The following is a 288358-nucleotide window of genomic DNA, read 5'->3' on the forward strand; positions in this document are numbered from 1 at the left end:
TTGCAGTGTTCTGAATTTTGGATATTGTAATATATATGTAGTCACTTCCTTCTTCATCTAAACTGTTAGACAAACTAAATTACTAGGTATAAAACATCCTTTGGTTACTCTGGGAGAAGCACATTTAGATAGAAAGTACCAGAACTTTGGAGAAGACAGAAGTGTTTAACTGCAGTTGTAATAATACATTCTTACAGAAAGTTATCCTGAGCAATAAATTAGGTTGTAAACATAAAGTGGGCTAGCATAGTGTCTGGTAAGCAATAGAGATTTAATAGTCATCATCTTTCTCTCAACCTAAAAGCCTCTTAATATAAACAGAAGCAGAAAAAATGGTTTCATCTTGAAGAAGATTGTTAGTCCTCTAACAAATCTACTTTTATTTATTTATTTATTTACTTTTCAATGATTTAAATCTCTGAGCGGTAGAGCACCACAATGAATCTGTCTAATGGCCTTCACAGGAAGATTGCTTCAGAATCTGAGGGGAACCATGCCACTGTTTCCATGGGCACAACTTATCTTTCCCCAGATTACTCGGGATTTGGTTCCTGCCAGAAGTCACAATGCTGTTGTCTGCTTTGTACAAATGCACACATTTCTTATCCTACAGAATTCATTTCAGCTCAGACATAAACAGCCTCAATTTCAAGAAATCTGTGTTTCCTTTGGTTCAGAAGATGATGCTGACAGCCAGCAAAAACAGAATTGCCCAAGTCTTCTGGACATGTTTGCCTCTTAACAAAAAAGTTTTATTGTTTATTGACAGATGAGGTTTTTTTTTTTTTAAATTAATCTATTTTCATTTTATTTGAAAGACAGAGAGACAAAGATGTTTCACCTGATGGTTCACTACCTTAATGCTCCCAACAGCAGGGGCTGGACCAAGCTGAAGCCTAGGAATTCAATCTGGGGTCTCCCATATGGGTAGCAGGGACCCAACCACTTGGGCCATCACCTGCTGCCTCCCATGGTGTTCAGTTATAGGAAGCTGGTATCAGAAGTGGAGCTTGGACTTGAACCAGGCACCCTGATATGTGATGTGGTTGTCCCATTTGGTGTCATAAACTCTAGTATTTACCTTTTATGACTCCTGCCCCCAGCAGGCCTCCACAGGCTCTGCAGTAGCAGATAAAATGCCTATCAACTCTCTTTCTTAGTTACTTTGTGAAATAGAGCTCTTCTTTAAAAGAAATACCAAACTAAGCTTTTATTTAGTACCTCAGTAAGCTAGGAAGTCAGTTGACTGAGTAGTCTTTTTAATCCTGGTAATTTTCTCTCTCTCTCTCTCTCTTTCTTTCTTTCTCTTTTTTTTTTTTTTTTTGACAGGCAGAGTTAGAGAGAAAAAGAGAGAGAAAGGTCTTTCTTTTCTGTTGGTTCACCCCCAAAATGGCCCCTACAGCCGGCGTGCTGTGCCAATCTGAAGCCAGGAGCCAGGTGCTTCCTCCTGGTCTCCCGTGCGGGTGCAGGGCCCAAGCACTTGGGCCATCCTCCACTGCCTTCCTGGGCCACAGCAGAGAGCTGGACTGGAAGAGGGGCAACTGGGACAGAATCTGGCGCCCCAACCGAGACTAGAATCCGGGGTGCTGGCGCTGCAGGCAGAGGATTAGCTAAGTGAGCCACGGTGCCAGCCGATCCTGGTAATTTTTATATGGCACAGAAGTAATATATAAAAAGGGGCTGCTCTAATCAGGGCACCTCCTACAGGCTGTCAAACAGGAATTCCTAAAGACAATTTCTAGAGGAAGATCTCTAAATAATTTACCAGGGTAACTCAAGAAAAGTTACAACTTTCATCCCATTGTTTGGTGACCTTTTAGTCCATCAGAAAAGGAACTTTTGCATCCAGGATGAAATGAAGCACAAGAATCTTAATTCTAAATTTCATCTTGATAGTGAGACATCTGGTGGGAGCTAAGCTTTCCTTGGGGTTGACACTGCTTTTTTTTCTTAAGATATCATTTTTTTCACTTGTTTGTTAAAGAGAGAAGAGAAGACTGAGCCCTAGCCCTTTCCTGTGGCTTGATTCCCCCTGCACCATCGCCTCTGCTAGAGGATCATCCGCCCATGTTGCAGACAGAAAAAGAGTAATTAGGAGAATGGCATTGAAACAGATTTCCAGCACAAGAGCTTTGGGAGATTCCAGAAAGTTTTTGAACATGACAGTGTTGAAATGCAAAATGAAATTTGCTGTCTATTTGCCACCAAAGGCAGAATCTGCAAAGTGCCCTGTATTGTATTTTTTATCTGGTTTAACTTGCACAGAACAAAATTTTGTAACAAAATCTGACTATCAGCAAGCTGCTTCAGAACATGGCCTTACTGTCATTGTTCCAGATACCAGTCCTCATGGCTGCAGTATTAAAGGAGAAGATGACAGCTGAGACTTCAGCACTGGTGCTGGATTCTATGTGGATGCCACTGAAGATCCCTGGAAAACAACTACAGGATGTACTCTCATGTAACAGAGGAACTTCCCAATTTGTAAATGCCAATTTCCCAGTGGACCCCCAAAGGACGTGTATTTTTGGCCACTCTAGAGGAAGCCACAGAGTGCTGATCTGTACTCTGAAAAATCCTGGAAAATACAAATCTGTGTCAGCATTCACTCCAATTTGCAACCCAATGCTCTGTGTTTGGAGCAAAAAAGCCTTTGGTGAATTTTTGGGACCAGATCAAAACAAATGGAAGGCTTATGATGCTACCCATCTTGTGAAATCCTACACAGGTCCTCAGTTGGACATACTAATTGATCAAGGAAAAGCTGATGAGTTTTATGACCAGTTATTCCCTGAGAACTTCATAGCTGCCTATTGTTTTTAGATTACAAGAGGGTTAGGATCATGCCTACTACTTCATTGCAACCTTTATTGCTGAGCACATAAGACATCATGCCAAATACCTGAATGCATGAAAAGCTTCATATGAGAATCATTTCTGGGGACCGGTACTGTGTAGTGCGCTAAGACTCTGTCTGTGGTGTTGGCATCCCATATGGGCGCCAGTTCGAGACCCAGCTGTTCCACTTCTGATCCAGCTCTCTGTTATGGCCTGGGAAAGCAGAATATGACCAAGTGCTTGGGCCCCTGAACCCACGTGGGACATCCAGAAGAAACTCTTGGCTTCTGGTTTCGGAGCAGTTCAGCTCTGCCATTGCAGCCATTTGGAGAGTGAACCAGCGGATGGAAGACCGTTCTGTCTCTCCATTTCTGTCTGTAACTCTGCCTCTTAAATAAATAACTAAAATCTTAAAAAAAAAAAAAAAAGAAGAATCACTTCTTAATAAAGAGAATTGCGGAGAAAGACTTCAAAACACTGGATTTTATAGTGCTAAAATGGCTTCATTTTACAATTGAATCATCTTCTGAATAAATAAATAAATAAATAAACTTACTTTTGATTAAAAAATAGGAAGAGAGCATTATTTAATAGTTTTTTTTTTTTACTGCAACAAAAAGTGTTCCTTTAGGTCAAAGGCTCCCAACACAAATAAGTGATAAATGTTTAAGGAGATGGGGAATGCTAATTATCCCAATTTGATCTTTACATGCTATACATGTGTATCAAATTATCACAAAGTAGTTCATAAATATGTAGAATTATGTGTTAATTAAAAATAAATAAATTTTCCTTTGAAGCGGTTCTAACATTTTTCTAGTTCCCTCAATAATTTTTTTATTTTATTTTATTTTATTTTTTTTTTTGACAGGCAGAGTGGACAGTGAGAGAGAGAGACAGAGAGAGAAAGGTCTTCCTTTTGCCGTTGGTTCACCCTCCAATGGCCGCCGCTGCAGCCGGCGCACCGCGCTGATCCGATGGCAGGAGCCAGGATCCAGGTGCTTTTTCCTGGTCTCCCATGGGGTGCAGGGCCCAAGCACCTGGGCCATCCTCCACTGCATTCCCTGGCCATAGCAGAGAGCTGGCCTGGAAGAGGGGCAACCGGGACAGAATCCGGCACCCCAACCGGGACTAGAACCCGGTGTGCCGGCGCCGCAAGGTGGAGGATTAGCCTATTGAGCCACGGCGCCGGCTCTAGTTCCCTCAATAATTAATAAGTTAAATAAAATCTTTGGCACATTCTGTTTTTCAAAATAAAGTACTCTTGGCCGGCGCCGTGGCTCAATAGGGTAATCCTCCACCTTGCGGCGCCGGCACCCCGGGTTCTAGTCCCGGTCGGGGTGCCGGATTCTGTCCCAGTTGCCCCTCTTCCAGGCCAGCTCTCTGCTATGGCCAGGGAGTGCAGTGGAGGATGGCCCAGGTGCTTGGGCCCTGCACCCCATGGGAGACCAGGAAAAGCACCTGGATCCTGGCTCCTGCCATCGGATCAGCGCGGTGCGCCGGCTGCAGCGGCGGCCATTGGAGGGTGAACCAACGGCAAAGGAAGACCTTTCTCTCTCTGTCTCTCTCTCTCACTGTCCACTCTGCCTGTCAAAAAAAAAAAAAAAAAAAAGATTAAAAAAAAAAATAAAGTACTCCTCCTAAATCACTGTAATAGCAACTCTCAAAGAGCTGCTTTCCACAAATCACAAGTTACAAGATATTTTAACAGGTATTATGTCAAAAAGTACATGTGCATTTGGTAATGTTGGAATGTTGGTAATGTTGGAATGTCTTTTTATTGCAAAACCTCTTAAAACCTTCAATTTACTAATATGTACTATAAATCTCCCAAAGTGCTTCTCAAACTTACCTGATCCTGTGTGGGGAGCAACTCGGACTAGACTGTTACTGGAATTAAGACTTATTCTATGCATCTGCTCTCCCACAATATGGCGCTGAGAAGGGAGTAACAACTTCTACGCAGCTGCCTCTCGCCAACTTGAGTGATGACCTGCAGGAGCTGATCCTGCTCCTGATTGGAGGAGAGCAGCGTGCCCGGCGTGTGGGTAGCAGAGTTGGGATTGGTGGAAGAGGACTATAAAGGAGGAGAGAGACAACATGCACCAGGAACATCTGAGGGAACACCTGAGGAACATCTGAGGAACATCTGAGCAGCCTCCGAGAGAGCCGGCCGGCGGTGTGCCGCTTCCCCTGCGGAAGTGGGGAAAGTGGCAGGGGGAACCGCCCTTCCACGGAGGTGGAAGGATGGTAGCCAACCCGGGAAGAACCAGCAGCAAACCCGGGAAGGGCCGAGCAGACGAAAGAACAGCGCAGGGTCCTGTGTCGTTCCTCCGTGAAGAGGGGGAGCGACAATCCTGGATCTCTTATTCCTCAGAGCAACTTGGAGGATCTTTGTTCCACAGAATATATTACAGGAAACAATTTATAATTTATACTACAGGTACAAACATATTTCCAATGTAGATTAAGAGTTTCAGGTGGTGGATGTTTGGTATAGCAGTTAGAATGTCTCTTGGACACCTGCATCGCACTGGAGTGCATGGATTACACTCTGACTCCAGTTCCCTGCTAACATGCAGTCCAGAAGGCAGGAGGTAAGAGCTTAAGTACTTGGATCCTTGCTACTCATGTAGGAGATACAGATTAAGTTCTAGGCTGCTGGTTTTGGCCAGGCTCACTCTGGTGGTTGTGGGCATTTGGAGATTGAACCAGTAAATGAAAGATCTCTGTCTCTCTGCTTTTTAAATAAATAAAAAATTAATATACATACATATATTATATTAAAGAAAAGATTTTTCAGGAGAGTATAAGTACCTGCTTGATTTGGCCATTGCAACCATTATTTGGCTATAAGAAACAGAAATCCGGGCCGGCGCTGTGGTGCAGCAGGTTAAAGCCCTGACCTGAAGCGCCGGCATCCCATATGGGTGCCAGTTCTAGTCTCAGCTGCTCCTCTTCCAATCCAGCTCTCTGCTATGGCCTGGGGTAGCAGTGGAAGATGGCCCAAGTCCTTGGGACCCTGCACCCACCTGGGAGACCCGGAGGAAGCTCCTGGATCCTGGCTTTGGATTGGTGCAGCTCCGGCTGTTGCAGTCATCTAGGAAGTGAATCAGTGGATGGAAGACCTCTCTCTGTGTTTCTACTCTGTAACTCTGTCTTTCAAATAAATAAAATAAATCTTAAAAAAAAAAAAAAAAACAGAAATCACTGCAAACTGATTTAAGTAGAAACAAAAGTTCTTGGTAGAACACAGAATTATCTCACAGAGCTCAAAGTCAGAAAGGACTAGAAAGGTCAGGACTACACTCTGGAGCTGGAAATTCAGACTGGTGATTCTCTCCTGTCTCAATTTTTCCAGGGCTACATGAATATACATCAAAAAATTTGTGGAAAATGGAATTAAAAGATAATTTTCCAACCATTTTGCTGCAAATGATTGCATTCTTTTTGTGGCTGAATAATATTTTATTATGTATGTGTGTGTATATGCCACATTTTATTTATCCATTCATCTGATGATGGACACCTTGGTTGATTCCATATTGGGGTGAGTTGTGTTTTTGATGCATCAATATGCATGGGGCAGAGAGGAGAAACTCATTATTTCAGAAACTGCAATGTAGACTGCTGCTCTGAGAGGGTGGAAAGGTTTTTCCTAAGGAAAAAATGGGCTCAAGTGTTTAGGAAAATATCCCACGTTTGGGGTGGGAGCCGTGAAAGACAGTGCTTGAAGGAGAAGGCAAACAAGAATTCTGTGGCCGAGCATAACACAGAACAAGAACTCAGTGCTGTCCCCCTGGCAGCTCGGTGAGAGGAGGCTTGGATCCATGGGCATTTAGAGGAGGGAGAATTGGAGGGCAGTGGCTGGGAAGAGGGTAGGCTCCAGCCATGCACTTGGTCAGCGGGTCCAGAGGTGTTACAATACTTCCTTCACCCTGCTTTGGGAGCAGCAGCCTCTGGATTTGGGGAATACCTCCGGGGTCCTGGTCAAACTGTTCATCACAGAGCCCCAGACTGCCCATGTGCTGACAGCCAGACACAGGCCAGGACCGAATGGTTGGAACTTGGGGGTTATCATGTTGCAAGAAGCCAAACACAGAAAGACAAATAACATATGCTTTCTCTTATATATGGGAGCTAAAAGAAGAAAAGAAAAAGAAATAGAAAAAAGTAGAAAGAAAAGTAGAAAAAAAAGAAAGAAATAGAAAAAAGTAGAAAAAGAAATAGAAAAAGAAAAAAGTACCAGTTTTGCTCCATATAGCCAAACTTTTATTTAAATCCTTATTAAACAAACTGATATGAATTATATGGTACTATGGCTTTAATAATTTTTGTGATTGTTCTAAGATTTATATGAGTGGCTAAACGTCTTTCCAGTTGGTTATTGTGTATACCCCTTGCCCATTTTCCCGCTGGAGTGTGGTCTTACTGCTTTTATTCGTCAAACTCTTTATTTAGTAGAGCCATTAAGCCTTTGACTGTAATGTAACCTTAAAATGTTATTTCAAAAAATAATAGATAAAATATCAAGTTGAAAAAAAGTTTCTTTTGGTGCATAAAAACTTTAAATCCATGCATTCTTATATATGGCTTATTTCTTTTTTTTTTTTTTTTTTTTTTTTTTTTTTTTTATCTTTTATTTAATGAATATAAATTTCCAAAGTACGACTCATGGGTTACAATGGCTTCCCCCCCCATACCGTCCCTCCCATCAACAACCCTCCCCTTTCCCACTCCCTCTCCCCTTCCATTCACATCAAGATTCATTTTCGATTATCTTAATATACAGAAGATCAGCTTAGTATACCTTAAGTAAGTATTTCAACAGTTTGCTCCCACACAGAAACATAAAGTGAAAAATAATAGATGATTTTTTTAAAATGATGATGAAATCAGATCAGACCTATTGTCATGTTTAATCCCAGTGAGAGTCAAGTTGGGAATTGAAAATTTCTTTCTTTTTTTTTTTTTTTTTTTTTTTTTTTACAGAAGATCAGTTTAGTGTACATTAAGTAAAGATTTCAGTCGTTTGCACCCCCATAGAAACACAAAGTGAAATATACTGTTTGAGTACTCGTTATAGCATTAAGCCTCAGTGTACAGCACGTTAAGGACCGAGATCCTACATGAGGAGTAAGTGCACAGTGACTCCTGTTGTTGACTTTACCAATTGACACTCCTGTTTATGGCATCAGTAATCTCCCTATGCACCAGTTATGAGTTTCCAAGGCTATGGAAGCCCCTTGAGTTCTCCGACTCTTATCTTGTTTAGACACGGTCATAGTCAAAGTGGAGGTTCTCTCCTCCCTTCAGAGAAAGGCACCTCCCTCTTTGAAGACCTGTTCTTTCCACTGGGATCTCACTCACAGAGATCTTTTTGCCAGAGTGTCTTGGCTTTCCATGTATATGGCTTATTTCTACCCTTCTTCCTCTATGCCTATTTAATTATTGTTTCTTTAGAATAGCTTTCTCTTTACTTGTCAAGAAAGTAACTGACATAGCCCTGATTTTATGTTCTCCTTTAAGCATCCTTTATTATTTATCGCCATTGTTATACTCCTAGCTTCTAGATGGAAAAAGTATCTTGGGTTAACATTGGCCAGGTTTTCACTCACCCCCAGAACAATCTACTATGGCTGCAGGAGGGTTCACGTGCCATAAGCAGGAATGCTCAGACCTACCTGAATTGGGTTAGGGGAATGAACTCTTCTTAGAGTGAAGGGGCCCTGAGATAGGTAGGAACCACCAATCATTTGGAAAGAAAGGCAGCCTTCTCTGTAGTAAAGGAGTTCCCCCACCCAAAGTTTTGCTCTCTATGATTTGTTACCAATTGTAGTCCAAAAATATTCAATGGGAAATAAATAATTCATGTTCTAAATTGCATGCTGCTCTGAGTCTCATGATATCTCTTGCCATCTTTCTCCCTCCCACTAAGGATGGGAATCACTCCTTTGTCCATCCTATCCACCATTGCATATACTACCTATTAATCAATTAGTAGCCATCTTAGTATCAAAGTGCTTGCACTGAAACAATCTTCATGCAGTAGACTAAGGCAGTAACAATGGCTATAACATTCACCTCATCATTTAAGCATTGTATCATTTCACAGTATCACAAGAAGAATGAATATAACATGATACGATCTGAGTGTACCTTAAAGCTTTGTGGAAAGGGAATAAAAAGGTAAGTTTATTTTGGTATAATTTATTTTTGAAATTCATGCATATGAGTCTTAGGAGGTCATGTTGAAATAACTTTTATTGTAGTATATTGCTACAATTGCTCTCTTTTAACTATTATTGTTAATCTCTGTGCCTAATTTATAAGTTAAACTTCATCAACAGAGTGCAAAAGTGTTTATGGAAATACATAGTGTGAAAAAACTATGTGTGGATTTTAAAATATTTTGCACCAAAATAAATTTCACTTTTAATTCCAGTTTCCATGAATTTTTGAAGTACCCTCATTGAGGGTTTGGTACTCTCCATGGATTCAGGCATCCACTGAGGTCTGGAATGTATCCCCAGTGGATAAGGGAAGACCACTGTATTTCATATTTTGACAAGAGCATTTTGATTTAGAAAGAATGCCCTTTACAGAGTCTATTTGTACCTGATTATTTTATTAGATATTTTTCACTATCAGTCAGTATCTAATGCTTTTTGACTTCTGTGTACAAGGATTCCTGGGCTCTTGAAACTGGATATGGCCACGTGACTTAACTTGGTCATTGATATGTCATTTTGAATGGCAGCACTTGAATGTGGAAGGCTTTTGAGACTTAAGATGCCTAAAAGTGCTGAGTCAACTCGTGGGCAGCTGGCAGACCTCTAGTGGACTAAAAGAAGTGCATTTTTTTTTTTCTGTTAAACCCCTCAAATTTTGCAGTTGTCTGTTACTTTATTATAAGATAGCCTATTCTGACTAGCACAAATATTCTTTGAAAACAGCAACAAGGGCTCAAAATTCTAATGAAGTACTGTGCTGAGTGGATGTCAAAATTAAAGGCATGAATTTGATGATCTTGGAACATGGGCAATATCTCCCAACTTCCAGTTCAACTGATGGGACCCTTATGACACATTTTGGTAAGCAATTTTCCATTTCCATGATGGAATTTTTAGTATCTTAAAGACGTTAATAAAAATATTATTTTCACATGCTCTCACATTTTAACAGCATTAAGTATTATTAGAGGATGATTAATTTTCTTCAGGATTTTCTTAGTGAACTAGGTCTGCCAATATTAATTAAATTTTTCTACACTATATTGGATAACCACCAATGCCACTGACATCATTCATAATTACCATACTATGCTCAAGATGCTTCCTTGAAACAATGGTTCAGGAATTACAGTAGGCACTACTAGCATCTTTTTCTTGTGTAACCCTGAGTTTGCTCAGGTATCTATCCATATTCCACGTTGCCACATGCCTCAGAGAAAGCTGACCTCTCCTTCAGGTGAAGGATGGACTTGTGGTCTAAGGGTAACTCCATTTTCCCTGACAGTGTTTGGTTCAGTACAGGCATGAGACCCAACTTTGCCCGGTGAAATGAAAGCAAAGTCTGCTGGAGGGCTTCCAAGACATGTTTCATTTTTAAGAGAGAAATGAGGCCAGCGCTGCAGCTCAATAGGATAATCCTCCACCTTGCGGCGCCGGCACCCCGGGTTCTAGTCCCGGTCGGGGCGCCGGATTCTGTCCCGGTTGCCCCTCTTCCAGGCCAGCTCTCTGCTGTGGCCCGGGAGTGCAGTGGAGGATGGCCCAAGTGCTTGGGCCCTGCACCCTATGGGAGACCAGGAGAAGTACCTGGCTCCTGCCTTCGGATTGGCGTGGCGCGCCGGCCGCAGCGCTCCGGCTGCGACAGCCATTGGAGGGTGAACCAACAGCAAAAGGAAGACCTTTCTCTCTGTCTCTCTCACTGTCCACTCTGTCAAAAAAAAAAAAAAAAAAAAAAAATGGAGCGAGAGAGAGAAATGAGCATTAACTAGCTAATGACAATATATTTACTTTTCTGGATGAGCATATGCCTTTTTATGCTGCCTTTGGAAAAAAAATATAGAAATTTTTAAGAATTCCTGGGGCCTGCCTTGTAGTACAGTGGATTAAGCTACCACTGTATCACCAGCATCCTATGTGGGTGCCAGTTTGATTCCCAGCAGCTCCACTTTCCACCTGGCTCTCTGCTGATGTGTCCAGGAATGCAATCAGACGATGGCCCAACTGCTTGGGCCCCTGTACTCACGTGGGAAATCAGAGTGAGTTCCAGGTTCCTCATTTCAGCCTGACCTAGCCCTATACATTATGGCCATCGTGGGAAATCAGAGTGAGTTCCAGGTTCCTCATTTCAGCCTGACCTAGCCCTATACATTATGGCCATTTGGGGAATGAACCAGAAGACGGAAGATTCTCCCTTCTCTCTCTCTATCTATACTTCTCCCTACAACCCTACCTTTCAAATAAATAAATATTCTTTAAAAAAAGAATTCCTAAATTTTTATCCATGAATTATAATAGGTATTAGATTACAACACTTTAGTAGTTTCTAATCTGCATTCTTTCAAATACTGTGAACCATTCGACAATGGAAATTGTTGATTTAACATATTTTTCTTTAGTGGTAATTCATAATCAAATTTTAAGAATTTAAAAATCATGGTCTATGAAGAGAAAGGATGTAAAATGGAAAATGTGCTTCTTTGCTAATGCGTAACAGGGTCTGAATGTTGCGGGTAATGGAGCATGGAAAGGGCTGAGGCCCAAGCACGGCTTAGTCCATGGAATTAGAATCTATTTTGTTCTTGATTGTTCCAAAGCCTAGAACAATACCTAAGTGCTCAAGAACATAATTTTATATGAATAAATGTAATAGCACATTCCAAATATATGGGACTATTTTCTTGACACTGGACATGATCAAAAGCTTAATGTGGAGAGAAAAAAAATCTTATATGGGTAACAGAGAGAAAAATGCTATTTAATAACTCAACCTAGGGGACTTACTTTTTAATTTTATTTTTTGACAGGCAGAGTTAGACAGTGAGAAAGACAGAGAATTGGTTGGTTTACCCCTCAAATGGCCGCTACAGCTGGCGTGCTGCATCAATCCAAAGCCAGGAGCCAGGTGCTTCCTCCTGGTCTCCCATGTGGGTGCAGGGCCCAAGCACTTGGGCCATCCTCCACTGCTTTCCCTGGGCCACAGCAGAGAGCTGGACTGGAAGAGGAGCAACCAGAAATAGAACCCGAGGTGCCAGCGCTGCAGATGATTAGCCAAGTGAGCCGCAGAAGCGCTGGCCACTTTTTTTTTTTTCCAAACTGTGCCTTTTCCCTGGACTTATCAGAACTCAATTTCCCTTTCAGGATAGTTATTACTATTATTTTATTTTCCATTACAATCATAACAGATGTGGACAGGGCTGACCAACAGGTGTAGTGAAGCCCTCACAAGCATATGGTAAACGTGTTGCTGCTCCTGCCTTCTTTCTTACCTTTTCTTTCTATACACTCTTGCTGTCACCTCTCAGTAGCTTTCTTTACAGGAGCAGTAAATCTACAGAGTTTCAACTGAGCTACTCTGTATTGACAGATAAATTACTGACCCTAAACAACTCTGGATCCTTTGTGACCTTAGTGCAATTTGCTTGATCCAGGGTTATTGGCTAAAGCCTTGGAAAGAAAGAAAAATCCAGAGAGGTTAATGACAACAAAGAGTGAAAACATGGCCTCTATTTCTTTTCATCAAATTGATCTTTCTTCAGTAGTAACCTTATGTTGATCTGACCCAATGGTCTATTCTTATTCCCCTTTGATAGAATCCTTTTGCTCAATTTCCATTCTAGACCACTTCTAATTCTTTCCTCTATGTCTTCACTTATCCCGGAACCCAACAAGTACTGAAGAGACTTCCTTGGTGCAAAAGGATAAGGGCTGAGCTTTCCTTTATTCACTTTATTAGATTTGGCATTAGTGTTAACTTTTTTTGTTGTTGTTGGTTTGTTATTTTTTAAAGATTTGTTTACTTATTTGAAAGTCAGAGTTACACAGAGAGAGAAAGAGAGGCAGAGAGGGAGAGAGGTCTTCCATCTGCTGGTTCACTCCCCAATTCGCCACAATAGCCGGAGCTGTGCCGATCCGAAGCCAGGAGCCAGGAGCTTCTTCCGGGTCTTCCACGTGGGTGCAGAGGCCCAAGCATGTGGGCCATCCTCCACTGCTTTCCCAGACCATAGCAAAGAGCTGGATCAGAAGTGGAGCATGGAGCCGGCCCTATGGTGTAGCAGGTAAGGCCGCCGCCACCTGCAGTTGAACTGGTGCTCATATGGGATGCTGGCACTGCAGGTGGCAGCCTTACCTGCTATGCCACAGTGACGGCCCCTGTTGTTATTTTAAAAGATTTATTTATTTGAAAGGCAGAGCTACAGAGAGAAGGAGAGAGAGAGAGAGAAAGATCTTCCATGTGCTGGTTCACTCCTCAAATGGCCACAATGGCCAGAGTAAAGCCAGAAGCCTAGAACTGGGCCATCTTCTGCTGCCTTCCCAGGTGCATCATGGGAGAGCTGGATGGGAAATGGAGCAGCCAGGGCTCAAACTGTGTCTTATATGGTATGCCAGCATTGCAAGTGGCAGCTTAACCCACTGTGCCACAATGCTAGCCCCAAGCGTTAATTTTTTTTATTAAAGATTTATTTATTTGAAAGTCAAAGTTAGAGACACAAACAAAAAGAGAGAGAGCTCTTCCATCTTCTGGTTCACTCCCTAGATGGCCACAATGGCAAGGGCTGGGTCAGGATGAAACCAGGAGTCAGGAGCTTCTTCCGGGTTTCTCACATGGGTGGCAGCGGCCGAAACACTTGTGCTGTCTTCTACTGCTTTTGCCAGTCCAATTAACAGGTAGCTAGATTAGAAGTGGAGTAGCCAGGACACGAATTGGGATGCCTGCATTGCAGGCGGCAGCTTTACCCACTATGCTGCAATGCTGGGCCCCAGACATTAACTTTTTTATTTTTTTTGACAGAGTGGACAGTGATAGAGACAGAGAGAAAGGTCTTCCTTTTCTGCCGTTGGTTCACCCTCCAATGGCCGCTGCGGCCGGCGCATTACGCTAATCCCAAGCACTTGGGCCATCCTCCACTGCACTCCCGGGCCACAGCAGAAGGCTGGCCTGGAAGAGGGGCAACTGGGACCGAATCTGGCACCCTGACCAGGACTAAAACCCAGTGTGCCGGCGCCGCAAGGCAGAGGATTATCCTATTGAGCTGCGGCGCCAGCCCCCAGACCTTAACTTTTAATATTCTTTTTACTTCATTAAGTTTTCCTTTATCATGTAGAATACTATGTACTACTAGGGTCTTCTCTGAGAACTACCTGCATCTTTTTGTTTTGTTTTGTTTTGTTTTGTTTTGACAGGCAGAGTGGACAGTGTGAGAGAGAGAGTCAGAGAAAAAGGTCTTCCTTTGCCGTTAGTTCACCCTCCAATGGCCGCCACGGCTGGAGCGCTGTGTCCTGCGCGCCACGCTGATCCGAAGGCAGGAGCCAGGTGCTTCTCCTGGTCTCCCATACAGGTGCAGGGCCATCCTCCACTGCACTCCCTGGCCACAGCAGAGCTGGCCTGGAAGAGGGGCAACCGGGACAGAATCTGGCGCCCCGACCGGGACTAGAACCTGGCGTGCTGGCGCTGCTAGGTGGAGGATTAGCCTATTGAGCCGCGGCGCCAGCCTGCCTGCATCTTAAGTAGGGAGAGGTCACCCATCGAGGTGTTTTGATTATGTGACCTCCATCCACCTGGCCATGGCTGACTGGACCCTTGTTAGAACCTTACCTAAATTGGGCAAATCTGATCTTCTGTGAGTTGGATATGGGGTCCCATTACGAAGGCAATTGTTAGTAGCAGCGATTGGCCGTTCCTAAAACTGCTAGCTATGAGCTTGACTTGCTTTTTCTAATTGCTTTAACGTGGTCAAAAGTACAGATAAGAAAGATACAGTTGCAAATAGGTGATTGATTCAAGGACTTGGTAATGTGAATTTAAGGGAATGGGTAGATGTGAGATACTGAAATTGAAGCAGCCGCCAGCTTTGGTCAAAAGATAGTGATAAACTGAAGATGATTCTACTATTCCATGACTGGAGAACATTTTTAATTAGTATTGGAGTGGCTGGTTGCTGGGCAGAGGGGGCTCTTTAGAATTCTTGAGTTTTTTAAGTAACTGTTCCACTCTATTTCCCCAAGCAATAGCATGAACCCAAAGACAGAACTTCACTACTAAACCAGCAGTAAAGCATTTAGGAAATACTTTGTTACACTGTTCATGAGAGTCGCATGGTTGGAGGCTACAAAGTGTGAGTTACTTAGCTACCCCCTTTTTTTTTTTAGCTAAAGTACACCTTGACACCTGTTTTGTATATAAATGGTTTTGGTAAGGAGGGCACTTACTTGAGAGTAAAATAGTGCATACTTATGAATGGTATTTAGAGGAAAACAATACAAAACTAAAACCAAATCAAGTTGTCTGTGTCCTTGGGAATTTTCAAAACCACAGAAAAACTTTTTAACTTACCTCCTAGATCACTCTCATAAGGCTAAGGAAAAACTGTAATGCAACAGTATTACATAGAGTGGCTCAGTTGCTGCTTATAAGGAGTTCCTATTCAAAAGAGTTCTGGCTGAAAAGGAAGAGATTTTTCAGTTACACCGGGGTTAAAATCTGGTACCTGCCATTCACTAGCTGTGCAACTTCATCCCAATACTTTACATTTCTGATATGGCTCCCTCATCTGAAAAAGCAATTCATAGCCTTTCCTTTTAGAGCAATCGCGTCTTTTTAAAGAAAGAAGCTTCTATTATCACAATTTGGGGGCAGGCCTTACATTCATTGCAGCAAACATGAGTATTTCGATGCCCACTGAAAGCCAGGGCCTAAACGAGAGAATTCCTTCTTCGGAGGAGCTCCTGGTGCAGTCAGGATGGGATGAGATGCTAAGGTTCCTAACAGCTACCACGTGTGAGCCCGTCCCGTGTGCGCTGGGCGCTGTTGCCGTAGGCTGCACACACACTACTTCATTTGGGCTTCACACACCTCACCAGGCAGACCGCAATAGCCCTATTTGAATCAGGGGGAAATTAATTAATGTTCCCGAGTCATACAGTTAAAACGAGTCCTGGAATCCAGGTTGGAAACGCTGTTTCCCATCTTTTCCAGGCTCCTGCTCCAAAGCCCCCAGAACGGAAAGCAGAGGGGCAGACTGGCTCTGTCCAACGTTGTTTTGTGAGCCAGGCCTGAGAGACTTCTCAAGGCTACAGGGAGGAAGGAATTCTAGGCTCAAGACGCTTCCCTTAGCCCGTTTTTCCGGTAAGAAAGTTGGTCTTGACAGCGCCTCACCGTCTAGACTGACTGAAGGAAGTTGTAGGAAAATGAAAGCGGGCTGGGGCCGGTGTCTCGGAGGAGCAGCCCGTGCGGGCGGCGCGGCTGCTCGCCTCACCTCAGCCGACCCCGCTGTACGGCGGCCAGTCAGGGCCGAGGGCGCAAGGAGGCCCAGCGAGCCAGGAGCGGGATTCAGGCTGGCGAGCGCACATGGCCGGACACAGGAGGAAGCCAGGGACCGAGGAGCCCTCACGCTGCCCGGAGGGCGGAAGACGCGCACGCGGCACAGCCGGGCGGGCCCCGGGTTCCTCACCCTGCTCCCGCCTCCTCGGCCGGTCGGGCCAATGGGCGGGGCGCGCGGGCGGGGCGGGGCGGGGCGCGCGGCCTGCGCAGGTGCCGACCGGCGCCCGGCCCGCCCGTTCCGCCGCCGCCGTTGCCGCCGCCGCCGCCGCCGCCGCCGTCGTGCGTGCTGCTCCGCGGAGGGGCGGGCCTGCTTCTCTCCTCCTTCCTACCGCTGCCGGCACCGCTCGGCCCTCGCTGTCGTTGGGACCCCGTGTCATCGTCCGCTCTGAGCACGGTGAATATTTCAGGGGGCGCGCGACTGCGCTCTCCGTCCGGTCTTACGCGTCGCGACCCGTTCCTCTGAGGCTGGAGCCCGGCCCGCGCTGAGGGGCCGAGATGGGACTAGGGCAGCGGGCGGCGTGGGGTGTCGTGGATGAATGAGGCGCTCTAGGACTAGGCCGCGCGACCGGAGAACCGCCCGCGTTTCACTCCGGCGCTCCCTGGGGACGGCCTGTGGCCCAATCCAGAGGAGAGCGTGGCTGGGGTGGGGGCCTTCTTTAACTGGGCAGCCGGCCACCCTCGGTAGCCTAGAGGACTGCACAGGCTCTGCTTATGCAGCTGTTCTTTAGAGGCCTGGGGTTTGTCCAGGAACAGGTGTCAAGATCTTGGGAAGGGAGATCCCTGGCCCTCGGGGTCGGGGAATCGGAGGCTGGAATATCACTTGAGGAGCAGGGCCCTGGCATGGCCCTGGTAGGTACAGCTCACAGCCAGCAGACTGGGGTAGTGTTCGTTCCCAGCTTCTGAGACGTGAGGTTAGCAGTTCTCCTGAGTTCAGCTTGCAGGAGCAAATCGGGATTCAATCTGCACGGGGGAACGTGGAGCCAGAACTAATAGCAAGGGACACAAAAAGTTTGGACTTGCGAATAAAGAGGTTCAGTGGATTCATTGAGTGATGGGAAGTCCCCAGAGTGCCTAACTGGTTACTTCCAGTTTGGGAGGTTTGGGAGGTTGCTCATGAGGACCGTGAGCCATACCTGCGATGCCAAAGGTGGAAGAGACGGGTCTAGATGGACCCTGGTACCTGGTGTGTGTGCGAAAAATGGGGGTTGTGGGAGGCTGAGAAAGAACAGGTTCCAGCGAATAGACGAGTGGTTTGGTGAGAGATGACTTGGTTCCCAGTGGGTCTTGAATGGGTTTTCTTGGACTTTGATCTATGTATCTGTTTACCAAATGCTTTTGTTCACAAATCATAGATAATGCTAAGAAATAAACTGTTTTGTGAGCCTTCTGCATGGAAGATTGCTGGCTGCATTTTATCTTTGATTCCTGGTGTTACAGAGTTTTAGCTGAATCTTTCCAGGACTTCTCAGGGGTGACTCCTTTTACAGCCGTCAGGATCAGATCTGCTGTTAAAAAGTAAAATGGAATTACAGCTCTTAGCATTGCACAGATACATGTTTACACACATATATATACATGCATATATGTATATATAATGTGTGTGTGTCATCCTTAATTTGTTATTCAATAATACATTTTGTGTGAAAGAGTGTTTTTGGCCAATGGAGAATGTAACAATGTGTATTCATATTTATTTTGATATTTTAGATGCCCCCCAAAAAGGGAGGTGATGGCGTTAAACCACCCCCAATCATTGGAAGATTTGGAACCTCACTGAAAATTGGTATTGTTGGATTGCCAAATGTTGGGTAGGTGAATGGTGAAGCTTTTCTTATTTTCATCTTGTAAATATTTTGAATCCTGTTGCAGAAACAGAAACTCTTTAAGTTGGAGAGAAGAGGCTAGGAAGCTCCTGTGCTAACATTGCAGAACTGGGCTTTGGATGTGTTTTATTTTGTATTTTCTGCACAGATACTGTATTGAAGCTTCAGTTATTTCTCTTGTTTGTTTTATTAAACTCGGGAAAAATCAGTGGCAGTCAAAATATCAGGTTGAACCAAATGGGCTATATTGGCTTGAAAGAGTGTTGGGAGACACAGTACTGCATTTAACTGGGTTTGGAATAATTTAAAACTGATTTTTGGGCAGAGTGGTTTTGTGTAGTAATTACCTAGGCTAGCCCTCCATGCAGTAGAATACTTCCTCATTGTAAATTTGATGTCTCTTGGGAGATCAGGAATTTTTACTGGATAAGGAGGTGACAATTTTGAATTTAGTATTGGGACTTGCCAGTAAAGGGATTCTTGTTAAAAAGTGTCTAAATTTGAAAGTTGTGAGAGTAAAAAAGTTGAGTTTTGTAATGGTTAAAAATGAAAGTGAATCAAGCATTTGCCAGATAGTGATAGATAATATGTATGGGCTTTGTCAAACAAATCTATACATTTGCAGCTGAAATGTTCAAAGTCTGATTTTTCCATTATTTACCCTTCTGTTTTATACTTTTTATTAACCTTAAAATATAAAAAAAGTCTCAGAAATATTAGGGTGTACTAACAGACCCAGTATTGATTTCTAAGAGAGACCGAGGGTATTCCAGGCTGTGCTTTGGGCTTTTAAATTGGTAGCAAGTAGGACAACCATGTTCTTCCACATTTCCTTGTAGTTCCTGGTTCAGTGAATTGAGCATGATATGACCAAGTAAGGCAGTTCTTAAATTCTTGTAATGTAAAACAAGAACAAGTGTGGCTGTCCTAATTTCAGTCTTTCCTGGAGCTGGAGAGGTTTGCATTTTGAAGGGGTTTCCTGCTGTGATATAGTCTGCTTGGAAGGTAATACTAAATAGAGAGTGGAAATATAAGCAAAACAAATAATTAAGCAAAGTACTGTAGGGTGCTGTCAATAGACTTGAAAGCAAGATATGATCATTATGTATGTTGTGAGCTTTATTGCATTAGTAAAGAAGACATAGTTTTCTCTTATTGTAGGATTGCTACAGTCAATCCAAATGGAACTGCTTTAAAATCTGTCTTCATTGTTTCCTATATAAGCTTTTTAGCCAAAGACAATACAACTAATTAATATGAAAAAACCTGAAATATTTTATTATTCAGTATAAATGTATTGCTTATGCTTTTAAATTAAACACCTCTCTACCATTTTAATGAAGTGTACTTTACAAACAGTACAGTTCACTCCTTTAAAAGTTGTAGTTCTGGCAATTATGCTTGGTTATAAACATTCTTTTTTGTGGTTCTTACTTTACCCACTGTGTCAGGTAGGGTTCTTTGTAAGCAACACAATTTCTGGCTATTCTAAGCAATAAAAAGGGTTATTGGGAGGCTAGAAGTGAAAGAAGAGCTGAACAGGTAGTCCCTGGGAGGGACAGGAGCCAGGCAAGTGCTGGCTGAGATGAGTTCACGTGGAGCTCTGTGGAGCTCTGCCACAGAAACACTGAAACGCAGGTGTTTCTCATCTCCTGCTGTCTCTCCTGTGGTTCAGATTCCTGGGAAAGGAAATCTAGACAGAGTTGTCTACTCCTGGATGGGTCCACAGAAACAGGTCAGGGGAGGAGGGCAGTTCTCTAAAGGATGGCCTGCTGATCAAAAATAAAGACATTTAGAACAGAAACCATCGAAGAATCTCTTTTAGTCAGGTGGGCGACAAAAAGGCTTGCTTTTTGGTATGCATTAAGAGTGGTTACTAAGGACAGCACCGTGGCTCAATAGGCTAATCCTCCGCCTTGCGGCACCGGCACACCAAGTTCTAGTCCTGTCGGGGCGCCGGATTCTGTCCCGGTTGCCCCTCTTTCAGGCCAGCTCTCTGCTGTGGCCCGGGAGTGCAGTGGAGGATGGCCCAAGTCCTTGGGTTCTGCACCCGCATGGGAGACCAGGAGAAGCACCTGGCTCCTGCCTTCGGATAGGCGCGCAGCGCCGGCCGCAGCGCTCTGGCAGCGGCGGCCATTGGAGGGTAAACCAACGGCAAAAGGAAGACCTTTCTCTCTGTCTGTCTCTCTCACTGTCCACTCTGCCTGTCAAAAAAAAAGGGGGGGGGGTTGGTTGCTAGAAACGAAGAGGTAATATTTTATAGCTAATCTGATATTTAGTGAATATTTTATTATTTTTCCAAATATCTCTCTTTTGGTCCTGCTGTTATTCCTTTAGGCCAGGGGTGGAGAATGTCCAACCCACAGGTCATAAACTCTGTGAAATAATTTGTCTGGCCCTGCCACAGGTGGAACTTGAAATTCAATAATATATAGTAAGCTAATTTTAAAGTTGATTTATGGCCCGTGAATGATATTATAAATATCCAAGTGAACCTTGACAGAAAAAAGGGTTCCACATCCTTGCTTTACTCAGTTAGTTTTCGAAAAATTATTTATTTATTATTTATTTTTGTTTATTTGAAAGTCAGAGGGGCCAGGGCTGTGGCATTGCAGTGGAGGATGTCACCTGCAATGCCAAAAGCATCCCTTTGTCCAGAATTTAGTCATAAGAACTAGTTGCAAGAAAGGCTAGGAAATGTAGTTTTTATTGTGACAGTTATATGTTTGGTTAAAAATTCCATTATCTTGCAAGAAGGGGAGAATGGATATTGAGAACAATAGTGTAACTATCCGTAATTGCCCACTTCTTTTACTATTACTTTAGTCTTTTATGCTTCTACACTTCTATGTTTGCTCCCTAATATTGGGTTACTGTCCTTGGTTGTCTCTTCTTTTCATTTGTACTTTATCCTTGAGCAATCTCATCTTCTGATTTTAATTATCTGTTGAATGCTGCTCAGTTTGTTTCTGAGTTGCAGATTCATTTGTCTAGCTGCCTTAAATATTTCTGGTTAACTCTCTCCTTGATATGAACAAAACTGAGTTCAGTTCTTATGTTTCTATCTTGGCTAACAGTACTACTTCCACCCAGGTGTTTAAGCCGGAGGCTTGATTTATTTTTGCACCCTTTTCTCTGAATTGTATTTTTCCATAGGATATCAAACTTGATGCCCAGATAGCTGTCTGATCTAGTTTCTTCATTTCCACTCATTTCTTTTTCTTTTTTTTAAAGATTTTTATTTACTTAACAGGTAGAGTTACAGACAGTGAGAGAGAGAGAGACAGAGAGAAAGTTCTTCCTTCTGTTGGTTCACTCCCCAAATGGCTACAACAGCTGGAGCTGCACCAGTCCGAAGCCAGGAGCTAGGAACTTCTTCCTGGTCTCCCATGGGGGTGCAGAGGCCCAAGCACTTGGGCCATCTTCTACTGCTATCCCAGGACACAGCAGAGAGCTGGACTGGAAGAGGAGCAACCGGGACTAGAACCGGCACCCATGTGGGATGCCTGTGCCGCAGGCGTAGGATTAACTTAGTGCACCACTGCAATGGCCCCCTTCCACTCATTTCTTACTTGAATTATTGCAGAGGTTTCTGAAGTAGACTATTAGGGCATTATCTTAAATTTTTAAAATTTAATTGAGATATAACAAATATGGTAGAATATGCAAGCTTTGCATGTAAATGTCAAGTTTTCACGTATGAGTACCCCCATTTAAGCAATACCCCACATCATGGTATGGACATGTCCAGCACCACGGAAGACTCCTGTGCCCTTCCCAGTTAAGTCCCTCCTCCCCAGGCTGTTTGTATCCAGTATCACCATAGATGAGTTTGCCTGACATAGATGGCATCAGAATTAATAAATCTTTTCAGTCAACATCATGAGTTTGTAATTTACCCATTCTGGTATTCATGGGCATTTGGGTTGTTTCTGTTTTTCAGATATTATGACCAAAATTGCCTTAAATATTCATGTATGTGCCTTTTGGTCATTTCTTTTGGGTAAATGGGTACACGAATGCACATACTCATTCTCTACCCCTTCAGGAGTTAAACAGCTTCAACAGGGACTGCCGCACAATTTTCCAGTGTGATTCTTCTAATTTACAGTGCCAGTGCTGCAATCAAGTTCTAATTGTTATGCATCTTCACTGATGCTTGATGTTTAGTTTTTTTTAAGATATATTTTATTTAGTTGAAAGGCAGAGTGACAGAGAGAGAGAGAGAGAGCGAGAGCGAGCGAGCAACAGAGAGAAAGAGGTTTAATGGGTCACTCCCCAAATGGCCACCATAGTTAATGCTGGGCTAAGTTGAAGCCAGGAGCTGGGAACTTGGAACTCCATCTGGGTGTCCTGCATGGGTGGCAGAGGCCCAAGTACTTGAACATCTTCCGCTGCCTTCCCAGGTACATTAGCAAGGAGCTGAACAAAAGTGGAACAGCTAAGACTGGAGCTAGCACTTCAGTAATGGGATGCCCGAGTTACAGGTGACAGCTTAACCCATTGCACCATGATACTGGCTCCTGTTTTTTTGTTAGTTTTGTTTTGGCTATACTTCTGTCTAGTGATATCTCATTTTCTTTTTGCCTCTCCCAGATAGCTAATGATTTTGAGTACTTTTCATATGTTTATTATATGTCTTTTGTGAAAGGTCTGATTTTTTTCCTTAATTATTAGACTTTTTTTTTAAATTCAGGATATGAATTCAACTTGGAATAAGTATTGCAACTCTCCCCAGTATGTTTCACTTTTTGCTTAAATTAAAACATTTTAAAATAATTTCATGCTTAAAAAATTTGATACTTGCAAAAACAGTTTTAAAAATGTCTATGCAACTTGTATTTATATTCCCTAATGTTAGCATCTTCTATAAGCATAATACAGTTATCAAAATCAAGATATAAACATTGACTTACCGGTTGTCCTGTGAATGTTTTTTCCCCCCTAGGTCCAACATCCAATCCAAAGGTATCTGTTACATTTAGTTAGTTTTTGTCTCCTTAGTTTATTTTAATTTGTAACAGTTACTCAGTCTCTTTTTGTCTTTCCTGTCCTTGACACTTTTGAAGAGTACTGACCAGTTATTGTATAGAGCCTTCATTTGGAGTTTGTGTATCCTTATGATTAATTTCATGTTATATGTGTTTGGGCACAGAAATATGTCAGGGAGCTCGTGATGCTGATTTGCCTCATTACTGGTGATGTTAACTTTGGTTACTTGTCCGAGGAGGTTTTTGATAGATTTCTTCACTGAAAGAGTTACTATTTTTTTTTTTTTGAAAGGCAGAGTGGACAGTGAGAGAGAGAGACAGAGAGAAAGGTCTTCCTTTGCCGTTGGTTTACCCTCCAATGGCCGGCGCAGCCGGCACGCTGCAGCTGGCTGGCGCAGCGCGTCTATCCGAAGGCAGGAGCCAGGTGCTTCTCCTGTCTCCCATGCGGGTGCAGAACCCAAGGACTTGGGCCATCCTCCACTGCACTCCCAGGCCACAGCAGAGAGCTGGCCTGGAAGAAGGGCAACTGGGACAGAATCCAGCACCCTGACCGGGACTAGAATCTGGTGTGCTGGCACCACAGGTGGAGGATTAGCCTATTGAGCTGCTTTCCCATTGTAATTAATTAGCATCTTGTGGGATTTTTTTTTTCCTAAGTTTTTTAATTTATTACTTGAGAGGTAGAGTTATAGACAGAGAAGGGAAAGAGAGAGAAAGGTCTTCCATCCACTGGTTCACTCCCCAAATGACCACAACGGCCAGAGCTGGGCCGATTCACAGGCAGGAGCAAGGAGCTTCTTCCGGGTATCCCACGCAGGTACAGGGGTCCAAGGACTTGGGCCATCTTCTACTGCTCTCCCAGGCAATAGAGAGCTGGATTGGAAGAGGGGCAGCCTAGACTAGAACTGGCGCCCATATGGGATACTTGCACCACAGGCTGTGGCTTAACCACTGTGCCACAGCACCCATATTCCTTTTGATACATCCCCTTTGTTTTTTTGACTACTTTCTTCTTTCTGGTACCAGAACAGGTTTTAGGCTTATTTATACTTTCTTTGCCTCAGTTATAGAATACAAAAATTGTTGCATATGTTTACATTTTCATTTCTCTTAGATATGTACTGAGGAGGTATGTATTGCTGAGTCAAAAAGTGACTCTCAGGAACTGCCAATCTGTTTTCCAGAGTGAGTATTGTTTTACATTCCAGCCAGTAATGTAAGGTAGACAGAGGTTCTCTCGCACCTCCCTGCTGTCCTGGAACAGTGATAGGTACCTATCCGGAATGCCAGTCAGCTGGAATTCATTCTTTTTGATGTTGGGGACATCCATATTATGAGTTGCCAAGCAGATGTTTTCATATTGATATTTCATATCAAGGTGGATCTTGGCATGGCTATGCTTGCCAGTCTTTGAAGGTAGACATCTTGATGATCTAGATGGCCAGGCTCTGAGTACCACAAAGCCATTCTTGGGGCTGGCGCTGTGGCGCAGTGGCTTAACTCCCTGGCTTGAAGTGGTGGCATCCCATATGGGCGCCAGTTTGAGACCTGGCTGCTTTTCTTCTGATCCAGCTCTCTGCTATTGCCTGGGAAAGCAGTGGATGATGGCCCAAGTCCTTGGGTTCCTGCACCCACGTGGAAGACTCAGAGAATCTCCTGGCTCCTGGCTTTGGATTGGTGCAGCTCCAGCCATTGCGGCCAACTGGGGAGTGAACCAGAGGATGGAAGACCTCTCTCTCTCTCTCTCTCTCTCTCTGTGCCTTTCCTCTCTTTGTGTAACTCTTTCAAATAAATAAATAAAGTCTTAAAAAAAAAAAAAAAAGAAAGAAAGCCATTCTTAGGTAATGCTAGCACTGCATTAGGAAAGTGGCTGAGGCCCCTGCATCTCCTGTCTCCAAGTCCAAATCATCAGCCATTTTAGGAGTCTTTGGTTCACAGGAGTCCAACCACTGCCACCTCTACCCTGTTGTATTTATTTAATTCAAAAGAGACAAAAATGGAAAGAGGAGGGGGGGGGGATGTTCCCATCCACTGATCCTCTCCGCAAATGCCTGCAGTGGTCCCTGGGTCAGGCCTGGGGTGGGGGAGAGTAGGGTCAAGGTGGGTGGGATGGGGTTAAGGGTTGGAGAGCCCACAGCTCAATCCAGTTCTCCTATTTGGTGGCAGGAACCCAATCAGTTTGAGCCATCACTGCTGCCTCCCAGGATGTGCTGAAGTCAGAAATTGGGGGTAGGCATTGAATACTGGCACTCTGGTATAGGTTATGGGTATCTCAATCAGCATCTTAATTGCTAGGCTAAACACCCACCCTGGAAAACTTTAAATTTATTACATTTATTTTAAGATCACTTTCTACTAATTCTGTCTTTTCTGTCATTACTGGATTTGTTGGTATTTGTTGACTTTTATCCTAATTTTGGTATATATTTTCCTTCTTTGTTTGCATGGCTTGTAATTTTTATTGGATTCCAGATGCTGTGGTTTTTACACTGAATACTGAGTTTGGTTGTATTCCTTTAAAGAGTGTTGGACTTTGGTTTGGCATTTAGGTGTTTATGTATTGTTTTATTGTTATGAGCCTTCCTGTTATGTTTACTTATGATGAGTTCATAAGATTTTTTGCTATGGTACTACATTAGCCCTAGTACTAAGATGTGACCGTATTGAGGACTTTACCCCAAATTTCCTAATATTACAAGATCTCTCCACTCTGGCTGCTAAAATTGTCAACTAATTCAAGTTCAGTGTGAATCCTGAGGATTGCTCACCCCACTGCTACTGAGTGGTTCTTTTCCTTCACTGTAGGGGTTGAATTTACTCATTTGCAAAATTATTGCTTAGCCACAGTCTTGAGGGGGACCCTCTGAAACTCTTTGGAGCCTTTTCTGTTTAGCTTCTGCCTTTTCAGTACACTCTCCTATAAATTCCAGCTGCTCTCATTCTCTTCCCCATCTCCTCCATGGCATGGTGGCTGGGTTCTGTTGGTTCCTTTTCCTTGTACTGTGACTTTGAAGTCACCTTTCAGGAGCCGGCACTGTGGCGTAGCAGGTATAGCTGCTCTTGTGGGTGCCGGTTCGAGTCCCGGCTGCTCTACTTCTGATCCACTTCTGTGCTATAGCCTGGGAAAGCAATAGAAGTAGGCCCAAGTCCTTGGGCCCCTGCACTCATGTAGGGACCCAGAAGAAGCTCCTGTCTCCCGGCTTTAGATTGGCACAGTTCCAGCCTTTGTGGCCAGCTGGAGAGTGAACCAGCAAATGGAAGACCTCTCTCTCTCTGCCTCTCCTTCTCTCTCTGTGTACCTCTGATTTTCAAGTAAATAAATAAATCTTAAAAAAAAAAAAAAAAAAAAAAAAAAAGAAATCACCTTCCAGCAGTAAGCTAGGGCAATTGTAGTGCTTAGTTCATTTGTTCTTCTCTCAGGGAGAACAGTTCTGTGCTGCCTGTCTGTCTGAAAACTGGTTTTATGTATGTTGTCTGGTTACCTAGCTGTTTATGGCAGGAGGGCAGTTCCCATAGTAGAATGGGAAACAGAACTCCTCATTACCATTTTAAATGAATGTGAATCCTACTGTTTATTCATCAGCTAACATTCCAGAGTACCTGCTGTTTCATGGGAGTATGTGATTTGGGAATTATTTGCTTTCCCTTTTTAATATGTTCTGAATGATCTTTTAGACAAAATTTGTTCTCCTGTTTGCTGTGTCAAGAAGCTTTTCTTTTCTTTTAAGATTTTCTTTATTTATTTGAAAGGCAGAGTTATGGAGAGAGAGATCTTGCATCTGCTGGTTAGTCCCCAGATGGTCATAAGCTGGGCCAGGCCAAGCCTGGAGCCAGGAGCTTCTTCCGTGTCTCCCATATTGGTGCAGGAGCCAAGGACTTGGTCCATCCTCTGCTACTTTCCCAGGCACATTAACAAGGAGCTGGATTGGAAGTGGAGCAGCCGGGACTCAAACTGACACCCACACGGGATACTGACACTGCAGGCAGTGGCTTTACCTGCTATGCCACAGTGCCACCCCAAAGATAATCTCCCCTCCCCTCCCCTTCTCTTCTCTCTCCTCTTCTCTTCTCAAGATTTTATTTATTTATTTATTTGAGAGGTAGAGTTAGAGACAATGAGAGGGAGAGAGACAGAGAGAAAGGTCTTCCTTCCATTGGTTTGCTGCCCAGATGGCTGCAAAGGCCAGAGCTGTGCTGATCCAAAGGCAGGAGCCAGATGCTTCTTCCCAGTCTCCCATGTGGGCATAGGGGCCCAAGCACTTGAGTGATCTTCCGCTGCTTTCCCAGGCCATAGCAGAGAGCTGGATTGGACAAGGGGTAGCCGGGACTAGAACCCACACCCACATGGGATGCAGGCAACGCAGGCAGAGGATTAACCTACTATGCCACAGCGCTGGCCCCAGATAATCTTTTAAAAGAAGGTTTTCTCCAATATTTTCTAGTCGTTCTGTAGTTTCAGGTCTTAGTTTTATGTCTTCAATCCATTTTGAGTTAAATTTTGTGTATGGTACAAGGTAAGGGCCCACCTACATTCTTCTGAATGTGGATATGTAGCTTTCCTGATATGATTTGTTGAAGAGAATGTCTTTTTCTCATTGTATAGTCTTGGCACCCTCAACAAAGATCTTTGGGTCATGCATACAAGGATTTATTTCTTGGATCTGTGTTCTGTTCCATTGATCTGTTTGTCGGTCTTTATGGCAGTGCTATGTTATGCTTCAAAATCAGCAATCAAGCAACGGATATCTGAGTAAAATCTATGGAGGTGAAGTGCCATTCTCATTGTATTGTATCAAGGGATACATGATATCAACACGCTTTATTACTGGTGATATTAACCTTGTTCACCTGATTAAGGTGGCTTCTGCCAGATTTCTTCACTGTGAAGTTATCCTTTTTCTATTTCCATAATGTGTTCTTTGATAGCCAAGTCACTAAGTCCAGTCCACACTCAAGGGGAGGGGAATTACAGTCCACTTCCTGGAGGAAATTTCTGACATTGGTTAAAACTACCATGGTAATAAAACAATTATTTATGAGGAAAGGAGACTTTGTGGCTATTCAGATACTCTGTCCCTCCTCCCCTTTAAGATTTATTTATTTATTTGAAAGGCAGATTACAGACAGGCAGAGGCAGAGAGAGGTCTTCCATTGTCTGGTTCACTTCCCAAATGGCCACAATGGCCAGCAGTATGGAGCTTCTTCTGGGTCTCTCATGTGGGTGCAGGGGCCTAAGGACTTTGGCCATCTCCTGCTGCTTTCCTGGGCACATTAGCAGGGAGCTTGATCAGAAGTGGAGCAGCCAGGACTCAGACTGGAGCCCATATGGGATGCCGGCACTGCAGGTGGTGGCTTTACCTGAAGTTTTGTTGATTAATTTTATCAATCCTCCGTGCAATTATTAGGGTAGTATTTAAGTGGTGATTTTCTACTTCGCTTATTCCTTCTGTATTTATTGTTTAGAATGAGTCTGTAAGATTCGTGTTTTTCCTTCACATTTATTCAGTCACTTGTATAGTTCTATCTGGATTCATTGAGATTTATTTTATTCTTTGGGCTATAATCCAGTATTATCAGTATTTATTTTGCTGCTCAAATTTTTCACAGTTTCGGAAATCAAGAAGCTCTTTCAAGTTGGCTACTGTGTATTTTTTTGACATTTCTTTTTTTCAGAGAATTATGGAAGTGCTTAAAAAGGATGAAAATAAGTCATTTTGGCTCTTACATTTTTCCTTCTCTAGCCATTGTCTCCAGGGAGCTCTGGTTTCTTTCACTGGAGAATAATATTTAGAAACTAGGATTTGGAGTAGAGGGAGTGCACTGGTTGGCATGGCAGTATGTGGCCCAGCAAGTTAAGTCTCTGCTTCCAATGCCAGCATCCCATATCAGAGTGATGGTTCAAGTCCTGGCTGCTCTGCTTTTGATCCAGCTTCTGATTAATGTGCTTGGAAAGGCAGTGGATGATGGCCCAGTACTTGAGCCCCTGCTACCCTTTGGGAGACCAAGATGGAGTTCCTGGCTCCCAGCTTTGACCTGGCCCAGCCCTGGCTGTTGGGACCATTTGGGGAGTGAAACAGATGATGGATGCTCTCTACATTTCAAATTAAGCAACCAACCAACCAATCAATCTTTAAAAAAAAAAAAAAGAAAGAAAGAAACTAGGAATAGGGCTTCTGGGTGTGATTGTTGCTGCTGGGATATTACAGCAGAGGCAGGGGGCAGGAACTGTGGAGAGGGCTCCCATCTGCAGGGATGCCCACAGTTGCCAGAACCAGGAAATCAATAAGTTTCCCAGATTCGTGACAAGGATTCAGTCACTTGATCCATCACTTGCTGCCTCCCAGAATATGTATTAGCAGGAAGCTAGAATTAGGGATGGGAATTGAACTCAGGTGTTCTGTGTGGGATGCAAGTGTCCTGACTGGCAGCTGAACTGCAAAATCAAATTACCTGACAGAGTTAGGAAATATATGCAGTCATGGTAACCCGTGTATGCTTGTATTGGTTTTTATTTCTGTTTCCTGTACTTATCTCTTTATCAGATATTTTCAACAGTCTAGTTATATGTAATCTTGAAATATTTTGAAAGGACATTCTCCTTTTTTCTTTTTTTGGATGTGTGTTTCATAAATGTTTAATTCAGATTACTCTGGAGGTTTGCCTTGACATCTGACTTCCTATTACATATTGCACTTTGGCATAAGGTTTTGAAGATTTTTTTATTTATTTGAAAGACACAGTTACAGAGAGAGAGAGAGGGAGAGACACAGAGAGAGAGGTCCTCTATCCATTGGTTCACTCCCCAAATGGCTTCAAGGGTTGGAGCTGGACCAGGCTGAAGCCAGGTGCTTTCTCTGGGCTACCCACATGGATGCAGGGACCCAAGCACTTGGGCCATCCACCACTGCCTTCTTGGGCACATTAGCAGGGAGCTGAATTGGAAGTGGAGCAGCTTGGTCAAACCGGTGTCCATGTGGGATGCTGATGCTGCAGGTAGTGGCTTAACCTGCTACACCACAGCTCAGGCCCCTGCATAAGGTTTTAGGTAAGACATCTATTTAGTCAGATTTAGTTAACAAAGTATTTAATTTCTAAAATTGCATAATATAATAAAATATTTTATTTCCAAAATAAAGTGTTAACGTTCTAAGTGGAGGAGGCATATATTAAATCTAGCCACTTAAAAAAAAATGCTCTTATTGCTGCAGTATTCATGAAAACCCATTCTTGCATGAGAGAAGTTCCTACAATTGAGTCTTTCTCCTGTCTTGAAGCTTTAACAATAACCTCAAGGGTTCTAAATATGTGTGTGTGTGTGTGTGTGTGAGAGAGAGCGAGTGAGCGAGTGAGAAAGAGAAATTCTCATTGTACACGATGCTTATGGGTTTTAACAGTTCAGGCTTAGGCCAAAAGTTTCAGATTCTTTGCTTTTGCAAGGCTTTTCTTTAATAGATTTGAATAGATCAAAATGTTTTAAGTTGCCACAGAAATCTATAGTAATAATCCTTAGAAAATTTTTTCCCTTCTTCCTTATTTCTTTCTATGTCTTTTATACCATCGAAGCTATTGGAAAATACAGATGATTTGGGCTTCATGAAATATAAAATCTTTTCTGAGTTTAGTTTTAAATGTATATAAGATTTCTTTTTTTTTTTGTCTAAGAAATAATGAAACTTTCTTTTACTATATTTTACCATATGATATGTTTTAGGAGCTAAACTTTTTTCCTTTATTATAAAACATACTTACTTTTATTCAGGTAGACAATAAAAAGAACTATACTTAGGAATAGCCATAAATCTGAAAATGCCCCCACAAACTGTTTCTGGCTTTTCTGGAATTGCAACTGACTTAATAGCATTAAGCAGCTTTTTTTAAAAGCTTTTTTTTTTTTTGAAAGGCAGAATGACACACAGAGAGAGCTATTTCATCTGTTGGTTCATTCCCTAGATGCTAACAATAGCTGGAACTGGGCCAGACTGCTGCTAGGAGCCCACACTTAATCTAGGTCCCTCATGTTGATAGCAGGGACCCAAGTTGTTGTTGTTCTTCTTCTTCTACTTCTCCCCCTTTTCCTTCTCCACCTCCTCCTCCATCCTAATTTATTCACTTATTTGAAAGGTAGAGTTACTGAGAGAGGGGGGGAGATACAGGGAGAGAAAGGGAGAGGGAAAAAGGGAGGGAGGGAGAGAGGGAGGGAGGGAGAATCTTCCATTTGCTGGTTCACTTCCCAAATGGCCACAATGGCCAGGGCTGGGCCAGGCCAAAGCCAGGAGCCTCTTCCAGGTCTCCCATGTGGATGGAAGAGACTGAAGCACTTGGGCCACCTTTTGCTGCTTTCCCAGGCCATCAGCAGGGAACTGGATCAGAAGTGAAGCAGGGACCGGCACTGTGATGTAGCAGGTAAAGCTGCTGCCTGCAATGCCGGCATCCCATATGGGCACTGGTTCAAGATCCAGCTGCTCCACTTCCAATCCAGCTTTCTGCTATGGCCTGGGAAAGCAGTAGAAGATGGGCCAAGTCCTTGGGCCCCTGCCCCTGTGTGAGAGACCCAGAAGAATCTCCTGGTCCCTGACGTCAGATCAGCACAGCTCTGTCTGTTGTGACCAACTGGGGAGTGAACCAGCGGATGGAAGACCTTTCTCTCTCTCCCCCCCTTTCCTTCTCTCTCTGTGTAACTTTGACTTTCAAATAAATAAATAATCTTAAAAAAAAAAAAAAAAAAAAAAGGAAGTGGAGCAGCCAGGACCCGAGCTGGTATTCATGTGGGATGCTAGTGTTGCAGGTGATGGCTATGCCACAACACTGGCCTGGGACCCAAATTCTTGAGGCATCACCTGCTACCTCCCAAGGTGCACATTACCAGGAAGCTGCAACTGGAAGCTAAGCTGAGTCTCCAACCCAGGCATGCCAATATAGGATGTGGGTGTCCCGGGGGCATCCTAATCTCTGTGCCAAATGCTAGCCCCTTATTTTTGTTGTATTTTTGATAAATAAGGACTCTGGGACTGACCTGCAAACCTATCACTTTTTATTTTTTACCTTTTTGTGGGGTGGGGAGAAAGTATCAAGAAGGAATCAATCTGTTAACAGTTACTTGAACACACTTTTGTTAAATTTTCCCTGATGAGGAAATGCCCTGAGGAGAAAACTGGTCAAGGGTGTATTATAAGGTCCTCAAAGTGTACACCAAGTGCTCTGTTGGTTTTGTGCTCTTGCATCAGCTTTCCATGGCTGTAAAGCCTGGATTCTGTACCTGGTTCTCCCCGGAATGGGCAAATGTCTACAGTGTGAATATAGCTGTAGAGGACACTTCCAAATTTCTTACCATTTCCAGAATCCTAGCCCCTTCAGGTGCTCTCTGTATTGTACATCTTAAAATTTATTTATTCATTTGAGAGAGAGACAAAGAAGAACTCTCATCTGCTGATTCACTCCCCAAATGGCCAGGACAGTCGGGGATGGGCCAGGCTGAGAAGCTACCACCAGGGAACTCAATCCAAGTCTTCTATGTGGGTAACAGGAGCTGATCACTTGGGCTAGTATTACTACCTCTTAAGGTCTGTGTTACCAGGAAGCTGGAGCCAAGAATTGGAAGTGGGTGGGTATCAAACCTAGGAACTCTGATAGGAACTTAGGCATTTTAACTTGCTCTTTACTGCTGGGCTAAACACCTTGCACCTGTATTCTACATTTTATATATAGCTTTTCTACTTTGAGTTGAAATCTCTGGTCTAGTTTTAGCTTTTGCCCAGAAACCATTTTCTCACCACCTCTACCCTCCAATTAACTGGGTTAAGAAATTTGGTTATTCATGTCTATGTGTATATATCTGTATGCATATATTTGTGTATATATGTACATATATATATTTTAAGACTTATTTGAAACGTAGAGAGAGAGATTGAGAGAGAGAGAGAGACAGACAGACAAAGATATCTCTTCCATCCACTGGTTCACTCTCCAAATGTCTGCAACATCTTAGGCTGGGCCAGGCTATAGCCTGGAGCCTGGTCTTCAACATGAGTGGCAGGAGTCCACTGTCTTCCCCTGGTTTCCCAGGCATATTAGCAGGGAGTTGGATCAGCAGTGAAACAGCCAGGACTCAAAACCTGTGTATCCATAGCCATAGAGGATGCTGCTGTCATTGTCACTTGGCTTAATTTGTTGTGCCGCAGTGCTGGCCCCTTGTCTTATTTCTAAAGCCTTGATCAGATTAGGCTGAAAGATGAGGTATACTTCTGTGAGGAGGTAATTTGTTTTCCCACTTTTTGCAGTATTAAATTGTTGTTGGTGATCATTACCCAGATCCAAAATTTGTTAAGGATATTAGAATAATGTTATTTCATTTAATTGTTCTTTCCTCATTTATTTGCTGGAATATATCTGTAAAATAATCTTTATCAATTCTTTGGTTACTCTGAAAGTACAGTTATTACATGATAAGTGCTTTGATAGTCTTTAAAAGTAATCATCTAGCATACTCAAAAGGTGGCCAGTAAGTTTTCTTTTTGTTTTGTTAAGAATCATTATTATTTTAAAAATTTGTTTTATTTATTTGAAAGGCAGAGTGACAGAGAGAAGGGTTTCCTGTGACTTTGTGCTTGGGCCTGGCCCAGCCAATGGCTATTTAGGAGGCGAATCAGTAGATGGCAGATCTCTTTCTCTGTTTCTCCTCTCTCTGTCGCTCTTAGAGATCTTTCATCTGCTGGTTCATTGTCCAAATAGTAAAACAGTCAGGGCTGGTCCAAGCTGAAACTAGGAGCCTGGAAGTCCATCTGGGTCTCCCATGTGGGTGTCAGGGGCCCAAGCATTTGGGCTATCTTCTACTGCTTTCCCAGGGAGCTGCTGGGAAGTGGAGCAGCTGGGACTGGAACAAGTTGTTCATATGGGATACTGGTGTTGCAGGCAGTGGCTTAACCGTCTGTGCCACGATGCTGGCTCCTGTTTAGAAATTTTTACCTTCATTTGTTTTTTTGGAAAAGAGAAAAATAATCACTCATAAGCTCACAAAGCCATTATACATTTTAGGTATTCCTTTGTTAACAAATTTGGACAATGTATAAACATTCTTACATAATACATCTTGGGGCTGGCATTGTGGCAGGTTAAGTCTCTGCCTGTGATGCTGGCATCCCATGTGGGTTCCAGTTTGAGACCTGACTGCTTGCTCTATTTCTGATCCAGCTCCCTGTGAATGCGCCTGGAAAAGCAGTAGAAGATGCCCCAAGTGCTTGGGCTCTTGCACCCACACAAGAGACCTGGACGAAGCTCCTGGCTTTGGCCTGGCCCAGCACCAGCCATTGCAGCCATTTGGGGAGTAAACCAGCAGATACAAGATCGTTTTCTCTCTCTTTCTCTCTCCTCTCCTCTCTCCACAATTCTGCCTTTCAAATAAATAAAAATTAAATCTTAAAAAAAAAAATACATCTAGCCATGATTAGCAAGCACCAGTCTCACAGTTACTAAGTAATGTTTAACTGCTCCCTCAGTTCTTCTAGTTTCTAGTTAAAATGATTATGTGACAGTAATTTTTATTTTAAATTTCTCATGTAGCCTATATCTGGAGCAAGGAAAATTTACTATGATGAATCCTCTGCTGTCTTTATTAGTGATGGAATTGAATGTAGAGATGGAATTGAAACAAATCAGCAAACCATTAAAGATCCCATCTTGCCTTGAATTTTACTCTATGAATTTTGCACTGTAATTAAATTTTTAAAAATGTTGCTGAAGTTACTGTGGATTGGCATTTATTATACCACATATTACCTGGTAAGACTCAGATAAGTAGAAAATTAGTGATATATTTATTCTATAATAATAGATTTTTGATTTAAGTCATACCTTGAAAAATTTACATTTTGACTTTTATAATTTACAATTTGCAATTCTAGGCTTAATGGTAATCCTTATGTACTTACCAATTAGAAAGGAGTCTGAGCTCCATCTTGCCATTTTCTTTGAGACAGCATGCCTTTCCCAAATCAAAATTCATGGGATGAGATTGCCCTAACTAGTTGCACACCTTTCTATATTTCATGCTAGAGAAGGTTATGTTAGATACAGGTGAGATGATACTGTACTTTAAAAAACACAGGTTTTATGATATGACGTAAGACTCTGGCTATCATTTATAACATAGGGCCATAACTGATTATAAATCATGCACTGACTGCATTGTTATAAATGTTATTAATTTTTGTTAGTAAAAAATGTATTATTCCTTCCCCCCTTTCCCAGATATGTTTTATATTTCATATTATAGATCTTATTTGAACATTGAAATTAGAGTGAGATAAATTTTTTTTGGCATTGGCCCATGAATTGATTGAAATTGCTTTCATTCATTTTAGGAAATCTACCTTCTTCAATGTGTTAACTAACAGTCAAGCTTCAGCAGAAAACTTCCCATTCTGTACTATTGACCCTAATGAGAGCAGAGTTCCTGTGCCTGATGAAAGGTTTGATTTTCTTTGCCAGTACCACAAGCCAGCAAGGTAAGACACACACTTTGTACCATTGTTTATTTGGTGGCTCTGTGTAGACTCGTGTAACTATGTGTTAGGTTGAAAGTCATGTAGAAAGACTTTTCTTTTAAAGTTATTATAGCATTATTGCTTGGAGTGATTGTAAAGGTAGACTATGGAGAAAGGAAAGGAAGGTTATACACAGTTGTTGGTATTGCAGTTATTTTTTTCTGGGTACTGTGAAGTAGAGGGAGTAGTCTATATTAAATGATCTCATTCATGTAAAATTACATGACTATATACATATATATGTAGGAAAATGTATGAAATGAAGATCATAAAGTAATTGATGGTTATCTCTGAATAGTGAAAATTTTAGGCAATTTTTACTTGACAGTTATCTCTTGATATCTGAGAGGAATTGGTTCCAGGACCTTTGTGGATACCAAAAATCTTTTATGTAAAGTGCTATACTATTTCCATATAAACGATCAGTATCCTTCTCTGTACTTTAAATTGTCTCTAGATCACTTATAATACCTAATACAATGTGGATGCTGTGTAAAGAGTTATTCTGTTGTTTAGGGGATAATGATAGGAGAAAATGGTCTGTACATGTACAGTACAGACTCAGTTTTTTCCCCCTGAATATTTTCAATCTGTGATTGGGTGAATCCTTGGATGCAGAACCCACAGATGCAGAGAGCTCACTGAATTCATATATTCCTATAGCATATTAGTTTTTTTCCAATAAACATATATTATATCTTCTAATTGGTAAAAATCATTAAAACTTTTATTAGGGAAAAAATAATACAGATCCTTGTGGGAAGTCCAATAATAAAGAAATGTATAGTCAGAAGAATGAAAACCATTACTAATTCCTCTGCCTTCACAAAGCAGGTGTGGCTGCTTCAGCCAGTATATCTTCCATACTTTCCCCTGAAGGTATGCACCTTACTTACAGAAATGATGAGTTGTTGCTATGGTGATGTTCACATGGTGATTTTATGATTCCCTCATTCGTTCTTCATTTGTTAGTTGGCATTTTCCTATATGGAAAAGTTTTTCTTATCTATATTTATTTTTAAAAGAATATTTATTTGAAAGAGTTAGAGAGAGGCAGAGGCAGAGGCCAGAGAGAGAGAGAGGTCTTCCATCTGCTGGTTTACTTCTCAAATGTCCACAACAGCTGGAGCTGGGCTTATCTGAAGTCGGGAGCCTAGAGCTTCTTCCGGGTCTCCCACATGAGTTCAGGGGCCCAGAGACCTGGGCCATCTTCAGCTGCTTTTCTAGGCGCATTAGCAGGGAGTTGGATCAGAAGTGGAGCAGCTGGGACTTGAACTGGCACCCATATGGGATGCCCGTGCTGCAAGTTGTGGCCTCACCTGCTGTTCCACAGCACTGGTCCCTCTGGTCTTTATTTATTCATCCATATGTTTATATTTGGTTCACTTGGGGTATTGTTACTACCTTTCTAGATTAACAACATAATTTAAAATAATCATTTCTAATAAATTGCTTAGATTTAGTACTGTGTTATATGAATGTATCACAATTAATTTACCCTTTTACTGGAAGTTTAGTTTGTTTCCAATGTTTTACTATTTGGACTGTACTGATAAATACCATGTTCTTTTCTAACCATGAACCTTGCTGAATTTCAGACTTACATCTGTCTACTGGATGTTGATATTTGGATGTCTGGATAAGTACCTTAGACTTGATGTGTCCAAAATGGACTTCTTAATTTCATCATCTTTCACCAAATTTGTTCTTCTAGAATGCTTTCCTAATTCAATAAATAACTATCATTTTCTCAGTTGCTTAAGTCAGTGTTCAAGATTAATCATTGGTTCTTCTCTCCCCTTGTCCCACATCCACTATATTAGTATTCTTCTGAGTTCTGTCTAAAATATCTACCAGATTTATTGTGTTTTTTCCACTTAAATCTACTAGTTGTAGCATCCATTGATTTTTTTTTTTTTTGATGAATTGTTACTATGGTGATCCTCACATGGTGATTTTTGTAATTCCACCATTTCTTCTTCATTTGTTAGTTGGCATTCTCCTGCAAGGGAAAGCTTTCTTGTCTTCATTTATTTATCCCTATATTTATTCAGATCAGTGTGACTTGGTTGGTTATAATCTGTCACAGCTATTAATTTGATGCTTAAATTATATCCCTCAAATTGGCTCCTCAAGCTTTTTCAGTGTCCTTTTAAAAAGAAAACTTTTAATTTTAAATAATTTCAAATTTGTGTAGAAGCAAAATGACATATAGAGTGCTTATTTACTGATAGATACCTAGACTGTCTGAACCTTTCAGAGTAAGTGGTATACATGATGCCACATTGCACTTCAGTCCTCCAGTTTGTATTTACTGAATACAAGGGCACTTTCCTATATAACCATATTAAACCATCAAAATAAGACATTAACACTGATCCAATATTAACCATCTAATTCACGGACTCCATTTAAATTTCTGCATTTGTGCAAAAGTATGCATATATAAACAGCCAAGATACAAACCAAGATTATATGCTTATTCACTTGCATTTCTTCAGTCATCTTCAGTCTGAAAGTTGCTTAGTCTTTTCCTGTCTTTAAAAAGACTTTGTTGCTTTTGTGAAAAACAATATATTTCCCCAAAGAAACCTTTTATTTAAGGAATACAAACTTCATGCATTTCATAAATACAACTCTAGGAATACAGTGACTCTTCCCACCATACCTGCCCTCCCACCCACACTCCAACCCCTCCTCTTCTTCCCTCTCCGGCGAGGGGAGAGAGGGGGAGGATAAAGAAGCAGACAGAGAGAGACAGAGATACACATACTTCCTATCAATGGTTCATTCCCCAAATCCCAACAATGGCCATGGCTGAGCCAGGCTGAAACTGGAAGTTTAGTGTTGCCATTGATTTCTCAACAATGTTGCAGTGGATTCGTTTCTGAGAGGAACAGCGTGGTGGGGGCAAGAGGTGCGGAGTCACCACACAGACCCCGGGAGTCGGGTGAAAGCAGGCTTGAGGCGAGCAGCTGGCAGACTCCTTTATTTCAGTTGAAACTACGTCTTATATAGCCAAGACCAGCCAATCTGGTCAAGGGGCGGTCTATGCCCCATCCAATCACAGCCTGCCAGGCAGTTTCCAAAGCCATCCAATCACAGCCTGTTGCCAGGCAGTCTCCAAAGCCATCCAATCACAGCCTGTTGCCAGGCAGTTTCCAAAGCCATTCCTGAGTAACTAAGGCTCGCTTGCCAGTGGCCACCTTGGCATGGCCCTCTCATTCCACCATAGCTTAGAACTCAATTCAGTTCTGTCACGTGGGTGACAGAGACCCAACCACTTGAGCTGTAACCCTCCGCCTCCCATGGTGTGCATTAGCAGGAAACTGGAATCGGGAATAGAGCCAGGACTCAAACCCAGACACTCCAGTATGGGATGTGGCATCTCAAGCAGTATCTTAACTGCTACACCAAATGCCTGCCTCGACTTTGTCATTTTTTGGAGAATATAAGCTAATTATTTTGTAGAATATCCCTCAAATTGGGTATATCTAATACTTCTTCATGATTTTCACATTTTTGGTGTAATATAGAAGTGATGCTTTATTCCTTAGTACATCATATCTGAAGGCATATAATGTTGACCTGTCCTATTATTACTGAAAATAACTTGGATTACTTGTTTGATGGGTATTTCCTGCGTTTCTCCACTGTACAGTTTATTAATGATTATATTGTATGTATTAATGATTAATTGTACTTATTAAGATTGTCACCATTGGCAGCTGGCTTGCCTTGATTCTTTTTCACTGACAGAGTAATGAATTACAGTTCAGAGAGATGAAAGTAGGGAAAGCAAAGTTTATTAAAGTAAATTCGAAGGGAGGAACAGGCCAGTCAAGAGAAAGTGTGACATTCTTTATTCCTCGTTTGGGGCTTTTATCACTAAAATGTAAGGGTGTTGACTTGTGATGTAGCCATGACATTCATGATTGACATTTGTGATTGACATCTGGCAGTTGCATACATTTGGACTTACTGTATATGTAGCTATAAACTAGACTCTCCTTGTGTGGCTGAGCTCACATTTTATCAGTATACTTTAACCACAAGTTAAACTGTGAAGTGGGAAGTCTTGGGTGGGTCCCAGCAGAAAGCAGTTCTCCACCCCTGGAGGAGAGTCTTGTAGCTCTTCCCCAGTCACTTATGTCTAATTATCTGCCTGATTATATCAGGACATATTTAAAACTCTATGAACAGCATTTTCTTCATGAACCTTCATATGATAGATTGAGCATTGTTTTCTGAGTTGATTATTAAGATGTTGATTTCCAGAGGGTATATATATACCAAAAAGACATGAACACCTAGTATCAAGGTGATACCTAGACCACAATGTTTATAGCAACACCGCACAATAGCCAAAATATGGAATCAGCCAAAGTGTCCAGTATTAGATGAATGAATAAAGAAAAAAATATATATGCTACAATGGAATATTGTTCAGTTATCAAAAAAGAGTGAAATTCTGTCATTTGCATCAAAATGGTTGGAACTGGAGGACATGGTATTGAATGAAATCAGACAGAAAGGCAAATACCACATATTCTTCCTTGTTTGTGGGAACTAAAATTGTAAAGAAAGAAATGCTCATGTATGTCAATTTTGCTGCATTACAGTGTTTTGTCAAGCTTTGTTTTAAATCTTTGTCAAACAAATTGTTAATAATTCTATACTATAGTTTTAATTATTTTGTGACTTTTAAAATTTATATACACTAAAGTTGAGTATCATTTTGTTTCATTGTTTATAGCCCTTTTCTATTTTCCTGCTTAACTATAGTCTTATTTTAATTGGTCACTTCTTTATTTAGTGGAGCATTAAGCCTTTGATTATAACATAAATTAAAAATACATTGTCTTGGCGCTGGCACTGTGGTGCAGTGGGTAAAGCTGCCACCTGCAGTGCCAGTGTCCCATATGGGCGCTGTTTCAAATCCCGGCTGCTCCACTTCCTGTCAAGTTCTCTGCTATGGCCTGGGAAAGCAGTGGAAGATGGCCTGAATACTTGGGCACTTGCACCCATGTGGGAGACTGGGAAGAAGCTCCTGGCTCCTGGCTTTGGATTGGCACAGCTCCGGCTATTGTGCCCATTTGATAAGTGAACCAGCAGATGGAAGACCTTTCTCTCTGTCTCTCCCTCTCGCTGTCTGTAACTCTACCTCTTAAATAAAATAAAACCTTTCAAAATATATTGTCTCAAAAATAATAAAATAGTAAGTTAAAACATAAAAAGAAGAAAAAGAATATGATTTCCAAAAGGTGATTTTCTAATTCTATCATTATTTGCATTTTTTTAATTAATTAATTTATTTTTTTGACAGGCAGAGTGGACAGTGAGAGAGAGAGACAGAGAGAAAGGTCTTCCTTTGCCGTTGGTTCACCCTCCAATGGCCGCCGCGGCCCGCGCGCTGCGGCCGGCGCAACCACGCTGATCCGAAGGCAGGAGCCAGGTGCTTCTCCTGGTCTCTCATGGGGTGCAGGGCCCAAGCACTTGGGCCATCCTCCACTGCACTCCTGGGCCACAGCAGAGAGCTGGCCTGGAAGAGGGGCAACCAGGACAGAATCCGGTGCCCCGACCAGGACTAGAACCCGGTGTGCCGGCACCACAGGCGGAGGATTAGCCTAGTGAGCCGCGGCGCCGGCCGTATTAATTGGTATTCTACTATAGAACCAATTGCTTATGCCCTATTTATTTATTTGTTCACCTGTATATTTATATCATTATAGACTCATAGCTTTATGGCTTTACTCAGAATTACTGATTGTTAATGTAATTATTTATTTTCACAATGGCTTGCTCCCACACCTTTTTTTTTTTTTTTTTTTTTTGAAAGGCAGAATGATAGAAGAGGGGGGAGGGGAGAGGGATAGGTCTTCCATCTGCTAGTGTACTCTCCAAGTGGCTGAAGTGGCCAGGGCTGGGCCAGGAAAATCCAAGAGCCAGTAACTCCATCTAGGTTTCCCACTTGAGTCCTAGGGGTCCAAGCATTTGGGCCATCTTCCATTGCTTTCCAAGGCACATTAGCAGGGAGCTGATTGGAAAGCAGAGCAGTTGGGACTCGAACTGGTACTCTGATATAGGATGCCTGTGTTGCTGTCAGTGGCTTAATAACCCATTGTGGTACAATGCCAGCTCCTCCCCACCCTGCCGCCCCACCCTATCCCCATCCCCTTCTTTTTGACTTGTCCTAGTCATTCTTTGAGTATTTTCTTGTTTCTGGTGCAACAAGATTTTTCAGGCTCATCTTGTATTTTCTTTGCCTCAGCCTCTTTGTTAGCGATTTCTGCAAAGAGCCTTGGTTCCTTTTAGAGGACAGTGTTATTTAGCAACAAAGAGTCTGGATATAATTTTGCTTTTTGCTGGTGGAGTGTTGCTGTTCCTGTGCCTTCTTAGTGGACAGAGTAGGAAAGAAATGCATGTGGTTGTACATGTATTTAAATATATAGTACAAATTACAAATACATTTGTAAGTACAACTTACAAATACATCTTTATTTATTTCTGTATTTGTATTAAAAACGAGTTCACTTCCAATTCCAGTCCAATAATATAGTGTTCATTCTAGCTTTTACTCTTTATTTGCCCCTATCTTTTCCAACACTGAGAATCCTAGCTCTTGTTATCCTCAATATGTTTATTCCTTTGCTCAGTTTCTCAATATGTAGTCAGTTTCTTCACTGCGTGTAATTGCTGCCCAATTTGAACACTGCTTTGGGTCCCAGCTTCACTGGGTTGCTCTCCTATTCAATGTGCCTTCCCTGGACAGTGCCCAGCTGCTGCCTTGTCTCCCCACTTGATGCCTTCCTTGTGTGGGCCCTTGTCACTGCTGGACAGTGTGGTCACATAACATTGCTGAAAATTTTCAAAGACATGAGAAGAACACAACAAAAATAAAAAATAAGACTCTTGGACTTCAAATTTGCTGAAATTTTAGGCAGTGAGGAAATTAAATTCTTAGAATTTCCTTTGTTTTTTCTATACTAGGAAACATTTATTAAATGTTCTTTTGGAAATAAAAAAGATGTAAATTAGTCTACTTTTTGTTACTTTCACTAAAATACCTGAGAGAAGCTTTGTGGGAAAGAAAAGTTTTTTTTTTTAACCCAGGAGGATTATAGGATTGGGCAGCCCCATAATCCGGCATCTAAGAGAGACTGTTTATGGTGGGTGTGGTGGCAGTGGTCACTTGGTGAGCCAGGAAGGAGAGCATGAGCGAGCATGTAGGCTGAACTTGAACTGAGCTAATCAAACTTCTGAAAACCACCCTCCAAGAACAGCTAATGGGTCCCATCTATCAGATACCATCATTAGATGACATTTCCACTCATAATCAATCAGCTGTTAACATTAAGACCATCAGAGCTTAAACAGTAACGTGAGTTTGGGGAAGACAAATCCTACTCAATTCATAACAGATTGAGAACCTTTTTTGTTTTGTTTTGTTTAGCTCAGTTTTGACCTCTTTGTGCCCAAGTATATAAAAAGGAGAATGGGAAATTCATAGCATTTTTTTCTTGGTGCCTCAAACTGTCTTCAATAGTTTTTTTTTTTTTTTTTTAAAGATTTATTTATTTATTTATTTGAAAGGCAGAGTTACAGAGAGGCAGAGAGGGAGAGAGAGAGGTTTTCCGTCCACTGGTACACTCCCCAGATGGCTGCAGTGGCTGGAGCTGCGCTGATCTAAAGTCAGAAGCCAGGAGCTTCTTCCAGGTCTCCCAAGTGGGTGCAGGGGCCCAAGGGCTTTGGCCATCTTCTACTGCTATCCCAGGCCATAGCAGAGAGCTGGATTGGAAGTGGAGCAGCTGGGACTCGAACCTGTACCCATATGAGATGCTGACACTGCAGGTAATGGCTTTTACCTGCTATATATACCACAGCACTAGCCCCTTAAATAGTTTTTTTTTTTTTTTTTAAAGATTTTTATTTATTTAAGAGGTAGAGTTATAGACGGTGAGGGGGAGAGAGAGAGAGAGAGGTCTTCCATCTAATGGTTCACTCCCCAATTGGCTACCAATAGCCAGAGCTGCATCAATCCAAAGCCAGGAGCCAGAAGCTTCTTCCAGGTCTCCCACGTGGGTGCAGGGGCGCAAGGACTTGGTCCAACTTCTACTGCTATCCCAGGCCACAGCAGAGAGCTGGATCAGAAGAGGAGCAGCTGGGACTAGAACCAGCACCCATATGGGATGCCGGCGCTTTAGACCAGGGCGTTAACCCACTGCGCCACAGCACAGAGTTTTATAGGCCTATACAATAGAGTTTTATAAGGCCTAAAAATATTTTGCTCAAGTAATCATGAAATCACTGGTATAATATTTCAGAAATTTTTGATTTAAGGCTCACATGTTTATTCCTTTGAGATAATATATTATTAGTTTAAACCTTTATCTTAAATAAAGAATCAGGATCAGAAATATTAGACAATAGGGTATGCATGAAATGAAATGGTTTGTCACATTTACAATTAGTGTCAACTAGGCATAGAACTCAAGTCTACTTATTTCAAATCAGAGTCCTCCCACCCGTGTACATACTGCTGTACTTCATATTTATCACATAGGTGATTTTAATTGTTAACAGTGGTATAATTTATGATGAGTCTGGTTGCACTTTGCATATTGTCTTAAACATTAAGTTGCAGATAGAACAGGGTTTAGCTCAGTGGTGTCATCAAGGACCTGGCTGCTTTCCCCTCTCTACTTTCCTTCCATCATCAGCCTGTTAGCATGGTTGTCGTCCCCTTGTGAACACAAGATATTTATCATCCATGTTCAGAGTAAAGAGTCTTCTGAGAAAACTTCTTTTCAAGAACCTCCCTCACCCACACCATCAAGCCTCCCCTTAAGTTCTTTAAGGTAAAAGGGCAAAGTGAAGGTCCTAGAATGAAATATTGTACCTAGGGGTGGGAGCAACAGCCCATGCTGAATGCCCCACTTCTGTAGTGAGAAGTATAGTGACTTCTCCAAAGCTCTGGGCACCACTAGGGAGGTATGGCTCGCCACATGAAAATCAGTGCAGCTACCTAGAGAAGGGTCAGTGGGTGTGATAGGGAGGCCATCACAATATCTAACAACAGACAACTGACCATATTTATGTGTGTCCACTGGATTTACTGGTAATGATTATCCTAATTTCTATTAGAATATTTGTTTAAAGAACATTATTTTGAAAAGACTCATTTTCCATACAGATAATAGGGAATTCTTTTATGTTATAATTTATTAGATAGTGAAATTGACATTCAAATTGACAGTGGATGCAACATTATATCCTGTATCTTTGTCATATAAAATGGAGAGTAGTCTTTAGTTGCTCATATATTAAATCACCATTTTTACATAGCAGAGTGATTTTCCTAATTTAGTTTCTTGCTTGTGTTAGCTGTTTCTTTACTTAGCAAAGCCAAAGTTCTTTTGTGTATAATTGTTGTTTTGTATCAAACTGTCTACTTCTGTTGCTGTTATTAGCAGCTAGGTTAATACTATGCTTATAAGAGTTCCTCTTCATTTTTTTTTTTTTTTTTAATCTTGTTCTGGTTCCTTCTCACAGGAGAGAGTTTTCTTGGAAGGATGCCTTGATACTCTATTTTTTTTTAAAAATATTTTATTTGTTTATTTTTATTTGAAAGGCAGGTACAGAGAGAGAAAGAGAGAGATCAATCTTTCATCCATTGGTTCACTTCTTTTTTTATTTTATTATTATTTTTTTTGACAGGCAGAGTTAGACAGTGAAAGAGAGTGACAGAGAGAAAGGTCTTCCTTCTTAAATGTCCACAACAGTTGGGCTGGGCCAAGCAAAAGCCAGGAGCCTGAAACTCTATCTGGGTCTCCCACATGGGAGCTGGTACCTGGTACGCTGCTTGCCTTCCCAGCGTATCGGCAGGGACTAGATTGAAAGTGGAGCGTCTGTGACTAAAACTAGCACTCTGATGTGAGCTGCGGTGTCTCAGCTGGAGGCTTAACCTCCTGTGCTACTTTGGCAGCTCATGGTTCTCATTATTGCATGCATTTTTTTTTTTTTTTTTTTGGTCTGTATAACTTGTGTAGGCTTAAATGAAAACCCTTGCAGCCTGTTTTTAAATCTCATGTATTGTCACTGTTAACTGAGTGATTCTGTGTGTGCTATGATTTTGATTTTTTTTTTAAACTTTTTATTTAAAAAGTTAAAAGGCAGAGACAGACACACTGAGTTCCCATCTGCTGGTTCACTTCCCAAATGCCTGCAATGGCCAAGGCTAGTTCACTCTGAACCCAAGAGCCAGAACTCAATCCAGGTCTCCTATGTGGGAAGCAGCATCCCAACCACTTGAGCCATTACCTGCTGCCTCTCAGTGTGCACACTAAAAGGAAGCCAGGTTTGGACACAGAGGTGGGACCTGAACCTAAGGCATTCCAATGTGGCATGTGGGCATCCCAACTAATATTGTTATTGCTAGGCCAGAATGCTATCTCTGAAGTAGATTTCTTAACTCTCTTAGGCAAAATTTCCTCACTTGTAAACTGGGTTTAATAACACCTGGCTTAGGAGATACTCTGAACTTGGAAAGAAGATAGTACAATGTAAAGTACTTAGTCTAGTGCTGATGCACAATAAGTTGGCTCATTTTGTAATGATTACCTTGATTTGCATCAGTATACTCTAAACATTCCACTGCTTTGTGTGTGTATGTATGTATGCCAATAGTAGTTAAACTGTTATAAAATTAGTGATAGGAGTTTAAATCTTAGAGGCACAATAAAAACATCTACTCTGCTTTAGGGTTCTCTTTCATTTTCCTGCTTAAGAAAGACTTAACATTAAAAATGTTGTATTTATTTTAGGGGGATATTAATTTAAAGTCAGTAGTGAGTGCCTTCTAAATAGTGTTCTAGAAAGAATTATATTTTTGTGGAATGTTTGAGGAGTTCATTTGATTAATGAACAGTTTCCTAGTACTATATCATAATGAAACTGTCATTTATTTTTCAGCAAAATTCCTGCCTTTCTAAATGTGGTGGATATTGCTGGTCTTGTGAAAGGAGCTCACAATGGACAGGGCCTGGGGAATGCCTTTTTATCTCATATTAGTGCTTGTGATGGGATCTTCCACCTAACACGTAAGTACAGTTTATTTAGTCATTGATTTCATTAAGGTTAGTATTTTCTTTCTATTGGTGCTCAAATAAAATTAGAAATGACTGATTAATAGATTGCTTTGGTTCACAATATGAGTGATGAATTTGTTAATTGTGGCTTCAGTGTCATTTAGTACCATGTCTGTATGTGAAGGCTTATTTCATAGCACATATATGCTGTGTTGATATTCTAGTTGATTTTTTTCCCTGATCTGGGTTAGAGCCATTGAGAAGTGTTTCTGTATGGAGAAATTAACTTTGTTGATTAAAAAGGCATTTTGAAATTTCCTCAAGTTATGGGACTTTTCTGCATTCTTGCTTTTCCATGTGTTGAGAAGACAATGATAGAGGAGGTGATTATAGTTATTTCAGAGGAAGAAAATGCATCCAGGTTATCTATTAGAGATGACAGAATTGGATGATGGGATAAAGAAGGAACCAAGATCAGCTCATCTCAGCATTATATCTTAAGGTTATAACGCAAAGGAAGAAAACACATAGAACTGTGGGTTGGTCTGGCTTCTTTTGACTACAAAAGTGAGCCAACAATGTAATAATTCTCCAACAAAATAGAAGAGTTTAGGTTAAAGCTCAGGTCAAGACTGCATTTTATGGTTATAATATTATAATGAGCAAATTAAAACAAGCAAAGAAAGCACAAGTTAGAAGTAGGGACCTGCTATGGTTCAGTGCTTTCATTTGTACTAGTCCTTGACTAGATAGTTTAATAGTCCTTGACTAGAATGAGCATTTAAAAAATATTATAGTGATAATACTGGCCAATTATTTCGTCCTTGGAATCAAATAAAACATTTTGCTGACGTATTTTGTATGTCTTTTAAAAAGTTTATTTGCTTAGTAACTCATTTTATGGTATTTTACAAAAGTCAACCCCAGATCATTTGGGAAATAGTGATCTGAGTTAGCTTAGCTTGAGTAGATAGAGACCTTCTAGAGGGTTTGTGGTAGTCAAGGGATGTGTTATGTGGAGTGGGGAGGACAGGGAGGAAGGATTCAGTAATGGAGAAAAGTATTAGCCTGAAACCTTTGTGTTCTTAAGAGCCTCTGTGTTTCCTGGTGATTTTTCTGTTGGTTCTGGTGACTTAATGTGATTATTTTGAAGACAGGGGTAGAGTCAAGTATGAAACCAAGGTAGGACTGGAAAATGAAAGGCTCATGAAGCTGGTTTGCTAATGAGGTTTCAAAACCAGTATGTTGGGTGTAAAGGGGGTTGTGTTGTGTGTTTAGGGAGAAATATTTGATGTAAAATTTTCAGAGTTTGGGCAGTTTAGCTGATTGTAAGGTCTTGTTGATGGTCTAAAATCAATAAATAATAGCAATAAAAATGTCTTTGTTGCTGTTTCTTACATTATTTATCTGATAGGCTTTATTAACCACTAGAGAAAAAAATGAATTTAGTTTCTGTTTTTCTAACCCCTCTGGAAAAAAGCAAATTTGATATACACATTCCATGTTTCTTTTTCTTTCTTTCTTTGAGAGATTGCTCCTTCCCACAGGTTCACTCCTTAAATACTATTAGGAGGGAGCTGGAATTGAAAACCAGGGCTGGGTATTGAGTACAGGTACTCTGATTAGAGATGCGAGTGCCCCAAGTGATGTAATTACTACACCAAACACCTGCCTGTTAAGGAGTTTTTTTTTTTTTTAAAGATTTATTTATTATTTGCAAGTCAGAGTTACACAGAGAGAGGAGAGGCAGAGAGAGAGAGAGAGGTCTTCCATCCGATGGTTCACTCCCCAGTTGGCTGCAATGGCCGGAGCTGTGCCGATCCAAAGCCAGGAGCCAGGATCTTCTTCCGGGTCTCCCACGTGTGTACAGGGGCCCAAGAACTTGGGCCACCTTCTACTGTTTTCCCAGGCCACAGCAGAGAGCTGGATCGGAAGTGGAGCAGCTGGGACTAGAACCGGTACCCATATAGGATGCCAGCGCTTCAGGCCAGGGCATTAACCCGCTGCGCTACAGCGCCAGCCCCATGGAGGAGTTTTGATTATACTGTTTACCTAGATAATTTCAGGCTGGTGTGCACCAGAGATGATGCCATATTTCTAGAAAATAACTAGCAGGTTGGTGCAGCTATTCTTTCCTTGGGTTTCAGTACAATTGTAATGAAATTATCTCTCTATCATACATCAATTTGTGAAGTACAGAAAATATTCATGTTGAGTTCTTTAAACTTTCAAAATTGTTTATTGGCAAGTTTGTTCATAAATTGTTGGGCAAAACAGCTTTTAAAAATATATTTGTAGCAGTGGGAGTTTAGTGTAGCAGTTAAGACCTCAGTTAAGATGTCTGTGTTTCGTATTGGAGTGCCTGGATTCTATGTCTATCTCTAGTTCCCGACTTCAACTTCCTGCTAATGCAAACCCTGGTTTCTGTCACGCATCTGAGAGCCCTGGATTGAATTCCCAACATTAGCTTCAGCTCTGGCTGTTGTGGGCATTTGAGGAGTAAACCAGCAATAGAGGCCTGCTCTATCTCTGTATCTCTCTTTCTCATAAATAAATAAAAGAAAAATCATTGTGAAGTTCAGAAAAGTACATGTTTTAGTTTTAAAATTTTGAGACAATAAAATTGACTATTTTGAGTATGTAATTCTATGTCTTTTAAATTTGTACAGATTTTTGAAACTGCCCCAATAATCGGGATACAAAACACTTTCATCACTGCAAAAAACTCCTGAATGCCATCCTTTTAGTCACATTCTTCCACACCTAACCTTGGAGACTACTGATCTCTTCTCCATTACTATAGATTTTTTTTTCTTTTTGAGAATGTTACATAAATGAAATGATAAGAATGTGCATTTTTTTTTTGTTGCATTTTGAAAAGATGTTTACAGATGAAAGCTGATGGTGTTATTAGCAGATCCTCTGGGCCTTTTCATCAGACATGTTTCTGGAACCTAGGAGGGTATGAGGTTAACTCAGAGGAGATTGATTTTATGAATATATTTTACCTTTTCAGTTTTCTTTGATCCCATTCTTCTATTGATCTTTTATATATCTTTAAGTACCAGAATGTTCTTTTTATTCTCAGTGTTTTTGGAAATACTGTTCTTTTTTTCTTCTAAAGTTTAGCTTTTTAAAATCTCTAACAAAATTTTGTCTTATACCAGGCTGAGTCTTGAACTAATGGGCAGAGCTATTTCTAAAATAAGTGAAATGCCTGGGAAATATAAAGTGTAATGAAAATAGTGAGATTCCTGTATTTGTCAGATTTTTCTACCCAAGACTCCTGACCACAAAGGAGGAGGAGCACAGGGGCTTTGGGAACATAGTGTAGCATCAAATGCTTTACTTGGAGGAAAACTGTGTGACATCCATGGTTTCCTGTCTTCTATTCTTAAGCTACAAAGTCCCCAATTTTAGAGGCAAGATTATAAATTAGATATCTGACCAAACGACTAAGTAACAAATATCTTTAACATTTTGTTTACTTAGTACTTTTTGGATTGTTTGCTCTTATTTAGAGCCCATCGGAATATATAAACTTATTGTTATTCTCATTTCTAGGTGAGAAAACTGGAGGTTCAAGAGGTAAAATCATTTGCTTCAGTCATGTCAGTAAAGGTGGCAGTGCCTTTGACTTACTTTGTGTGACTCCAGTCCTTTCTACCACATTCTTTTGTCTGTAAAGGATTTTGAGGTGTTTGCTGTCATTAGATATCTTGTCTACCTCTTGCGTTGGGAATGTCCATTTCTGTTGTTTGGTCTGTGTTCACCAGAGAAGATACTGGGTCCTTAAGAACTCATTAATAGTTCAAAGTAGTAGAATGCAAAATCATCTGTTAGCTCTATCAATGGAGGAAAGGACATGTGTACTTTTGTAAAATCTAATATAAAATCTGCTTGTGTTAATTTTGCAAAAAAGGTCTTAATTTGAAAGTTGCTATTAATAATGCTGACTAGAAGAAAATAAAATAGATTTCTTAAAAGGATTAATATTAACTGGAATAATTGTTTTTTTTTTTTTTCCTGAAAACATGGGATACTGAGGATGGAGAGTTTGTGGTATTAAAGTTTTTACAAGTTTAATGTATAAATTACCAGGTGAGGGAACCAAAATGTAATTTATTAGAGATAATACAGTAATGTAGATTACTTTTACAGTGGGTGACATTTTAAGAGGTGATGAGTAATCATATAGACTCAGACAATGTTAAAGTTAACTTCAATAAAGAATAGTATTGCAAACTTTATTGACAAATTTTAGCTAGATTATAAAAACCCTCTTACTGTCTTCAGTTGTTTCTTCATGCTAATTACTTGAATGTATTTAAGATACAATATCTGATTTGAGTGTTTCATTGAGGGTAGGAGAAAATTTAAAGCAGTTTCAGCAGCTGAGTGAATATGAGTTGATGGGTTGTGGAGTAAGGAAGGAGGCAGGCAGGGGATGCTTGGCTGTACCTGTTGCTATCAGAGTTTACCCGAGAGTGGATTTGGTAAGAACTTGAAGTTCATAATTTTAGTTAGCAAAGGAGGGCTTCCAAAATACTTCTCAGTTCATCTTTTTTTTTTGGACAGGCAGAGTGGACAGTGAGGGAGAGAGACAGAAAGGTCTTCCTTTTCCGCTGGTTCACCCCCCAAATAGTGGCTGCGGCAGCGCACCGCACTGATCCGAAGCCAGGAGCCAGGTGTTTCTCCTGGTCTCCCATGTGGGTGCAAGGCCCAAGCACTTGGGCCATCCTCCACTGCCTTCCCGGGCCACAGCAGAGAGCTGGACTGGAAGAGGAGCAACCGGGACTAGAACCGGTGCCCATACGGGATGCTGATGCCACAGGTGGAGGATTAATCAAGTGAGCCACGGCGCCGGCTCCCAAGGGGCATCTTAACCAATATGCCAAATGCCTGTCCCACTTGTTGTCTTTTTTAAGCACAAAAATTTTTATTAATCTTGAGAATTCTTAAGACTTAGTCTATGATCTCAGTTTGGAAAACAATTCTCTAAACTCCAGAGAAGTTATATTGAGGATTGAGGATTATCAGTTCTAGGTCAAGTTTCTTTTTTTTTTTTTTCTTTTTGTTTTTTAAGATTTATTTACTTATTTGAAAGGCATAGAGAGGGAGAGACAGATCTTTCATCCACTGGTTCACTGGTGCTAGGCTGATCCAAAGCCAAGAACTTCCGGTGGGTTTTTCGTGAGTGAAGGAGCACAAGGACTTGGACCATCTTCTGCTTTATCAGGCATGTTAGCAGGGAGCTGGATTGAAAGAGGAGCAGCTGGGACTTGAACTGACACCCACATGGAATGTCAGCTCCACAGGTGGCGGTTTTACCCACTACAGCTCAGCGCCGGTCTCTAGGTCAAGCTTTTTAAATGATATCCAGATTTTATACTAAAAGGGCAGTGAAAAACTACTAATTTTATGAATTCCTGAAGGGTAAGGGATGTCTTTATTTGGATTAAAACAGGTTTGTGTCACTGGTAGGCTATTTCTTCATGTTGGAAACTCTTAGGTGCTTTTTGCAAACAAAGAAGGCAAAACAGGTTAAAAAGAAGAGTGAGAATGCATCACATATACTGGCACATAATTCCCTTTTCTGATATTTTCACTTTAATTGATGAAGGGAATAAATGGGAGAAAAATGATCAGCAGCCCAGGTCCTGGGAGTAACTGTAATAGTTCCCATGAATCTTTTAGATGGTAACTTGTTTTTAGCGGTGTAGGGACTGGCAACTTGACATGATATGAGTGAATGTCTACTTTGTTCATAATAATAATGTAAAAAGAGGGAATATATCTACTTTAAAGATGAGAAAATTGAGAAGATAAGGAGCTGGATGGTAATTTACATAACTAAGAAGCATCAGAGTTATAATTCAAATTCATATCTGACATTTTAGATGTGCCTGGACCTGTTAGTGCTTAAAAACTAGAGCAGTTGGCTAGTACATCTGAAGAATGTACGCCTATATCTTGTATAAATGTATCTCAGAATGTATGTGGACAGGTGTGTGTGTATTTGTATTCTTTGGTCAGTTTTGAACTATTTTTCAATGTTGGTGTTCTAAATAATATTTTCCCACTTAAATACCACTCTCCCCCACAAATATCTTGAGTGCTTGAAATTTTGAACAAATTATTTTTTGGACAAGGTATATTATTTTTTTTTTAATGATTGATTTATTTATTTGAAAGGCAGAGTTACACAGAGAGAAGGAGAGGCAGAGAGAGAGGTCCTTCATTCGATGGTTCACTCCCTAATTGGCTGCAGTGGCCAGAGCTGTGCTGATCCAAAGGCAGGAGCCAGGAGCCTCCTCCGGGTCTCCTCTCTGGGTGCAGGGCCCCAAGGACTTAGGCCATCCTCTACTGCTTTCCTGGGCTATAGGAGAGAGCTGGATTGGAAGTGAAATAGCTGAGCGTTGAACCAGCACCCATATGGGATGCTGGCAGTGCAGGTGGCAGCTTTACCCACTATGTCAAAGCGCTGGCCCTGGTATATTATTCTTTAGTTGTCAGATTTTTCAGTTATTTTGGAATTATACGTGGCAACATTTAATGGTTTGCATGATTTAAAAATTTTTTAATTTTATTTAAGTTATACAAGTTTCATATGATTCATATATACAGATTTAGGAACCTAGTGATACTTTACCCCCTCCCTTCCTCCTGCCCACACTCTAGCCTTTCTTCCACCTCCCTCTCCCATTCACACTCCTCTAATTTTTACAAAAACCTACTTTAAGTTTACTTAATGATCTTAAAGTTTATCTTACACTAAGTAAAAGAGTTCAACGAATAGTATGAAGAAAAGAAACACTGTTCCTCAACAGAAGAGACAAGGACTGTAAACAGTCACCAAATCTCAAAATGTCTATTTCATTCCAATACATTACATTTCAGGTACTCTGTTAGTTACCTTGGATCAGGAAGAACATGGTATCTGTCTTTTTGGGACTGGCTTATTTCACTAAATATAATGGTTTCCAGTTGTGTCCATCTTGTTGCAAAAGGCAGGATTTCACTTTTTTTTTAAACAGCTCAGTAGAACTCCATAGTGTACCATAATTTCTTTATCCAGTCAACAGTTGATGGACATCTGGGTTGATTCCATATCTTAGCATTGTAAATTGCACTGCAGTGAATATGGAGGGTACAGATAACTCTTTCATACGCTGATTTCTTTTGATTTGTGTAAATTCCCAGGAGTGGGATGGCTGGACGGTAGGTCTATATTCAGATTTCTGAGGTATCTTCATATTGTCTTCTACTATGGCTGCACCAGTTTACATTCCCATAAAAACTTTTTAAAAAGTTAACTATTTCTCTATATTTCTGGCATAAATGGTGCTTATAATTTTGGATAAACAACTCAGAATAGCTAATTATGTAATAATGACTTTGTACAGAAATTCTATATTAATTCTTGGATTTTTGAATTTTGCTTTTTGTTTTTATCACTGGATCTTGCTATTGAGTAGGAAAAATAGCAGTTCTGGTGTTTTTAAAAAGGACTTTAGGGATTAATATTATAAAAATTATTTAATGTGTTAACTGCTGTTGAAAACTAAATACCCTTTATTGTTAGTATGTGTTACTTCTGTGGAAGAATGTATTGTTATAAACATATGTTGTTAAAAGCAACATACCATGTATTTTGTTGTTTTGGGTAATGTTTTGAATCTAACTATCCATATTTCCTCATCAGATTAGTTATTTACATGAACTGAGGCAGCTTTTTCAAATTAAAAAAAATGCCTAAACCGTCATTCATTTCAAGCAGAAATGCAGGTGTAGTGTGTGTTTTTCATAGTGGGCTCTGAAAATTTAGTTCTATTTTGAGACTGGTGTTGTGGTATAGCACACTGGCATCCTACATGGGTGCCACCGATTTGAGTCCTGGCTGCTCCACTTCTGATCCAGCTGTTTGCTAATGTGCCTGGGAAAGCAGCAGAAAATGGCCCAAGTGCTTGGGCCCCTGCACCCACTAGCTATGTGACTGTGAAAGTGGTCTCTGAGCCTCAGCTTTCTCAGGTAAAATGGGGATAATAAAACTGTAGTACTCATGGAATTATTTTGAAGGTTAAATAAGAGAATCCTTTTATATTGTTGCATATAGACATAGACTTTATTATTTTAATGCTGCCTTACTGCTGTTTTTTGGGGATATAAATTTTAAATTTCAATGTTTTTTCTACTTTTTAGATTTTTAAAGATTATGGTAACCTATATATAATATAAAAGCTAATTTTAACTGTTTTTAAGTATAGAGTTCAGTGGCATAAAGTACATTCACATTGTTGTACAACCATCACTTTCCATATCTTTCCATCATTCCAAATGGGAACTGTGTACCCTAAACAGTAGCTCTCCATTCCTTCCTCCCTCAACTCCTGTCTATGAATTTAACTACTCTAGGTACCTCATATGTGTGGCATCATATAGTATTTGTCTGTTTGTGATTGGTTTATTTCATACTCCATTTTTGTTTAACTACTATGCCATCATCCATAGTATAGAAGTACAACTTTATTAAACTGCTTTCAGTTTATGGGAATTCACTATTTCTGAGTTTTGAAATAATAACAATGTTACTAATGAATATTCATATATAGCCTCTTTTTTTTTTGGCACGTCTGGGTATATCACTAAGAGCTATCCCTAGTATTGTATACATTTGAATTATTTCTCATACATCTCATCTTCTCCCTGTATCCCCATGGTGCTACAAACTTTAAAATAGGTAGGCAGGTTGGCTCTGTGGCATAGCAGGTTAAGCCTCCTGCTGCAATGATGGCATCCCATTTGGTCACCAGTTCATGTCCTGGCTGCTGTTCTTCCTGTTCAGCTCTCTGCTTTGGCATGGGAAAGTAGTGGAAGATTGGCCAAGTGCTTGGGCCCCTGCACACACATGGGAGACCTTGAAGAATCTCCTGGCTCCTGGCTTTGGATCAGCTCAGCTCTGGCTGTTACGGCCATTTGGTGAGTGAACCAGCGGATGGAAGACCTCTCTGTCTCTCCCTCTCTCTCTCTGTGACTCTGCCTTTCAAATAAATAAATGTCTTTAAAAAAAAGAGTAGGTCATACCTTGAATAGAGAAAAGCCTAAGTTTTTAAAGAAAATTGATGTAATATTGGGATGTACATTGAGAGCTCTTTCCTGCCCATATTCTGTGTCATCTATTTATTTTGCCTTCATAAGGGATGATACTTCAGTCAGTTTTCTTCTAGAGCAAGTATTGGGGAGCTTTTTCTTTAATGGATTAGATAGTAAATTTCTTGCTCTGTTGCATGGTCTTTGTGTTTGTGATTTGCAGTACTTTATAAATGTAAGGATTGGTCTTGACTCTGACCATACAAAGAGGGGCCCGAGCCTAACTTGCTCATTCCTGCTTTTGTGTTTCTTCATTTAATATAGCTACATGTGTGTGTATGTGTGTGTGTGTGCACATATATATATATATATATGTATGTATGTGTATATATATATATGTCATCCTTGTTGAAAAATTTTTAAAAATATTTATTTTATTTGAAAAAAGTTACAGAGAGAGGGAGAGGGAGAGGGAGAGAGAGAGAGAGAGAGAGGTCTTCTATCCGGTGGTTCACTCCCCAAATGGCTACAACAGCTGGAGCTGAGCCGAACCAAAGCTAGGAGCCAGGATATTCTTCCAGGTCTCCCACATGGGTACAGGGCCCATAGGCTTGGACCATCCTCTGCTGCTTTTCCAGGCACGTTAGTAGGGAGCTGGATCAGCAGTGGAGCAGCTAGGATGCTAACTGGTGCCAATTTGGGATGCCAGTACTGCAGGCCGGGGCTTTAACCCGCTGCACCACAACACCAGCCTCAGAAATATTTTCTCATTCTTTTCATTTGATTTCTTCTACTAATTTTGTAGTTAGGTCAGTAATACCAGATGTTTCTTCCTAGTTTATTTTCCTTTTAAAAAATTGATACATGAAGTATATTAGTAAAAGTACATAAAATGCAAAATCTAAAGTATACGTTTGGATGTATTTGTAAACATGTTTTACACTGTGTAACCACTATGTGGATCTAATTGTAGACCACTTCTGTCACATTTCCTAGGGTAATTGCTATTCTGACTTGTGTTCATCCTTAGTTTTGTTTTTCCTTAAACTTGGTATAAATGTAATCACACATTCTGTGTTCTATTATGCCTAGTTCTTTCTCTGAAAAAAATGCTTCTGAGATTCATCTCTATTGTCTGTTGTTATTGATAATTTATAATCTTGTTAAGTAAGAAATTTGGATTTCATCCACTTTTGAGGCCAGTATTACGGATTATGTCACTCTTTACAAAGTTGTAGTTGCTTACATCTCAACATGTTGTGATTTGATTTGAGTGGGAAGAAGTTTAGGGCAGAAAGAATTACCAGAAAGTTTTTGTGGTATTTTATAGATAAAATAATGAAAGTTCAATTTCAGAACACCGTGAGCAATAGTTGAGGGAAAGAGCAAATTTTAGAGACTTTGTGAAGAAGAAATGTGATTCAATGATAGGCTCCTTTCATCTCAAAACAAACAGAGTTCTCCTCAGGGAAGACTGTTTGCCAGAGATTTTATACAGAGCAGGGTAACAGCAACCATATTATGGGAATTCGATTATTTTAAAATTTACATATGTAGTAAATTCTCTGAAAACACATGTGTTATGTCTTATTTAGAAAGATGGTTTTTTTTTTTGTAGGATTTAGTGAACCAATGTAACTTGTTTTCACCAATTTTTAGAAGCAGTTTAGCTTCCTATTGTTAGATTTTTAAAGCTTTGAACATGGTAAGGCTATTGATTTCACTGAATCCTTAGCTTTTTAAAGCTGGTATTAGAAGTTGTATTTCCCCAGGAAGCTACAGCATGTGTGTGTTATCTGAAGGACAGCACCTTTGGCAGCATTGCTGTACCTACTGTCAGGCTATTTATAGATAAAACTTGTTAAAGTTTCTCAACAGATTTTTAAGAGACATGTCCTGGTAGGCTAGAAGCAAGAGTTTGTTCTGAGCTGTGGGACAGTTTTTTATATTTCCCAAATTAGAAACACATATAGTTAGTTCTGATATGCTGAATTTTTAATTATGAAGTATATAGTTAGAGTTGTAGAAAAGAAAATTTAAAATTTGATCATTTTCAGCTAAGTTGGTGTATAGGTGTATATGTGATGGTGGAGGAGGGGTAAGGTGCCCATTCTTTCCTGAGTTCTTTTCACCAGTTTGTTTAGTTAAATTTTATGGCTGTATTTTGAGCTTTTTATGTGAATTTAAATTTATTAGTATCCTCTGTTGACTGCTAAAAGAAATTTTGACTGTCTTCTAAGAAGAGGAAAATGATGATAACTGATTCATGCAGAGTGAGGATTAGAGAGAAAGAGGCAGTTTCAGGAGCCCAGCTACATGGTAAGATATAACCCATGCCAACTACGGTATGGAAATTGAGGCTAAATCCTACTGGTGAGCATCATGGTAGCCGTGGCAAGGAGAAAAATGATGAGTTTCCCAATTTCATATATATCTGAGATATGTATTAGGAAAGAACCCCTTTCCTAGCTCTAAATTGAACTGTATTGCATCTTTGTAGATGAGACTGAATGCCATCCCGGTGCTTTGTGTCTTCTGTTAGCTTGCAATGGAGGCAGTAATTTGAAAGCTGCTTCTATCCTTCTGATCTCTTGAGAAAAACAGAATGCATAGAGGTAGGTTTGTTTTTCCTGAAGTATGTATCTTTTCTGGAGTATTTACATATACTGTTATACAGTAGTATTGGCTTGTGGTTTGAGCTCATGCAAGGGATAAAATCTGGGGAATTGCAAGGACTATAATGTTAGTATGGTTTTAAATTGTCTCTTTGGAGTATTTACAGGCTTTGGAAATTGTGGCATAGCAGGCAATTCAGTATTAAGATCATTAGTACATGTCTAAATTGTTGGCATTTTACATGATTGCCAGAAGAAGGGAAATGATTGTCAAGCCCTGGTTATTATTAGGTACTATGCTGGGATCTAATATGTTATTCTGTTTAATCTTAGTAGTTCTGCAGGATTGGTGTTATCCCAGTTGTACAGATGAGGAAATTGAGAGTGAGAGGTTAAATGGTTTTCTTAAGGTATGTAGCTAGTAAATTGGGCCAAGCCTTTCTTTTTCTTTAAAGCCTTTTCTCTTTCCAGTGTTTCCACCAGATCATACTGCTTTCCTACATTTTAGATCTGAATGTTTGACACACTGTGTGTGTATTTGTGTGTGTGTGTATATGAGAGAGAGAGAGAGAGAGAGAATCTTTGGTGTGCTGTTCTGCATGTTAGTGACCTACAGACATATCAGGAGGCTTTTCTGAAGAGACAGGTCCTGTGTATTGTCCACCCCCCACCCCCAAAAGCCAAAGCCTGTAACTTGACCAGGTCTCTGAGATATGTGGAAAGAACTCAAATACTTGAGCCATCAGAGCTGCCTCCTGGGTTCTACACCAGTAGGAAACTGGATATAGGGAGCCTGAGCCGGGTATTGAACTTAGGCATTGTGATGTGGGATGTAAATGTTTCAACCAGTAACTTATTTGCTAGGCCAATGCCACCCCCCATATAGTAATTTTAAAAGAATTAAGCTACAGACTTCGTTCATATATTTATTGCCATCAAATGTTTAATGGGTACTTACTGTCTGCCATACTCTATGCTAAGTGCTCTAAATGGAGAATTTAATTCTCAGGACAAGCAGAGGGGATACAGAGCAGTTAGGAAACTTGCTCACTGCTTATAGCAAGATTCATAGCTGGTGGATGAGGTGTTGAGAGTAATACCAGTAAAGCAAATCTGACTCAAACTTCCACTGTGCTAGTACTGAGCAATGGAAATGGACCATAAATGTGAGCTGCTATATAATTAAAATTTTTCTAGTATCTACATTGAAAGAAGTAAAATGAAAAGGTGGAATGAACTTTCATAATTTATTTAAAGATATTCATAATATATTTAATAAAAATATTTCTGAATGTAGTCAATATGAAAAATTGACAAATTTTACTTTTTTGTACTATGTATTTAAGTTTGATATGTTTTTTATATTTAGAGAACATCTCCATTTGGACTACATTTAGTCCACATACATAGCCACATTTCTAGTACTTAGTAGCTTAATAAATTAAGCTTAATTACTTAATCAATTAAGTAATACTTAATAACCTGTAGCTAGTGGCTACATGTATTGGACATGTAGCCATCTCCACGTAGTACTATATAGTCAAACTCTACTATATACACAGAAAAACATGTGAAGAAAATCTATCAAATTGTCTATAGATTTCTGGGGAATAAAATTGGGGTGGCTTTTTATTTTTATTTTATTTTATTTTATTTATTTATTTTTTGACAGGCAGAGTGGACAGTGAGAGAGAGAGACAGAGAGAAAGGTCTTCCTTTGCCGTTGGTTCACCCTCCAATGGCCGCCGCAGTCGGCGCTCTGCGGCCGGCGCACCGTGCCTATCCGAAGCCAGGAGCCAGGTGCTTCTCCTGGTCTCCCATGGGTTGTAGGGCCCAAGCACTTGGGCCATCCCCCACTGCACTCCCTGGCCACAGCAGAGAGCTGGCCTGGAAGAGGGGCAACCGGGACAGAATCCGGCGCCCCAACTGGGACTAGAACCCGGTGTGCCAGCGCCGCAAGGTGGAGGCTTAGCCTAGTGAGCCGCGGCACCGGCCCTGGGGGTGGCTTTTTAAAAAGTGAGTTTTTATTATTCTGGATTAGTATTAGCATGAGGAATTTTCCATTTTAAATGCAAGATTTAGATATTCACAAATGATTCAAATAAAATTCTTAAGAGATGTGGGTTAAAACAATGGAAGGATGACCTTTGCTTAGAATGCTGTGATGTCTGGAGTAAACATCAGTAATCTATTTCTATGTCTGCAAAATGTTTTCAAGCAAGGCTGATCAAGATGGTTATACCAGGATGATTTAGTTAGGAAGTTTACTCTGATAACAAATTAGTGGATGCTGTTTTAGAGTAGTATCTCCCTTGGTTCCCATAGCATTATGTCTGTATACTGTGTTCTGCCATAAGGTGATCTTTCTTTGGTTCGTTCGTTCGTTCATTCGCTCTTTCTTTCTTTATTTCTTTCTCTCTCTCTCTTTCTCTCTTTCTTATTTGAGAGGTAGAGTTACAGACAGAAAGGTCTTCATTCACTGGTTCACTCCCCAAATGACTTCAATGGCTGGAGCTGGGAGAGGTAGAGTTAGAGACAGAAAGGTCTTCCATCCACTGGTTCATTCCACAAATGGCCACAATGGCTGGAGCTGGGCCAAGCTGAAGCCAGGAGCTTCTTTCAAGTCTTCCACATGGGTGGCAGGGGCCCAAGCACTTGGGCCATCTTCTACTGCTTTTCCAGGCCATAGCAGAAAGCTGGATCAGAAGTGGAGCAGCTGGGACATGAACCAGTGCTCTCTTGGAGTACAGGCACCACGGGTGGTGGCTTAGCCTACTGTGCCATAGGGCCGGCCTCAAAGTGATTCTTCTAAGACTCGTTATCGTAGTGAGAGAGGAGAGTGTGTGCACATGTTTTGAGAGAAGGCAGAGAGGCTGAAGGGAAGGGAGGGCTGTTTTTATACTTCTTAACCTTAGTAACAAACTTTTTGTGGCTGGCACTGCGGCTCACTTGGCTAATCCTCCGCCTGCGGCACCGGCACCCTGGGTTTTAGTCTCGGTCAGGGTGCTGGATTCTGTCCCGGTTGCTCCTCTTCCAGTCCAGCTTTCTCCTGTGGCCCAGGAGGGCAGTGGAGGATGGCCCAAGGGCTTGGGCCCTGCACCCGCATGGGAGACCAGGAGGAAGCACCTGGCTCCTGGCTTCGGATCGGCACATTGTGCCGGCTGTGGTGGCCATTTTGGGGGGTGAACCAACGGAAGGAAGACCTTTCTTTCTCTCTCTCTCTCTCTCTCATTGTCTAACTTTGCCTGTCAAAAAAAAAAAAAAAAAAAAAACACAAATAAACCAAAAAAACACCCAAAACTTTTTGTGTGTGGATTGTCTCCTACATTCTGTATATTCTTGGTGAGGGAGATATTATCCAACTTTCTTCTTTCACCTGGGTATGTAAAAGGGTCTTACCTATCCTCTGCTAGGTAGAACCAGGAGGTGACCGCCTAACCTAAGCTGGACTTTGAAAGACACGAAGATGCAGGGAATTCATGATTTCATTTGATCTGGCCTTTTTTTTTTTTTTTTTAAACAAAAAAATTTATTTATTTATTTGTGAGGCAGAGCTGGAGAGAGAGAGACAGAAAGAAAGAGAGAGAGAGAGAAAGGTCTTCCATTTGCTGTTTCACTCTCCAAATGGCCGCAATGGCCAGAGCTGGGCCAATCTGAAGCCAGGAGCTTCTTCTGGGTCTCCCAGGTGGGTTCAGGAGCACAAGCACTTGGGCCATTTTCCACCGCTCTCCCAAGCCATAGCAGAGAGCTGGATTGGGAGAGGAGCAGCCGAGACACGAACTGGTGCCCATATACCAGCGCCACAGGTAGAGGCTTAGCCTTCTATGCCATAGTGTTGGCCCTGGCAGGGTAATTTTTTAAGTTGATAATGTTGTATAGCCTGTGAATGATGTTATAAATATCCAACTGGCCCTTGGCAGAAAAAAGATTCCCCAGCTCTGTGGAATTGTTCACCTGTACTTCAGACTGAGTTTTTAAACTCTCCCTGCTCCTTTGGATTTGATATTTCTTGCTTGCCCTTGATCTGGAAGCTAATTTAACCTGCTCACTTTGTATATGTCCAGGAAACCTAACCTGGCTCAGGATTTTGGGTTCTTTCATTTGCCTTGGAAGGAAATTGGAAATTACATAGACCCAGGATATGAAAAGCAGTATGCAGTAAGTGCCAAGTGAATGTTACATAAAATTGTACTGATACAGAATATCAAAGAAGGGAAAGGAGAGCCGGCGCCGTGGCTCAATAGGCTAATCCTCCACCTTGCGGCGCCGGCACACCGGGTTCTAGTCCCGGTCGGGGCGCCGGATTCTGTCCCGGTTGCCCCTCTTCCAGGCCAGCTGTCTGCTATGGCCAGGGAGTGCAGTGGAGGATGGCCCAGGTGCTTGGGCCCTGCACCCCATGGGAGACCAGGAAAAGCACCTGGATCCTGGCTCCTGCCATCGGATCAGTGCGGTGCGCCGGCTGCAGCGGCGGCCATTGGAGGGTGAACCAACGGCAAAGGAAGACCTTTCTCTCTCTGTCTCTCTCTCTCACTGTCCACTCTGCCTATCAAAAATAAAAAAAATAAATAAATAAATAAAAATAAAAAAATAAAAAAACAAAGAAGGGAAAGGAGTTCTAGGGATAGACTGTCAGGTTATATGGATATGATGATTAAAAAATACAGACAAATTTATAATGTAGTAGGATGTATTAGTGATTTCTGTGCAGGAACATGCGTTATTTCATCAGTATTTCAGGGAATGTAAATATACTAGGGCAGACTATATAATACTTGGTGACCATTGTTTTAGCAGTCTGGGTTAGAGGCCTTTGAATGAAAAGAAAGGGACTGGTATAGAATTGATGGTAGAGTATTTACTGATTTTGTGACAGTTTGGAGTGTTGTCCATGATGTACCAAGATGTTAAAGCCATTGACTTCATCTGCTAAAGCCCTGAGAAAAAAACCTAGCTAAGGGAGTAAATTCTATATGTGGAGGGGGCTGGTGAATGTGCATGGAAGAGGAAATGTAGACAGAGTGATCAGAAGAAACCCCATGCCAGTAGTAGCATTGGTGAACTTCAGGTTTGGTGGGAGAGTTTTGAATGAGAAGAGGGAAATATAATCTACTTTCTGCTTTTTAATTTTTGGACTTGGCTGATACTCTTTGCTCTATTTGCATAGTAGTTTGGTATGGGTAGCCATAATAAAACTCTCACACTGAATTCTGTTTTGAAACCTTGTAATCATGCACCCTATGTTCTTTTGTGATGGAGGGAGGAGGGTCGTGAATAGCAAAGAAAATTGCTCTGTGATGTGTTGTATAGTTAGTTAGGGAGGCACATTTTCAGAGGTTTGAAAACCAGAGTGGAAAATTCATATTTCTTTCCCTTTTTGGGGCAATGAAGATAGGCAAGAGTAGAAGCATAGGCATTATAGTAGACCTTTGACATTTTCTAATTTAATATTAACCAGTTGAGCTATTTTCAAGCATTCCTTAAGACATAGAACATAATATATTACATTTACTTTTAATTTTGCTGACCCATTAATTTGAATTGTTGAAGATGGGGAGCTGATAAACAAATAATCATAGATGATTATTTTCTGTTCATCCTTCTCTTAGCAATAACATTCATTTTTTGTATATTATTTGTAAAGTGATGAATGGCAAAGGTTGGGGGTTAGCTACTTGTAATTAATATCCTTTGCAGACCTAAATTATGCCAGTTTAGAACACAGAAATACATTATTTTCTTTCATAATGATATAGGTAATTTTTTAAAAAAAAAGATTTATTTATTTGAAAGTTAGAGAAAGAGAGCTCTTCATCTGCTGATTTACTCCCCAAATGCCTATAATGGCCAGGGCTGTGCCAGGCTGAAACCAGGAGTCAAGAACTTCTCCTGGGTCTCCCATGTAAATTCAAGGGACCAAACACTTGAACCATTTTCCGCTGCTTTCCCAGGCACACCAGCCAGGGAGCTTGATCAGAAATGGAGCAACACGGCAATGAACTGGCACCCATATAGGATGCCAGATTGCAGGCCACAGCTTTACCCACTAAGCCACAACTCTGGCCCCAACATGTGTAATATTAAACTAAGTCTTTTATCCAACAATTTAGTTTATATTTGATTTTATTCTTTAATATTTATTTTCCTAAAAAGAGAGTCTACTTTAGTAAGTGGCGCATTTCGGTTTTTGGAATGACTGCTAGTTATACCTTCTGATTTTGTTGTCATTTATTTTAATTTTGAAAGATCTACATACTTTTATAATTTCTAGAAAATCCATTTCTCCCAGATATGATTTTAAGCTCTTGACTGTATTTGTCTCTTGACCTTTGCCTCTCTTAAGCTGATCAGACAAGTTCTAATGGAAATAGAGCTAAGATTAATCTGTGTAGATGTTTCTGTGCAGATGGTTAGAATTTTGGGCTTGGAGAAATAAAAACCCTTATCCTTTCTCCTTTGTTACTAATGGCACATGTGTCTTCATCCTGTTTTATATACTATCCTTCTGTATTTGTTTGAATTTCATATGTTTAATTGTTTAGTTAGAGCTTTAACAGTAATTCCAGAAAGCTCCTTTAGTTTTGTTGTGGATGTTTGGCTGGAATAGATGATGGTTGCACTGATGGAAAAAATAGTTTTTAAGTTGTTAGTTCGTATGGAATTATAGCCCTCAAGGCATTCCTACATTATTGAACTGCTAAATAAGAAGGTAAAAATGCCTTTAATTGCCCCACCCCCTTAGGTTAAGTTAGGTGTTTATATGTTTTGTAAATCACCTTTAATTACCATGAACATAAATTGCTGTTTTCTAGAGTCCACCTTCCCCCCTTCCCATAAGCCGGACACTTAAAACTTTCAAATGAGTCACACATTTTTGCCTAGACACAAATTGCCAATATAAAGCTGTCTTTGATTGTATCCTAAAATAATGAAGTTTTTTCCTTAGGTCCTGTAATTTTCTTTTTCAGCAGTATTTATTAAATTAACCTAGTATTGGATTGCCATAAACAGTCTGACCAAAAAACATATGTTTTCTTTGTTTCTTCAGTGTAAATTCAGTGGGTTAAGTAATTATGCAGTGGTTCTCATCTAAGGTACAATGCATTCTACCAACCAACTTCTGTTTAGTGTGGAACATACTGTAGCAGTAGGAAACAGTTCCATCTACTTTGCCTTATAATATTGTATGGAGCTATTTAATCTGCCAGCTATTTACAGTTTAATTGTTTGCACATATCCATGGTGGTCTTTTATCTATTTGCTTAGGTAATTGAGGCATTATTTATTTTCTTGAATGTCTTTTCTGACATTTTAGAGACCTTGTTTCCTATCCTTTCCATCCCAAGTAGTCAGCTGTTTTGTTCTTTTCTTAACTCTTATATCACTAATAAGTGAAAACCATTCAGGATTTTGAGGGCATCTAGTAAAGTCCTGGAGAGTCTCTAGATCTCTAAGCATCAAATTTTGAACTATATTTTCTTAATTGTTTGAACATTATTGTTATGTAGCTTAAACATCTAAGTATTGAGATGTTTATTGTTAAACTTAGATGAGTGAGGCTTTTTTTTATAGTGAGTGTTCAATTTTCTTTTAACCTGTCCTTTTGCAGATTTTATATTGGCATACTTAAACCACCCATTGTGTGCCAGATACAATTTTCCTACATCATTGCCTTAAAACTTTGAGCTTATGTCTTGGTAGTGGCATTTACTGCCCCTGGCAGTTGAAGGAAAGGCAGTGCTGTAGGTACATAGGCTCTGTAGCAGCACTGGTCCTTTAGAATCAAGTTTTGTTTTTACATTAGTGAGATCAAGGTATGCCCTGAGAACCCCTGAACTCTGTCCAGAAGCCTGACATTGCTTATCCAGGATCATGATGTCCTCTTGGCTGGTCCATAGTCTCCTCCCACCCCAACTCTATCTTTGCTGCCCTTGCTCCATCTGTAGGAGGGAAGAAGGAGCATTACCTGGCTGTTCTGAATTTGACTGACTCAGCTCTTGCCATAGCACTTAAGAAGACTTCTTTGTACTGCCAGCACTTTAGATATTTTTCACTTCCCACAGGTAAGAGGTCGGGTGAAAGAAGATGGTCTTGTTCCTGTTCCCTAGTCCCTGAGATGAAAGGACAACTGTATCCACCTCCTTCTAAGCAGGCCAGTTGTGAGGCCTTCTTTTGCATTATAGGTTGCCAGATGAAAACTATGGATTGTATATTACTTTAGAGTGTTTTGAGCCTAGTCTTCTCCCTCAGTCCAATTTACTATTCAAATATTAATGAAGTATTAGGTGTGAAAATGCAAGGGACTACATGTAGTCTACCCATTTTCCCAACCCTCCCACCCCCATTTTTGTGTATATGAACTAAATTCTGCTTTGTGATTTGTGGCTAATAATTTTGTTTAGGAAAAGACTATAAATTGAAATTACCTTGAATATGATTATTAAAACAATTGCAAGAATTGTATATGGTGGGTTACAGTTTCACCCAGTGCAAATGTCTTACTTTTAAGGGAACAAGGAAAATATAACTAATAAAATTACTGTAGGTGATCATTTTAACTATAGAACTGCAATCTTTCTTTCTTTCTTTCTCTCTCTTTCTCTCTCTCTTTCTTCTCTATTTCTCTCTTTCTTTCTTTTTCTTTCTTTTTCTGGCAGAGTCACAGAGAGGCAGAGAAAAAGAGAGATCATCCATCCTTTGATTCACTCCCCAAATGGCTGCAATGGCCAGAGTTGGGCTGATCTGAAGCCAGGAGCCAAGATCTTCTTTCAGGTCTCCCATGCAGTTGCTTTACCCACTACGCTACAGCGCCGGCCCCAGAACTGCAATCTTAACACCATTTTAGATATGACTTGTTGGGGCCAGTGCTGTGGCATAGCAGGTAAGGCTGCCGCCTGCAGTGCTGGCATCCCATATAGGTGTTGGTTCGAGTCCCAGCTGCTCCACTTCCAATCCAGCTCTGCTGTAGCCTGGGAAAGCAGCGAAAGATGGCCCAAGTGCTTGAGCCCCTGCACCCATGTTGGAGATGTGGAAGAAGCTCCTGGCTTCTGGCATAGCACCAGCTGGTGGGCCATTGTGGCCATCTGGGGACTGAACCAGTGGATGGAAGACCTCTCTCTCTCGCTGCCTCTGTCTCTCTGCCTTTCAAATAAATAAATAAAATTTTTTTCAAAAAAGGATATTACTTGTTTTATGAATACATGGTTGAAGAAATGGACAGTAACCAGTTGAGTAAAAGAGAAATTCATTGAATTGGGGGGCCAGAACTTTACAGTGATTCTCCTAGGAACCCTGTGAATTTGTTATTGTTACCCCATTTTAGAGATGAGAAAACTATGTATCTGAGAGTTTAAAAAATGTGCCCCAAGTCATACAGCTACTAAATGGCAGAAGCAGGATTTTTATCCGAGCCTGATATCGCATGTTATATTCTAAGGATATTTTATTTATTATATCATTTTTTATTTTAGAATAATTATAACATTAATAAATTTAGTGAAGTAATAAAATTTCACTTTCAATGATCTTTTGTCATTTTCAGTTATTTTACTATTATAGATAACTCTTTGGTGAGTGACTTTATCCATGTATCCTTTTGCCTATATTGAATTATTTCTCTGTAAAATAATCATTGAAGAGAAATTAATGAATCAAAACCCTTCCTCTCTTAGTGGCCTTTGCTATTCAATGCTGTGTTGATTTCCAAAAGGATTTCTTGAATTTACTTTTTGTACAAATTACCATGCTCTGTGCATTTAGTCAACTATAAATGAAAGATTGTACAATACTATACATTGAAAACAGCTTAAAGTGCACATACCTCAATGAAATAATATAGTAAGTATTTACCCTTTGAAAGAGCTGAGGTACCACTGTAAGAAAATAGTTGGGAGAAGGCTAAGAGTAGACTTATTCCTGACACTGATAACTAGACAGTTATTGGGAGAGAATGCCCTGGAAATGATTAGAGTGATAGTTTGTACCTGGTTTGCTGTAATTGTCAAGTTTTGTAGTTAATGTCTCTTGAGTTGAATTTATTACAAATGAAGACCAGACTATAGTTTGAATTTTAATCCCACTTTGTTATAATCCCCTTCTCTTCATTTCATCAGCCTTTCTTTGCTAACATTTTAATTTCTTTGCTAACATTGAGAATTTAAAAGTTTACTTCATTTGATTTGAGGAGCATTATGACTATTTTACTTGCAAGTAGAAGGTTTTTACTGAGTATTTAAGGATTATGTTATAAATGTCATTTCTTGTTTTTTTTTTTCACTAAATGACTCGATAGATGGTATTTCATTAGGAAATTTAGAAAAGGAGACAAAGTTAATGTCATTTCAGATAGTATTCTGAAAGACATTAACCTGGGTTCTTTTAATTATTTATTTATTTATTTATTTGACAGAGTTAGACAGTCTGTCTAACTCTCGAGAGAGACAGAGAGAAAGGTCTTCCTTCTGTTGGTTCACCACCACCCCCTGAAATGGCCGCTATGGCCGGAGCTACGCAGATCCGAAGCCAGGAGCCGGTGCTTCCTCCTGGTCTCCCATGCAGGTTCAAGGCCCAAGCACTTGGGCCATCCTCCACTGCCCTCCTGGGCCACAGCAGAGAGCTGGACTGGAGGAGGAGCAACTGGGACTAGAACCGGTGCCCATATAGGATGCTGGCACTGCAGGCGGAGGGTTAACCAAGTGAGCCACAGTGCCGGCCCCAGACCTGGGTTCTTTAAAAATATGTGCACATCTATGTATTATATTGCTGTAACACTTTTGATAACTTTCCCATACTGGCTAAAGGCAAAATGGTAATGAACCTTTACTGGGCCAATAATGATATCCCTGACAGTTGGTGAAAGGAATCAGTTGTTGTACCCAACATTCTCCTGTTATTTCTTTTTCCCTTTGTATCACATGAGTGATAACAATGTACTGTTACCAGATGCTGTACTTATTGAGGATCAGTACATTAGAGGCAGTGTACTGAGCCTTTATTATTTCATCTTTACATCGTTGACTTTTTCACAGGAGTCATGTGAAGCATGCACTACTTACATTTTGTTTACCCAAGAATTAGATTAAATAACTTGCTTAAGTTAGTAAAGGGCAGCACGGGAGCTGAATCCAGGCCTTTGAACCCAAGGTCTTTATCCTTTTAACCCCTATCTCATGTTATGTGGTGTGTGTATATATATAGTTAATTGGCTCTAGCCATCATATTCAAATGTTTTAAGTCTTCATTCTCTTCTATCTCACAACCTTATTTGTAAGGTTTACAAATAAATGTACACATTTATTTTTGTACCTGAAGTATGCATGGTAATAATATTCTGATGTCAACAAGCAGTTCTTGGGATATAGGCATGAAAGAGAGATGATCTATCATCAGAGAAGTAACTTTGATTCTTAAAGATAAATGTTTTGTGTGGATTTCTTTGAAGGCAAATTTATTTTTGGAAAGGAGAATACATCTTTAGAAGTGGGTGCTTACTGTTAATTAGCATCAGTGTATCAGCATTTTATCTGAGATTTTAAAATTTTTATGTAGGGATTGTAAGAAGTTTTTTTTTTTTTTTTTTTTTTTTTTTTTAACTTGAGAAGCAGAGAAAAAATGCTGTCCCATTTCCTAGTTTACTCCCCAAATGCCTGGAATGTCTGGGGTTGGGCTTTGCTGAGCAAGGAGCCAATAAATCAATCAAGGTCTTCCAGATGGATGACAGGAACCCAATTCCTTGAGCCACCACTGCTGCCTCCCAGAGTCTGTATTAGCAGGAAGCTTGAATCAGGAACAGAGCTAGAACTCCAGCCCAGGTGTCCTGATGTGAGATGTGTGAGCATCTTAACTTGCATTTTAACAGGTAGGCCAAATGCTTGCCCTGCAAGAGCTCATTTTAATGGCATCATGATTCCATTGAAATGCTTTGCATGCTTTCTTCTTTGGGATGTGGGTGGGATACAAAAAATGGTATTATGTTGATATTTTCTAAGGAAAAAATTACCAAAATAATGAATCAGTTCATTGTCATCTTCCAAAGATGAATAATGGTATTTTTAAACCATTATAAATTTCCATAAATGCTTCAGTCCATTGTAGTTATCATCCATATTGATATTCCAGTTGTTCGAGGGAGTAGCTTCGGCTTGGCTCCTGAGCATTTTCATTACCACTTGATGGCTTTCTTGCTGTGTGGTATGTCATGAGTGATGTGCCATATCCTTTGCTAGATTTGGGAATAGCCAAGTGTCCTAGAGTCTTGATTCTTTTGAACTGCTATCATTTTTCTCGCTTAACTATCCTTTATTTCTCCAAGAGAAATTCATTTTCATATAAAAGGATACAACTCTTCAGTCACCTACACTCCTGTAGAAAGGCGGAAATATGTATTTTTGTTTTTTTTAAGGTTTATTTTTATTTATTTGAAAGGCAGAGGTAGACAGAGGGAGAAACAGAGAGAAAGATCTTCCATCTGCTGGCCCGCTCCCCAAATGGCTACAACCGTCAGGGCTGGGCAAGACTGAAGCCAGAAGCCAGGAGCTTCTTCAGGGTCTCCCATGTGGGTACAGGGCCTAAAAATTTGGGCCATCTTCCACTGCTTTCCCAGGCACATTAGTAGGGAGCTGGATTGGAAATGGAACAACTGGGACACAAATGGGCACCCATATGGGATGCTGGGGGTTACCTACTGGGCCTCAAGGCCCTAAAATATGTTTTGAAATGAAATGCTAGAAGTTTCTCCCACCATTGATTTTTTTTTTTTTTTTAAGATTTATTTATTTTATTTGAAAGTCAGTTACACACAGAGAGAGGCAGGGCAGAGGGAGAGAGAGGTCTTCCATCCACTGGTTCACTCCCCAGTTGGCTGCAACTGCCGGAGTTGTACCAATCAGAAGCCAGGAGCCAGGAGCTTCTTCTGGGTCTCCCGTGCGGGTGCAGAGACCCAAGGGCTTGGGCCATCTTCTACTGCTTTCCCAGACCATAGCAGAGAGCTGGAGCAGAAGTGGAGCAGCTGGGACTCGAACTGGCGCCCATATGGGATGCCAGCACTGCAGGCAGCGGCTTTACCCACTCTGCCACAGCACTGGTCCCTCCCACCATTGCTTTTGTGCTGTGACTGCAAGCATGAACACAATGAAGAAAACAAATGACATTCTTAATGTTATTATTAACTAATACTGTGCCCTTACAGGCCCCAGGAGTCCATGTCTTATAGTTTGAGAACCACAGCTCAAAATTACTTGAAAACGGCCAGTAGCCTTTATTATTTGTTAGTCTTTATGAATCTGTCTACCTTTTTTATCTTCAATTTAGATTTTCAATTTTCACTATTGCAGATAAAGTAAATTAATTTATTACTCAATTTTACAATTTTTGTTTTTCAAGAATTATGTACAAAATTTTACTGCAGATGTGTAGAGCTTTCAGCAATACAGACATTTATTTTATTTTATTTTTTTATTTTTTGACAGGCAGAGTTAGAGAGAGAGACAGAGAGAAGGGTCTTCTTTTTTCCATTGCTTCATCCCTCAAATGGCCACTAAAGCTGGTGTGCTGCAGCTGGCGCGCTGCGCCGATCCAAAGCCAGGAGGCAGGTGCTTCTCCTGGTCTCCCATGCGGTGCAGGGCCCAAGCCCTTGGGCTATCCTCCACTGCTTTCCTGGGCCACAGAAGAGAGCTGCACTGGAAGAACAACAACCGGGACAGAATCCGGCACCCCAACCGGGACTAGAACCCGGGGTGCCAGCGTTGCAGGCAGAGGATTAGCCAAGTGAGCTGCGGTGCCCAATACAGACATTTAAAAAGACTTGGAATAGATACTGTATGTGTTTCAAGTCCTGTGCTTACAAGTGAATATTTGGCTAGATTGTATTAAAAATTGGGTGTTTTATATATATATATATATAGTTTTAATTTGAGTTTTGGGGGATAATTTAGTATGCTTTGGTTGTATTAGTATGACTATAAGACTATCTGTATATCAAACTGTCCTGTTTATTTTTTAGTGGCTTAATTTCTTCCCTTTTCATCCCAGCTTTTGTCCTTTGAACTAGAACAGCTAAAATCATTTCAGGAAAAGAAGGATCTTTTATATATAGGAATATTTGGAGGTAGGAAAGTGGGAGGCATTCTCTGTAGTATAATCTATTCCTGATTCGTGTTTTTCCCCCTGAGAGTCATTGGAGTGGGGAATGGGATAAGTATGGAAGCCTCAAGTTTTTGAAATTTTATTTCATTCTAACTTAGCATGTTTAAAAACGACATCTGGGGCTGCCGCTGTGGTGTAGTGGATAAAGCTGCCACCTGCATTGTCAGCATCCCATATGGGCACCGGTTCTATTCCCGGCTGCTCCACTTCCGATCTAGTTCTCTGCTGTGGCCTGGGAAAGCAGTAAAAGATGGCCCAAGTCCTTGGGCCACTGCACCTGTGTAGGAGACCCAAAAGAAGCTCCTGGCTTCTGGCTTCAGATCCACTCAGCTCCTGCCATTGTGACCATTTGGAGAATGAACCAAAGGATGGAAGACCTTTGTCTGTCTGTCTGTCTCTCTCTCTCTTTTTCTCTGTAACTCAGCCTGTTAAATAAAGAAATAAAATCTTTTAAGAGAATAAAAAACCTAGCATCATCAAAGCAACATAATTTCCAGAGCTGTATTGAAAGGTTAAATACTTAGGTAGTAGTAATAGTGGGGAGTACTAGTCATTTTGGATACTGCCTCTGTTTTAATTTTTTTCCATCAGAGAGAAAACATCTTGAACACTGCTGTTAATTAGGCCTAGAGGTTAGGTGTTTATTTTTTTGTTTGCTTTTATGGGAAAGTTTTCTTTAGCATTGAATAAATAGTACTTGGATATCAACTAATAAGGACAGATTTTTTTTTTAAGTGCTAAAAGAGTTTAATTGTAAGACAAAAAGTACTACATTATAATTTAAACATAAGTCATCTTTCAGGAAAGAAAATTTAGTGCAAATTAAAGCCCCAAGAAAGCTCACTATAAACTTTAGAGGAAGATACTAGAACTAGGATTCTAGGAACTAAAAACACTTGGTTCCAACAAAATTTGCTCGGGAAGGTCTTTAAAATGTTAAATGTTACAGAGAACATGTTAGTTTAAAATCAAGTCAAGCAGGTACTAAAAAAAAAAAAAAAAAAAAAAAAGATGCTGAAGATGCTGACAGGCCCTAATACATAAATCTAATAGCATGCTTTATATATCAATGATTGTAGCAACAATTTACAACAATTTCTCATTCTGAAGTTTTACATACTGCCTTAGTCCATCTATAAGGACAGATTTTTAAAAAAATATGAAAATATTACAACCTAAATTATAAATCTGTTGGATATATTGGAAATATAGCAATGCATTTGCAATATATCAATACATTTTCTCATATAAACATTTTTAGCCCAGTATTAATCCTCGTTCTTCTGATTCAGCTTCTCCTTTTTTTTATGTTGTGAATACTGTATTTTCCTGTGAAAGAAATCTTTTAGCTCTTCAAAGAGTATGTCAGACACTCTGACAAGGCATATTATAAAAATGTTGGTTATGAAAATTTTAAAAGCTTCTCTTCAATATTTTCTTTTTTATAAACCACCTGTTGTCTTATGTGCATAGCATATACATTTGAACAAAGTGCTCATCACTTGTCAGCCATCAGTGGCAGGATAGAAATTACTTGTGGTACTTGCTTTGTAAGAAGTTCTTTTGTATTTGTGACATCAGCTTTGTTTTATACAATTAAAGTATTACACGCTAGAATAATCTAAATTGCAACCACTAAATGGTAATGTAGTTCTTGCCTTGAACTGAATTTGTTTACTGATTGTAAGCAGCTATTGACTACTGTTTAACATGACAGTTTCATAAAAATGTCTCCCTTATTTTGGTAGCAAATAAGAAGGTGGAAATATTATTAAAGGTTTTTCTTAATTTTAAAATTTACTTTCAATAAATATTACATTAAGAGATAAAATGTAGAAAATCCTGTGTGTGTGAAAAATCCTTCAATTATACAATTTGATTTTCAAATGAAATTTAATGCTCCTGATAAGATACATTCACGATCACTTTTAAGAGTATTGTTCTAATTTTTAAATTCTTGGTTAAAAGTGTTTTATAGTCATTTTTGTTCATATTCTTCTGTTAAAAGGAACACAATATAGCTGTTTGATTAAGACTTAAGATTGATACTGGAATAAATATTTAGACTGTTAGATAACTTCTTTTATATTTGTGCCAGCATTAGCTCTACATAGCAATCTACATGCTTAGAGAACTTTACCAATGGATTCTGAGTAATCTGAATCTTTTTTCCTTTGATGTCTCGTTAAATAGTCCTGATTATAATTTATGTAAGTAAGTTAGCAGTAGTGTGTTGACATTATTTAAATTGACAAGTATTTTCTTCAGGTAATTGTTTCAGTGAACAGGTTTCAGAACTAATGGTTTGTGCCTTATAAAAAGCTTTTGGAATGTCATTTTTTTATTTTAATAATAGGTAAGAAGTATAGTAAAAGGTCATTTTCCAGGGTAGCCAGTGGTATGCCTCTGTAATGTAATTGGTTTGCTAAACCTCAACAATCGTTTGTATACAGAAATTCTATATGAATTCAGTGATTAAAAGGCAGAAAACTACTTACAAGTAAGACTTTTTTGTTCCTTTTAGAAACAATCTGAATCTAAATGGGAACTTTAAATTTGCAGGAACAAAATTTAGGGTTTTTCATTGCTTGGTTGCTTTGATGTGTAATATAGTGGACATTAGTACATAAGTAAATGATTAGATGAGTCATAAAATGGGACATCTGCCTCAGAAAGCCTTTCAGACAGCATGAGCTATGTTGTTGAAATCTGTAATCAGTACATCTGTCCCTGAGACTCCAGTTGGTACAAGGATAGTTTTCTATTTTGGATTAGTTGCTATATGAAGACAGCATATTAAAAAAATTTTTTTCCTGCATGCAACTAGAAAATTTGTCCTTGTGACATCTGAATAAAAAAATTACAGTGATGATTTTTGATTATGATTATTTTATAATAAGTAAAGGGTAGTAATAAGTGCATAAACTAACTTTTACATGTCTTAAAATGGTTATTTAAGGTAGAATTTTATCTTATAGATTCAATGGTTTTAATTTTTATCAGAGGAAATGTTCATGCAAATACTGGTATTACAATAGGAGAGAAATCCAGATGGAAGGCTGAATTATAAAAAGATTCAGGTAGGATATTTAACTGAAAGAGAGGATTATATTTGGTTTCCTGCTAAACTGAAACTCTCCTGTAATTTTTTTTTTAAGATTTTATTTATTTACTTGAGAGGCAGAGTTACAAACAGTGAGAGGGAGAGACAGAGAATAGTCTTCCATCTGCTGGTTCACTCCCCAAATGGCCACAATGATCAGAGTTGGGCCAGTCCAAAGCCAGGATCCAGGAGCTTCTTCTGGTTCTCCCACTTGGGTGGGATCCAAGCACTTGGGCCATCTTCCACTGCTTTCCCAGGCCATAGCAGAGAGCTAGATTGGAAGTGGAACAGTCGGAACTCGAACCAGCACCCACATGGGATGCTGGCACTGCAGGCGGCAGCTTTACCTGCTATGCCATAGTGTCGGCCTCAAAAAAGAGTTTTTAAAAGTTGTAAGGACTTCCAGTTTCTGCCCTGGGATGTACAGAACTGGAGAGAGTATTACTCCTTCCCTAACAATAAAAAAGAGCCTGACTAATTTCAGAAATCTGAGGACATATAGGGCCTTTGGTGAAAAGGAGACACATTCAACCTGGGGTAGACAGCTGGACATACAGTTCAACTCGAATTATGACCAATTAATGAAGTACATTTTGGCAGGAATTTGTGAAATTAGTGAAAGCTGGCAGAAATTGGGGAATCCTATCGAGTGGGATAAGAACCTCAAAAAATGGGAGATAGGAAAAAGCTCCTGAAAGCATGCATTGCTTCTCCTGCCTGTCTACTGCAAAGCAAAAGTCCTAATCTGTGAACTATGGGATTAGGATTGGGTTGGGGTAATGGGCCTTAGGGCATTGGTGAAAGTCATTGTAGCTGAGGAAAAGAGGATGAGGGAAGGAGCTGGTATTGTACCTATTTTCTCCAGCTATGCAGAGACTGCAACTGTGGATTTAGAGAAGGGAGAAAAATAAATTAAGAGCTATACCTTCAAAGCCCAGAGACCTAATTTTGAAATGGAGGCATAGATGGCTGGCGCCATGGCTCAATAGGCTAATCCTCCGCCTGCAGCGCTGGCACATCGGGTTCTGGTCCCGGTCAGGGCACTAGATTCTGTCCCGCTTGCCCCTCTTCCAGTCCAGCTCTCTGCTGTGGCCAGGGAGTGCAGTGGAGGATGGCCCAAGTCCTTAGGCCCTGCACCTGCATGGGAGACCAGGAGAAGCACATGGCTCCTGGCTTCAGACCAGCGCGGTGCACCGGCCGCAGTGACCACTGGAGGGTGAACCTCTCTCCCTCTCTCACTGTCCACTCTGCCTGTCAAAAATAAAAAAAATTAAAAAAAAAAAAAAGAAATGGAAGCATAGATAATAAGTTTGTATAAGAGATAAAATGGTATCATACAAAAAACTCAGTACAGAAGAAGTCAAAGAAAGATGAAGAAAGAAATATATATATATAAGAAGCAGAAAATGGCTAGCAAGATGGTAGGTTTTAGTCTAGTCACATCAATGATATTAAATGTGGATAACTGCCAGCTAGTTTCAATTGTTTGCACATATATTCTGTGGTCCTGAGAGCTAGTTTCAATTGTGTGCACAAATATCCTGTGATCCTGAGAGTTCTTGGACTTATAAGCCATCTAGTATTTAGTTTTTCATATACATTCATGAGTTTATGAATATATGTAGCATCAAATAATGCTAGATGATACTCATCAGTTTAATGGTGATTTTCCTTCAAGAAATAATTTTCATTTCATGGTACTTGGGTTCTTTCCAGTTTTTTCTCTAATTATATTATAATGCCAAAGTTTGTAATCTAGTACATATGTTCTTTCATATGTGTATAACTGATTAGGAGTTATATTTCCAATAATGGATTCAGTAGGTCAAAGGGAAAGTACATTGGTAATTATGGTAGACACTGCCAAATTTTCCTCTTAGGAGTTGTTCCATTTTGTACTACTGTTATCAGTGTATGAGGATATCCATTTCTCCATGACCTTGCCAGCTGGATGTGTGCTAAACTTATGGATTTTTGTGGTTTACTAGGAGAAAATTTGTACATTGGTTTTTGGTTTTTTTTTTTTTTTTTTTTTGGCTTTTTTGCTTTTCTTACTGTGAGAAAGGTTGAACATCTCATCATATGTTTAAGAATTATTTATATTTTTCCGTTAATTTCTTGATCCTGTTCCTTGCTGATTTTCTCATTCAGTTGTGTTATTTTCTTAATCCCTGCCCTTTATTAGGATCTTTCCATTCAAAAATCTGGTATGTTTGATTTGTTCAGTTCTGCTTTTGGAGTATATTTTAGTTAGTTTTGTGTTGCTGCAACAAAATACCCAAGAGTGTGTACTTTACAAAGAAAGTTTATTAAACAAAGAGCTTTATTTAGCTTGAAGTTCTGGAGGTCCAAGAACACAACACTGGCATTGACTTCTGGTAAGGGCTCATGTTGTATAGCATCATGTGACAGGAACATGTGCAAGAGAGAGGTACCATGACAAATGAAGAAGCAAAAGAATCGGCCAAGAAAGCTGAAGTAGTTTTATAACCACCCTAACTTATAAAACAGGCATTATGTGAGTTGTCAGTATCTCCCAAGCTTATTTTTATTTAGGGTTTATTATGTTGTTCAAATATTTGTTTTGTTGAACTGAGTTATTAAAAAAGCCTTCACCAGCCTGAGTTTATTAAGTAATGCCCCTGAATTAATCTTCCAAGGGTGGTGTCCCAGGTCTCTAATCACACCCCACCGCCTCTCAATACCATTACATCAAGGATCACACCTCCAGCACATGAACTTCTGGGGCACAAACCATATGCAGACCATTTCAGTGCATTTGGAAACATCGTAAAGGTCTACTATAAGTGGGCTTTTCACATTTCTTCTAAGATTTATTTATAAAGATTTTGTCGATTTTTTCCTTGGTATTATAAATGTGATATTATCTTGCCTTATATTTTCTGAATATTACTTATATATTAAAATGTTTATAAAGATCCATTTGCCTAGTTGTTGTATTGTAGGGATTGCTCAAGGAAAATGTGAACAGTTTTCTGTGTTCCTGAGTGGCTAATAAATAAGTTGGATGTTTAAGACTTACATAGCTGAAATTCCCGGGCTGCTTTTTTTTTTTTTAAGCTTTATTTATTTACTTGGAAGTCAGAGTTAAACGTTAAACAGAGAGAGAAAGAGAGGCAGAGAGAGAGAGCTCTCCATCCACTGGTATACTCCCCAGATGGCCGCAATGGCTGGAGCTGCGGCAATCCAAAGCCAGGAGTCAGGAGCTTTTTCCAGGTCTCACATGTGGGTACAGGAGCCCAAGGGTTTGGGTCATCTTCTACTGCTTTCCCAGGCCATAGCAGAGAGCTGGATAAGAAGTGGAGCAGCTAGGACTCGAACCAGCGTCCATATGGGATGCTGGCACTGCAGGCTGTAGCCTTACCCTCTACACCACAAGGACTGCCCCTCCAGGCTGCTTTTTAATTTGCATTTGACTGGAACAGGCCTTTGGCCTGGTGGTTAAGATGCTGTTTGGAACAACCACATCCCTTATTGGAGCATCTGGGTTTGAGTCCTGGCTCTGCTCCTAACTCTGGCTTCCTGACAATCCTGGGAGGCAGTAGGTAATGGCAGATAGTTGAGTCCCAGCCAACTACATGGTCTCTTTGTGTCTCTTAAAAAAAAAAAAAAAAAAAGAAATAAAAAAAAATTAAAAATATTTGAAAACAAACTGAGTCTGTATCGAACATGTCCAGACTTTAAAAAAATAAATTATATATTTCAGACTATAACTTAAGAGTTAATGGTAACTCAGCATTGGCAGAATGAATTTATAAACAACATAGGGAAGCCTTCCTAAGTAAGGCAGATTTTGAAGAGGTTCTCAAAATAAAATACATATTAGAGAAAATTAGATATAGTGCATTAACTCAATGGAATACTGCAATCTGCATTAAAATGGAGGGCTATCTGTGACACTTAAATTTAAAAAGCAGGTTATACAAAGCAATGACTATATCACAGTACTCTGGGGGAGTATGGGAGAAGTCTCAAAAATATGTAATCAAATGTTAACAATGGTTATTTATGTATTTCTAGATAACTACTTCTTTTTGTCTACCTGCTTAATGGTGATTACTAGTTGTCAACTAGAATCCATGCTCTCCTTCTTAGTACATGGTTGCTCATCTTTACTACATTTTCCAGTCTACCTTGAGAATAGGTATGTCTGTGTTTAAAGCAGATGATTATGAAAGGAATGAGATGTGACACTTTTGGCCTCTATCTCAAGACATTGTGCCTACTCTAGTATTACTGTTTTCCTTTTATGCCAGCTTAATTGGAAGTTTGCAGCGCCTTACAATATAGCAGAACTATGACTTGGAAGGAACCCGGATCTGTGAATGGCTAAAAGGAAAAGAACTACCCCCCTACACTGGACTATTTATCTTAAGATTGAAATTAAAAAGAAATAAGCCTTTTGTTTGTTAAGCCACTCTATATTTGGGGTCCCTTTACTTCAGCAGTCTAGTTTTATTATTGTTAATATGAGTGTACTTGTCTTTTCTTAACATGAACACTAACTTTTTTTTAAAATTTAATTTATTTATTTGACAGGTAGAGTTATAGACATTGAGAGAGATAGACAGAGAGAAAGGTCTTCCTTCCGTTGGTTCACTCCCCAAATGGCCGCCATGGCCGGTGCACTGCGGCAACCGAAGCCAGGAGCCAGTTGCTTCCTCCTGGTCTCCCATGCGGGTGCAGGAGCCCAAGCACTTGGGCCGTCCTCCACTGCACTCCTGGGCTGCAACACAGAGCTGGACTGGAAGAGGAGCAACTGAGACTAAAATCGGCACCCACATGGGATGCCAGCGCCACAGGCGGAGGATTAACCAAGTGAGCCACGGCGCCGGCCCTGAACACAAACTTTAATGTTAAAAAGAATTGGAAATTTATATTCATTAAATAAAAGCTAAAAAAAATCAAAAAAAAAAGTTAAAAAGAAAGCCATTTTTCAGCCATTACTTGAGTATATTATGCATATGATACTGAAACTTGCCTTTCTCATTTAAGCTCTCCTGAATATCTTGCCATATCATTAGTGCCCATTTTTTTTTAAATAAATGGTTTATTTTGGTATAACACCAAATTTACAGAAAAGTTTCAGAATAATACTGAGAGCTTTCAGATACCTCTTATCCAGTTTCAGTTGTCACTTATTTTACTTTATTTTACTGTGGTACACTGGTCAAACCTAAGGAGTGAATGTTGTTCTACTACAGGTTGAGCATCTCTAATCTAAAAATTCAAAATTTGAACTGCTTCAAAATCTGAAGCAGAATTTTTGAGTGTTGGCATGACACCACATGTAGAAAATTCTGCACTTGACTTCATGTGATAGATTGTATTCAAAATGCAGGAGCATAAAATATTGTGTAGACTATTTTATTTTATTTTATTTTATTTTATTTTATTTTATTTTATTTTTGACAGGCAGAGTGGACAGTGAGAGAGAGAGACAGAGAGAAAGGTCTTCCTTTGCCGTTGGTTCACCCTCCAATGGCCGCCGCGGCCGGTGCGCTGCAGCCGGCGCACCGCGCTGATCCGATGGCAGGAGCCAGGTACTTATCCTGGTCTCCCATGGGGTGCAGGGCCCAAGCACTTGGGCCATCCTCCACTGCCTTCCTGGGCCACAGCAGAGAGCTGGACTGGAAGAGGGGCAACCGGGACTAGAACCTGGTGTGCTGGCGCCGCAAGGCAGAGGATTAGCCTAGTGAGCCGTGGCGCCGGCCTTGTGTAGACTTATGTTCAGGCTATTATATATGGTATGTGAGAAATATAAATGAATCTTGTGCTTAGATTCGAATCTTATCCCCAAGATATCTCATTATATTTACACAGATATTCCCAAATCTGGAAAGTATATAAAATACAAACCACAATCATTTCAAATAAGGGATATTTAACCTGTACTAACTAAAATCTAAACTCTTTGGATCTGATTTCCATTAACATCTCTTTACTGTTCCAAGTTCCACTCTAGCATACCACATTATATTTATTTTCATGTTCCTTGTGGTTATTTTCCAGTTTGGAGCCTGGCTGGAATTTTTCATTCTTTAGTTGCACAGAGTATAGTTCACTAGTTGAGACCAAGAGAGAAAGAAATGAGGTCAAGATCTGTGCCCTCATAAAGCCCCATTTCTTATTCTATTGGCATCTTAATCTGGAAGTCAAAGTTAAATTTCTTTTATTTATTTATTTATTTACTTACTTACTTACTTACTTGAGAGGCAGAGTTACAGACAGAGAGAGGGAGAGAGAGAGAGAGGTTTTCCATCCACTGGTTCACTTCCCAAATGGGCCCATCTAAAGCCAGGAACTTAGAGCGTCTTTTGTGTCTCTCATGCAGGTGTAGGCATCAAGCATTAGGGTCACTTTCTTCTGCTTTCCCAGGCCATCAGCAGGAAGCTGGATCAGAAGTAGAGCAGCCAGGACTTAAACCAGTACCCATATGGGATCCTGCATTGAAGGAAGATGCTTAACCTACTACGCCATAGTACCGGCCACCAAAATTGAATTTCTTATCTCTGAAGGCCTGAACATTTCTGATGTTATTAATGGGAGGAAGATACATTAAGTACCATTTATTGTATCCCATTTTGGGTTGGGACTGTGCTAATCATCTCATTTAATCATTAGAACGATCCTAAGAGGAAATACTACTATTGTCTACATTTTACAGAGGAGACTGAGACTTAGATTTTGAGTTGCTTAACATCATTCAACTTGTAAATGGTAGTATCCAGCTCAAAACAAAATTTTTTTTCTTTCTTTTTATCCTCTTGCTTGTACATCACAGTGCTGCTAGTTCCATGTCAATGAAAATAACCTAATTGTCATTGGATATGGTAGCTATTGGGTGTATTCACAGGTAACAGGAGAAAGAACATTAATGCTATATAATGCAATCGCATTTTCCATCTCAGATATTCCAATTCATTCATTCATTCTCTCTCTCTCTCAGATTTACTTATTTTATTTGAAAGAGTTACAGAGCAGGAGAGTCAGAGAGACTGATCTTCCATCCACTGGCTCACTCTCCAAGTGGCTGCAACGGACAGGGTTGGGCCAGGCTGAAGCCAGGAATCAGGAGTTTTATCCATGTCTCCCACTTGGGTGGCAGAGTTCCAAGGACTTGGGCCATATTCCACTGCTTTCCTGGGCATATTAGCAGAGAGCTGGATTGGAAGTGTAGCAGCTGAGACTCAAACTGGCACTGGAATGGGATGCTGGCACTGCAGACATTGTCTTTACCCACTACTTTACAGTGCTGGCCTCACAATTCTCTGTCCCAATCTCGATCTTGAACTCCTTTCATCCCTCGTTGTCTTTGCCCCTAGTGGTATCTGAAGAAATCTCTGAGAGATGGAAGGAATTCTTTTGGTCTCAATTTCATCCACCAGTGCATAGCTGATGGTTGGATTGTCAAGTTTGACTTTGTTGCTGGTCAGTTTGCTCTGATGCCAGTGGCCTGCTTTTTTGCTTTTTGCTAACGTGGAGTCTTAATATGCCAGTGTGTTACAGTTAGTAACAGTGAAGTAAACGTCTTATAATAATTTTTCTAGTAATAAGTTACAGGCAGATACAGAAATCATAATAGCAAAGATTGACTTTTTCTTATCTTGTTAAAGAAATGTTGGAGTTTTCTTTCATGGTGTCTTTAGAGGTTTGTGCACATGTGGAGCCATCTAAAAGTGAAGCTTTCTTTAACATTTTGCTGACTGAACCTGCACACGCGTACTTTGTAGAGTTAAATTTTGACAAACAGGAGATACCAGCATTTGTAGAAAAGTTTTAGTTTATCCCCTAGAGGGTAATTGGAGATGGAGGAGTAGACAGTATTCTTGTCACTATTAAGTGAACTCAGAATGTCTCACACATTGCAAGGCATCTTACAGACAAGACAGAAAGACATATAGCCCTACCCTGGAGAAACCTTTTTGTGAAAGTTGTTGACAACATGCTGAATTAGGGAGAGTGGCAACAGTGGAATTTTTTCATTTGAGAGAAATAAGAATTATGTTGCATCTGATAATTGACCACAGTAATAAATTTGTGCTATAGATGCCATGCTTTCACCCTCTTCAACATTTGCTTATACCTCACAGAAGTAGATGAACTGCTAACTTTTTGGTGGCTATCCTTTCAGAATTTAGATTTTTGTGTTGTGTGCACATCCATGTCTATATATACATACACCTAAAAATAAGACATCAACTTTAGCTTTCCTGTTTCTTCATTGTAGAAAGGTGATTATAATAGTTAGGTTGTTGATAGGATACAGAACCCTTAGAGTATTGCTTAGCACACAAGTACACATTCAGATATTATTTTATTTTAAATCACAAAGGATAACTTATTATGTTGTATTTTATTTTATAGTGTGTTTTTGCAAAAAACTGAATAGTTTCATGTACATATAGTACATATAAATCTTTTTTAAAAATTATTTTACTTATTTATATTTATTTGAGAGACATAGAAACAGAGAGCTCTCATCTGTGGGTTCATTCCCCCAAATATTTGCCAGCTGGGGCTGGCACTATGGCATAGCATGTAAAGCTGCTAGCACCAGCATCCCATATGGGTGCCAGTTAGAATCCTAGCTGTTCCACTTCTGATCCAGCTCCTTGCTGATGTGCCTGGGAAAGCAGCAGAGGATGGCTCAAGTACCTGGGCCCCTGTACCCATGTGGGGGACCTGGAGGAAGCTCCTGGCTCCTGGTTTCAGATCGGTCCAGCTCCAGCCATTGCAGCCATTTGGCAAGTGGACCAGTGGATTGAAGATCTCTGTCTTTCTCTCCCTCTCCCTCTCCCTCTCCCTCTCCCTCTTTCTTTCTGTAACTCTGCCTTTCAAATAAATATTTAACAACAACAAACAAACAAACAAACAAAAAAACACTTGCAACAATCAGGGCTGGGCCAAACCAAAACCAGGAGCTGGGAACTCAATCTGGGTCTCCAGTATAGCATATAAGGATATATAAGCAGCCATCTTTGCTGTCGCCCAGGGTACATATTAGCAGGGAACTGGAAATGAGAGTGAATCTAGGACTTGAACCCAGGCACTCTGACGTGGAATGTAGGGGTCCCAGTGGTGTCTTAAGTGCTAGCCAAATACTTACTCCCCCTTTTTCTTTTTAATGATTGTGTAGCATTCCATCATAGGACCGTACTGCAATATGTCAGTGATAGATATTTAGTTTGTTTCTAATGCTCAGTTCTTCAAGTATTTAACATCTTCTTGCTCTCCAAGTTCTTGATTTTGTTAAGAAAGCAGAAATAGAATTATCTGTCCCCTCTTCCATAATTCATTCACTCAGGGATATGATAGGAATAAAAGACAAAAGTCTGTGCTTTCAAAGTGCTTAAATTCTCAAGGCATAGATATATACTGAACAAATTGCTTAAGATACATTGTATATTAGATAGGAATGAATACAGAAGTGAAAAAGTAGGAAAGTGGGATAGTACAGTATTTCTGTGGGATTTGCAGTTTTAAAGACTATAAGGGTAGTACTCACTGAGAGATTGATATTTGAGTAAGAATTGATGTATGTACAGGAACAAAGCTTGTAAATATCTGTGAACAGGGGCAACAGCCATTGCTAGTGCTCTGGATCAGAGTAGGGTCCAGTATCTTTCAAGTCTGTCATCCTTCATCCACCTGCACCTTTCTTCTTCATAACAGGTAAAGGAATTGTCCCTGCCAAGGCCAACCCCTCCACTTGCACATTAAATCTGCTGCTCTTTCTGGCATATACGGCTGTGATCTTGCTGTTGTGCCTTTTCTGTATTATATTTTCTCTTTATTGATTTCTTCCCTTGAACATGGGAGCATTCTGTAATCTCACTCATCTTTTTAAAAAGAGGAAAACCAGACAAACCAAAGCAAAACTCTCCTTGGCCCTCATGCATACACCTCCCCCCTTCTTCTTTTCAATGAAACTTGTTTTTCTTTAAAAAAAAAAAAATTAAGATTGATTTTTTTCGAAAGGCAGCAGTTACAGAGAGAGGGAGACAAAAACTGAGAGATCTCCCATCCACTGGTTCACTCCCCGAATGGTTGCAATGGCTGAAGCTGAATTGATCCAAAACCGGGAGCCAGGAGCCAGCAGCTTCTTCCAGGTCTCCCATGTGGGTGCAGGGGCCCAAGCACTTGGGCCATCCTCCACTGCTTTCCCAGGCCATCAGCAGGAGCTGGATCAGAAGTGGAGCAGCCTGGGCTCAAGTAGGCACCCATATGGGATGCCAGCACTGCAGGCAATGGCTTTATCTGCTTCGCCACAGTGCCAGCCCCAGTTTTTGTTTATTTTTAAGGCTTTGGCATTTATCATGAATGCTTCTTAAAACAAATACTTTTATGACTTTTGATTTATATTTCTTCTCACATATTTAGGGTTAAGTGATATATGCTAAAATCCTAATGTAGCTTACCTTTTCATACTTAAATATTCTAGTAGGGCTAGTTAATCTAATAGAAAAGGATTTTCCCCAAGTTTTGTGTTCAGAAGGCAGTCAGCGGAGACTCAGAGTATCAGTGAAGCAGTATGACTGTCTTTAGCAAAAAAGTTTCAGCCATTATACTGCATCCTGCTGTCTTGTCTGAGGAATAACACATTTGCTAGAGGTGCTTTGCTTTAGATTGCTGCCCCAGTCAGAGGTCAAGTACTGTGGGAACTATGCTTTTACTATATTGGTTGAAGAAATAGATCAGTAAAACACTTCTGTATACACAACAAATCTGTACTCTGATTATATGTCTGCATTTGTGAGGCTGTCCTTAAAGTTGAATAGTCTGATTTTACTTACCTGTTCCCAGAATTTTGTAGTCAAGATGGAGATAAAACTATGATAAGAAAAAAAATGGCTGCATTTGTATTATAAGTGTCTTGGTGTTAGACTGAATGTAGGAGTGTTTTCCATGTAACTTAAATACAATATATATAACAAACTCTATTTTATGATGGTACCTTGGGTTTTTTTTTTTTATCTTCATTGAGAGAAATGTTTCTGCTAATGTTAATTAGCTAGTAGCTGCTGTTTTCAGTGTGCTTCAATTATAGTATGTTGCTTGATTATATGTTATAAAATAAACTTAAGGATACCCTAGACTGCTACTCTAAGAAGTTGTATGTTAACTTAATATTAGGAGCAGGTTTCTTATAAATTAGGTGGGAAAAGGGGAGATACAAATAAAAATATGAGCATATATCGGGATTTTTGATTTCATTATATTTTTCAATTAATCTGTCTATATTTCTGGTTCTTGTTTTTGTGAGTGGCAAGTGAAAAGTTAGTTACCAGCCTAGAACATGGAGTTTTCAATTGTAACCATCACTGCTATAGAATAATTGATAGTAAACATTTACTAAGTATCCATACTGTCGTATGTAAAACCTTAAAGTCTGAGTCAGTAAAATTTGTAGCATATCTGTCCTTATAAAAATAATAGGCAAATGAAAGTTTAAAGACAAATGATGAAGTTATTATAACTCAGAATTAGTTAATAAATGAGTCCGCTTTACATTGTAAGAGATATAGTTTCTTATTTTTTTAAAGATTTATTTATTTATTTGTAAGTCAGAGTTACACACACACACACAGAGAGAGAGAGAGAGAGAGAGAGAGAGAGAGAGAGAGAGAGGTCTTCCATCCACTGGTTCACTTCCCACTTGGCCGCAACGGCTGGAGCTGCGCTGATCCAAAGCAAGGGCCAGGAGATTCTTCCAGCTCTCCCACGCAGTTGCAGGGGCCCAAAGATTTAGGCCATCTTCTGCTTTCCCACGCCATAGCAGAGAGCTGGACCAGAAGTGGAGCAGCCGGGTCTCAAACCTGCGGCCATATGGGATGCTATCGCTTCAGGCCAGGTCCTTAACCTGCTGCACCACAGCACTGGCTACAAGAGGCATAGTTTTAAGAAGCTTATTATAGTACATTTTGTCACAACCAATAAATATGTCTATGAGCCTTTATATGTTTACCCCATATGAGTCTCTCTGTGTTTCTCAGATAGTTGAGAAAAAATATTTTGGGTTGCATAGTTGTTGATGTTGAGTTTTGAGGCCTGCACTGTGGCGCAGCAGCTTAGGCCGCAACCTGCAGTACAGGCTTCTCCACTTCGATCCAGCTCCCTATTAATGCCTGGAAAAGCAGCCGAAGATGACCTAAGTCCCTCATTCCTGCACCTATGTGGGAGACTAGAAGATTCTCTCTCTCTCACTAACTCTGCCTTTCAAATAAATAAATAAATCTTTAAAAACTGAAAGAGTTTTTAAGTATTCTTGTGTTAATCTAGGATTCCTAGAAGTGAGCCTTTACTCCAGCAAGGATATGTATTTGAATATGCAGCATAGAGACCTGAAGTTTGGAATGTCCAATAAACTAAACTCATATTTTGAAAGAATGTTCTGTATAACTATTTTGAGACTTTTCTGTCTCAGTGTATGTATGACATTATTAGGTAGTAATTTCTCACATTGTTGTCAAACTATAAAATTACACTTTTAGAATTTTAAGTAGTAGAGAATTTCATTAGTGTTTTTCTCATTCCTCTGGTTGTAAAATTAAAATGCTTCTGTGAGCATATACTTTTCTGTACATTATCTTTTTAACTTAAGCATTGTTCTCGGATTCACATTTACTTTTCTTTTATGTCTAAGATAGTTTTAAACTTTCTGTTCAAGAAAATATAAATTCTGAATATTGACCTGGCTTTCTGCACTTTCACTTTTCTTGGGCCTTAGAAAATTAATATCAATTAAAACAGGAAGGTAGATCCTAAAAAAAAAATCTACAAAAAAATTGATGACTTTTCCCCAGTTCAACTAATTCTCCAATACTTTCATATATATATTAATATTTTATTCATTTATTTGAGAGGCAGAGTTGCATACAGAGAGGGAGAGTCAGAAAGATCTTCTATCCATTGATTCACTCCCTAAATGGCTACAATGGCTGGTGCTGGGCCCATCTGAAGCGAGGAGCCAGGAACTTCTTCTGGGTCTCGCACATGGGTGTAGGGTCCCAAGTGCTTTGGCCATCTTTTGCTTTCCCAGGCCATAGCAGAGAGCTGGATCAGAAGAGAACAGTGGGACCTGAGCTGGCATCCATGGGATGCTGATGCTGCAGGCTGAAGCTTAGCCTACTATTCTACAGCGCCAGCCTCCAATGATTTCAAATATATTAAGCTTCAGTTACATCGCTCAGACCATAAACCAGCCCAATTCAGAATAGGACAGTAGCTGCCATAATGATGTTATGGCAACTTTCTTGCTGTGTTCATTCCTTTCTGGTGGATGTGGAGCTTTTGAAAACAAGAGAGAATACTACTTAGAGGCAAAATTTAATGTTGGTCTCATTGAAATAATTGTTAAGTTTACTTAGTCATCCTTTCAAAACTGGTACTTAATTTTCAAAAGTCAGGAGTTTATTTGGTTTGCATAAGTTTTTGGGAACCAGTCTGCAACGTGAAATAATTTTGTTATCTTCTCTCATTTTATGATTAGATATTTATGCCACATGTAAAGTTTAGGTTAAAGATACTAAACAGAGAATAGTGTATATATATATAAACATATATTTATTTGATTTGAAAATTAAATATATTAGTTTGTAGGCCCATGTAGAGATGAGTTAGCTGATGCATTTTTTGCAGAAAGTAGTAACAGTTTTATCATATGAAATGTATGTATGTCTGTGACTCAAGTGTTTCTCTTAAAGTGTATTGAAATTTTCTTTGCTTATGAAATCATTAAATTTAAATTTTATTTTTCCAAGTCATTGAGGTGTTAAAACTGATGTTTATAGCATTGCTTTGTGGAAGAAGGTAGGTTCATAAACTCAAATTGTTTTGCTTTATCAGCATTTTTTTTATGTAATTCTTAAAATTAATTTAGTTTTTTATAGGGAACTGTGTTTTGATTTAGTTAGCACTTAAGGAATGTGTTTTGTTAATTTTTGCATGTTCTTCTAATGCCAGTAAGCATCTATAATAAATATTTAAATAAATGCCTATATTTGGTTAGAACCTATAATACATTCTGAAACTTATTTAATGAAATTATTACATACAGTTGAACCTTGGATAAATAATGACTTGTTAACTTCAGTATCAGTTTGATATATACAGCTTTTTTATGTGGTTCTAGCAGATGTTTTTAAAATAGGAGGGTTAGTATGTTTCAGATCATTGGAGAATTAGTTGAGCCAGCAATAAGTCATCAACTTTTGTAATTTTTTTTTGGATCTATCTTCTGTTTTAATTGGTATTAGTTTCTTGAGGAATAAATACAAACTTTCTGATCAGTCACTTTCAGTGTGCCTGAAAAAAAAATGTAAGCAATCCAGGGTACTTGATTTTATTAAATTGACTGACTTCAAAAGTTCATTGCCATTTGCTTATAGTTTCTGGCTTTTGTGGCAGAGAATAGCAGTGCTTTAAAATTGGGTTTATGCTAACTTTAAAAAAACATATCTGTTCCAAGCAGTCCAAGAAGTGCAGAGATCCATGTCAATATTCAGAATTCATATTTTCCTTGAACAGAAGGTTGTGATAAAATGGTACATGGTGTGTTTTCATTGCCTGTTGAAAGACTTTCATGCAGTTAAAATAAGCATTTTGATGGTGGTTGAATTAAGAGTTTTTGTCAGTCTCTTCTCATCATGGATGATTAGACTAAAACGTCTGCTTGTCTTGACTTGAGATCACCACAGCTTCAGATAACATGCTTTGTGATTGAAGGTCGAAATATTTTGAATTCTAATAGGCTGCCAGATGAATTGCTTGAAATAGACTGTAAAATTTCAAGGCTTCTTTTTCCATCTGCTGTGAAAAGAACCATTGGGAATGGTTGAGCTTGATGATCATAGAATTACTGGATGGTGATTCTAAAACCCTCAAAGGGAAGTTGCTATGGAGATCTAGTTCCAAACTGTGAAATGATTCACCTTTGAAAGGCTGCAGGGTCTGAGAAGCTGAACACATCATTGTTCAGGTGGTCATTGGTTAGGAAATTGCTGGTGCCTGTGTAATCAGCACTCCTGTGGTAGTTAACGATCTAAAAAGGTTTGTTCTGAATGATGTGGGACAACAGCAATGTGCATAAGATGGCTTCTCTCAATCATGGTTTGCTCAGTCTGATGCTTGTAAAAATACAGCAAACTAAATTGCACAGAAATGAACTACTTTATTGAAGAAATCTTTTGAAAACAAAATTTTGCATTGATGAGTTTGACACCTAAAATAAAATGGTTCCTTTTGAAAGTAAAGTTTTTGCAGACATGTACTTTATTTTCTTTGTTTTAATCCATTCCTCCCATCCCACCTCCAGACACACATACAGTTTAGCGATAAGAAGCTCTTTCTCTCTGTAGGTCCAAGCCACAGAGAAATGTTCAGCTTTAAATATCCTAAGTACTATGTCAAGACTCTTCTTGCACAATCACAGGATCACCTAAGAAGTTTAGAAATGCCCCCAAACCATTGAGAGTGAGTCTCCTCTATAGTAAATTGTTTCCCACAAGTTTTTCATTACACATATTTGTGACAACATATATTTTAAATGGATACATATTCAAACTTTTCTGTTTTTATTAAATTTAAAAAGTTAATTTTTACTTTTACTTCTAGAAACCTGAGACCATAATAATTTTTTAAAGATTTATTTATTTGAAAGAGCTACAGAGAAGAGGCAGACACATACACACACACACACACAGAGAGGGAGGGAAGGAGAATCTTCCATCCACTGATTCAATCCCCAAATGACCATAAATACCTGGGCTGGGCCAGGCTGAAGTCAGGAATTTTGGAACTTTATCTTGGTCACCCACATGGGTGCAGGAGCCCAAGGACCTCAGCCATTTTCCTCTGCTTTCCTGAGTGCATTCACAGGAAACTGGATGGGAAGTGGAGCAGCTGGGACTTGAGCCTGTGCCCACATGGGATGCCATAGCACCAGCTTCTAGAATAATTTTTGAGATTGATTTACAGATTGGCATTGTGGCACAACAGGTTAAGCTGCCAGCATCCCATATGGGTGCCCATTTGAGGTTTGCCTGCTCTGCTCCCATGTGGAGTACAGGGACTCAAGCCCTCAGGCCATCTGCCGCTGCTTTCCCAGGTGCATCAGCAGGGCGCTGGATCAGAAGTGGAGCAACCGGGACTCAAAATTGCTACCTATATGGGATGCCAGAGTTGCAGATAGCTGCTTAACCTGCTGCACCACAACACAGGCCCCAGAGTTATGTATATCAAGTTTTGCTCCATATGGTGTGTTCTCCAAACATTAAGATATAATATACATATAACAAAATCATGCACTCTTAGTATATAGTTTGGTACATTCTGTTTATTGTATATAGTAGTCACTACCACAATTAAAATACACAGTGTTAGGTGGGTGTTTAACCTAGTGGTTAAGGCATTTCAGAGTGCCTGGGTTTGATGCCTCTCTCTGGCTCTTACCTCTAGCTTCCTGCTAAAGAGGAACCTGGGAGGCAGTGGTGATGGCTCAAATAACTGGGTTCTTGCCACACACATGGGAGACTTGCATTGAGTTCCCAACTTTTGTGAGCACTTTGAGGAGTGAAACATAGATGGAAGCTCTCTTTTTGTCTCTCAAATCAATAAAAAATTGACCTCCCCAAAAGGAAAAGAAGAAACCAGAATGCCCAATGGTTTCATCATCTAAAATGTTTTCCCATATCCTGGTAGAGTGGATCTTATCCCCCAGCCCTTACCCTCAAGGAACCACTGATGAGCTTTCTATCATCTTGGTTTTATCATTGTGAGAGCTTCATATAGTGTATAGCCTTTTGTGTTTGATTTTTTCAAAAAAATCTGACATACTGTTTTTGAGATTCATCAGTACGGTATACATAAATATTTGTTTCTGCTTATTGTTATGTAGCTTTTAATAGAATAACTTTCATAGTTTCTTTATCCATTCATTAGTTGATGGACATTTCAATTATATCCAAGTTTTATTATGAATATTTATGTACAAGTGTTTGTGTAGACATTATTTCTTTTGGGTAAAAATCTAGAAGTAGGATTGCTGAAGGGTGTATTTAGCTGTATAAGCAACTGCTATCCCATTTTCTAAAGTGACTGTAACATTTTGATTTTTCTTTTTGAAGATTTTATTTTTTTATTTGAAAGTCAGAGTTACACAGAGAGAGGAGAGGCAGAGAGAGAGAGAGAGAGAGAGAGAGAGAGAGAGAGGTCTTCCATTAGAGTTACACACAGAGAGAAGGAGAGGCAGAGAGAGAGAGAGGTCTTCCATCTGCTGGTTCACTCTCAAATTGGCTTGGGACAGCTGGAGCTGTGCTGATCCGAAGCCAGGAGCCAGGAGCTTCTTCTGGGTCTCCCACGTGGGCTTTCCCAGGCCATAGCAGAGAGCTGGATCAGAAGAGGAGCAGCCAGGACTCAAACCAGCGCCCATATGGGATGCCAGCGCTGCAGGCAGCGGCTTTACCCGCTAAGCCACAGCACTGGCCCCAACATTTTGATTTCTTATCAGCAAAGAAGAGTTCCAGTTCCTCCATGAACTCTTTATCTCTTGACATTATCAGTAGTTTAAATTTCAGACATTTTAGTGAATATTTCATTATGACTTTAGTTTTTATTTTCCAAGTGATTAGTGATAAGCATCTTTTCATGTGCTGCTTACATTTGATGAAGTATCAGTATAAATCTTTTGCCAGTTTTTAACTGGGAGATTGTAATATTCTGAGCCAGAAGAGTCCTTTTTATTGTGTGGATACAAATACTTTTGCAAATACATGTTTTATCAAATTTTCTCCTACTCAGTGGCTTGTCTTTTTGTTTTCTTTAATATGCTTTTCACTAGGATATTAATTTTATCAATTTCCCCCCAATGATTTGTACTTTTTGTGTCCTTTAAAAGAAATCTACCCAATCCAGTGTCCCAGAGATTTTCTTTTATTAATAATAATTTTAGCCCTTACACTCATTTCTAGTTAATTTTACACATAGCATGAGGTAGGGAGTTGAAGTTAATTTTCTTCCATACATTTAACTAGTTGTGCCAGAATCATTTGTTAGAATGGATATCTTTTCTCTCACTGAACGCATTTGGCACCTTGTCAAAAATCAGTTAACTAATCTGGGGGATCAAATGTGGGTCTATTCTGTTCCATTAGTCTTGGTTTATTCTTCTGCCAATACCACACTGTCTTGGTTATTTAACTTTATAGTAAGTCTTGAAATCAGGAATTATAGATTTTCTGACTGTTCTTTTTCAAATTTGTTTTAGCTTTTCTAGCTCTTTCATATGTTTGAGAAATTTTATTCAGCTTATCATTTTCTTGTAAAAATATCCACTGGAATTTCACTGACTTTTGACTATATGTATTGAAACTGCCTGTGGAGAGTACCAATTCATGAATATGATAAATTTATTTAGGTCTTTTCTCAGTAATATTTTTAGGTTACAGAATACAAGTCTTTACATGCATACACACAGAGACATAAAGAGATCTTTTATGTGTTGGTTCACTCTCCCAAAAGCCCACAGTGGCCAGGGCTGGGCCATACTGAAACCGGGAGCCTGTACCCCAATCTAGGTCTACTTGAACGTTACCTGCTGCTTCATAGCAGCAAGAAGCTGGATTGGAAGCAGAGGCAGGACTCAAACCCAGGCACTCTCATAAGGGATGTGGGCATCCCATGTTATGACCTACCTGTTGTATTAAATACTTGCATCTTGATTACTAATGTAATCCCTTTATAGAAATGAATCATCATCTGTATGGTTTCAGTTTTTTTAAATTTATTGAGGATCAAGTAGTTGGATCTTAGCTACACATGTGGGAGACCAAGATTGTCTTCCCAATTCTTGGCTTTATCCTGGCTTAGCTGTGGCTGTTGCAGATATTTGGGGAGTGAACCAGACAATCCTGTCTCTTCCTCTTTCTCCCCTCTCTTTCAAAGAAAATGAAAATAAATAAAATTCAATTTATTGAGATTTGATATTTGGTTCAGTATGTAGTCTAAACCCTAAGAACTGTGTACTCATGAAAAGAAAGTTTTCTTTTTATTGGATGTAATGTTAATATTAAGTCAAGATGATTGGTAATGGGGTGGGCATTTGGCATAGCAGTTAAGCCACCTCCTGGGACACTTGTATCCTATATTAAAGTACCTAAATTCAGGTCTCCACTCCTTCCTTGTTTAAATTTAATGCTAATGCATATCCTGGGAGGCAGCAAGTAGTTGGGTCTCTGCCACCTATACCATATGGAGACCTGCACAGCATTCCCAGCTCCTGGTTTTGCCTGACCCAGCCCTGATTGTTGTGCGCATTTGGGAGAATGAATCAGCCAATAGGAGATCTCTATTCGTCCCTCTGTCAATCTCTCTCTGCCTTTCCAGTAAGTAAATAGAATGATTGGTAACATTTTTGAATCTTGTTTGGATCTTTTTGTCTTTACTGATTATTTTTTGTTGTCGTTCCAACAACTTAATTCAGAGAAGGGTATAAGATTTCTACTTCTGGTTATGGAGGGATCCATTTCATTTTTAATTCTGTGAGTTTTGGCTTCCTATATTGTGAAGCTGTTATAAGGCACATATACATTATATGCATATCGTGCCTTCTGAGTGAATTTTTACAGTAGTTTCTCCTTATACCAGGGGGATGTTCCAAGACCTCTAGGAAGTACCTGAAACTACAGATAATACATTGTATATTTGCTATGTTTTTTCCTATTAAGTCAAGAGCTTTCACCTTTTCATTTAAAGAAGGTATATTAGGTCTCTGGCATATCTGAATTGCCAGCATCATTGTTGTAGTGCTTTGGGGCCAGTATTAAGTAAAATAAACATTACCTGAACACAAATACTGTGATTGTTCAACAGTTGATCTGACAACCTAGATGGCTAGGAGGTGACTAAGAGCAGCTAGCGTATACAGTGTGGCTATTGTAAGACAGAGGGGATGGTTCACGACCAAGGAAGGACAGCATGAGTCAGCACAAAATTTTATCATACTACTCAGAAAGGTGTGCGATTTAAAACCTAGGAACTGTTAGCCGGCACCGTGGCTCAATAGGCTAATCCTCCACCTTGTGGCGCCGGCACACCGGGTTCTAGTCCCGGTCAGGGCACCGGATTCTGTCCCGGTTGCCCCTCTTCCAGGCCAGCTCTCTGCTATGGCCAGGGAGTGCAGTGGAGGATGGCCCAGGTGCTTGGGCCCTGCACCCCATGGGAGACCAGGAAAAGCACCTGGATCCTGGCTCCTGCCATCGGATCAGTGCGGTGCGCCGGCTGCAGCGGCGGCCATTGGAGGGTGAACCAACGGCAAAGGAAGACCTTTCTCTCTCTGTCTCTCTCTCTCACTGTCCACTCTGCCTGTCAAAAATTAAAAAAGAAAAAAAAAAAACCCTAGGAACTGTTAATTTTTGAAATTTTCTATTTAGTATATTTTCTGGTTCTAATTGACTGAGAATGAAACCATGGAAAGTTAAGTCATGGATAAAGAGGGACTACTGTATTTTTTTCTTATTATAAAATCTCTATCTCTACTGATACTTTTATTTTGAAAACAGTTTTATATGTTGTTAATGTAGCTATTAAAGTATATTTATATATTTCTATGTATTAATGTAGCTATTTTATATCTATATGCTTATTATTTTCCATCCATTTACTTTCTTTTTTTTTTTTTTTTGACAGGCAGAGTGGACAGTGAGAGAGAGAGACAGAGAGAAAGGTCTTCCTTTGCCGTTGGTTCACCCTCCAATGGCCGCCGCGGCTGGCGCGCTGTGGCCGGTGCACCGCGCTGATCCGATGGCAGGAGCCAGGTGCTTCTCCTGGTCTCCCATGGGGTGCAGGGCCCAAGCACTTGGGCCATCCTCCACTGCACTCCCGGGCCATAGCAGAGAGCTGGCCTGGAAGAGGGGCAACCGGGACAGAATCCGGCACCCCGACCGGTACTAGAACCCGGTGTGCCGGGGCTGCAAGGCGGAGGATTAGCCTATTGAGCCGCAGCGCCGGCCCATCCATTTACTTTCAGTTTATCCATGTCTTTATATTTAAAGTACAATTCTAATACATAGCAGAGGATGGTGCTCTATTTTATCATGAATTCTGTCAATACCTTTTAAGCTACTTAGTCTATTATCTGAAAGATTTATTGATAGACTTGGATTTGTGTTTGTGTGCTCTTTCTTACTGCTACTCTTCCTTTGTCTTCCTGTGCATTTTTTTTATTATCTCATTGTTGCTTCAAATTTTATATTAATAGTCACTTTGCTACACAGACTGACAAAGAGGGATCTTTCAGACAATGGTTCACTCTCCAAATGGAGGCATGCTGAAACCAGGAACCACGAACTCTTTCCAGGTTTGAAGTACTTGAGCTATCATCCATTGTGCTCCCAGACGCATTAGCAGTGAGCTGGGTTGGAAGTGGAGTAGCTACAACTTGAACTGGCACTCTAAGTGGGATGCAGGTATCCCAAGCAATGTTTTACCCTGCTGTGCCACAATACCTGTCCTGTACTTTTTACCTCTAATGTTTGAGTTATACTTCTGCTATTCTGTTCAGCCATTGGATGTGACTCAGCATGTACTTCTTTTGTAAACATTTTTTATTTATTTGAAAGGTGCACACAGAGAGAGGGATCTTTATTCACTGATTCATTCCCCAAATGCCTGCATCAGCTGAGGGTGGACCAGGCCAAAACCAGGAGTGTAGAACTTGGCCCAGGTCTCCTACATTATTGGCAGGGACTCAAGTGTCTGGGCCATTGCCTGCTGCCTCCCAGGGTGCACATTAACAGGAAACTGGAATCTGAAGCAGGGCCAGGATTTGAATCTAGGCACTCCAAGTTATGTCTTAACTGCTGTGCCAAATGCCTGCCCCATAGTTTTTTTTTAAATAAAACAATTTATGGCAAGTTTTATTATAGAAAAAACCTGCATGTTTTTTCTTTTACCAATCTATTCTGGAATGCTGCTAATGACATCATAATTACCTGGATCAATGATAGCCAGTGGGCATACTCCAGGGTTTCCTTTATGCTGTGCCCAATTCAATATTACCACCACTGTAATAACAGAAACCAGTTTTGATCACCATGGTATAGTACTCTGTTTCTGATTTCCTCAGAGCTGAGTAGTTGTTGGCAAGGATGACCCATTTTGCTTTACCTCATCTGATCAACTTCAGATTCTGCTTGTACCCCGGCACGTGTTTTCCACTTTTCATAACAAGTTGGAGCCTAAAGTTGATCAACTGCAGTGACTTTTTCATCTTCTATGCAGCTACCATCTTCATGTCTTAGGTACTACATGGCCCCTAAGCAAGAACAGCTGCCTGCCTTTTGTAGTAATTTTTAGTTTACCCTCCTTGGTGGTCATTGAACTCCAATCTATAAATTTCCATTTTCAATAAGTTGGGTAAATTTTTATTCATTAATTCTTTAAATATGTTTTTTCTTCATCTCTTTTCCTTCTGCTTCTACGACCCCAATTACATGCATGTTGGATCATTTCTTATTAGCTAATAGGTCCCTGAGGCTGTTTTTGTTCAGTCTTATTTCTTTGTGCTGTTTGGACTACACAGTTTGTATTAACTTAGCTTTGTACTCTTTCCTTACTTACCTCAGTTTGGCTGTTATGTCCATATAGTCCCCTCCCCCCCTTTAAAGATAGGTATTTATCATTCTAAATCCATTCCTTTCCCCCCTCCCTCCCTCTGTACTTGCCTGTCACTATTTCTATTTCTCTTCTGGAGAAGCCTGTCTGTTTGCTAATGATGTGTATTATTTACTTTTATTTATTGGAAGTAGTTTTATAGGCACCTTAACATTTTTCTCAGCTATTTTAATATCTTGGTTATCCTCAAGCACAGCTTTACCTATTTTATTTCTGTTAGCAATATGCTCAATTTTATCTTTAGTAATTGTAGATTGTAAGTTGTAGTGATTTTGAATTCCCTTGTTTTTCCCTGAGAAGTGGTATTTGTTTTGCATTAGTAGGCATTTGAACTTGAACTGCAGTCTGTTTCTTACATGGTAACTCTAGTCTCAATTAAGGTATTTGCCTTTAGCTGGTCTGCTGTGAATCCGCTCTTCCTGTGCATGGTTCTGGTGTTGGTCGAAGTGGTATATATACAGATTTGTGGGATTCTTCCTATTTTTTTTTTCCCCTTTCCTTTCACTCTTTCATCATCATAGTTCTCTGACTTTAGTTTTCTGATTCTTCAGGCCAGAAAGACTATGGTTTGTCTGCTTCCTGAGCTGTCCTGCCAACACCTGGCCTGGAGCTGAAAAGCTTGAAAAGCAGAATTCACTTCATGTGTAATTCCCCTCCTTTGAGCATGTACTTGCAATCAGTCTGATTTCCTTTGCTCCCCAGTGCATTTAGTAGCTCCCTTTTATATCCTACCCATGCTTCATAGTGCTTTTTCCCTCCCAGGGTAGGGACTAGTAGTTTTCTAGTGATATTTTACTATGCCATTATTGAAAATGGAACTCTTTGGGTAGAATTTAGGCTACCTAATAACTCAATGGCAAAACAAAGCTGCAATATAATTTTTCCTATCACAATCATATTCTAGTATTTTACTTACTATGTAATGGCATGCATGCATTATTAAAGCAGTGAGTTTTAAATCTTAGGAAAAATGTATTTGAGATTTATAGTTAAGTTTAACTTATTACCAAAATATAATTTATACTGATTGTTGTAGTATTTTTCAGTATTAATGTGTTACTATCCTATCTCAATTATTATATAATAAATTTTGTTGAATGAATAATTGACAATTATAAAGATTACATTTCTAAATATTGTGAATTTACTTATGCTAGAGTCCTTCTATCTCATGTAGTCTTTTTTTTTTTTTTTTTTTTTGACAGGCAGAGTGGACAGTGAGAGAGAGAGACAGAGAGAAAGGTCTTCCTTTGCTGTTGGTTCACCCTCCAATGGCCGCCTTGGCCGGCGCGCTGCGGCCGGCGCACCGCGCTGATCCGATGGCAGGAGCCAGGTACTTCTCCTGGTCTCCCATGGGGTGCAGGGCCCAAGTACTTGGGCTGTCCTCCACTGAACTCCCTGGCCACAGCAGAGAGCTGTTCCGGAGCCCCGACTGGGACTAGAACCCGGTGTGCCAGCGCCGCAAGGCGGAGGATTAGCCTAGTGAGCCGCGGCGCCAGCCATCTCATGTAGTCTTTAGGGGCAAGTTGAAGAAGATGGAAACGATTCAGTCTAGTGTGCTAATGATGAAACTGTTGCAGTTAATATTTACCGATAATCTAATGGAGAATATTTCCCCCCCTGGAAAAAGGCAAAATGTATTGACTTCTGGGTTCCTTCCCTTTCTTTTTGAATTTACTCAAGATGCCTTATCTAAGATATAATTGTAAATTCCTCATAAGGTGACTTAATCTTTAATTTGCATAATAATTATGGCTCAACCATTGGTTGACTTCTTTATTTAAAATTGAAGGGAGGGGATGTACAACAGTACAAGATTTCATGTTTGTGTAGACTTTACATGTTGAGCACCCCAATCAGAAAAACTGAAATCTGAAATACTCCAAAGTCCAAAAATTTTTTATAATTTTTTATTTATTTGAAAAGCAGAGATGGAGAGACACAGAGAGATCTCCATGCCCTGGTTTACTCCCCAAATGGTTATAACAGCTGGAGCTGGGTCAGACACAAGCCAAGATCCAGGAACTCCGTCCAGATCCCCCATGTGGGTGGAAGGAACCCAAGTACTTAGTCCATCTTCTGCTTTTCCAGTCCCATTTAGTAGGGAACTGAATTAGAAATGGAGCATCCAGGACTTGAACGAGCATTTTGATATGGGATGCCTGCATCACAAGTGGCAGCTTAACTCACTGTGCACTATGCTAACACTGAAAATCCAAATTTCTTTGAGTGCTGATATGACACTCAAAGAGTCTCAGATTTTGCAGCATGTTGGGTTTGGATTTTCAAATTAGGGATGCACAACTTATAGAAGATTTAAAGTGAATTCTCAACAGGTGTTATAGAAGAAGAAAGCAGATACTTTTACATGAAAGAAGGTCAAAGTTAATGAAATCTTAAAGCATGGTAATTTGGGGCCATAAATTGGAGTACTAGATAAACCAGCAGTACAAGAAATATATTTTACCACATTTTATGCTCCATTATTTTAAAGATAATACTGATGATTATCACTAACAGATTTTGTAGTTCTCTATAATTACAGAACAAAATTTTGCAGATATTTAACATTGCATAGATGGCGATACTTGGCAAAATGATAAAGGAAGCACTATTATACTTTGCAATAGTAGCAGCAGAAATAACTTTCCTCTTGGGATCAGAACCTCACTCAAGCAAATGCTTAGCTAGATCTATGATATTCTCAAAGAATTTGAGTTGGCTGCTAATCTTTTCTTTTTTGGTTGTTGAGAGTTCTAGTTCATGTTCCCTGCTGTGTGAACCTACACTGCCACTTTCATTGCTGGGTTTCTGGAAGAGATTCCTAGTCTTCTGTGTCTGCTTGCTCATCACTGATGGCTGCTCTTAGTCTGCCTAGGAAACTACTTTTCAGAGGCTTTGTTACATCTTTCTGCTCCACAGGATATGAATTTAGGTCCCTCTTGTCAATGAATTAGAGTACTTTTAAGGTGTAAATCAAAATTTCTTAAATTGTTTAAAAAATAAGATGTTCATCGGGTATTTTTTAAAAAACTTTTCAGATACTATCTGATGTTAGGAGATGACATTTGTGCTATGAATGTTAAAACACTTGCTGGACCATGAAAAACGGGAAAATTCTCATTATCTTATACATTGTGTTTCAGTTTGTCTCTGATAATGAGATTATTTACTTTGATAAGTCAATACAATTCCTTTGGTGATATATTCTTGCATATGATAAGGGCTTGAACATTATTTCAGCCATTCTGTATTTGAGAAAGAAATAAAACTCGAGTTGGACAACTTTAGATTTAGGTGTAAGGGAGCAAACATTTACTAGGCTTGGAATCTCTAGAAAAGGGGAGTTAGGACCAACATGAGTTTTGTACCTTCTTTTGCCGGAGATTTTACCCCATAATTCTTTTTTTTTTAGTGCATATTACCTGTATTTGGAGATGAAGAAACTTGAGGTCGGAAAGATTGTTGTTAGCCACATGATTTGGGCAAGTTCATGGCTGAACTCATGATTTTCGAAGACAGGACCTTTGTCTTTATCCAGAACATGGGGTAGTAGATCCTCATTATTAAACTTATGGTAGGAAGCATTGTGTATGAATTGTGTTACTAAAACATCCACTTCAGTATGACTAAAAATAAAGGTAGTCTGTTGAGTCACATTACTAAAAAGACAAGATAGGTTGTTTCAGGCAGTACTTAATCCACTGACTCAAAACTGCCCCTGGGGTGGGCACTATGGTGTAGCTGATCCTGGGTGGATGCTGGTTCAAGTCTTGGCTGCTCCACTTCTGAACCAGCTCCCTGCTGGTGTGCCTGGGAGAGCAACAGAGGATGGCTCAGATGCTTCGATCTCTGTACCTACGTGGGAAACTGCAATGATATTACTGGTTCCTGGCTTCAGGCTGGCCCAGTCCTGGCTGTTGCGGCCATTTAAGGAGTGAGCCAGTGAATAGAAGATCTCTCTCCCTCCCCCCGCCCCTCTCTTTCTCTCTCTCTCTGCCTTTTAAGTAAATGAATAAATCTTTAAAAAACAAACAAAAATACCAAGCTACTCCTTGAGAGCTAAATTTCTTTCTGTCTGTCTGTACTCTGCCTTGACCAGCTTTTTCCTACGACTAGTTATTCTTATGGTATTAAGATGGCTTCTAGCATCTCACTGGCCATAAAACAACCATCAGGGAAGAAAGTGTGATTGGTTCCATCCTTACAATAAACACATTTTGAGATTTATTCCACTTGGTCAGCTTAGGTCACATGCCCAGTCCTTGGCTGGTCACTGTGGGCAGAGGAAATGCTGCTGTACCCTGAAACCACCTAAGTTCCTGAGACAAAGTTAGAGGTCAGAGAGAGTGTAGATCAGTGTTGAGAAGATAAAAGTGTTATCACTGTCAAACTTGAACACTTGTTTGCAATTCTGTTGATTTGGAGAGGGAAAGAAATGCCTGTTAAAACAGGTAACTACAAACAGACATGGCACAGAAGGTTAAGCTGCCACTTGGGATGTCTGTATCTCATATTGAAGTGCCTGATTTGAATCTGGGCTACTCTGCTTCAGATCCAGCTCCCTGCTAATGTGCCTGGGAGGCAGCAGATGATGGCCCAAGTACTGCCACCCATGTAAGAGCTGCTGAGGAAGTTCCTGGCTTCCAGCATGTGCACGCTCTCTCTCTCTCTGTGCATTTCAAATACATAAATTAATATTAAAATTTAGGAATTAACTTCCTTTGATTCTTGACTAAAAGTATCATCTTTCTTGTTATGGTAATACCTCACAGTACTGGTTTAAAACATCACATTGTTATGAGAGTCAAAGCAGTATAATTCTGATGAAATTTCATTGCTAGAATTGTAATAAAATGTTTTGTCTTCATTAACTATGTAGTGAAGTTTATTGTTCATGTAAACGGCACTAACATATTTCTTGGTGGCATCACCAAATGTATTTGGTCCTCTTGTTAGTTCTTTGTATTGAGTCAATGCCAATTCTGAGCTTGTCTATATGGAAAAAGATACCGTATAAATTTAAAACAACTTTAAATGCTGTATTTTAAAAGTTTTATTTTTAAATAATCTTTATTTATTTGGCTAAATAGTCTGTGTTCCAAATGAGAAAACTTTTTTTTTAGGTCAGGTATCCACACTTTTATTTAGAGATAATATTGGTTTGTCTTATAGTACTTCAATAATCTGTCATCAAGTTCTGTTTGTCTTTTCTGGAAGTACTTTACCTTGTTGCTTCATTCAATTTCTACTTCCTCTTACCTGACCTTAAAAAATTATTGCTGGAGCTCTGTTTTTCTGAAAAGTATGACCCTGGACCACTTGGCTCAGTTACTTGTTTTATTTAAAATGCAGAATCTCAGGTAGCATATTAGTAATCTAGAATTAAAGAGAGAGCTGGGAATCATCTGTACTCTAGAAGGCTTAAGGATCACTTTTTTTTTTTTTTTTTTTTTTTTTTTTTTTTTTTTTTTTGACAGGCAGAGTGGACAGTGAGAGAGAGAGAGACAGAGAGAAAGGTCTTCCTTTGCCGTTGGTTCACCCTCCAATGGCCGCCGCGGCCAGCGCACTGCACTGATCCGATGGCAGGAGCCAGGTACTTCTCCTGGTCTCCCATGGGGTGCAGGGCCCAAGCACTTGGGCCATCCTCCACTGCACTCCCGGGCCACAGCAGAGAGCTGGCCTGGAAGAGGGGCAACCGGGACAGAATCCGGCACCCTGACCCGGACTAGAACCCAGTGTGCCGGCGCCGCAAGGCGGAGGATTAGCCTAGTGAGCCGAGGCGCCGACCAGGATCACTGTTCTTGTCTCCTCTTACTTTACTTAGTTCAAGAGCAGCAGGTCTTAACCATTCTTACATCCCTCAGTAACTCTCTCCAAGAATTTGAATCCCACACCATAGAGGGAGAAAAAGTCTGTTTTTCATAAAAGTGGAAATAATTATTTGCATTTTGTTAAAGTTCTAATTTGTTAAAGTTCTAATTTTTTAACATTACAATATTATTTAGAAGTATAAAAATTGATAGGGCTTTATGTATACACAAATAAAAATTACCAGTAGCTGAAGATTGCAGTGAATATTAAGGTTTATACTATGGTAGATATAAAACACAAAGATATTACATAGCATACAGTTATTAAACAGGAACCGGCACCTCCATAGCCTAGTATGATGCCAGAAGACCAGAATATGTAGGGTCCTGGAATTGCTAATACTCGTCTGTAGCATATCACCTTTAATTGTGATGTATATATTAGATGTATCTCTGCTTGAGAGTGCATTTCATTATGATATTCCCTCATGTTTTCTTGGGAATTCCATTTTCTGCCTGGTACTCAAGGTTCTTCATTGTCAGTCATCAGTATGTTTCCTGTCATGTTATGTTTCCTACCATGCTCTTTCCTGTTCTAGATACTAGATTTACTCTTGGTATCCTGAATGTCAATACAGTTTACCCTTATCATTGCTGTGCCTCTAGCTAAGTTTAGTTCTCTTAAGCTCAGTATCGTTATTAAGCCTCCTCCTTTTATCCTCCTTTTGCTTTTTGTTCCCTACCTTTAAGATCAAGATCCCTTTTTATGTAGGTATCATTTCATGCATCTATGGTTTAGTTACATATACTTGTCATTTTTCCTACTGGACTATAAGCTCCTTGAAGGTAGGGGCTATATCATATAATTTCATCTCTCCCCAGATACTTAAAATACGCCTTTAACATAGCTGCCAATAAAATAAGAAAGTCTATCAACTTTATTGCAAGAAATTTTTCCTGCTTTAGCTAAGCTGGTCTACAGTTGTGATCTGTTTTGTTTTTGTTTTTGTTTTTGTTTTTACACTACTTTACTTGGATAAATGTTTTTATTATCTTTTTTTTTTTTTTATTTTATTTTATTTTGACAGGCAGAGTGGACAGTGAGAGAGAGAGACAGAGAGAAAGGTCTTCCTTTGCCGTTGGTTCACCCTCCAATGGCCGCCGCGGCCGGCGCGCTGCGGCCGGCGCAGCGCGCTGATCCGATGGCAGGAGCCAGGAGCCAGGTGCTTTTCCTGGTCTCCCATGGGGTGCAGGGCCCAAGCACCTGGGCCATCCTCCACTGCACTCCCTGGCCACAGCAGAGGGCTGGCCTGGAAGAGGGGCAACCGGGACAGAATCCGGCGCCCCGACCGGGACTAGAACCCGGTGTGCCGGCGCCGCTAGGCGGAGGATTAGCCTAGTGAGCCGCGGCGCCGGCCTGTTTTTATTATCTTAATACAGATCTATTAATCAAGCAGTAAGATTTAGATAAGTAAAAATAAATTTTTTGTATCTTAGTGATTTACATTTATTGTTAGGCCTTTTTATATTTTTCTTTATGCTAGTGTCTATAGTTAGGTCTAGAGATGGAACACATTTATATTTATTTACATTGTTAATTTGCATTTATTACTATTACTTCAATATTAATGCTTTTTTAAGGGTTAAAAATTATCAAAAATAACTTACAATATTGTGTTTAACTTGTTCATGATACAGTTGGGTGCATTCTTACTGGCAAAAATCTCTATGAAGTAAAGGAAATGTTATATAAAAAATGAACTGCACTATTTAAAATAGAAAACTGAGATCTTTTTAACATTGCAGCTGAGTTAAACAAATAATTTTTCCACCATTACTAAGAGGTGCATGTGGTTAAAAATACATTTATACATATTATTTTTAAAAAACCTAGTTAACTTTAAAATATGTAAGTTTTCTTGTCGTTTAGGGTTCTGTGAAGCTGATCATCAAGAGGGTTGCAAATCATTGGTGGTTTCTATTTTCAGATTTCCACATCCCGGAGTAATTTGCTTTAATTTCACCCAATTTAACCTATACTTCACACCATCACCATTCAGCTTTAATAGCTATGTTCTATGCATAAGAAAAGCAGATAAATGTCCACAATTAGGCTGCAAATGATTACAACTAGTTAGGGCTTTATGAAGACAAAACTTAAAGGACTATGGCGCCAAACAAAGCCACAAAAGATGGCTGAAAATGCTGTCTCCAGAAGTCAAGTCTACTATGGCATTTGATTTATCACTTTTGTAGTTGATTTTACTTATTTTTAATATATTGGCAGGTGTGCCACTCTGAAAAAATATTCATATTTAAATAATATTGTTCTGTGTTGTTAATTTGTCTTGGTTTTTGAGTTATTTGCTTTCTTGAATTTCAGCATAGAGAACCAGGTTGACTCCTTTTAAAAAATATATTAAAATGGTAATAGTTTGTGGGAGGGATGAAGGACAGTTCATTTGAAATGCACTGGCATTTATATGCCCTTGTCAATGCATTTGTGAAATTAATGCTTTTTCTGAAATGCTTACTTATATGCTGAATGATCCCATACATTTGATGGAAGTATAGTTTTATAATTCTGCATAGAATTTCACTTCTATATAGGTCTTAATATATAAAATATAAGCCAATAGAAAATTACTTATACATATTTTAAGTGCTTGTATGTGCACATATTTACAGAGATTGAGAGATTGTTTTAATTGTTTGTATTTATTTGCCTTTCTATGATGTGAGTACTGGTTGATAGTGCATATATGTCTTAATGTACAAATCATTTGTTTATGATTCAACATTTTTACAAAACAAACTTGTTCATTTTAATATATCAATGTTTCTTAATTTTATAAAATTTTTCCTCCTTCAAAGTAAAGTTTATGATTTTGGTTAATATATCTATATTTTAAAAAGTAAATCTCAATTTAAAGACTAGGTACCATTTCCTTTTGAAATTTTTTTTAAAGATTTCAGTCAGTGTTTAATGAATAAATATATTTCCTTTAAATAGTTTATAATACTCATGAAATATATAAATATAAAATATAATGTAATATTTTAGCTTAGTGTTTTGACTCTAGTCATTTGATTAACTATTCTCAAAAATTCTATATGGATAAGAGTAGCAATACTGTTGTGTAGTAATTTTGTGGTGTATTCTCAGAATTATTCTTCTAATTGAAATACCACCCATTCTTAGAAATGTAATGTCTGTCATTCTATTGCATGAGAGGTAACATGTATCTATTTCAAGCATGTATCTGTTTTAGATAAGCCTTATTTTCTTTAAATGATTCAATAATGTCTTTCTTAGTTTATTGTTACTTAGAAATCAAAATAATATCAGATGAAAAATCCAAGTGATTGTGGTTTTTATGTACACATAACAAGCACATGTATGTATGTGTGCACACAGTTGCTAACTTTAATGCTCAGGAATTATTAACTTGTGTACCTTTGTTTATAAAACCAGTGTTTATGGGAAAGTACACTGAGACGTATTATTTTTAAATATATTTATTTTAAAGAAAGTAGTCTATTTATCTCCCTGCAAAGTAGACCAATATAGCCATGGCAAGACAATACAGCTACACAGCTTCACAGTTGTATTAAACTACTTTCATATGCTATATCATAAAACTTTCAGTCCAATCAGCAACTAAATTTAAATACTGCAAATTGTAGCAGCAAAACAATAATTCTGCTGATTAGCCCCTTTCCATTTCTTGTAAGTGAACTGTTTATGCTGTTGAGTACCTTTTGAAAAAAGAAAAAGCCAAAACAGCCTTGATTAGTCAAGGAGTAATTGGATGACTTGATTTTAGCAAGAGAATGAATTGGTTGATGATAGCCTGTAACTAAGTGTAGTGGTTCTGTTCAGATGAATACATAACATACAGTCATCAGAGTTTGACAGGTATAACATATAAGCAGTGCTAAAATCTGGTGTGGGGAAGACAAAATGGATATGGAGGGTAGGAAGTTTGCCATCAAGTCTTTCACTGGAAAATTTGCGATGACTTTAAGAGGAATTTAAAAAATCACTCATTATTTTTATTTTCATTTTGCATTGGGGTGCATGAATAGGGAGATTTGTCTTATGTTTTACTATAGTACCTTTTTTAAAAAAAATTATTTGAAAAGCTGAGTGACAGAGGGAGAGAGAGAAAGAGAGATCTTATATCTGTTGATTCACTTCTGAAATGGCTGCAACAGCCAGGTCTGGGCCAGGTTGAAACCAGGAGCTAGGAACTCCATTCTGGACTCCTTTGTGGGTCTCAAAGGATGAAGTATTTGGGTCATCTTCCACTGCCTTCCCAAGCAGATTAGCAGGAAGCTGGATCAGAAGTGGAGTAACTGGGATTTGAACCAGCACTCCATATAGGATGTGAGCATTGTAATTGCAGTTTAACCCACTGTACCACTTTGTCAGCCCAAATAGTCTCCTTGCTTTTTGCCCTGAAAATAAAACAACTCTTAAGACAAATGAGCTAATGGGATCATTTAACTTTTTCCAGGGGCATCGGTGATAATGTATCTTTTCATTTTTGGTGAAGATCATGGTTTGATAGTAGAACCTAGAAGCATTAATTGTACCCATATTTAACTATTCAAAGTTTTGATTATGTGAGAACTTTTTTGCATACTACATTGTTATTTATAATGTCCTGATTTTTTTTTATTTGACAGGCAGAGTTAGACAGTGAGAGAGACAGAGACAGAGACAAAGGTCTTCCTTCTGTTGGTTCACTCCCCAAATGGCCGCCACGGCCGGTGCACTGCGCCGATCTGAAGCTAGCAGCCAGGTGCTTCCTCCTGGTCTCCCATGCTGGTGCAGGGGCCCAAGCACCTGGACCATCTTCCGCTGCCTTCCTGGGCCACAGCAGAGAGCTGGACTGGAAGAGGAGCAACTGGGACTAGAACCCAGCACCCATATGGGATGCCGGCTCCGCGAGGGTCAACCAAGTGAGCCACAGCGCTGGCCCCTTCCTGATTATTTTTAAGACTGTATCTGAGTCTCTATTGATAAAGTATGGTATAAAGCAAAACAGTTTTTTTTAAATTAATTCATTTGTAGCTAATCTTAAATAAGCCCAGTTGTAAATCCTGACCCTAACCAAAGGAAGTAATGCAAATATCACCCCTTTCTCATTATAGTAATGTACTGTGTGGGTCCAAAAGTTTCAATTGCATAAAAAATGGAGTCACTATTTGTAGATGAATCAAGTAACTGGAGGTAAGTGAGCCTGCACAGCTGACTCTAGCTGGGCAAGTGTTGTCACAAGGTCCAGGCCCATTCAAATCTGTCCTGGTACTGGCTTTGATTTGGCACCACCTGGTGGTGATTGTTTGCTCTGGTTTAATTATCTGGTAATGACTAGCTTTTGTGGATGGACAAGGATTTTAGGACTGCAGTAGAAAATCTAGAACTCTCTCAGGCAGTTGGTCATTCATTTTGTTGGATCAGTTAGAGGTGATTGTGTCAGAAAGCTATGGGGATGCAGTGACCTGCCTTCCACAGCCAGTTCCCAAAGGGCATGGTTGCTTACCTTTCCTTAATCTCACTAAGCTTTATTCTTCCCTCCACATCTCATTTTATAGTGGTGTATTATTGTTTATAGGGTGTAATTCGTTTGTGAGGGGTGTTATCTGGTTTTAGGATTTATATTTTTTGTTTGGATCCAAGAATGGGATCCTTATCATGTAATGTGGATTTAGCCTAAACTTCATCTTCCTGTTCTAATACCAAATGTTCTTGGTGAATTTTCTCTTTCATGCCTTCTGTTTGTTCTTCTGTATGTTAGAAAAACTAGGTAAAAGTCAGAATCCATTTATATTATGAATAAAGGCATCAACATAGTTCTTTTACAATTAATAGCCAGCAATTTACTTGACTGATTAACACCTGTCACATGTTTACATTTTTTAGGCATTCAAACATTTTCAAGCTCTAATACTAGAGGCAATATTTTACCTCTTCTCCCAACATCAATATGCTTAAATACTGGATGAAAAAATAATTTGTGCTTCTACCCAAACCTGTACCATGAATCTTTATGTGAATTTTAAATCATCTACATAACACCAGTGTCCCAATTTGAAACCATGAGGCTGTTCCTATTACCTTGTACTGAATAATGACTACTGCCTTTCATTCTCCACTTCCTGGCTTGTATTTTTATGTACTGGTCTGTCTCCCTTTTTATATTGTAAACACTTTTGAAAGCAGAAACCATTTATTCAGTTTTTTCTTTTGCTCCGAAATTTGCCATCTAGTTCATTCTCATGATTCACATTCAGTATATGTTTCTTAAATGTGTCTAATAAAATGTGTATCTTTAACTAGCTATTATACATCTCCAACTTGGTGACTGGCCACATTTCATTTTTTTCTCAATTTGTTATCATTCTTTCTACCCACTAGACAAAAAAAACTTTGTAAGGTCTGCTTTGTTTTCTTTTTGCTTTAACATTTGCCACTTTCATATCATTCTTATAACTAATATTCAGCAGTTAACTGTTTTGTGACAGTCTCTCTCCAAGCTGTTATATCTTCTTGTTCGTAACTGTTAATCACTTAAAGAGAATGTGAACAAACAAGCAAGCAAAAGAAAGATCATAACACTTTGAGAAATCTACGTAGGAATTGTATTAACTTTTGAAGGTGAAAGGATAAGACTGAAGAAACTTCACACATCTGTTAGTGCAGTCTATTGCTTGCAGTTCTTCAAGCTTCCCTTCTCTGTTAAGTTACATGATTGATGTGCTTAGCCCTGGTTTCTTTTAAAATGCTTGCTAAATATCTTATTGTGTGCTGTGAAATTACTCCTTGACTGTTGTGCTGTACATTTAGCTTAATCTAGAACCTGTAGTTCCCTCTAACCATTTTTCATTCCCAGTGCTAATTAGTGCTTGAGAATTCATTCATACATTGATTCCTTTATTCATCACTTTACCTTTAATGAATTGTGTATCAGCTCTGATAAAGGTACTAGTGGGAACTAGAAAGGTATTTAAGACATAATTCCTGAGCTTAGGTAACTAGGAGTGGAATACAATATTCTAACACTTAATATAAAGCCACATGTCCTGTGAATAGAATGGACAGATTATTGTAGCAATTCAAATATCAGTTATGGTTAGGAAGGCAATGTTGTGGAGATATTTCATTGACATTTAATTAAGTCCATGAAAGATATTTTATGTAATTTCTTAATAAAAGAAATGGGGGAGGAAGACTATTCCAAGCAAAGGGATGAGTAATAGAATGAAACAGGAAAAAAGGAAAGCATTAAGAGTTCAGTTTGTTTCCAAGTGGAGCATTATGGAATATTATGGGTACCAACATTTAAAAGTAAAATTCTGTTTGTTATTTTAGTTTATTTCTTGAATGGCAGAGACTTTACATGACCCTGTATTCATTGCTTTAGAACTGGTAGTAAACACAATTCTAGTTTGTTATTTCTCTCCTTGCATTTTTCTCTCCTTAAAAGCTTATTCCTGGGAAAGGTCTAAGTGTGGATTTTCTTAGAATCCATAGTTAGCCATATGTTTAGCACGGGACCCACATTTAGGGTAATATATTTAATTATCAGTTTTATTATACTTTCTGGAAACAAGCCTATGATTCTTCCTTGACTTGGGGATGATAGAGATCTCTTAGAATTGAATTTCTCTGAAACTGCCTTATTCTCATAGCTAATTGGGAAATAGTTATGCATGTTAAGGATGGATTAATTAATGAAAGAAAGGATACACTGTTGCATCTTTGAGACCCAAGAAAGGGGGAGGGTAAAAACAGTGACAGTTAAGCAGGAGGAACTTACAGGGCTTAATAAGTCAGCACATGAATTTGGCTTAAGCTGAGGATTTGGTGGTGAAGTTGAAAGGTTGAGGCAAGGCCAGTTTATACAGGGCTTTCTCTGATGGCAGAGGGCTAGCTAAATGATTTTTTTAGAAGTTAATAAGCTAGTAAAATGGTTATTGGGAAAAGTAAGTAAAATTGCATAGCATCTAGTTCAACACTGAAGCAGAACAGAATCTCAATATTAATTCAAAGTATCATTGATTAAATTTTCCTTTACACATTTAAAGTATGTATTATATAAGAAGTAAGAATCTTACTGAGAGATGAATGCTAGTTCTCATTAAGGTACTTCTTTTCTGACTACTTTGGAAACAGTTGTAATATTGCAGCAACTAAAAATCTAAAATCATTGAGCAATTGAGTATAATTAAGTACAGATGTTGACTCTGGATTATAATTCATAACTTTAAGTGACTTTAAGGATTCCTTAATGGTACAAATGTCTAATTATCTAGAATATAAGTAACTATTAGGATTTTCTGGTTTCTGTATATTTAAAATAATTAATTGTATGATGTTTGAATATGTTGTTTCTTAGTTAGGTGTGTCAGTCAGTCATAACCAAAGGCTTTTTACTTGCTACCTCACTAATTTAACCTCTATTTTTTATCACTTTCCATGTCTTCCTATCTGCTTGTTTTTTTCTGTTTACCTCATCCTTCCTACTCATTATTTGTTTTGCACTCATTTAAAAATGTATAAGCTTAGCCGGCGCCGTGGCTCAATAGGCTAATCCTCCACCTTGCGGCGCCGGCACACCGGGTTCTAGTCCCGGTTGGGGCGCCGGATTCTGTCCCGGTTGCCCCTCTTCCAGGCCAGCTCTCTGCTATGGCCAGGGAGTGCAGTGGAGGATGGCCCAGGTGCTTGGGCCCTGCACCCCATGGGAGACCAGGAAAAGCACCTGGCTCCTGGCTCCTGCCAGGATCAGCGCGGTGCGCCGGCTGCAGCGGTGGCCATTGGAGGGTGAACCAACGGCAAAGGAAGACCTTTCTCTCTCTGTCTCTCTCTCTCACTGTCCACTCTGCCTGTCAAAAAAAAAAAAAAAAAAATGTATAAGCTTGCTTTTGCCCACATCCTGTATTGAAATTCCTGGGATAAAGCCTCCCATCCAACCTCCTACTATGGCTTCTGGAAGGCAACGGAGAATGGCGCAAGTGTGTGGGCCCCTGCCACCCACATGAAAGACCTGACTGAGGTGCTACCTCCTTACTGCCACCTGCTGCAGCCCAGGCTGTTAACAGCCATCTGGGGAATGAACCAGTGGATGGAAGTTGTGTCTGTCTCTCTCTCTCTCTCTCTCACTTTGCCTTTCCAATCAATAAAATGAATCTTTAAATAAAAAAAAAGTATACAAGGATACTTCAGAAAACTTGTGGGAAAATGAAACTAAAAGATGTTGATTTTGGTGCAAATTTTTTTTTTGGAAATTCATGTATAGGTTTTTCATAATATATGTTTTTCATAAACTTTTAGAAACTTCTGGTTAAGTTTGGATTTCAAAAATTTTAACACCAAAGTAAACTTATTTTTTAATTAGATTTTCCATGGCCACTTTGAAATACATGCCTATTATTTTTAACTTAAATGAACTCTTAAAATTAGGGGAAGGGGCCGGTGCCATGGCACAACAGGTTAAGCTGCTGCTTGTGACACTGGCATCCCATACTGGAGCTCTGGTTTGGGTCCCAACTGCTCTGCTTCCAATCTAGCTGCCTGCTAATGCACCTGGGAAGGCAGTGGAAGATGGCCAAAGTACTTAGAACACTTGCCACACATGTGGTAAACCCAGATGGAGTTCCGGGATCCTGGCTTCAGCCTGGCCTTTGGGGCCATTTGGGGAATGAACCAACAGATGGAAGGTGTGTGTGTCCTACCGTGTTCTGTCACTTTAACTTTCAAATAAATATTTTTACAAAATAAAAATAAAGAACATTGTAAGGTTTTTTAAGAATCTAACTTATTATTGTATTTTCTACTATACTAATTATCTTGTCAAGATTTAGAATTATTTTTGCTTGCAGCATTAGTTGATTGCTTCCATATAAGTTACTTACTTTGTGCATAAGTCCTGCATGAATGATAATTTATAATTTATTTTTTTAAAAGATTTATTTATTTGAAAGGCAGAGTTAGAGAGAGAGAGAGAGAGGGAGAGAGAGAAAAAGAAATCTTCCATCCACTGGTTCACTCCCCAAATGGCAGCAATGGCCAGAGCTGTGCCAATCCAAAACCAGGAGCCAGGAGCTTCTTCTAGGTCTCCCATGTGGGTGTAGAGGCCTAAGTACCTGAGACAGTTTGTATTGCTTTCCCAGGTGCATTAGCAGGGAGTTGGATTAGAAGTGGAGCAAATGGCGGCCTTACCCACTACACCATAGCATCGGCCTCTTATAATTTTCTTAATTTTAGATTGCTCCCTCCAAGTCAGCCACATATGCATTTTATTTTAGTAATGTTTTTGAAAATCTTTATCAATTTGAATATGTTAAAGGAATGGTGGTATTCTTCTTGGCCAAGATTTAGTGTTAGGGTCTTTTCCTGTGATTAGAGAATAGGAAGGAAGATGAGAACACAGAGAATTCATGTTCTGTTTTCTATTCTAACATTAAATGCTCAGGCTGCAGCATAGACTGGGTTATCTTAGGGGCTTCACTGTTTTTCAAATAGTAGGTTTATCCCTGAAAAATGAAGGTTGAAGATTCTAAAGACTCTTTTTGATTGATTTGTTATTTTAAATAAATATAACACACCAGGTCCAGTTATGCTATTTCATCTATGCTTTTGCATCAAATAATTAACAGTTTACATTACCAGACCAATTATTCCCACTTTATATGTTTAAGAAGTATTGTGTTTCTCCTAAGCTCTATAAATATATCCACTTCAAGTAATTATAATTTGATTGATACAGTTTTTTTCAGTTACTTCAAACTCAGTAGAGACTTAAGACTACATCCTTTTAGCAGAATTTTGTTACTTTAGTGATAAATTTTTTCTTTTTTGTGTTCCAAAATTTGCCTTGTTCCATGATGCAGGTTGAGCATCCCAAATTCGAAATGCGAGATCCAAAACGTTTTGGGTGCTGACTTGATGCCACAAGTTAAAAACTCCACACCTGACCTTTTGTGATGGGTCACAATCAAAAGGCAGGCATACAACATATAGTTTATTCAGTGCTCTCAAAAAGAAAAAGATCTTCCCAGTCCCTTTCGTTGAGACTTGCAAACTTTGTTTTAATGCTCAAAATTATTAAAAATATTGTTTAAAATTCCCTTGAGTTTCTGTGTATAAATCACATTTGAAATATAAATGCATTTTATGTTTAGGATTTGGTCACACTCCTAACATATCTCATTATGTCTGTGCAAATATTTTAAAAACAGAAACAGATCCAAAACACTTCTGGCCCTGGAGAAAGGATGCTCAACCTGTATTGTTATAGAAGGTGAATTGTTTTCATTTTTTAAAGATTTATTTTATTTATTTATTTGAAAGGCAGATTTACAGAAAGAGAGGAGAAAGAGAGACAGACAGATCTTCCATCCTCTGGTTCACTCCCCAAATGGCCACAACAGCAAGGAACCAGGAGATTCTTCCTGATCTCTCATGTAGGTGGCAGGGACCCAAGAATTTGGGCCATCTTCCACTGCTTTCTCTGGCACATTAGCAGGGAGCTGGATAGGAAGTAGAGCAGATGGTACTCGAACCAGTGCACATATGGGATGCTGGTGCTGCAGGCAGCAGTTTAACCTGCTGTGCCACAGCACTGGCCCCAGGCAGATTGGTTTTGAAGTATAGATGCTCTCCTCCTATCTTAAGGAAAGTGTTTAAAAACGAGACATCTTATTTAACGCAGAAACAACTCCTACAAGCCTTGAAGTTCAGCTGTGTTTTGGCTCAAATTGCTTTTATAGCAAAAATAGGAAGAGGCTTTATCTGGATCAACACCAGAGTTTTACACTGCATAGTGTTGAGGAGGGAGGACAGTGGGAGGTAGAGTAATGAGCACAAAAACTCAGCTAGGAGTAAGTTCACAGTGAGCTGGCTATAGTTCACAATAGCATATTATACACTTTATAAATAAATATAGGAAAGGAGCTCAAAGACTCCAAATCCCAATTAATGAAAAAGAGATAGAAACATTATTTACCCTGATGTGATCAGTATATGTGCCATACATTTATTAAAATACAAGACTATCCTTCCTTAATACGTACAATTGGGAATTGGATTAAGATAGTGGAGTTGGGAGGGAACTTGCTGAACTAGTCTAGGAGAAGATAGTTTAAAGTACAGTCTCAAGAAAGAGTTAGGGAGAAAACAGCAGAGGAGACTCTACACAAATTGGAAGAACATAGTGGACTTATGTAGAGGGTGGGGACGTGCACAACTTAGGACCCCAGCAGCTGAGAATCTCTGCACCAGCGTTGGAGACCAGACTGCAGCAGCCTAAGTCACTGAAAAAAAAGCTGCAGGAAGAGCCTACAGGGAATACAGCTTGGAGTCCCATGGGGGATAGTGTATCTGCCAAACTAAAGGAGAAAAAACAAAGGGAGGGGGCATGTTTTCTCTCTCCCTGATCACCCTGCAACGGCATCCTGTAATAAGCTGACCGAGAGCAGGCACCATTTTGGACGTATGTAACAGCTGCACCAGCTTGTGTCTGTGCCCTGTAGCCACCCAAGCAGACTGTTGAGTCAGGTGAGAACAGACATGGGGCTGGGTGCTCATGACTGTGGGAGACTTGGTGGGACTGTGAAAACACAAGAGGCTGTGTGAGAGGGGTCAGGGTGTGGCTGGGATATTGGGAAGGCATTGTGGGAGGCTCCACATGATCAGGGCTTCCTGCTTAGCTGGTGAGGGACATTAGTGGGGAATTGGAGCTTGAGGACTGCATAGATCCTTTGTGTGGTTTTTGTGGCAAAGCAGACAAATAATACACACAAGTGGCTAGCGCCCAGTCACTGGTCTCCTTTAAGGAGAAGAGCTCAGCTGAGTCTATCCCAACAGACAAGAAACCTCTCCTCTGATTAAAAAAAGAGATTTACCAAAATAAAAAAAAATTACCAAAATAAAAGAGGGATTTGCCAAACCTGGGTGTGTCACCTCAGACACACGACTCACCCTGGACAACTGAACAAAGCTCCCCGGACAACTGAACAAAGCTCCCCGGCCACACTCACCACATGCCTCTAGGTATTCCCTGCAAGCAGACACTCCACTAAACCACTCATAGTCCAAAGATAAAAGCTGCCACAGTGAAAAAACAAAGAAGAAACCAGCAAGTATCTCCACAAATGCCAAATAACAAATGCACCACAGATGGAAGATCTTCTGTCTCTCCATCTCCCTCTCTCTTTTTAAGTCTGTCTGTTAAATAAATTTTTAAAAGTCATAATTTTAGTATAAATATTGGCAATTTGTAAGTGATGGAAAATTATGTTAGAAATTACTTAGGGGGGCGCCGGCGCCATGGTGCAGTAGGTTAATCTTCCGCCTGCGGCGCCGACATCCCATATGGGTGCTGGTTCTAGTCCTGGCTCCTCCTCTTCCAATAGTTCTCTGCTGTGGTCTGGGAAAGCAGTAGAAGATGGCCCAAGTGCTTGGGCCCCTGCACCTGCATGGGAGACCGGGAAGAAGCACCTGGCTCCTGGCTTCGGATCTGTGCAGCTCCGGCTGTTGAGGCCATTTGGGGAGTGAACCAACAGAAGGAAGACCTTTCTCTCTGCCTCTCCCTCTCACTGTCTGTAACTCTATTTCTCAAATAAATAAATAAAATATTTTTTAAAAAAAGGAAGAAATTACTTATAGGGGGCCAATGCTGTGGCACAGTAGGTTAATCCTCCTCCTGTAGTGCCGGCATCCCTTATGGATGCCTGTTTGATTCCCGACTCCTCCTCTTCAGATCCAGCTCTCTGCTATGGCCTGGGAAAGCAGTGGAGGATGGCCCAACAGCTTGGGCCCCTCACCCTTGTGGGAGACCTAGAGGAAGCTTCAGGTCCTTCAGTGTGGCCCAGCTCCAGCAGTTGCAGCCATCTGGGGAGTGAGCCAGTGGATGGAAGACCTTTCTCTCTGTCTGTACCTCTCACTGTCTGTAACTCTACCTCTCAAATAAATAAAATCTTTTTAAAAATCCTCTTAAAAAAAGAAATCATTTATATATCTACCAAAAAAAGCTATTTGGGGTTTTATTTTATTTGATATTAACCCAACGTATACTGGAACTACTCAGGGGAGGTCTGGACTAAAGATTTTGTTAGAGTGTAACAAGAGGTAGAAGAGAACAGAGCTAAAAGAGACATCAACATTTATGTGGGAAATTACAACAAGAAAATTAATGACCTGAAAAGTGACTAGATAAAATAGTAGAAAACCAAGAAATTATGAATAGAAAGAAGCAATGGAAGAAACTGTTTCAGAGCTCTGAAGTTAGATCTACCGAGCAGCCATTCCTGGAGAATGGTTGTTGGATCCAGCATCATGAAGGCAAGTCACTGGTGTCCTTTATAAGATAAGTTTCTGGCAGCTTATTATAGTCGTATGCCAGATGCAGTGGGTTGAGTTATAAATAGGATGTAAAGAAATGGAAAGAGCAGGTACAGAAAACACTTTTAGAAAGCCTGAATCTGAACTGACGAAAACCATAGCTGGAGTGGGAATTGAAGTCCAGGGGTGACTGAAATGATTGATTCAGTATAAAATCTTAAGCTTACTTGCATGTTGATGGGAAACTATTAGTGGAAATAGAGGTAATACAGAGTATGGGCGACAGAGGAATACTAGATTGAGGTCTCAGGAAATCAAACCATCTATAGAGCACATTCCCTTGGAAAAGAATAAAAGATCTAGAACAGATATGGTAGAGAAATTTGGGCCAGAGTTGTGGTATAATGGGTAAAGCTGCTGCCTGCGACATGGGCATTCCATATGGGTGCTGATTTGAGTCCCAGCTGCTCCACTTCTGATGCAGCTCCCTGATAATGGTCTGGAAAAGCAGCCAAAGGTGGTGCAAGTGTCATCCACGTGGGAGACCTGGATGAAGCTCGTGGCTCCTGGCTTTGGCCTGGCCCAGCCGAGACCATTAAACCAGCGGATAGAAGATCTCTTCATGTCTCTCCCTCCCTCTCCCTGTAACTCTACCTTTCAAATAAATAAATATTTAAAAGGAAGAAAGAGAGGTGATAGAGAATTGATCACAAATAGTATAAAAGCAGGATAAAAACAAAGAAGTGGTTTGATTCTCCAAAAATAGCAAACATTTTCCCTGTGAAGGAAGAAAATTTGTAGGTCATTCCCTAGGTGGTAGGAGATAAGGGGAAAGCAATGAAAATGTTGGAGACCTCAAAAAGAGTACATAACTACTCTGAAAAGAGTATATCCTCTGTTGTGAAAGGAAATTTTAACTAAAATTTGTGCAGATATTTTGCAAGTTAAACATGTTTATTGTGTTTAAAAAAGAATGTCAGATTGTCTCATTTTTAAAAAGCAGCACATGTTCATTTAAAAATTTTAAGTAAGACAAACATGATGAAGAAGCTTAAAAAATTACCCAAGTTGGCATTGTGGCACAGTGGGTTAAGCTGTGACTTGCAACACCAGCATCCCATATTAAACAGCCAACTTCTCTACTTCTGATCCAGTTTCCTGCTAATGTGCCTGGGAAAGCAGCAGAAGATGGCCCAAGTGCTTGGGCCCCTTGCTGCCCTTGTGGGAGAGCTGTTGTAAGATCGCTCTCTCTCTCACTCATTCATTTACTCTGTCTTTCAAATAAATAAGTATGTTTTCAAAAATAACTAAATAATTACTCAGTAGGTTGTTGCCCAGAAATTAATTTCATTGGTGTTTGGTTTATGTCATGAAGAGAGAGATTCAATTTTAAATAGATGTGCTCATATAGTGAATGGACTATTTTAAGTAGAATACTAAATTTTATTTTGAGTTTCATAATGAAACTACTGAACTTTAGGTATGTTTTTACAAAAGAGATGTTCCTAAATTATCTTGTAGAGTTCAGAAAAAAGATCATAAAAACACTAAAAAGTTGTAGAGAATATTTTTAATAATGTGTTTCTATTTTTAATGGAAGATTTATTTATTTGAGAGGTGGTTATAGACCGTGAGGGAGAAACAGAAAGAAAGGTCTTCCTTTTGCTGGTTCACTCCCCAAATGACTGCAACGGCTGGAGTTGGGCCAATCCGAAGCCAGGAGCCAGGAACCAGGAGCTTCTTCTGGGTCTCCCACATGAGTGTAGGAGCCCAAGGGCTTGGGCTATTTTCCACTGGTTTCCTAGGCCATAACAGAGAGTTGGATCAGAAGAGGAGCATTTAGGACAAGAACTGGCACCCATATGGGATGCCAACGCTGCAGGCGGAGGCTTATCCTGCTATGGGACGGCGCTGGCCCCAACTTTTTTATCTTTAATAGCATGTGTAGTTCCCTTAGGTGATTAAATGAGTGCATTACTTCATCTCTCCCAATCTTCCTTTTTATTACTTTTTCATAGTTTATATGTTCCAGTTTACTAACATAATTCCTGAAGTTGTTTAATCTTAAGTTATATGGAGAGTATATAAAGTGCACAGTGTATTCACCATTGACCTTTATTCCTGACGAGGAAGAACTGCTTGGCTGGATACAAATTCTTAACTTTTCTTTGAGAGCCAGAGAGACAAGACACACACGCAAAGCCAAAGAGTGCTCATTTGAGCTCCCATCTACTGGTTTACTTCCATCTGCTGGTTTTCTCCCAAAATCCACACATCATCCAGATCTTCCACATGGGTGGCAGGAGCACAATTATGTGAGCCCTCAACACTGCCACCCAGGGTCTGCTTTAGCAGGAAGCTGGAGTAAGGGGCCAGAGGTAGTTATTGAACCTAGGTACTCTGATATAGCTAGGCTAAATTCTCACCCCTGTATATAAAATTTTTGAGTCACATTTTCTTTTCTTAGAACTCTGAAGACCTTCCACGGTCATTAGGCATAGAATCACCTAGGAGATTTCTGAAAGGCTTTTCTGTGACTTGATTTTAATACTTATATGAATGTAGTAATCTTCATTCATTCTTGGTGTTTTGTATAGTACTGAAGATTCTATATCAACCTGCAGTTGTTTAAGTTTAAGTTTTTTTATTTATTTGCTTGACAGAGTTGCCCAGGGAGAGAGAGAGAGGTAGAAAGAAAGAGAGGTCTTCCATCCACTGGTTCACTCTCGAATTGGCAGCAATGGCCGGAGCTGCGCTGATCTGAAGCCAGGAACAAGGAGCTTTTTCTGGTCTCTCACTCGGGTGCAGAGGCCCAAGGACTTGGGCCATCTTCCACTGCTTTCCCAGGCCATAGCAGAGAGCTGGATCAGGATTGGAGCAGCTAAGACTCCACCCGGCGCCCATATGGGATGCTGGCACTGCAGGCACTGGCTTTACCCACTACGGCACAGCTCTGGCCCCTCAATTTTTGTTTTGATGTTTATTTATGGCAGCTTATTTGAAATATGAAACTTTGAAAGTGTCTCTGACTTCTAAAATAGGCCCCCTTCTTGATTGATAGGATACTTTGTAAGGACTGTGAAGTCTTAGGGTGTTTTATGTTTTCCCTTATGTAGCTGGTCTACTTACAGAATATAGAGAGGAATATTCTCAAAAAAACGGAAGAATTTAGAAGTGCTGTCAAATCGTTAAGTCAACAACAGGAGTCACTGTGTACTTACTCCTCATGTAGGATCTCTGTCCTTAATGTGTTATTCAATGTGAATTAATGCTATAACTAGTACTGAAACAGTATTTTACACTTTATATTCTGTGTGGGTGCAAACTAATGAAATGTTTACTTAATATATACTAAATCAATCTTCTGTATAAAAAGATAATTGAAAATGAATCTTGATGTGAATGGAATGGGAGGGGGAGCAGGAGATGGGAGGGTTATGGGTGGGAGGGAAGTTATGGGGGGGGGGAAGCCATTGTAATCCATAAACTGTACTTTGGAAATTTATATTTACTAAATAAAAGTATTAAAAAAGTGCTAAAATTTGGCTATTTTGTATTATTGAGTCACAGGAAATAAGATCGGTCCATGTTTACATCCTTGAGTCATAGAACCTTCATCTCTGATGTACGCAAGAAATGATACAGAAAAAGAAGTATTAAAGTATTTCTCAAAGAACCTCTTTTTAGCCAAAGACAATGATCAATTACTTATATTTGCCAGTCTTCACCTCTACAGAGTCCTACACAATTGAGTATCTCTTTATTCTTGAAACATTTTCTCACTCCCATAAAAGAGCATACTGCTAATTTTCTCCTGGCTGGACTTTCTGCTTATTCTCAGTCTCTTTTGCCAAATTTTTCTCCCTCATTAGGCATCTGAATGTTGGTGAGCTGTCTTGTCATCCAGACTCATTAACTTTAAACACATCTGATAGTTCTCAATTTTATGTCTCTAATCATGACCTTACATCCTACATCTAGTCCAGCTCTAAATTATATTCCCAGTATAAACACTTCTTGTCTTCTCTATACTCTTACTCCAGGTTACTGCTCACCTGGTCATCACTACACTCACCTGACTTTCTGAAGTCACTCTTGTTCCCTCCCTTAGTTTCTTCTGGGTCTCCCATGTGGGTGCAGGGGCCCAAGCACTTGGGCCATTCTCTACTGCTTTCCAGGGCCATTAACAGGGAACTGAATTGGAAGTGGAGCAGCTGGGACTCAAACCGGCACTCATATGGAATTCTGGCAGCATTGCAGGTAGTGACTTTACCCACTATGCCACAGCACCAGTCCTGAATCTGTTATTTTTAAAGTAGTTCAAGTAGCCTCTTTAAGTCATAAATTATGCTGTATCACCCTATTTCTCCTTTATTTAAAAGTCTCCAGGGGCTGGTGCTGTGTGTAGCGGGTAAAGTGGCAGCCTATAGTGCTGGCATCCGATATGGCTTCTGGTTCAAGTCCCGGCTGCTCCACTTCTGATCCAGCTCTCTACTGTGGCCTGGGAAAGTAGTGGAAGATGGCCCAAGTCCTTGGGTCCCTGCACCCTTCGGGGAGACCCGGAAGAAGCTCCTGGCTCCTGGCTTCGGATCGGCACAGCTCCACCTGTTGTGGCCTATTGGGGAGTGAACCAGTAGATAGAAGACCTCTCTCTTTCGCTCTGCCTCCTCTCTCTGTGTAACTCTGACTTTCAAGTAAATAAATGAATCTTTTAAAAAATAGTCTCCAGTCAGTGGCTTCCCATCCAGGTAGAATAAAATCAAAAGTCCCATGGTTTATGAGCGTATATGAACTACCTCTCCATCTTAAACCTGCCATATTTACCATCCTCTACTGTAGTCATTATGCTGACCTTATTTCTGTTTCTGAAACACTTCAAGCTTGTTCCCATGTTAGAGCTTTTATACTTCGTAGAAGCTTCTTCCATCAGATCTTTACATTCCTGCTTCCATCTAGCCAATCTGGCCTCAGCTCAAATGTCATCTCCTCAGAAAAGCCCCCTGTTCTGTCAGTGGAATACAGCACAACAGCACCCACCTCTCCAGCACACAAGGAGATGCAGATTTAAACAAATCATCTCACTTCTCCCCACAGTGAAAATGGTTGGTCAATCTTTTCAGACATTCTCCTGCTAGAAGTAATTTTACCAAAAAATGGAATCCAAATTTAATCCTTATACATAGTAACTTACATTTTGGCTACATTAATTTAAACAAGAAGCTGGTACTCATAGGTAGAAAATTATAAAAATTAAAACTACAATCTTATTAAATTTTGAACTCTAAATTTTGTACCCTGAGGCTGGGTCTTCTCTTAGGAGCCAGCATTGTGGCATAGTAGGTAAAGCCACCACCTTCGATGCTGGCATTCCATATGAGCACCGGTTTGAGTCCCAGCTGTTCCACTTCTGATCCAGCTCTCTGCTAATGTGCCTGGGAGAGCAGCAGGAGATGGTCCAAGTGCCTGGGTCCCTGCCACCCTTGTGGGAGAGTCAGATGAAGTTCATGGCTCCTGGCTTTGTCCTAGACCAGCACTGGCTGTTGCAGCCATCTGGGGAATGAACCAGCAGATGGAAGATTCTCTCTATAACTCTTTCAAAATAAATAATGTTTTTAAAATAAAAAAATAGATTTATAATTAGACATTAAAGACTACACTGAATCAAACTGAAACTCTCTGTTTCACATGGCCCAAAGGATTGAAAAAAACTTGTAATAGGCGGCTGGTGCTGTGACTTTAAGCTAAGCCTCTGCCTGCTGCACTTACAGGTGTTGATTCATGTCCCTATTGCTCCTCTTCTGATCTAGCCCTCTGCTATAGTCTAGGAAAACAGTAGAAGATGGCCCAAGTGCTTGGGCCCCTGTACCCATTGGGAAGACCCAGAAAAAGCCCCTGGCTCCCGGCTTGGGTCTGCCCAGCTCTGGCCATTGCGGCCATTTGGAGAGTGAACCAGTGTGTGGAAGACTTTTCTCTCTGTAGCTCCCTCTCTCTGTCTATAACTCTACCTCTCTAATAAATTAAAAAAAAAAAAAGCCCACTAAGTTATTCAGCATAATGTACTGTAATCTGTGTCTTTTGAATTTACACACACATTAGAGCTAGACACTGTTTTAGTTAGTTCAATCAAATTGAAATAAATCTTTTTTGCCATGGAGCAGGATAAAATTGTGCTAGTGAAATAGTAATAATTCCATGGCCAGCAGGGGCTGCTGCTGGTGGTGGTGGGAGGCAAATCTGTACTCTCTCTGAGTTTTGTTTGTTTGTTTTTTTAAAGATTTATTTATTAATTTGAAAGTCAGAGTTACACAGAGGAAGAAGGAGAGGCAGAGAGAGAGAGAGGTCTTCCATCCACTGGTTCACTCCCCAGTTGATCGAAACAGTTGGAGTTGTGCCATTGCGAAGCCAGAAGCCAGGAGCTTCTCCCAGGTCTCCCACGCGGGTGCAGGTGCCCAAGGCCTAGGACAATCTTCCACTGCTTTCCCAGGCCATAACAGAGAGCTGGATTGGAAGTGGAGGAACTGGGGACTTGAATCGGCGCCCATATGGGATGTTGGCACTGCAGGTGCTGCTTTACCTGCTACACCACGGCACTGGCCCGTTTTTTTTTTTTTTTTTTTTTAAGATTTATTAATTTACTTGAAAGTCAGAGTTACACACAGAGAGAAGGAGAGGCAGAGAGAGAGAGAGAGAGCTTCTGTGCTGGTTCACTCCCTAGTTAGCCATATACGATGCTGGCAATGTAGGCGGTGGCTTTACCCACTACGCCACAACGCCAGCCCCCACTTTGATTTAAAAAAAAAAAATACTTGGGCAATACTTATTTTCAAAAATAAATTTAGATTCTTCCCATAGTAAGTTACACTACACAATATAAATTACGTAAAACTAAGCTTGAAGGGCAAGTAAACAACAGTGTCATCCAGAGTATGTATGAGTCTGTGTTTTATTAAGTTTTTCCCTTGGGACTTGGAGGGGTGGGGGTAGGGGGATGTTAACAGTAGCAATGATACAGCCATAAAACTCCTCTTTCTTAGACTACATCTTGGCAGAATCTAGGCAAAATGCAATCTAGAAAATAATTGTAAGGTTGTAAGATAGGGAGGTGATTTCCTCTTCCTTTATTCCAGGTTTTGTCTTTGGATTAGCTCAGATAATCAGAGTGCTTTGTTTTCTTTGCTTCTAGAAGAATTAAGAGTTACTAGGTTCTTTGTTATTCCCTGAGTTTATCTGACAGTTTTTTGTTTGTTTGTTTGTTTGATAGGCAGAGTGGACAGTGAGAGAGAGAGAGACAGAGAGAAAGGTCTTCCTTTTACAGTTGGTTCACCCTCCAATGGCCACCACGGCTGGCGCGCTGCGGCCGGCGCACACGCTGATCCGATGGCAGGAGCCAGGTACTTCTCCTGGTCTCCCATGGGGTGCAGGGCCCAAGCACTTGGGCCATCCTCCACTGCCTTCTTGGGCCACAGCAGAGAGCTGGCCTGGAAGAGGGGCAACCGGGACAGAATCCGGCGCCCCGACCGGGACTAGAACCCGGTGTGCCGGTGCCGCAAGGCAGAGGATTAGCCTAGTGAGCCTCGGCGCCGGCCTTATCTGACAGTTTTAATGAAGAGATTGCCATTTAAGAACTGCTGATACATTTACTGTAAGGATGTTGTTGATGAGATTACTTTGCTTCCTATGGAAAGAAAATACATAGGATATTTTTCAATCTGAGTGTCAAAGAAAGCTAGTTACTTCCATAAGTGAGGTTTTGTTTTGTTTGTGTGTGTGTGTGTTTTGTTTTTTTTTTTTTGTTTTTTGTTTTTTTTTTTTTTTTTGGACAGGCAGAGTTGACAGTGAGAGAGAGAGACAGAGAGAAAGGTCTTCCTTTTGCCGTTGGTTCACCCTCCAATGGCCGCCGCACCACACTGATCCAAAGGCAGGAGCCAGGTACTTATCCTGGTCTCCCATGGGGTGCAGAGCCCAAGGACTTGGGCCATCCTCCACTGCACTCTCAGGCCACAGCAGAGAGCTGGTCTGGAAGAGGGGCAACCGGGACAGAATCTGGCGCCTCAGGCCGGCGCCGCGGCTCACTAGGCTAATCCTCCGCCTAGCGGCGCCGGCACACCGGGTTCTAGTCCCAGTCGGGGCGCCGGATTCTGTCCCGGTTGCCCCTCTTCCAGGCCAGCTCTCTGCTGTGGCCAGGGAGTGCAGTGGAGGATGGCCCAGGTGCTTGGGCCCTGCACCCCATGGGAGACCAGGAAAAGCACCTGGCTCCTGGCTCCTGCCATCGGATCAGCGCGGCGCGCCGGCCGCGGCGGCCATTGGAGGGTGAACCAATGGCAAAGGAAGACCTTTCTCTCTGTCTCTCTCTCTCACTGTCCACTCTGCCTGTCAAAAAAAAAAAAAAAAAAAAAAAAAAGAATCTGGCGCCCCGACCGGGATTAGAACCCGGTGTGCCGGCGCCACAAGGCGGAGGATTAGCCTATTGAGCCACGGCGCTGGCCGTTGTATTGTTTTGATATGAAGAAATTATCTTCACTTTCCTATTTTATTGTGCCATTTGTGCAAGATGCATGGAATCATAACAAAAAGTAAACAATGTCATTTCTCCAGGGGTACTTCTTTCATATTTTCATAAGATTCAAAAAAATTTACCTAGGGTCTGGCGTTGTGACATGGCAGGTTAAGCCCACCAGAGGTCCTGTATCAGAGCACCCATTTGAATTCCTGTTGCTCTGCTTCTTATCCAACTTCCTGGTAATGCGCCTGGGAAGGCAGTCTTGGGGCCCCTGTCATCCATGTGAGAGACCAGCATGGAGTTCCTGGCTCTTGGCTCCAGCCTGTCCTGGCTGTTGCTGTTGTGGGCATTTTGGGAGTGAACCAGGGGATGGAAGATCTTGCCCTGCCCTCAGGCTCTCCCTCTTTCTGTCACTTCACCTTTAAATGAATCTTTTGAAAAACTAAAAACCATTATCTAGAGGTTGGCATTTAGCTTAGAAGTTAAGATGCTGTTTAAGACATCCCTGGCTGCAGCTCCTGACTCCGGCTTCCTGCCTATGAACACCCTGGGAGACCGCAGTTGTAACTCAAGTGATTGAGTTCCTGTCACTGCCTACCTGGGAGACCTGTATTGAGTTCCTGCTTTCCAGCTTTGTCTGGGCCACCCAGAGCTGTTGCTAGCATTTAAGGAGGGAACTGGTGGGTGGGAGCTCTGTCTCTTTGGCTCTCAGGAAATAAATAAATGCTTCTTAAAATATTTACTGATATTACTGTCATTTATTAGTAAAAGATATTATTTATTGATAATTTTTTCATATAAATTTGATGTTATAGCATGTTATGCCAAAATACTTAAATATTATTTATATTTTAATTGCAATCATATACTTATGTTTGTTATTATTACTGAGAAATCTTCACTAAGATATAAACTTACTTTTTAATTCTGGAAAATTATATTTAAAAACTTCCTTGTATGCTGTAACAAGAATGTCTTCTTTTGTAGCTAAGAATGAGCTGTATTCACTATTTCTCTTATCAGACTCAAGCAAACTGTCTCGTGATTTCTATACCTCTATCTAAAACAATTGATGTTTTATGTTTGAAAACATCTCATTTGGGAATTATAATCTAATTAGTAATTTTGATGGAATTAATTTGTTTGTAAATGTGTTTATTGTTTTGCAGGCATGTCATTGCTTTCTGCTTATAATATTTCTTAGGATTTGTTCATTTTTTTTGTGATACTCTTCTTTATCTGGTAATTTGAGTAAATCCCAGTTGAATTATGTTGCCACATTATGTCTTCAAAAGGGCATGAAGTCAGTACACATGCTTCAGTAATATCTGGTTGTTTTACCCTTATGTTTCCAGTTGGCAATTTGAAATTATGGCTTCAACTGCACTTTAAATATGTGATAATAGCATGTGTTTCTAATAAGGGCCAGCACCATTTTGTTCAGATAGTGTGAATGGTTGTCACTCATATATGACAAATGCACCTTCATCTGCTTCTTTGATAGCCCCCTAAAAACCATACCCTCAAATCAGGCCGATGAAATTAGCTGCTGTGTAAATTGTGTGTCTGAGTGGTTCATTATCTAATCACCGTCAGAACCACAGTGATAAAGTAGATTGAAGCAGGGAAGAGGTCTGCCAGATGATTTCAGGCTCCCCCCCCAAATCTGGTTTCCCTTGGAAACCCTAATAATGCAGTTTAGAACTTCAGGCTTTCATGCCTGGCATTCTCTATCTTTTAATGTACCAAACTTGGAAATGCCAGTAGTTCTGGAATATAATTTACTTCCTGTAAAGACCCTAATTGTATTTGTTTCAATCAATTTTTGAAATGTTGAGGCTCTTGAAGTACTGTTTTCTTGCTAGTACCTTAAGTATTACTAAATGAGAAAAAAGATACCATGTCCTACTTGTGTAGAATTCATAATAATTTATTCATTATAGCTATTTGTTAACCTTCTAGGAATTTTTCATCCTACTCACTCTAATCATAATGGCCCTCTGTATTATTTGTTTATTGAATTGCTTCCCTTTAATTCATTTTAGGTGCTTTTGAAGATGATGATATCACGCATGTTGAAGGAAGTGTAGATCCTATTCGAGATATAGAAATAATACATGAAGAGCTTCAGCTTAAAGATGAGGAAATGATTGGGCCCATTATAGATAAACTAGAAAAGGTGGCTGTGAGAGGAGGCGATAAAAAACTAAAACCTGAATATGTAAGTAAAAATTTATAGCTTCTTTAAATTCTGAAGAGTTGGTTTTTCTTGACTAAATTTATTCAAAATAAAACATATTAAATATTTAATATTATTATGGAAATTTAGATTCCAAAGGTTATTTCTGTTAAATTTTTCAGAAACATCTTCTTTTTTGGAGGGAGGGGCAAACGAGGGTCAAATTGATAGGCTACTTAAGGTGTCTTTAGCAGCCATAATTAGCAGTAATATTGATTGTTTCTTTGGCTGCTATAGATCTTTGTGTTTAAGTGTTAAGGAAGTATGGTTTTGTGATGAAAAAATGGATTTGGAGGAATTACTGAATATATGAATTCATTGATTTGAAGCAGTTTACACAAAGAATTGTTATTTCATCAGGGTTGACTGTTAAATCACTCTTTAGACAATTTTAATATTTATGGAATGGAAACCTACATTATTCTTAATATTCAGATGTGTTTTCTATCACATTATTAGTGGATATTAGTAAGATTATAATAAATGTTTTAAAATCAATTTTGAAACTCTTAGGTTAAGTATGACTGAATTGTCTTTTACATTAAAAAGTGATGCCTTAACTACATTTTCTCATTAACATCTTCTAGAAGTTGTACTCAATTTTTGTGCATCTTTGTCATAGGAGGGATTTTTTTTAAAAAATTTAGGTATTTTTAATTTGTGTGTTAAATCCTCTCATTTTGAGAAACTGTTGCTTTTCGTTTCCTTGTTTACTTATTTAAAATTAGCTTATTGTGGCCGGCGCCTGTGGCACCGGCACACCGGGTTCTAGTCCCGGTCAGGGCTCCAGATTCTGTCCCGGTTGCCCCTCTTCCAGGCCAGCTCTCTGCTGTGGCCCGGGAGTGCAGTGGAGGATGGTCCAAGTGCTTGGGCCCTGCACCCCATGGGAGACCAGGAGAAGCACCTGGCTCCTGCCTTTGGATCAGCGCGGTGCGCCGGCCATGGCAGCCATTGGAGGGTGAACCAACGGCAAGGGAAGACCTTTCTCTCTGTCTCTCCCTCTCACTGTCCACTCTGCCTGTCAAAAAAAAAAAAAAAAAAAAAAAAATTTAGCTTATTGTGTTTACTTGAGAGCCAGAGAGAGAGAAATACAGAGCTCCATTCCCTGGTTTACTCCCCCAGTTCCCACAGCTGGTTGGAACTCTCAAGAGTCTTCCACATAGGTGGCAGGAACCCAGTTACACTGCCTGCTTGAGCAGGAAGCTGGAGTGTGGAATCTGAACAGACATTAACCTAGGTACTCCAAAGTGAGACTTGGATATGTCATAACAGACATCTTAATCCATGTCTTAAGCGCTAGCCTAAATGCCTACTCCTCCCTTTCATTTTTAATAAATTTGGAAAGCTCTGTAGGATTAAGGAAGACATCAATTACAGAATTAACCTCTAAATTTAGGCACACTAAATTAATTAATCAATGAGTTATGATCAAAAGTGCCTGGACTTGGTTATGCTTCTGATTTCCTTGATGGTCTGGAGCAGACCCGGGTTAACTGACTTCTCTTAACATTGTGGTTATTTCTTATTCAAGTAGAAGAGAGAACGGGAGACAGATTTGTCTGAGGAAATTACACAGGTTTAGGATGAACAAAGAACATTCCTTTTGGAAAAGGGGAAAAGAAAATGTCAGATTTGCCCGTAAACAACATGGTTGGATTAGAATAAATCTTTATACTGTCACCCCTTTGTTCATTAAAATTTTCTGACATCCATAGATTTTTCAGAAACATTAACTGACTTAAGAGATAAATTTCTCAATCTTGCTTTTACTCGAATACGAGAAAGAGACTTCAGGCTCTTCTGAAATTCTTGGGCCACCATGTCGTTGCTTTTTCTCTCAAAGAAAACCACAATAGTGTGTTACTACTCCTTGTAACAACATTTTCTTCTCATTTCTAACTACTTTTCCTAAAATTCCTGTACAAGACTTGTAAACATAGCTTGGACTTGTTGTATTTACAGAAAAAAATCCAAACACCTTTTCCCCATTCATTTTTCCCTTTACCATAAAAGCTCTTCTGACTAATTGGAAAACATTGTAACCTAATTTCACCCATTTTCAAAAACTATGATTATTCTACTATTTCTTTCTTCATATTAGATTCAGATGCTTCGTAACAGATTATAAATCAGGGTTTCTGAAACCCTTTGTCATTATTACCACCCCAAAGGAAAAAAATAAAACTGAATTTAGATGTATTTAATTCCTACTTAGTGAAATTAAAAACTAATGAGTAAGATTTTTTCAGGAAGGGTTGAGCTTTCAAGGACTGCAAACTATTTTAAGTACTAAGACTCCCACCCTCAGGGTAGATGTTACCCTTCGAGAATGCATGCTATATGTTATCTTGTGGCAATACCAATATTTAGGATAAAATTGATGGCTTTTTAGAATTTTAAAAAAGTTATTTTGGTTATCAGTAACTCAGTTTGAGAGTTAACTTTCGTAATGTTGAATATTTCAATGAAAAAACAAATTTCTGTATTTTTATTGAAGTTAGGCAGTTTTGGACAGTTTTAAAATATGTTAGATATCTTATTTAAACCACACAACACTATTATCTCCGTGTTACAAGTGAGGAGACCCAAATTTTAAGTGTTCATTCTAATTTTTCAAGATTTTATACTTAAATATATATAAATTTTATGAACTAGGTTTCCTTGGCTACAGGACCAGTATGTTTTTTCTCTCTCTTTTTTAAGACATTTTCTTTTTAAATTATAAAATTTGACATGCAAAATATACATTTATCTCATGTGTAGTTTACACATAGTTGTAAGGCAAACAGTAGTAAAACCTTCTTGCATATCAAGAAGTAAAACATTATAGCCCCCCCAAATTTCCCCAGCAATTAATAGTTGTAACTTTCTCCATCTTCCTACAATGAACAGTATTCTGACTTCTATAGTAACAATGTTGCCTTTTTAATATTACTGGTGTGCATACTACCTCAAAAATATGTAAACATTTTGCTTGATTTTGAACTTGATACAGATGGTATCATACTGTATATATTTGTGTGCACATTTTTCACTCATTCTGTACAATTCATTTATATTATGTTTCTATTCTTTCATTTTTCTTGCTGTAAAATATTTCATTGAAAGGATATACAGCATTTCAAAACATGTATTTTTACTGCTCATTAACATTTGAATTTCCCCCCATGTTTTTAGTAATTATGAACAGTACTGCTGTGAATATTCTTTTATATTCCAGTACACACAAGAGTAGTCTAAGATGACCACCTAGAGGTCAGAGTATCTTCAGCTATGTTAGAAATACTGTTTGCCTCATGTGTGGTAGTTTATCTTGTTATAAATACTTGGTACAACCAGAATTGTTTTTTTCATTTTTGCAACTAGGTTTTAGTTTGTAATTCCCTAACCATTTAAGGTTGAATATCGCTTTGTGATTTCTCTTGTGAAGTTGAAGAGCCCATTCTAATTCTTTTGCACATTATTCTATTGGGTTAATGTCTTTTTGTTGTTAATTTGTGAAGTTAGCTTATATATTCTGGATACTTAATCCTTTGTTATAAATACATTGCAAGCATCTTCTACTCTGTTGCTTTTCTTCTTTGCTCTTTTTTGTGGAATCTTTTGATGAACAAGTCTTAATTTTAAGGTTAATGTTTTCTGTGTCTTAAGGAATCTTTCCTACCTTAAAGTCATCAAGATAATTTCCCATCTTCTCAAAAAAGCTTTATTGTTTTACCTTTTACAGTTAAGTCATAACCCACTTGGAACTGGTTGTTAACAGTGTTGAGGTAGGCATCCAAGTTTATTTATAGTCCCCATATGGAAAGCCTGTTGTTTCAGCACCGTTTATTAGAAACTCTGTCCTTTTCCTACTCTGAGAAAATATCACCCCTAACATAAGTGGAGGAGCTGTGGTATCTTAGATCTCTCTGAAGGACTGACTGAGGACCCTGGGATAAAAGTGGCCTGAAGCAGTGGTGGAGTCCCAACCCTGCTGGGAGGGTAGATGAGGGGTTGATCATCCACAATCTTTGCCTGCAGATCTCTTCCCCATGTCATTTCTATACTTGCCTCATCCCTGATTATCCCCAGACTCTAGTGTAGATCAGGGATACTTTAGGTGTGGTCCTTAGACTAGCAGCATTCCTATCACCTTGGAGCATGTAAGAAATGCAAGCAATACATCTATCAATTCAGAATCTCAAAATACGTTTAGTAAGCTTTCCAAGTAAAACTAAAGCTTACGGGTCACTGCTGTAGAGCAGCCAGACCCCACTGAGGGTATAAGTGGTTTAGGTCTTCTTACCCCCAGCCCCTTCTTGGTCTGTCTCATTATCTTATTGGGTCTTTGGTACTATATTTCTGTACTTAGACCCTTTTTTTAAAAAAAAAAATTATTTGAGAGGCAGAGTTGTAGACAGAGAGAGGTCTTCTATCAGCTGGTTCACTCCCCAAATAGCCACAACGGCCAGAGAGCTGTGCCAAACCAAAGCCTGGAGCCAGGAGCATCTTCCAGCTCTCCCACTGTGTGCAGGGGCCCAACCACTTGGGCTGTCTTCCACTGCTTTCCCAGGCCATTAGCAGGGAGCTGGATCAGAAGAGGAGTATCTGAGACTTGAACTGGCGCCAATGTGGATGCCAGTGCTGCAGGTGGAGGCTTAATCTACTAAGTCTCAGCACCAGTCCCTATACCTGTTTTTGTATTGTTGTTTTCTTTAGAGAAGAGAGTTAATGCAGTATCACTCAGTCATTGCTAAAAGTAGAGATCTTCTAGGTATAATTTTACCAACACTTGCTTAATATCATTATAAGACTACTATATGACAATTGATGGGGGTAGGAACCAGTGTGTAAGTACCACAAAAGACAAAGAAATGCACTCATAAATTTGCTTAGAAAGGGAAGGAGATGTGAGAGTGAGTGTTTACTCCCTATACCTCTGAAACTTGGTTTTTTTTTTCTTTGCAGTATATTATTTTTATATTGAAATATTTTTGCTTAGGGAAACAGTCTAAGGAAATTATTACTTTTAATTGGCCTCTAAAAAGAGTTAGAAGCTATATACATTGTCCTTACCTATTTCTGACTGGTATCATTAGGTTTGTGCTAGAGAAAGAGTTCTGGAATTTCTTATTAAATTTGGAGGAAATTATGGGGTAGGAGTGTGAAGCTGGATGGGACACAGACATAGGCTCTCTGATCAATTCTCAAAGAAGTTGTAAGCTTTAGGAGCCATTCTGTCTTCACTAACTTAGAACATAGAGAAGCAGGATAATTTGTAAGTAAAGATGAAGAAACTCCTTAAGAGTTTTCCCAAGACAGCCCTCTTGAGTGGCAAAGCCAGTGAGCACACATAAGACTCATTACCTTTTCATCTAGACCAGATATCTTAGGGTGGCTTTCCTTAGGAGCAGACCTTAGGGCAAGGATTGGAGTGCAGAGAGTCTCTTTGGGAGCTATTTCATGGAACCGAGATTGGGAAAGGAAAGAAACTAAACAAAGTATGTGAACGAAGAGGTTATCACATTGGCCACTGGAGCCCTCTGGGAAACAGTGTAGAAAGTGGCCTGTAGTTTTCTACTGGAAGGATGAAGAGGCTGGCATAATTATCAGCCATTTCCCTCAGCTATTGGTTATGGGCTACTCCCAGGAGAGTTTTAATCTTCTGCCTAATGTCTGTTTGGCCTGAGCACAGCACTTAAACCGAGTTATAGGTGTTTATTTAAGAAGCCATCAGCATGTACTGGGCCAGCATGTACTGGGCAGATGGACAGTCTCCACTCTACATTTCTTTACCCAATATACACACACACACATATATACATACATATATTTTAAGAAATTGGTCTATTTATTTGAAAGAGTTACAGAGAGGGAGAGACGCACACACAGAGATTATCCATCTCCAGATGGCTTCAGTGGCCAGCACCTGGCCAGGCCAATGCCAGGAGCCAAAGCCACGAGCTAGCAGCTTTTTCCAGGTCTCCCACATGGATAGCAGGGGTCCAAGCACTTGGGCCATCTGCTGCTGCTTTTCCCAGTCCACTAGCAGGGAGCTGGATTGGAAGCAGAGCAGCTGAGACACGAACCAGAACCCTTTTGGGATGTCAGTGTAGTTTTACCTGCTGTGTCACAATACCAGCCCCCTGCCCTAATCATTCTACTTATTTATGATTGGCTCTTTTGGGTCATAGCTTTAATTTTGTGATGTTTTGTATTTTTACTTGTTTCTGATTTATCTTTACTTTTCTCAATAGAAGAGAGTATCTAGGGGTAGACATTGGCACAGTGGTTAAGATGTCATTTAGGGGGCCGGAGCTGTGGCATAGCAGGTTAAGCTACCACCTGCAGTGCCAGCATCCCATATGGGTTCTGGTTCATGTCTCAGCTGCTGCACTTCTGATCCAGCTCTCTGCTATGGCCTGGGAAAGCAATAGAAGATGGCCTGAGTCCTTGGGCCCCTGCACTCATGTGGGAGACCCGGAAGAAGATCCTGGCTCCTGTCTCCTGGCTTTGGATCAACACAGCTCCAGCCATTGTGGCCAATTGGGGAGTGAACCAGTGGATGGAAGACCACTCTCTCTCTGCTTCTCCTCCTCTTTCTATGTAACTCTGACTTTCAAATACATAAAATAAATCTTTTTTAAAAAAGAGATGTCATTTAGGACACCAAATGTGGAGTCCAAGTCCCAGCTCCACTTCCAGTTTTAGCTACCTGCTAATGCATGTGTGGGGAACCTTTTTTCTGCCAAGCACCATTGAATATTTATAATATCAATCATGGAGCATACAATATTATCAACTTAAAAATTAGCCCACTATAGATTTATTGAATTTTGATTCCTGCTTGTAGGGCCGGACCAAATGATTTTTCCTGCTTTATATGGCCTGTAGGCACATATTCCCCATCCCTGCCTAACTCGTACCCTGGGAAACAGCAGTAACTCAGATCCTAGGATCTCTGCCTCCTATGTGGAATACTCAGATTGAATTCCTGGTTCCTGGCATTGGCCTGGTTCAGCCCTGATTGTTCTAGGCATTTTGGGTAGTGAACCAGTGAATGGAATATCTCTTTGTCTCTTTCAAATAATTAAAAATAACTTTTTGTGTGATTTACGAATATCTTTTTTTTTTAAGATTTATTTATTTATTTGAAAGGCAGAGCTACAGAGAGCCTGAGAGAGAGAATGAGAAAGAGAGAGAGAGAGAGAGAGGTTTTCCATCTGCTGGTTCACTACCCAAATGGCCGCAATGGTGAGAGCTGGGCTGATCCAAAGCCAGGAGCTTCCTCCCGGTCACCCATGCAGATGCAGGGGACCAAGGATTTGGGCCATCTTACACTGCTTTTCCAGGCCACATCAGAGAGCTGGATCAGAAGTGGAGCATCCAGGATTCAGACAGACACCCATATAGGATGCTGGCACTGCAGGCGGATGGCTTTACCCACTACGCCACAGCGCCTGCCTATGTAGATAAAATTCTTTTTTTTTTTTTCCCCCAGCTGTTGGAACTGGGGGAGTAAACCAGGGAATGGAGCTCTGTATTTCTCTCTCTCTGGCTCTCAAGTAAACACAATAAGCTAAATTTTTTTTTTTTTTTTTTTTTTTTTTTTGACAGGCAGAGTGGACAGTGAGAGAGAGAGACAGAGAGAAAGGTCTTCCCTTGCCGTTGGTTCACCCTCCAATGGCTGCCACGGCCGGCGCACCGCGCTGATCCGAAGGCAGGAGCCAGGTACTTCTCCTGGTCTCCCATGGGGTGCAGGGCCCAAGCACTTGGACCATCCTCCACTGCACTCCCGGGCCACAGCAGAGAGCTGGCCTGGAAGAGGGGCAACTGGGACAGAATCCGGCACCCCGACCGGAACTAGAACCCGGTGTGCCGGCACTGCAAGGCGGAGGATTAGCCTAGTGAGCCGTAGCGCCGGCTAATGTAGATAAAATTCTAAGAACATAATGATATTCCCTTCCTCTCTGCTCCTCTCTCCCTCCCATCCTCCTTCCTTCTACCTTTCTCTCTTTTGTTTTAATTGTTGAGATAACACATTTTAGATCTATATTACAGTAAAAAGGCTTAATACTTCACCAAATAAGAAGTTTATATGACTGTGATGATATCAAGTAATTATTGTAGTGGAGTTTGTGTTAAAAAATGCTTCCTTATGGCCAGTGCTGTGGCATAGCAGGTAAAGGTGCCGCCTGCAGTGCTAGGATCCCATATGGATGCCGGTTTGAGTCCTGGCTGCTCCGCTTCTGATCCAGCTCTGTGCTATGGCCTGGGAAAGCAGTAAAAGATGGCCCAAGTCCTTGGGCCCCTGCCCCGACATGGGAGATCTGGAAGAAGCTCCTGGCTTTTGGCTTCAGCTCTGGTTGTTGCAGCCAATTGAGGAGTGAACCAGCAGACGGAAGACCTCTCTCTCTCTCTTTGCCTCTCCTCTCTTTGTGCAACTCTGACTTTCAAATAAACAAATAAATCTGTTTAAAAAAACCACTTCCTTACATTCTCTAATGAATGTTGTAATTATATAAAAATGGGATGGTTATAAAGGAGAGAGTTACTTGAAAGTTATGAGAAAGATAATAACTCATTTTGTTCACTAGGTATTTACCTGATAATTAGAATGGCTTCATCTTAACTAATTCCCAAATGAAGTCACTTTCTGAGGATCAGGGTTTAGGACTTCAGTGTATCTTTCGGAAGAACACAATTTATAGTTAATTTTCGATCTGTTTAGGTTTATACATTCCATTTGGGAAGGCAAACTTTGGAAAATGAAGTTAGAAAGCTTTTGTGAACAATCTATTTGTACTGACCAATTATATGGGAAGCATCATACTTATAAAATATTCATAGAACTAATATTTACCTAATTAAATAAAGAAGGCCATCAGAAATTGTAATGAATGAGTCTTACTGTTTTTAAATATCTAAGTAAATAAAGGTAGGGAGATGGAGTTATGAATACCTATTCCTTAAATTTTTTTTACTTTATTTTTATTGCTTTCATATAATAGATTTAGGGAACTTGAACTCCAACTTTAAAAGTACTTAAAATAGAACAGCTCATTTAAAAGAATATTAAGCAAGGATGTAATTAGAAATTGACAAACTTCATTATTTGAATCCACATAAGACACATATCCCAAAGCTAGGAAAAGGGTTGTGTGTGTGTGTGTGTGTGTATATACTTTTTTTTTTTTTTTTTTTGACAGGCAGAGTGGACAGTGAGAGAGAGAGAGAAAAGTCTTCCTTTACTGTTGGTTCACCCTCCAAAGGCTGCTGCGGCTGGCGCACTGCGCTGATCCGAACCCAGGAGCCAGGTGCTTCTCCTGGTCTCCCATGCGGGTGCAGGGCCCAGGAACTTGGGCCATCCTCCACTGCACTCCCGGGCCACAGCAGAGAGCTGGCCTGGAAGAGGGGCAACCGGGACAGAATCTGGCGTCCTGACTGGGACAAGAACCCGGGGTACTGGCGCCGCAGGATGAGGATTAGCCTATTGAGCCGTGGTGCCGGCCGGGTTGTACATTTTCAACATGCAAATGCCAAGTTGCTTAATTTGATGTGGCAACGTCACTGTAAGAGTGAAGCTACGGTAGGTAGAACTACTTCATGGGTCTAGGAGAAATGATTGTTGTAATTATTATTTTTTTTGTTTTTGTTTTGTTTTGTTTTTGACAGGCAGAGTTAGACAGTGAGAGAGAGAGAGAGACAAAGAGAAAGGTCTTCCTTTTTCCATTGGTTCACCCCCCAAGTGGCTGCTACGGCCGGTGCATTGCGGCTGGCTTGCTGCGCCGATCCAAAGCCAGGAGCCAGGTCCTTCTCCTGGTCTCCTGTGCATGTGTAGGGCCCAAGGACCTGGGCCATCCTCCACTGCACTCCCGGGCCACAGCAGAGAGCTGGACTGGAAGAGGAGCAACCGGGACAGAATCTGGCACCCCGACTGGGACTAGAACCTGGGGTGCCGGCACTGCAGGCGGAGGATTAGCCTAGTGAGCCTCAGCACCGGCCATGATTGTTGTAATTATTATTATAAGTATTAATGAGGGATGTTGACAGTGATGCAGCGGTGGGAAGGCTTGTGGTAAAGCTTGTCCTTTTTCTTGAACTGGGATGAGAAGAATGAGAATGTGAGTGTAATTAACCAGAATTAATCTAATGGCCATCTTAACACTGTACATTCTGCTTTCTTAGTTTATAGCTGATATTTAAGCAAATAATTATTTTTCTTTTAATGTTTTAGGAAAAAATTTTGATCTCTGATTTGGTAGTACAATATTTGAACAAACTGGTCAAAAGTGCTAGAGGAGGCAGTGTGGGTTAAGCCACGGCCTGCAATGCTAGCATCCCATATGGGTGCTGGTTTGAGTCCTGGCTGCTTTGCTTCTGATCCAGCTGCCTGCTAATGTGCCTGGGAAGGCAACAGAGTTGGCGCAGGTGCTTGGGCCCCTGTACCCACGTGGCAGACTTGGAAGATGCTCCTGGCTCCTAGCTTCTGCCTAGTCCAGTCCTAGCTGTAGCTGCCATTTTGGGAACGAACCAGCAATGGAAGATCTCTTTCTCCTTTCTCTCTGTAACTGTGCCTTTCAAATAAATAAAATAAACCTTAAAAAAAAATGCTAGGGATGAAAAACTTCAGAGTCATTTAACTAAACTCAGAAGTTTTGCATTTTTAAATTGGAGTCTTTGCTGCAAGGAACAGAAATTTAATTTAGGCTATTTTAAGAAATGGAGTTTCATTTATTTTTTAAGATATAAAGCAGCAAAGGAAATAGAAGTCCAAAAATACAGAGCAGAATTGAATTATAAATCAACCCAAGACAGCAATGGATAGTTCAGCATGCCTGTGCTGCTTCCCTCCAGCGCTCCGCCATTCATGTCTTTCAGATCTACTTTTTTTGCTTCACTAGAGTTCTTGCTTTTCTTTCTGTTGTTACTAAAATTCATCTTCTGTTTTATACATTTTATTTTTTACTCTTGATTTCTGCTTCTTCATAATTTCTACTTACAGTTATTTTACTTATCACTTTATATAGTTTACTATCTCATGCTGTTAACTTAAGTCTGCAGTTCTGTTCTCTAAGGTATTTCCTAATTCAGATTTCTGAGAGGAAGCACCAGTTGTCTCATTTAATTCCCATTTTGGTAGCGGTTTTTTTTTTTGTGCAAAACTGTTTCAAAGGTCAAGTGCCTAGCAGTTCTGCTCAGAAGACTGTGTCCTAAGTTGGATTGTATTCTAAGCAGAAGCTGTGGGCTGAGTTTCATTTGTTTGGGAAAGGACTGCGAATAGAGCCATGTTTGGGTAATGTCTGTGTAATATGGTGTTGAGACTTAGCACCTCAAAGGTCTTTGGTGCCATTGTTTAGTTGAGGACTGCAATTAGGAAGGACAAAGCTGTTTAAGACTTCCGGAATAACACGGAGGAATGTGTTGTGTTTGAAGCAAGAGTCAAGAGTGTTAGACTAGAGACCAAACTACTTTAAACTCATCAATTTATAAAAGCCCCAGAGGGAAAAGAATAAACTCATATAAAAACATATAAATAGGAATATTTTCCTTGACATTTCCACCTGTCTGCTTTCTTCTTCTGTATAGGCAACCAAACACAGATGGAAAATTAAAAAGAGGACAGGTTAATAACTTCATAAATTTAGCTCACCTCTGTGCTGTTTACAGAGATAGGTATCTTGAGGTGGGTTTTGGCATAGCAGTTAGGACATTGGTTGGGACACCTCACCCTGTATTGAAATGCCTGGGTTTGAGTTCCAGCTCTGTACACCCGATTCTAGCTTCCTGTTAGTGCATACCTTGGAAACGGGGTGATGACTCAAGTCAATGGATCCTTACCACTTACTCGCAAGATTTGCATTGAGTTCCTAACCCGCTGCTTTGAGCTGACCCAGCTCTGGGCATTTGGGGAGTGAACCAGCAGATGGAAGCTGGTTCTCTGTCTCTCTGCTTTCCAAATAAATTAATAAATTATTTAAAAACACACACCTTAAATATTAGAATACAGAAAATGTGAAAATAAAAAATAGAGAAATACATTCTGTGCAAGCCCTAACAAAGACAGCTAAAAAATTGACATGGTATGCTGATATCAAAGTAGACTTGAAAGGAGCTAATAGTGGCATTTCATAATGCTAATTTTTCCCAATGTATCATCTTAGCCATTTAAAAATTTTTATTTATTTGTATTGTTATTTGAAAGGTGGAAGGAGGGAAGGTGAGAGAGAGAGAGAGATTTGGTTTCCACCCACTAGTTTCCTCCCCAAATGCTCATGGGAGACCAGGAGAAGCACCAGGCTCCTGGCTTCGGATCGGCACAGTGCACAGGCCGTGGCGGCCATTTGAGGGGTGAACCAACGGAAGGAAGACCTTTCTCTCTCACTGTCTAACTCTGCCTCTCAAAAAAAAAAAAAGAAAGAAATTGACAAACTGATTCTAAATTTTACATGGAAAGACAAAAGCCAAAAAATAGGTAAGAAGGCCTCAAAGAATAAAAAAAAAAAGTTGGCACAGTAATCACATATCAGGCTTAATTAAAGCTGTGGTTAAGACAGTCAAGGGGGGCTAGTGCTGTGGCGTAGCGGATAAAGCTTCCTCCTGCAATGCTGGCATCCCATATGGGCACCGGTTCGAGTCTTGGCTGCTCCACTTCTGATCCAGCTCTCTGCTATGGCCTGGGAAAGCAGTAGAAGATGACCCAAGTCCTTGGGCCCCTGCAACCATGTGGGAAACCCAGAGGAAGCTCCTGGCTACTGGCTTAGGATCAGCACAGCTCCAGCTGTTGCGGCCATTTGGGGAGTCAACCAGTGTTGGAAGATTCTCTCTCTCTCTCTCTGCCTCTCCTTCTCTCTCTGTGTAACTCTGACTTTCAAATAAATAAATAAATCTTTAAAAAAAAAAAAAGACAGTCAAGGATAGATAGCAAGTCTAGCCATTGGAACAGAATGAATACACAGACACAAATTTATAAGAATACTTCAAAAAGTTCAGAGAGGTGGACCTTCAGCACTGTGGTCAAAGCCACTGCTTGGGATGCTTGCATACTGTATCAGAGTGCCTGAACTCACTATTCATTCCAACCCCTGCTAATGCACACCCTCGGAAGGCAACAATGACTGAAGCACTTGGGCCCCTGCCACAAATCTGGAGACCCAGATGGAGTTTTGGGCTCCTGGCTGTTGTGGGTATTTGTTTCTCTGACTTTCTAATTAAAAAAAAATCAAATACAATTGAAAGAAATTTAATATAAAACAAAAGTTAACTTTAAAATATTTATGAAAAACTAGTTTTTCTTAAAAAAAAAAGATTATTTATTTGAGAGATAGAGTTACAGACAGAGGGAGAGACAGACAGAAGAGTCTTCCATTCTCTGGTTTGCTCACCAAATGGCTATAACAGCTGGAGCTGAGCCAATCCAAAGCCAGGAACTAGGACCTTCTTCCAGGTCTCCCACGTGGGTGTAGGGGCCTAAGCACTTGAACATCTTCTACTGCTTTCCCAGGCTATAGCAGAGAGCTGGATCAGAAGAACAGCCAGGAATCAAACTGGCGCCCATATGGGACACTGGCATCACAGGCGAAGGTTTAGCCCACTTCACCACAGTGCTGGCCCCCAAAAAACATTCTTCCCTGCGACGGTTTACTTATTTATTTATTTATTTGAAAGGAAGAGTTATAGAGAGCAGAGAGAGAGCGCGAGAGAGAAAAATCTTCCATACACTGGTTCACTCCCCAGATGGCCACAACAACTGGAGCTGCACCGATCTGAAGCCAGGAGCTTTTTCTGGATCTCACATGTGGGTACAGGGGCCCAAACACTTGGTCCGTCTTCCCATGCCTTCCCAGGCCATAGCAGAGAGCTTGATGGGAAATGGAGCAGGCAGGACTTAAACCGGCACCCACGAGGGATGCCAGCACTGCAGGCAGCAGCTACAGCATTGAACCCGAAAAACTAGTTTTTTATAATGCACATTTTCCACAGTTTTTTTTTTTGAAGTCTCTTGTATGCATGAATTTCAAAAAACATTTTTGTGCCCAAATAGTTTTAATTCTATTTTCCATGAACTTTTTGAAGTCTCCTTGTATAATTTGAGAAGTGATAAAGGTGGTCCTGTAGCATAATGGAAAAAGGAGTGCTTTTTTCAGGAAATGATGTTGGGTAAATGGGTGTCCTTATGGGGAAGAAAATACATGGAAATGTAAAGATCTGAGAATATTTTAGGTGTACAGTACAGACCAGCCCCAGCCCCAGCCGTTGCAGCCATTTGGGGAGTGAACCAGCTGGTAGAAGATCTCTCTGTCTCTCCTTTCTCTCTAATTGCCATTCAAATAAATAAATAAATAAGTCTTTTAAAAAGTGTATAAACAGCTTGGGTATTTCTCGGCGGTAGAATGATTAAATTGTGAAATGCTCCTGCAGTGAAATAGTATACAGCAGAGAAAACATACTAGTACTACATGTAATGATATGGCTGAATTTCACAGTGTTGAGAAAACAGAGCCAATTATAAAATCCCCGTTGTATGTTTCCATTTCTGTAAATTTCAATAACAGAATAATTTATGGTACAAAACCAGGATAATGATTTACTTTTTTAGAGTAGTGGAACATTGCAGCTGCGTGCTACTAATAGTCTGTGTGTTGATTGAAGTGGTAATTGCAGATTTATGTTCATTCTGTGATGATTCACTGAGCTCATGTATGGTATACTAAGTGTATGTTAAACTTTGGTATATCCCCTTCTTCAGTTTAGCCTACAGATGACTGATTATCTTCTGCCATACCTACTCTGTTTCTAGTTAAAATTTATTTTTTCTACTTTAATTATGATTTCCTTAAAATGAACAAACAACTTTTATTTTAGCAACTCTCTTGACATCCGTTTTTTTCTGACCTCACTCTGTTCTTCATATCCTTATGCTCTTGTTTCATAGATGCTGTATCTTTTTGCATTCTACCAAGTAACTCAAGGGTTTTTTTTTCCTTGATAATTTCCAAAAATGTATTCTTCCTTTATGACTCCTTAATTAACACTTTTATTATAATCGACTTTTAGAGGCAGGTATTGTGGTGCAGTGGTTAAGACACTGCTTGGGACTCCTGCTTCTCATATCAGAGTGGGTTCAGCTCCCTGATCCACTTCCAATCTAGCTTCCTATTAATGTGCACCTGGGGAGGCAGCAAGTAATGACTCAGATACTTGGATTCCTGCCACATATGTGAGAGATCCAGATGGATTTTCTGTGTCTTGGATTTGGCCTGGCTCAGCTATTGAAGGCATCTGAGGAATGAACCAGTGAATGTTAAATCTTGCTCTCTTTTTCTTCATGTGTGTGGGTGTGTGTGTGTGTGTCTGTTGCTCTGCCTTTCAAATAAATAAATAAAGCATTTAAATCAGAATTTAATTGGTCTGCCCTGCCCCCTTCCTTGGAAATAGAGAAATCTATTCAGACTTACTTCCAGAGATCACAGGAACAGTTACTTTCTTTTCTTTAGTAATTGCCATAGAAATCAGTATCCATTCTGGTTGCCATTTTATAGCAGTTAGGGTCCAGGAGCCTTATTGTGTTGTGATGTTCTTCTCACTACCTGCTTCAGTGGATCATGTAACAGAAAAATCACCACTGTCCACATAATTGTACCCAGGTTATTGCTGGAATTAACCTATTATCTTAATTCTTAGGGGATAGCTCCCTCTCTACCTCTCCTGCATCTACACACAAAATCATGTATACCATTGCTGCTAGCTGTCTTAATTCTGTCCTTTCCTGCCTTTTCTCTCCTGGGAGTTTCAGTGACTGAACTATGTAGAAAGCTGGTGTTAGTACTCTGACCTCCACAAACAATAGCATTCATAGAGCAACAAATGCTTCATAATGGGATTCAGACAGATTCTGAATACCAAGTCAGACTATACCGTTGAGATCTAATGTATGAGAGAAAGCATAGTTTAGTTTTCTCATTTTGGGGCATTAAAAAGGAATAATTGGAACAATTGGAGGAAATTGCCATAGTGAACTTCTACAAAATTATTTTGAGCTAGAAGCCACGTCCTAATTTTTTTGGTCTCAATGCATTATTGGCTGTATTAAAGCTACCTAACCAACATAAGTCAGCTCATGGGGTATCGGTATCAGATATTAGGTTGGTGGATTTGCTAGAGGGAAGTATCAGGCTTGGAAGTTATAATTATTACAGAATATGAGTGAATAACCTTGTTAAATGCTTTGTCTATCCATTCAGCCATCAGATTTTATGATTATACATAGTGTGTAGAGAAAAGATGAAGTTTCCTCTTCCCCCTCACCCTGTAAATATACCTTTATATTTTTCTATTATAAAAATATTTATTGGTTAAAATTTTTAAAAATAATATAGTGGTTTTAAAGAAAAAGAAAAGAAAAAGCTTCTAGAATCTAACCTTCTAGAAATTTCTGTAGCTATAATTTAGTATATCCAGTTATCCAGTTTATTGCTTAAGTATATCTATTTATATTATATATAGCTTCAAAATCTCCAGTGGAATCAGATTATGCATTCTACCAAAAATATTATTTGTTGAGTATTATGTACCTGGAACTGTGCCAGTTATTTTACATATGTTTTCTCATTTAATCCTCACAATTGTTATTGCATTCAATTGGAATTATCCTAGTTTCACACACAAAAAAATTACAATGATTGTGTGACTTCCCCAAGGTTAAACACTTAGAAAGTAATAGAGCCAGGACTTAAACTCAAATCTGATGCCAAAATAGTATTCTTAACCTTATTCCATTGTTTACAACCTGCTTTTTTTTTTTACTTAACATTATATTTTTGGACATTTTCCCATACAAATGTACATACAGATTTTATTTTGTCTTAATACATACAAAGTATTTTGTTATGTCACTATCCTGTAACTTATTAGTAAATCTCCGATTAATTGCTTTTTAAATTGTCTTTAATTTATATTTCACACTATTCTAAGTACTGTAGTTTTGTGGTTTATTTTAGTGTAAATGAGGGCACTTCAGGAAGTTCATGGAAAATGGAATTAAAATACAAGCTTATTTTAGTGCAAAAGTTTGAAAGCATAGTTTTTCATAATATTCATTTTCCATGAACTGTTTGAAGACCCCACATTTTAGGCTATATTACATTTTTTTCTCTCTAAACATTTTTTTGCCCTCAAGAAATTAATTCTTTTAGAATAATGTTATACTCTACAATATTAGATAAATATGATAGAATTTTTATCAACAACAGTATATTGATCCGAATACATAAATCTTGAGTATAGGGTCTGACAGAAAGCAAGTTTTGGCTCAGGGTTTCTACCATTGGTCTGGGAATCCATGGAGCTGGAGCATTTACATTATTGTCTGTTATTGGGACCTTTCAGTATTGCCATAGGGTCACTAAAAACATGGTTCTTGATTTTTTGGATCATGGATCCTTTTGAAAAGCATTTGGAAGATATGTGCCGACTTCCACCAAAAACACGTAACCATAGAACTTCACATATACTGTATATCATACAATTTCAGAGTATTAGGAAACTCCTGATATCTACTTTTGGTTCATAGTTTAATAATTTTTTTGCCCTGGGAACTGAACAGTACCAAAATAGAGAAGTCTAGTAAATAGTCTAGGGAAGTCTAGTACATGACTGGGTTATTTATTATGTTACTTATGCAAAGGAAGAATATTACTATTTTGTGATACATGAATTGACAATCAAATATTTTGCCTAAATAATGACAGTAAGTATTAAATTTCTTTGATGATCTAAATGAGAAAAAGACTTTGAATAACAACCTTGGAAATGTGTAGGCTAAACAAGGAGCTGTTAGAAAAGCATTAGGAAGATAAGCAGGCCCAGGTGTTGGACAAAACATAGACTTTGGAGTCACACAGACCTAAACTTGGTCTGAGCTCTGCCACTCAGTAGCTATGGGAATCTGAGCAAGTCACACATATTCACCAGGTCTAAATACATTATCGTTGCTATTAACAACAACACTAAAATACAGTAATTCCCCTTTATACAATGGGTGATACATTCCAAAACCCCCAATGGGTGCCTGAAACCAAAAAAAATAGTACAAACCTTTTATATGGACAGTATTTTTCCCTATATTTACATACTTATGATAAATTGTATTATTTACAATAAAGTTTATAAATTAGGTACAGTAAGAGATTAATAGCAATAGCTAATAATAAAATAGAACTCTTACAGCAATATACTATCATAAGGGTTACTTAAAACTTGAGAATTGTTTATTTCTGGAGTTTTTGTTTAATATTTTTATACCACAGATGATTGCAAGTAACTGAAACTATGGCTAAAGGAAGACTGCTGTGCATCAAGAAAATGGAACAGGGCCAGCGTTGCAGTACTGTGGGTTTACCCACCACCTGCAATCCAGCATCCAATATCGGAGTGCTGGGTCTAGTTCTGGTTGTTCTGCCTTCTGGTCCAGTTCCCTGTTAATGGGAGAACAGAAGATGGCCTGAGTGCTTGGGCCCCTGTCTTTCACATGGGAGACCCAGCTGGGTTTCCTGTGGTCTGGGGACTGACCCAGCCAATGGCTCTTTAGGAGATGAACCAGTGGATGGCAGATCTCTTTCTGTCTGTGTCTCTCCTTCTGTCTCTGTCAGTCTTTCTAATAAGTAAATCTTAAAGAGACAGAGATTTTCCATCTGCTGGTTCATTCTCCAAATGATAAAACAACCTGGCTGGTCTTGGCAAAGCCAGGAGCCTGGAATTCCATCCAGTCTCCTACAGGTGTGCAGGGGCCCAAGCACTTAGGCCATCTACCCCTGCTTTCCCAGGTGCATTAGCAGGAAGCTAGATTGGAAGTGAAGCAGCCAGCACTTGAACCTGCACTCATATGGGCTGCTGGCATTCCATGTGATAGTTTAACCTGCTGTGCCACCATGTTGGCCCTGAAAATAGAATATTTTAAAAGTTAGGTGTGTAGCTCTCAATACAGAGTCAAAAGCAGAAGAGTGTGGTGTTCACGATGAGTGTGGATTAAGTTTCTTTGCAGTAGAAAGGTAATTGTTCAACAAAAGCAAGTTTATGAGAATATTAGGATTAGAAATCTGAGTTGAAATTTCACAAAGAAAGCCAATATGTTATTAACTCAGGAATTTGAAGAGACATATAAATGACAAATTATACAGGTTGGAGAAATTGTATATATGCTTTAAGGGAGTACCCAGTGAAATTACCATTTTGTAGACCACTGGTATTTATCTTCCCACAATAGCAACTACTCACATTGAGAACTTACTCTGTGCCAAGAACTGTGCTAAACACTGTATGTGCACAATTTCTTTTGATCTTCACAACACCCACCAGGAAGTAGATATCATCACCTGCATTTTGTCAATGTAGTAGTCAGTCCTGGTCAGTGGCAGACCAGGGTTTATTTCCACACAAGCATTACGCTGAATTAGCACACTTAGAGAACTATCATCTAACCAAAGAGTTCAAATGGCCAGGTATTTTTGTGTATCTTCTTACCATACAGAATTTTTCAAAATGAGGAATTTGTTCTCCAAACAGACCAAATGATTTCCATATGATAGTAGAGAAATGTGAACTCTTGAAGTAACATCTAAATACATCAAGGGTTAAAGTATTATTTATGTTTTTATTAAAGTCTGATTTGTTTAAAGTGGATTAAGTGTATGTTAGATTATTTTTTTCAGTTAACCAAATGCAGTTCATTGAATTGAAAACCTTTTAATGTTCTAACCATCATTAATAATATACAGGTATATGTTCATACATATGATCATACAGGGAAAATTCGAACAACCCACTAAGTATTATATCCAAGTGAGCCCAGATGTTTTCTTTCATCTGTTCAGAAGTTTTTCAAATAAGCAATATAACCTCTTTCAAGGTTTTGCTAAAATTAGTATTACTTTTTATTTTTCTCATGTAAGGTAAAGAGCGTATTGAAACTATACCATATACTGATGGTTTATATAAAATAATCTTATCTGAGAGAAATAGTTTTGGTTTGCCTTAAGTAAAATTGACATCTTTTAGTAAATCTAAAGTATTTTTTCTTGGCTGTTAATCTTTTGTGAGGATAACTAGGAGAACATTGGATACAAAAGATTTTACTTTCAATGGTTCAAAACCCATACTATAATTTGTAAATTTTTCTGAAAATATTTGAACATGGCAATAAGTACTTTATACTGTTTGAGAACTTTGAGTTAATTCCCTTTCATTTTAAAATTGAAATACTCTTATATATTGATGTGAGAAAGAAAAAAATCTAATGCTACAATGCTTTTATAATAAAATTTCTGTGTCTGAAGTAATAATTGTTGTTAATTTAAAATGAAGGAGAAATACTGAAATTCCTTCAGTAGTGATCTGCTTTTATTGAGGCCCTTGCATTTTGTAAAAATATTTATCATTACAGAAGTATTTAGACTTTTTATATGATTAAAATTTAATTCCTTATTTTTGGTTTCGCTTTCTTTTGTCTTTTTCTTTCTTTAATTGGAAAAAAAAAAAAACGAATGGAACCAAATATAAGATGGTACCACTGTTTTCCTCCTTCTTTTGTATAATCTTGTTGCGTGTCTCTACATAAGCTGTTCTGGCCACTCATCATAGTAACCAGCTGGGCCATTTCACCTGCTGGAGCCATTAAAGAGGACTCTCTCCCCCTAGATTAATCCCCTCCGACATTAGTTTTTTGCACTGACAACTGGAGCAGGCATTCAGAATTTGCAGGTGGCCAGTGTGACGCACATAATTGCCTACAATTTTAGGCAATGAATAAAAATGGTCTACATTACTTGTCAAAGGTTGTATATGCAGTGCCAAGTGAGATCTATGGGAAGCCTTTTAGGGTTTAAAGAACAGTTAATAGCAAGGCTGCACAGGGCTTTTTTAATCATAATGCATTTGTAATATAGCACTTTGATCTTCTCCTTGTAGGAAATGGTGTTACATTAGCCACTTTTAAACATTTATGAGTGAAATTCAGTTATAGAAGAGTAAAAGTGATTATTCTTAAGCAGAACATGTTAGATTTCATTAAAAGTTTTCAGCTTGCCCCCTTCCTTGTTAAAATCTGTGGGAAGTCCTTTTCCTGGAGAGTTTCAAATCAGGATCTAAGGATATAAGGCTTTTTCCTTATTTTTCCTGTTGGTAATGGCAAGATTTATAAGGAAGGTATACTAAATATTGAGATAATTTATTCAAGTGGATATTTATAAGAGAGTAACTGATTATGATAAAGTACATTGATGAAAATCCAAGAAATTTATTACTAATAATTGTGTATTGGAATAAATTTTTGAGAAATGCATATTTAAAGCATCCATAAATTATCTTTAACCAGGAAAAAAAAAAGGAAAACCAGATGACTCTCGAATGCACTTCTTCTGGAAGAGCTAAGTTTGACCTTTCAGACCTGAGAGCCTTTTATTAACACCTGCCTGTAAGGAGAACCTTGCCACACGCAGCTTTCAGATTCAGAACCACAAAACTGATGAGGGAAGGCTTGAAGGGTTCAGTTTGTGTCACTTGCTGTTTGCCGTTTCCATTTCACAGATGATTAATCTTTCTGTGAAGAAAGGCCAGAGAAACAAAGCACATTGGGCTCTTCCTGCAGTTACTCCTTCTGAATGCACACTAGCTTGCTAACTAAAAGGCCTTTAGATTTCCAGCAGAGAGAGATGTTCTGAAAGTGAATGCAGCTGGTTGGAGGTCACCAGTGCAGGGCTCTTGCCATTGTGTAATGGAGGCTTTGGCAGGTTGAGGGGGGCAGTGTGTGTGTGGGAGAAGTGGGCATGGAGAAGGTGTTGACAAAAAATTAATTCAGAATAAAAAGGGTTTTGGTCAGTTGATTTAATATTTTGAAGGGTAGATCATCAATGATAGGCTCAATTTCATCTATTTTGTTTTTCTTTTTAAAGAAAAAATACAATTTACTGTCCTGATATATCTTCCCCATCACACACACACACACACACACTCCATTTCCTAGTAGCATATTTGTCTTACATGTGGCATCACTAGGTAATGTGGAAATATTATTATTACTTTTGTATTTAGTTCTTGGTGTGATTGAGCTGTCTTAATATTATTCATACTGTTACTAATTTTGCCAATATTAACCATTTTATGTGGTGATGTTTTAACACCACAATGTTTTATTAGTACTTGTTTTTTTTTAATGATATGTTGAAAATAATTGTTTGTGTGCCTTAGTTCCTTTTTCATTAAAAAATTTTAGTTGTTTTAAAATTTGAAAACTTTAAGTTTTAATATTTAGTATCTAAATATTTACTGTTCATCTTGTATTTACTTATAGGACATAATGTGCAAAGTCAAATCCTGGGTTATAGATCAAAAGAAACCTGTTCGCTTCTATCATGATTGGAATGACAAAGAGGTAAGTTATAAATGTCATACCATCTATTACTGCTTGTGCTTTGATTTCCTAGAGAACAAGTTAGAGTTGTCATTATGGTATGCTTGTTATAATCTAGTTCAACTTTTATTTCTGTCAGTGATTGTTTATTTCTAGGGTTGTTATTTTTTTCTGTGCCTTTGCTCCCCTGGATATTTCATGACAACTAATCCTTTGGAAGCAAGAATTAGGAAAATGAAAAGGCATACTTGTTTTAAAGAAAGTTCACTTTCAAATTATTCAGTGAGTGATTCCATATTTACTCAACTTTTAAAGGTGTTCTCTCTCCATCTCCCACTTTAGATTGAAGTGTTGAATAAACATTTATTTTTGACTTCAAAACCAATGGTCTACTTGGTTAATCTTTCTGAGAAAGACTACATTAGAAAGAAAAACAAATGGTAAGTTTTTCTTCCCCACATATACTCAGACATATCTATACACAAAAATGCATAAATGCATCCATACCATGCATGACACATTAATATTTTCCTCCTTATTAATGAAAAGTTGAAGTTGAATGAGATAGCTTTGCCTGTTGTTTGCCATCAGTCTCTTGATTGATTTATGCTGAGAAAACTATTTTTAAAACAGAATTAAATAAGGCAATTTTAAATTATTCATATTTGCTTATCAACTTTAAGTTTATTAGGCATAATCATTTATTTCTGTTGCAAAATGAGAATAAGCATAATTGGAGGAAAAATACTTTTTAAGATACGAATTTCTGACTTAAGAATGTTCACTCAGTGTTACAATTTTAAAGTCCGGATTGAATGCTTTAAAAAGAAAACCTATGGGGGGAGTGAAATCCAGATACTTGTTTTTAATACTCTAAAAGTAAACGAAGGTGAAAACTATGCATTCATGTATCGATTTTCATTTTTCACATGTAACTAAAGTGTAAAAATTGCTCTCTTTCACTAATAACCTCAAAAACATATATGTTCATGTATGTGTTGGCATGTTCACATTTGGTTTGCCTCACTGGTCCCTCAGCATTTTATACTGTTGAGTCTCATAAACAAAACTATCCAAAGCAAAATATCTGAATTCTCCTAAAATATATTGTCGGTTTCTCCCTGTACTTCATTAAGTACTTAGATGCACATGGTTTCAATTTTCCATTAAAAATTCTCATTTCCATATGATATCAAAGAGTGAGAAGGCTTTAAACTGAAAAATAAACATTCATAGACTGGAAGCCAAAACAATAATTAATGTCAGATGGTTAACTCCAATAAATCATTAGAATAAATTCTGTGAAATTGCTGCAACTAAAAATGCCCTGTTGATATTGCTCTAAGACATTTTTTGTTCCTGATAGGAAGTTGCATCTATCTTCTTTATTGGTAGTATTCTAGAAAGCATACATTTAACTAAAAAATTTAGTTCAGACTGATCACTGTCCTCCAGCAGGTAATTAACTTTAATCAGTTCTGTCTTGTTTCAAATTCTTATAAATTCGATGATTAATATGTTAAAAATCGTTACCTTGGGGAAGGAATTTTAACGTCTATTATTTGACCTCAATTAATAAATCTTCTCCTCCTAGTATGAATGGTAAGCTTTCCTGAAGCTTGGTGAAACAATACAGACATCAAAGTTTACATGAAAAAGGATGAGTCAGTTTCCTTGCCCAAAGGGGCTTCTCACACCTGTATTTGGATGATTACAGGTAGAACTCCCTGGCTCTAATTGTATAGTAAATACCATTTCCCAGACCCTAATGGTAGACAGACTTCTTAGGAGACGCCAGTCTGTGATTTAGCTGTCGCCAGACACCCCATGTTTTTTGTGAGACCAGTTGTGATGATGATATGGTTATAGCCAATTGAAAGTAAATTCTTGTCTAAATAGAAAATTTTAATTTATAACAATGAAGAGGTATGAATGACTGTATTTTATAAAACCAAGTTTTGGTAGATTTTATGTATACCTAATGATCTGGTGTGAGGTTGGTGTGTGTGTGTTTTGAAGGGGGGGTGGATCCAGATCTTGTGGAAGTTAGTGTAATTGTAGCTGAAAGATCAAAGACTGGGTAACTGAGTGATGTTCCAGAAGAGAATTTACCACATAGCCATTTTCTGTACAGTTTCTGCCGCCTGCTGTTCCTATTTTCCCTCAAGCTAGCCATTGACTACCCCCTGTGCATCCCTGCTCGTAAAAAATGATTGAGGAAGTATTTGTCATGTATTTATGAGTGGGAAACATTGTGTGATAGGGAATGGCATCTACTGGAGCCAGAAAGATTGCCATTTTCCTTTCATTCAGCCACTCTGCTTCAGCTGTAAATCCTCTGTTTATGCAACATAGCTTTTGTATTAAAGTGAAGAATAAATCTGTATTATGAAGGATATGAACACTGGGTTTTCATCATTTGTAATGCTATAAGCAAATATAAAGAGTTAAAATTCATTTTAACTACTAAGTCCTTTTAATTGTGTTAGCCTCTTATTTTTTGGTAATGTTTATATTTAAACTCCATTTACATTAGCTACTCCTTTAACCAAAGAAAAAGTTTTTTTTTAAGGTTAAATGTAATGTTACTGTGATAAATTAAGACTGACTCATGAAGCAGTCATAGTTTCATATGTCTTTTAGATCTAGAAAATTACTTGAAATAGTCAAGAAAGGAAAAAGGAAGAGAAATTTGTGATTTTAGCCTGGAGAGGAAGACTAAACTATCTTTATTTTGGCAGGTCACCATTTCGGAAGTAGTGACCATTTTAATTATTAAAGTTAACTTTAAATTTAAATGGTAATACATTATTTTGTAATCCCCGGTTTAAAAAAAAAAGGGAAGCTTTCTGAAAGATGTCTTTTGTGTTATTGAGTATGTTTTTATTTTCTATCTTTTGAAAGATAGAAAAAGTGGTTTGACTCCAAGCATCTACTCACTAGTTTTAATAGTGTTAAATTAGTCATTTTGTTGATTTATCATTAAGATCTAGCCCCAGAAGAGAAGCTGATGTAGTAGCCGGGTTGGTTGCAGTTGTGTGATGATCCAGATGACAGTAATGAAGATGTTTGGGGGAGGCCGGCGCCGCGGCTCACTAGGCTAATCCTCCACCTTGCAGCGCTGGCACACCGGGTTCTAGTCCCGGTCGGGGCGCCGGATTCTGTCCCGGTTGCCCCTCTTCCAGGCCAGCTCTCTGCTATGGCCTGGGGGTGCAGTGGAGGATAGCCCAAGTGCTTGGGCCCTGCACCCCATGGGAGACCAGAAGAAGCACCTGGCTCCTGCCATTGGATCAGCGCGGTGCACTGGCCACAGCGCGCCGGCTGCGGCGGCCATTGGAGGGTGAACCAACGGCAAAAGGAAGACCTTTCTCTCTCTCTCTCTCTCTCACTGTCCACTCTGCCTGTCAAAAAAAAGATGTTTGGGGGGATATTTATTATTACAGATGGCTATTTCTTGAATGGATAAGACTATTTAGAACTTTTTGTTATTTTTGGTGAGTGCTAATGATTATTGAATACTTGAAGTTTTCATTTCCTAAACATGATCACTTATTATTTAACAACTAAGACTATACTACATGAAGTATTAATTTTCATTTGAGATTTCCTCCTGAGTCATGGTGTTAAGCAGATATAGGACATTGGAACTGTTGTGCCATTGCTTAATTAGGGGTTTAAATTTCAATCCTTGCACTTTTGCTGCTCTGTTAGTAGAATATGATGTCCAATTATGAAATCAGTAGAACAAACTAATTTTAGGTATTTGGTATAATTAATAGCTACCAATAATGTTTCATTTATTCTCTTGTCCCCAGTTTTCTGAAAACTGTTGATAAAATATAGTTATATTTTATTTATATTTATTACATATCCATATTCAACTGGAAAAATGTAACCAAAATTTAAGGCATTAAGACTTTTCACTTATGTGTATCTGTTTCTATATATGTCTTTGCACGCACATTTGCATATGCCTAGGTGGGCAGAATATTGCCATTTCACCAACGTTATATAAGTCAGTTAATCTGAGTGATGAAACTGATTCATGGTAGGTAGACAAATGTTTGAAAAATCTTTCAAGCTGTTCTATAATCAGGGGCAATGTGTCAAGTTCAATAAATGAATTTTAAATAGGAAAAGGTTTTATTAATATTAAACCATGGTTCAATTTTTTCATTTACCTCTGTCTTCTACATAATTTGAAAATATACTGAAAATAATTTGGGGAAACTGTACATTGTGTGCCTGGTTAACAGGAGAGTCATGCAATAGATCTAATATTTTCTTGCTTTCTTGAATATTTTTCAATGTATTTTTACATTTGAACATACTTTACTGTGCAATACTAATTTTGAATTTCCATTTTGTTATCATGAAATGTTTTTTGTTTACTCTTTCTATAGTTTCATCTACTTATCAAGAGACACTGATACACTCATGCACTTCTGACTTCACATTGTAAAAAAAATAATTATGGAAAAGAGCACATCTTTTTATGTAACCATAATGCTGTTGAGCCACAATATTTATACAAGCATATTAGGAATTTCCCCAGGTCTTATGCTGTTTATAGCCAATGATTTCTATTTACAAGATGGTTCACTAAATTGGGGACATAAGTTATTAATCTTCATTAGTATCATTTACCGACTTACTGATTTGTGATTGATATACTTTATCAAATAGGGCAGGACTTTCTTCTTTTTTAATCCAGCCAAAGAATTTCACTCTATATAAGTAGGACAAGTTTTGTAAACTTTCTAGCTTCAACAGACTAAAAAACTTCAGTTTTTAAAGTAATACATATTCCCCATACATGCATACACATGCATGATCTAGAAAATGAAACACAAAGTTTGGCTTCTAGGTATACAGTGTTCTCCAAGGTACAAATGAAACTGCCTCACTACCCTACTCACTTGGGTGAATGATTCAGGGACAATCTTCTTCAAAATCCATGTGCCATAGATTAAGGGCCTGAGTCAGATTTTGTTTTCAAAACTGTAAATTAGGATGAGCTACACTCATAGATTAGGGGTTGTCCCAGTTGTGACTACAGTTGGTGGAGGTAGAGGAGAATTTGGAAGCTCAGAAATTGTTGTACTGATGGGAGTAGGAGATAGAGAGCAGGGTCTTGTAAGGGATTAGAGTGGACTGAGTTTTGGGCACCTGCCTGTGGCTTGTCCCAGCCCAGGGTGCGGAGGGCATTTGGAGAGTGAATCAGCGGATGGAAGATTTCTCTCTCTTTGCCTTTCAAATAAATGAAATAAAAAATAAAAGAAAAATTGAAGAAAGTAGATTGGCATTTAATTTTTATAATTATAATTTTTAAAAACAGGTATTCCCTAAAAAGCTTTTTAAAGCAGTTCCATTGAGATCTCCATTATCTCAATTCTTGTTTTTTTTTAAAAATATATGTATGTGTATGTTGGAGATAAGGCAGTGAAAGTTAGTAAAGAATTAATGATTAGCTGTAAGATTCCCTTCCAGTGCTAGAATTTTATGATTTTAATGAATTGAACTATAGCAGCTTCACAAAGAAAAAATCCCATGCAAATATCTAGTATTTTTGTGACCTGCATGTGTAGGTTTGTTAGGGATTTTTCTGTTTACTGTACAGAACATTCCCAAGGCTGCAAATGCACAATTCAAGATTCTAGACTGGGATAGAGATAAGAACTGGTCTATTCTCTATTCTCATTCTCTCTCCCATGTCTTGACTTCTTGAAAGTAAGTCCTTTCTGATTCTCGATATGTTCCTTCCCATCTTTCCTCATCATGGGCAAACTGTTAGTCTAGCTAGAATAAGAACAAAGTAAAAATCAGTCTATTTGCAGACTTGGTTATTGATGTTAATAACATGACTCAAACTATTACATTTCCTTTTTAAAAAAATGTATTTATGTATTTGAAAGAGTTACAGAAAGAGGAGAAAAGACAGAGATCTTCATTGCTGGTTCACTCCCCAAATGGCTACAACAGCCAGGACTGGGCCAAGCCAAAAACAGAAGCCAGGAACTCCGTCTGGGTCTCCCTCATCAGTGGCAGGGGCCCAAGCACTTGGGCCATTTTCTGCTGCTTTTTCAGACACATTAGCAGAGAGCTGGATGAGAAGTAGAGCAGCCAGGACTGCTACCCAGCATTCATATGGGATGCTTAAGTTTCAGGCAGTGGCTTAACCTGCTGAGCCACAGCTGGCCTCTATATTCCTTTATTCTAAATTGACCTAAAAAGCATTCTCCTTTTAAAAAATTAGATTTTGAAAATCACTCTCAGAAGCTTATTTAATTCACAATATGATACTTTGGGTGAGACATCTTTTGGTATCTGTGACAGTTTTTATCATCGATTCTTAAATTCTGCTTAAAAATATCTTCTAAAATGAATGACTTACATGAACATTGACCTCATCCCAGTTTCAAGGTTGGGACAGCACATAGGTACCTGTTCAGTATGTTTAATTCCTTACCTAAAGAAAAGAAATTCATAGAAACTCATCGTGAATATAAATTGCAAGTTTATATTTCTTATGGAGGGTACTATGTTGTCTTTTTCCTTTAAGCAAATAAGCATTGAGCCCTACTCTGTGCCTTGAACCAGTCTAGGTGGTGAACAGAAGCAGCTCCTCCTCCCATGGGGCTTCTGGTCTCACACAATAATTGACATCCAATGCATTTTTAACATAATGTTAAGAAATGAGAGAATCTACGGAAGACTTCAGTCCAGAGAGATGGAGCAGCAAGTGCAGCAAGTGCAAAGACTCTGTAGCAGCCGGGTGGAGTCAGCAGGAAGTGACTAGGGAAGAGAGTAGGAAAGGGGATATGGGTCAGTTCATGGCAAGCTTCATAGGCCTTCACACAGACCTGGAGTTTTAGCATAAGTGTGAAGACAACCACTTCCAAAAAACTTCCACATTCTTATTCCAGTACATTGCATTTAAAGAGATTTTAAGTGGATGTTAAATGTGTTCTACAATTTAATTTGGGATATTAAAAGTAACAGTCCTTATTTTTCTAGTTGCTATACTTGATTTCTTTGAGTTCAGAATTATTTTCAATTACTAAGTTTTTTAAGCAAACTTTACATAGTATTTGCAGATTATATCAGATTTATTTTTAATTTCATCAAGTATTTTTTATTTTCCTTGATACAACCTCAAAGAAATATATTGAACTTTATTAATAAATAATAGAACTATAACAACTATTTAAAGATCCAAGAATGCATTTTCAATACTTTAAATAGTTGTCATGGAGCTAGTGTTGTGGTGTGGCTGGCTAAGTTGCCGCCTGTGAGCTGGCATACCAAATGAGTGCCAGTTCAAATCCTGGATGCTCCACTTCTGATGCAGCTCCCTGCTAGTGTGACCAGGAAAGCAGTGGAAGATGCTGTGAGAACTTGGACTCCTGCACCCACGTGGGAGACCTGGAAGAAGCTCCTGGCTCCTGGCTTTAGATCGGCTTGGCTCCAAGTGTTATGGCCATTTAGAGAGTGAACCAGTGGATGTAAGACCTTTTTCTCTGCCTCTCATTCTGTCTGTAACTCTACCTCTCAAACAGGTAAATGAAATCTTTTTTTTTTTCCCTCTTTTGACAGGCAGAGTTAGACAGTGAGAGAGAGACAGAGAGAGAAAGGTGGTCTTCCTTCCGTTGGTTTGCCCCCCAAATGGCTGCCATGGCCAGCACGCTGCGCTGATCGGAAGCCAGGAGCCAGGCGCTTCCTCCTGTGAATGAATGAATCAATGAATGAGTTAATAAATAAATAAATAAAACTACTAGTGATCTTGATGTCAAGCATCCAATATGTTTGGGAAAAATCTTTTTTTTTTTTTTTTTTTAAGCCAGGAGCCAGGAACTCCATCCAGGCCTCCTATGTGAGTATGGGCAGTAGAGACTCAACTACTTAAGACATAATCAGGCCGGCGCCGCAGCTCACTAGGCTAATCTTCCGCCTTGCAGCGCTGGCACACCGGGTTCTAGTCCCGGTCGGGGCGCCGGATTCTGTCCCGGTTGCCCCTCTTCCAGGCCAGCTCTCTGCTGTGGCCAGGGAGTGCAGTGGAGGATGGCCCAAGTGCTTGGGCCCTGCACCCCATGGGAGACCAGGAGAAGTACCTGGCTCCTGCCATCGGATCAGCGCGGTGCGCCGGCTGCAGTGCGCCGGCCGCGGCGGCCATTGGAGGGTAAACCAACGGCAAGGGAAGACCTTTCTCTCTGTCTCTCTCTCTCACTGTCCACTCTGCCTGTCAAAAAAAGAAAAAAAAAAAAAGACATTATCAGTGTATCCCATGGTGCATATTAGCAGAAAGCTGGAATTGAGAGCTGAGTCAGGACTCGAACCCAGGCACTCCAATATGGGATGCATTCATCCCAAATAGCATCTTAATCACTAGCCCAAGCACCTGTTCCATAGTGTATGTTTTAAATTGTTACCTTTAAAATTGTGATATATCTTTTGTCTGTCCTGCTTCCCTCATGCTGCCTATTTAACTTCATAAATTTAGCTTTTACTGTACCAAACCAAAATATATACATAGCAAACATTGCTTGTTATTGACTCTGCTATGTGACAAACTTCTGAATTTAGAAATCCCAGAAATGTTAATATAATAATGAGTGAAACTTTTAAGAGTGTAGGTTTTATGATGGGAATTTTTATGCAACAAACTGTTTTTAAAAGATGTATTTATTTATTTGTGAGGCAGAGTTACAGACAGAGGGAGAGACAGAGGGAGAGGGGACCTCCACTCACCGGTTCACTCCCCAGATGTCTGCAACACTCAAAGCAGGGTCGATCTGAAACTAAGATCCAGGAGCTGCTTCTGGGTCTCCCACATGGGTGCAGGGGCATAGCACTTGGGCCATCTTCCACTGCTTTCCCAGGCCATTAGCAGGGAGTTAGATCCGAAATGGAGCAGCTGGGACTCAAATCAGCACCCATGTGAGATGCTAGTGCTGCAGATGGAGGCTTAACATACTGTGCCACAGCATTGGTCCCATGTGCAACAAATATTACTGTGCATAGTACAGAGAGGGCAGTTGGAGAGATTGCAAAAATATGCCCAAGTTCTTATGGCAGGTAGTTGGTAGAAATAGATCACTTGATTGTTTCTGCCTATTCTACATGTAGTAACTCATGGCCAAGTGACAGTACAAGATATATTTGTTTTAGAAACTTTTGCATTTTGCTATGTTTTATCTCAGAAAATTTCAATCTCCATCCAGTTGTGTAAGATTTTAGTTTGTAAAAGGACCATTTTCAAGATAACTGAGATTTTCTTAGGATAATAAGCTCTTGCTACTGCTATTTTTGCTATATCGTGTGAGTTTGTTAACTATATAATACTTTATCATTAAAAGGCAACCACTGTGTACTTTAGCACCCTCTTAAGCATCCATTTGTAAACATAGGCTATGGAAAAAAAATTTGGTTAGAGAAAATACAATGGTACTTAGTGAAACCAAAATGAAGAATTCTAATTGCCAAGTTACATATGAAATAGTGATACAGAATAGACACCCCCCCAAAAATAGCTGTAACCACACATCAGCTTTTATTAATTAATAAGATAGAATTTGAACTTTTTGCAAACCTCATGTTGTATTAGTACAACATAGCATAACATTAGTTATGTTCATCAACACTTACTGAATACTTAGCTATATGCCAGTAATATGCATACCTCTCAAAAGCTTTGTAAAGTAGGTACATTTATTACCCACATTTTGAGGAAGGGAAAACAAGTACCGGCATTCCATATGGGCACCTGTTCAAGTCCTGGCTGCTCCACTTTCAATCCAGCTCTCTGCTATGACCTGGGAAAGCAGAAGAAGGCTCAAGTCCTTGGACCCCTGCATGGGAGATCTGGAAGAAACTCCTGGCTTCGGATTGGCGCAGCTCCAGCCGTTGCGGCCAATTGGGGAGTGAAACAGCAGATGGAAGACTGACTCTCTCTTCTCTCTCTCTCCTCTCCCTCTCCCTCTCCCTCTCCCTCTCCCTCTCCTCTCCCTCTCCCTCTCCCTCTCCCTCTCCCTCTCCCTCTCCCTCTCCTCCTCCTCTCCCTCCCTCTCTGCCTCTGCCTCTGCCTCTGCCTCTGCCTCTCTGTAACTCTGCCTTTCAATAAATAAATAAACCTTTAAAAAAAAAATAAATGACTTAGCTCAAACTCTTAAAAAAAATAGAAAACACTTTATTGCATGTATAGTATGTTTTTCATGCAGCAAAAAGTACAGAGTTTTCTGTGTGGTTTGTATTCTAGTAAAAATTAAACAGAAACTCATACCTTATGGAGAACAAGCATTGCCATGTTTTATGTATAATTCAAGATTGTTTGGTAGTTTTCTGATAGCCCTTGTTAGAGAGATAGATAGAACAGTTTTCTCATTTAATTGTGAGAATCAAAATATTTTGAATGAAATAAATGAAATTATTTTGTGACAAATTGATCCATTTAGCTTGAAATTTAATTTAATTCACTTAATTGTATAAAAAAGATGTATTTCTGTGTATAAACATAGATAGATCAAAAGTTAATTGGTTAGTGCCTGGCACTTGTAATTACATAATAAATTCTCTTAATGAACTTGAGTCCTGCTTATATTAAACATCACAATTATATTTTATTGTTTTGGAGATACTCAAGACTTTTAAACAGAACAACAGCACTTAGAAAATCTTACTGTTTCTTTTTTCATTAATCAAGACTAGTGCCTATATTTCCTATACTATCCAAATGGATTGCTTACTTTTTAAGTCAGCAACTACATTGTAATACTATATAACTAAGAAAATCACTTACTATATTAAATGATTCATAATCATAAGTTATACCCTAAAACTTGAAAAATCACTGGTTTATAAGATAGTTCTTAGAATGTAGAATAAAAAAGAAAAATCTGAGATAATGCTTTTATTACTTAAAGTGTTTTTCCATATTTTAAGAAATTATATAGAATAGTTTATATGGAATATTTCTTGGGATGTAGAATTTATTCTACTTCAGACAAATCTGAGACAGAAGAGAAAAAAGAGACTGAGAAAGAATATGGAGAATACTAACCATTTGTTTCATTTTCTATATTTAGAGGTAAACATCTTAGTTGTCTGGATCTCTTGAAATTTAGTACTCTTAAAAGTTTTTAAATATTCTAGAATATGTTGTTAAAGGTTTTCAACCATGTATGATGAAGTCATTATGTTCCTTTCAATTACACAGTGCATGATTATGGTGTGTGACAGGACATTGTTTAATTTTAAATCAGTTATTAAGTAAAAGGTGTATGGATGGTCAAGTCTGTGTGTTAATGTGACTTGCGATTTCTTGGACATTTTGGATATAAAGCTTTAAGACCACCAGATTAGACTTGGAAGTTCTGTCTGCTTCATAGTCTTGGAAACTGAAGCAAAAGAAAAAGCAATGCTTATCAAACATTCCTAGTCATATTCAGGAGAAGGTTCATGAGTGTGACTTGGCTAATGATACCTAGTTTCCTATGGTATATCACTTATGAGTATTTTTTCTTTTGTTTTTAAGGGTTTTTTTTTTTTTTTTGCTATGAAGTATTTAATAGCTATGCATTTGCTGTTTTGTAGTTATTTCAGTGTCCTGTTGACATCAAGGGTTACTGATTGTTGTATTAGTAGTTGGTGACAAATAGAAATTATTTGATAGTCTAAGCTATTTCTGACAAAAGATATAAAGTTTTGACAAACACGTATGGCACAGCAAGTGTCCAATTCTAAAGAGCAAAATAAATGCAAACCACCATTATGGTGAACACAAACAGCCTGAAAGCAAGTTATCAGTAAGCAAATAATTGTTGAACTGTTATGAATGGAATAGCATGTTGAAATAGGGCATGATTGGCTGATGTTACATATGTCCTTGATTACCTTCCTTGTGCTTTTATCCTAATAAGTGACATTCTTTGTATTCCCTTGGATGGCTAGACAGTCTGACACTGAAGAAGAATAAATATTGCATGTGGTACACATTAAGCTGTCATCCAAGACAGCATTTATAAAAAGTAACTGGAGAAATTCATAAGAAATTCTGTACTGCTACAGTTTCCTGGCTCCAGTCATAATTGTCAAAGTTCTTGACACATTCAGGTCTTCAGAAATGATTTAGGTTTACAGTGGCTTGGTGTATGAATAATTATTATGGATTTGTGTTCTCATGTTGCCTTAGGATGTTAATACTAGTTAGCAAAATGTTATATTTTATAATAATTTTTATTTTTTAAGAAATGTCTCTACACTGATAATAGTGACATCTTCCATCTTACAGACTTTCATAAAAGGATTTTAGACAGTTCATGTATTTGAAAGGAAGAACAGGAGGTTTTAAGTGCTTACTTTAATCTTTTGTAAAATAGCATTTGCTTGTGTTTAGTGCTAGCAAACAACTTTGTAGATAAGTATTTTTATTTTTCTTCTCCAGCAACATTGGAAAGCCTTCAAACAGTCAAAATGAATACCATTTTAAAACTATTTCCCAAAAAACCAAATCACTGCTTGATGTTTCATTTTAAAATATTGTATGCTTTTATTCACATCCTTTTGTTATTTTAATATTGATCTTTGAGGCAGGGCAGTATTTTATTTGTACCAGTCACTATTTTCTATTAAAATTTCCTTTCACAGGAAGGTAGATAGGTATTTTGAAAAGACATAATAATTTACTAGAGTAAACAAACCTAAACAAAGGAGTAAATTATGAATATAAACTTGAAGTACATTTTTAAGCCTCTTCTTCACTAATAGGAACGTTTCTTTTCATCCTATCCATAAGGTGTATAATGTGTGAAGTATGCCCCCTCCCCAAATTTCATATTGTGACACCATTATTCTAAGCCATTTAACATTAATTAGTATTCCCATCAAGAATATAACATATTCTATCAGCTGATTAGTGGGAAAATGTGATTAAGTATTAAAATGGTTTAGCATTTAACAAATAGGAAAATAAAATAACTGTGGAGTTCTATGTTCGGAGCCTCCGTTTTAGGGAGACAAGAGGCCATTCAGGATTTCTGTGACAACTGTGTTTTGTATTAGTTTTTAAATTTATCATGTTAATTTGGAGGAATGTTTTTAGGATGCTATCTGCACTTTGAAATCTAAACTGTTTATTTGGATTGAAAAAACTTTTCTCAAAGTATAACACTACTCGAATGTTACCTATAGCTTTTAACTCTCTAGGCCACTACAGAGCACAAAATATTTGCCCAACTGGTAAATTGAACTGTAAGTCCCACTGTGGGAAATTGCTTTGCTGTGCTCCAAACAGCAGTTATCTTAGTAATTGTACCTGAATTCGTTGTGGCTAATAGAGCGTGGACGTCCATTTTACAAGCAGAAAATTATTTCTCTTAAGTACTTTTAATTATAAAGCCTCCAAATGCAATGTGAATCCGTAGGCTATAGTGAGACATTAAAGTGCATCATTTTTAATTGTTAGTGCAGAAAAGTGAAATTCTTTTTTCCTTTTAGTGTAAAGCTGTACATATCTGGCATTTCACATTCTAAACTGGAGCTCCCAACAAGGAGCTTATCAGAGCAAATTGTCTAGTCCATCCCCTTCCTCACTCAAAACCTAATGACCCTTTATCATCATGGTTTAGATTGCTGGACACAGATGTGAGAAAATACAAGTAATCTACAGGTAACTACAGTAGCTGCACTGATGTTCTCAGAGAACTGACTGCTGGGAAGATAAAGAGCTTCCCACAGAGTCTGTGACTTTCTGGCAGCAAAGCACATCATGAGCTCATACATGAAGTTTTATTTGCTGAAGATTCACAATAAGATGCATTAGAACATTCAGCAGGGACTCTTTTTAGATGAGCATAGAAATTCTGGAGAGTTATTAGTTGATGCACCAGTGCATAGCATCACACTAAAAAAAAAAGTTCAGCGATATTAATTCTTTCTATGGACACCAAAGATTATGGCCACAATGGAGCATTAATATTGACATCTTTTCTTGATATTTATATAATCTACTACAGACTCTAATTACTTTCTCTTCACAAAAGGCTGAGTGTCTTGCTGAAAAGGAGTTTGGCTATGATTTTTAATATGAAAGCAGAACAGCAGTTTCTCAAACGTTAGTACTAAATTGCATTTCAAAGGACTTGTTTATGGCCAGGTGCTCTGCTTTTGTTAGCTGCTTAGATTGTGATCTGTGAGGTAAACTCATTTATCTATTTGCATGCAATTGAGTAATTTGCCATGAAAAGGATGATTGGTTTTGGGATAAAGGTACTGCACCTGTAGCTTAAGTTTTATAATTGTTACTTTGACGATTATTTGCAATGATCATAGTTTCTTACTGCTTTAGGAAACTACAATGCAAAGTATATTTACTTAATCTTTTTTATGTATGAGATGTTTTGTTTTTAGTGAATGAATTTGGTTTTAGTTTACTAGATTGGGGTGAGTCTATATGAATTAGACTGTCTGACCTTCAGGTGTGTGTTTCTTTACAAAAATCACTTGCTCGTCATATTTTTCTAAAAGCTAATTAATTTTGTTTCTGTATAAACTACAACTACTAGATTAGGAATAGTCATATTACCTTCGTGTGTCAAAATGAATTGCAGTCTTTACTTCATTGTTTTAAATGATCATTTTAGTAGCTGAAAGATAAAAATAATTTTCAACAATCAGTATTGGTTAAGTAGTTTACAGTCAACAAAATGAGGCAATGAGGTATTTGATTCATTCTTGCATGGTTGTGTATATGTACCTAGCCTAATTTTGGTTTTTTTTGTGGAAAATATTGAAATACTTAGATAATTAAGAGAAGATGCTTGACTAATTTCTTACTCATTTTTGCTGCAATAATATTGCAATGCTGTACCTTTAAAAATTTTTTTGCAACTAAAGCACCATAATTATCTCAAATACATCTGTGAACTTAAAACAATTAATATTAAGCTTTTAGCTTAGAAGAACCAGTGAGCAAAATATCTTATCAGAAAACAGTAAAGACAAATTATAAGTACTGCTAATCATTAGAATTCGTATTTTTGATAGCAATTAGTGTCATTCTTTTTTGAGATTTTTATCAGTGAAGAGTCTTAGTTTATCCTGATATATTTGAAATATTCATAGTTGTATGGCATAGATTAATCTAAAAGCTAGAACACTGAAGAACTGTTTGAGGCGGTATTATGCATTAATTCTGTTTTTAGTTTGCTGTAAGATCTAAAGAAAAAACTATATTTGTTTCCATTTAGCAGCAAATAGGAAACACAGAACTCAAAATTCTACAAAGTACATTTTCTTGCCCTCTTCGTGTTTAAAAGGAAAGAAACCAGAGGAGCATGTGCAGTGTAAGATTGTTTTGCATTTTTGTTTTTACATCACCAGATTAAGTATAATGAAACCCATCTGCAAATTGTAGGAACTACTCATCGGTTTTGTCAAGGACTGTAGTATGGTTTTTTCTCTTCTTTTTCTTCCACAGTTTTTTTTTTTTTTAATTTCAATGAGATATACATAAAATTAAAAACCTTGTCTGTTATAAAGTTTTGTTTGAGCTTTTTAAACTGAGTGATTAGCAGAAATAATGACCCTGTCAGCCTTAATCACATTAAAATGTGGTTAACATCATTTAATTTTTTCCACTTAATATGCAAAAATTTCCAGTAGATTTGCAGTGAAGGCCATTGAAATTCCATTAGAACAAGAATAAAAATTTCAGGCATCATTTATTCAGAGAAAGAATAAAGGTCTCGATTGAGAACTGCTGAATCTTTCTATTAGAGACACTATGAATCATTATATTGAATTGTACCTTACATTTTGATGGACCTGTTTCTGGCTCTTCAAATGGTTGAAAATCATATATTTCATCATTTTCATAAGAAGAAATAAACTAAATTGCTTAGTTTTTTAAATATCTAAAAAATTACTGAATAGTTTATTTTGTGCTTCTTCAACCTGCTTGAATTTTAAGTAGAAAGTTGGTTGTACTCTAGAGACATGATAATAAAAATTACTTTAAGACATGGAACAAACTACCTAGCCAATCCACAGAATGGACAGGTCACATTTTAAATAGTTGTCTTGGTGTGTGCCAAGGAGGACATTGTATTAAGAACCAAATGATACCAGCTCTTTCCCAAAGTTCATAGCTTATCATTTATCAAGCTTCGACTGCTATGTTATGCTGCATTAGCTATGTATGAACTATAACCCAAGAACATTCTATTGTTTCTAGTATTATTTACCCTCTTCTGATCATTTTTGATATTTCATTGTAGTAATGTGTTCTTAGTACAGAGAAGTAGGAAAAGCTTTTTTTTTCTTTTTTGGTTTAAGCAGTGCCTACCATTTGTGCTTTTGTTGGCATGTTTTCTTTTGCCAATATCCCATAAAACTCACATTGTGTGGGATGTTTCTCCCTCATGGAAAAAAAAAATAACCGTTACTGTATATACCTGATAAGCGGAAATGGCTTTCTGTAATCACTCCTGTCCCTCGGGTAATTAAGTAATTATACAGTGTTTGGGTTTTTTTTTTTTTTAATTTGTATTTTGTTTCTGAACCATTTGGACCATTATATAATTATATTTTGTGTACTTTGTAGTAAAAATACTTTGGAAAATTCATCAGGAAAGTAGCCCATGCATATGCTACTTGGAATATATAAATTTCTCCATCCTTGCCTGTTTTTACATCCCTGGAAATCTAAGACTATTTAATTGTCCCCCACTGTGGTTGCCTAGTGCCTCCTCAAAACTACCTTATCTAGGGTGATGCCCCAGACTCTCTTTTGTTCTCTGTCTCAGTATCATGTGTATTTCCTTGCAGTCCTTATCACAAGCTATATAACCTCACATGTTCATCTCCTGTTTTTCATCTCATGGGAATTCAAATTCCATGAGAATAAGGAACATGCCTGTCTTGTTTGTTTTATATCTCCAGTACTTGGCAATGGCCTCAGTAAATATTGTTGATTGATCAAATAGCTGGCTGGATGAAATCCATTGAATTTATCTAACCCTTTGTTTCAGCACTGACTTTTAGTCTTCATTAATGAAATATCTTGATCGTTTGATGTCAGTGTGTTCTGCTTAGATACACCTTTGATTCAGAGCACAGATGGATGAGCTGTCCATGCCAGGCATCAGCAAAGGTTTTCTGTAACAGGTTAAATAGTAAATATTTTCGGCTTTGAGGACTGCACAATCCGTGTTGCAGTTACTTAACTTTGCCATTGTAATATGGCAAGCAGCAAAGACAGTATGGGAACAAATAGACAAGTCATTGTTCCAATAAAATGTCATTTATGGACACTGAAATTTGAGTGAATTTCATTAGCATAAAATATTCTTCTTCTTTTGTTTTTAAAGAAATCATTCAAAAATGTAAAAACCATTCTGTTTGCAGACCTTATCTCCCCTCCCCCAAATGTATGTAATGATTTGCCAGCCCCAGGTTATGCTTAACCAAAACAGGCCTTCTGTTGCTGGACATGTAGTTGTATAGCCCCATTCTTCTACTGAAGTATTTCCCTCTCTCCTCTCCTACATAATCAGTTTTTCTCACCTAGTTGCTGTTTCCCAGTGGTATGTAAACATGATATTATTTTTCCACTCTTTTGACACCCCCCCCCTTTTGTACTACAGCTCATTTCGTTCATTCCTCCTTGAAAGTATATACTTGTATAGTGTTCTCAGGTTCTATATCTACACATTCTGCTAACCATAGCTTTGAAACATTTTTTTAAATGCACCTGTACTGAACATGTACAGACTTTTTTTTCCTTGTCATTATTCCCTAAACAACAGAGTTTAATAACTATTTACATTGCATTAGGTATTGTAAATAATGAAAAGATGAGTTAAAATATATGGGAGATGTGGGCAGGTTCTATACAAATACTACGCTGTTTTGCATTAGGGACTTGAGTGTCCTTGGATTTTGGTATTGGGGTCCTACAGCTAATCCCCAGAGCAGCAGAAAAGTTCAGCAGTTTTCTGTGTACAAATAAGTAAATTTCATTTGAAAAGGAAAGCTCAACCTATAACTTGAGTTTTTGAAAATAAAGTCATTATATAGTAGAAAGAGCAGAAACTATACAACTGTTAAATGAAGTTACATATTACGATGTGAAATGCTTGTCTATTTTTCCTTCAAAGAAATGTCATATCTTTAAGATTTATTTGAAAGGAAGAACAACAGAGAGAAAGAGCCAGAGAGATCTTCCATCTGCTGGCTCACTTCCCAGATGGCCACAGTAGCCAAAGCTGGGCCAGGCTGAAGACAGGAGCATGGAACTCTGCGTCTTTCACATGGGTGGCAAGAACTCTCGTACTTGAGTCATCCAGTGTTTCCCAGGTGCATTAGCAGGGAACTGTATTGGAAGTGGAGCAGCCAGGACTCAGATGGGTCATCTGATATGGGATGATGGCATCACAAGCAATGTCTTCTAGCAACAATCCTTTGTTATTGCTTTGCAGATGTTTCTCACAAGATAGCTAGTATGACAAATAAAACATGAATAATATTCTTCCTCAAGACAACATGGCTCCATTTTGGGGATGGGAGTAGGAAGAAGTCTGTAATGGATGAAAGGGCACTTCTACACTATGTACTTATCTCTATGTTTCTCTCTCTCTAGCCTTTTTTTTTTTTTTTTTTTTTTTTTTTTTTTGTTTAAGATTTTATTTGAAAGGCAGAACTACAGAGAGAGAGGGAGAGACACAGAGAATTTCCATCTGTTGATTTACATCCCAAATAGCCATAATTGCTGGGGCTGGGCTAGGTCAAATCCAGGAGCCTGGAACTCCATCCAGGTCTCCCACTTGGGCCCTCTCCCACTGCTTTCCCAGGCACATTAACGGAGGGCAGGATAAGAAATGCAGCAGCCAGGACCTGAACTGGTGCTCATATGAGATGCTGGTGTTGCAGGCAGCAGTTTCACCTGCTGTGCCACAGTGCTGATTCCTAGCCTTTCACTTCCACTCTGCTGGTTCATGTATGCTACTTTGAGAAGCTCTGCTGTCTGCTAATGATTCATAAGTCTACAGCTTTAGTGTCCCTCTTTGCCCCTCTCAGAATTCATTGTTCCTGTCAACAAGAAAGAATCTCCATCTACACTAAACTTCCTACTTTTTTAATATAATATCCACAGGGGAATCTACTTTCAGAATTTCCTATCCTATCAGTAACATCAATACTCTCTGAATCATTTAGGCTTAAGTTTTCCAAACTATTTTTACATATTTTTTATTTTTGTTTTTTAAAATTAATTAATTAATTCACTTATTTGAAAGAGTTACAGGGGCCAGTGCTATGGTATAGAGGGTTAAGCCGCCACCTGTAGTGCCAGCATTGCATATGGGCAATGGTTCAAGTCCTGATTGTTCCACTTCTGATCCAGCTCCCTGCTGGTGCAACTGGGAGAACAGTATAGGATGGCCCAGGTGCTTGGGCACCTGAGCCCAGGTGGGAAACCTGGACGAAGCTCCTGGCTCCCTTCAGCCTGGCCCAACTCTGGCCATTACGACCACTTGGGGAGTGAACCAGCAGATGGAAAATATCTCTCTCACTCTCACTCTCACTCTCACCTTCTCTCTCTGTATTTCTGCCTTTCAAATAAATAAATAAATAAAATCTTTAAAAAAAAAAAAAAGAAAATGAGGAAGAAAGAGTTAAAAGGAGTGAGGGATGCTATATGGGATGCTGGCACCACAGGTGGTGGCTTGACCCTCTTGCCACAGTGCCAGCCCCACGTTTTTTCTTTTGTGTACTGTATTTGTTTAATCACCAAATTTCATCTTATTTTCTTGGAAACCTGGGCTTTGTTCTTCCCTTTCTCTTCAATTACACTGTTCATCAACCAAGTCTAAAACCTTCTCTCTTCACGTTTGAGTTAGGTAGTGGCCTCCTGAACTTGCTATCTAAAGTTCATTCTGATTTCATTTTAAGTGTCTTAGCTCTGCCTTCTTCTCATTCTACAATCCTTTGATGAAATATAGGAGAACAGCTTCACAGCTTAAATTATGAAAAGAGCTCCTGGGTCAGTCACAAAAGGTACTAACTCTACAAGCGGGGAAAATGGGCCTCATATGAGAAACCTCTGGTCATCAAAAAACAGCATTAAGAAAGTGGAGACCATCCCTACTGGAAAAGGCCATTCACAGTACATATATCTGGCAGAGAACTTGTACTCAGAGTGTGTGTTTAAAATTACCATACATGAAAATAAAATAAAATCACCTCACAGGAGTAGTATAAAGATAAATGTATTTAGCTTTAAAGGTGAGCAAAGGGCTTATACACTTTGCAAAAGAGAGAACATGAATAAACATGTTGGTGCATGGCACATTTTAGTCATCATGGAAAGGCAAATTAAAACTGTAATTAAATATTCTTTTAATACTCATTAGAATGGCTAAAATCAAAATAACTCACACTACTGAATGTAGACAGAGAAGCAGGACGAATCTGCCCAAACACTTTGAAGAGCTGGCAGATTTTTTTTTAAGTTAAGCATACATCTATCTACATTAGGATCCTGAAGTTCTAACTTTGAATATTTACTCAAAAGAAATGAAAACATGTCTATATATTATTATACAAAAATTTTAATAGCAAACTTCCTTGTGATAGTGTAATAGCCCAGAACTGGAAACAAATGGGCAAATAAATTGTAGTATGACTATGGAAGTCATGCATTTTACCAATAAAATCCATGGAGCAACATAGAGAGGAGGTGAGGATTGACTAGAAAGGGGTAAAGGGAACTTTCTGGGGATATGAAAATGGAAATGTTGCATGTCTTTTTTGCGGATAATGGTAATGTGTGCATAAAATTTTCAAAATTCATCAAGATGAACATGTAAGGTATGTGCATTTTAATTCTTTGTTGATTTTACCTCAATAAAAAATAATTTACAAAAACTATCAATAGATTCTTGTTTCCTGTCAGATGTATACAGATGTTGGGGGGGGGGGAGCGAGAGCAAGAGAGAGAATGAACGAACTAGAAAGATCAACAAGCAGACCTGTATCTTTATGGAGACAAAAACAGTGTCAGTCTTCATTTATTGCTACCAGCTCAGCACTTAGGTAGCATAGTATCTGACAGACAGTGAGTATTTATTTAATAAATAAATACTTCTGGGATGAATCTATATTCTCTATTCACTATTTTTTCTCCACAATTTTTTTAAAATTTATTTATTTATTAGAAAGTCAGCGTTACACAGAAAGAGGAGAGGCAGAGAGAGAGAGAAAGAGAGGTCTTCCATCCACTGGTTCACTCCCCAATTGGCTGCAACGGCCAGAGCTGCTCAGATCTGAAGCCAGGAGCCAGGAGCCTCCTCTGGGTCTCCCATGCAGGTGCAGGGGCCCAAGGATCTGGGCCATCTTCTACTGCTTTCCCAGGCCATAGCAGAGAGCTGGATCGGAAGAGGAACAGCCAGGTCTCAAACTGGCGCCCATATGGGATGCCAGCGCTTCAGGCCAGGGTGTTAACCCACTGCGCCACAGCGCTGGTCCCCATTCCACAAATTTTATAATACTGTTTCTAATCATGGGATGATATATTACTATATTGATATTTATTTACCATGTTCCCCAAAGTTTTTTATTTTGATTATTTCACTTTTTTAAACAAAGTACAATGAGTTTCTATGCAGTCATTGAAGAAAGAGCATTTGCCTTAACCTCAGCCAACACTGGGCGTTACTGTTGGTTTGTTTGCTTGTTTTTAAGATTTATTTATTCTATTTATTTGAAAGGCAGAATAACAGAGTTGGGGCAGAAGATATCTTCCATCCACTGGTTCACTCTCCAAATGGGCATAGTGGCCCAGGCATGGGCCAGGCTGAAGCCAGTAGCCAGAAACCCCATCTGGATCTCCCACAGAGGTGGCAAGAACCAAGAACCAAGAACCGAAGTGCTTGAGTCTCCATTCCCGGCCTCCCAGGTGCACTAACAAGGAACTGGTTTGAAGGCTGAATAGGTGAAACTCAAACTAGTACTCCAATAAGTAGGGGCTTAACTCAGTGTCACAATGCCTGTCCCATTACTGTTGTTTCCATCTTTATTTTTATGTTAATTTATTTGATTACAATGAAAAAGTAAGTTACATTTAATGACTTTTCTTTGTACAAGATTTTTATTAAAGATCTTTACAAAGTAACATCCAGACTCTGTACAGCTGCCAAGGAGACCCTGTTAAGCTGTGGGGACTGGCTGGGCCATGGCAGGTGGCTCTGGCTTCCCTCACTTCTGCTCTGAGATAGGGGTGGTGGTCAGGATCTCATCATTAAGTTCCCCAATACTCACATGAACAGGCAGGTGCTTCTTTGGGTCAGTCTTATGACTTGGGTCCCAGAGCAGCATGATCTTCACCTTGATGCCTAACACACCCTGTCTGAGTAGCACATGACGCACTGCAGTGTCAACAGAGTCACACAGACTTCATGGATTTACCTTCTGTTCTCAGAGCTTCCTGGACACCACAACCTTGCAGCCCTTACCTCTGCTCTCCATGATGAACCACAGCATACCATAGCAGGCTCTCCATACAGCAAGCCCTCCTAGGAGTTTGTAACACAGACTCTCTGCCTGGGTGATGACACACAGACCCCTTGTGGCTACCTTTTCTTTTCTTTTCTTTTCTTTTTTTTTTTTTTTTTTTTTTTTGACATGCAGAGTGGACAGTGAGAGAGAGAGACAGAGAGAAAGGTCTTCCTTTGCCGTTGGTTCACCCTCCAATGGCCGCCGCGGCTGGCGCGCTGTGGCCGGTGCACCGCGCTGATCCGATGGCAGGAGCCAGGAGCCAGGTGCTTTTCCTGGTCTCCCATGGGGTGCAGGGCCCAAGCACCTGGGCCATCCTCCACTGCACTCCCTGGCCACAGCAGAGAGCTGGCCTGGAAGAGGGGCAACCGGGACAGAATCCGGCGCCCCAACCGGGACTAGAACCCGGTGTGCCAGCGCCGCTAGGCAGAGGATTAGCCTAGTGAGCCGCGGCGCCGGCCTGTGGCTACCTTTTCAAGGTAAAGCTGTATGCTGCCCTCTGGGAAGCCAAACCTCTGAACGACTGCAGTCAATTCACCAATTTGCTGACCCTTCTCAATGAGAACATTCTGTACCCTGGTGACTAAGATAATGATTTCTGTCCTGGTTGGTGTAACTTGATCCTCAACTCCAGAGTAGCCGTTTTCAGCCAGTTGCTGGGGGAGACTCATTCAGCTCAGCTTTGAAGATGCCGTTAGCAACAAACTTCCTCTTGGAAATTTGCACTGCCATCTTGCCGCCGTGCACGGCTGAAAGGCCATTTAATGACTTTGAGGCTGATTATTAGAAGATGAAAACTTGAATCTCCACTTTGAACAAAATTAAAAGTAGGCTTAAGTCAGTTGTATACAAGTTGATTTCCCAGGGGCCAGTGTTGTGGCACCTTGGTTAAGCCAAAGCCACCTGTAATGCCAGCATCCCATGTGAGTGGTACTTCAAGTCCTGGCTGTTCCACTTCCTATCCAGCTCACTGCTAATGATCCTAGGAAAGCAGTGGAGAACGGCCAAGTACATGGGCCCCTGTACCCACATGGAAGATCTGGATGGAATTCCTGGATCCTGGCTTTGATCTGACCCAGCCCCAGCCATTCAGCCATTTTGGGAGTGAACCAGCAAACAGAAGATCTCTGTTTCTCCCTCTCTCTGTAACTCTGCCTTTCAAGTAAATAAAATATTTAAAAAAAAAAGAATTTGATTTCCCATTTATAATTATTTTGATGTATGCTAAGGGCAGAAATCTCATAGTACAACAAAACAATAACCACTCAAGAGTCTTCATTTAGCTGTGGTATGTCATTAATAAAATTTTTTTTTGTTAGTGAATTGATTTATTTGAAAACAGTAACAGGCAGTTTGCCAGGATAGTAGAGAGACACTTTCACTGGAGGAGGGAACAAAGAAATAAGTGTTTGGTTGATTTTTATCTCTCCCAGTGTGGTGTGGATGAATCTGGTGTGTTTGAGACTGCTCTTCATACCCAGAGCCAAGTGTCTTGATTCCTAGAATAGCTATAGTTATACTGGTCTACCTTACTGGTACATTTCTTGTGTGATATTTGTAATCCTAAATGGTTCTTTGCCCCTTCTTGGAAACTGCAGGAATATTAATCAGCATTGATTTTTAATGAGTAACAAACTTTGCCCTTTTTCTATACATCGAACAATATAAGGAGGAAAAGGAAGAAAAGAAATGTCAGTGAATTGACTAATACTTAGACCTGGCTTCTCAGATAAATCTGATTAATATGCAGATCACAGGTAAATATAACATAATTTTGTTTAAAAAATGTGGTCTGGGTGCCAGCATTGTGGCATAGCAAGTTAAGCCTCCACCTGTGATGCTGGCATCCCATATGGGTGTAGGTTCAAGTCCCTGCTGCTCCACTTCCCATCCAACTCCCTGATGATGCCCCTAGGAAAGCAGCAGAAGATGACCCAAGTACTTGGGCACCTACATGGAAGACCCAGAGGAAGCACCAGGCTCCCTGTGCAGCCTTTTAGGGCATTGCAGCCTTTTAGGGAGTGAACCAACTGATGATATAAGATCTTTCTCTCTCTCTCCCTCTTTCCCTCTCTCTCCCCCTCCCTCCGTCCTCTCCTCCTCCTCCTCCTCTTCTCTTTAACTCTGCCTTTCAAATAAGAATAAAAAATAAAGAAAAAAAAGGAAATTGTGGTCTGAACCTTGAGTAGTTGTTTCTTCATTTAATAAATAATAATAGTAGCTAATACATGTTGAGCACTTACCTTGTATGAAATACCATGCTAAGCATTTTACATATACTTTATTATTTAATATTTACAATGGCCATATGAAGAAGGTACTGTTATTCTCTTCAGTTGTAGGTGAGAAACAGACTTTAGAAAGTTCCATATTGTACCCAGGACCCTTTGTCTGGTCCCAGTGTTCTGTAAATTTCCTATGTTCTGCCTCCTTTGCAAACAGATTGCCTGAGGGAGTCCTTTAATTATAAGACCACTTTAATTAAAATAAAAGTTCCATTTTGCATGCAGTGTATTTATTTTAATTTTTTAAATGTACATAATTATTTGGGGGGGAGCACTTGCTAGTTCCCATCTGTTGATTCATCCCCAAATGACTGCAACAGTCTGGGTTGGACCAAGCTGAAACCAGGAGCCAGAAACTCAATCCAGGTTTTCCACATGGGTAGCAGGGGCCCAGCTACTTGACTATCACCACTGTGTCTGAGGGTCTGCATTAACACAAGGCTAGAGTCAGAAATTGGAGCTGGAGATCAAATTCAGGTACTCTGATATGGGACACAGGTGTCTTAACCACTAGGCCAAATATCTACCCTACATACAATTTTTTTTCAGTAAAATATTTTCTGGCTCATTACCAATTGCTAGGACAAGCTGCAAGCTATGAAACCAACTACAGAGTTCAGTGGAAGAGAGAATAAATCTTTCAGAAGCACCTGAAAATTTTGCCATAGGTTGTGCACATTTTTTTTTTTTTCAAGATATCTCATCTGTTATCTAACATGTTTCCATTTAGCTTCTCTGGAAATACTTGTTAATAGGAATTGTTCTGTGTCCCTTCTTGTAACTTTATAAGTTTGGGGAAGAGCCACACTCCATTATAGCACTTCTTGTTCCTCCTCTATCTCAGATTCCTTTTCTCCAAAACCACAGAAGAAGTGACTTTCCCTCTTTTATAGTGACTGCCTTGATTTTGTACCTTTCTGTGTCTGCTCCTATGTGAAACTCACTTATACCCCACAGTGGATAAATGGGATCATGGATCTTGTCAGAATAAGAATGCACCCTCCAGGGGCTACATTAAGAACAACTTTTACAACAAGGTCCCTCAGGAGAGGGTGTCCCTGCAGGTGGCTTCTGGTGCTGCTCACGCCTGCATCAGTCTTTTCCTCAGGAATTTCTTGCTTTCTCACTAGCCCCACAAAATTCCAGCTCTTTTGAACACAAACCTTTCCTTTCCTGCTTTTCTTGTTTGTACTAAATAAGTATATAATTGAAAAGATAAAAATTTCCTCATTTTAATGAAGCCAAAATCTTATATTGAGACTGGGTGTGGGAAGCACCCACCATTATGCCTGGGGCACTGCACTCCACTCTCCCTTGCAATAATTTGTTGACTATTTCTTTCCCCAGTCTCTGCACTACTTTTTCAGAGATGCATCCTCAGGATCTAGCATAATGCCATTAATACAAAAGGTTGCTTCATACATATTTAGGTTTGACTTCTTTCCTTTCCCGTTACCTCCCTATCTGTAAATATTCACTGAGGCAAGAGTTCCTCTCAGAAATGGAGACCTGATTTTTTTAAAGAGCCACCATTCTTTACTCCCAGGTCATTTCACAGTATTTTTTAACTCTACAGTAACTATTGAGAATGACCCAGTAACCGTCAGGAGATGACCAAAACTGGAGTCACATTTAAAGACCTCCTGTATTCAAGGCACTTTAATCCTAACACCAACCTGTGAGAGCAGGTATTATTTTTGTTATAGGTGATTAAACTGAGGCTTGAGATGCTTAAATGGCTTTCCCAGGACCTTATTGCTAGTGCGCAAAGGAGCTGCAATTTGAATTGATGCTTCTCCTGCTCTAAAACCTCTGGTTTTTCTATTGTCCTGCCCTGTCTCCACAAGAAGATCGGACATTATAGGATAATAATGTGCGTAATATCAACATTTCTGTTTTTTATCTCTAGATTATTTCTCAGTTTAGTTTTAGGTTTTTTTTTTTCTTAAGATACAATTCACATACATAAAATTCTCTCTTTTAAAGAGCACAGTTGAGTGGCTTTTAGTATATTCACCGTGTTGCATTACCATCATCACTAACTCCAGAACATTTTCACCACTAGGAAAGGAAGCCCATGCTCTGTAACAAGCACTCATTGCCTCTAACTGGGCCCTGGTAATCACTAAGCTATCTCTATGGATTTCTATCTTTGTGAATTTGCCTGTTGAGGCTATTTTATATAAATTTAGTCTTATAGTATGTAGCCTTTTGCATGTTTCTTTTACTTGGCATAATGTTTTTAATGATCATCCATGTTTAAGCATTCCTCAGAATTTTATTTCTTTTTGTGACTGAATAATACTTGTTGGTGTGGTTTGCCACCTATCATTGTCTTTCTAATATAACCATTTTGATTGCATGTGTATCTAGTTGTGGTATTTGATTTTCATTCTGATAATGACTAGTATCTTTTCATATGTTATTGTCATTTGTATATCCTCCAGAGAAAAAATGTCTCCAAATCCTTTAATTTCTTTTTGTTCTTAAGTTGTAAGAGTTCTCTAAAAGTTCTGGATGCTGGCATTCTATCAGATATATGATTTCCAAATATTTCCTCCCATTTTGTGGATTATCTTTTCACTTTCTTGATAATGTTTTCTGGTACACAAAATTTTAGATTTTTTTTTTTTAATTTTTTAAAATTTATTTGACAGAGTTACAGTGAGAGAGAGACAGACAGACAGAGAGAAAGGTCTTCCTTCTGTTGGGTCACCCCCAAAATGGCCGCTACAGCTGGAGCTATGCCGATTTGAAGCCAGGAGCCAGGTGCTTCCTCCGGGTCTCCTATGCAGGTGCAGGGGCCCAAGCACCTGAGCCATCCTCCACTGCCTTCCTGGGCCACAGCAGAGAGCTGGACCAGAAGAGGAGCAACCGGGACTAGAACTGGCACCCACATGGGATGCCAGCGCTGCAGGCAGAGGATTAACCAAGTGAGCCATGGCGCCAGCCTTAAATTTTAGATTTTTAACACATTTAGATCTTTGGCCCATTTTAACTTTTATGTGTGAATATCCAATTGTTTAAGCACCATTTTTTTACCCATTGAATTATTTTGGTACCTTGTTAAAAAACAACCATAAATTCAACAACAAAACAATTCAATTAAAAAGTGGATAGAGGACTTGAAAAGACATTCCTCCTAATAAGATATACAAATGACCAACAGGCTTATGAACAGATACTCAACATCACTAATCCTAGAGAAATACAAAGCAAAACTACAGTGATGTGTTATCTCACAGCCATTAGCATGTCCACTATCAAAAAAACAGCAAATAACAAGTGCTGACAGAGATGTGGAAAAATCCCAATCCTGTGCATTGATGGGAATGTAAAATAGTGGAGCTACTGTGGAAAACAGTTTGGTGGTTCCTCAAAAGGCTGAACAGAATTACCTTATGATCCCATAGTCTCACTTATGAGTAGTCATCCAAGAGAATTGAAAGGATCCCAAAAAGATAAGTTTTAAAAGCAGGAAGGGTGAGTCTCACAACTTTGTTCTTTTTTAAGATTGTTTTGGCTATTCTTGGTCCTTGCACTTTTCATACAAATTTTCAGATCTGCTTATCAATTTCTGCAAAAAAAAAAAAAAGTAGCCAGGATTTTCATATGGATTGTATTGAATCTGTAGTACAGTTGGGGTGATATTGCCATTTTCACAATATTAAATCTTCCAAATTTCTAACACAGGATGTCTTTCCATTTACTTAGGTCTTTAATTTCTTTCAATATTGCTTTGTAGTTGTCCTTGTACAAGTCTTACACTTACTTTGTTAAGTATATTTCTATCTCAGGTCTGGTTTTTTATCATCTCTAAGCCCTGCATAAATTTCGGCCAATTTCCAAAACACTAGGTATTGATGTTTTCATCATTTTTATGTTGTTTCTTTAGCATACTATAGCTATGATGCACATACTGCGGCACATGCTCTCTCTGCCCTACACATTGGCATTATCTTCTCTGCGTCTCTTTTTTCATAGTCTGGATATGGAAGTCCCATGTCTGATACAGTACATTCGTGTAAAATAATGTCTGTTAATGTTAAATCAAGATTTGTGGCTTTCCAGATAAATTTATGTTTTGATTATAGATTGCATCAACCTGGTATTATTGTTTTTGAACAAAATCAGAAAAGAGAGAGTTTATCCTGGGGCCACTTGGCCAGAAATATTTTTATCTTGTGTATAGGTTCATAACATAGTTGGGAAATTTTCTTACAGCTAACAAAATTTCATAGTCTCAAGATACAAATATTGACTTCAAACCTCAAGATAACTGTAATTACAGAATATTTCTATGTATAATGTTTAAGACCAGAATGTAGCACTACAAAAAGTTGGTATGTGTTCAAAATAGTGACTCTCAGGAATCTGAGTGCAAAATGTTAACAATGGTTATGTGTAATTTCCCACATCCAGAGATTATAAATTCAGGGTTTTTGGTAAAGTGATGGATCCACAGGTTACCCACAAGCTATATTTTGAGAAATGCTACTCTAAAATCTCAAAAATGTACCCTGCTAGGGGCCACATAGCAAGAACACAAATCTTAACTTGGTAACCTTGAGATGGAGTAGAAAAGAGTGAAAGAGGTAAACAGCCTGAGATTCAGAGAACATCTAAAAGTTGGAGGTACTCATTTTGATACATTCACAGTGAACCTTGAGATGTTAGTAGTTTGATGGTTTAGAGATGAATTGTAGTAGTTCATGTCATAGATACAACTGGAAAATGAATACAACTGTACAATGAATTTTTGTTTGTAGCCTTACTGCCATTAAGTATACTCCTCGTAGGTTCTGTTGTGATTTTCCACTCACCATTCTAGTTCAAAAACAGGTGGACTCCAGTAGCCAAGGTAACTATAGCTTATTGTTTTCTAAATGTTGAGTTTGGCAAAACACAGGTAGATAGGGTCTGTAAGGGTCACATATGTTTTTGAATGTTCTTTTTTACTTCATATTTTTAGAGTAAATTTCAACTGAATTAATTCATATTCATTGATCCACCCAACATTCATTGAGCATCTGCTTATGCCAGACTATTATATAGATGGTGCTAGAGATCCTGCAGTGAACAAAATATTCAAAAAATTCCTTGTTCTAGGAACTAGGCAATAGGGTCAACCTGTGCTGTGTGGAAACAGTGAACATGAAGTATGTAATGTAGTAAGTGCTGTGAAGAAAAATGAGTCAAGGTAAAGGAAAAGAGTGAGAGAATGGGAAGGTAGAGGCTGTTTTGTAAAAAGCTGTTGGAAAGTAGCTTTTAGGGAGAGGTCTGAATGAAGTGCCTGAAGATTTTAGCACTTGTAGTTGTTCAATTTCTGGCATATGCCATAAAGTGATAGAATTTTCCATCTGAAGAGGCCCATTCAGTGAGTGAACTTCAGAGTGCTTACAAATAACAAAACTCTGCCTTACAGTGAATTCTCCTGCAGAAGACCAACATATAAAAATAAAGTAGGAGTAGATGTTGTAGCACAGTGGATGTAGCTGCCACTTGGGATGCCCACATTTCATATCAGAGTGATTGGTTCAAGTCTGAGCTGCTTCATGGTTGACTCCTCAGTTGGCCACAGTGGCCGGAACTGTGCTGATCCGGAGCCAGGAACCAGGAACCTCTTCCTGATCTCCCATGCAGGTGCAGGGTGCCAAGGACTTGGGCCATCTTCTACTGCTTTTCCCAGGCCATAGCAGAGAGCTGGATTGGAAGTGGAGCAGCCAGGACTCAAACCGGCGCCCATATGGGATGCCGGCACTGCAGATGGCATCTTTACCTACTACGCCACAATGCTGGCCCCTGCTCCATGCTCTGATCCAGCTTCTGCTAGGGCAGACCCTGGGAGGCAGCAATGACAACTCCTGCCACCCATGTGGGAGACCCTGATGGAGTTCCTGGCTCCTGCCTTTGGCTTGGTCCAGCCTGCGCTGTTGTTGGCATCGGGGGAGTGAGCCAGTGGATAGAAGATTGTGTGTGTGTGTGTGTGTGTGTGTCCCACTCTCTGTCACTCTTTCAAATAAATTAAGTCTTTTTTTAAAAAATGAAACCACTCTGTTTGAAATACAAGAGTGAAGGGTCCAAAGCCTCACCATTCGTTCCCCCATTGTTCTTCTACCCTCTCTCCTCCTGCCATGTTGGGAAATCCATTAGAGTCAAAAACTACTAGTAAAGATCTATTTACAAATGGGTAAATTAAAGCTAAGAGATTTTAAATAACCAACTGGAGTCATGCAGCGGGTTACAGATTGAATATCCCTTATCTGAAGTGCTCAGGACCAGAAGTGTTTCAACTTTTGAAGTTGTTTGGATTTTAGAATATTTGATAAATTTTGCAGATTTTCATCCCTAACTTGAAAACCCAAAATGCTTGAAAATCTGACTTGACATGAATGTCATGTTCTGTGCTCAAAAAGTCTTCTGTCATAACGTGTCATAACATGCATAACATGTCATAACATTCATAAGTTTCAGATTGTATGGTGTTTTAGGTTTAAATTTTCTGATTTAAGGATGGTCAGCTTATATTAGGTAAAACTCTTTCTACCCAATTCAGACCTATACAGAGAAAAACCTGACCATCCACTGTGTGCCAGGCAATTTATAGTGTCCAGCAGAATGTGGTCGTAGTGCCTACCAATTTGGGAACTCAGGGACAGCTTTAGAAAAAAATGTGCCTTAACAAATTGGAGTTATACTAGTTAAGAGGAGCTACAATCAAGTGAGAATAACCCCCAAAATGTCATTATCAGTATTAGGATGCTTTCAGCTACAAATAGCAAAGACAATTCCTATACATAATAAGACTCAATGTATTTTTTTTTCATGGATTGGTTAATCCAATGTTCCAGTGTGATTTCATCAAGAATGAAATGGTTTTGGAGTGGGTGTTGTGGTGCAGTGGGGTTAGAGTTAAGCCACCACTTGGGATACTTACATCCCATATCAGAGTACCTGGTTCAAATCCTAGCTACTCCTTGCTTGCAATTCAACTTCCTGTTAATGCACTTGAGAACTCAGCAGGTGATGGCCCAAGTACTTGGGTTCCTGCTACCCACATGCAAGACCTGGAAGCAGTTCTGGGCTCTTGGCTTTAACATGTTCTAAACCTGGCTGTTTCAGGCATTTGGGGAGTAAACCAGTGGACGGAAGTCTGTCTCGCTCTCTCTTTCCCTCCATCTATGTCACTCTGCCTTTCAATTCAATAAATGATTCTTTTAAAAGATTATCTTCCCTAAAAAAATAAATAAAGGTTTTCCTCACTAATGTTCTCTGTTCACACACAAAAAATTATTTATTTGAGAAACAGACAGAATGCTCCCGTCTGCTGGTTCACTCTCCAAATGCTTGCAGTAACCAGTGCTAGGCCAGGCTGAAGCCCAAGAGCTAGGGGTGCAATTCAGGTCTCCCACGTAGGCAGAAGGAACCCAGTTACCTGAGCTGTCACTGCTTCCTTCCAGGATCTGCATTAACAGGAATCTGGAGTCAGGCACCAGAGCCAGGAACCTGAGTCCAGGTACTCCGAAGTGAGACTCCAGCATCTTAGCCATTGGGCTAAATGCCCACTCCCCTGTTCCTATTCTCATAGTCTCAGAATGGCTGCAAGAGTTTTATGAGCCACAATAATGTCTAACAGATTCTCTTTTCTTTTTAAGAGCTAAAGGCACCTTTTGAAACCTTTTCCTAAAGCCCCTAGCAGGCTTCTTCCACCCCCTCGTTGTCTCCATTGAGCCAAAACTGTTTCACATGCCCACTTTGAAACTGTTCGCCAACTGAAAAATGGAGCACTATGTCTAGCTCTGAGCATTTACTCTGATGTTTCCTTTCCATATGGTCATTCATTGCAGAGAACTTTTTTTAAAAATGAAACCTTTTTGCTAAACATAAACATTGTTTTCATATGGTTATTACACAATCATCACATAGAAATGAATTGTACATATTTTCTTTTCTAAAGCATATTGAGGACTAAAGAAATCTCAAAGTCACAGAGAGCCCAAAATGTTGGGCTTGTAGTCCAGGTTTTCTAACTTGCTTTTAAAGTTGTCTACCTACCATAACATCTGTTATTTTAGTTTTGTGATAGCCTTCCATTTACCAGTAGTCAGAAACTTGGTTGATCTTTTAAAGAGAAAGTGTGAAATCTGATTTTCATTTGCTATACAAGAAATGCCCATTTCTCTGGAGTTTATTTCTTTACTTGTGTGTGCATAAACACACATACACCCTGCCTTATTATAGTGATTGCAAAATGAATGTGACTTTTCAGACAGTGGTTCTGTGAGGTCCTAATAGGGAACAATTTGTGATCATATTTCTTCCACTTGATATGACTTCAGACTTCACAAAGTCCTCTCTGTTGACTCCAAAGGGCAGGCATTTGTCACGGCGGCTAGGTCACTACCTAGGGCTCCTACATGCCATATTGGAGTTCTTGGGTTTGGGTTTGTCTCAGGTCCCTGTTCCAGCTTCCTGCTGGTATGCATTCTGCTAGGTAACAGGTTTTGACTTGGATGGTTGGGTCCCTGCCACTCATGTGGGAGACCTAGATTGCATTCTGGACTTCTGGCTTGGCCTAGATATTACAGGCATTGGGGGATTGAACCAGAGAATGGAAGATCAATCTTTCTCTCTCTTTTTCAAATTAAATCTAAACAAAATAATCTAAACTCTGAAGGGAAACCACTACAGATGTTTCTCCAGATATTGAATTCTATTAGAATAAAAGAGACATGATTATGTCTTATAAAGTTTAAAAAAAAAAAACCAGTTGACCATAGTAATTCTGTCTAAATAAATTTTTACTGTGATCTGAAACTTTGACATTGTAGAGGATTCAGAGTAAATGTGTTGTTTCTTTTTTTCCTTCCTTCCTTCCTTCCTTCCTTCCTTCCTTCCTTCCTTCCTTCCTTCCTTCCTTCCTTCCTTCCTCTCTCTCTCTCTCTCTCTCCCTTTCTTTCCCTCCCTCCCTCCCTCCCTCCCTCCCTCTCTCCCTTCCTTTCTTTCCCTCCCTCCCTCCCTCCCTTCCTTCCTTCCTTCCTTCCTTCCTTTTGCAGAGTTACAGAGAGGTAGAGAGAAATATATAGACAGGTCTTTCATCCACTGGTTCACTCCCCAGATGGCCAAAATGGTCCAGGAGCCAGGAACTTCTTCCAGATCTCCCAAGGGGGCACAGGGGCCCAAGGACCTGGGCCATTCTCTACTGCTTTCCCAGGCCATAGCAGGGAGCTGGATCAGAAGTGGAGCAGCTGGGACTCAAGCCAGTACCCACATGAGATGCTGGCACTAAAGGTGATGGCTTCACCCCCTACACCACAGCACCGGCCCCACAAATATTTTTCTTAACTTGCTGAAATTTTGGTGACTTTTTCCTTCTCTGATTTTGTACCAGGGGAATGTAAGCTGGAATTTGTCCAACATGCTTGTTCTATTCCTATGTCTGTGGAATAGGCAGCCACCATCTGCTTAGCTGAGAGTTGGTGTACATAGTCATTGTTATAGGTTGAGTATGATTTGGCTCCCCAACTCTGCAGACATTTAACTCCCAATGTCTTACATGATCGGTGCTGAGAGCATAGAAACTAACTGTAGCCACGGTATTTGAAAGTGGGGCTTTGGAACAAGGATTGCACCAGGTTGCCAAGTGGAGCTCATGATTGAGTCATGATGGCTTTAAAAAGAGGGGCCACGTGGACAGATGTGCTCCCTGTCCCCCTCTGCTTCCTGGAGTGATCCCTCTTCCCTACACATTCCACAATAGCCAGCCTCTGCCCTCGTCAGACTCCAGACCAAGGGGATGCCTGATCTCACACTACAAACTCCAAAACTATGAGCCACAACAAACCTTTTTTTCTTCATGATTTGTTCTTCTCATGTAATTGTTGTAGTGATGAAAATGTTGCTAATACAGTTATCTTGGATGTCATGCTTTCTGTTAATGTGCTATTATTTCCAAAGTCTTTTTAATTCCGTGCTTCTGAAAGTTTAATAGACATATGAATTTCCTGGGGATCTTGTTAAAATGCAGATTCGGATTCGGGGTAGAACCTAAGATTGGATTTCTTACAAACATTCAAGTGATATGATATATCTTCATTCCACACAACTTCCTCCTGTCAAACCACAACACTGAAATTTGAAGTCTTACATTTATCAAAGATGTGTTCTTTAGAAGAGAGATTCTATGTCAATACATTAATCAATTAGACTAGAATTTAGGTTTGTTGGTTGTTTTTGGTTTTTTGTTTGTTCGTTTTTTGGTTTTAACCACTAACTTCCTTAATAACTTCTGTTAGCAAATGTTTACAAGAAGAAATAATATGAAAGTAAAGGTGCATTTTAGTAATTTTATTTATTAACATTTTGTTTAAGAATGGTTTTAATTTTACAAAAATAAATTGTGAGATGGCAATACAGAGTTCCCATATGCCCCTCACCCCATTTGCCTTAAGATCTCATATTCATATCTTTGTCACAATGAACCACACCAGATTTTCTAGAGCTATTTTTTTTACTTTGAAAGAACATTATTTGTGACATGTATTTCAGTTTTATATTGTTTGTGGAACAATTAAACAACGCATGTCTTCTTTAGAACACACCATTACTTTCCATGAGTCATGCATTTTGTTTTTAGAATACTGTGAACTGATGTTTATTTCCAGTCATGATGCTTAGAAAATGGAAAAGAGAACTGTGATATCCTGAAGTCATTCTTTAGGACTCTGAGCAATTATAACAGAAATCAAAGTAAGCTTGCAAGGGAGAAGAATAGAAGTGAGCTGAGTGTTTAGTAGCAGTGCCCCCTGGATTAATGGGATACTTACACCATGGGCAACATGAGAGAAGCTAGCCAAGTAAAGGCCAACTCCTCAATGTCATTAATTGAATAATGTTACATCACTGAATTAACCAGCCTTGGGGCCTCCTTTGTGTAAGTGGTAGTATGTGCTTATGTTGACTTCTGATTCTTTCTACAAGTTATGTACAGTCAGAAGCAAGATACAGAGGCTGGTGTTGTGGCATAGTGGGTAAAGCTGTCACCTTCAAGGCCAGCATCCCATATGGGCATAGGTTCGAGTCCTGGCTCCTCCACTTCTGATCCAGCTCCCTGCTGATGCACCTGGGAAGGCAGCAAAGGATGACCCAGGTGCTTGGGCCCCTGAACCCACATGGGAGACCTGGAAGAAGCTCCTGGCTTCCACCTGGAACAACCTTGGCCATTGTAGTCATTTGGGGAGTGAACCAGCAATTGGAAGACCTCTCTCTCTCTCTCTCTCTCTCTCTCTCTCTCTCTGTAACTGCTGTTCAAATAAATAAATGAATCTTTAAAAGAAAAAAAAAGGAAAGATGTCAGTGCTGATTTTTTAAAAAGTGAAAGAAACTATGTAAGTTTACACAAGAAACAACATAAGATTTATATGAGGCTCTAGTAATACCATATGTTTCTTTTTATATATATAAAGATTTAGGCCGGCGCCGCGGCTCACTAGGCTAATCCTCCGCCTAGCGGCGCCGGCACACCGGGTTCTAGTCCCGGTTGGGGCACCGGATTCTGTCCCGGTTGCCCCTCTTCCAGGCCAGCCCTCTGCTGTGGTCAGGGAGTGCAGTGGAGGATGGCCCAGGTGCTTGGGCCCTGCACCCCATGGGAGACCAGGAAAAGCACCTGGCTCCTGGCTCCTGCCATCGGATCAGCGCGGTGTGCCGGCCGCAGCGCGCCGGCCGCGGCAGCCATTGGAGGGTGAACCAACGGCAAAGGAAGACCTTTCTCTCTGTCTCTCTCTCTCACTGTCCACTCTGCCTGTCAAAAAAAAAATAATAATAATAAAAAAAAAAAAAGATTTATTTATTTATTATTAAATGAGAGAGGGAGAATCAGAGAGAGATCTTCCATCTTCTGGTTCATTACCCAAATGGCAGCAATGGTCTGGCCTGGGCCAGGCTAAATCCAAGAGCCAGGATCTTCATCCAGGTCTCCCACATGAGTGCAGGGGCCCAAACACTTGGGCCATCCTCTGCTGCTTTCCCTGGTGCACTAGTAGGATCAGAAGTGGGACAGTCAGGTCTTGAACTGGTGCCCATATGAGATGTCACAGCTTAACCCTGTGCACACTATGCTGGCCCCAATGTTACATTTTTAAAAGACTTTATATATGCTTGACTGTTGCAAAATAGAACAATGCAAATTTGAGAGGCTCTAATGCTCAAAAAAGATTCATAAATGTTAGTGTAACTTGGCTTTAGTGTTGGATTGACCCATCTTTAAAGGATTCTCAAAAAATACAATCAGAATTTGAGTTGAAAGGCTCAAAGTGCCTGAGATATACGAAAGAACTCTGGAAGGTTCTTATCAAAAGCATGCTAGAGATAACTATTTCAAGGATGTGGTGTTTATGCAAAATGTCAAATGGTACCATTTTCCCTTTGCAAAGCCAACTATTGTTTGTGAAACATGTCTCAATTTGGATATGTATCTGAAAATAATATATCTGTACAATGTAGTTTGAGTCAAAGCAAAAAATGTATTACAGTGGGTATTGGGCAGAAAAAGTTTGAAAAATGTTGCAGTAGAACACTGTAAAATGAGGATTTAACTCTAGTATGGAGAGCTTCCTGTTAAGAAAGTAGACTGAGCCAATGTGAAACGCTCTCTTCATGTTCCTAATATATATAAACACCAAATAAAATAGCCAAAAATGGGTGGCATTGATGGTGGTGTAGTCGTTTTTGAACATACAACAGGACTTAAAGGCAAAAAAAGGCACTCTGTAGCTTTCAATAACAAGAAAGAAATGCAATGACAGTACACAATAAAATTGACAATGCATGGGCCTTGGGTGAAACTGGTTTGGTATGTGGTTTAGAGGCCTTAGTGTCCATATAGGAATAATGGTCAAGATGTGGGCTCCAAGATATAGCTGCTGCAACTAAGCTCATCAGAAAGTTTAGAAATTGTTCAAGATTGGGCAGCTACATCTCCTCAGCTCTGGTGAGGCTACTCTGACCACATCACAACATAGAAGGTGGCTTCTTAGTGGAAACATGTGTCTGGCTCACAAAACCAGCACTTTTTGAGCTCAATGCCCCCATGACCTAATTTGCTTTAACTTGTAACGTTGGCCACACCTCATAATACCACCACACTGGGGGATGATGAACCATGTCCAAACCATAGCCACCCTTCCAGATAAGGGAGGTAACTTATTGTCTGGACAAGGCCTACACTGTGAGAGGCATTGCCCATAGCCCAGTGGAGAAACACATGTTTTAAGTCTGAAAACAAAAAGCTGATATAGGTCCACACAGCAGATTCATAGAATGACAATCACTTTAAGTAGCACTCTGACCTCTGAATCAGCCCTTAAGGCTTACTGGTCTGGCTGAAAAGCCCTTGAGAGCATTTCAGGCATGGGAAGCCAAGACACTATGGTAAAAGCTGTTCTACATGAAGGATCTCTGTGAGTGAGACCCCAGCTGAAAGAAGTGGCCATCAAAGAAGGATGCACTCTTCTCTAAAGGGAGAAGAAAACTTCTACTTTGCTTATGGCCTTGTCCAAATACTGATGGAGTTTGTGGACTCAAAAGGCTTCTGTAGCCTAGGCAGGTCATATCAAAAGTCTTGGGTGGTCACTGATATCATACATAAGAGTGTTAATTGTTAACACAGGAGTCACTGTGCACTAAGTCCCCATGCAGGACCTCTGTCCTCAATGAGTTGTATTATGAGAGTTAACTGTAAAACTAGTTCTCAGACAGTTCCTGTGTGTGTGTGTGTGCGTGCAAATTGTTGAAATCTTTGCTTAGTATAGAGTTGGTCTTCTGTGTACAAAGTTAATTGAAAATGAATCTTAATGGAAAATGGGACTGGCAAGGGGAGAGAGAGGAGAAGGAGGGGTGAGAGTGTGGGTGGGAGAGCGGGTATGGTGGGAAGAATCACTGTATTCCTAAAGTTTTACTTATGAAATTTGTATTCCTTAAATGATCAATTTTTAAAAAAGCTGATGTAGAACCTGGGACCCTCCATAGAACGCTCCCTGAAAGAAGCAACCTCAAAACTAGCCCACAGTCACATCCCATCCCAGGGGACCACTAGACTGCCTTGGAACATAACTGGTAAACTGCTGCCAAAATGACCAACTGTACACACACACAGAGCACATACACAGGAGCCAGCAGTTCAGAGAGGTTTTCAGCAGGTGACAAATAGGGGCATGGCGGGTGGTTATACTCAAGAAACTAGAAGTAAAAAAAAAAAAAAAAAAGTCTGAAAGCAACTCTGAAGTTAATGTTGAAAGAGATGAAGAAGTCATTAAATAAGAGTAAAATATTACCGAAAAAGAGACGGTAGTTTTGAAAAAGAAATAATTAAAATTTTAGTGGTAATATTAGGAACTAGAAAAAGAACTATTAGCAGTGGAAACTAACCCTAATAAAAACAAATTTTGGAATCTGGAATTTCAAGTCAGGCAAAGAAGATCAGATTAAAAGACTAAAGATAAATTTGTGGCTTTTTTTTTTTTTTTGCGATTTAATATTAAAGAACTCATTCTGCCAAAGAATACAACAAATTATAACCTGCCAGTGTTTCTTAAAACATCACCCTTTTAGTCTTAAAATTGGTTGTCCTGCTTTGTTCCTTTGCTTTGGCATCATTGCCAAGGAGAGAAACTACAGCGAATAGCAGCTGTTCGTCGCATTCATCACTCCTAAGAGTTTGAGGGAATCAAATGTGGCTTCAGCTCCTTATTTTGGTCACTAGCAATTGGATGGATGGCTCTCGTACACATTTGTTAACATTCATACATGGAGATTGTTATTCAGCCACTTTGATGGAGTATGCCTGGAATTGTTCTCTAGTAGTGGTACTGAGCTCAACTTGAATTTCCCATATCCTTCATATGCCAATGGCACACATTTTTTAGATGACTAGCTCTAGAGTTTGGGGTATGGTTTGTAGTAAGAGAATAGACATTTTCTGCAAAAAGGTAACTGGTCCCTATGGGGTTCAAACTTGTGATCTTTCCCTCATTATCACACTTTTGATAATCAGACCTAACAGATATGTTGTATATATCTCTGTCTGTAATCTTTAAATTGAGGCATGTTTTTTTAATCACCCGAGGCTTACTTCAAAATCTGTAATTAAAAATCACTTCAGGACATTTCTCACTTTTGTTTGATAGTAAAAGTCACAAAAGTAAAGCAGACAGCCAAAGAACCCAACGCACTTTTCATCTTCCCTGTGTTTTCTGTGACAGTGAAAGTCACAAAAGTGAAGCTTGCCGGCAGAGAGCCTAACTCACTTGACGGAGAGTGCTACGGCACCTTTTTCTTTTAGTGAGGCTATAGCAGGTCTGATGTCAGTCACTTTAGAGACCTTTAGACCTCAGTGCTCATTTACTGCTAAAATGTACCAGCTCTGCTTCTGCATTATGAAGATCATCTGTCAACACTTTGAGATATTCTCCTTTGTTATTAAGCTTGTGATGCTCTACACTGTCAGGTTTTTTGCCAATTATAGTTAAGGTACAATGGTGTATTCACCAGATCAAAGTCTCACATTGGCGGTAGAGGAATGATTTGTAAGTCTTTATTCATCTGAATTGTACAATAGAACACCTGAGGAATGCAAATAATCCCTCTGAGGACTCTGCAGGAGAGGCTGTTAAAATCACAGGGTAGAACTATTGTTATTCTGAATTGATATTTTAACCAAAGTAATTATTTCTTATCTTGCTTTAAGACAATGCTAGTCGTATTAGTTATGTTGACCATATTTATGAAACAAAATGTGTGCATGATATTTTTATATTATCCTTTTACATGTCTTATTTCACTTTCATTGAATCTGTATTTGGTATGTGATCTGCTTTTTGAAATTACATATTTGATTCTAACTTATAAAAGTATATTACTAAACCATTGATACTTAAGTCTATAAAGTAACTTAGACTCTCATGATATTTTTGTGGGTAGAAGTGCCAATTTAAATTTTCTTTGTATTTTGACCTGTCCTTCTTATTTTGGCTAAGAAGAGGGCTGGTTTGAATCACATTTTAAAGTCTACAAACTTTATTCCAAAATAAATCTTGGTAGTTGGTCCGATTTTTAAAATGTGAACAAAATGAGGAAATGCTATTATGAAAATCAAAACCCACTAAAGTAGTTACCCCCATGTAGCAAACGTACAAACTGTTGTGTGAGTTTTTCATTCCTTTCTCTTATCCTAAATCCTGTTCGGTGGGCCATATTCTTAATTTTCTAGTAACTGTGATTTGCTTACATCTTTTAGTTGAGTATTGATAGATTTGTGACTTTGTTCTGGTTTCTTTTCCCCTAAAGTGGCATATACATTTTTAAAAGATTTATTTATTTATTTGTAATTTAGACTTACACAGAGAGAGGAGAGGTGGGGGGCGGGATCTTCCATCCGCTGGTTCACTCCCCATTTGACAGCAATGGCCGGAGTTGCACCAATCCAAACCCACAAGCCAGGAGCTTCCTTAGAATCTCCCACGTGGGTGCAGGTGCCCAAGGACTTGGGCCATCTTCTACTGCCTTCCCAGGCCATAGCAGAGAGCTGGATTAGAAGTGGAGCAGCCAGGGCACGAACTAGCCCCCATATGGGATGCCGGCACTGCAGGTGGCAGCATTACCCACTATGCCCCCATACATTTATTATTTAAGGAATTTGTGCCAGAACATTTTGCTATAATAGCTTTAAACCTTGATGTAAATCTAGTAGGCTAGTATTTATATAAGGCTATGGCATACATTAAAATTTTAATATAAATTTCAGTGGAATCTATAGTCAATCCTGTACTAAATTCAGTTCTAGAATCGCATGAGTATATGCTCTGATTATTTGAGAATGAAAATTAATAATTTGTTTCCTATCTACAGGCATTATTTTTCGGTTATTAATTGACAATGTAGCATGTATTATTGTTGCTCCATTTTTACAGATGAAAAAACTAAGATTTAGAAAGGGTCAGTAACCTGCCTGGGAAGGAAAAACTGGGAAGTAGAATTGGAACCTATTCAGTATATTCTCCATGCTTATTTCACTTATATTCTAATTACTACTTTGCCAAAATACTCCATGCTTTGAAGTAAGAAAAAGACTCAATAATATCTTTTCAGGTTGCAACTAATATCAATTTCCAGCTGATTTGACTTTCCAGATCCTTTGTGATGAAAGGAAATCTGTTCTATCATTTATCATATACTGCAAAAGTCAGGTGTATCAGAACAGTGTGTACAGGATTGACCATATTTGTAAATCTGTATTCCTGCACATTTGTTTCGGTTAGCGAAAATCTCCCTAAAAACAAGTGACAACTACAACTTCTTTTAGTCCGAGAAGGAACTAAACCTGGCATATAGATATCTGGGTGGAACAAATTATATTTATTTGTCAAAGACTTTTCAAAACTAGCTGTGGCTGTAAACATGACTCCTATGCAAATAGAACTTTGTGTTTTTTCTGTTTTCAGATCTGCCTTGTAAATAAGGAAGATAAGAAATTATAAAATAGAGGCTTTATTCAAGGATCTAAGTGTTAGTGCTGAACAAATTTAGTGTAACTAAAAAAGTTATAAAATATTTGTATAATAGTTCCTATATATAATGTGTGAAAGTAAAACTAGATTACAGTAAAATATTATGGCGTGTACCTGAAGCAATTGCTGCCTGTTAATGCCTTGACCTTGGAAAGCTATACACAAAAAGATGGCATCATAAAACCGTGCAATTCTTATGAATATGTATGTGCTACTTGATAATAATGAATGTGGTACAGTCATGCATGCACTACAAGATAATGTTGTGCCCTTTTTTGTCTACAGGTTGATAAAAATTAAAGAGTGGGTGGACAAGTATGACCCAGGTGCCTTGGTCATTCCTTTTAGTGGGGCCTTGGAACTCAAGTTGCAAGAATTGAGTGCTGAGGAGAGACAGAAGTATCTGGAAGCGAACATGACACAAAGGTTAATTAGCATTCATTTTCCCTACACTTTATTATCAACTATTTCCTTGCAGTAATTTAATTGCTTGCGCTGATAGAATAATAAATGACAGAGTAATTACCATTATAAAGAGGGAATCTTCTCCTTTCTTTACCATGAGACAGAGTGAAAAGATTTATTTTAAATTAAGTTTTTAACTGTCATCTGTCATCTCCGTACAGTGTTTTAATTATAACATAGGTATTAGTTATGTATATTTTTGCGGAGGGATGATCGCCAAAACTCTTTCGTCATGTTGAGTGGGGGAGGGTAAAGGGTGAATCAGTTGCCATAATTTTTTCTGAGTAACAGTAACATACTGTTTAAATATTGGATTTCAATCAAATAATTTTGCTTTCATGGCCCACGTCCTAGGTATAATTAATATTGAATGAAAATAGCCATAGGGTGGGTAGATCTAATTTTTCTTTTTTTATAGTAAACAATTCAGAATGCTGTCTTCAGGCTAATACAATTAAAACCAATTTTAGAAGAGCTCTGACTTGCTCTCCAACCTCTTTATGTTTTTAATGAAAGATGAATGGTCATTTACTCCTATCTTTAACATGTCCTGCATGAAATGAATAATTTTAGCTCTATATCGATCTTCGGCCACAGTCACCTTATGTAAGTATTGAGTGAATTTGTTTCATTTTATTTCAGTGCTTTGCCAAAGATCATTAAGGCTGGGTTTGCAGCACTCCAACTAGAATACTTCTTCACTGCAGGCCCAGATGAAGTGCGTGCATGGACCATCAGGGTAAGATTCATACTTATTCATCAGCTATATCCAGTTCCACACTATTGAATTCAGATTGATATCACTGACTTTGAAGTTTGTCATGGTGGCGGTTAGCTAGTCATTACAGATGAGGTTTTTGTCCAGGATAACTTTAATTATTTGTGAGCTGCTGAACAGTGAAAGTGGAGCGGCATTGATTGAGGCAGGTAACAATTGATTCTGCCTATTACATAGTCTGAATTTCTTCATCCTGTAGAATCTGTCTACCCTCCTCCTGTGGTCAGAGATAAGACGCACCAGTATTGTGCTTGCTTAATCTGTGTGACTGGGTTTGTCTGCAGTGAAATTGATGTTGCTTTTCATTTTGTATTCACTAAGTTTGTTTGGGTTGCGGGTGGTTCTTTCCTCCTTTGCTTTGCTCGGATTACATTTTCAGCAATAAAAGCAATATGACATCATTATGCTCTTCATAGATACACAGTTGAGCTCAAAAAGCTGAAGTCAATGTGTAATAATTCATGCTCTTTTTATTTGAATTCATGGAAATAATATTTATTTTTAATGTTATATGTTCAGTCTTCTTTTAAACTGTGATATGTCTTTTAAATATTGATGTATATTAAATACAACCAGAGAGAATGACTAATTTATTTCCCAGAGGACAATAGAAAGTGAACTGTAATGGTTTTCTTTTAAATGTAAATATATTACAATATACAGTTACTACTGAAAAATATTTTGAAATATATATAGCCCTAAATAGAGTGTTACAGAATGTGAAAATAATACCAGAACTTTTAGACTCAGTGTCTTGTTCAGTCTTTTGTTGTGCTTTTTAGAAATATGCTGCATGAGAAATTTTAATGCTGCTTTGATTTCTGTTTTCAGTGACTACTGTAATTTATTGGTACATTTATTTTAATTTAATGTGGATAGAAACATGGAGGCAGTTCAACATAATGTTAAATACTTGTGTGAATGTAAGATACACTCTCTTATCTCCTCTCCTCTTTGTAAAACAAAATTTTTTTGATTGACTTCTAACCAGAAGTCTAAAAATAATGTCAAAGCAAGTCCAAGGTGCTAAATAAATTGCTGGTGTTGATTTGCTATATATTTTAAAGATGTATTTTAAAATCTTTAAACTCCAAAATTAAATGTGTGAAAAGAGAAAGATAGTATGTTCTGGGCTTGAAAATGTGAAAGCTGGTTTATCTTAAGACTGATTGTAAGTATCTGTGATTTAATGTGCTCAGATATTTAGTCAGGTAAGCATCAGTGAGTAGCCATATTAACCCAATACATCTTTTATTGTAAAAACTGTGCTTTATAGTGTCAGACTTCTTATCACTTTAACATGCTTTATTAAGCAGCCTTTAGGTCACCATTATTTCTCAAATTTCGTTCTGTAGTTGTGTGTCTGGAATGTATGTGCTTGTAATTTAACATATGGGGTAATTATAGGACATTTCTCTTCTTATGTCCACTTGAATTTCCTTCAGAATTATTAGAGGCAGGGAGTATTATGCAAAATGTTCAAAAATTGTATTAGAATTTCAAAATTATTTGCTGAACATAGATTATAAGATTTGTTGGAAATACCTTTTAAATGTCCTTTCATAAATTGATTTTTATATGTTCTTTAAATGAGCTGAAATTTTGAGAGCTTTTTATCTTTTTTAAACCTTTGATAATTCAGCTTGAAAGTTACTTAAAAATCTTTATTTTTTTTTTCCACTGTAAAGAATAGAAAATCGAAATGAAACCTACACCTAAACGAGACCACTGCATCTAAATCAATAAAACCGTGGAAGACTGTTAGGAAAAACAAAGCCATGCTTCTTTAATATCTACTGATCTATCTCTGCTAAATCTGCTGCACAGATAGTGCCTAGTGTTGAAAATGTGCTAATTGTATATCCGACATCTTCACTGGTACTAAACTAAGTTTTAGTTGAACCCAACTACAGATCAGAGAAAAGAAACTATGCTTACTGCCATCAATCATCTTACATGCAATTAGTTTTCTCTGGTCTTTCTTTTCAAAGAAAGGGACGAAGGCTCCTCAGGCTGCAGGAAAGATCCACACAGATTTTGAAAAGGGATTCATTATGGCTGAAGTAATGAAATATGAAGATTTTAAAGAGGAAGGTTCTGAAAATGCAGTCAAGGTAAGAAATTATTTTTTATACTCATTTCACAATGCTTGCTCTGATGTGAAGATATTCATGATCAAAATGATGATAATTACCTTTTAAACCATCAGCCCAAAATCAAATAGTCATATTATCAGAGTTTAGTGTTACTATCAACTGATTAAAGAGCTATAGATGTTTACATGCTTTTAAGATAATTTTTTTAAATGTGTGAATTGTTGTGAGGAGTTTTGTAGGGTTTTTTTCTATAACTTAACATAAAAATAAGGTAGTAACTGCAAATAATTTCAAAGAACTTGTTGACTGATGGCCAGTGAAAAATTGTGCATTTTACATTTGGATATCTGAAATAGAAATAGTATATTCTTATATTTAATTCAAAGAAAAGGATAGAACTCAGTTAAAGGAAACCCGTCTCTGCTGATACTTCAGGGTTTTACTTTTTTTTGTTCAAAGATCTTAGAGAATTTGATTTGCTTTCTCAACACTAGAGGGCAGGTCCAAAATTCTGCTTTATTTTAGCTAATAAGGATAATTTGATTTATAGACACTAATAGTGAAGCAGTGTTATACATAAGTAGTAAGTTATTTTTAAATGTAAATTTTGTTCAAAAATTAATTGTTTGGCTTATATGATTTTATTTAGAGAAATTCAGTAATTCCCAGTGAATAGATAGGCCAGCGTATAAAATTTGACATGATAGGAAGGATTCTTTAGTGTAATTTAATATTTGAAGACTATCATAGACTGTTACAGAACTTAAAGAAGATTCTCTTCTTGTTTAGTATTTCATCATGTGAATGAAATGCAAAAAACGTTTGTTTCAAGTTGAGTTTGTTCTCATTGGTATCATTGGAAAGATCATGTTGAGCTGTGGGGCTTTCATAAAACTGCTGGGCCCCCAGGAAGAGGAGGGAGAAGTATCCCGGAAGTGTACTTGGTGTTGTTGGCTTGATGTTGAATGAGAGCCATGTTGTTTTTTAAAAAGAGCAGAAGAAGTTACAGTTTAAAACTATACAAAGGTATTAGTGTTTCCATGGTGTCATCTGTGTCTATAAATAGATATGCAAATATTGAGGTAGAACTTTATCAAGAATATGAATTAGACTTAAAAATCTCAAATTACTTGTCAATATGCTACATCGTGTTAGTATATGTTTTTTCAGAGTAAGAAGATAAAATGAGGATATTTTCTATTACTAGAATTCAGAAATTAGATACTTTTTTTCTGCTCTTAGATGTTTTATGCTTGTTTTACCAATCCTTAATGATTGTGTGTTGTAATAAACTTGAAAGATACATGAATTAGGAATACTTCCTCTAACAATTCAGAAAAACATTAACATACAATAAAATAATATTTCTTGCTTGTAAGAATATGTAACACTAAGGGAGCTTTTATACTATAAATTGGAAAAGATTAGCCTCTGGCTTTTTTAGCCTAAAATATCAGTAAATATTATGTGTTTTTTTTTATCCTCCAAAACTAACATTTCAAATTTGAACTCCAAGTAAAAGGAAGCATTTATGAATTGTTCTTTGCTCCTTTATTCGGTAAATGTTTACTTGTGTGTTACTACCAAGCAGGTTTTAGGTTTGAGAGCAAGATTCTGTATATGTGTGTATGTGTGTATATGTATTTCTAACCATCAGTGCAGCATAACTAATTTAATGCCGGTGCTGTGAACTATATACTGAATAGCTCTGTGTGGGCTTTGTAGTCTACAGGGATATCACATTATTAGCAATCATATCTGCTTAGGCAAAGCTGGCTTCTACAGATGGCTGCTTTCAAGTGCAAATGAACTGGTTAGACGTGTCTTGTTTAATACATACTCAAGATTCACAAATGGGTATTGATTTTTTTTCAACCAGTGTTTCTGATAGCAGTGGAAATGGATTAAATGGTCTCTAGAGAATTTAAAGGAATACTGTCACTATTAATAGTAAACTTGAATGGTAACAAAGTATATAAACTTATACTAATATGTCATGTCAATATGTATTTGATTTAGATTGTCTTAGTTTTATAACAGTGGGCTCTGGAATCTAGAAATGAGTAGCATTTGGCCCTCAGTACATCACATGTTCTTGCAAAAATCACATGAACGAATACATATATGTTTATACTTTTTACAATGGTAGGGTATGTTGACTTTTTAAAATTAAGCTGCTTTTTAGTATCTTCTTAGGCTATTTTATATGCTGTATAGATAATTGACGGTACACTTATTAGGGCTCTAGGATCTGGTTTGTTGATTGTAAACTCAGATCCATGATCTTTGAGAATGTTTTTGTTACTAATTTAGTATAATTTTTTGACTTTGAACATTACTATCATTGTTTGCAAAGCCAGATACCAATCTTTCTGGGCAAACATCTTATGTTCTCAATAAATTCTAACAGAAAAAAATCACTTTTGAGAATTTTTCCAGAAGATCCTCAAGTTCTCATTGTTGAGCAGTTGACAGTAGGATCATATGGGACTTTGTCATGTGTGCAGTGTTAAACATGGGCGCCAAAGAGCCCATTGTGCTTGGGTGGGTGTGTGCGCTGTGCCTTCGGGTGAACCTCATTTTCTGAAACTGCCTTTTGTTTGTATTAAAATTATAGCAGATCACGTGTCTGGGTGTGCATACCAGCAGGGGGAATCAGTTGCTTTTCTCACTGATCTACAAGTAGAAAAAATTATCTGTCTTTGCATTCCAACCTGTTAGAATGTGCTTATAACTAGAGCCATTAGTAAACTTCCTCACAGTGGATTCTGCAACATAGAGTCATCATTGAGACTCAGTAAAAAAGCATAGAAAAATAGTTCAAAATCTGTGCACTACAACTGATCATAGTTTTCCTTAAAGCCAGCTATCTTTTTGGCATCATCAGTGTCAGGAAAGAATTTCTTTAAACCAATAAAGCAGCTTTTAACTAGTTATGTAGTCTTCTTTTCTGCCTGGTTTGATCTGTTTTATTACAGTAACTTGCCGGATGTTTGCAGACACATCAGAAATGTACCATAAACAGCATGTAATGAAACTTAATGATATTGGTATAATTACATTTATGTACCAACAATTTAGTGGAGAATACATTATGATTATGTATATATGAAATCTAGTTCTGCCCACATCAGGAATACTTTGCTTCTCTCCAAGTCTGGTTTTGAACTTGTATACCTTCCTGAGTTTTGCTTTCCTTTTGTTGTTGTTGTTTTTTAGTATAACCCAGTAGCATAATGCTTTTAACATTTGCTCCTTCCATTTACTTTACCTTGTGAATTTAATTGTAAAATAATAACTCATTCCTCTGTATTTCCTTCTTGCAGGCTGCTGGGAAATACAGACAACAAGGCAGAAATTATATTGTTGAAGATGGAGATATTATCTTCTTCAAATTTAATACGCCTCAACAACCGAAGAAAAAATAAGTTTTTGCTATTGCTCCGATAAACATACAACTTCCAAAAGCATTTTTTAATTAAATTCTCTGGAAACTGAAGGGGCAAATAAAGTTGGGTGATGGGAATCTTCTACAAACAAATTATTTTTATTTGTTTTAAAATTAAAATACTGTGTAGCTCCAGTAAAATGGGAGTTCACTAAATGTGAACAGCTTTGCTTTTCACATGATTAAGACCCTACTCCAAATTGTAGAAGCTTTTCAGGAACCATATCACTCTCATGATACTTCATTAATCTCCATCATGTACGCCAAGCCTGACACATTTGACAGTGAGGACAATGTGGCTTGCTCCTTTTTGAATCTACAGATAATGCATGTTTTACAGTACTCCAGATGTCTACACTCAATAAAACATTTGACAAAACCAGCCTTGGTGTGTTTGGGGATGTCTGTATTGACGGGCTGTGGTGTGCTGAGTGCGATACGGCACCTGGTGGCTGCTGATTACAGAATTTGAAGGCGTGTGGGTGACACAGAAACTGGCAGTGTGGGGCAGCTGCAATCCTATCTTAAAAGTGAGTCTTTCATGGGAATCGGAAGAATAGTATACCAGGGATTTGTCTCAGAAAAGTTAATTAATTTGTAGATGGACATGTATTGAAAGATGATAGCAATGATATTACAAAGGATATCAAATAGGTGACTCTGACCAAAAAGGAAAAAAATCTGTTTCCAAAATTAAGGAATTCTGTTTGTTATTGTTCTGATCATATTGAAAAAAAGAATGTTTTTAATCTTCCTTTGAAAATATTAAATTGGGAAAAGTGACCCACTGGTGCCTGGTAGATTATATTTTTGTGTCAGTTCAGCAGTGCCAGCAAAAACCCATACACTGGTTTTGATTAGACTGAAAAATTTAAAACTTGTATTCATACTTACTATTAAAATATTTGGAGGCAGTTGAAATTTTAGATATATAAGTTAAGCACTTGTTAAAATTGCAGCAGAAAATTCTGAAAGGAAGAACAATGATAAATTAGTTGTTTGGAGACCATTTGCTGCTTAGCCTTCTTCTCTCCTGTTGAGCTGAGAGTCGCTCATCCCACAGGCTCTCCTTTTCTCCCCATGTTCTTACTCTGGCGAGACCTCCCTTGTCCCCGTCCACCACCACCATCTTTTCACGCTCCTCCTCTGCCAGTGGAGGACCATTTCCGTGGGATGCACGTTCATGCCCAGGCCGGCTTCTGCCTCTGCTGTATTACTGTCCCGTTAAAATTGAGGAAGCAGGGTGGGCGTTTGACGTGATGGCTAGATGCTGATGAGGATGCCTGCGTCGGATCAGGATACCTAGGTTTGAGTCCCAGCTCTGGCTGTCATTTCCAATTTCCTGCCAGTGCAGACTGTGGGAAGCCGCATGTGATGATGGTTCAGGAACTTGGGTCCCTGCCACCTACCTGGGAGGTACTTAAACTGAGTTCCCAGCCCAACCCTGACTATTGTAGGCATTTTGGGAGTGAACCAGTGGATGAGAACTCTTAGCTATCTTTCTGCCTCTCAAATAAATAAATAGCAGATAAATAACCATGAGGAAATATTAAAAACAAGTAAACCTAATACTAAAAGTTACCTAATGTAGTACAAAAACAAGAAAATAGGTGACTTCTAAAAGAGATTTGGCTGTACCTAAGAAATGTTAAGCACTGCATTGAGTGGTGAATATAATTTAGAAGTTCTCTAGCGCATATGATCTTTTTGAGTATCAAAAAGTGATCTTTTATGTTATGTTAACATAAAAATGATTAAACTATAGCACAGAAATGAAGGATTAAAAAAGAACTAAATAAAAATATAATTTAAGCTATAGGTGTAGTTGACCAAGTTTTCTGTGAAAAATTCTTTTTATATTTCTGTGTTGGAATAATGTATATACAAATGATTGTTAGGGAGTTCAGCAATATATGAAGAAATCAAATAAATCTTGCTTTTGAGTCTTCTCCAAAGTACATAGACATCTTGAAAATATTTGAGATTTCATTAGAAAACCTTTAAGATGGTGTGATTTTTCTCTAATTTCTAATGTGACAATTGTACAGGGCAGAACAGAACCACTAATTAGAGAAAGAAATTGGTTTTGAGGTAATTGCATTCATTAGGGGCTGAAATTAAATGTTAAAAATGTTTAATTTGGTTAGAAGCTCTGCAACGTTTTATTTCATATACAAAGTTGTGTTTTCAGAATTCCAATTCCAAGCACTATTAGATATAAATAACCAAGAAGTATGTGTCTGTATCTGAGTGTTTTTCCCTCCTTTAATATCAGTGATAATTCATGTATTTTTAGGATTATGGTTTTAACACTATCTGTAGATCCATCTTAATCAGATTTGTAAAAGAGATTCCAGGGGCCAGGGCTGTGGCACTGCAGGTTAAACCTCTGCCTGCAGTGTTGGCATTCCATATGGGCACCAGTTTCAGTCCCAGCTACTCCACTTCCGATCCAGCTCCCTGCTAATGCACCTGGATAGTAGTGGAAGATGGCCCAAGTCCTTGGGTCCCTGCCACCCACATGGGAGATCCAGATGAAGCTCCTGGCTTCTGGTTTTGGTCTGGCCCAGCCCTGGCTGATGCAGCCATTTGGTGAGTAAACTAGTAGATGGAAGCCCTCTCTCAGTCTCTGTCTCCCTCTCTCTCTGTAACTCTGCCTTTTGAATAAAAAAAAAAATCCTTAAAATAAAAAGAGATTATATTTGTGGCCAAGGCTTGAAAAATTTTGTGATAGCATTTAGTTGAGTTTTATCACATTTATGACTTGCGCTTTGGGCATGGCTTGGACCAGGTCATAGCTCCCAGGAAAGCATGAACGCTTCTTGAACTTTGTTATGAGGGAAGCTCTGTGACGTGTAATTTGCCAGCTCCAGGGTGAAGTTCAGCCTCAGCCTCGGGATTACTCAGCGTTCCTATGTGACAGTTCCAAATGGACACTCAGCCCTTGTCACCCCTCTCTTGATATTCCCAAGGAGCCTTCGAAACCACTGTCTCCTCTCATTCACAGTGAGAAACACGGAGAATCTCCTTTGCTGCTTCTTAACATCTTTCACATAATGCTGTCTTTATTTTTCCAGAGACTTCAGGAATGTTGATTATTTCTATAGGCAAACTGCTTTAGCTGGGAAAATTGATCTCAATTTATTTTAAGCTCGTGAAAATAGACGCTTTATGGCGACGGAACCAAAGAGCTAGATTTGACTTTTGAGTGACTTTTTAAAATTTTTCCTAATTGGTTTAGGAATCCTTATAAAAATGGACAGTTCTTGATTTGTCTTCATGGACTGTGAATATCCTGACCCCTTGTGAATTAGCTCCTCAATCAAAAGCCTTATGTTGCAACTGGGGAATATGAAAACGAATGCAATTGCTCGGCCACCTGGGCAGCACTTCCCAGAGTTCTCAAACCTCACATCTGATCTTTGTTTTGGCAGGTCCGCATTTCTCAGAGTGATTATAAGAGCACTTTACAAGAAGTTTGTGGAGGGGAAGATGTTTGATCCAGTGGTTAATGTACTGCTGGGGATACCCACATCCCATATTGTAGTACCTGGGTTTGAGTCCCAGCTCTGCTCCCAGCAAAGTTGTGCCACCAGCATTCCATTTGAGCTCCAGTTCCCGTCCCAGCTGCTCCACTTATGATCCAGTTCCCTCTTCATATCCCCAGAAAAGCAGTGGAAGATAGGCCAAGTGCTCGGGCCCCAGACCCACATAGGAGATGCAGATGGATTTCCAGTCTCCTGGCTTTTACCTGGCCCAGCCCCAATGGTCATGGTCATTTGGGAAGTGAACCAGCAGATGGGAGATATTTTTCTCTTTGTGTCTCTCCCTCTAACTCTGCTTTTCAAATAAATAAACAATTTTTAAATGGGGTGCAGTGGTGGTGGGTGGAGATTTTTTAAAAAGACTCAATTACCTGGGTCCCTGCCACCGACATGGAGACGAAGATTGTTTTTCGCTTCTGGCTTCAGCCTAGCCAATCAACAGATGGGAGCTCTCTCTGTTGGTCTCTCTTTCTTGCAAATAAATAAAACTACTAAAATTTTAAGTTTGTGGGAAAATGGAATTAAAAGTATGAGTTTATGTCCCTGCCAAAAAATAAATTAAGCCACTCACTCATAGTTTTTTCATTATACACATTTTCCACATACTGAATGGGGGAGGATTTTGTACCAAAAATTTATTTTGCACCAAAATAAACTGATACTTCTAATTCCATCTTTCTGTGGACCTTTTGAAGTCCTGTCATTTGAAATAGAAAGCCAGATTCTTCGTTTACAGTAAAAGATGTTCCTATTCACATGAGGATTCCTAATGGGGCTTATGGCCCAGCCATACTCAGGAGTTGAGAGGCCAGGGTTTACATCCTAACTTCCACTTCCTAATTTCTGTGACCTTGTTTAGGCAAATTACTTAACCACTCTGAATCTGTATAGGACTTATTCATGGGATTTTTGTGGGGATGAATTTATACATATAAAATGCCAAAGCTGCTTAGCATCTAGTAAGTACTCAGTGTCAGTGATGCCTTGAATGTGTTTGGAGGGCTCTTTGTGTCCACTCGAGAGCCAAGATTATAGAGCAGAAAGCTGCTTGGGGAGTGTAAAATTAGAAGACAGAAACATAAATGTTCTGTATGCTGTCACTTGCAGTGATCGATAATGATGGATGTCCTCCATTGAGGATACTTCTTACCTTTTTTTTTTTTTTCTCCATGATGTATTGATCTACCTTGAAAGAGTTACAGAGAAAGAGGGGCAGAGGCAGTGAGAGAGATCTTCCATCCTCTGGTTCACTCCCCAGATGGCTGCAGTGCCAGGGCTGAGCCAGGCCGAAGTCAGGAGCCAGGAGCTTCTTCCAGGTGCAGGGGCCCAAACACTTGGACTATTTTCCACCACCTTTCCCAAGCCATTAGCAGGGAGCTCAATGGGAAGTGAAGCAGCCAGGATTCAAACCAGTGCCTATATGGGATGCCAGCATCACAGGCAGTGGCTTTACCTGCTGCACCACAGCACCAGACCCCCTTCTGTCTACTTTATCAGGGAGTCACTTTGTTAGGCTTGCCTCTGTAAGGTCACCGTGAAAGACGGGCATCACTAGTGATGAGGTTTCTTCTAAGGACATGGCAACAGGGGATAGCCATTTGCCCGTTCAGCATCACTGGCCAGCAGCTAGAGGATAAGCAACCTTTGGCTCTCGACACTGATTGGTGTTGGGGCTCTCAGATCCATCTCTTACATCTCATGGCTTACCTGAGCTTCTGCTTCCCAAACCGGAGAATGGCTTATTTTCATGCCAGCCTAGGGAGCATTTCTGTTATCATCTATCTTATGGGCACTGTGGTAGCTTTCACACTCTGACAAGCAGCTGGTGAGGGAAGAAACCTTCATAAGCTTTGTGCCTGTATATCTGGCCTGCATGTGGAGCCCACGGAGCGCAGTCAAGTCCGTGTATAAAGTACTGCAGAATGTGGGGAAGACGGGTAAATAGTGACGTGTCATATTTTTTTCCTTTCCTGATCCTCATGCAAATTGCCTTTTTTTTCCCCCTCTGGTGAAACCGAATCTTGATTGCCTTAGAGTGCAAGGAGTGAGTCACATCTTCATTTAATTACATTACGTTCATATTTTCCTAGAACAAAACATTACTCTTGAGATGATGACAATAAACGCCTGTCTGTTTAAGGGCGATGTTTGCCGGTTACTTTATCCATTCTGTGGCGATTTAAAGCTGACAAAAGGACATTATGTGAGAATGTGCTGTTGTTTATCAGAAGGAATTCTTCTCAATTTAAATAGAGGAGAGCTGGGAGCATGGCTCTCCTGCTGCACACACTTAGCCAGCCTCTATATAGCTAGTTAGATCGAAGCCGCGTGACCAGAGTCTTGTCCATGTTGTGTGAACAGAGTAGGTGAGCTGAGCCGATTCCATATGTGGGCCTTAAAAACTCGGATGCTTCCCTCTTGTGCTATTCCTTTCAGACAACTCAGCGGTAATCGTGCATGTAAGGACAGCACCCTAGGGACAGTGGAGCAACTGTATGGCCAGAACCTGCACCTTGGATGACTCTGGGAAGCACAGCTACCCAGTAAGCTGACAGCTTTCCTTGAGATTGGTACATGAAGGGTAAGTCAGCTTGAATGTTCCTGTAAGCTAAGTACATTTGAGCTACCATATTTCTGTTTAACCGCTTAGCTTTTATCCTAGCAAATACATTTTCTGTGCTTGTTTCCGTTATACCTTATTGGAGTTTATAGCTCCTGTTCTGAGTTAGGAACACAGCTTTATAGAGTGCAAAGAGCTTTTGATCAGGTGTAGATTCTACTTAGATGTCACCTTGTGCAAGTAACTCTTCTAGCGTTAGAGTCTTCATACATGTAATGAAGATGCACAGATTAAATCGTTTGGTATGAAAGGACTAAGGAACTTTCCACATATATAATAGTTACTCAATAAATGTCAATACCTATGGAGTTCCTTTAACATCTCCTAGAAGTGAGCACCATTAACAGGCCCAATCTTTGAATACTATGCACAGGAAAATCACAGAGCATGTTTTTCTGTGGTTACTAAAAGATGTAGCTTACAGAGGAATTGTAAATTTTTAATGTCAATATTCTGGAACGAAAATTTTGCATTTACAAATGTTGACATCTTTCTAATAACATGCCAAGACTTGATGTATTTTAGACTAAAAATGTTATTTGAGAATATCTTGCTTAATTTACCTATTCTCTCTACATCAGAAGTCACTGAAGACCAGAAAGACAAATGGGTTACCTGAGATCAAACAGATTAAGTAATGCTAACCAGAAGGACAAGTAATTGATTTATGAATTAATTATTTGGAAGTTGGAAGTAATTTTCTCACAAAAAAAATTCTGATTACACTTTCAAAGTAGCCACGACATCCTATTTAGCACTTGGTTACTGAAATACTGTGGGGCTCTTTGGCAACCGAGAAATACAAGACTAAAAAAAAAAAGCTAAGAAAGTCCAAACATCTCGGCTACACATTGGAGACCACCCATAAGGGATCTGGCCCAGCCTTCTCTGGTTTCCTCCCCCATTATTCCTTTCCTTGTAGAGATACAGAAACATTAAATTTCTTAACCAAAATCACAGTTCATTATTTCCTGCGTCTACCCAAAAAAACAAATAAAATGATTGTCTATAATTTTAAAATCAGTAGGGAGTAGCATTTTTGCATTAAATGATTCATATTGGTCTTCTGAATGTAAACATTTTGGAAATGAAAATTCCATTAGCCTTAAATAAATTTGAAAGGTTCAGCAATCCGTGATTTCCCCATTAAGTCCAGCCTAGTACACCCATGAACAGCTTCTTTAAAAAAAAAAAAAAAATAGGGATGAGAAAATACCTAAACAGACTCTTGTGGTTCAGTTTATTCAACTCATTGGCACCGTAAAAATCATAATAGTGCAGTGTATTCATACTAAAGGAATGAGGATTGTGGAAATTTGGGGAAAAGAAAGCCTTTCAAAGCATCCTGCCCAAAATTTGCTGACCCTCAGCCTGCTGAGGTGCAGGAAATGTCAGCTGTTTCTATCTAGGGAGCAGATGTCTACAGATATAAAAACGTCATCAGCCTAAACAATCAAGATTGCACTTTACGGCATCTAAGTTATACCTCAGTTTAAGAAAGAAAAGAAAAAATGCACCCTTCGCTCAGTTAGGCGTATGGTTGGTAGAACCCCTACCCACTCATTACTGGCAATTTGAATCTTCACAAAGTGCTCTTTAGTGCATTAAAATTTTAAAGATGTTGGTTAAGTAGTTTATATCAATATATAAACTGCATACAAAAAAATTTGTAATGCTTAAAATGGCCACATTTCACAGCCAAACAGGAGATATCATTTCAGAGACTGTGATAAAAAACTAGCTGCCATAGATGGGAAGGTAAATTATTTTCTATGTTCCAAAGAATTGAAATCCATATCAACTGTAATAAGATTCCATTGTAATAGCAAAAACAATTGGAAACAATTTAAATAGCCATCAATATAGGAAAATAGTGAAACGAATTATAATGCATTCATACAAAGGAAGACCACCAGCCATTAAAAAGAAGAAAGTACATCTGTATGAACTAGCATAGAAAGATTTCCTATTCATATTACCTTGTGAAAAAGTAAGTTGCAGAACAATAAATAGCATATGATTCCACAGGTAACTTCAGTTGTGTGCTTTTGAATAGCTATCAATGTATATACATGTATGGATATTTCTTCATAAATTTTCCCATAAATGGGTCATCCTGTACGTAGTGTGAATTTTTTCTCTTAGGAACTGATTTAAAGATTTGAAGGCACTCTATTACTTCATCTAGAATTATGTCATATCTGAGAATTTACATTTATCCATTTAAGCCAAGAGTTAAGCAGTGAAAAGGAGGAGCCAGGCAGTAAACCAAGATAGCAGGAGCATCCCAGGCAGAAGGGGCTGCCCATGCAGAGGCCACGAGGCTGGAGGAACAGACGGGAGGCCCGAAGGAAGGAGACTGGTTCTAGGGTATGCAGCACCGTGTGTGGAAAAGAGCTTGGGTTTTATTCTCATGGAAAGGAGTAGCCATTACAGGGGAGAGTCGAGCATCTGATTGATAGTTGGATGATCAGCAGGCATCCTGGCCCACCCACCACGTGAGCCAGTCCTCCCGACAGAAAGGCTGCCTGCGAGGAAGATGCCACTGTGCTGGCTGAGTGGACAAGAGATGGAGGAGAGGCAGAGGACTGTGACAGACATGCGTGACAATTATGGCTTGAATATTTGTCCCCCTGAACTCAGGGTTCAGTCCCAAAGTTAATAGTACTTAGAGGGTGGAAATTCGATCTGTTATGGTGTTGACAGGTGGGGCCTTTGGGGAGTGATTAGATCTGTTTAGGTCCTTAGGGTGGAGCCCCCATGGCTGAATACCGGTGGGTGTATAAAGAAACAGAGATATAGACAGGTATGTGCACTCCCTGTCTCTTGCCGTGGATTGCCCTGTGCTACCTGGGACTCTGCCAGTGAGAAGACCATTGCTGGAAGCCAAATCAACAAGGCCCGCCTGATGGTAAACTATGAACCTCCAGAACTATGAGTGAAAATAGACCTCTTTACTTTTAAAGTTAACCTTCCTTGAGTATTTTGTAATAGCAACAAAGAACTGACTAATACAATTCCTCTCCAAGGCAGCATTGTCCAGTAGAAATATGTTGGAGGCCATGCATGTAATTGAAATATTGCTATTAGCCATGTGTGATTTAACCCAATAAACCCAGAATTTGATCAACCTAAAATTATTTATATTTTAGACTACTTTCTTTCATACTAAAGTCCTTAAAATCTACAGTGCATTTTATACTCAGAACACATCTCAGTTCAAACCAGCCACATTGGCTGTGCTCGGAAGGCTTCTGGCTACATAATGGACAGGCCACGGCCGGGACATCACCTTTTCTGCTAAGAGAAGTTAGCCTCAACTCTCATCCCCAGGTGATTTCAGCATCTCATTAAAAACAAAACAAAACAAGACAAAAAAACAACTTTGCTCATTTCCATTTAAGGGTTAATAAGTATGGGATGAAGACTCTTTTTTTTAAAATGTGTTCTGAATCCCTCCTGCTATTTTTTTTTCTTTTTTAAGATTTATTTATTTATTTGAAAGGCAGAGTTACAGAGAGGCACAGGCAGAGAGAGAGAGGTCTTCCACCCACTGATTCACTCCCCAGATGGCTGCAATGGCTGGAGCTGGGCTGATACAATGCCAGGAGCCAGGAGCTTCTTCCAGGTCTCCCACACAGGTACAGGGGCCCAAGGACTTGGACCATCTTCTACTGCCTTCCCAGGCCATAGCAAAGACCTGGATCAAAACTGGAGAAGCTGGGACTTGAACCAGCACCCATATGGGATACTGGCACTGCAGGCGGCGGCTTTACCGGCTAAGCTACATCGCCGGCCCAGCTACATCGCCGGCCCCTAAAGATGTTGTTTAGGGTAGGAGTTAAAATGATCACATGCCACATCAGAGTGCCTGGGTTCAATTCCCGGGTCCAGCTCCTGGCTCCAGCTTCCTGCCAATGCAGACCCTGGGGAGCAGTGGTGGTGGCTCAAGTAATTGGGTTTCTGCCTCCCATGTGGGAGACCTGGACTGCGTTCGCAGGTCCCAGCCTAGCCCTAGCTGTTGCAGGCATTTGGGGAGGGAACCAGCAAATGGAAATACCCTGCCATCTCCCTCGCCAAAAAAAATTTTTTTTTAATTATAAATCTTCCTTTCAAGACAGTGTGGTATTAGTGAAAAAATAGATAAACACGACAAAATGGAGAGCCCAGAGTAGAGCCACATAAATATAGTCAACTGGCTGCTGACAAAGGAGCAAAGACAATACTGTGGAGCAAAATTGCTAGGTTTTTTAAAATCTATTTATTTATTAAAAAGCATCTTTATTTAATATTTATTTTATTGGAAAGAGTTACAGAGAGAGGTAGAGACATAGGCCTTCCATTTGCAGGTTCAGCTCCCAAGGAGCTGCACCAATCCGAAGCCAGGAGCCAGGAGCTTCTTCTGGGTCTCCCATGTGGATGCCCCAGGGGCCCAAGGACTTGGGCCATCTTCTCCTGCTTTCCCAGGCCATGGCAGAGAGCAGGATTGGAAGAGAGAAGCCGGGACTTGAACCAGTGTCCACATGAGATGATGGCACTACAGGTTGGGGAAAGGAGGAGGGGCCGTCAAGACACGGCAGAGCCGCGGAGAAGCAGCAGAGGAAGCCCACGCTGCTGCGATTCCCGCCACGGAGGCTGAAGCTGTGCTGTGCTGCGTGGCAAAGTCGGTGCGGACGAGGGAAATGGGGAGAGGCCCAGGCGGCGTGGGGGGCTGTTTGGTCAGTGTTGATTTCTTTAGTAATGGGAAATGCCGGAGTGGGTCTCAGCGCTCCAAGAGGTGGAGGGTGCAAGGGTGGTGGGTAAAACGCGACAGGGGCAGGGCTGGCCCAGGCCGAAATGCTGCCGTGTGTGCGTGGAAGGCCCACGTGAGGAGAAGTGTGGCTTCTGTTTGCTCGGCGAGGCGAGTGCCGAGGCATTGCAGAAACTGGGTTGGAAGGGAGAGATCTTTGGCATGGCGCCCTTCAGGCTTGCCCTCTTTGTTTCTTGGATTTTTAACCTTGGCGCAGAATCCTGGTGGCGCCCCTTCCTTAACCCTGTTGTTGTTGGGATGGCGGGGAGGTGGAGGGGCGCCCGGGGTTTGGGTGAATTAGCGATGACTTCAGGAGGCTTGCGCGTGTCACCAGTCCGGACAGGGGCGTCTGGGTCTTGGGAGAATGAGTATCTCCATCCCTTCCTGCTCCTTCTTCGAGGGAATAGAAAATCCTGGGGTTTAAGGTGCTCTCGGCACTGGGCTCCGCCTTCCGTGTTTCTGTTTTTGCGGTAAAATCCCTGGGCCGGTGCTCTCAAGGGCCTCTGGCGAAGTTCCGGTCTCCTAAGGAAAGCAGCGCGGTGCCAACCTCTCGCCGCAAGCCTTTGAAACCCCGTGACCGTGCCCACGGGCGGCCACCTCTTGCACTTCCGAGGCGTTCATCTGAGTGGATTAACCACCCCACCACCCCCATTTACTGATCTGTCTCTGCCCCGCTGAGGACCCGCGTCTTTGCATGCAGTGTTTGCATGCAGAATTCCAGGGACGGGACGCGGGGACATCACTCCTTTTTTATGTGCAAATAGACATAATGAAGAACTGCATTTCTTTTTCTTAAGTTACAGAGAGGCACAGGCAAGAGACAGAGATCCTCCATCTGCTGGTTCGCTCCTCAGTGGCCGCAACTGCCGTCCAGGGACTGAGCCAGGGGAGCTTCTTCCAGGTCTCCCACGTGGGTGCAGGGGCCCAAGGACTTGAGCCATCTTCTGCTGCTTTCCCAGGAGCATTAGCAGGTGCTGGATGGGAAGTGGAGCAGCTGAGACACCAACCGGTGCCTATGTGGGATGCTGGTGCTGGGTCACAGTGCAGGTCTGCATTTCTAAGGAGTGGGCTTGTCCAAGTTTATTTCTAAGGAAGGAGCCACACCTGGTGCCTGGTTTCACTGAGATCCTTATCCGACTCAAACCATACAACACAGGAAAGCTGCGTTTCCTTGTTAGGCACCCTTTCAGTGGTAATGATCATCACAGGCATCCAGCCCAGTGTGCCACCTTCCACCTGCTAATGCCTCCAAATATCGCAAACAGGGCCAATTGTTTACTCATAACCATCTCATGTACTCATCCCTTTGTCCCTGCTAACACAAATCTCAATATTGTTTGAGAGCAAGTGTACCCAGGAAATGAGTCACTACTGGTCTAAATTCAGCATGATGCCTGCCTCTACTTTGCCAACAATAGGGCCAGGCAGGTGAGCCAGCTCTTTCTGGCCTGGGAAATACCAGGAGGCCTGGGGAGGGGACTTCAAGGGGGAAAAAAAACTCCCTGGGGCAGATGTTTGGTGAAGTAGTTAAGATGACCCTTGAGACACCCAGAGTCCCATCAGAACGCCTGGGTTCAAGTCCCAGCTCTGGGCACTGCAGCATACCTCCACCTGCGGCACCAGTATCTCATATGGGCGCAGTTCATGTCCCGCCTGCTCCACTTCCTATCCATCTCTCTGCTATCGCCTGGGAAAGCAGTAGAAGATGGCCCAAGTGCTTGGGCCTTTGCACCCATGGGAGGCCTAGAAGAAGCTCCTGGCTCCTGGCTTTGGATCAGCCCAGCTCCAGCCTTTGCAGATGGATAACTCTGTCTACCTCTCTCTGTCTCTCAATAAATATATAAATCCCAGCTCTGCTCCTTAATTCCAGTTTCCTGTTAATGCTCACCCTGAGAGGCAGCTAGGATGGCATAGTACATGGGTCCCTGCCACCCTGCCAGTCATGTGGGAGACCCGGCTGGAGTTCCTGGCTTCCAGCTTCAACCTGGCCCAGCCAGGGCTGATGCAGGCATTTGGGGAGTGAACCAGTAGATGAAAGCATTCTCTCTCTCTCTCAAACAAATTTAAAACATATTTTTAAAAATTTTCCTGATACAAAGAGAGAGAGAAGAAGAAACACCTGTTCTTTTCTGGGCGTCCTCTGGACAACATTGCTTTTTTAAAATTGAAAACAGACTTCACAGAAAGCTGTATTTGGAGCAATGGAGAGGGAAAGCCAGAGAGGGACTTTGTTAGCCTGGCTGGATCAGCCTCCCACCAAACTTCTTGTCTGGTATGGAATTAAATGCCCTCCTCTTTTAGCTGCTTTTACTTGAGTAACATATTCCTTGCAGCAAACCGCCTCCAGATACGCCTGACTTCACACAGCTTGCTGTCTGGCCCAACAGGGACAGCCCCCACCTGAACTTGGCTGCTAAGCCATAGTTCTTTAATAGGCTTGTTAAATACTATTAAATATCTAAGAGTGTTATAAAACAAAGGGTTCTAGTTCTTCTGGCTCTCCAGGGCACATTGGCTCAGTGGGATAGAATGTGTGCAGTGATTTTTCAATAACTGATCTATACGAGAGAATATGTCAATGTTCCTAAATAGCCATTTTAGAATTTGCTTCTTAAAGAATGTTTTTGAACCTTTCTCGTTCAGAATTTCAGTCCTTAATTGAGTCAGCCTTTGGAAATTATTGGAAACCCACCGTAAACAGCCTTTGCTATTGCCTGAGGCATTTGCGTGCTTGGTTTTAGTTTTTAATTGCTGTAAAAGCTCACCTGCATTATTAAAACCCCAGCTATTCCTCATTCTTTATGGTTGGGCATTTGTTAACTTTATTTGTCGATAACTTCAGCATTCTGCCCAGTGTCAGCACTAGAGCCTTAAATTTCTTCAGGATTTTATATTTTTAGCACAGCTTTTCTTCTTTCCAGTCCTTCATATCTTTATACCTTTTGTCCCTGGAAATGTGTGACCAGAGCCAAACCCCATCTGGGGACTGCTGGATCAACCAGGTAGGTGACAACATGGTGGCCATTTCTAGAATCTATACCGAATGTGCATCTCTGGTTTACCAGGTTTTCTGCTTTTAATATCTTTGCCAGAGAGTACAATTAAGATGTTTAGGTTGGCCGGCGCCGCGGCTCACTAGGCTAATCCTCCGCCTAGCGGCGCCGGCACACCGGGTTCTAGTCCCGGTCGGGGCGCCGGATTCTGTCCCGGTTGCCCCTCTTCCAGGCCAGCCCACTGCTGTGGCCAGGGAGTGCAGTGGAGGATGGCCCAGGTGCTTGGGCCCTGCACCCCATGGGAGACCAGGAAAAGCACCTGGCTCCTGGCTCCTGCCATCGGATCAGCGTGGTGCGCCGGCCACAGTGCGCCAGCTGCGGCGGCCATTGGAGGGTGAACCAACGGCAAAGGAAGACCTTTCTCTCTGTCTCTCTCTCTCACTGTCCACTCTGCCTGTCAAAAAAAAAAAAAAAAAAAAAAAAAAGATGTTTAGGTTAAAATCAGCTCCCAGAAATCAATGATATTTTGTAATAAAAACAATCATAAGCTAACAACTTGCTCGGAGCCTAAAATAAGACACGCTACTGTCGCTCCCCGTCTTCATGGAGGAACGACACAGGACCCTGCGCTGTTCTTTCATCTGCTCGGCCCTTCCCGGGTTTGCTGCTAGTTCTTCCCGGGTTGGCTACCAACCCTTCCACCTCTGTGGAAGGGCGGTTCCCCCTGCCACATTCCCCACTTCCGCGGGGGAGCGGCACACCGCCGGCCGGCTCTCTCGGGGGCTGCACAGGTGTTCCTCTTAGATGTTCCCCTTAGATGTTCCTGGTGCATGTTGTCTCTCTCCTCCTTTATAGTCCTCTTCCGCCAATCCCAACTCGGCTGCCCACACGCCAAGTACGCTGCTCTCCTCCAATCAGGAGCAGGATCAGCTCCTGGAGGTCATCACTCAAGTTGGCAAGAGGCAGCTGCGTAGAAGCTGTTTCCTCCTCTCCCAGCGCCATATTGTGGGAGAGCAGAATAAGTCTTAATTCCAGTAACTCAGTCCAGTCCGGGTTGCTCCCCACAGATCCCCCTTTCTTTTTATTTTTTTTTGGCGTTGATACGCGCCTGTCTTCGGTGTCCCGCGGCACACACTCTGCTCTGCTTGCTAGAGTTGCCCACAGGTGCTTACAAGCCCTATCAGTCAGGCAAACCGAATCCGGGTCCTCTCTTCGCCATGTTGTGAGGAGGTTTTTAGGCACTGATGCGTGCCTGTGTTCGGTGGCCTGCAGCGCATGCTCTGCTCTGCTAGAACTGCCTGCAGGTGCTTACAAGCCCTAGCAATCAGGCAAACCGAATCCAAGCCTTCTCATTGCCGTCTTGTGGGGAGACTTATTGGTGTTGATTTGTGCCTATCTTCGGTGACCTGCAGCTCATACTCTGGTCGAGCTGCCTGCTGGTGCTTATCGCCTAATCAGGCAGACCGAATCCAAGCCTTCTCATTGCGGTATTGTGGGGAGACTTATTGATGTTAATTCGTGCCTGTCTTTGGTGACCTGCGGCGCATAAGCTGCTAGCTGCCCGCAGGTGCTCACCACCTCCCTAATCAGGCAGACCGAATCCAAGCTCTCTCATTGCCATGTTGAGGGGAGGCCTTATTTTTCTCTATTTCTCTATCTCCGGGCATTCCTATCTCTCCCATTTTACTTCTATCTTCCAGCATTCCTATTTCTCTCATTTTACTTCTAAATTTCTGTTTCTCTTATCCCTGCGGCTTCCCGGCGCCTGCCCTGAGGCTGCTTCTTGGCGCCTCGCCCGGCGGCAGCGGCTTCCCGGCTCTGAGCCGCTTCAGCCCGCGCTTCTCTCATCTGCGCGGCTTCCCGGTGCCCGCCCCGCGGCGGGTTCCTGGCTCTGTGCGCACGCTCAGCGGTCTATGCGCCCCTTCGCGCCCGCACCACGGCCTCCGCGCCAGTCCCACGTTCCCTATCCATTCACGCCCGTGCTCTCTCTGCACGCGGCGGCTTCCGCGAGTCACACAGCGTAGCTTACGTTTCTGCCACCACCGGTATTCAGTCCAAGTTCCCTGGACTAACCTGGCGAATTCCAACCTGGCGGCCCACGTCTCTGCCTCTGGTTCCAGATTTTCGCCTTTTGCTCCCCGGGCTGACTTGAAGAATTCCAAGATGGTTTACGTCTCCGCCTCGGCCTGCACTCGCGGCTTCATCCTCCCTAACATTTTTCGCTACCCGGTATGTTTCCCTAAGTTTTCTTCCAACAATATTCCTCCCTCATTTCTCCTGGCCTCTCCCCACAGTCCGTATCCAAGTCTAAGTTTCTTATAGGTTTCACTTTCACTTTCAACCTGCAGTCCGTATCTGAGTCTAAGTTTCTTCTTGCTTTCACTTTAAATCCTAACTTCTTTCCCACAGTCCGTATCCAAGTCTATGCCTAGGCTTTCGATAGCTTCTTCCGGCACCTTTTCTGTCCGGCTTTTCCCTAGGCTCTTTGCTAGTCTCTCTCTCTGGTATTTTCCACTTCTTCCCGTTTCTTCCCTCCTAGGTTTCCTATCCGAGTCACGGCACCATTATGTCGCTCCCCGTCTTCGTGGAGGAACGACACAGGACCCTGCGCTGTTCTTTCATCTGCTCGGCCCTTCCCAGGTTTGCTGCTAGTTCTTCCCAGGTTGGCTACCAACCCTTCCACCTCTGTGGAAGGGCGGTTCCCCCTGCCACATTCCCCACTTCCGCGGGGGAGCGGCACACCGCCGGCCGGCTCTCTCGGGGGCTGCACAGGTGTTCCTCTTAGATGTTCCCCTTAGATGTTCCTGGTGCATGTTGTCTCTCTCCTCCTTTATAGTCCTCTTCCGCCAATCCCAACTCGGCTGCCCACACGCCGAGTACGCTGCTCTCCTCCAATCAGGAGCAGGATCAGCTCCTGGAGGTCATCACTCAAGTTGGCAAGAGGCAGCTGCGTAGAAGCTGTTTCCTCCTCTCCCAGCGCCATATTGTGGGAGAGCAGATGCATAGAATAAGTCTTAATTCCAGTAACTCAGTCCAGTCCGGGTTGCTCCCCACAGCTACGAGTCTAAAGGAAAGAAGAACAGCTTTTCCTTCATTCTGGATAATGGTTTAGTTTGGTTTGGTTTTAAATAATTTTTTAAAAGATTTATTTATCTGAAAGGCAGAGATAGCAAGAAAGAGATCTTTCCCAGGGCCAGCGCTGTGGCGTAGTGGGTAAAGCCCCACCTGGAACACCAGGATCCCAGAAGGGCATTGGTTCAAGTCCTTGCTACTCCATTTCCAACACAATTCCCTGCTAACGCACCTGGGAAAGCAGCAGAAGATGGCCCTAGTGCTTGGGTCCTTGCCACCCACATCGAAGACCCAGAAGGAGCTCCTGGCCTCTGGCTTCAGATCCTCCCAGCTCCTGCTGTTTTGGTCATTTGGGGTGTGACCCACTAAAAGGAAAATTCTCTCTCTCCCACCCTCTATCTCTCTCTCTTTCTCTCTCTGTAACTCTGCCTTTCAAGTAAACAAATACATTTTTAAAGAGAGAGAGAGAGAGAGATCAGTGCTGTGGCACAGTAGGTTAATCCTCCACCTGCAGTGCCGGCATCCCATATGGGCGCCGGTTATAGTCCCAGCTGCTCCACTTCTGATCCAGCTCTCTGCTATGGCCTGGGAAAGCAGTGGAAGATGGCCCAAGCTCTTGGGCCCTGTACCTGCATGGGAGACCTGGAAGAAGCTCCTGGCTCCTGGCTTCGGATCGGCACAACTCCAGCTGTTGTGGCCATTTGGGGAATGAACCAGTGGATGGAAGACCTCTCTCTCTCTCTCTCTCCCTCTCAGTGTCTGTAACTCTACCTCTCAGATAAATGAATAAAATCTTTAAAGAGAGAGAGAGAAAAATCTTCTACCCTCTGAGTCATTCCCCAAATGGCCACAATGGCTGGGGCAGAGCCAGGCCAAAGCCAACAGCCAGGAGCTTCTCCCGGGTCTCTCACATGGGTGCAGGGTGCCAAGGACTTGGGCCATCTTCTACTGCTTTTCCAGGCTCGTTAGCAGGGAGGGATCTGGATCAGAAGTGGAGCATCTAGGACACGAACTGACCCATATGGGACGTGGGTATTGCAGACAGCAGCTCAACTCACTACACCACAACGCTGACCCATTGGTTATGGTTTTCTTTAAGATGCCCAAGGCAGATTTGGTTATTGGCGGGAGACATAGACTTTGCTTAACTGAAGGAATGAGTGCAGTGTGGGGCGGTTGGAGAAGGAAGAGGGAGGGTAGCAAGAGAGCACTGATCAAGTTAGGACAGAACCACCTCCAGTAAATTCAGTCAGTGTAGATTGGTAGGCCAAAGAACATTTCTGTGTGTGGTTTGTTGAACTTATTTTCGAATTCATGTAGAGCCCTGATTGTGTCAAGCAAGCTGAATAATTCATCTCCTGCACCCTTGAAGCAAAAACTGGTAGTGAGAAAATTCAGTCATTAAAATCTGGCCAGCAGGTGTGAGCCCAGCCTGCGCCCCCTGCAGGAGGGAGGCTGCTGCCCTTTGCCAACTCTTCCAGTGCAGAAGGGGCTCCACCCTGTCCTGGTTTTACCCACAGGAGTCTAGTTTATGGAGGTGATAGAGTAACAAGTTGGAGAGCTCAATACAATTGAAATAAGAATTTATCACCTGGCCAGCGCCGCGGCTCACTAGGCTAATCCTCCACCTTGCGGCGCCGGCACACCGGGTTGTAGTCCTGGTTGGGGCGCCGGATTCTGTCCCGGTTGCCCCTCTTCCAGGCCAGCTCTCTGCTATGGCCCAGGAGTGCAGTGGAGGATGGCCCAAGTGCTTGGGCCCTGCACCCCATGGGAGACCAGGATAAGTACCTGGCTCCTGCCTTTGGATCAGCGCGGTCCACAGGCCGCAGCGCGCTGGCCGCAGTGGCCATTGGAGGGTGAACTAACGGCAAAGGAAGACCTTTCTCTTTCTCTCTCTCTCTCTCTCTCACTGTCCACTCTGCCTGTCAAAAAAAATTTTTTTTTAATTAAAAAAGAAGAATTTATCACCTACATTTCCCAAAAAATCAAGGCTCACACACCACAGAGGGCCACGTGGGGAAGCACCAGGTTTGGTCAGGAGGCAGACAGAATGAGAGGAAGCATGGGCCGGAGCCCTTACTGTGTGTTCCCTGGGAAAGCAGCTCAAGGCAGTGCCGACAGTGGGGGGCTGGCTGCTGTGAATCATTTTTGGAGGCTGTGGGCTGTCGGTGGTCACCAGTGCCCTGTTACCAGGCCCTGGGTGGCTGTAGGGCAGGGGAGGCGTTGGGGGAGTAGAGTGTGAGTTAGCTTAGGACGTGGTTGGGGGTATGGACTCAGGATTGGTTGGGAGTTTGTAGTTTGATTTTTGTGCATCCTTGAAAGCTGGATTGCCCAAGAGATATAAACAAATTTGCCAGGTAGTTTAGCCTTGTGACTAATAGATACTACATAGACAACTATAGAATTTTTTTAAGGATTTATTTTATTTATTTGAAGGACAGAGTTACAGAGAGGTAGAGACAGAGAGAGAGGTCTTCCATCCGCTGGTTCACTCCCCAGATGGCCGCAATGTCTGGAGCTGCACCAATCTGAAGCCAGGTGCCAGGAGCTTCTTCCAGGTCTCCTGTGTGAGTACGGGGGCCCAAGGACTTGGGCCATCTTCTACTGCTATCCCAGGCCATAGCAGAGAGCTGGATTGGAAGATGAGCAGCTGGGACTAGAACTGGTGCCCATATGGGATGCCGGCGCTTCAGGCCAGGGCTTTAACCCACTGTGCCACAGCGCCAGCCCCGAAAACTGTAGAATTTAATAAAGCACCGTGGGAGGAATGCACAAATCCTTGGGCCCCTGCACCCGTGTGGGAAGACTGACAGAAAGCTCCTGGCTCCTGATTTCGGATCAGCGCAGCTCTGGCTGTTGCAGCCCACTGGGGGAGAGAACCAACAGCTGGAAGACCTCTCTCTCTCTCTCTCTCTCTCTCTCTCTCTTTCTCTCTTTTTCTCTCTCTCCTTCTGACTCTGTGTAACTCTGACTTTCAAATTAATGTTAAAAAAAGAAAAGAAAGAAAAAGAGGCCGGCGCCGCGGCTCACTAGGCTAATCCTCCGCCTAGCAGCGCCGGCACACCAGGTTCTAGTCCCGGTCAGGGCGCCGGATTCTGTCCCGGTTGCCCCTCTTCCAGGCCAGCTCTCTGCTGTGGCCAGGGAGTGCAGTGGAGGATGGCCCAGGTGCTTGGGCCCTGCACCCCATGGGAGACCAGGAGAAGCACCTGGCTCCTGGCTTTGGATCAGTGCAATGCGCCGGCCGTGGCGGCCATTGGAGGGTGAACCAACGGCAAAAGGAAGACCTTTCTCTCTGTCTCTCTCTCTCACTGTCCACTCTGCCTGTCAAAAAAAAAAAAAAAAAAAAAAAAAAAAAAAAAGGAAGGAAGGGAGGAAACACTGTGAGGACAGAAGTTGGTATGATTAGAAGTCTCCTTGCACATCAATACTCTTAGAATACTTAAAAATACCGCAGAGAAACTACATTGGGCACTAAAGGGCCATCCTAGGGTTGAATTACGAGTGTGTAGTGAAGAATTGGGGCTTGCCCAAAGAGAGGCCTGGCCTTTGACCCCAGCTTCTGGAATTCAGCTACATGACACCTGGTGGGTCTCGGAGTAGGGTTGGGCCATGTCAGAGAAAGACCCAGCCATGTGATTTAGGGCAAGGCTTTGGTCTTAGGGCATCTGTTGCCTTCTAATGAGATCGATCCCCCATGAGAGCAGTCAATCAACCAATCCATCAAGCCTACAATACGAAGCCCCAGTAAACGCTCCGACCACTGAAACCTGGGTGAGTTTCCCTGGTGAGCAGTAGTGCTCCATGCTGCTGACACATGAAGATTTGGAGAGAGGAGGGAGTTCCCTCCTCCCGAGGAGAGGACGGCAGAAGCTGCGCGCCCGCCGGAAACCCTCCCAGGCTCTGTGCCGCGCATCTCTTCCTGCTGCTGGCTCTGATCTGGGCCGTTCCCTGCACTAACTGCACCGTGAGTGTCAGAGCTTCCGCGGGTCCTGTGAGTCTGCTCCTGAGATATCCAATCTGAGGATGGTTTGGGGAATCCCCCAAATGCTCGGTTGATGTCGGAAGTGAAGGGAGGCTTGGGGACTGTGACCTCAACTTTTGTAATTTGACTGACTTTGAACCCAAAATAAAATATTAAGTAAAAAGTGGTAGTTTCTTTTCCCTTCCTTGGCTTTCTTTGGAGGATCTCCCTAGCAACTGTTGCTTTCTTGTTTATCTTAACCGACATTTTCTACATAAATATGAAAATATATACACCCTTACTATAATGCACAATTATTTTTTAATCTTAAATGAGATTATGCCAGCGCTGTGGCTTAGCAGTAAAGCCGCCGCCTGCAGTGCCGGCATCCCATATGGGTGCCAGTTCAAGTCTCAGCTGCTCCACTTCCAGTCCAGCTCTCTGCTATGGCTTGGGAGAGCAGTAGAGGATGACCCAAGTCCTTGGGTCCCTGTACCCACATGGGAGACCCAGAAGAAGCTCCTGGCTCCTGGCTTCGGATCAGCTCTGCTCCAGCCATTGCAGCCATCTGGGGGAGTGGACCAGCAGATGGAAGACCTCTCTCTCTCTTTCTCCCTCTCTCTCTCTGCCTCTGCCTCTCTGTAACTCTGACTTTCAAATAAATAAATAAATCTTTAAAAAAAAAGAAAAGAAGAAGGAGGAGGAGGAGGAGAAAAGGAAAAAGAAAAAGAAGAAGAAGCAGCAGCTCCTGGCCCCTGACTTCGGACTGGCCCAGCTCCAGCTTTTTCGGCCATCTGCAGATGGAAGACCTCTCTCTACATCTGCCTCTCTGTAAATCTGCCTTTCAAATAATAAGTAAATTTTTAAAAAATGAAATTATGCTCTATAGTCTGCTTGGAAACTTCCTTTTATCACTTCTATTTCAAGAGTATTCTTTGTGTCAGTACATCTGGATCTACCTCTGAACTTTAAAAAATAATCAATTAATTAATTTATCTGAGAAGTAGAGAGACAGACACCCACCCGACCCGCTGGTTCAGTCTTCAAATGCTTACCATGGCCGGAACTGGGGTGGGCCAAAGCTGAGAGCCTGAAATCCAATCCAGGTCTCCCCCATGTGTCAGGAACCCTGTGTCTTTGCCATCACTGCTGCCTCTCAGGGTCTGCATTAGCAGGAAGCTGGGGTCAGGAGCCAGAGCCAAGGATCCAACTCAGGGACTCAGATGAGGGATTTGGGAGTCCTAACTGCTGGCCAAAGCCTGCCTCCCCCTGAGCTTTCTTGGGTTTAATGGTGTTTGGTTGTGGCTAAGCTATCATATGCCAAGAACCCCAGGCTAAGGGGTCTTGTGAGGTCTCATGATTTCACGTACATAGAGCTCTTAGCATAGTGCTGGCACAGAATAAGCAGGCATCACAGGTGTCTGTTATGACTTATTTGTTGTTTAGCCAGCCCTCAATGGTGTACATTTTGAGATTTCTGTTCTTCCATTTATTCCCAAGTCTCCAAGGAATATCCTTGAGCTTGCACCTATGCATTCGCATCTAGGATGAATTTCTAGGGATGGACTTGCTAGGTCAAAGGGCATGTGTGTTTACCATCTTGCTGGGTGATGTGATTTGCTCTCTAAAATGGTTGTGCCAACTTAAATCCCTGCCCCTAGACTAGGATATGCCTGGTTCCCCTACTCCCAGCTCCTGGGCATTATCGGACCTTTTAGCCTTTACCAAACTGACAAGTTATTTAAAATTCAGTCTTGTAGGTTAGTTGGCATTTCTTTCATTATTTGTGTGATTGACCATCTTTTTTATATATACATTTTTTCTAGTGAGAGAACTTTTTCTTCCAGACATTTATAAATGTGCTTTAATTTTCTATTTTATTTAACAAACTTAGCCATGTCATCCGAAACTGATATCTCAAGTGAGAATCAGGCAAAATGAGAAAATTCCAAGAAGCTCTCCCAGCCAGCATTTCTACAACATCATGACTTCGATGGTTTGAAACTTCCTTAAAAAAACAAAGCGAAGCAAAATGGGAAACAATGAAGACTGGGAAGAGGTACTAATTTTCTCTGGTTGATTGTGGGGCTTTTGTTTGTTTGTTTATTCCTCTCAACTAAATAGAAATCATTCCCTTTATTTCAGCATATATCCATTTCTCCAGCATGAGAACCAGCCCACCCAGAACAGAATCTTTCTGTTCTTCCACTTAAACCCATCTAATAGATAAGCATCCTGTCACTTCTCAGCCCAGCATACATGGTGGTAGAGAGTGGACTGGCAACCACATCTGTGTATTAGTGAACATTTTGCGCTTTATGTAAGGCTGGCCTACTTTGCTAAATATAGGTCAATTCATATATTGCTCTAAAGATGTACTTGTGATTTTATGGTAAATTTCACATTTTTCAAAGAATAATTGTATAACTCCTCAAGAATCTGATTTCTCCAAAAAGGGGCGAACCTAACTGGCTTTCTGCAACCTCACCCTCCCACCCCCAAAATTGACTTCTTGAAAGCTTCCTAAATGAGGCTCCTTGTTTTTCTTTTTCTTTTTTTCCCAAAGAAACCTTTTATTTAAGGAGTACAAATTTCATAATTTGTACAACTTTAGGAATATAGTGATTCTTCCCACCATACCCACCCTCCCACCCCAGTCCCACCCCACCTCCTTCTCCCTCTCCCATTCCCAGTCCCAGTCCCATTCTCCATTAAGATCCATTTTCAATTAAATTTGTACACAGAAGATCAACTCTATACTAAGTAAAGATTTCAACAATTTGCACACACACATACAAACTGAGAACAACTTTTAACGGTTAATTCCTGTAATACAACTGATTGAGGACAAAAGCTCCTGCATGGGAAGTAAGTGCACAGTGACTCCTGTTGTTAATTTAACAATTAACACTTTTTTTGTATGACATCAGTGATCACCCAAGGCTCTTGACATAAGCAGCCCAGGCTATGGAAGCCTTTTGAATCCACAATCTCCATCAGTATTTAGACAAGGCCATAAGCAAAGTGGAAGTTCCCTCCTCCCTTCAGAGAAAAGTACATCCTACTTTGATGGCCATTTCTTTCCACTGGGGTCTCACAGAGATCCTTCACATAGAACATGTTTTACCGTAGTGTCTTGGCTTTCCATGCCTGAAATGCTCTCATGGACTTTTCAGTCAGACCAGAATGCCTTCAGGGATGATTGCGAAGTCACAGTGCTATTTAAAGCAATTGTCATTCTATGAGTCTGCTATGTGGACTGCTTCCCGTGTTGCAACATTCTCTCCTTTTTAATTCTATCTATTATTATTGCCAGACACTTGATCTGGTTTATATGATGCCTTTAAAACATTATCCTATCTATATGATCACTTTAACACTTAATATGATCACTTTAACAATTAAAATGGTATTTTTACCACCCAGCTTAATGGAATTTGGGGTCCCGTGGCAAGTTTTTAAACTGTACCCTTAGAAGTAAGTCTGTAGGAATGTATGCAAAACTATACAGCTTTACAGTTCAAACTTCCTCCTCCCTCTTTTATTCCCACTTTTATGTTTTACTGAGATCTATTTTCAATTGACTTTATACACATATGATATTTATTTCACTGAGTATGCCAGATTCATCCATTTTGTTGCAAATGACTGGATTTAATTTTTTATTACCACTGTGTATTATTCCATAGAGTACATACCCCATAGTTTGTCTATCCAGTCTTCAGTTGGCGACATTTAAGTTGATTTCATCTCTTAGCTATTGTGAATTGAGCTGCAATAAACAGGGGGATGCAAATAACTCTTTTATTTACTAATTTAATTTACCTTGGGTAAATTCCCAGGAGTGGGATGGCTAGGTCATATGGTAGGTCTATATTCAGATTTCTGAGATATCTCCATACTGTCTTTCATAGTGGTTTTACCACCAACAGTGGACTAGGGTACCTTTTTCCCCACATCCTTGCCAGAATTTGTTGTTTGTTGATTTCTGTATGAAAGCCATTCTAACTGGTGTGAGGTGAAACCTCACTGTGGTTTTGATTTGCATTTCCCTGATGGCTAGTGATCACGAAAATTTTTTCGTGTGTCTGTTGGCCATTTGGATTTCCTCTTTTGAAAAATGTCTGTTTAAATCCTTTGCCCATTTCTTCACTGGGATGTTTGTTTTGTTGTTGAGTTTCTGGATCACTTTATATATTCTGGTTATTAATCCTTTATCAGTTGCATAGTTTGCAAATAATCTCTCCCATTCTGTTGGTTGCCTCTTCACTTTCCTGAGTGTTTCTTTTGCAGTGCAAAAGCTTCTCCACTTGATGTAATCCCATTTGTCAATTTTGGCTTTGATTGCTTGTGCCTCTGGGATCCTTTCCAGTAACTTTTTGCCTGTGCCAATGTCTTGCAGGGTTTCTCCAATGTTCCCTAATAATTTGATGGTATCAGGTCATAGATTTAGGTCTTTAATCCATTTTGAATAGGTGTATAAGGTGTAAAGTGGGGGTCTTGCTTCATATTTCTATATGTGGAAATTCAGTTTTCCCAGCACCATTTGTTGAAGAGACTGTCCTTGTTCCAGGGATTGGTTTCGGCTCTTCGGTCAAATATAAGTTTATTGTAGATGTTTGGATTGATTTCTGGTGTTTCCGTTCTGTTCTACTGGTCTATCCATCTGTTTTTGTACCAGGCTGTGTTGATTATAACTACCTTGTAGTATGTCTTGAAATCTGGTATTGTGATGCCTCCAGCTTTGTTTTTGTTGTATAAGATTGCTTTTGCTATTCAGGTTCTACTGTATTTCCATATGAATTTCAGCATCATGTTTTCTAGAACTGAGAAGAATGTCTTTAGTATTTTGATTAGTATCACATTGTTTTCAGAAGAATGGACATTTTGATGATATTGATTCTTCCAATCCATGAACATGGAATATTTTTCCAATTTTGTGTCTTCTTCTATTTCTTTCTTTAATGTTTTGTAATTCTCACCATAGGGATCTTTGACATCCTTGGTTAAATTTATTCCAAGGTATTTACTTTTTTTGTAGCTATTGAGAATGGGATTGATCTTAGAACTTCTTTCTCAGACGTGGTATTGTCTGTGTATACAAAGTCTGTTGATTTGTGTGTATTACTTTTATATCATGCCACTTTACCAACCTCTTCTATGAGTCCCAAAAGTTTCTTGATGGAGTCTTGGATTGCCTATATTTATTATCATGTCATCTGCAAATGGGGATAGTTTGACTTCCTCTTTCCCAATTTGTATCCCTTTGATTTCTTTTTCTTGCCTAATGGCTCTGGCTAAAACTTCCAGTATTATATTGAATAGCAGTGGTGAAAGTGGGCATCCTTGTTTAGTTCCAGATCTCAGTGGGAATGCTTCCAACATTCATCCGTTCAATAGGATTCTGGCCATTGGTTTGTCATAAATTGCCTTGATTGTGTTGAGAAATGTTCCTTCTATACCCAATTTGCTTAGAGTTTTCATCATGAAAGGGTGTAGTATTTTATCAAATGCTTTCTCTGCACCTATTGAGATAATCATATGGTTTTGATTCTGTAGTTTGTTAATGTGATATATCACATTGATTTATTTGTAAATGTTGAACCATTCCTACATACCAGGAATAAATCACACTTGGTCTGGGTGGATGATCTTTCTGATGTGTTGTTGGATTCAATTGGCTAGAATTTTGTAGAGGATTTTTGCATCCATGTTCATCAGGGAAATTGGTTTGTAGTTCTCTTTCTCTGTTGTGTCATTTTTGGGTTTAGGAATTAAGGTGACGCTGGCTTACTAGAAATAATTTGGGAGGATTTCCTCCCTTCCAATTGTTTTGAATAACTTGAGAAGAATTTGAGTTAGTTCTTCTTAAATGTCTGATAGAATTCAGCAGTGAAGCCATCTGGTCCTGGGCTTTTCTTTTTTGGGGAGGGTCTTTATTACTGTTTCAATTTTCATCTTGTTTATGGGTCTATTAAGGTTTTCTATGTTTTTATGGCTCAATTTCACAGGTTGTATGTGTCTGGGAATCTATCCATTTCTTCCAGGTTTCCCAGTTTGTTAGCACACAGCTATTTGTATTAATTTCTGATAATTTTTTTTATTTTGTGGTGTCTGTTGTTACATTTCCCTTTTAATCTCTAATGTTATTGATTTGGGTCTTCTCTCTCTTTTTTTGGTTAGTTGGGCCAATGGTGTGTCAATTTTGTTTATTTTTTCAAAAAACCAGCTCTTCATTTTGCTGATCTTTTGTATTTTTTTTTTTTGCTTCAATATTGCTGATTTCATTTATTCTCTAATTTTAATTATTTTCTTTCTTCTACTAGTTTTGGGTTTGATTTGCTGTTGTTTTTCTAGATCCTTGAGATGCATTGATAGCTCATTTATTTGGTGCCTTTCCAATTTCTTTATGTAGGCACTAATGGCTATAAACTTTCCTCTTAACACTGCTTTTGCTATATCCCATAAGTTTTGATATGTTGTTTTGTCATCTTCATTTGTTTCCAGAAATTTTTTTATTTCTCTTTTGATTTATTCTATGACCCACTGTTTATTCAGGAGCATGTTGCTAAGTCTCCATGTGTTTACATATGTTCTAGAGATTCCTGAGTTGCTGATTTCCAGTTTTATTGCATTGTGGTCCAAGAAGATGCATGGTATGATTTTGATTTTTTTGAATTTGCTGAGACTTGTTTTAGGGTCTAGCATGTCATTAATCCTAGAGAAGGTTCCATGCACAGTGAGAAGAATGTATATTCCGCAACTGTAGGATGAAAAGTTCTGTAGATATCTGTTAGGTCCATTTGGTCTATAGTGTTGATTAACTGTTGTTTTCTTGTTGATTTTCTGTCTCGTTGATCTGTCCATTGCTGAAAGTGGGGTACTGAAATCCCTCATTACTATTGTATTTGAGTCTATGTCTCCCTTTATCCCTTAACATTTCTTTTAAATAGCCAGGTACCTTTAATTAGGTGCATTTTCATTTTTTTCATTTTTTGTTAGACAGAGAGAGAGAGAGAGAGAGACAGAGAGAGAGAGAGAAAGGTCTACTTTCCATTGATTCACTCCCCTAATGGCCGCTAAAGCTGGCGCTGTGCCGATCCAAAGCCAGGAGCCAGGTACTTCCTCCTGGTCTCCCATGTGGGTGCAGGGACCCAAGCATTGGACCATCCTCCTCTGCCCTCCGGGGCCACAGCAGAGAGCTGGACTGGAAGAGAAGCAACCGGGACTAGTACCCAGCACCGCAACTGGAACTAGAACCGGGGTGCCAGAGCCGCAGGCAGAGGATTAACCAAGTGAGCCACAGTGCCGGCCAGGTGCATATTCATTTTTAATAGTCATATCTTCCTGTTGAATTGATCCCTTAATCATTATATAGTGCCCTTCTTTGTCTCTTTTAACAGTTTTTGTGTTAAAGAACATTTTGCCTGATATTAGGATGACTACACCAGCTCTTTTTCAGTTTTTGTTAGCATGGAATATCTTTTTCCATCCTTTCGCTCTCAGTCTGTGTGGATCTTTGTTGGTGAGATGTGTTTCTTGTAGGATGCAAATAGATGGGCTTTGTTTTTGAATCATTTCAGCCAGTCTGTGTCTTTTAACTGGATAGTTGAGGCCATTTACATTTGAGGTGACTATTGATAAGTAACAACTTTACCCTGCCATTTTTCCGTAAATATTCCTATTTTTCTCTTTGGATTTCCTTTGTACTTTTACTAGGAGATTTTCTTCCTTTAACCTTCTTTCATAGTGATGACCATGTTTCTCTGGTTCTGTGTGCAGCACATCCCTAAGCATTTTTTCCAGGGCTATATGGGTGGTGACAAATTCTTTCAATTTCTGTTTGTTATGGAATATCTTTCTTTCACCTTCATTCATAAATGAGAGCTTTGCAGGGTATAGTGTTCTGGGCTGACAGTTCTTTTCTCTTAAGACTTGGAATATATCTCACCATTCTCTCCTAACCTGTAGGGTTTCTGATGAGAAGTCTGTATGAGTCTAATTGGAGATCCTCTGAAAGTAATCTGGCATTTATCTCATGCACACTTTAGAATCTTTTCTGTATGTTTTACTGTGGAGACTTTGACTACAGTGTGTCATAGTGAAGATCTTTTCTGGTCATGTCTATTAGGAGATATATGTGCTTCCTGTATTTGGATGTCCCGTTCTGCAAGTTGGAGAAATTTCTGTTATTATTTCACTAAAAAGGCTTTCTGATCCTTTCTCTCTTTCCATGCCTTCCAGGAACTCCTAGAACCCATATGTTGGGTTGTTTGATAGTATCCTGTAGATTACCAACAGTGTTTTTCAGTTTTCTAATTTCTTTTTCTTGGGTTTGGTCTGACCATATAATTTCCTGTGCTTTGTCTTCTAAGTTGGATAGTCTTTCTTCTGCTTCACTGATTCTGTTGTTAAGGCTTTGTACTGCATTTTTTATTTTTTCTATTGAATTCCTCATTTCCAAGATTTCATTTTGATTTCTCCTTAAGATCTCAATTTTGTAGGAGTAATTTTCTTTCATGTCATGTACAAATTTCATTAGTTCATGCATTTTCTTCTGATTACTTCTAAGTAATCCTATGATCAATATTTTGAATTCCATTTCTGGCATTTCTTCAATCACATCATCTTCACAGTCTAGTATTGAAGTGTTGTGTTCTTTTGAGGGTGCCATGTTGTCTTCCTTATTCTTGTTTCTTGAATTGGTGTGTTTGCTATTCAGCATTGTGAAGATATTCGTTGGTTTCTTTCGTTTTGTTTTTTTTTTTTTTCGCTGTGGTGGCTTTTATCTTTGGACTATGCCTATGCAGATAAGTGGAGTGTCTGCTTTCAGTGAATACCTAGAGGCGTGCGGTGAGTGTAGCCAGGGAACTCTGTTCAGTTCTCCAGGGTGAAGGGCATATCTGAGGTGACACACCCAGGTTTGGTGTGGTAAATCTCTCTCTCTCTTTCTCTCTTTTTTTCTTTATCAGAGGGGATGTTTGTTCTTGTCTGTTGGCGTAGACTCAGCTGAGCTCCTCTCCTCAAAGGAGACCAGTGCCTGGGCTCTAGCCCCAGTGGGTATATTATTCGTCCGCTCTGACACAAGGACCACACAAAGGTTCTGTGCAGTCTTCAGTGTAAGCTCAGATTCCCAAGCACTGTCCCTTACCAGGTAACCAGGGAGCCTTGAATGCATGGAGGCTCCCACAGTTTCTGCCCAAAGTCCCAGCCATACTGTGAATCCTCCCACAAAGCCACAGACCTGGCACACAAGTCTCCCACTGTCACAAGCACCCAGTCCCCTGTCTGTTCTCCCCACCAGACTCAGGAGTCTCTGCTTGGCTGGTTGCTGGGCATGGACATGAGCTGATGCAGCTGTTATGTGTGTCCAAAATGGCACCTGCTCTCTATCAGCTTGTTACTGGATGCTGTTGCAGAGTGATCTGGAGGGAGAAAACGTGCCCCCCACTTTGTTTTTTCTCCTCTGGTTTGGCGGGTACAGTATCTCCCATGGAGCTCCAAACCAGATTCCCTCTAGGCTCTTCCTGCAGCTTTTTCACCAGTGGTGTGGGCTGCTGCAGTCTGGTCTCACCTCACTCCCCAACGCTGGTGTGGAGGCTCTCAGCTGCTGGGGTCCTGACTTCTACGTGTTCATGCCCTCCACGTAGGTCCACTGTGTCCCTCAAATTTGCATAGAGTTTCGTCTGCTGTTTTCTCCCTAACTCTTCCCTGAGACTGCACTCTCCACTTTTTTTAAACTATCGTCTAAACTAGAACAGTAAGCCCCCTCCCTGCTCTGTCATGTCATCTTAATCCAATCTCCCACTCCTTGTTTCTTGATTGTGCAGCCTGCCTCTCATTCCTACTGCACATACTGTCCATCTTTTCTTGCCTGCTAAATTAGAAGGCTCCTGTAGATTAGAACCTGTATGAGTTCTGTAGTGTTGTCTGTAGCGTTTACTCCAAACGAAGCATCTGAAAACAACAATGACATTTGCTATCTAGCACAGATCCTGCAAGCCAGAGAGTCAGAGTAGCTCAGCTATGCTGCATTCATCCAAGAGCTTGATTAGAGCTGGAAGCTGTGCTTTGGAGACAGCTCCTGGCTCCTGGCTGGGAAATCGATGCTGGGTTCTCATCATGTGGACCCTGCCATGGAGCTGCTCCACTGAGCTACTGGAGAGTCTTCCTGATGGGCATCTGTTCCAACAAAGAGCTTGGCAAAAGCCATGTCTTTTGTGACACAGGCTCAGAAATCACATGCTGTCGTTTCCAGAACATCCTGTTGGTTACATGGATCAGCCCTCCACAAGGCCATCAATACCAGGGGGCTGGGATCATCCGGGGTCATCTTAGAGACTGGCCACGAAGGGGGCCTGCCTGGGCTTCATTCTCTATGTTATGCCTTGTAGATGATAGATTTTGGCGCAGATATGATCAGTTAAAAGAACCCAACTAGGTAGAAATACTGGAATGAACTAGAAAGCTGATTCCTTTAAATTTGTTTTATTTATTTGAAAGGGATAGAGACAGTGCTGTTCTTGGTGACTTCCTGAAAACTTTTTTTGATGTTCGTTTTCATCTACTTGAAAGGCATAAATAGTCCATCCACTGGTTCACTCCTCAAATGCCTGCAGCAGCCAGGCTAGACCAGCCAAAGTCAGGAGTCTGGAACTCCATCCAGGTCTCCCACGTGGTTGGCAGGGACCCAAGCACTTGAACCGTTGTCAGCTACCCTCCAGAAGGCATTATCAGGAAGCTGGATAGGAAGTGTGGAGTAGCTGGGACTCGAACCAGGCACTTTGACGTGGGGTGTGAGTGTCCCAAGTGGCAGTTTAATCTGCCTCACCACCACACCTGCTCCCTTTAAAAAATTGTGTGTTTTTTTTCCACACTTCCTTTCATTTACTTAAAGGCGGAGTGACAGAGAGCTGAAAACCTTTTACAAGGATGTGTCTTTGTCCTCCCCCTTGCGCTTGCAGCTCCACAGGCTGTGCCCTCTGAGGGACATGGTCTCTTGAAAAAGAGTCTCTGATCCCCCTTGTGATGACACACAGCTCTGAAAGTACCTTAAAATCCACCAAAAAATGAATGCCTTGATTCAAAAATGACATCAAAATGTGAAGACTCTACCTGATGAAGATCAATTAAATGGACGTGACGTAACAGCTAGCCTGTTCTAAACTGCTTATTGACATGGTATAGCATTAACAGTGGTGGCACCTGTGCTAACAGATCCTCGGTTATTCACGAAATCAACAGAAACCAAGTGCTGGGGCCAGCACTGTGTGTAACGAGTAAAGCCACAGTCTGCAGTGCCAGCATCTCACATGTGTGCCAGTTCGATTCCCAGTTGGTCCTCTTCCCATCCAGCTCTCTGTTTTAGTCTGGGAAAGCAGTAGAAGATGGCTCAAGTGCTTGGGCCCTTGCACCCACATGGGAGACCCGGAAGAAGCTCCTGGATCCTGGCTTTGGATTGGCACAGCTCTGGCCGTTGAGGCCACTTGGGGAGTGAACTAATGAATGGAAGACTTTCTCTCTCTCTCTCTCTCTCTCTCTCCCTCTCTCCCTCTCTCCCTCTCTCCCTCTCTCCCTCTCTCTCCCTCTCCCTCTCCCTCTCCCTCTCTCCCTCTCTGTAACTCTGACTTTCAAATAAAATAAAATAAATATTAAAAACAGAGAAACCAAGTGCTAACTGTCGGTAAGAAATAAACAGCCTATAAATTAAACAGCAGTGCCTGGGGCTGCCATTCCCAGATTCAGGGACTGGTCTGTACTCCCCAGCAAAATAATTTCCTCTTCTCCTATAATTAGACATGTTTACCTCCAAAAACCACACTTAGCAATGAACATGTAATTCTTCTACTGCCAAATTTTAAATAAAAGAGGGACAAAGATACCCAGCAGTGTTCTCATAAACTAAGTGGCATGGCATTTCTTCCCTTGCAAACGCTGAGATATGGTTCCCCTCAGTGTCTGCAGGGGATTGGCTTCAGGACCCCCGAGCATGCTAATGCTCCAGTCCCTTACATAAAACGGTACAGAACTGGCACGTAACCTGTGCATATCCTCCTCTATTTTAGATCATCTCTAGATGAATTATCAGACCTAATCCAGTGTAAGTCCTATGTAAGTCGTTGCTGTGCTGTAATGTTTAGAAACTAATGACAAGGGAAAAAATGCACATGTTCAGTCCAGATGTTTTTTTTTTTCCTCTTGGTTATTTTTGATCTATGGTCGGTTGAATCCACAGATGCAGAACCCCTGGATCCAGAGGACAGCCTGCACAGTCTCTCCATCTCCGACCATTTTGGGGTCATCGACGCAGTGTTCCCATAAGGCACTACTCTCCCAGTGCTGAAGTGTGCCCGCCAGTGTTCACATCCAGACTCAAGCCGCCTTGCCCCGTCTGACACCTGCCCCAAGGCGGCAGGGCTGCCACTTAGCCCGTGCCTCCCACTCACTCACGAGACCCTCATCCAGGCAGAGGCATTCCACGCTGGTTAATATGTTTCAACTTTCTCCTGAACGTCAACTGTTCCTTTTCCAGCTTCCATAGCAAGTGCAGGTCAGAAAGGCTGATGTAGCCGCCAGGATCCTGAGCTAGAAAGCAGACAGTGCACTGGGAGGAGCTGGCTTCCTTCTTTTTTGTTCAATCTCTGAACATCTGGCTAGGAAAGCGTTATCTGGAAAATGTTAGTTTTCACTCTCTTTCAGTCATGGCAGGTCAAATATGCTAGAAATTCCAAGGACAAAAATGTGTCCATCTCTTGTTAGTTCATCCATCCATCCCTAGACACACACACACACACACACACACACACACAATCCATTTAGCAATTCCTGCTTTTAGTTCATCATTTAGCTTTCTCATGTTTACCAAGCTCTTTTGGTTCAGACCTTGGGCAGAGTGCTCGATGAAAGACAAACATGAGCTGTGCACATTTCTTTCTGCTGAGCTCAAAGGGAGAGGCCACAGTTGTAAATCCTGCTACAGCGGCGAGCACCGTGGGCAGAGAGCACCAGCTTGGCCCAGGCGGGACGAGCCGGTGAGGAGACGATAGAGCACAGATGAGCAGCAGAGAACAGCCACTCGCAAGTCCCCAGCGGAGCCGACCTCAGAAGCAAAGAAGCAAGCGCCTGCCAAGTCTGGGGTACTGAGCGCCCACTTGCGGGCAGCAAGCGGCAGAGATGAGGCTCAGTACTCGACTCCCGTAACCCTGACAAGTGGGAACTCTCCTCATTGCTCTACAGTGGGGAGAAGTCCTGGCCGCCTCTGCCTACTCTGACCTACAGGAAGGAATAACTCTCTGTAGGCCTTAGTGTCCTCATGTGTTCAGTGGGATTCCAACAGTATCAGGCGTCGTGGGAGCATTAAATGAATTTACACCTGTAGAGCACTTAGAATGGTGCATGAATTCAGTAAACAGTAGCTATCATCACTAATCTCACCAAATAAGCTTAATGAGCATAGGTAAGTGACCCAAATCACCCAGCACAAAAGGGGCGAAGTTAGGGGTCAACCCACTTCCTTAACCACAATACTATGTGCAGGATACTTCAGGACTACACAGGATACCATTTAACCAAGGCTGGATACAATCGGGGGTGGAGGGCCTTCCTGCAGGAAGTGGCATCTGAGCTGAATCTCTAGGAAGGGCCCAGGAATCTGCCAGAGAAACACAGGGAAAGGGAGGGGACAGGCAGCCTTTGCCTGAAGCTTGAACAAGGCTTGCTGTATGCGGGGTTGGGGAGCTGTATGGGGTGGGGGGGTGGGGGGGGGGGAGGTGGCGCTGCTGAGGTATGGCTGGGTGTCCAAAGTACCGAGGAGCATACCACTGAGAATTTGGTCGGGCTCCTGGAGGCAATGCAGATATTTGTTTTGTTTCTGGTACCAATTATTTGTGTGCTTATAGGAAGATTGGGGGAAAAATGGAAGAGAAATTTGAAGATGTATGCCATCTGTCCTTTCAATTCACTTATTATTTTCTTTTTTGTCTTTTTTATTTTTTACTTAAATTTAATTCTAAAAGAAGCTTTCCATAGTGAGGAATATTAGAACAGTAGTAATGCTTGTTCTTAATTTGGATGTTTGTTCTGAGTGTTCAGAGGACCAAAAACTCATTTATCTGTACACTGCTGTGCATGTCTTGGTGTGTACATTGTGTTTCACTAAAACGTTTAAACAAGTTTAAAAAATATTTATATCAGGTGCTGGTGCTGTGGCGTAATGGGTAAAGCTGCCGCGTGAAGTGCTGGCATCCTATATGGTCACCGGTTCAAGTTCCAGTTGCTCCTCTTCCTATCCAGCTCTCTCTCACATGACCTGGGAAAGCAGTAGAAGATGGCCCAAGTTCTTGGGCCCCTACACCCACGTGGGAGACCCGGAGGAAGCTCCTGGCTCCTGGCTTCGGATTAGCACAGCTCCGCTGTTGCCACCAACAAGGGAGTGAACCAGCGGATTGGAAGACCTCTCTCTCTCTTTCTCTCTCTCTGCCTCTCCTTCTCTCTCTGTGTAAGTCTGACTTTCAAATAAATAAATAAATCTTTAAAAATATATTTATATCACAACCATACATGGAAAGCTCAGAGTGTCAGATGTGTATTAGGGTGCAGAGTCTATCTTTTTTTTCTCTAAGATTTATTTATTTTATTTGAAAAGCAGAGAGACAGAGGGAGAGACAGAGGGAGAGATCTTCCATCTATTGGTTTACTCCTCAAATGGCCACAATGGCAAGGACCTGGATTAGAAGTGGAACAGCTGGGACTTGAACCAGTGCACATATGCCAGCTTACCCCACTACACAATGCTGGCCCCATCTCTCTCTCTCTCTCTCTCTCTCTCTCTCTTCCTCTCTCTCTCTCTCTCAAGAAGATGGTACAGAGCATGTACCTGACATGACCACTCCTAGAGGGCTAGTCCTCCAGGAGATGTAGGAATACTTACACCATCGAGGATAAAGGCTATAGATAGCTTGCCTCAAATGAGCTTTGGCTTCAGACTTACAGAAAGCCGTCATTTTCCCGACCTTTGGGGATTTTCGAAGGCAGCAGAGTGGCATCACTGCTGAAACTGGAAAGCAGGGAGAATGCTTTGTCCGCACGCGAAGCAGTGGAGCCGAGTCCAGTTCTCCAGGCCGGCCCCGGCACCGCTGTGCTGCTGGGCAGACCAGGCCTCTCCCAGCAGTGCTAGCGACGGCACATGGTGTGGACATCCAGGGACGCTGTGCAGGGCTCTTGTGTTCTTGCACCTTTTCTTGATGTCAAAAACTGTTCTAAACTCACATTTTTTTTTAAAGCCAGCTAGCTTTCTCCATCATTTAATCATTTCCTCATTCAGTTACTCCATTAAAAAAAAAAGATTTATTATTTATTTACTTATTTGAGAGAGAAACAGAGAGAGAGAGAGAACCACTGGCTCACTTCCCACTTCCCAAATGCCCAAAACAGCCAGGGCTGGACCAAGCTGACCCCAGAGCCAGGAAAGCCAAATGGGTCTCCCACGTGGGTGCAGGGACCCAAGCACTTGGACCATCTTCTGCTGCCTTCCTAGGCCATTAGCAGGAAGCCGGACTGGAAACTGAAGAGCGGGGACTCCAGACTTGCTGTGCCACAGTGCCTGCTCTGGCAGTGAGCTTCCCCAGAGGGATTTAAATGGTTTGGGGGAGAGCTTGGAGGACCTTGTTTAGAGGTAGAGAGGGGGCAGTTTGGCCAGGAGGGAAAGGAAAGAATGGTGGGCAGACCAGGTGGCTAGGGGTGAGCAGGAGACCCGTGACACGGGTCAGCAGAGGGAGGGAACACCCGTCCTCCCCCGGCCCTCACATCCAACCCCAGTTGCTTCCTACAAATTGGGAAGCAGGCAGAGGGCCCCGCATTCTCCCTCATTCCAGCTGGAGAAGGAAGCGTGGCTCTTAAAGGAGAAGACGTCGGAGAGCCTCCCTCGAGGACCCAGGCATGTCCAGGGCTGTCTAAGCCAGGAGTTGCTCTATCAAAGGCCCAGGAGCCGGTACAGAGAGCGGGAGCCGAGCACCCGCAGGCGTCCTGGGGCAAGCACAGAATCCGCGCTGGCCTGGCGCCAGCCCACGGGCCTGGCCGCGCTGCCCTGGAGCATCGAGCAGGCCGAGATCGCAGGAGCTCTCGTGGGACCCTAAGCCCCTGGCCGGAGCCGCCGTGCCGAGCCGGTGTAGTCCAGAGCCGAGCCCAGCTGCCGGAGGCTGCCTGCTGACCCTGGATCCCGACAGGAGAGATAGAAGCCCCTGGGTGGGCCCTGGCCGGCCCTGGTCCCCCGGGGGGTCGCTCCGCCGACTGGCAGCCGGCTGCGGGCCGCGGCGAAGCCGGTCAGCCCGGTGTCCCCAGCAGATGTCAGTCTGGGAACAGGAAGCCAGCGTGTTTGGGGCTTCTCAAAATAAATAAATAAATAATAACCAGGACCACAAGAACGGTCTTTTATTCCAGCGTTAAAAACAGGCTTTAATGACTCTGGCATTTAGCACATCGGGGGTTTTCATTGTTTTCAATTATGTGCAATTCTGAAAGGAGCACAAATTCTGAGCCTGAATGGAGAATTGTGGGGCTGCAGATCTGTGCTGTTTTAAACATTTGCTTTACTACTTTAAGAACAGAACTGTAAAATAGAAATAATGATATATTATTACAAGTAAATTACACTGTGGAGTAGCATTAATATTGCAGTTGAAACCTAGAATTTGAAATAAAGATGGAAATATTCATTTGTACATAGTTTTTGTTCTTAGAAAAATGATTTGGAACGAGGCGAGAAGCTCCTTTCTGCCTGCGTGCGGGGCGGGTTGGGCTTGGGGTGGGGGCCGCCCCGCCAGGTCCCTGTGGAGGCTCGGAGACGCCGACAGGAGCAGGGAGCCGGCCGCAGTCCTTGTGTTTCCCCCATGGAGAGGCCAGGCCACTACGAGACCCTCTCCCTCTCTTACTTCCAGGCCACCTAGAAGAGGGGGAGAGGGCAGGGCTCCTAGCAGAAGCAGATCTTAGGCACACGGAGATCAGTGTGCCAAGTAGGTGCTTGGGGCTCTGTCTCATAACTTTCTGTTTTTCAGATTATAAAATCATTCACCTACCACAAAGATAAAATCGAAGCGTTGCAGAAATGTGTGACTGAGAAAGTGCTAGTCTCTGCAGTGTGGAATAGTGGTGGGGCTTTAGAAGCCAGGGGACAGAGACTGGATCAGGTGGCAACAGGTGACAGGTGAAGTTTACACTTTGCCAGCACCATCTGCTTTCCTAGAAATAGGCCCTGTTGTCCCGGACCCAGGCTTCCACCTCCTCTTCCAGGAGGAAGGCTGGGAGAAGGGTCCCAAGGAAAAGGTTAGGCGCCTGGCTGACCCACTGTGACGGTTCCATACGGCTGGCTCCACCGGCACTGTTCACTGAGCCGCACGTCAAAGGCTGCCAAGGGCAGGAGCCAATGGCCTTTGGAGATTCCTCCTTCAGAAACACACAGCCATCCTGGCCTACAACCCTCAGTTGTCTGCAAGGAAATGAGCCCATTTCCTGACCTGGCCCTACCCACTCTGCGAGTCCCCTCCCCTGACACCAGAGCCACCTGCCCCATTCCAGACTCCTCCCGGCTGCCCCCTATGAAATCCTCTTTTAGCATGGACCACGCTGGGTTTCCCCAATTTGGTCATAAGTGCTCTGAAGCAGCTCCATTCATGCTTGCGGTCCTTGTCCATTGCACAGAAAAATGATGAATGGGCAATGGATGAATGAATTGGCAGAACGGGAAGTGGGACAGAGAGGAAGACAAGGGAAGCACTATTTCTTTAATGTGTTACAACAATCCTGCAGCTTAGGCATCATCTCTTATTTTACACATGGGGAAACTGAAGGTCAGAGAGGTTTAGTAACTTGCCCAAAGTGGTTAGGAAGGGTCAGAGCCAGTGTTAGAATCTAGGTGTTGATTCCTCAAAGCACCTGTTGTGGTTCAAATGTTTGTGCCCTCCAAAACCCCTGTTGAGATTTTGTTGCCATGGTAATGACCTTTGGTCAGTGATAGAGCCCTTTCGGGGTGAATGCCATTATAAAAGGGTAAGTTCAGCCCCTTTGCCTCTTGCCCTTCTGTGTCCTATCATGTGATGACACAGCAAGAAGTCCCTTGCCAACTGTTGGCATCTTGATCTTGGATTCCCCGGCGTCCAGAACTGTGACCCAATGCGCTGCTGTTCATTATGGTTTAACCCCATCTGGAGGATTCTGTTACAGCAGCCCAAATGGACAAAGACACCTGCTATTTACCTGACCTGACGGAATGGGGCTGGTTCAAAGAGTCCCCACGCACATACAGGTCACCAGGGACCATCAAGGAATTCCCTGGAATATTCAGGCTAGCCCAGCAAATACTAAGGGGTCTTTCCCAGGGAAATTTGGTTGAGTTCCTGAACCTCACTCTCTCCCTCTACCTCTACAACCTTTCATTTGGAAAACCTTAAACTTAGAGAAAAGTTGCAAAGGTAGAGGACTAAGACTATATCCTTCACTCTTGCAAATATATATGTTTATATATGGATTTATATATTGAGAGTCCCCCTGCCCAACATGTATACTGAAAATAATGGGCAAATGTCATAGTCCTTGGCACCCAAGTATTTCAGGATATTTCTTTTAGGAGAAAGGGACTTCCCTCCCTAATCACGATTCCATTATCACACCCAACAAATTCAACGTGCACTGTATAGTTTAAAACACAGCCTATATTCAAGGCGCCTAATTGGTCCAGGAATGTCCTTTATAGCTCTTTACCGTGTTTGATCCAGGATCCCATAAAAAGCACACATTTCATTGAGTTTGCTTGTCTCTTTAGTCTTCTGTAACCTCAAACCCTTTTTTTCTTTCTTTTTTGTGATATCAACACTTTTTAAAGAGGCCCCTCTTCTTGTGTGTGGGCCAGACTTGGTGACTTGCTTCACAAAAGAAGACTAACTCAGAAGTTATATGTTATTACTTCTTTTAAAAAATATAGTAATGAATTTATGGATATTAAAGGCAGACTAACAGAAAGGAGAAAGAGAAAGAGAAAAAGAGAAAGAATCTTCCATTCACTCATCAAATGCCAACAACAAAGCTGGAGCCAAGAATTTAAACCAGGGGCCAGCCTTTTGGTGCAGTGAGTTAAGTTTCTGCTTACCATGCTGGCATCCCATTATCAGTGTTGTTCAAGTCCCAGCTGGTCCATTTCCTCTCCAGCTCCCTGCTATTGCACCTGGAAAGGCAGTGGAAGACGGCCCAAGTCCTTGGGCCCCTGTACCCACGTGGGAAACCTGGATGAAGTGCCTGGCTCCTGGCTTTGGCATGGCCCCCACACCTGGTGATTTGTCTGTGTATTATGTCATGGTTGTGGCCATTTACGGAGTGAAGTAATGGGTGGAGGATCTCTCTCTCTCTCTCTCTCTCTCTCTCTCTCTCTCATTCTCTCCCTCTCGGATGCTATGCCTTTCAAATGAATAAACAAAAAATAGTAAAAGAATTCAATCTGGATCTTCCATGTGGGCAGCAGGAACCCATGTCCATCGTCTGCCGCCTCCTAGGGTAGACATTAGCAGGAAGCTTCCGGGGGTCAGCACCTTGCTGCTGTCCCCACGTAACAAAGTATCAAAGTATCAGTTCCTCCATGCCCGTGTCCACCAGGAGGCGGTGTGGGCCGTGTGTGTGCACACAGATGGCTGATGCCTGGAGTGTCTCCGATGTGGCGTGAGAAGTCCACAGGGTGGCCCAGATAGCCACTACACCAACTTGTGCTCCAGAAGGAGCCGGACCAGGAGAGGCAAGGCCATGGTCCCTGCCCCCGTGCTGCAGCCATACCAGTTAGGCTCTCCCTCAGTTTCGTCATCTGCAACCTGGGACACTGGAGCCTCCCCCACCATCTCTGTGCACTGCTGCCCAGTGCAGACCCCTGTGCCCATGCGTTCCTCCCTTCCTGGGGGCCCTATGTTCTCACGTGTGGGTCTCCCCCTCCCTGAGAGACACAGTCGTCGTAAGTGCTTGTACTTATTGGCTGATTTGCTGGCTGTGAGGTGATTTGTCTGCGTGTTCTGTCTTCTGTGGAAAGCACACAGCCTTAATGAGAAAATGGACTGGATCTACAGGGAGCTTCCTGGGGCCCCTGAGGCTGCCAGCGAGGGTCTCACAGCTGGTATCAGATTGCTCAAGGGGCTCACGGCTCAGAGGGGGCTGAGAACCACAGCCCAGGGGACTGCAGCCCAGCAGGGCCAGAAACCCCCCTCCCCCCCGGGCTGCTGGTTCTAGTTCCTCCCGGAGCCCTGCAGGGGATCTGATGGCTAGGGTCTCACTTCTCACCACGTGGGTCTGGAGGGGAAGAAAGAGATGTGGGCAGGGGCCTCTGCAGCTCGGCACGTCACCGCCTTCTCTCCGTTCTGTGCCCAGGGTGCTCCTGCCCTCAGGCCTTTTGCAGGGTCTTTTATTGATCTAGAATGTTCTTGCCTCTTCTAATCAGGTCTGAGCCCCATGTCATTTCCTTAGAAAAATCCCCTCTGATCAGTGACATCCCTCCAGCCTGTTATCCTCCAAGAGCACTTCCTACCATGGGATATCAGCTTTTCTGTCTCCTTGGATGTCATGCACGCTGCCTGCCCCGTCCCCAACAGAACAAAAACACCCTTTGGGCAGTAGCCAAGGTGTTATTCCTCGAGTCTGCCTGGGTCTCTGACAGTAAGTGCCCAGCACACACGTGAGGGCACTTGAAAAATTCGTGGACAAGTGAAAGTAAAAGACATGTTTGTCCTGGTGCAAAATTTCCTTAAATTCATGCATGTTTTCAAAATGTACATTTCCATGAACGTGTAATGTAATGTATGTGTAATTTCAAAATGAACTTGTAATTTCACTTTTTATCAACTTTTTAGAGTACTCTGGACAGACACAGACAGATGGAGAGGAAGGGCCCATGGCTTGCCAGAAAGTGCTGAGTCAGCATCCTCAGGGTGGGTTGTTTTTTTTTTTTCCCCCTCTCTCTTTCTCTGCCTCGGTGCCAATGTCTACGTCACCAGGTGATCAAGTCCATTCCACTGCAGAAGGTCTCACATCTGTCCCTCCGCCCCTCCTACTCTGTGCTTCCCCAAGGATGCTGCTCGGATGCCCAAGGAGTGCAACCTGTACCTTTTTCCTGGCTGTCAGGCCTTCCTAGAGCTCAGCATGCCTGCCCCAGCCCTGGTCTACCCGTGCTCCTACTCACCTCCCACTCCTGGGATGGCCAGGTCCCTCCGTGGCTTCACCTGCCACTCCTGGGGCTGAATCAAAGTGTCTGCCCAGGGGGATCCGAGGCTCTGCTTTTCCAGCCCACGGCCCTGGCTCATCTCAGACATGGAGGCCAACAGGGAGGTGGAGACAGGAGTGTCCCCACCCCAGGCTAATGTAGTTTCTGAAGGCGGCACTGCAGGGTGGGTGCATAAGGAGGGCCTGGGGCAACTGCCAGAGAGAGCAGGCTCAGGGGCAGCCTTACCTGGCCTTGCACAGAGCAGATTTGGGGTCCCAGGCAATGCTTGGGAGCCTTGGGGAAAAGATGCTGGGGCCAGTCTGCCACGAATCAGGCCACCTCAGAAGAGCTAGAACAGAGTTGCTTACCAGGGCAACATAATCTTGTCCCTGCCTGTTACTGCCCAAGGGTGAGCTGGTGTGTTGTGTTGAAAATTAAGAGAGGAGGAAGCACACCCCGAGAGACAGGCAATGTTGGCTTTGGAGAGGGAGCAAAAGTGGCCCATAGTAGGGTGCTCGTTCTCTGTCCATCAAAAGTTGTTGCGAGATGTGGCTGGGCAGGGGTTCACAAGCAACCATGCATACCCCGAAAGAGCCCACATAGAACTGCAGGGAGAAAACCTCCCGCGGGCTGTCCAGGGAACAAGTGTAGAGACCTTTCTTAGTTAGTTATTTCCTGTCATTCGTTATCACTAAGAATATTTATTTATTTTTAACTCAAATGTCTAAATCCGTCTACTCTCTGGAGATCATTTCATCTTATCCTGTGTGCCATCTCAGCAGAAAAAACACCTTCCCCCGATGTGTCAGTTCTATTTTTAAAAAGGTTCAGTGACCTATTTCTGTAATTCTCATAGACACCGAAAGAACAGCAGAGTCTATTTAGGCTCGGCTCTGTCACCGAAAAACGAACCCTGGCAGGTGGTGCCCAGAGAGGCACCATCTTGCTTTGCAGCAGGGAGGCATAAGAGGCGGCTGTCCCGGTGAGGCCAGGAGCACTCACTCCCACACAGACACACGAGCAACGCTCTGCTCCAGTTATGAACAGCGTCCTGACAGCTACACCCCAACTTTAGTCAAACCCCACATTGGGAGATTGCTTCAGAATCACCCACTTCCTGGGCAAAGAACTTGAAAAGATAATTTGCAAAAGAGGAACCGCAACTCGTTGACTAAGATACGGAAAACTGGTTAGCTCCTCTAGCAATCCAGGACCTGAAAATGATCACAACGCCTCTTTCCAAAACCAGTCCGTGGGTAAGAGGTCAGGACAGCAGCCACCCTGGTGGCGTGGAGGCAGAGAGGGCTGACCGTGCCTCCGGGGTTCGGGTGATGGTTTGTTACTTCATCTAGGTGCTGCTTACTCTGGGGTGCTCCCTGCAAGAAAATTCATTTCTGAGTTGTGCACTTTTCTGAAGGTGAGATAGACCTCACTGTAAGTGGACATAAACAAGGAAGCCCAGGGGGTGGGCGTTAGGCCTAGTGGTGTCCCCTACTGCAGCGTCTGGGTTCAAGTCCTGGATCCACTACCGATTCCAGCTTCTGGCTAACAAGATCCCCAGGAGGCAATAGGTGGTGATTCAAGTAGTTGGCTCCCTGCCATCCACAGAGGAGACTGGGGTTGAGTTTCTGGCTTCCAGCTTTGACCGGGGCGGGGCGGGGGGGGGTCCTGATATTGAGGTCATTTGGGGAGTGAATCAATGGGGGAAGCTTTGTCTGCCTGCCTGTTTCTGTTTCTCTGCATTTCATAAAAATAAATAAAAATGTGTAAATAAACAAGCTCACTTTCCACCTATTGTTAGCAAAAAATAAATAGCATTTAAATTAAAGCTGTCATAAAGTGAAAATGTTCCCCTGTTGCTGGTCACAGGGTACATCAATACAGCCCTCTTCTGGGGGTACTTTAGCAATATGAGCTCAAAACTCTTAGAAGCGTTCATTCATAGTTTGCTCAATAATTTCACTCCTGAGACTATGTCTTAAGAACTAATTCTCATACCAGAAAAGGGTATGTGCATGTGTGCATTGGAAGATAATTTGTAATAACAAAAAATTACAAAATCAGGACATTGGAAGCAATCTAAATGCCCAGCTGTAAGGCAAAGGTTAAGCACACTTAGATCCATTCACTCACTGAATACTCATTACAATGAAGTGAGCGAGGACCGAAGGAGGCTCGCGATAGTAGGAGAAGCAGGATATGAAATCGTGGACATGATGACAGCTATGTGGAGAAAATCACCAAAGAATAAAACAGTGAGACATGCTTGTGTTTGGATAACAGGGCTGTGGGCGATCTATTTCCTTTCATTCACTTTCCTGTGCTTTTGACTGGATTGGGCTGGTAGAGGAGAGGAGAGTTAGCCACAGCTGTGAACCTTGCCTCCCCCACGCCCTGGGCAGTCTCTGCCTTGGTGTCTAAGGTCACGGGAGCAAGCTGCTTGCAGGGCCTCCCTCCTCCCGCAGGGCTGACGGCAAACTGCCATCTGCAGGGCTCACAGTGGAGAAGGCGCAGGGAGTTCTAGATGGAGCTTTCCCCCTTGTGGCTTGCAGCAAATCCTCCGCTGGGAAGGCGCCTGCTGGGTGACCAGGAGTGCCCATTTCATTCATTCTCCTTCTCCTCCTCGTGGGCGGGCCCTCTGAGCTCAACAGCACCCGTGCAACCCTGCTTCCCTCTCCAGGTGTCTCTTTCTCCCTTCTTTCCTCCCAGCCAAACAACTTGCAAGGCAACTCTTTGACAAACTTCTTCAAAATCCCTCTCCTGACTCCAACCTGCCCTGACCTCATTCTCTGTGGGGCTCCCGAGCCTGAGCTGCTCGGGCCCATGTGGGAGTTGAGTGGGTGGGGGTGGGTCAAGAGCTCCACAACAGAGCCCCGCCTGGGAATGGGGCTGCTGGTGCTGGCGAGATGTTAGCCCTCAGCCCCACTCCGGTCAGATGCCTTCGTGGGCTCCCACAACCCTTGCTGGAGCCCTGCTAATCCAGCTTGCCCAGTGGGTTTACTTTTTCTTTCTTTCTTTTTAAAGACAGAGCTACAGAGAGAGGTCTTCCATCTGCTGGTTCACTCCCCAGATGGCCACAATGGCCAGAGCTGCGCTGATCTGAAGCCAGGAGCTAGGAGCCTCTTCTGGGTCTCCCACGTGGGTGCAGGGGCCCAGAGACTTGGGCCATCTTCTACTGCTCTCCCAGGCCATAGCAGAGAGCCAGATCGGAAGAGGAGCAGCCAGGACTAGAACCGGCGCCCATATGGGATGCTGGCACTTCAGGCCAGGGCTTTAACCCACTGTGCCACAGCGCCGGCTCCTGCCTAGTGGGTTTTCAACACCACCTCGGCAGCCCTTCACACTCATGGCTCTGCCTTCTCCTTCCCAGAATCCCCAGGCGCAGACATGGGGAGCTTAACCCTCTCGGGGTCTCCTCATCTTCATCTTTTTGCTTCTCCTCCATGGACCCTTCGCGGACTGTGGGCCTTGGCTCAGGAAGCAGGCATTTTATCTGTGTTCCCTGAGCACTGTCTCAGTTCCCACAGCGTGTTGCACCCTGCTTCCTCTCACCTCCCAAGTCCAGGGTTTCAGAGTATGGACAAGGTGCCGACATCTATAGCCACAGGGAGGAGGCGGTCTCATGTGGCTTCATCTGTCACTTGAGAGGTCAGGAGTGCCTATCCTCTGGGTCTGCTGAGAGTACAAGATGTTTTGTGCAATGGCTGGCCCTCCCTCTGGTTGCAATATGAGGGTACTTCAAAAAGTTCATGGAATTAAAATATACATTTATTTTGGTGTGATTGTAATGCAGGCACAATTTTTTCATAAGACACATTTTCATTAACTTTTTAAGGGCCCTCGTGTGTGTCACTATTAATGTAATGGCTACTGGCCGGCCTGGATCTCTTCTCATTCCAGCCTTGGTTGTCTCCACCAGAAGGTCCTCACCGGGTGCCTGGAGTTCATGGGCCTCAAACCATGCTTACTCTCCTTTCCCCCTTGGTTGGTCTCTGGGGAATGGCCCATCGGCTGCCTAGACTCTCAGAGTTACCCAGAGGTCCTCTGTCTACAAAACACCTGATTTTGTTTTTTAAGATTTATTTATTAAAATTAATACATTTATTTGAAAGACAAAGTTACAGAGAGAGGGAGAGAGAAAGGGAGAGCTTCCATCCACTGGTTCGCCCCCCAAATGGCCACGATGGTTAAGGCTGGGCCAAGCCAAAGCCAGGAGCCAGGAGCTTCATCTGGTTTTCCCACATGGGTGGCAGAAGCCCAAGTACTCGTGCCATCCTCCACTGCTTTCCCAGGTGCGTTAGCAGGGAGCTGGATTAGAAGTGGAGCAGCTGGACTCCAACCAGAACTCATATGGGATGCCGGCGTCACACACAGGCGGCAGCTTAACCCACTGCGCACCGGCACCAACACCCGAACTTTCATTAATTCCTGTCATTTCTGTCTCCTGAATCTCTCTCATGCCCCCATCCTCTGCATCCTGCAGGACACAGGCTTGGCTCTGATGGCCCTGTTACCTACTCAGTTACCTAAGCTCATCACGAGGACCAGACGCTTGCCAGGGTCCTCTGTACACTCAAGCCTGGGGGACAGATGGAGGGTATTGGCTCCGGAATGCAGAGAGAAAAGGACAAGATGAAAATTACCAAATATTTATTACAAAGACTGCAAAAGGTAAATTCTATCAATTCCCTTAATTGTTAACTTTCGATTTCACAAAATTGGCATTCATTTTGAGAGCAATTTCTAGGCTAGATTTTCCCCATTTACAAGAGTGTCTAGGGGCTGGTGCTGTGATGTAGAAGGTAAAGCTGCTGCCTGCATCCCATATGTCTGCCAGTTCAAGTCCCAACTGCTCCACTTCCAATCCAGCTCCCTGCTAATGCGCCTGGGAAAAGCAGTGGAAGATGGCCCAAGTGCTTGGGCCCCTGCACCTACTTGGAGGACCCAGAAGTAGTTGTTTGGCTCCTGGCTTTGGCCCGGCCCAGTTGTGGCAGCCATCTGGGGAGTGAACCTGTGGATGGAAAATTGTCTCTTTCTCTCTCTGTAACTCTTTCAGATAAATAAGTAAATCTTTTTAAAAAAGTGTCTGACTATTCATGACCTTGAGAGAAATCATAGTCAGTATAGATTAAATTACTTCTCTTATGGCCAAATAATTTTAAAAAGCAGAGTCTCAGCTCTCACAGTAACAGCAAGACTTGCATAATTAGGTTGGATGTGGAATAGGTGTGCATTCAAGGCCTGGCTGGTGGTGGAATCTACAACGGAGAGCACCTGGGGCCCGGGAGGCCTTGCCAATCCACACCCTAATTTCTTTCCTGAGGCAATGAGCCCCACCCTGCCTCTGCTTCAAAATAAACACTTGGGCCCAACCTTCCAAACATCTTGCCTGGGCCCTCAAGCTCCCTTAAGAGAAGCCCTCTGGCCTTCCAGGCTAGGTAGGTCCCTCTCTTTCCTGCTGGCCTAAGTCCGGGGCTTCCTTTTATCAAACCACTTTCTTCTCAGCATGGTAATTATCGGCCTCTGCTCCTTGCCCTGGGAGAGCCCCAAGGGTAGGGATGCATCCTGGAGATCTTTGTTTAACATTGTCCACATTCCAGGATGATTAAAGGAAGGACGGGAGGGAGCAGACAGGGCTGATGTTCCGTTCAGTGGACCCTCTGGATCTGCAAGTGCCACATCTCTGAATTCAACCTCGGATGAAGCAAAAGTCGTTTTACAAAACATTCTAGAAAGTTCCAAAAAGCAACACTTGGATTTGCTGTGCCCTGAGTCCTATGCTGAGTCCATGTGAAGGAAGCAGTGTGGTAGGGTAGCTGGGCAGCCTCTGCATTTCTGGGATGTCAGTTTCTCTGCGGCACTGGCAGTTAGGGCCACCATGACTGAGTGTGTGCTGACCAAGTCCAGGCCTCTTTTCCTTGTCTGTCACTGTTCCCTCAGCAATGCAGCATAAGGACTGCACAGCATTTACATTGGATTGGGTAATGTAAGTAAGCGTGTAGGAAGGTGTGCTTTGATGATATGCAAGTACTACGATATTGACGCTGGGGGACTGGTGCTGCTGGCGCTCCTAGTGTCCACAGAGTGTCCTGGAGTCACCTCCCCCAACACAGGGGACACCGTCCAGGGACCAGGAAATGATGGGGGCGGAGATGACATCTACAGGGACAGACACGGATAGAGAGAGCTGGGGAAGAGCAATGGGGGGAGAGGTCCCTCATAGAAATGGTGCTGCGGCGGGGCCACGTGGGAAATGGGGCAGAGGGAAACCCCGGGTCCTGCTGGGCATGTGTGGTATAAGGCTGCCCCTGCGGAAAGGGGTGGTAAGCTGGAGCCCAGGACTCGGCCACACCCAGGAGCCCTCGGCGCCCATCCTGTGGGAGCCATAGATCTCCGAGAAGGGCTGAGACTGGCTGAGCCGCCTGCCCAAGGTCACACAAGAGCAGCCAATGAAGGAGCAGGGCCTGGACTCCAAATGGAGCACCGGGGAGCTGTGAGTGAGGCTGAAGGAATGAAGGAGAAGGCGCCCTGGGAGAGAGGCCAGGCGGACCACGAGCGCTGTCTCAGCTGGCAAAGGCACGTGTGCCAAGTCACCGGTGTCTTTGGTATGTTGTGCCATGTGCACCAGCAATGCCTGGCTCATCCTTTCATAATTTTCTGTGTTTTAGACATTGCCCGAGGGGACCAGAGTCATGGCACAGTGGGTTAAGTCGCTGCCTGCGTCCCTGGCATCCCATGTGAGCGCCATATGGGCACTGAATCCATATAGTTTCAAGTCCCAGCTGCCCTACTTCCAATCCAGCTCTCTGCTGTGGCCTGGGAAAGCAGTAGAAGATGGCCCCAGTCCTTGGGCCCCTGCACCTGCATGGGAGACCTGGAAGAAGCCTCTGGATCCTGGCTTCAGACTGGCCCTGCTCCAGCCATCAGGGCCATTTGGGGAGTGAACCAGCGGATGGAAGATCTCTTGCTCTCTGCCTCTGCCTCCCTGTATAACTCTGCCTTTCAAATAAGATAAATAAATCTTTCAAAACAAAAAACCTAAGCACTCCCCGCTCCTGCACGACGCTTCAGCTTCTCGACTCCATCGTCAACCTCATACACTTTCTTAGATGTCCCTGTGCCACATACCTTTTTCGGAGCCCTGCTGCTACAGCGAGGGAAAGGGAGGCCGGTTCCTCCGCCTGGGGCCCGTCTCTCTTCCCGCCCTCCAGCTCTGCGGCCCCCACCTGGCCTCCCTTTCCCCGCTCTGCCCCGTTCTTTTCTCCCCACAACAGCCACTGCACCGCACCAGGTCCCCCACGACTGTGCACACCTCTGAAGGCCCGCGTCTTTACCCGTCCTGTTCTCTGACCTAGCCCGGGAGTGACCTCAGCTCACAGTTGGGGCCGGAGTTCCTTTGGGAAGCGAGAGGAGCTTCAGCTGGCCTTTGGCGGAGAGGTAGCCCTTTCCACCAGCCAGAGAGACGTGCAGGGGAGCAGCGGTAGGCAGCAAGCGCGCGAATTTGGCTGTGCCCCGAATGAGGCTTCAAACTCCAGGAGGGAGAGTGCAGACTTTGGTTTGTACCAACGGGAGGGTTTGGGGCAAGGAAGGGACTCCGTGCAAGTGCTGCTTTTGGAAGGCTCATGTGGAGGTGGGCTGCCCGTCGCTGGCCGGTCTCCCTTTCCCCATGGGCATTCCAGATCAACCTGGGCTTTTCGGGGCCGCCATCTTCTGTGTGCTATCCTTGCTCCTAGTTAAGATAGAGTCAGAATCAGAAAGGGTGTCGCACACCTTAGATATGGAGGGCAGCGGCTTTGGCTCCACCCATTCTCCTCCGGGTGAAAGGGGTGGTCTTATCCGTGGCCTCTGGATAGAAATGGCACTTGCAAGGCTTGCTCCTGCTTCGCCATCTTCCCATTAGTGCTGTAGCAACGCTGAAATTCCAGAGGAAAAGGCACAGAAACCTTTGCCGGGTGCAGCAAAACTGTGAACACGTTGGGAACTGGAGCCTGGTATTAGATTGCCATCTGCCCGTTGTCGCAGGCCCCAGGACTCTGCACACACACACTGGCCACACTCTCATGGACTCACACTCGCTGGGCCCTAAAGATCCCCAGCCCCCAGTCTCCTCTTGCCCTGATAAAGAGCATGTCGCATCACCCTAAATGTGACACTTAATCAAAACCCGTCTTCTCTCACAAACCCTTAACCTCCAGCTCGGAGCAGCACCGAGGCCAAGGGACCAGACGGGATGGCGGAGACAGCTCAGGTGGCATGTGCTTTGATATAGATGTTACAGATTGCCTTTTATATCACTTTCAACGGAGGTGTGAAATGCCCAATCTGTCCCCTTTTTGATTTGACAATAGCACATTTCAATAGAGGTTGACACACACACACACACACACACACAAAAAGACCCCAAGACTTGTTCTGTCTTCAGCCTGGAGTAGGTGCTAATTTCTCTACAGTAATGGTCCTCAGAGCTTCTGATCTTCCCATAAGCAAGTGCTGCAGAGACCTTCGTTAAACTGAAGCACAAACCTGGCTGGCGCCTGCCTCCTTTCTAAAGTGCTATCTAAACACCCACGAGGCCTGCACTGTGATATAGCCGGTAAAGCCGGCGCCTGCAGTGCTGGCATCCCATATGGACGCCGGTTCGAGACCCAGCTGCTCCACTTCCCATCCAGCTCTCTGCTGTGGCCTGGGAAGGCAGTAGAGGATGGCCCACGTGCTTGGGCCCCTACACCTGCGTGGGAGACCCGGTAGAAGCTCCTGGCTCTTGGCTTCGGATCGGCGCAGTTCCAGCCGTTGTGGCCAATTGGGGAGTGAACCAGCAGATGGAAGACTTCTGTCTCTCTCTCTCTCTCTGCCTCTCCTCTTTCTGTGTAACTCTGACTTTCAAGTAAAATAAATCTTTTTTTTTTTTTTAAATAAACACCCGCAATCTGTTGTTCCTGGAAATGACCACCTCTTTTCTACCTCTTTCCTTGGTCCTTTTTTTTTTCCCCCTGAGTTAAACCTTCATGTGAGTTCTTTTGCCAGATTTTTGGGGCAGGACATTTACCTCCCTGCCACAGTTAGGCTTTCTGGGGGCTCCATACATTGTCCATTGCCATTGCATGGGCCATGCTTTTTCTTATAACCTATCAAGGTCTTTGTTTTTTAATTATTTAAAAACCACTAAATTAGATCATTTACTGTAGTTTTACTGGATCCCAGTTATGGAAGGGGTATGTGTGATAAAAGAGAAGATTTAATTCTGCTTTCAAAACACTGTGTCTTGAGGCCGGCACTGTGGCACAGTAAGTTAATCCTCTGCCTGTGGTGCTGGCATCCCATATGGACGCTGGTTCTGTCCCTGCTGCTCCTCTTCCAATCCAGCTCTCTGCTGTGGCCCGGGAAAGCAGTAGAAGATGGCCCAAGTGCTTGGGCCTCTGCACTCCCATGGGAGACCAGAAAGAAGCACCTGGCTACTGGCTTCAGATCAGTGCAGCTCCAGCCATGGCAGCCATTTGGGGAGTGAACCAACGAAAGGAAGACCTTTCTCTCTGCCTCTCCCTCTCACTGTAACTCTACCTCTCAAATAAATAAATAAAAATCTTTAAAAAAAAAGACTGTGTCTTGAAGTAAAATGCAATACTTGGAATACAAGCAAGACTGGAACAAGTGGCTACAAGAACTCCAAAGCACCAGGAGTTCCTCCATCCAGTGGTGTTAGCAGGGACCTGTGCCAGCCCCGGCTCCAGGCACTGGGAGAGCAACGTGCATGCACAGCGCTTCTGCCTGTGTAGCACTTACATCCTTCCTGGGGCTGGGCAACATTTCAACGTGTGCATATTTGACTTTCTAAAAGAAGATTTATCTACTTATTGATTTAAAAGAGAGAATTACAGAGAAAGAGAGAGAATCTTCCGTCTACTCGTTCACGCTCCAAATGGCTGCAATGGTGGGGGCTGGCCAGGATGAAGTCAGGAGCCAGGAACTCTGTCTTTGGGTCTCCCATAGGGGTGACAGGGGCCCAGGTGCTTGGGCCATCTTCTGCTGCCTTTCCAGGTGCACTAGCAGGGAGCTGGATCAAAAACAGAGTAGCTGAGACTCGAACCAGCGCTCCCATATGGGGTTGTGGTATCACACATGGCAGCTTAACATGCTGCATCGCAATGCTAGTCTCTATATTTAGCTTTTAATAGACACATTTTTGAACTTCATACACTGAGTGTCTTTAGTCATCCTCTGTAGATTGAATTGGACTTTTATGTAGCAGAATTGTCACGGTGTCACTCCAGTGACAGTTCTGTGTCAGTTCCCTTATTTGTTCTACGGTGCCAAGGCCCTTATTATTAATCCCGAATGAACAGAAATTTAGCAACTGAAAGTATGGATGCTATTGGCAAGACTTGCAATTCTCATGAACTTACTAGAATTGAAACAAAGACAGAAACTGTTAGGAAGGCAGAAAAGCAAGCTTCAAGCAACCTTGTAGAATACTGTAGGGACATCAAATATCAAGTATACAGATCCAGTCTAGTTAGGATTTTTAGAAGTTATTTCAGAATGTGGTCAACCTTCCTCCCTTACACGTTGACAAAGGCCTAGGCAGGTTGCCAGCGCCAGCGTTTCCCAGCACCCCCCCTCCCTACTCGAGGCCTTCCCTGCAGGCCTGGGGCCCGTGCTGGGGTCGGTACCAGGAGGGGAGCATGGTGTGGCCCAGCCTTTCAGGCACTTGCCTTTCACTCTGGGCCCTAGAAGAACACAGAATACCCAGCATATGCTGATGCCAAAGGGGGAAATGACTTTCTAGGAACACCTATTTTACAGGCCAGACAGAGGAGCGTCTGGATCCCGAGCTTAGCGAGAAGGCTGGCGCAGGATTCCTGGAGCATCCGAGTCAGCTGCAGGATGACAGCCAGCGGGGCTGCAGGGCGTGGCGGCAGGAGCGGTGCAAAGCTGCAAGAGCAGGAACTTTACTTAGTTCTCACTCCGTGGCAGATGGCTTGCGTCCTACTTTTTCTCACACAGGCTCCTGGACTGCTCGTGCGGCCATGCAGTCTGTGTGGGAGGAAACCACAACCCCACAAGCCCGGGAGGGCTGCTTGCTGCAGGACGCAGCCTCTGCTCTGAGAGAAGCTCCCCGCTGCCTGCCCGGCCCAGGGGTGACACCGAGCTCCTCGGAGCTGTCTTTGATGGGCCCCTCCCGGCCCCTCCCTACCATACAGGAAAGCTGAGCTGTGGGAGGATTAAGAAGAACCTAAAGACAGAATTCAGTCCCCAGGGAGGTACATGGACAGGTGTGCATGTGGCTCTCGTCCCTGAGTATGTGACACAAAACTGTCTTTTAACTCTATTATGAAACCGTTTTCAGCATAATAAAGTGGAGAGATGAGTATAAAGAGTCCCGTATACACAACATCTAGATTTAACCACCAACACTTCACTGTGTTTGCTTCAGCTTTCTTCTTTCAAATATTAAAAACAAACCCTAGACATTATATCGCACCCCTCAACATGCACTTTTAAGATGATAAGAACATGGGGTGGGCGTGAAGCTCAGTGGTTAAGATGCCCACACCCCACATCAGAGGACCTGGGTTCAAGTGCCAGCTCTGCTAGAGATGCCCGCTTCCTGCCTATGTGCACCTGGGAGGCAGCAGTGACACCTTAAGGAGCTGGGTCTCAGCCGCACAGCTGGGAGACTTGGATTGAGCTCCCAGCTCCTGCCTGCAGCCTGGCCCAGACCTGGCCATTTGTGAACATTTGGGGAGTGAACCCAAGGATGAGAACTGGCTGTCAATTGCTCTTTGTCTCTCTCTCCCCTGTCTTTCTGCCTCTCAAAAGCAACAACAACAAAAAAGAGCTAAGAACAGTTTCTTGTATAACCACAATACTATTATCACACATATCAAAATTAACAATAATTCTTTAATATTTTCCAATACGTAACCCAAAGCTAATTTTTTTAAGTTACCCCCAAACACCTTCTTTCCGTTGGTTTGTTCCAACCAGGATGCACTGTTTGGCGGTACTGTCTCTGGCTTCCTCCTACGGCGGGGAGCACCGTGAAAGCCTAGGCAATGGGTTGCTCTCACCGACGGGTCCCTGCGTCCGACCCTCTGTGGACTGCTCCAGGGGTCCCCTGAGCCCTGCCCAGCAGGCCAGCCAGTGGGACCCCAGCACCTAGGGCCGGAAGGAGTGAGCCTGGAGCGGAACCACGAAGTCAGATTTTCAAAGTTCCAGGCAAGAGACCGTGAGCTAGGAGAAAACGCACCCTGTTGTTTCTCTCACAGATGAGATAAAGCTTGTGCCAGGCAGGAGGAGGGAGAGCGAGCGGCGAGGACAGGACTGGGCTGGGCGGTGTGAGAGGGAGTGCCCCCCCCCCCGCCCGCACTGGCCAGGCAAGTGGGGTCCCCTTCCTCCGGGTCTTCTGCTGAGCCTGGGACGCCGGTCTCTAGCAGAGAAATCTGAGGTCAAAGCTGGAAGGCGCCTTCATGGGGGACAAGGTTGGTGATGTCTTCAGCGAAGCCTCTCCCTCCAGCCCCCAAGGCTGGCTATGGCATCCCAGGGCCCGGCCAGGCCTTTCCTGGCATACACGCCTGGGCTCCCTCTGCGAGTTCAACCATGTGCTTGGCCAGCTTCCCCCACTGAAGCCCTGATCAAAAGAACAGCGTTTCTTCCAGGGGAGGAGGGAGTGCCTGGGGCCTGAGCCTCGTCCCCTGGGACTGCCTTCCAGCTGACACTACACCACGAGACCTCTGGGCCACATTAGGCTGAGCCCGGAGAACGGTGCCCTCGGCAGCCTTGGCGGGCAGAGTGGAGCCGGGGAGCCGGCACGCGGACGCAGCTGGGCGCCGGCCGCCGCCCTCCCACAGCCTGGCCTGTGCTGCAGCATGCAACATGCTGCGTGAGGGGCACGTCTGCGGGGCGGGGCGGGCCGGCGTTTGCTGACCGGGTCCGTGGCCTCTCTGTGGGCCCTGGGGACAGCAGCACAGCCGAGAGGCCGGGGTGGGAGCCCATGGGGGTTGACGGGGAGCCGCAGATCTTGGCAGCTGGCAATGTGGCCTGCATCTGATCCACTTTATCTGCAAAGTATTCAGAAAATTTCTCCTCCCCCCACCAAGAACACGCTGACCCCGTGAAGGAGGGAACGCAGTGTGGGTCGCCTGTTGGAAGACACCCACCGTCTTGATGAGGCTTGCGTGGAGACTCCAGAGATAAGCCTCAGAACGCGAGCCAAGCGGGTGGTGACGGGGCGGCTCCGCCGAGATCCCGCGTCTTCCCTGGCCTGCCATTTTACGTGTTTACCAATTGGGAAAGCAGATCCAGCTGTTGGGAGGAATTGCTTCCAGATGACATTATGAGAAAGGAAAACATACTTAAAAAAAAAAAAAAAAAGCTGCAGAATAGAAACCAGAGCATGCACGCTGCGGGCCAGGGCTTCCTATGGAGTGTTTCCTGATGTTGTGCAATGAGCCGCTCCTGGGGCTAGCGCGAGCCGCGGCGCACATGTCCCCGCGCCGCCGCGGTCAGGGCACCAGGCCGGGACTCATGGGCCACCGCACTGCCCACCTTGCGGGGTCCCAGCCTCAGATGGGATCCTGTGTGTGTCCCGCAAGCAAGGACACCTCCCCCGGCGCAGAATGTGCTGTGCTGGCTTTCCCCAAGATGTTAGAAGCTCTCTAACGAGCTGGAATTAAAGTGTCCCTTTACTAATTTGGTTTTACAGGTCACTGGATAAACCTACTTAAGAGCGGTTTGGAAGGGGATTAGGACTTTGCAGGCAGGGTCAGTCCGCGGCTGGGGCCGGCGCCCTTGGCTCCGAAGCCGCCAGTGTGGAAGGGTCGATGGGCGGGGAGTGGAGAGGGTGCTATATCGTCCTCATGGGTGCAGCAGGCTGGCGGGGAAACAGAGATGCCAAGGGTTGAAATCGAGGCACGCATTCACCCTGTTTTTCAGGGCAAAGAAACGACAAGAACCATGGAGTTCCTTTCCCGCTGCGGCCTGGAGCCCACCCCCCCCTTAACCCCTGTTGGGGCAGAGGATGTCAGCAGCCGCTGAACTGGGCACAAGAGACCCTAGACAGGCACCGCGGCCACTGGCTGCAATGTATTTTCGTGCACGAGGGAACTTCAAAACGTTCATAGCAAATGGAATTGAAAGATGCTTGTTTTGGTGTAAAAAGTTTGGAACCGACACATACAGTTCATTTTATAATATGCATTTTCCACGAACTTTTTGAAAATCCCACACTGCAAATTTGTTTTTGCACCAAAAAATCAATTTATCTTTCAATTTCATTTACACAATCTTTTCCTTCATATTAAAATTGAAAATTCAGTTTTTCAGTCTCATTAGCCACATTTCAAGTGGCACACACAGCTAGTGATGCCTGTATGAGATCAGACAGATAAACTGAGCATTCATTCAGCTATGAGTCTGAGGGGCAGGTTTTTCAGCAGCAGTTAAAATACCACGGGACGCCTGCATCCCATATTGAAGTCCTGAGGTTTGAACTGGGCTCCTCCTCCCATCCAGCTTCCTGCTGGTGTGCACTCCAGGAAGCAGTGGTGATGGCTCTCTCTCTCTCTCTCTCTCTCTCTCTCTCTCACACTCTCTCTCTCTCTCTCACACACACACACACACACACCCCACACACTCCATCATGGAGACCTAGCTTGAGGTTTGGGTTCTTGGCTTCAGCCTGGCCTATCCCTTGCTATTATGGGCATTTAGGAAGTGAACCAGCATATGGGATTATGTCAAATCTCTCTGTTTATGTCAAATAAATAAAATTAAATTTGAAAAATTATGGAGTGTGACAGCAATGAACAAAGCACACACAAACCGTACCCTCATGAAGTCTGTGTTCTGAAGAGGAAGGTGAGCAGGACACTGATCTTTCTAAGTCTGTAACTTTTTTCTACCAGTTGTGGTCCCAGCTGGAGATTGAAGATTCAGTTGAGTAATTGAGCTGAGGTTTAACAGTGGCGCAGCGGCTTAAAGCCCTGGCCTGAAGCGCTGGCATCCCATATAGGCACTGGTTCTAGTCCCGGCTGCTCCTCTTCCCATCCAGCTCTCTGCTATGGCCTGGGAAGGCAGTGGAGGGTGGCCCAAGTGTTTGGGCCCCTGCACCCATGTGGGAGACCCGGAAGAAGCTCCTGGCTCCTGGCTTCGGATTGGCACATCTTTGGCCATTGCGGCCATCTGGGGAGTGAACCAGCGGATGGAAGACCTCTCTCTCTCTGTAACTCTGTCTAAAATACAATACAATACAATACAATACAATAAAATAAATAATGGCAGAATTCAGGTAAAGCAACAAGGACTAGCACAGCATCCGAGCTCTCTACTGCGGAAGCCATTCATTCCCAGGACCATGCAGCCCGAAGAGGCGAGGGCAGGGGCAGCTTCCAGAGCCCAGTGGGCAGAGCTGCACGAAGCGGGCTGCCTGGCCGGAGCCGGGCCTCTGCTAGAGAGACATAGCTGGCCAGCGAGAGGCCCCCCGTAGGCAGGCGCCCACGCTCTCCGAGGCCCTTTCCTCCCTTCTCAGAGCTTCTGCCCCAGCCTACTGGCCCTGCCTCTGGAAGGAGCAAGCCTGATTGCCGGGCGGGGGTGGGTGGGGTGGGGACACAGCCTCGCCCACAGTCGATGGGGAGGTGGGGGAGCTAGGAGCGCAGTAAATCTGAGCAGGGAAGAGGAGCCCGGGGCGGAGGCGTCCCAGACAGAGAGGCTGTCCAGAAGCAGGGTCTCCTTCCTGTGCCGCCCCTCCCCCTCCCTCTCCTGTGTTCCTGGGATTAATGTGTCCCCTTACCACGTCCGTCCATCATCTCGGTGGCTCATCTATGCCCCATGCTGCATTCTGTCTCCCTGGGCACCCTCACAAGTCCCAGGAACAGCTGGCTGGCAGCTCCGCTCAGCCAGCGGAAGGTGGCATGCTCTGAGTGTGTTAGGGACACAAGGGGGGGGGCGATTCTTTTTAAATTTTAAGTAACCTTTATTTTATTATTATTTTTTGTATTTGACAGGTAGAGTTATACAGTGAGAGAGAAAGACAGAGAGGAAGGTCTTCCTTCCATTGGTTCACTCCCCAAATGGCCTCCACGGCCGGCGCTGTGCCGATCCGAAGCCAGGAGCCAGGTGCCTCCTCCTGGTCTCCCATGTGAGTGCAGGGGCCCAAGCACTTGGGCCATCCTCCACTGCCCTCCTGGGCCACAGCAGAGAGCTGCACTGGAAGAAGAGCAACCGGGACTAGAACCCGGCACCCATATGGGATGTCTGCACCGCAGGTGGAGGATTAGCCAAGTGAGCCACAGCACCAGCCCCAGTAACCTTTATTTTTTAGAACAGTGTAAAAAGAAGAGAACAGCATAGAGTTCCCAAATACTCCATACCCAGCTTCCCGTATTACTAACACCTCACATTAGCAGGGTGCATTTCTTTCAATGGATGAGTGTGTAATGATACGCTATGAAGAAAAGCCCATACCTGTTTCTGTGCACTTTTAGCCATTTCCTAACTCTGCTACTTCTTCTACCTGCTAATCCCCTTACAGGCTTTCAACAGCTAACAGAAAAATCTAAAGCTGTGGTGAGTCAGTCCAGTCTGATGAGGGAACATATGTAGGTGTTGGAGAGAAATAAAGCATCTACAAATGACAGGGTTCCCAGTGGTGCCCCGCCAGGCCTTGATGTCCTCCAGGGGGTTCCCCTACAGCCTTCGTCCCCTCCCATTACTGCCTTATCCGACCATGGTACTGTTATCAGAACTGAGAGATGAACGTTGGTACAAGGAGCGCACGTTTGAAGAGTGGTTCAGTCACTGTCTAGGACAGCAGCAGCCCATATGGAAGTGCCTGGTTCACGTCTTAGGTTCACGTCTTGGCTCTTCTGCTTTCTGATCCAGCTTCCTGCAAATGCCCACCCTGGAGGCAGCAGATGATGGCTCAAGTACTTTAACCCAATTCTTTGGGTTAAAACCTAATACTCTGTCTCCCATGCGGGAAATCCAGATTCAGTGTCAAGTTCCTGGCTTCCCCTGGCTGTTGTGGACATTTGAGGGAATGAACTAGTGAGTGGAAGATCTCTCTCTCTGTGTCTCTGCCTTTCAAATTAAAAAAAAAAAAATGATACAGTTCTGTTAGCTAACTATAGGTTTTATTCATATCTCATCTGTTTTCCCACTGATATCCTTCTGCTCTGCCCTGGACTCTTACCCAGAACACCACCTTGTATTCAGGCGTCTCAGCTTCTCAGTGCAATCTCTGACAGTTGTGCAGGCTTCCCTTGATTTTCATGAACCTGACACTTTTGAAGAGTATTGGTCGTGTGTTTTGCACAATGTTCTTCATTTGGACTTGTGTGCTATTTTATTTTTTTCTTTTTTTTCTTTTCTTTCTTTTTTTTTTTTTTTTGACAGGCAGAGTTAGACAGTGAGAGAGAGAGACAGAGAGAAAGGTCTTCCTTTTCCATTGGTTCACCCCCCAAATGGCTGCTAAGCCCAGCGCGCTGTGCCGATCCGAAGCCAGGAGCCAGGTGCTTCCTCCTGGTCTCCCATGCAGGTGCAGGGCCCAAGGACCTGGACCATCTTCCACTGCCTTCCTGGGCCACAGCAGAGAGCTGGACTGGAAGAGGAGTGACTGGGGCAGAATCCAGTGCCCCAACCGGGACTAGAACCCTGAGTGCTGGCGCCACAGGCGGAGGATTAGCCCAGTGAGCCACAGGCACCAGCCTGTGTGCTATTTTCTAAGACTAGACTGGGGTTGTGAATTTTGGGGCGGACACTCATGGATGGAAGTGCCTTCCTCACGGCCGGGGGTACTTGGGATCAGTGTGACAGATTACAGATGACATTAACCTCAATCATTTGGTTAAGGTGGTGCCCCTGCGAGAGGTCATAAAAAGTTCATGGAAAATGTATATTATGCAAACTCTATGCTCGGAGTTCAAAAATTTTGGCACCAAAACCAATTTTGGCTTTTAAGTCAAGTTTTCCATGAACTTCGTAGAGTGCCCTCATATAAAGCTGGCAATATTTTTTCCATGCTCCATTTGTTAGAAGTGAGTCACCAAGTCCAGCCCACACTCAAGGGGAAAAGAATTAAGTTCCTTCTCTGGAGGAAGACTTATCAAAGAATTTGTGGACATATGTTAAGACCATTAGAGTAATTAATTAATATTTTGGGATAGATACTTTGAAGCTGCACAGAGATCCTGTTTCTTCTTAAAAGCTTCACCCACTAATTTTAGCATTTGACAGTGAGTCTGCCTGTAGTAATTATTACTGTAGGGTTCACACAATGATTTTCTACTTCCTTCATTCCTTCTATGTCCATAAATTATAATCCTGTAAGGACAGTTTGCCTGTACAGTGCATCCATTTATTTATTCAGTCATTTATATCTGTGTGCATTGGTGGGTATTTATTTTATTCTTCGGGTTAAAGCCTAATACTCTTGTTATTATATTGCTAAGGTTATTCCAGTTTTGGACATTGGGAGCTTTTGCAGGTCTGCTCCTGTGTCTCTAGACAAGGCTTCATCCTTCTTTGTGTTTTGTTCTGTGTTCAGCTGTGTGTGTGTGTGTGTGTGTGTGTGTGTGTCTTGAGCTCTTCCTTGCTGTATGCCAGGATAAAATGCTCCAGGCTCACTGTGTGTTTTCAACTCCAGCTGACCAAGCCCTGGCTGTACCCGGGCATTTTCAGTTTCCTGGCTGCTGTGCCAGGCTTTCCCTTGGGGCCTGCTGCTGTCTGGGGCAGATCCTTTCCTTAACGCAACTCTCACCCTGGTCAAGTCTGACACAACCATTATCCCTGCCCCAGCACGTGGTGGTATGGCTTTGGGCAAGCTATGCTAAGTAAGCCTTCGTGTTCCCTTCTGTAAAATGGGATGAAGACTTCTACTTCTTTATGGGAGGGACTGCTGGGATTAAATGAAAGCAGCCATGTGAAACAGTTCACACCCCTGTGGTAGAACTAAATCAATATTTGCTGATGATAAGGAAATGCCACTACTGCTACTGTGGGTGAGTGGCTTTCAGGCCATCTGGAGGCAAGCTTCCTGGCTACGTAACCTTAGCAAAACCCTCTGACTCCGTTTCACATTTGCAAAATGGGTAAAATAACAAGACGTCTCTCATGGTGTTTTTGGAGTGTTAAATGAGTCAGCAAACCCAAGACTCTCAGAATAGGGTGCAGCATGTGGGAAGCGTTTGTTAGCTGTTAGCTATGATTATTTTCCCATTCTTACTACTGCAGACTAAATCTTAAGCTCCTACTCTTGCCTGGTAGGCCAAGCATTATAGTAAACGATGGTTCTGACCCTTGCAAGAAAGGAGAGCAGCCCAATTCAAGCGCTGCAGGCGTTCTCTCCTCCGAGGGGTTGAAAATGGCTGAGACACCGGGGAGTGGGGCTCTTCAGCTGTTCTCAGGTTTGGTTCCTGCCTGCAGGAAGGAAGACAGGAGCCTTTCTGGGTAAAGATGCATGCAATAAAGTTTATAGGAGGACATTGGTTTTGGCTGAGGTTCTGGAGTCACTCATGGTGAAGTTCCACATCACCAAATGGAAACTAAGTTCTTCTCTCACCTCCAAAGACATCAGGAGTGTGAGAGATAATAGCCCAAAACAAGAGCTGGCGTGATATGCTTTCCTCCATGTTCTCTGTCTATAAAACCAACCTCCTCTGCTCAGCTTGTTGGGACCCTCATTCTATTTTATGGAATGAGGTGTCTCCTGATTTTAAGATTAAAAATAGTGAATTATCGCCTTTAACCTAAATTTGCTCTAATTTGTCTTCTGATGGGTTTCAAGCTGACAAAGATGCCAAGTCACAGACACTGGGAGCTCACCAATGTTAGCACAACAATAATGATATTCACTGCAGCCCTATTCACAACAGCCAAGAGGTGGAATCAACGTAGATATCCATCCATGGATGAAGAGAAAGAAAATGTGATATGTATACACAGAGGACTACCACAAAGTCATGCAGAACAACGAGGGCAGGCATTGTGGTGCAATGGAGTAAGCCACCACTTGGCACACCTGCATCTCATATTGAAGCATCTGGTCCCAGTCCCAGCTACTCTGCACTTCCGATCTAGCTTCCTGCTAATGTGCCTACAAGGCAGTGAATGATGGCCCAAGTACTTGGGAGACTTGGATGGAGTTCCTGGGTCCTGGCTTCAGCTTGGTCTAGCCCTGGCTGTTGCGGACATTTGGGGAGTAAACCATAAACCAGCAGTTGGAAGATCTCTCTCTCTTTGTCCTTTAAATAAAATAAATGTTTAAAAAAAGAAAAGAAAAAAAATCTGGGGGCAGCGTTGTGGCATAGTGGGTAAAACCCCAGCCTGCAATGTCAGCATTCCGTATGGGCTCTGATGTGCGCCAGCTGCTCTACTTCTGATCCAGCTCCTTGCTAATGGCCTGGGAAAAGCAATGGGAGATGGCCCAAGGGCTTGCGGTGTCCCGAATGAAGCTCCTTGCTTTGACCTGGCTCAGCCCCGGCCCTTGTGGCTGCTTGGGAAATCAACCTTCGGATGGGAGAGTGCTCTCTCTCTCTCTCTGAAACTCTTTCAAATAAATAAATAAGTTTTTAAAAAAAGAAAGAAATCCTGACATTTGTACTAAAATGGATGGAACTGGAGGTAATTAAGTGAAATAAGCTAGACACAGAAAGATAAATACCAAATGTTCTCTCTTATATGTGGAAGTTAAAAAAAATCATCAATCTGAACTTAAAATAATGATTACTAGAGGCTGGGAACAATTAGGGGAAGTGGGAGTGGAAGCTGGGCAACAGGCACCAAAGCACAGTCAGACAGCAACAGCAAGTTCTGGGGTTCCCCACAGAACACAATACTGCGTGAAGAACCGTAAGAGAGGCACTGCACGGCTCCACATGGGAGATAAGGAAAGGGAAAGGCTCCTGGCCTGGCTTGCTTGGCTGACACTGTATGAATGTGTTGAAATACTGCACTGCATCCCATAAACAGGTACAAGTATTCACAAGTATTGCATCCATATATATATATGATTATATTATATATGATATGTATATATGATTTATTTGTTTGGAAGGCAGAGTTACAGAGAGGCAGAGGCAGAGACAGAGAGAGAGAGAGAGGGAGATCGGATCTTTCATCTGCTGGCTCACTCCCCAAATGGTCACAACAGCCAGGACTGGACCAGTCGGAAGCCAGGAGCCAGGAGTTTCATCCAGGTCTCCCACGTGGGTGCAGGGGCCCAAACCCTTGGGCCATTTTCCACTGCTTTCCCAGGCACGTTAATAGGGAGCTGGATTGAAAGTGGAGCAGGGGCTGGCGCTGTGGCGTAGTGGGTAAAGCTGCCATCTGCAGTGCCAGCATCCCATATGGGCGCCGGTTTGAGTCCCGGCTGCTCTACTTCCAATCCAGCTCTCTGCTGTGGCCTGGGAAAGCAGTAGAAGATGGCCCAAGTCCTTGGGCCCCTGCACCCACGTGGGAGACCCGGAAGAAGCTCCTGGTTCCTGGCTTCGGATCAGCACAGCTCCAGTCGTTGCGGCCAACTGGGGAGTGAACCAGCGGATGGAAGACCTCTCTCTTTCTCTCTCTCTCTGCTTCTCCTTCTCTCTCTGTGTAACTCTTTCAAGTAAAATAAATAAATAAATCTTAAAAAAAAAAAAAAAGGAAAGTAAGTGGAGCAGCCAGGACTTGAATCATCCAGTGCCATAGGCAATGGGTTTAACCTGCCACACCACAGCTCCAGTCCCTAAAAACAATATTTTAAAAATTTTTTGTTTATTTGTTTTTCTTTCCAACAAAGCAAGGTGCATTTTTATGGTGGAAAAATTCCTATAATATAAAACTTACTGTTCTAATGATTTTTTAAAAATTTATTTTTATATTTCACAGGTAGAGTTATAGACAGTGAGAGAGAGAGAAAGGTCTTCTTCTGTTGGTTCATTCCCCAGATGGCCGCTGGGGCCAGCGCTCCGCCTATCCGAAGCCAGGAGCCAGGTGCCTCCTCCTAGTCTCCCATGCGGGTGCAGGGCCCAAGCACTTGGGCCATCCTTCACTGTACTCCCAGGCCACAGCAGAGAGCTGGACTGGAAGAGGAGTAACTGGGACTAGAATCCGGTGCCCATATGGGATGCTGGCACTGCAGGTGGAGGATTAACCAAGTGAGCCATGGCACCGGCCCCTGTTCTAATGATTTTTTTAAAAAGATTTATTTATTTATTTGAAAAGCAGAGTTACAGAGAAGCGGAGGCAGAGAGAGAGACAGAGGGAGATATTTCCCATCTGCTGGTTTACTCCCCAAATGGCAACAATGGCTGGAGCTGGGCTGATCCGAAGCCAGGAGCCAGGAGCTTCTCCCCAGTCTCCCATGTGGGTGCAGGGGCCCAAGGCCTTGGGCTATCCTCTGCTGCTATCCCAGGTGCATTAGCAGAAAGCTGGATTGGAAGTGAAGCAGCCAGGACTTGAACTGGTGCCCATATAGGAAGCCGGCACTGCAGGCGGCAGCTTTACCTACTCTGCCACAGTGCCAGCCCCTGTTCTAATGATTTTAAAGTGTACAATTCAGTGGCAGGACAACCCCAATGCTAAACAATTATCACCACCAATTCCTGAATGTTTTCATCACCCCAACAGGAAACTTTATGCCCGTTCAACTCCATATCACACTGCTTGCCCCAGCAACCACGAGTCTGCTCTTTGTTCCTACGGGTTTGCCTGTTCTGTGCATTTTATATAATGGAATCACACAATATGTGGCATTTTACATCTGATTTTTTTCACTTGGCATGATGTTTTTAAGGTTCGCTCATGTTGACACTCATATTTATACTTGATTCCTTCTTATAGTTAAAGACCACTCCACTGTATAAATACAGTATGATGTGTTTATGCATTCATCAGTTGAGGGACAACTGCATTGTTTCCAAGGGATTAACTTTTAATAAAGGAAGGAAGGAGAGAAAGGAGGCCAAGAAAGAGACTAAGAAAGGGAAGACAGCGAAACAGGAGAAAGACACAGAATCTAAGAGAGGACAGTTTCAGAAAAAGAGGATTTGCTAAGCAGTGTGAAATGTTTCGGGAAATACTGAAAATTAGCCACTGATGGTTTGGCAAAGAGAAGACATCGGGAGCTTTTTCTGTGTAACATTGAGGGCAGAAGTTGAATGATGGATGGGAGACTATCTTGGGGCACGGAAGGTACTAATTTTACAAGCGATTTCACACTGCAGATGGGAGCAGATAAGAGATGAATATGGTGCAGTACACAGTGTGCTTGCTTCCTGGTCAAGAGAAGACAGGAGCTGGACAGCCTAGCAAGCAAGCAAGCTCCAGGATGCATATCAGAATCACCTGGGAATTCATTCTAAATCCCCGGGTGGAGTCGAGCGTTGGTGTTTGTAAAAATGCCCCAGGTGAAGGTGTGCGATCACCAGGGCTGTGACCTGTGAGGATGACCTTGGAAGGAGCACCTGTCTGGTGAGAAGCCCAGGGGAACGAATCGCTCCCAGGTGGGTTTGCGGGGCAAAAGCCAGGAAGCGGAGGCACTGCCCATTCACTCCCTGCAAAGCAGGCTGAGTCAGGGCGGGGCTAAGTCCCCTGTCTGCTGCTTACCCTGTCGGTGAAACTAGGATAATAATCTTTTCTCATAGCCTGCATATGGGATAGGGGTACATTTGTTCTCTCTCTCTCTCTCCCCCATCCCTACTTCCTTTTCTACTTCTTCCTTCTTTCCTCAAAAGTCCAGTACCCTCTCTCAACAATTTGAAAAGGAAAATAAGCTTCAGTCTTGACCAAGTAAGCCAGTTGCCTGTTTCTCCCCCTTGAAGTACTCAGAGCCACACCGAAGCCACGCTGGGCAGACCGCACCTGGGTCGCTCCTCACCATCTCTACTTGGAATCTCTGAAAAACTAAAAATGATCTATGATTTGGTGACGTGTTTGGCAAGACAAATGCAAATTGTGTCAGGTAGGAATTTAAAGACAAAATTGGCAAATCTGCAGAAGTACTTCTGAAAGGTCACAGAGAAATCTTTTAATTCCATTTTCCATGACCCCCCCCCCTTTTTTTTTTGGCAGAATGGCGGTGTCTCTCTCTCTTTAGATTTATTTTATTATTTGAAAGGCAGAGTGGCAGAGGTGGAGGGGGCGGGGAGAGAGAGGTCTTCCATCCAGATTGACTCTGCAAATGGCTGCAACAGCTGGAGCTGAGCTGATCCGAAGCCAGGAGCCAGGTGCCTCCTCTGGGTCTCCCACGTGGGTGCAGAGTCCCAGGCGGCACCACAGGCAGCAGCTTTACCAGCTATGCCATAGCCGGCCCCTTTCCACGACCTTTTAAAGTCCTTTGTACAAATGCAGTAGTGGACACACCAGGATTCCTCCCCAGACTCTCGTGTTCTGACAGGCCAAGCTCTAGGCCCCCAAAGAGGATTTTAGATTCGGCAAACATGGAAGTTCCTCTCATTATCTGAATATGTTGTATTTCGAGTTTTTTGCTACTCAAGCGGAGTCATGTTTTTTGTTCCTGCTTTCAATGGATAAACTGAGGTACAGAGGCTGATGACTTAGTCATGTAACTTACTATAACTGAAATGGTAAGACACACTCATGGAGATAGTACCACATATTAAATCCATAATAAGTGTTTTGGATAATTATGAAGATTAAATATTTCCTTGGCTTTTATGCTGGCTAGAGTGACAGTCATTATAAAGCACTGTGCCTTAATCTTCTTGGGTTCTTGTCAGACTTCTGAATAGTTTCTGGTGGCACAGGTAGTCCACGGCTGGAAGTTACAAACTGGCAGCCCATGAAATGTGTTTGCTTTTTGTTTATTTGTAAGGCAGAGAGAGAGAGAGAGAGAGAGACCTCCTATCTTCTGGCTTGCTCCCCAAAGTCTGCAAAAGTTGAATCAGGACCAGGCTAAAGCCAGGAGCCAGGAACTCAGTCGTGGTCTCCCACATGGGTGGCAGGAACCCAGTCACTTGAGCCATCACTGCTGCCTCCCAGGGTCTGCATTGAAGGGAAGCTGGAGTCAGGAGCCAGAGCTGGGTAACCAACCCAAGCACTCCCATATGGGATGCAGGGGTCTCAACTGGCGTTTTAACCACCAGGTGCACACCTGCTCTTCAGAGTGAGTTTTGATGGTCCTGCAAGTGCTTTCCTAAGAGTTTGAATTAACTGACAATAATTCAAAATCAGGTTATTGCACACAGAAGTTGAGAGTTCCGGCTCAGCTTGAAAAACGGGGGGGTGTGGTGACCCGGCCCTGCACACCAGTGGCCAGCGTGGGCTTCTCAGTGGTGCAGCCTGCAGATCAGCTCTTCCATCTCAGGCCCCTCCTCTCAGCCAACAGACAGCAGCTCAAATGCATGCCCGTGGCATCCGCACGGTCATTACTTGTGTCTGTCTCCACCCACGGTGGCAGCTTCTTGAGGGCTGGATTAGTATTGGTTTGATGTGCTGTGTGCCTTGCAGCCAGGCCCGTGTCCAGCACAAGGGCCCTCAGCGAGCCTCGGGTCAACCAATCCATGAAGTTCAATTCTTTGCATGCATTTGGCTACAGATGAGGAAGTCAACCTTACAGCGGCAGTGCCTCTGGTACACAGGCTGAGAAATCCCTTGTGGATGGCCCAACCGCCAGTGAGGCTGAGAATCAAGGATCCTTTCGGCATTCAAGGGCATTTCCTGGCAGCCCAATCCTGAAGGCTGATCCCACCCACCTCTTCTGAGGTCGGCTCCAGAGACACAACAAAGCACCTGTTCTACTCGGCGCCCTAGACCTCACCTCCCTGTTCGATACTCCAACATCCAAGCTTTGATTTCATAACATCCCCTCTTCCCAGCAGTTCTAAATGGCAAGCTGTTTTTTTTTTTTTTTTAAAGCGATGGTGAAATAAAAGTCTCCCGGTTGAGACAGTTTTGCAAGAGTTTTGTGGCAGTCTCCAGAGACTCTGGGGCCTCTCACAGGGTACATGGAGCCACAGTGAAGCCCTTTTGCTTCTTTTCCTCTGTTGGGCCACAAATCTCTGCCAATACAACCGCTCATGTCCGAACGGTAGTTTATGTTCTCGGTTTCTCCACCTTGGGGAGATTATTATTCCGTTTGCTCAAAAGTTGGAATAGGTTTCAAGTCTTGCTGAAGGCCTGGGGCTAGCCAGAGCCACTGGCCGGACTCGAGGCACCCCTTATTCTAGATCTGATGTTCTTCTGGCTTTTTTTCCGAAAAAACAAAAAACAAAACAAAACCCAAGAGTTCTTTTGGTTGAATCAGAATGTTGATTGCAAGTGCCTACGATCTGGAGTTGTATTTTCCTTTCCTCCCCGCAAAAAGAAAATTACAACAAAATACTGCCATTCTAGAGGAAGGCGCGGCGCAGGCGCAGGCGCAGGGACGGGGACGTCGAGGCGGCCGCAGGCCCTGGAGGAGTCCCGCCGCCATGGAGCCCAGGCGGCCCCGCGCCTCCTGCCCCACACCTGCGGCCTTACCCAGCCCGGTAAGCGTCCAGACAGTTCCTCTAAGAAGTCACACACGCGCCTCTCGCTTCCGCCGTCCCACGGGAGGAGCCAGTCGTGCGCAAAGTTCGAATTCCGAAAGGGCAGCCTCCAAATCGCGTCCGGGCCTCGAGTCGGCTTGGCCGGGGCTATGGGCGGGCTGCGCTGCGCTGCAAGGGCCCCAGCTGCACAGCTTCTGGCTCCCCGGGCCGGCGAGGAACTGCACCTCGGCCCCGTGCCCCTGCCCCCTGCCCCGTGAGGCGCCAGGGCGGGAGGAGGAGGAGGAGCAGCGAGACGGGGAGGGTCCGGGAGGGAGAAGCGGGCGTGCGAGAGAGGAAGAGCAGCCCGCGAGGGGGCAGGGAGCGCAGCGCGCGCCGCCCGCGGCCGGCCCCGCCGCGCGCAGGTGAGGGCCCCCTCGCAGTGTCCGACGGCCGAGACGGCGCGCCCACGCCGCGGTGGTCCCGCGAGGACCGCGGCTGGAGGGGGCGCTGCGGCCGCCGCCCCCTCTGCGGATAGCGCGGGCCAAGGCAGCCTCTTGGAGCCGCAGGGTTGGGGGTTCAGGGCGACTCACCTGATGCTCGAACAACCCGGAACAAGGCCTAACACGGGGTCTCCCCTCGTTGGAAACTCGCCCGGGGAGGGGCGGAGCTCAGCTTTCCCCGGATCCGGGTCGGGAGGCGTGTGAGCATGCCCGGGGCAGGTGAGCAAGAGGTCGCCCGCAGTCCCTAGGGAGTGGCGGGGTGAAGGGTTAGAGCTACCCGAGGAGCGAGGCAGCTTGTCCCGGAAGTGCACGTCTTGCCTTGTGCCTGGTGCTGCTGTCCTGCCGGAGAGGATCTGCAGTGAGGCTCACTCTCTCTTCTCTGGTCTAGCCTTCTAGTCTCTGCTCCCAACACTCGGTTACAGACTTATCCTTGAGTTCCTTCGAATGCTTGCCTGTTTCCCCCGGTTTCCCCGACCTGGCCTGGGGAGTAGGGAAGGCAGGGTTATGAGCCCCGTTCCCCAGCACAGCCTGGCACCCCCTGAATCCCAGCTCCAGCACGAAATAGCTCGGCACCTGGACCGAGCTGCCCTCCCTACACCGCACTTTGCAGTGCTGTGCAGTGGGTTCATCCTGTCCACCCCACAAGGCTGACTGCACCCTCTGTCCTGAGCGGCCGTGGGCGTCGCCCCGTCACCCCCTTTGCTTGCTAACTCACTAGACAGAGGGCTGCCTTTGCCTCCTTTGTGCACGGATGGCTTGTGTCCTCACCTACTTTTTAAGCTCTTTGAACAGTCACTGTTTTGTTTCTAGGTACCCTTAGGGGCACCGACTCAGTGCACTTGAAACACCTTGTTGATTCCTAAAACCCCACTGATACTAGAGATTTTTCTAGAAAATTTGAAGTTAGGAAAATAAACTCTTCGTGGGGCAAGTTGAGTAGATGAAAATTTCGGATATGAAGTCGCCTCAGGGGCTGTGCTAATGCACACCCTGGGAGGCAGCAGGTGATGGCTCAAGTGCTTGGGTCCCTGCCTCCCACATGGGAGCCCAGGAGGGAGTTCCTGGCTCCTGGCTTCAGCCTGGCCGGGACCTGGGTGTTGCAGGCATTTGGGAGAGTGAACCAGAGGATGTAAGATCTCTGTCTCTGCCTTTCAAATAATAAAAATCAATAAATAAACTTTAAAAAGGAAGTTACCTAGTTACTTTAAGATCATAAAAACATATAGTAATCTCAAACTATGTGAACAAAACTGCAAAAAAAAAAAAAACCCACATATTTTGAAGTGAACCTGCCACATGTTGTCATTGATACCTTAGTGTAGTGGGAATATGAGAGTTTTTTTTCTCAGATTCTTTGTAGTTCTTTCTAGTTTTTCATTTTTAAGATTTATTTATTTATCTGAGAGGTAGAGTTAGAGAGAGGGAGAGACATCCACTGGTTTGTTCCCCAAATTGCCACAACAGACGATCTGAAGCCAGAAGACAGGAGCTTCTTCCAGGTCTCCCACGCGGGTGCAGGAGCGCAAGCACTTGGACCATCTTCTACTGCTTTCCCAGGCCACAGCAGAGAGCTGGATTGGAACAGGAGCAGCCGGGACATGGGCACTGCAGGTTGAGGCTTAGCCCACTATACCACAGCGCCAGCCCCTCTTTCTGGCTTTTTCATACCCAGTATGTATTACTGAGTTACCCAGGGAATTATAATTTAGCTGATGAAAATGATCATATTTGGGGTAGAGAAGTGATGGCCTAAGAGGAAAAAAAAATCTTGATATCAAAACAATGGTTTTGTCCCTCATTGTTTCCCACATGGGACTGATTTGTCCTAGAAAATCCACTTAGAAGTTTGAAGTGTAGCAGTGTTTCCTTTTCAATGACCAGAATATTTGCCTTCCTATCTAGGGGACTTTGAAGTTACAAAATCTTAGGCATGAAACCAAAACTGTAGCAGGGGCAATTGAAACCCAGAGTCGAGGCAAACTGGATGGAACGGTGTCAACGGTTATTCCAGCTAGCCTAGTGAGCGTTCATCTTTCCTGGGATTTTCTCTTTGGCGTGAAGGTGAGCCAGTGCACCCGTGGGTATATTATTGGAAGCCCCCACATTTACAATTTGCTTCAACCAGGGCTACCTTCCCTTTTTGTTGAAAATTAGGACAGCACTTGCCTTGTATGTGCAGGGTCCTTCTTCCAATGAAAAGTTACTAAATACTTCCCGGGCGCCCCCTGGGGATGCCGCCCAAGAGCCAGCCCTTACCTCTCAGGAGCTTGGGGTCTGATGGACGCTCCTGTGGAGACCGTGACATGTGAAGGACTTCTCAGGGACTTCCAGCAGCCAGCTAGCGGAGGTAGGAAACGCTTCATAGGTAAGGAGGTGCCTGGGCTGAATGGGAATCTTCAGCGTGAGGGGGTGAGCCTTCCTGACATGCGACCATTGGTGGTTGTTTCTTCCCTGTGCTTTGCCCTGATCGTGTTGTTTTATGTCCTAGCTCTCTGCGTTCTTGGATACATCCCTACTTCCTTTCTTCATGGGTAAATCCACTGAGTTTATAAGATGCAAATCTTATTCTAACATATTTTAAAACTTGCTCAATTTTAAAATTACCTTAGTACTTTTTCAGGGGCCATTGAGACTTGTGAAACATACATATCCGAAACTTTTTAGTTTTTCTTAAAAGAGAATTATACATACATTACCCAGTCAGAAATCAGATTCAGTGTATGTAGGGCCTCTGATTGAGATTGCTTATTGTTTTTCTAGCATTGTTGGGTTTATGACTTTTAGCCTTTCATTTTCGGTAGGGAAGAGAGAGCTCAGAGACACTTGTAAAGCAATATCATTGTGGAGTTGTTTTCTGCTTTGAAATGTCTTTTCCTAAACTTTCATGGTTTTCTAGCCCATCACTAAATTTCGCAATTTTTATTTATCTTTCAGTGACCTGCCTCTATACAGTCTTTCTAAAACACTCATATTTTTAAAAATCTACTTTTTAAAATTTATTTGAGAGGCCAGTGAGGGGGGGGGAGAGAGAGAGAAGATATCTCTGTCCACTAGTTCACTCCCTCAAATGCCCACAACAGCCAGGGCTTAACCATGCAGAAGCCAGGAGCTAGAAACTCAATCTGGATCTCCCATGAGTGTGGCAAGGGCCCAAGTACTTGAGCACATTAGCAGGAAGCCAGAAACGGAAGCAGAGCTGGGCCTGAACCTATGATTTCTATGAGAAATGGATGTCTTAAGGAGTCTCTTAACCCTGTGCCAAAACACCTGCCCCTTAACTTTCTTTCATAATTTGTTTTTCTGTTTGTTTTGGGTGATTTTTTAAAATGTTTATTTTCATCTACTTCAAAGGCAGAGAGAGAGAGAAGGAGGGAGAAAGTGAGGGAGGGAGGGAAAGAGAGAGAGAGAGAGAGAGAGAGAGAGAGAGAGAGAGAATATGAGAATCTTCCATATGTTGGTTTATTCCTCAAATGCCCACAACATCAAGGGCTGAGCCAGGTCAAAGCCAGAAGCCAGGGACTCCATCCTGGTCTCCCCTGTGGGTAGCAGGGACTTGAGCCATCATCTGCTGCCTCCTAGGCTACATTAGTAGGAAACTGCATAGGAAGCAGAGGTGAGACTTGATCCCAGGGGCTATGATATGGGATGCAGACTTCCCAAGCAGTAGCTTAACCCACTGTACCACGAAGCCTGCCCCTGGGTGCCTGGGTGCTTTTTTTCTTTTTCTTAACTTTTATTTTGTTAAGTAATAAGCATAGACAAATTGTAGAACAAGTAGCTGACTCTAAATATGTAACTCAGTTGATCTCTACCGTTTAATTTAAGAATTTCAGGTTGTGACCCAGTGAGTTTATTTCAACACAGTAAACTAATGTGATGACTTGTAGTCTGAAAGATACCGTGTGGGGGCTGGTGTCAAAGTGTAGTGGGTAAAGCTGCCACCTGTGATGCCGGCATCGCCTGTGGGCGCTGGTTCAAGTCCTAGCTATTCCACTTCTGATCCAGCTCTCTGCTAAGGGCCTGGGAAAGCAGCAGAAGATGGCCCAAGTGCTTGGGCCCCTGCACCCATGTGGGAGACTCAGATGAAACTCCAGGTTCCTGACTTGAGCCTGACCCAGCCTTGACCATTGCTGCCATCTGGGGAGTGAACCAGCAGATGGAAAATCTCTTTCTCTCTCTGTCTCTCTGTCTCTCTCTATAGCTCTGCCTTTCAAATAAAAATATATTTTAAATATTTATTTATTTGAGAGGCAGAGTTACACACACACACACACACACACAGAGAGAAACAGAGAGAGAGGTCTTCCATCCGCTGGTTCTCTCCCCAAATGGTCACAACAGCTGGAGCTGAGCTGATCCAAAGCCAGGAACCAGGAGCTTCTTCCAGGTCTCCTATGAGGGTGCAGGGGCCCAAGCACTTGAGCCATTTTCTACTGCTTTCCCAGGCCACCAGCAGGGAGCTGGATTGGAAGAGGAGCATAAATAAATCTTAAAAAAAAAAATTGCGTATAAAGAGTTGGCTTCCAGCGTTCATCTCACATGGACAGTGGTGGTGTGGGAAACGGGTGGGAGGGTCAGTTCATCTAGAGGCTTGATGAAATGGGGCTCTGTAAAGAGAGTGTTTACTGTGCTACAGTGTTGTTGGGTTAAATTTTTGGGTCAACCACTAGGGTTTGGAGATCTCATTGGCCTTGAACTTTGGGTATTGTGGTTTGAGTTTTAAAGGCAACCTGGCCTGGATGGAAAGTTCTCTAGCTTAGAATCAGTCCTAGGGGCCAGCACTGTGGCATAGGAGGTTAAGCTTCCAACTGAGGTACCAGCATCCCATGTGGGCACCGGTTCATGTCCCAGCTGCTCCACTTCCCACCCAGCTCCCTGCTGGTGGCCTGGGAAAGCAGCAGAAGATGGCCCAAGTGCTTAGGCTCTTGCACCCACATGGGAGACCCAGAAGAGGCTCCTGGCTCCTGGCTTCAGATTAGCCCAGCTCCAGCCATTGAGGCCATTTGAGGAGTGAACCAGCAGAGGAAAGACCTCTCTCTCTGCCTCTCCTTCTCTCTGTCTGTGATCTGCCTCTCAAAAACAAAGAACAACAACAACAAAAACAAACAAAAAACACAGTCCTAATGACCCACGGAGTTCATGTTACATATTTAACCAGCCATGAATCAGTCATTTTAGGCTTGTTTAATTATGTCCTTTCCTATGGGTAGAACATGGAGATTGGGTGATACGATTCTAAGGTAATCTAAGAAAATGGTTTTCCTAGTTTCTGACGATGGTTGAGGCCTCTAAGAACCTCCACTGAAGTCTTAGCCCTTAGAATTTTCTCCAGAGACAAAGACACGAATGAACGATATTTGATGGTACAGAAAGGGATATGTTGAGCAAGGCTAATTGTTCACGTGGAAATCAAGACCTTCCTTCTTCTCCTGGGAAGCTCACAGATACAAAAGGTGTTGCAAAGAGCATGTGGAAGGCAGGCAGGTACTGTCCTGGGCTGGTAGCTTTATCTACCCTGGTCTGTAGGACTGACTTCTCAGAGTGTTCCCCTTTTCAGAATGCCTGTTGCTCAGGGAAGTTGGAGCTAATGAAAAGATGGATTATCTGTTGCAAAACATCTGAGAATCCTTGCCTGCTATTCTGGTACCGTGTCCCATTCCCTGTAAAAATTATTTATGTATTTATTTATTCATTTATTTATTTTTGCTTTATTTGAAAGGCAGAGAAAATACACACACACACACATACACACACACACACACACACACACATGCACGTGGCTTGGGGGCGGGGGTGGAGAAGGAGAGAGGGAGAGATTTTCCATTATCTAGTTCACTCTGCAATGCCCACAACAGCTGGGAATGGGTCAGGCTGAAACCAGGAGCTGGGTTCTCAATTCAGGTCTCCCGTGTGGGTAGCAGGGGCCCAACCACTTGAAGTGTCACTTGCTGCAGGAAGCTGGAATCGGGAGTGAGTCTGGGACTTGGACCCAAGCTCACAGGTAGGGACGTGGGCATCCCTGGCAGCATCTTCGCTGCTATGCCAAGCCCCTGCCCCGTCCGTCCCTTTTTAACGAGGACACACACTGTGAACAGCCTTCTCTGCCAGCTCCAGGCCCTTAGCAGGAGGTTTGGTAAGGACAGCCGCAGCAGGCCACATCTCCTAGCTTCTCTGGCTGTTTTTCCAAATCTTCAAAGACTGGGCTCCTTCTTGCAGTGATAGAGAGGACCCAGTGATAGCGCAGAGAGAAAACAACCAGTTCTGCAAACAGAGCCTGTCTTCAGCTATTCTCTGTCGCTATAGCAAAATACCAGAGACCCGGTAATTTATACCGCAGAATAGCCATTTGTCTGGCTCATGGTTCTGCAGGCTGAGAAGTCTAAGAGCACGGCACCTGCGTCCGTTCAGCTTCTGGGGAGGCTTCATGCTGTGCTGAGCCAGGTGAGAGGGCGTGCAAGGGAGTCAGAGTGGGTGTGGCAGCTCGGCTCTCTTCCTCTCAGAGGGCCCCGCCCTCCTGACACTACACAGACCTAACGATTATTATCCCAAAAGGCCCCGCCTGCAAATACCATAAGCATATGAGTTTTGAAATTAAGTTTTCAACACATTATTTTGGAGGACACAGTCAGGCCTTAGCAGGGCCTCCTGGGGCAATCCTCATAGTTTTATAGTCCCCATACCTTGCGCTGGCCAAGTGACCTGAGTGACCAGGCTCTCAGGACTGACTCCCGCTAGCCAGACCTACTGAAGACTTGTGAGTGAGCACAATGCCTGTTCTCCATGGGGAAGTTCATTTCCAGTGACTACAAGGCTCCTGTGTGTCCTCGGTGACCTCACTACTAGGTCCTGGGGACTTGGGGAACCCTGCAAGAGTGGGAAAGCTTGGTGATCTCGAAATCGCAAGAAATGGATGTTAAAGACCGAATGGTGTCCTCTCAAGTCAAAGCCCTAGCCTCTGGCATCCCACTTGGGCATCGGTTCAAGTCCTGGCTGCTCTACTTCTGATCCAGTTCCCTGTGCATGTGCCTGAGAAAGCAGCACATCGGCCAGAATGTGACCGATGACAGAGGGAAAGTTGACCATTGCAGATGTAATGAGTTAAGATGAAGTCACGCAAGAGCAGGGTCGGGCCCTCAGCCAGTATGGCTGGTGGCCTTATAAAAAGGGGCGTTTTGGGCACAGACACCCACAGAGGGAGAGCACCAAGGGAAGGTGATTGGCAGAGCTGCCTCTGCAGGCCACGGTGTGCCAAGGTGCAGCAGAGCCCACCAGAATCTAGGGGAGAGGCATGGCGTGGATTCTTCCTCACGGTCCGTGGAAAGAACCAGCCCTGCTGGCACTCTGACCTCTGGAACTGTGAGACAATAAATGTTTCCAGCCACCCAGTTTATGATGTTCCAGTGTGGCAGTCCTAGCAAACTAGTGCAGATGGTTTGGGGACAGTGTCAGATCATGGAGCTGGTCGTACTTTGTCCTGTCCCCTCTACTGATTAAGTTACCTGTAATCCCTAGATGGAAGTCTCGGAGTCCTAGCCAGTACTGGAGAAATGCTTTCTAAATCTTGGTTTCAGGGATTTCCTTTTCCTAAATCCAAGATCTCCCTTCTGTTTGTGTATTCTTTCTTTTGATGTGTTAATTCCATTTATTATATTGCTGTTCTCTTAGTCACACACTAGTTACATATTGCTGCTGCGGAGTGGCCCTGGACTGCTCTAGCGCTGTTTGTTTATTTGAAAGAGATATATATATATATATATGTCAGTGATTGATCTTCTGTCTGGTAGTTCGTGCCACAAATGGCTGCAATGGCCAGGGCTGGTCCAAGCAGAAGCCAGGAGCCGGGAACTCCATCCTGATTTCCCACATGGATGGCAGGGACCCAAGTCCTTGACCCATCATTTGCTGCCTTCCAGAGCATGCATTAGCAGGAAGTTGATTGGAAGCAGAAGTGAGACTTGATCCTAAGTATTCTAATACGGGATGTGGACCCCCAAGCTGTGGCTTAGTCCATGGTGCCACAACATGAGTCCCCAGGGAAAGGAAAACAGGTTTATGAACCCTGTTCCTAAAGATTTTGATTTGTCTGCTTGTGGTGGGACCCAAGAATAATCTCCTTAAAATTAGCACATGTGATAGTAACGTCTTTGATTATCTCTTGATTCGTGCCAGTTTCTTTCTTAGGGAATAAACTCAGATCCAAGCTCTGGAGACACAAGCCTTGGGCTGACTTTGGGACTATCCCCACCTTGTCCGACTTGGTGCCCTGAGCCAGTTCCATTCATTTCATTTAACAAAACTGTGGAGCACTTGTTGTGAACAAAATATTGTTCTAAGCTCTGGGGATATATCTGTAAGACAGATAAAAATCTTACATTATAGCCATGGGAAAGTCCATCTATCTACTGGATATGCAAAAGTATGGAGGAAATATAAGTCAGGTAGAGGGATTGTTGAGTGTAGGGGGTCTTCAGGTGTCACAGTTTTAAATGAGGTTCTGGGTGGAGTTGTTGGACCTACTGCTTAAGATGTGTGCATCCAGAGCTGGTATTGTAACACAGCAGGTTGAGCCATCCCCTGCAGTGCCGGCATCCCACTTGGGCATCAGTTCAAGTCCTGGCTGCTCCACTTCTGATCCAGCTCCCTGCGCATGTGCCTGGGAAAGCAGCAGAAGATGGCCCAAGTGCTTGGGCCCCTGCATCTATGTGGGAGACCCAGATGAAGTCTGCATCTATGTGGGAGACACAGATGAAGCACTGTCTCGATGCATCACATTTTATTCATCCACGCACCCCCTGGGGGACGTCCTGGCTGCTGGCAAGCTTTGGCAACTATGACTAAAGCTGCTGTAGACACCTGCGGGCATGTTTTTGAGTGGATGCAAATTTTCAGCTCTTTAGGGTAGAAGGAGCGCAATTGCTAGATCATGTGATACAAGTATGTTTGCTTTTTTTTTTTTTTTTTTTTAAAAAGGATTTATTTATTTATTTGAAAGGCAGAGTTAGAGGAAGAGACAGAGAGATCTTCCATCCACGGGTTCACTCTCCAGGTAGCCGCAGTGGTCAGGCTGGGCCAGACCAAAGCCGGCAGTCAGGAACTTCATGCTGATCTCCCAAGTCAGTGGCTGGGGCTCAAGGACCTGGGCCACCTTCTGCTGCTCTTCCAGACTGTTAGCAGGGAGCAGGATTGGAAATGGAGCAGCCAGGACTTGAACCAGTGCCCCTGTGAGATGGCAGCGTTGCAAGTGGCCAGCACCCGCAATGCAGGGTTTTTTTTTGTTTTTTTTTTGTTTTTTTTTTTTTAAGTGAATATGTTTGGTTTGATAAGAAACCGGCTGGGCCGTCTGCATTTCCACCCTCAGTGGCTGAGAGTTCCAGTTGCTCAATGTCCTCACTAGCTCCTGATGAATTCGCCGGTCTAGATTTTGGCCATTCAAATAGGTGTGCAGTGGTATCTCGGCAGTGTTATTTTAATTTGCATTTATTTCCCTGATTACAAGTGTGGAGCACCTTTTTATATGCTCATTTGCTATCTGTATATTTTCTTTGGTAGGTGTCTGTTAAGGCCTTCCATTCATTTTTACACTGTGCTGTTTTTCTTGAGTTTTAAACATTCTTTGTATATTTTAGATAACACTCTTTCATCAGATGTTTCTTTTGCAAGTGTTTTCCCTTTGGTGTGGCTTGTTTCCTCATTCTCTTGGCTGTGTCTTTCACAGAGCAGACTCTTAATGAAATTCGTTTTTTAAGTAGGTTTTATTTTTTAAGGTAAAAACTTCATGCATGAAATTCATTTTATCAATTATTCCTTTCATGGATCTGAAAAGTCATCACCATACCCAACACCATCCAAGTGTTCTCCCATATTTTCTTCTTCTTCTCCTTTTTTTAAAGAATTTTTTTTTTAATTGGAAAAGCAGAGTTACAGAGAAAGGAGGACACACAGAGAGAGCTCTTCCATCTGCTGGTTCAGTCCCCAAATGGCTGCAACTGCTGGGGCTGGGCCAGGCAGAAGCCAGGAACCCAGAGCTTCTTCCAGGTCTCCCACATGAGTGCAGGTGCTCAGGGACTTGGGCCATCCTCTGCTGCTTTCCCAGGTGCATTAGCAGGGAGCTGGATCAGAAGTGGAGCAGCCGGGACTGGAACTGGCCACCCATATATGGGGATGCTGGTGTCACAGGCTATGGCTTAATCTGCTGTGCCACAACGCCGGCCCCATCTCCTGTGTTTTCTCTCAGGGGTTTTTATAATTTTGCATTTTATATTTAGGTCTGTGTTGATTTTGGAGAAGGATGTAGGGGTTGTATCTAAAGTTATTATTTTTTTACAGTGTGGATGTGCGGAAACATCTTCCAGTTCCCCCTGGAGTGGCTCACAGACCTCAGGGGTGACTTGCCCCGCATGCTGTGTCTCATGCTCACCCCACTTCCTAGGACAGCTTTCTTGGCCAACTGCAGACTCCTTCAAGCAGTGTGGCAGGAGCAGGAGCAGGGCCAGGCCCATGCCACCTGGCAGAGCTACTCAGCCTGCTGAAATCATGAGCACAACACCCTCATGTAATTAGGCAGTAATTTATTGCCTGTATTCTACAAAGGTGAGAGCAGAGATTAAAAAAGTCTCTGTTTCAAATCTAAGTGGTCTGATTAACCGTCTGTCACCTAGAAGACAGTGGAGCTTTGCAGGGGACCATGCAGCTGGCTGCCTCACTGACTGGCATGGATCTGATCTTTGGCTCTACAGATTCAGTAACTCCTGGGCTTTTTCATCTGAGGTGATTAAGCAGAAAAGGATCAATTCATCACAGCCAAATTTATAAGAGACTGATGTATAAACCAGCTTATCAAACTATTTATAATAGTGTTTCTCACACATGAAAGCCTGTAGGCTCCTTTTTTTTTTTAAATTAGAGTTTATTAGCTTTTCTTTTAATATAAACACAAGAAAAATCATGAGTTGTAGCATTCTTTTCAAAATAAAAAAATTTTTTTTTGACAGGCAGAGTGGATAGTGAGAGAGAGAGACAGAGAGAGAAAGGTCTTCCTTTTGCCGTTGGTTCACCCTCCAATGGCTGCCACGGCTGGCGCACTGTGGCTGGCGCACTGCACTGATCCGAAGGCAGGAGCCAGGTGTTTCTCCTGGTCTCCCATGGGGTGCAGGGCCCAAGCACTTGGGCCATCCTCCACTGCCTTCCTGCAAAATAAAATTTCAATCAACTCTTGAATCTCCAAGCTCTGAGCTCTATAAATGATGTGTTTTCTTTTTTTTGAGGTGGTAGATTGTAATATTTTATATACCATTATTTATGTCTCTGTCCTTTAAAAATGATGAAACCTGTAACACTAAGTATCATGTAAAGTGTTGCTATATTTAGAGAAAATATTCCTGGCCCAGAAATGCTTTGTTACAGGTCAGATTCCTGGGATTATACTTGAGAAGGTTGGAGAAACAGATTTCTTATAGTTGAGAACACTCATTTTTCCCCCAATATTTCAAATCTAGGGTGATATTGTTACCAATTTCCTGATATTATCTATTCCCTGTCTTTTTTTTTTTTTTTTTTTTTGACAGGCAGAGTGGACAGTGAGAGACAGAGACAGAGAGAAAGGTCTTCCTTTTTCCATTGGTTTACCCCCCAATAGCCTCTGCGGCCGGCGCACCGCGCTGATCCGAAGCCAGGAGCCAGGTGCTTCTCCTGGTCTCCCATGCGGGTGCAGGGCCCAAGCACCTGGGCCATCCTCCACTGCCTTCCTGGGCCACAGCAGAGAGCTGGACTGGAAGAGGAGCAACCGGGACAGAACCAGTGCCCCAGACTGGACTAGAACCTGGTGTGCCAGTGCCACAGGTGGAAGATTAGCATAGTGAGCCGCAGTGCTGGCCTTCCCTGTCTTTTAAAGCCTGGAGGGTTCCTAAGATTTATGTAAGTTCCCGCTTAAATAGCAGGACTTGAAATGGGCTGCTTCCAGCCAGGTGAACATGTGGGACTAAACAACTGTTTTGCATCACCTACAGCTATTTAGGGTCCAGTCCCTTGTTGTTGATCACATGTGCATTAACACTGCTCTTCACAACCTTCCTTTACCAGATCTAGAGGAAAGAGAGGTGACCCAAGCAGAGAGAGTCCAGCTCCGCAGAGAACTACTTTAAGAAGGGGGGTTCTTCCTAGGTGACAACAACATATTCCAAAACTCTGAGTGCTGCTTTAAGCTTTGATAGCTGTAGAAGTATAAATGCTACAAACTTACATACAGCACATTATCTGGAAGCTCAGTTATTCCTTTTGGACTTATTTAGGTTTGCAAATTTGGAATATTAAACTGTTAATTCTGTTTGGGGAGGAGGGTTTCAGTCAAGGTATGCAGTATAAGATAGGACTGAAACAAAACATTAAAATTAAAAGCTTAATATTCCAAATCTACAAAAAACTAAGTTTAAAAGAAATATAACTCGTGGCTCACTAGGCTAATCCTCCGCCTTGCGGCGCCGGCACAGCGGGTTCTAGTCCCAGTTGGGGTGCCAGATTCTGTCCCGGTTGTCCCTCTTCCAGGCCAGCTCTCTGTTGTGGCCAGGAAGGCAGTGGAGGATGGCCCAAGTGCTTGGGCCCTGCACCCCATGGGAGACCAGGAGAAGTACCTGGCTCCTGCCATTGGATCAGCGCGGTATGCCGGCCGCAGTGGCCATTGTAGGGTGAACCAACGGCAAAGGAAGACCTTTCTCTCTGTCTCTCTCTCTCTCTCACTGTCCACTCTGCCTGTCAAAAAATAAAATAAAATAAAAAGAAAAAAGAAATATAACTAAACTTCCACGTGATGCTCTACGTTTGTAGCATGGCTTGTTGACTCCTGACTATATCCCAGTTTGAGAAACACAGCATCCAAACGTACCTGATGAGCTGGTAGGTGTTCACGGGACCGAAGCAGCCATGGCCATTGATGGTACATGGCAGAACGCTGGAAAAAAGGTGGTGATCCGGGTGCCGCTTGTGATAACTGTGTATGCTGTCTTAATAAAAGCACAACATGTTAAAAAGTCTTCTAAGGAATTCACGCATCTCCGAGAACAGGACTGCAGACTCCAGACTGAATCCAGAGCGCCAGAGCAGAAGGGCTTTGTTGGAGGACTGGCAGTGTTTGTGTGCAGGATGCTCTGGAGCAAGTCTGCTCAGGAAACTGGCCTGCAGACAGCAAGGCGGGTCTGGGCTGCTCTCGGCAACAGGACGCACAGACGGGCAGCCAGTTAGCCCAGTGCATTCGCTGCACAAGGGTTTGTGCTTTCCAGGAGCAGCCACCGAGCCCGGAGCCCCCTGTCTTGCATCGTGGTGGAGAAGCACTGACAAATTTGATTCCCCAACTTCCCTTTTCCCAGCGGCTCCAGGAGCACCCCTGTCCGAGCACCATTTCTAGGTAAATAGCAGTTGTGCTCTCCACTTGGCAAGGAAGGGACTTGGCTCAGATCGGCGGAACTCCAGAGCCCGTGGCTCTGGCTGCTTTCTGCGTGGGGCTAACCTCGCCAGGGAACTTTATATACCCTGGGAGGCAGTGAAAGCAACTTCTTAACCTCTTTCCCAGTTCTGCCTGCGGCAGTCTGACCGCTCAACTCAGATGACTTCTTCCCAGGAGTCCCCCCTTACATCTGCTGGGACCAGCTCCCCCTTCACCCCCACTGAGTCAGCGCTAGGAACTAGGGAGCACCCACCACCCACGCCGCGCACTTCCTGCCGGCTCAGCAGCCGGCTTGGCCCGCGGCCAGGGCCAGCCCGGGCCTGGGCTGCCTCCCAGCAGTCTGGGAGCGCGCCTGCTGTTCCCAGGCAGGGATTCTGGGGCCAGCCTTCAAAAGCCAATTCTTCTGGCCTCTGAGAGCCCAGGAAGGGGATGTAATCCCTTACACCAATTGGCAAGCACCTGTGAGATGAGAGGGCTGCCAGGGAGCCCTGCGCGGGATCTCACGGTGGGTTTTGTGCCGCTCACTCCCACCCTATGCGTGCACCACCCTGACCTCCGGCGCCCTGCAGGTCCACGGGGCCAGGCTGCTGCTGTCCCTGAAGCTCCTCTATGTTGCTGCTCCGGGTTAGTGCCTCGTCCCCAGACCCTGCACCCTTGCACAGCCACATCGGAAATGTGCCCCCCGGGAAGCCCTCGGCACCATCCTCCATTTCCAGCCGCCAGATGCAAGGACTCCCTGGTTTCTGTTATAGCAACCAATGTGTGTCGCTTACTTGTGCCACTGGGAAATAAGGTAGGGCAGAAGGGTGTGTCTGTGAATTCCCCGTGGGGTTCTGCGCATTGTAGGAGCTTGCTCAGCACTGAATGAATGAATGAGAAGTTGAAGGTGCTGTGCTCCTGGTGCACAAATCATAGAATCCCCAAAACACCTGATCTTAAAGGGGCCTCCAGAAAGCCCCTGTCTGTTCCTGGTGGCCAGTGCCTAGGCCAAGTGTTGAGAATGCTGAGTGGCAGCCCCACCTTGAAAATGGGCAGTGCTCAGCAGTTGCCCTGGAAGACCTTGGCCACAAAGGCACAGCCCAGGAGCCTCCTGATGTGTGCCACAGGCTCTGCCTGTTGATGTGGAAATGGGGGGGAGGGGCACATCTTTTGTCATTTACTTGCCAAGCCTTGGGCCAAGAGCACTAGCCTGGAGCCAGGAGGCCTGAGTGCTGGTTCTTGTCCTGCCACGCGTGTTTGCATCTGGGGCAGGGCACTTCACCTCGTCCCAGCTCATGCATGTTCACAACTAGGGGGCCTAGTGGAGGCCGTGGGGAGAGAGAGGATATCCAAAGTCCCGGATGAAGCCTTGAGAATGGAGAAGCCAAAGGGAAAGTGGATGTCTGAGCCTTCCCGTGGAGGAAGCACTCACTTCCTGCTGTGCTTTGACAGGATAGATGGCTTTCGAGACCAAGCCTTGGAGCAGAGCATATGGCAAAAGATGGAGAAAATGCACCGGTGTGTTCAGCCTTCACCTGATACTGCAGGGCCTGACGTGCCCAGTAGTCCAGAGTCTTATTGCTGGGAGCCAGGAGTGCTTTTTGTCAGTTGAAATTGCCATTAAGCAATGCTGCTTTTTCTTTGCAAAGACAGTATTTTTTAAATTGAAGAGTTTCAAAAACTACTCCCCTGGAAGGGCTCATAGCATGTTACCAGATGCACCCCGTGCACACAAACAGAGGAAGTTATGTAAATGTCTGGCATAGTTGAGTGTATTACCATTACTTTGGTTAAAAAAAAAAAATCCCTGTTGACTCTGTTTTTCTGTGCAGATAGGATTGCTTAATAGAAGAGAAGGAAATAAAGCAACTGTCGGTAGCTTACCCCAAAGCGGAAGTCGAGAGCCTTTTACGTGAATCTTCAAGCATTTCAGGCCACACTTTGGTCTCGCAGCTGGTGACTGGGGAAGGCTGCAGCAGTGTGGGGCCAGGCCAGGAGCGAAGTCTCTGGGGCAGCCAGCAGCCAGCAGGCGGGACCGAGCAGACCAAGCAGGTGGGCTGGGGACGACTCTCTGCGTGACCACTCACAAACCCAGTGCCCACCTGTGCCACCAAAGCCCGTGGCGGCCTTCCATATTTCTCGGGCACGTGTTGCATTTCAGGAATCTTGAGCTCTCCCCATGGGAACTTTCTCTAAACTGGTTCTGTTCAAGTTCAAACCCTTGACCTGCCCATCAGTAGGACAGTGTTCGTTTGAGAGACGTGGAATTGGAAAACCTTGGAGAGAGTAGAATAGTGTAGGATTTGAACTAGAGATGTACTTTAAAAAAAAAAAAAAGATTTATTTATTTATTTGAAAGAGTTACACAGAGAGAAGGAGAAGCAGAGAGAGAGAGATTGAGAGAGAACTTCCATCCGCTGGTTTATTCCTCAGATGGCCACAACAGCCAGAGTTGGGCCAGTCCGAAGCCAGGAGCCAGGAACTTCCTCCCAGTCTCCCACACGGGTGCAGGGGCCCAAGGACTTGGGCCATCTTCTACTGCTTTCCCAGGCTATAGCCGAGAGCTGAATCGGAAGAGGAGCAGCCGGGACTAGAACTGGTGCCCATATGGGATGCCAGTACTGCAGGCCATGGCTTTACCACAGCGCCGGCCAGAGAGATATGTTTTTTTGTTTTTTGTTTTTTTTTTTTTTTTGACAGGCAGAGTGGACAGTAAGAGAGAGAGACCGAGAGAAAGGTCTTCCTTTTGCCGTTGGTTCACCCTCCAATGGCCACCATGGCTGGCGCATCACGCTGATCTGAAGCCAGGAGCCAGGTACTTATCCTGGTCTCCCATGGGGTGCAGGGCCCAAGCACTTGGGCCATCCTCCACTGCACTCCCTGGCCACAGCAGAGAGCTGGCCTGGAAGAGGGGCAACCGGGACAGAATCCGGCGGCCCGACTGGGACTAGAACCCGGTGTGCCGGCGCCGCAAGGCGGAGGATTAGCCTATTGAGCCACGGCGCCGGCCGAGATATGGTTTTAATACTATGTACTTCAACTTGAATTATCATAGCTTAGTTAGATATGAAATTTATCCAACTTGTAACTCCTGGCCTCTCTTTTTTCCAGATGAAAGCCATAAATGCAGTGACAGGTAGGAAATAAAGGCTGATAGATGGGTGGTGGGCTGTGCATTGTTTCTCTGGCAAAGGAGATTTTCATAACCAATGCATAGATCACTGAGCTAATGCTAAGACTTGCTGTTGGCTATGAATTATCTTCTCCAAACATCTTTTTTTTTAAGATTTATTTATTTATTTGAATGGCAGAGTTATAGAGAGGCAGAAGTAGAGAGAGAGAGAGAGAGAGAGAGAGAGAGAGAGAGAGAGAGCTTCCTCCCACTGGCTCACTCCCCAAAATGGTCACAACGGCTAGGGCTGGGCCAGGCTGAAGCCAGGAGCCAGGAGCTTCCTCCAGGCCTCCCATGTGGGTGCAGGAGCCCAAGCACTGGGCCGTCTTCTGCTACTTTCCCAGGTGCATTCGCAGGGAGCTGGATTAGAAGTGGAGCAGCTGGGACTCGAACTGGTGCCCTTATGGGATTCCAGGGATTCCAGCGCTTCAGGCAGCAGCTTAACCTGCTACACCACAGCACTGGCCCCTGGTTTCTGTTTTTAATCTTAGTAAGAGAGCAGTTGCTATTGCTGTCTTTGAGAAAGTATGGGACCTGAGAGTGGCACCCACAGGTACGGAGAGCATTTTAACAAAAGAAGTTTTGGTACACAAAAAAGGATTTGAGGGCAGTGTTTTTTTTAATTATTTATTTGTTTTGCTCATTTGAGAGGCTGGGAAAGAGAGAGAGAGAGTGCCCCCATCCACTAGTTTGCTCACAAAATATCATGAACAGCTGGAGGTAGGCCAGGCCAAAGCTAGGAGCCAGGAACTTAATCCAGGTCTGCTTGAATCCTGCAGTCTGATATAGGATGGGGGCATCCCAAGTGGCATCCTAACTGCTGTGCCCAGTGTACACCCTGCGGATGGTATTTTAGCATATTCTGTCTCAGAAAATTAAGTTTTATCATTGCTATTGCTGTTAGGACATGCGTGTATCAAATGTATGTCTGGGGCAAGCCTTTGGCCTGGTGGTTGAGACATTTGGTAAGATGCCCTGTCCCATGCTGGAGCACCTGGGCTTGATTTCCAGCTCTGGCTCCTGACTCCAGCTCCTGCTAATGCAGACTCTGGGAGGCAGTAGGGATGGCTCAAGTGACTGGGCCCCTGACATCCATGTGGGAGATCTGAGTTGGATTTCCAGCTCTTGGCATTAACCTGTCCAAGACCTGGCACTTTAGTGCATTTGGGCCATAAACCAGAGGATCTCCCTCTCTCCCTCTCCACTTCTCTCCCCTCCCTCTCTCCCTCCCCCCCCCAGCCTGTCAAATAAATAAAAGTTTAAAAGAAATGTGTGTGGGGCCAGCTCTGTGGCATAGTGGGTGAAGCCACTGTCTGCATCCCGTATGGGCGCTGGTTCTTCTTGGCTGCTCCACTTCTGATCTGCTATGGCCTGGGAAAGCAGTAGAAGATGGCCCAAGTCTTTTGGGCCCCAGCATCCACATGGGAGACCCAGAAGATGCTCCTGGCTTCAGATTGGCTCAGCTCTGGCCATTGCAGCTATTGGGGGAATGAACCAGCTGATGGAAAATTCTCTCTCTTTCTCTCTCTCTCTCTCTCTCTCTCTCTCTCTGCCTTTCCCTCTCTCTGTAACTCTGACTTTCAAATAACTAAATCTAAAGAAAAGAGAAGTGGAGGGGAGGGGAAGGAAGGGCATCTGATATGTTTCATGGTAAGGGCAAGTCCCAGTTTATACCAGATACAAATTTTTACCT

General features: G+C 41.9%; 1 protein-coding gene, 1 long non-coding RNA gene and 3 pseudogenes across 5 annotated transcripts; 2 read left to right on the top strand and 3 right to left on the bottom strand.

The window, feature by feature from the left end:
* The first annotated feature begins 2099 nt into the window (after window positions 1-2099).
* Window positions 2100-2914, top strand: LOC100350245 (S-formylglutathione hydrolase pseudogene; annotated as a pseudogene).
* Window positions 2915-16601: 13687 nt separating this feature from the next.
* On the top strand, window positions 16602-201317 carry OLA1 (Obg like ATPase 1). Of its 4 annotated transcripts, none has more exons than XM_002712295.5 (11): window positions 16602-16780; window positions 18094-18194; window positions 35557-35700; window positions 46711-46838; window positions 129177-129352; window positions 151698-151778; window positions 152100-152197; window positions 194434-194574; window positions 195256-195352; window positions 197383-197505; window positions 200814-201317. In XM_002712295.5, the coding sequence occupies exons 2-11, from the start codon at window positions 18094-18096 to the stop codon at window positions 200913-200915; spliced, it is 1191 nt and encodes a 396-aa protein (XP_002712341.2). In that variant the 5' UTR covers window positions 16602-16780; the 3' UTR covers window positions 200916-201317. The 4 variants fall into 4 exon arrangements, 3 of the variants coding, with proteins under 3 accessions (XP_002712341.2, XP_069926778.1, XP_051704466.1); XR_011387253.1 differs by having other exon boundaries at window positions 16618-16780; window positions 197080-197505; XM_070070677.1 differs by lacking the exon at window positions 18094-18194 and having other exon boundaries at window positions 16619-16780.
* On the bottom strand, window positions 74564-98079 carry LOC108176906 (large ribosomal subunit protein eL30 pseudogene; annotated as a pseudogene).
* Window positions 173958-175121, bottom strand: LOC100349746 (small ribosomal subunit protein uS3-like; annotated as a pseudogene).
* Window positions 201318-280964: 79647 nt separating the features above from the next.
* Window positions 280965-283733, bottom strand: LOC138849164 (uncharacterized). The gene is made up of 2 exons (XR_011387584.1): window positions 282957-283733; window positions 280965-281265 (listed from the first exon to the last, which is right to left on the bottom strand). It is a non-coding gene; the product is annotated as an uncharacterized lncRNA (long non-coding RNA).
* Window positions 283734-288358: the final 4625 nt, after the last annotated feature.

The sequence above is a fragment of the Oryctolagus cuniculus genome, chromosome 3, assembly GCF_964237555.1.
Source record: "Oryctolagus cuniculus chromosome 3, mOryCun1.1, whole genome shotgun sequence".
NCBI classification, from domain to species: domain Eukaryota; kingdom Metazoa; phylum Chordata; class Mammalia; order Lagomorpha; family Leporidae; genus Oryctolagus; species Oryctolagus cuniculus.

Coding starts and splice junctions, on each gene's coding strand:
- OLA1 (XM_002712295.5), top strand. CDS start 18,094: ATGCCCCCCAAAAAGGGAGGTGATGGCGTTAAACCACCCCCAATCATT. Junction 35,701..46,710: donor CAGTACCACAAGCCAGCAAG/GTAAGACACACA, acceptor TTTATTTTTCAG/CAAAATTCCTGCCTTTCTAA. Junction 197,506..200,813: donor GTTCTGAAAATGCAGTCAAG/GTAAGAAATTAT, acceptor TCCTTCTTGCAG/GCTGCTGGGAAATACAGACA.